The sequence below is a fragment of the Periplaneta americana genome, chromosome 15 (genome assembly GCF_040183065.1).
Source record: "Periplaneta americana isolate PAMFEO1 chromosome 15, P.americana_PAMFEO1_priV1, whole genome shotgun sequence".
Lineage (NCBI taxonomy): Eukaryota > Metazoa > Arthropoda > Insecta > Blattodea > Blattidae > Periplaneta > Periplaneta americana.
Genome location: NC_091131.1, coordinates 30,159,177 through 30,447,534, shown reverse-complemented (window position 1 = coordinate 30,447,534; position 288,358 = coordinate 30,159,177). Strand labels below are relative to the sequence as shown.

The 288,358-nt window shown below is 34.9% G+C and overlaps 5 protein-coding genes, 1 long non-coding RNA gene and 1 other non-coding gene across 10 annotated transcripts in view; 2 read left to right on the top strand and 5 right to left on the bottom strand.

Moving 5' to 3' along the window:
- Positions 1-17,911: 17,911 nt before the first annotated feature.
- On the bottom strand, positions 17,912-28,447 carry LOC138715624 (odorant receptor 10-like). The gene is made up of 5 exons (XM_069848699.1): positions 28,316-28,447; positions 24,674-24,773; positions 20,188-20,298; positions 19,581-19,736; positions 17,912-18,189 (listed from the first exon to the last, which is right to left on the bottom strand). The coding sequence occupies exons 1-5, from the start codon at positions 28,375-28,377 to the stop codon at positions 18,136-18,138; spliced, it is 483 nt and encodes a 160-aa protein (XP_069704800.1). The 5' UTR covers positions 28,378-28,447; the 3' UTR covers positions 17,912-18,135.
- A 46,425-nt stretch (positions 28,448-74,872) lies between these two features.
- On the bottom strand, positions 74,873-90,404 carry LOC138714753 (facilitated trehalose transporter Tret1-2 homolog). The gene is made up of 6 exons (XM_069846861.1): positions 90,164-90,404; positions 88,251-88,380; positions 86,488-86,705; positions 83,216-83,892; positions 78,250-78,409; positions 74,873-75,334 (listed from the first exon to the last, which is right to left on the bottom strand). The coding sequence occupies exons 1-6, from the start codon at positions 90,176-90,178 to the stop codon at positions 74,981-74,983; spliced, it is 1,554 nt and encodes a 517-aa protein (XP_069702962.1). The 5' UTR covers positions 90,179-90,404; the 3' UTR covers positions 74,873-74,980.
- A 3,800-nt stretch (positions 90,405-94,204) lies between these two features.
- On the bottom strand, positions 94,205-111,746 carry LOC138714752 (facilitated trehalose transporter Tret1-2 homolog). Its single transcript, XM_069846860.1, has 6 exons — positions 111,610-111,746; positions 106,712-106,841; positions 102,591-102,808; positions 98,745-99,391; positions 96,808-96,958; positions 94,205-94,979 (listed from the first exon to the last, which is right to left on the bottom strand). Exons 1-6 carry the CDS (start codon positions 111,619-111,621, stop codon positions 94,623-94,625), a joined length of 1,515 nt encoding a protein of 504 aa, XP_069702961.1. The 5' UTR covers positions 111,622-111,746; the 3' UTR covers positions 94,205-94,622.
- A 21,111-nt stretch (positions 111,747-132,857) lies between these two features.
- Esyt2 (extended synaptotagmin-like protein 2) lies at positions 132,858-254,906 on the bottom strand. Of its 4 annotated transcripts, none has more exons than XM_069846857.1 (20): positions 254,361-254,906; positions 216,965-217,006; positions 215,001-215,141; positions 214,701-214,777; positions 213,067-213,133; positions 212,800-212,945; positions 203,803-203,923; positions 198,596-198,766; positions 180,455-180,543; positions 156,205-156,253; positions 154,288-154,377; positions 154,116-154,202; positions 149,309-149,467; positions 146,704-146,856; positions 144,777-144,915; positions 142,904-143,087; positions 140,420-140,512; positions 140,213-140,309; positions 138,716-138,859; positions 132,858-137,264 (listed from the first exon to the last, which is right to left on the bottom strand). In XM_069846857.1, the coding sequence occupies exons 1-20, from the start codon at positions 254,652-254,654 to the stop codon at positions 137,178-137,180; spliced, it is 2,430 nt and encodes an 809-aa protein (XP_069702958.1). In that variant the 5' UTR covers positions 254,655-254,906; the 3' UTR covers positions 132,858-137,177. The 4 variants fall into 4 exon arrangements, with proteins under 4 accessions (XP_069702958.1, XP_069702957.1, XP_069702959.1 ...); XM_069846856.1 differs by lacking the exon at positions 180,455-180,543 and adding an exon at positions 167,520-167,617 and having other exon boundaries at positions 254,361-254,859; XM_069846858.1 differs by lacking the exon at positions 180,455-180,543 and adding an exon at positions 160,339-160,424 and having other exon boundaries at positions 254,361-254,859.
- Positions 142,601-142,673, top strand: TRNAN-AUU (transfer RNA asparagine (anticodon AUU)). The gene has a single exon. It is a non-coding gene; the product is annotated as a tRNA-Asn (tRNA).
- Positions 254,907-256,967: 2,061 nt separating the features above from the next.
- On the bottom strand, positions 256,968-277,103 carry LOC138714750 (uncharacterized). The gene is made up of 2 exons (XR_011336077.1): positions 276,952-277,103; positions 256,968-265,567 (listed from the first exon to the last, which is right to left on the bottom strand). It is a non-coding gene; the product is annotated as an uncharacterized lncRNA (long non-coding RNA).
- A 5,278-nt stretch (positions 277,104-282,381) lies between these two features.
- LOC138714749 (uncharacterized) overlaps positions 282,382-288,358 on the top strand; it is a 23,832-nt gene continuing 17,855 nt past the window's right edge. The window contains exon 1 of the mRNA XM_069846854.1: positions 282,382-282,453. The gene's annotated coding sequence lies outside the window, so the exon portion shown is untranslated. The remainder of the gene's footprint in view (positions 282,454-288,358) is intronic.

Below are 288,358 nucleotides of genomic sequence, written 5' to 3'. Positions count from 1 at the left end.
TTAATATAATATTATATAATTCCATTGCCGCTGTAATTATATTTTAGTTCCTATTTTATTTTACTTATTTATTTTTATTATTATTATTATTATTATTTTTATTTTAATATTATATCTGAACTGCGACCGAGCACGAGCGCTGCTCATTCGGTCTCAAATTTTGTTAATACTACTGTATCTTCTTTTTATATTGCTTGTATTATTTTCTTTCTATTTCTCTTGTTTGTTTTGTAATTATATTCTTTATTCTGTATATTTAAATTTAAATAAATAAATAAAATAAATAAATAAATATACATAAAAATGCAGCCATCTTTTTTCTCCTTATATTTCCCCTATTTGCCATACATTCCCTATTATTGTCCTTGTATTCGCTTGTAATTTTCCTTGCTCTTCTTGTATTTTCCTTGTTCTTGCATTTCCTTCTTCTCCTTGTATTCACTTTGTTCTCCTTGTCTTCTCCTTGCTCTCCTTGTATTCAACTTTTTCTTCTTATGTTCCCATTGTTCTCCTTGTAGACTCCTTGTTCTCCTATATTCCATGTACTCTTTTAATCCCCTTGTTCTCCCTGTATTCCCCTTGTTTCTTAGTTACAATCTCTTCTACGTAAAGATTTACAGCATAGAAAATATATTTGACCTGTCGACAGGTGATCGCATCCACATGTAGATCTACGAAGGTGATTAAAAGAGTAAGGTAACAAGAACTATCATGGGTGACATATTCTACCTCTTGTTCGAATTTTCCACCAGGGTCACAGTAGCAGACCACATTTTTACCATGCAGCCATTAGATGGTGCATATGATGCGTCAGACACTCGCAATATCAGTTGTAAGATAGCTGCGGTCACAGAAACATGATGAAACATGGAAGCACGCTTAGTGTGATCCAGTTTTTGCGTCTGAATGGCACCTCACCAGCAGAAATTCATCGTCAACTTATTAAGATGTACGGTGCGAATGTCATGCTATTGAAACGGCGCTTCCTGTGGGAGGTACTGGACTCTCTCCCTACAGCCCCGACCTGGAACTCAGTAATTTCTATCTCTTCAGACCGTTGAAGAAGCATCAGGGTGGTAAGCGATTGAACACGATACGGCCGTTCAGCAAGCCGTCATGACGTGGCTTCAGGGACTTGACGCAGATTTCTTCTATGTCGACATCGATGCCTTGGTCTACCGTTGAAACATCATGTTTGGATAAGCATGGTGACAATGTTGAAAAGTAATGTGTACCAGTGCCCTACTACTGTGTATCAGTATATCTGCCTGTTAAATAAAGTTTGTTCATTAAAGCTCTTGTTACCTTACCTTTTGAAGCATCCTCCTAAGTAAATATATACGGCATAGTAAAGCTATGCACCTGTCGACAAGTGATCGCACCCACACGTAGTTCTACGTAAAGATATGCAGCATACAGAAGCTATACATCTGTGGATAAGTGATTGCACCCATACTTACGTAATGATACGTAAATATATGCGGGATAATAAAACTATGCACCTGTCAACAGATGATAGCATCCATACCTGAAGATATGCAACAAACTGAAGCTATACACCTGTCGACAGGTGATCATACACTGACGTTCAAGATATCTGCTCCGACTAATCGACAGTGATCGATAAATTGTTGGTGTAAATGTGGATTCTTTAGTTACTGCTTCTATGAATAGGTGGCGAAGATAATAGTCATTGTTGCCAATTGTAGATAAATATTCCCGTATTATGGAATTCAATTTTTCATCCCACTCAACTGATTGTAAAACAACACTGGGTTTAGCTGAAAACCGCTGATATTGTCAATTGTGATGATAATAATAATTAATGCTTAATCTACATAGTCATTTTCTCTGACACTTTTTTAAACTGTCCCAATAATGATGCTATCTATTGAGAACTAGGGGAACTGTTTCAAAGTTTGTCAATTTTTTTATATCTTTGGTTATGACTTATCTCGTGGTTGGAAAATTCGCTTACACGATCATAAAATCGTAGGTCGAATATCTTTGAACGCCAGTGTACCTACACTTAGTTCTATGTAAAGATATCTAGCATACTAAAGCTATGCACCTGTCGACAGGTGATCGTACCTATACGTAGTTCTATGTAAAGATATCTAGCATAATAAACGATGCACCTATCGACAGGTGATCGTACCTACATGTAGTTCTATGTACAAATATCTAGCATATTAAAGCCATACAGTATTCTTTCTGTACACAGTTACTTCTGACACAGTTACATCTTCGTTGTCCACTCCTTCTGTTGAATTTTAAGCGTTCTCTTCCATTAATTGAAGATTGAACATAAAAATGTGTAATATCTTTGAAGTGTTAACATCTTTGAAAAATGCGTTTTTCCAAAAAGGAGTCTAAGTTCTTTGCTCAATTCACTAAAAAAAAAAAAAAAGGAGATAAGTCCCACTGTAATTTTATTTAGAGTCTAGCTTCTTCCATAGAGTGGAAAATGTATGATATTACATTACTAGTTGCGTAATAAAGCCCTGTTTTCCAGTTTTTTCTCTTTAGCACTTACAGCCTTTTTCATGTCCAGTCTTCAATTTTCAAATTACACACGTTACCCCACCTGATGGACAGTTCACAGCGTATCTTATTATGTCATGAAATATTTAAGTAATCGTTCATAGATTTCAGTGTGCTCACATATAAAATATCACAAATCTTACCAATGTGTCGTCACATCCGATACACGCCATTCTCGTTTACTTTATTTTGTCTCAATGCGGGGATCAATTTTATTGTTGTACATTGCGCATTAATGTTGTTCAATAGTTTACGTAATCGCATATGAAATATCCTCTGCTTAGGTTGGTAACTCTGAAAATAAATTGGAAATGTAGAGGGAATGCCGTAGCAATGTGTGTTGGACGATATGGTGACTTGTGTGTACATTCTAGCATCCGTTTCGGTAAAGTGCGGGTGATAGGCTTTACTATAATAGATTTTTTTTCAACCTATTAGATTCGTTAGAACTATTAATATGAAGTTTTAACCATTATAAGTATATATTATCAATAATTCGTATATTACTTAAAACTTGTTTTACCTTATTATCTAGAATGCTTTCACTATTATCAAGAACTACGGTATGAACCATAATTTTTCAATACTGAATCAGGAGCCTCTTTAATAGGCAGTAGTTTCGTAAACCCAGTTGTGATGTGAAGTGAAGTTGGACGATATCCCTGAACAGGGACGATAATAATTTGTTGCACAAAAATACACTATTTGGTGCGGAAGAGTGGACATGTAGCTTTCATAGTGATTACATCGGCTTCCATGGAGTAAAATACCCTCTTGAATTCTTTTTAGGTTATTTGATTTCATTACGAGTTTCGAAGTGCTGTATCCATATTCAGACTTCACTTGTTACACTTCTTATTTCTAAATATATTCGTATAATCATAGTTTACTGTGATATGAAATATATGATTTGAGAAACTTTTAAGATAGTGAAGCTGTAATGCAGTTTTGGTTGTGCGTGCCGATACATTCTGTGTTTTTTCCTCGGTATAGTCGACATAAGGAATTAATATTGACATAAGAAACCTATGTATAAAACAATAAATAAATAGATAAATAAGTAAAATAAATAAATAAATAAATAAATAAATAAATAAATAAATACATAGGTAGATAGATAGATAGATAGATAGATAGATAGATAGATAGATAGATAGATAGATAGATAGATAGATAGATAGATAGATAGATAGATAGATAGATAGATAGATAGATAGATAGATAGATAGATAGATAGATAGATAGATAGATAGATAGATGAATGGACGGATGAACGAACGGACGGACGGATTAAAGAAATGAAAAAAAAATAAAAACATTAATAAAGAATAAAAAAATGAAAGTTAAAGAATAAAAAAATAAAAAAATAAATAATTAAAAAAATGAAGAAGTAAAACATTAAATAAAAAACTAAAAGAATAAAAAATAAAAAATAAATTAAAAAATAAATAAAATAAATGAATAAATAAATAAATAAATAAATAAATTAAAAATTAAAAAAGTTAAATAACTAAAAGAATAAAAAATAAAGAAATAAATAAAAAATAAATAAATAAGTAAAAACATTAAATAAAATACTAAAATAATAAAAAATAAATAAAACAATAAAAATATAAAATAAAATAATGAATAAATAAGTAAATACACAAATAAATAAATAAATAAATAAGTAAATAAATAAATAAAAAGTGAAAAAGTTAAATAAAAAACTAAAATAATAAAAAATAAAGAAATAAATACTTACTTACTTACTTACTTACTTACTTACTTACTGGCTTTTAAGGAACCCGAAGGTTCATTGCCGCCCTCACATAAGCCCGCCATAGGTCCCTATCCTGAGCAAGATCAATCCAGTCTCTATCATCATATCCTACCTCCCTCAAATCCATTTTAATATTATCTTCTCATCTACGTCTCGGCCTCCCTAAAGGTCTTTTTCCCTCCGGCCCCCCAACTAACACTCTATATGCATTTCTGGATTCGCCCATACGTGCTACATGCCCAGCCCATCTCAAACGTCTGGATTTAATGTTCCTAATTATGTCAGGTGAAGAATACAATGCGTGCAGTAAAAAGAAATAAATAAAAAGTAAAAAATACGAAAATACAAAATAAAATAATAAATAAATAAATAAATAAATAAATAAATAAATAAATAAATAAATAAAATATATTAAATAAATAAATAAAATAAATTAAATAAATGAATAAACAAATAAATAAATAAATACATAAATAAACCAGTGGACGTCAGCACTTGCTGAAACGAGTAAAAGATAAGAAGTGTATCCTAATATACACGTCGTGCAGAAGGGAGAGGGAAGAAGCATACCTGCCAGCAGCCATGGATGCACCCTAGTGTAGTGTTTTATCCGCGGGTAAGAGACGCTAGCTCCAGGGTGCACTGTGCTAATGACCGCTGCACTAGACCATGTTTCGAAATTACCAGGATTTGACTTGTAACCATTAATGATGTCCTCTTGTTTTACAGTTTGTCAAAGCATGATAATTTCTCAACCTGGCTCACTGAATAAATCATTTCCTCAGGTTTCATACTGCAATGTTAAATGAAAAACACACGATACACAGGTGAACCGTAAGTAATGCTATGAATTTCAAGTAATTATTATTTGAGATATTTCAAAGAAAAAGTTTAATATAATTTTTATCATTTTTGCTTTCTTTTCGAGATAAAAATGTTTTATATGAAACATTTCATAGCGTGTTTTTGGGAAAGCCATTGATTTTATTCCCAATATTATGCCCAGTCAATTATGAGATGTAGGATAGCGAAGTAACAGCCGCCAACAGTTGGATTGCAAACAAGAAAGAACTTTCGACTAGTGAATGGATATCTAGCCTGAAAATGACAGCAAATTTAGCAGCTGTTCGTTCCGTTCCCGGCAGATCTCTCGACGGTACCCGGTGCAGACATGGCTGCCCGGAGATTGAAACTTTAGCACACGTCTTGGGATTCTGTGAACAGGAATTGCTCTTGAGGAACTCTAGACATCTTGTAAGATCTAAAATTGCTGCCGCATTAAGAAATAAGGGCTGGATAGTAGAAGAAGAAATCTCCTGTCTAACTGGAAATGGGTCAACGAGACGAGTAGATATTTTAGCGTGCAATGCTGACACTAAACAGGGCATCATTGTGGACCCCACGATACGTTTTGAAGTAGGATGTCATCAGTCAGCCGATGTCCACCTTGAGAAGAAGTCGATCTATGAGCCTACAGTCAACTATTTCAAGCTGAAATATGCCTTAATTCACGTTGAGGTATTCGTCTTGCTCATAGGTGCTCGAGGGACTATACCAGCTTTTTTCGAAGAATTTCGACGCCAGTTTGCTCTGCCAACATCTCTGAGGGATGACATTGTGGTAATTGTGTTAAAAAAATCCTGCCAAATCCTAATTAATCAATGGTGCCACATTAATAGCAATTGTAATGTTTCACGCCCTTTTCTTTGTTTCCCTTCTTTAAAATTTATTATCTATGTTTACATATGTATAATATTTTTTTGGAGGATATACTGAGTCCGTAAGGGCTACCCTCAATGGGGGCAGTTTACTATTATTATTATTTATATATGAGAGCAGTGCATTACGATAATAAATGATTGAAAGAATTTTAGTTTTGTCCTTTAAATATGCAGAAATTTTATCCGAATAAATGTTAACATTTTAAAATTCCTTTGCAGAACGAAAAGTTACATTTTTTCGGATCAAATTTCTGCACATTTAAAGGAAAAAACCAAAATTCTATAATTTATTATCATAATATACTGCCCCCTTAAACTGACTGAGCATATTGGGAATTAAATCGATGGCTTTCCCAAAACACGCTGTGTAATGTTTAATATAAAACAATTTTTATCTTTAAAAGAAAGCAAAAACGAGGAAAATTGCATTAAACTTTTTTAGTTTGAAATATCTCAAAGAATAACCTCCTGAAATTGATAACATTACTTACGGTTAACTCTATATATTTAGATATTGACATGGTGCAAAGTGAATGGGACGATTACTAAAGTTATTATTTCATTATCTGAATTTTTTTGAAAGGGCGTCAATCAATTGACGTAAATGTTAGAAAAATAACAAAAACTATATTAAGAGATTTGAAAAATAATTGTATTTTTTTCTGTTTCTTATTAATGTACGTGATATTTTGAGCAGAATTTGAAATGCATTAATGATTTATTTTGGTGAAGCGAGCGTTGAGCGACTTCCGCCGATTTTGGAATAGACACCGACGCATTTGAACTGCCAACATAGAAAACAAAAAATCATACTCAATCTCTTTCACCTTCATCTTGACGGGATAATAAAAACCTAACCTAACCTAACCTAACCTAACCTAAGTGCGTCGGTGTCTATTCCAAAATCGACGGAAGTCGCTCAACGCTCGTTTAACCTTTATTTTTTTTTTTTTTGTGAATTTCTTAATTTTTCAAGTGATGCAAATTAGTGACTGATGTCATTTCAAAACAAAATGGATTCATTTATGTTACAGCACCTCAGTGACCAGGAAGACAACTACAACATACATTGCTGCTAGCCCTTCAGACAGCCTTCCCTTGTTTATTCCATTATACGTATTCAATATTTTTAGTTGTCCGGGTATTTGTGTAAGAATACATGTAATCATCCTATTCATTTTGGACCACTTTGTTTAAACGCTGACAATGAAATAAAACTCATGTTTACAGTGAATTTATTTACTGATGTAATAAATTACTAATTTATTCTCTCAACATTTTTATTATTTATTTCGTAAAATCTAAGTTACGCTGTTACATTTATTTCTTAAATTTATTAATTCTGTGGCCGGGAGGAAAAAGGTCTTAAGTAAAAATTTAATACTTTTCAGGAGAGCAGAAGAAAGATTGAAGTTGGTGTCAATTATAGAGTTTTTTTAATTAAGAGTTTTTTCCTGGATATTATTTGTTTATATTTCTTCTAAAATAGGTAATGTTGCTCATTCAACAATTTTCTTGATTATTTCCAAAAATAGCCGCACTTAAGCCCTTTTAAGACTAGAAGCCAAACTGAGTAGAAGGGACTATTTAAACACAAGACCTTTTTTCATGTCAAAATAAATGAGAAATGTAAATTATTAGGAATGCAAAATGGGTCTCAAACAATTATAGGACTGTTTACCCTGGTGCTTAAAGTTTTAAAAGGAAAGGGCGTCAGTATGTGATAAAATAGCTAAAATACAAGTTAGACCTTTTTAATAGGGAAGCATGGAAAGTAAACATGTGACGGTTTGTAAGGAATAAAATATTTAATATTCTTAAGTCCTTCATTCTGTGTGTGCTCGATTCAAAAAGTACTTAAGACATTTGAAGGGTACACGGGAAAAACGATCAAGGTCCATCAAAAATCGAAATTGAGTTAATAATGCCATATTATAGTGGAAAGGAAATACTATCATGTGGTCTAGCTAGTAATAAGAAATAATCGTTCTTGACATTCCACTACGTCAATTTCTATTAAATACATACATAACAAAGTATTAAGAGCTTAAACTTTAAAATTCGTTTTTCTCGAAACTTTCTAAAATGGACCTTGATCGTTATTCCCGTGTACCCTTCATTTGGTAACGCTCTATAAATCCAGTCAGGAGTCTTATTTGACTTTAACCGTTTTACCAGATTGTAGAGAATTGTTTCCGCTTTCAGAATATATAAAAATCTCATTTTCACAAAAAAATGACTTAAGACAATTTTCCTCCCTGCCACAGAATTGGTATCTAATATTTTGTTACTATATCCATCAATCAGTGAAGCATTTTATTCTGTGTCCTATTCCACTATGTTTTATGTCGTGGACACTGTGTGTCAAGCGTATGTAGTAAACTAACCAATCAGCTGTTAGGGCTGCCTAGACTGGCAGTTCGTGCACAGAACTCGACTGGATCGTGCGGGTTAGCTGGTCTCTCTCCTCTCATCGTGTTTGTACCGTATCTATTTGAAGCACGGTAAGATACATTTTATATTTTTGAATTGCACTCGTCATTTCACGTAATGTAAAGTATTTAAAACATATTTACTCGTAGAAATGCTATACCTGAAATGGTCTAAGGCTTATCTGATGGTTGTATTGTAGTGCGCCTTTAGAGATGTTGTGGCTGGGGTAAGTGTATAACGACGGGCCAGCTGAAATGGGGAAAGGACAACTCAAAATTTAAAGTTTTGAGAAACCTGTATTTTAAATTCCCGTGTTGCCGTAAGAAATCCAAGAACCCGTGAAATTATTCCAAATTCTGTTAATTATGTTTTATATATACACACGATCACAACACTCCTCAATATTATCCAATCCCTCCCACCGAACATCCTCATATTCATCTTCTTTCACTGTGGCTGTACCTCGGCTTTGGAATTCCCTACCGAGTAATGTCAGGGACTGTCAGACATCAAACCAATTTAAGAATAGGCTAACGAAATATTTTTCTAACAATTCTTGTTAACAATAATAGCTGTTTCAGGTTTCTCAATGTTTAATGGTTATATATATCACAGATAAATATCTAAATTATCTCATTATTATTATTATTATTATTATTATTATTATTATTATTATTATAATTATTCCTTACCAATGTTTATTATTGTCACACTAACATTACTTATCCAACTTTCATTATTTACTTTCATGTTGTTTTATGGTCTGGATATCAGGGGCGAATGCTAGTCACGAAAGTTAGTCTTGCTCTTTTATTCATAGGGGAAGATGGGAGGATATAATAATTCATAATTAATAAAAATAATCAGACCCACATAAATAATTTATTTTATAATTATGAAATCATTATGAGTCATGGATCATATTCGCTTATGAGATGTAGAAGTTCGATATAATATAACAAACATGGCCAACAAAACAATTTATTTAGTTTTTTCGACCCTGCCAGCCAATACACATTGTTGTATTGAGCTGCACTGAACGAGCGCACATATTCTCTATAATGTCTGTCTTCTCTTGAATAGTCCTTCGGGAAAATGGATTTAATAATAAGGTTTCAATAACACACAATTCCGAACTCATTGCAATACTTCAAATTAGTGTTTAAGAATTAATAATACATGCAGCAGCTAACACATGTATTGCGCTCATACAATTAATTACACAGCACATTCCCGCTGTCAATACTGCTCTGTGTAACGTTACATAGTCGATGGTGTAGCTCTCGGACCAGAGCTTCAAACAATACATAGCAGAAGCATGTGCGCCTAGGACGGACTAAGGAGGAAGGCACTTGCGCGCATCATATTCTCGCTATTTCTACGTCTTTCCTGTAGCTCCGAGAAAGGAGCAAGCGTTGTGATACTTGCGGTGTGCAACCTGCGGATGGTATTACGCCTATACAGTATTCCAAAAATCAAAATAAATTTTAATGTACGTAACGCCATTTTGAGACATACACATTCTACGAAAATATTGGGCTTGCGCAGCAAGCATAGCATGCCCTGAGAAATCGCCCCTGCTGAATATTAATGTAATAACTATGTAAGCAATTGTATTCAATTAGAATTAGAGTCTGGCTGGGCGGAAGAGAAGGCCTACTGGCCTTAGCTCTGCCAGATTAAATAAATAAATAAAATTATTATTTAATTAAGTTGATGTTACTTGGATTTTTCACAGTAACATGAGGCTTTAAAATGTAGTTCTCTCAAAACTTTAAATTTTGAGTTGTTTCTTTTTTGAACGGGCTCGTCGATATAAGTGACCCGAGAAAAAGTTAAAAGAAAAAGACTCAATAGACTTTTCTCTATTTCTGAGATTATATTGCGGATAATAATTGAGGGAGTCAGAAGCAAAGGGGTACAAGAACATGAGTTAAATGCATCCAGGGCAAGCTAAAACATTTAAAATTTTAGTGCCAAAGGAATACATCTTTTAACCAAACCACACACTAAAATTGAAATAAAAAATTTCACGGAATTTACAAAATCTTGTCTTAAGTACATCCAACCACATTTTCTCAAAAATAACTTAAGTGCACTTTACCCCTTTGCTTCTGACCCCCTCAATTATGTTATCGTCATGAAAACCAATCTCCTTATTGGTTGAATGGTATGAATGCTACTATCGATATGTATTGTTGTTGTAATCGACATAAAATATATTGCCAACTTCTAAATAATTAACAGTCTGTTTTATTTTGTTGACTTGTAGCCTACTTTGCTGGGAGACATCGTTAGATATAGGCCACTCTTGCATTAAGCCTGGAGTAATTTAAGCTTATTAATCAAATACTACTTTCATTTGTTTTCATAAGTTAACAATGATGCACATTGGGAGCAACATATAAGAAATTATTTTCCTACACAATCGACGCTATATTCACGTTGTTTTGAAATGATTAATTGAAGATGGTTTGCTTATTGTTTATTACATGCACATTTGTATGTAATTTCTATTCCATACGTTTTTTTTCTATCCCAAGATCATTAAGAATCGTGAATATTATTGATGCTTGTTTCCTGTATTTCTTAAAATAATGTTATGTGGCATGTTAGTTTTTATTTATCGTTATTTACGTAAAAATGATGCGCCAAAAAATAAAAAATAATAATAATTTCGTACACTCCACATCCTATATATTCACATTTGTTTTTCAGTGATTTATTAAAGAATGTACCAGTATTTAAAAGACTAATAATTTAGAAACATGTTACATAAATCATCCTTGAGCCAAAAGAGACTGCTCCCTGGACCAAATTATCGTATTTTTCAGTGGTCGTCAATACTCGCTGAAATGGGTAATAATATAATATAATATAATTATGTTGTATGTAGGAAGCAGGGTATCGGGGCTGGAAACTCGGATGAAGATCCGACGTGTAGCACATGATGTAAAAAGCGTGGTAGCCCCGATGATGATCCGACGTGTAGCACATGATGTAAAAAGCGTGGTAGCCCCGATGATGATCCGACGTGTAGCACATGATGTAAAAAGCGTGGTAGCCCCGATAATGATCCGACGTGTAGCACATGATGTAAAAAGCGGGATATCGGGGCTGCAAGCCCCGATGATGATCCGACGTGTAGCACATGATGCAATGGTATTTTCGAAGTTAATGTTGGCTTGAGCGGATTTATTTATGGCTAAGAAATGGCAGTCAAACAATAAAAAGTTTGTTTTGGCTTATTTGAGTTTTGTAATTTTAGCTATTTTGTGGTAGAATATGTGTCCCCGGTGGCCAGAGTTCCTTATGCTTCTAGATTGTGAAGTCATTGTGGCATTTTTTTGTAATGTGTGATAATTAGAAATGGAAGTTCGGACATCGAACCTATGGAGTTAACTATACGCCGCGTATTATACAAGTCGTGTTTACATCGATTCAGGGTTATACAGAGACTTATACAGAGTACTGCTATGCTTGAATCTAAACATTGCTGGATATAATCAGGTGACTAAAACAAATAGGGTATAACACACATTTACGAAAGCGATTTACCTCATTCTCTTCTTTGTAAGAATTGGTGATACACTCTAAATAAGTGTCACTAATTTTGTTGCAATTTATAGTAATGGCAAAAAAAAAAAAAAAAAAACCGAACCGACCCTTGTAGCTGATTTCAGAGTTACAGATTCAAATTTTGCTAGTCACAAAACACATCCATCTTGTATAATTAATTGTAACAATGACATTTATTGCATTTGTTCGATTCTTACTGTCTTTTGTTTCCTTCAGTGCCTCAAAATTACAGACAAAAAAACTTAGAGAGTTTTATTTTCATCTGGCATCAATATTACATTTCTACCTCTATTCAGCAAAGATAACTGCGTATTTTTACATTAAATAGCAGTACATACCTCTGGCTTCACTATCCATACTGAAATTGCCACATTTTGACACAATACACAGCACAGGATTCTTTTGTGCCAGCTACAAGGGTCGGTCCGGTTTTTTGCCACTACTGTACAAAACTGTGTACGTTCGTAAATTCACAAATACAGGGACATCATTTATTTCTACTTCAATTTTTATTGTACCTGAGTTTTTGAATGTACTTCACTCCCACTCCTCCTACTAATGAAGTTCCAACTGTCCTCTACACACAGATCCAAGACCGCATATAGTAAACAGCACTGAGTTAGTGAGTATAGTACGTTCCAGAAATATGTTCGCGTTTTCCAGTGACGAAAGAGCTTTCAATATTGAATCATATTTTCGCACAGGTACTGTCGTCCATTTGCCTACGTCGCATCCCTATTTCCTCCACCTGCTTCTGTTCGCCTCTCTGTAAAAGCAGGGCTGTCTTAGCTCTTTTCTGAAAACATTAATTTCTGTTAGGAATTGGACATTTACGTAATATTATGCAACTGTTTAAAAGAACTTAAATAAAAGATCTTCGTTAAATAATTAACTGTCACGTAATTTCCCTCCTTTCTACGATCCTGCGGCATAACCACTTGGACGGATAGTAGATAGCATATCTGAGTAATTTTATCTGTGCGGGTAGGGCAGAAGTGAAGATTGAATTTACAGTACGTAAGGTACTCTTTTATAGACTAGGTACAACATGAGTTACTAGTACGAAGGACGAAAGTGGCAATTGAAATTAGATGCACTAGTCCATAGTGCGATAATATGCACAAAAGAACTGAAGTCTGTATTGAAATGAACGGCTACCATTTTCAAAAATGTGTTTAAATATCCATATTATGATTATTTTTCAATTTAACTTCATTCTCTATATTGTACGCTAATGTGCTGGAGACATTATAATATACACTGCATAATGAATACGTTTGCATGGCTAACTCAGTTCGTGAGTAAAAACACTTATTCTTAATACAGTACTGTATTAAGATTAAACAAAAGCCTAATGAAAATTATCGAACTCAAAATCGCGATATTTCCTAGTTTACGTAAATGGATGAACTACTTTTCTTCCCTCCTATATCTAATAGAGTGATTTGTTTGTGTTTTACGCCAGTATCATCGAACTACAGTCGTGGAAGGGGTAGCAATCTGTGTTTCCGGTTCTCTAAAGGTATAGCCAGGTTAATATTAAAAATGTTAGTAAAAATAAAATGATGTCCCTGTATAAACGTGTATTGATTGTCACTCAAACAAGAAAATGTTATTTGACATATGATGTTTGTTATTGATGCGAATTTGAAGTAGTTTTTATTTATTGTAATCACTATTCAGTTCATACTACACTTCACAGAGTTTCGAATATGCAGGATGTTTTTCAAGAACAATCTCCAGTTTTAGTGTAATAGGCTACTTTTATTGTTACCAACAATTTTGGTAATATAGAATTTAGTTATTTCAGAACACGAGGGTAAATATTGTGTACGCATGGTTATTAGAGTCGTCAATTTTCTAGACATATACCTACTTTATATCAAGTGTTTAAAATGCGGATTCTCAAGTTTAAAGAGCGGAATATTCGCACATATCAGCATCAGACACAAGTCATAATAAAAAGTGGACTGATCCGAAATCGAATCGCTAAACAATTCCAGATGTTCGATGTCTCTTTTGTAGTCACAATGTTTTTGTAAATAATGACGTTTATTAACTTTTATGTATAACTTACAAACTTTACACCATAATATCGTCGTTATTTCTTCAATAACTCCTATGTGACATATTTATCGATTTTCAGATTTTTTCTCTATTAAATAGCTTAAATAGTGATACAGCAAATAATAAAATCTCCTATATGTAATTATATTTCTTTGTTTCGAAAATGTAAGAATTCTCAGTCTCCTATGTACGGCTGCCATAAGATGAAATGTGTTTTCTTTCCCTACTGAAAAATCTTATATTTTGCAAATAGGAATTATTGCAGGAACAACGACGATATGTTTTCGTCCTTGACGGAAAAATATTAACCTCTGAAGTCTTTTACAAGCACAAGCAAAGTTGCAGATTTTATTGGCGGCATTTTACTACATCTTCACAGTACTTTCGCTTGATCACAACTGAACTCCTTACGAAAGGTTTACCTTTCAAACCGAAAACGGACATGCTGTGTCGAAACAACCTATTAGAATTCAGTATACAATACAAAACCCGCACCCATTAAACTTCTAATAAACAGAGCTCTCTTCACGCTAAGTCTTTCATTTTGCATACGGACCTGAAGATACATCAGCCATGTAAACAGCTAACATCATCTTATAGCCAGTGTTTCTTAAACTTGTAGCCGCGCTAGACAATGTTTTGGTGTCCAGATTTCGTTCCCTAGTGCTAACGTACAGTATGGATTGCCCACTAGTTTGTGTTTGTACAAGTATATATGGTAAGTTTGATTATATTGTGCTAAGTTATATAGAGTTTCAAATTCTGCAGTTATTTAGGTAAAAAATAAAGACTCTAATGCACGTGTCTATATATAAATCCCATAAGGGTAGCTGCCCTTCAGTAAGGGTTGCCAAAAGACACAGCATACTAAACAAATAAAATAAAAATAAACATTTGCGTTATCCCTATTTACGATGTTTATTTTCAAATGGAAGCTACCCTTGGGAAAGTACTTTTATTCAATAAGTATTAGTAATAAAATAGAATATAAGGAAATTTAGGTGTACAGGTGATTACGTAAAATCTAAACAGAATATTTCATTACATCTATAGCAATAATTTTCAAAATATTTAAAGGAATTCCAAAATACTTAAAACATTCAATTGAGAATTTTGGAATTGTTCCCCTTGCTCCTAACAATAGGCCAAATACTTCAATCTGTCCTTGTATATGATAATAATCTCTAAAGTATTGAATTGTAGAGTCATAGATGGTCTTCATTAATAGATTGGTTATCAACGTTGGACATGTTTATAGATTACAACATGAATTTTAATGTAAATCATGGTCGTGTTATTCCGTAATAAAATATAATATCGATGGTGAAGAATGGAAACCTCCCATGTCAAATTTTGCTATTTCTGGTTTATGATACCAAACAATTCATAAAATATTCACGGATCGGTTGCGGTAATTTCCTGTGTCATATTACAATTCCAAAATTATTAATTTTTAAAAAGAATTTAATTATAATTAATTTTATTGATATATGTGCATGTTTAGAAAAGGTTCTTTCGCTCTCCTGAAAACTAACGATTTTTGACATAGGAGGTTTCCATTCTTCACCATCGATATGTTGGAAAAGTTCAGAGACACTAAAATGGTTTGTTTACCGTAGTTACAGGATTGAAGTAATTATAATCTGAGTGTAAACTTAGTCTTTGATGAAATGAACTTGCAAAAACCTTAGAACAACGTATAAAATCACCAGTTAAACCACAACAATATATTTTTTTTCCGTGCAAAAGAATTGTTAAACAATACGGAAATACGTGGAGCAGATAACAGTTTGATAGATTCGATGTGCCTAGATGATGCCTTCATGCAAGAGATTCTGTTAATACTGCAAATGTGGAATGTTAATAATGACAACTACGGACATAGAAGAACCACAATATAACAGTCACTCATATTTTGTGATAGAACAGGCACAGGGTGTAGCAGTCGTGAAGAGCTCTCTGAACATCACCCTTTCTTTCCTTACTCCACAAGTTTTATAGCCGTGCTGTGTGTAGGCCTATATAAGATTAGAACGGGGCACTATAGCGAGAGAACAGGTTCGGACACACAGTAGTACTGTTAAGAAGCTTACCACGTGACACGATGAGCTCCGAGGTACATTTCAATTTCAAAGAAGCATTTGAAAAGAGTATTTTGTTGTTTTAAATTATGATAAAGCTGAATGCATTAGACAGTATAGGCTAATTTGATTTATTGGATAGTTTTCTATAAGGTATTAGTCGTTAATGGGATATGCCTTTATTGGGTTAACTATGTACTTCGTATTTCATCAATAGTTCAGACATAAATTAAGCATACATTTCATTGCATTCTAAGTTAATATGTTAGTGATAAAATTATATTGTTTCTTGTGCTGTATACACTACATTTTAACCCAGCAATACGCACTACGTAAATGTATGGTTGCGAATAATTACTATGTTTTCATGGAGTATTCAAATTGATTTCAATACCATTATCGTACTGAATACGATCACCTCCGAAACCTGTTTTCATGCAATTTTCGATACGTATTGAAAATGATTTGAATACAGAAGCTTAAGTTGGTTAAAATGTCATCTACATATTAGCATGTTCATAATCATGTAGGCCTACGCTATGAACTACGTTGCGTTTTCTAAATGAGACGCATGCAAACTTAATGTTCTGGTAGATTTTTATTTTAATTTTATTGGGTTATTTTACGACGCTGTATCAATATCTCAGGTTATTTAGCGTCTGAATGAAATGAAGGTGATAATAACGGTAAAATGAGTCCAGGATTCAGCACCGAAAGTTACCCAGCATTTGTTCTTATTAGGTTGAGGGAAAACCCCGGAAAAAATCTCAACCAGGTAACTTTCCCCGACCGGAATTCGAACCCGGGCCACCTCGTTTTGCGGCCAGATGCGCTGACCGTTACTCCACAGGTGTGGACTTCTGGTCCATAATGTAGAATGGTAATAATGGATTTTAGGAAAGTACAAAATATTATGTATTGTCCAGCGTTGTGGAGTAACGTCTGACCGTGGAACGAACGGGCCCGGGTTCAAATCCTAGTTGGGACAAGTTACCTAGTTGATTTCTTTTTCGGGGTTTTCCCTCAACCAATTGAAGCAGAATTGCTGGGTAACTTTCGGTGTTGGATCTCGGACTCATTTCGCCATCATGAACCAACATATCATCATCATCATCATCATCATCATCATCATCATCATCATCCATACCATAGCCCGGGTTCAGTTCACGATACAGCGTGCTGTACTTGTACAAGAGCGTGACCGTCGGCTACCCAATCATTCACAGAATAAGAGTGGTAAGCACAATAAGCCTCAGGCTGAAGTGTAAGCCTTCGGGTCCCTCCTCCGTACAAGAGAAAAAATATATATTGTGTGTTAAAACACGACTTTTCAACATACAAAATTGCACTTGCTTTTGGTAAAACAGATAACAGATCAAACAAATGACTGTTCGATTTGAATACTCAGTGAAAACGTAGTAATTGTATAGGCTTATCTACGATTCAGTGGAATATCTTAAGTCAGTTATCCTTCATATTGTTCGTGCAAATTTGCATAGGTAGGTCTACCTGACCGTTCCGTGCGAGAAGGATATAACGACCTCACTTAAAAGTAAACGCTTTCCATTTTATCTCTGCAGAATTTTTTTCAATCTAAAGAAATAATATATTGTTTAAGTTCTGATTACTTTTTTACTCTTACTTTCTCGGTGTATTGAGAAGAAAAGCAAGCTTAATTTTATTATAGTTTCAGATTTTAGACTTTCAAAAATTTACTTTAATTTGAGAATGTTTTCAAGTCTCGTTGATATTCTTTGCTCATACAGTAATGTATTGGTTAATGTAGTTGCGTTAAATACGATTATGTGTGTCTTCGACCTCCACGGAGATCATCCTACGAATTGTAAAGTGTAACATTAATTATTTTTGCTCCAGTTGTGAGGAATATAAAGCCGTGTAACTAACTGTTCACCTTACTAATTGCTCTGTTGATCAGCAATGTTTCTTCCTACGTGTTTATATTTCTCAGTACGGTGTAGTACGAGAACGACGCTCCGACAATCTGAAAAATAAGGAAATAACAGTGAACAATTCACATGTCTGATGATTAATTTCTTATTATTAATTGACGAATACTGGCTTATCATTAAAGAAATATAAATGAATAAATAAATGAATAAGTGATTAAATAAATAAATAAATAAATAAATAAATGAATAAATAAATGAATAAATAAATGAATAAATAAATAAATAAATGAATAAATAAATGAATAAATAAATAAATGAATAAATAAATGAATAAATAAATAAATGAATAAATAAATAAGTAAATAAATGAATAAATAAATAAATAAATAGATACATAAAATAATAAATAAATAATTAAATAAATAAATAAATACATGAATAAATAAGTAAATAAATGAATAAATAAATGTATACATGAATAAATAAATGTATACATGAATAAATAAATGAATACATGAATAAATAAATAAATAAGTAAATACATAAATGAATAAATAAATAAATACATAAATGAATACATAAATAAATAAAAACATAAATGAATAAATAAATAAATAAATAAATGAATACACAAATAAATAAATACATGAATAAATACATGTGTACATGAATAAATAAATGAACACATGAATAAATAAATAAATGAATACACAAATAAATAAATACATGAATAAATACATGTTTACATGAATAAATAAATGAATACATGAATAAATAAATAAATGAATACATAAATAAATACTTAAATGAATACATAAATAAATGAATGAATAAATAAATAAATACATGAATAAATAAATGAATACATAAATGAATGAATAAATAAATAAATAAATGAATACACAAATAAATAAATACATGAATAAATACATGTGTACATGAATAAATAAATGAATACATGAATAAATAAATAAATGAATACACAAATAAATAAATACATGAATAAATACATGTGTACATGAATAAATAAATGAATACATGAATAAATAAATAAATGAATACATAAATAAATACTTAAATGAATACATAAATAAATAAATGTATGAATAAATACATGTGTACATGAATAAATGAATGAATACATGAATAAATAAATAAATGAATACACAAATAAATAAATACATGAATAAATACATGTGTACATGAATAAATAAATGAATACATGAATAAATAAATAAATGAATACATAAATAAATACTTAAATGAATACATAAATAAATGAATGAATGAATAAATAAATAAATACATGAATAAATAAATGAATACATAAATGAATGAATAAATAAATAAATAAATAAACAAGGTAAAGTAAAAAGTAAAGTAAATAAGTCAGTGAGTGAGTAAGTGAATGAATTCGGAATCTCGCTAACAGTACTAAGTGCCTTCATTGTATTAGGCTGATTAATTGATTGTAGCTACTTACCGCTCTATACGTCTCCAAGGAGAGGACATACAGCTTGCCGCCAGTGAGGTACGACGGCTTCATGGTTCGCGAGAGCATTATGGCCACACTCTTCCTGAAAGGAATGGGGGCCTCGTACCATGGGCAGTCATAGATTGCTTTTGTCAGACTGTCGCTCTGAAATGGAACACAAGTTTAGTAAGAGTGTGAATTACGTTCTAGGAGTGTGAATTGCGTTCAAGGAGAATGAATTGCGTTGTAGGATAAGAGAGTGAATTGCGTTCTAAAAGTGAGAATTGCGTTCTAAGAGTATGAATTGCGTTCAAGGAGAATGAATTGCGTTGTAGGATAAGAGAGTGAATTGCGTTCTAAAAGCTAGAATTGCGTTCTAAGAGTATGAATTGCGTTCAAGGAGAATGAATTGCGTTGTAGGATAAGAGAGTGAATTGCGTTCTAAAGGCGAGAATTGCGTTCAAGGAGAATGAATTGCGTTGTAGGATAAGAGAGTGAATTGCGTTCTAAGAGTGAAGAGTGTGAATTGCGTTCTAGGAGAGTGAATTGCGTTCTAAGCAACATTTTCATATTACGCTGTACTGATACTTTTCTCCAATGCGATGTTCAAGTTTACCTCGTAAGTTAAATCATTGCCAAACCAGCAATAGAGAAACACCTGGGCCAGAGCAACAGCCAGAAGTTGAACGAATTTCAATTGATCCACAATGCCTTTGACGTCCATATTCTGTAAAGCAAAGAGGAAAGTAATATTATTACTTCAATTATAACTAGAGGTAACTAGTTATCGCAAGCTACGGATACACGAATAACGGGTTTTCAGCTGATTAAAACAAACATTGAATTTTATGTTTCAAGCTCTTCCAGCTCGAATATTGTAAGTTTAAACTCCCTACATAATTCGAAATTTATTATTATTTATTATTTATTATTATTATTATTATTATTATTATTATTATTATTATTATTATTATTATTATTATTATTATTATTCACCTAACATAATTAGCAGGGAACGGATTTATATGGACTAAAAATATATGAAATATGTAAATATATATGTAGTTATTTTTACCAAAATATGGAATTAAATATGGATTTTTACCAAAATATGGAATTAAATATGGACTTAAAATTATAAAAAAATGACTATGTACGTTAAATATTGGTACATTTTAATCAAACTAAACAAAAAATATAATGGACGTACCTTATCTTCCAATGTAGTTTCAACAAAACACAATTTTTATTGTCTGTTACCATAACAATAGGTTACAAACATTTCTTTCAAGTGCTGAAAAGTGAATCTTCTTCTATTGTCTCTGAGGATAGATTTATACTGACTAAAAGAGCGTTCGACGTCACAAGAAGTAACTGGTACATAATTCAATTTCACAATGTCTGCTGGGGATAAGTCCAAGTTAATCTTCACTGTTGATTCACCACTCATCACAGCAACAACCTTTTGTAGTTCTTCATATCCAGGGTTTTTTGAAAGTACAGTGTCCACCTTAGCTCTTACTGCATCTGCAACTTTACCTCTACCACGATTCAGTTGTTCCAGAGTACTATTTATAATTTCAAAACTTTCAGATAGTGAAAGGTGCCTATTTTGGAGACTTTTGAGCGTTTTTATGATGCATGAAAATGTATGCTGAATGTGAGCTAAGTCATTCTTCACACTTATGTCACAGGTAACTGTTTTCGCAGTATCAATTGAGACTGCATCTTCAGAGTCCAATGCAAGGAGAACATTGTTAATAGAGTCTATATGTTCGGCATAATATTCAACTGCTTCTAGCCATGTACCCCATCTAGTTAAAATTGGCTTTGGTGGCAATGGAATTTCAGGGTACATTTCTTTCAACACGTTAACTCTACTGGGAGCTTTGAGAAATACTTTTTTCACTGATGAAATCAACAAATCTACTTTAGGGAAATTGTCTCTGACCACTTCTGCCACACGATGAAATGCATGCGCCACACAAGTAAAATGAGTCAATTTAGGATATACAACAGATAATGCTTGTCCAGCTTTGACCATATAAGGGGCAGCATCGCTAATAAAGAATAACACATTATCGTACATAATACCCTTTGGCCACAGGATACCCATAGCTTCGTTGAACAGTTTAACTATAGTTTTGTTATTGCACTTTTCTAGAACATCACAATGTAAAAGAATTCGTTCAGAATATTGTTCACTTAACAAACCGATAACTACATTACCAACAAGTCTACCTTCTTTGTCGGGAGTCTCATCAATGGAAACCCAAATTGAACTATCTTTAATTTCATCTCTTATCTTCTGTATTGTCTCATCGTAGATGGATGGAGCATACGTCTTCCTAAGTGTTGACTCATCCGGGATTGTATGTTGAGTATATTTTTCAAGGAATTCCCTGAAGACCTTATTCTTTAGTTTGTAGAGAGGAATATCAGCAGAGATGAGAGAACGGCACAGGTCGATGTTAAACTCAGATCTTACATTCGATGTTGTTGGTTGTGTTAAAAACAATTGTCTCTGCTTGGAATTTAGTTGTTTGTTGGCCTGATGTTTACTAGTTGTAATGTGTTGTTGCACCAGGAACTTTTGTGTAGATGATACTGCACACTGACACAAATTACAAAATAATATTTTATTGTCAGTTGATAAACCATCTTCTTTAAATTCTGAAATGTAACTTGTTAGTTTTGATTTTAAATTGACTGAATGACGTACTTTTGGCATATTTACCGTCTTTATAGTATGATTTACAAAACTGAACCTATGTGTACTCTGACTGGCATTTAACTGTTGAGCTGCACAACTGAAGTCTGTTAAAAATTTTAAATTAAATTAATACAGTTTTGTAACTTACTTTCCCATTGTTGATAGGACTGCTAATTTTCAAATAACTCTGATGTTAAAGGGATTACTGAACATGTGTTTAAATCTCTATTGTTGAAATGTATTTTTAAAAGTTAATGGAATTTTGTTTTGTTTTATTGTTAAACCTAATATAATATGGACTGTTTTATATGAAATATGGAAAATATATGGAAATTAACGAAAATATGTACTAAACTCTAAAATATGGAAAAATATGGAAAATAAAAGTAGGATTTTTCAACCCTACACATTGTGAAACATAAAGATAATGCAAAATATAAATTATATTAGCTTTATAAGTAAATATGTATTTACATATAAATCCTTTCCCTGATAATTAGGTACATTAAATTCAGACGTTTGTAGCACGTATGGGTGAATCCCGAAATGTAACTTACGTAGAGTGTTAGTTAGGAAACCTGAGGAAAAAAGACCTTTGGGGAGGCAGAGATGTAGATGGGAGGATAATATTAAAATTAATTTGAAGGAGGTCGGATATGAAGGTAGGGACTGGATTAATCTTGCTCAGGATAGGGACCGATGGCGGGCTTAGGTGAGGGCGGCAATGAAGCTCAGGTTCCTTAAAAGCCATTTGTAAGTAAATTATTATTATTATTATTATTATTATTATTATTATTATTATTATTATTATCACTACTACTATTATTGTCATAATCATCATAATCATAATCATCATCATCCAATGGCAGGATTTGACACTGTTATCATTTGCTTCTAGTTTCCAAATACAGATTCACCACACCTCTATTTCATTATTTTGTGGGGTTCAGTTTGTTGCAAATTAGTAGGTATTCCTCGGTAATGTCCCTGTTTGGTTCGTCACACATGAGTCGAAATTTTGTTCAACTTATATGCAAAATTTCTGCTTTAGTAGGCCCTACGAATTTATTCTAAATTGGGCGTTTTTGAAGAGAAATTATTTTATTTTTGTACGAAATTTTAATTTAAAGTGCCCAAAAGATATTTTATTTGAAGTTACGTAAGTAGGGCCTATATGCGTGAATTAATACCACTAGCTTTGGTAAAGCGAAGTCCCTGCCAACCGTACTGTTGGCAGGCATGGCAGCGATTTACGAACTTTTCCTTTAATTAGATAGAATTTTCTTAAAAATAGTTATGTGTTTAAAATATAACGTTTTACATTGATATTTATGTAGGCTATACAGTTTGAGCTGAATATTCAGATCCTATTTCAATACTGAATTTTGAGTCTAATATTCAAACCGTATTTTGAGTGACTTAATTTTTAAATATAAATTAGAAATAACCTGAATGTTTTATGATACCTATTAGTTTATATTACTCACACAAAGTTTATGAGACTATTAAACTAATTCTACTCACAACAGGTTAAGTGTCTGTAGAAAACGGTAAGTATTGCTAAAGTATACGCAGATCCTTAAAAGATTGCCCGAGGATAATATAAATGAATAATAATAATAATAATAATAATAATAATAATAATAATAATAATAATAATAATAATAATAATAATAATATCTGTAATAATATTGACAACACGAGAAAGAAACTGAATTCCTGTAAGAGGTGTACATCCAATGAGAAAATATGAGCCGTTGAGAGCAAAAGTGATGTAAGTAAAAATGGGTAATGGGGGTTAAAGTAAACATTCTGTAAAATAAAGCGCAAAGTAGCAATTAATATTAAATTTTTTTAAAACTATTAGTAGTCAGTGAACAGCACGAAGGACATATTAATTGCTTCTTTGCGCTGTACTTGACAAAATTTTAACTTTAAACCTCATTATCCAATTTTGACTTACACCACTTCTGCTCTGAACGGTTCATATGTATAATCTACAAGACATTAATTTTTTCCGTGCTCTTGCTCGCTGTGTATTCTTCACCTTAACCAAATCCCTTAGATCGCAAAATATAGGAAATATATTCAGTAGAATTTATTATTAATATAAATGGTTGAAGACCTCTCCGGAATAAGAAAGTAACCAAAAACTGTAATTCATGTTTCCGGAGAAAGGAACATAGTTTTAGGGACATATTTTATTAGGCCTATATTTACTATAACAACCATTTGACTAAACAAGGATACAAGTTTATTCACTCACTGAACACAATAATTTATTGTTATAAATAAATATTTTGAAAATCATTTTTCATCTACATCACATATTTCAAGAATTTGGTGTTGCATCTCTTTTCCTGGCAGAGTTCAGAAATTGCTTTCTCACCATAGTTATGTAGAAGATGATGAGGCAAATTGTACCCGTGCTATTGAAGAACTGGAAGAAGAGAATAATGTTCAGCACTTCCTCCATCTCTGCGATTAGCCTGCAATAAAAGAAAGAGATTGGTTCAATATAAAATACCGGTGAAGATTCTACTCGCTTCTACGCATATAAGTCCAGTCACCAAGTGCAATTTTCACAGTCTATTAGTCCACCCAGTATAATGGACCGGTCAGCCAAAAAGTCTAATGAATTCGTCGATCTTATGGTTCAGTTCGTAAGTCTGGTAGTGTAGTTCGTAGTCCTGGCGGTTCAGTTCGTCCGTCTGGTAGTTCAGTTCGTAAGTCTGGTAGTGTAGGTCGTAGTCCTGGTGGTTCAGTTCGTCCGTCTGGTGGTTCAGTTCGTAGGTCTGGTAGTGTAGTTCGTAGGATTGGTTGTTCAGTTCGTAGATCTGGTGGTTCAGTTCGTAAGTCTGGTAGTGTAGTTCGTAGTCCTGGTGGTTCAGTTCGTAGGCTTGGTTGTTCAGTTCGTAGGTCTGGTGGTTCAGTTCGTAGGCCTGGTGGTTCAGTTCGTAGGCTTAGTAGTTCAGTTCGTAGGCCTGGTGTTCAGTTCGTAGGCCTGGTGTTCTGTTTGTAGACCTGGTGCTCAGTTCGTAGGCCTGGCGTCCAGTTTGTAGGCCTGGTGTTCAGGTTTGTAGGCCTGGTGTTCAGTTCGTAGGTATGGTGATTCAGTTCGTAGGCCTGGTGGTTCAGATCGTAGGCCTGGTGGTTCAGTTCGTAGGCTTGGTTATTCAGTTCGTAGATCTGGTGGTTCAGTTCGTAGGCCTGGTTGTTCAGTTCGTAGGCCTAGTGGTTCAGTTCGTAGGCTTGGTTGTTCAGTTCGTAGATCTGGTGGTTCAGTTCGTAGGCCTGGTTGTTCAGTTCGTAGATCTGGTGGTTCAGTTCGTAGGCCTGTTGGTTCAGTTCGTAGGCCTGGTTGTTCAGTTCGTAGGTCAGGTGGTTCAGTTCGTAGGCCTGGTTGTTCAGTTCGTAGGCCTAGTGGTTCAGTTCGTAGGCTTGGTTGTTCAGTTCGTAGATCTGGTGGTTCAGTTCGTAGATCTGGTGGTTCAGTTCGTAGGCCTTGTGGTTCAGTTCGTAGGCCTGGTTGTTCAGTTCGTAGGTCTGGTGGTTCAGTTCGTAGGCCTTATGGTTCAGTTCGTAGACTTGGTTGTTCAGTTCGTAGGCTTGATTGTTCAGTTCGTAGGTCTGGTAGTTCAGTTCGTAGGCCTGGTGGTTCAGTTCGTAGGCCTGGTGTTCAGGTTCGTAGGCCTGGTGTTCAGTTCGTAGGTCTGGTGATTCAGTTCGTAGTCCTGGTGGTTGAGTTCGTAGGCCTGGTGGTTCAGTTCGTAGGCTTGGTTGTTCTGTTCGTAGGCCTGGTGTTCAGTTCGTAGGTCTGGTGATTCAGTTCGTAGTCCTGGTGGTTCAGTTCGTAGGCCTGGTGGTTCAGTTCGTAGGCTTGGTTGTTCAGTTCGTAGATCTGGTGGTTCGGTTCGTAGGCCTGTTCAGTTCGTAGGCCTAGTGGTTCAGTTCGTAGGCTTGATTGTTCAGTTCGTAGGTCTGGTGGTTCAGTTCGTAGGCCTGGTGGTTCAGTTCGTAAGCCTAGTAGTTCAGTTCGTAGGCCTAGTGTTCAGTTCGTAGGCCTGGTGTTCAGTTTGTAGACCTGGTGTTTAGTTCGTAGGCCTGGCGTTCAGTTTGTAGGCTTGGTGTTCAGGCACGTAGGCCTGGTGTTCAGTTCGTAGGTCTAGTGATTCAGTTCGTAGGCCTGGTGGTTCAGTTCGTAGGCCTAGTGGTTCAGTTCGTAGGTCTGGTGGTTCAGTTCGTAGGTTTGATGGTTCAGTTCGTAGGCTTGGTTGTTAAGTTCGTAGGTCTGATGGTTCAGTTCGTAGGCTTGGTCGTTAAGTTCGTAGGTCTGATGGTTCAGTTCGTAGGCTTGTTCGTTAAGTTCGTAGGTCTGATGGTTCAGTTCGTAGGCTTGGTCGTTAAGTTCGTAGGTCTGATGGTTCAGTTCGTAGGCTTGGTCGTTAAGTTCGTAGGTCTGATGGTTCAGTTCGTAGGCTTGGTCGTTAAGTTCGTAGGTCTGATGGTTCAGTTCGTAGGCTTGGTTGTTAAGTTCGTAGGTCTGGTGGTTCAGTTCGTAGGTCTGGTGGTTCAGTTCGTAGGCTTGGTTGTTAAGTTCGTAGGTCTGGTGGTTCAGTTCGTAGGCTTGGTCGTTAAGTTCGTAGGTCTGATGGTTCAGTTCGTAGGCTTGGTTGTTAAGTTCCGTTAGTTAACTAGTCCAGTAGTCCAATTTATTATCGAGTCATTCTGAGTAGAAGAATTCCAGTCAGTCAGTCAGTCAGTCAGTCAGTCGGTCAAGGAGTCTATCGTTTTATTCCATTCAATAAGCTGACGGTTTGTTACAAAATTGTTCTCTGTACTTTATTTTTCTTCCTATTCTCATTCCATCATTATTCCTTTAACTACTCTGAATTTGTCTCTTATTGTGAAAGATATCAAATTAAGAATTATGTTACATGTGTTGGTGATTACGCAAAGTATGCTGCCTAGCTGCGCCCCGGAAAATATTAGATTCAATTTATGTAAACTTTATTTAATATGTTTATAAACCAAATTTTTGGAAACCTAGAATAATGCTGGTCATATGGATTAAAGAACTGAAGGCCATTAACTAATGCAGGGGAGAGTACTGGGTGTTCATTTCAAGGTATGTCATGACGTCACTGTTGTGAGTCAGCGATTTGAAGCGAGTTTCAGCTTTTATGTGAGAGAAGTTGCCTATTATTCAAGGCGTTCAACTTGAACAACGTCGTAGCAACAGATGGCGGTTTGTACGGTCTGTGTGCTACCATAATCTCTTTCGAACTGTGTTTTGCGCGAGCAAGTCGTACCCAGGGTATTTGTTATCGGTTGCGTACAGCAACATTCCACAACATAAATCAAATGCTCCGTGTCCATGCTAACCGTCCAAGTTAATGTCAACAAATACGTAAGTAATCGTCTTAACCTTCTCCCCATATCCCGACAATAAGAAAAAACTCACCTCAGTACGTGTTTCCAAACAGTTCACATTCCTGCCACTACCGGCGTTACCGTACGTATTGGTACGTACTCTTCAGAATGAACGCCGTACTTGCTAGGCAACTTCTCTGGCACATAGGTAATACGCCTTTGCGGAAGTGTAGGAAGATTGAATTCTCTAGGCTCATCGGCTAGCCACATGACGACATACAGCGAGCCATGACACACTTTGAACTGAACACGCAGTATCTTGAGGCAGTTGCAGTACAAAGCAATGAGGCATTGTTCAAATGAAAGTGACTTCACCCCACTGCCTGCTGGATCCCATTTCATGGCCATAAGCAGCTATGCGATCCAGCAGCCAGTGGTTCACCAAATATGTTTTGCAACTGAAGCACTGATACCTAGTAGCCTACCAATTTTTATAGTTAGTTAGCAGAGTCATTCTACAACAAAGAAAATATCTATTAACTTCAACATGAATATCTGAAACCGTTTAATACCTTTCCAATGTTTGCTATTGATAAATAGAAATTTTGATGTTGACGGTAAGTTTGTTTAGAAGCATTAATTTCGTGGAGATACTCACCCCAGCAACTGCTGATGATGGCTAATACACCCACGCAGACATTCGTATGACATCCGGTCCATGTCGCTTCGAGAATACGGAACTGTTTCCAGTTTGTCTTCTAATTCTCCACAAAGCAGCTCATTTTTTACCAGATCTGGCAAACATGAAGAGTTGTATCTTAAGCAAAACTCAACTTTGATATTTCATATTTATTATTATGTCATAAAGTCCAAAAGACTATCGACAGTCAACAGTAACAGGTGAAACACAAGGAAAACAATTTTAAAACATTATATTGCCTAAATCATAATAGTACATTATGCAACGAGCCTATAATGGTAGTAATTAAGACGCGAGTATGTTTATGAAACGAGCGCAAGCGAGTTTTATAATTTTCACACGAGTGTCTTAATTACCATTACAGTCAAGTTTCATACGACTTTTTATGCTCGACCATATTGATTTTTTCCGGCAATTGGTGAAATGAATTTGCGGGAATGTGCTTTGTGAAAGGCTGGAAGATGATGGTGAATTGATGTTGATTTGTGTGTGTTTTTTTCGACTGAGTTTAATATTTTCTAATCTCGCGCTAGTTGTCTTTCGATTGCATATCCGAGAATAATCGATACTTGCGCTTTCATATTGCTACAATTGTATTTTCTGATTGGTGGAACACCTGAACTTTAATAAATAGGTGTACTTTAATGAGGTCCATTAAAGGGCTGCTACCAGGTGTATAATTACTAAATTTCGGCATGGTCGAGCATAAAATTCATTAATGTTGTAAAATGCCTTCAGGGTCAGCCAACCAGAGACATATCGTTTAACGGCATTCTTTTCGAAATAAAAAAAAATCTGTAGGCAGCTCGTTGTTGCTTATTATAAGACCACTGGTCGAATAATTATTCATCATCTTTGACAGTCTGCATTTAGGAATATCATAAGACCATAAGAGTATGAACAACTTGTAGTGTCTATTAATTTGAGAAAAACTCGTTCCGGCACCGGGAATCGAACCCGGGATCTCTTAGCTGTGCGCGCTAAGCGCTCTTTCCATCTGAGCTATACCGGAACACGATCCACGGGGCAGGCCGAACTCCTCTCACTGTATTATATTATATTATCAATAGCCTTCTACCTGCAAGACGTTCAAGCCACGTATGCAGGAGCGCATATTTAAAAGGAAAACTTCCAAAATGGAGTTACACCGGAATATACTGCGTTTTCTATTAGTTTTTTTCTCTTTCCGTATAGTTTTCTGAGGGCGGAAAATTGTTCTTTTTCCATTACTACTGAGTACCAGTATCTAAACTAGTCTTTGTTTCGTCATCCTTGCCAACCTAAACAATGATTTTATTCATAGCGGTGAATTATTCTTTTATCTTATCCTAGATCAACTATTGACCAGATATTTTGTATTCGACAGATAATGGAGAAAAAATGGGAGTATAAGGGTACAGTACATCAGTTATTCATAGATTTCAAAAGGGCATATGACTCGGTTAAGAGGGACTTTTTATATGATATTCTTATTGAATTTGGTATTCCCAAGAAACTAGTTCGATTAATTAAAATGTGTCTCAGAGAAACGTATAGCAGAGTTCGTATAGATCAGTTTCTGTCAGATGCGTTTCCAATTCACTGTGGGATTAAAACAAGGAGATGCACTATCACCTTTACTTTTTAACTTTGCTCTAGAGTATGCCATTAGGAAAGTCCAGGATAACAGAAAGGATTTGGAATTGAACGGGTTACATCAGCTGCTTGTCTATGCGGATGACGTGAATATGTTAGGAGAAAATCCACAAACGATTAGGGAAAACACGGGAATTTTACTGGAAGCAAGTAAAGAGATAGGGTTGGAAGTAAATCCCGAAAAGACTAAGTATATGATTATGTCTCGTGACGAGAATATTGTACGAAATGGAAATATAAAAATTGGAAATTTATCTTTTGAAGGGGTAGAGAAGTTCAAATATCTTGGAGCAACAGTAACAAATATAAATAATACTCGGGAGAAAATTAAACAGAGAATAAATATGGGAAATGCCTGTTATTATTCGGTTGAGAAGCTTTTATCATCCAGTCTGCTGTCAAAAAATTTGAAAGTTAGAATTTATAAAATAGTTATATTACCAGTTCTTCTGTATGGTTGTGAAACTTGGACTCTCACTTTGAGAGAGGAAAATAGGTTAAGGGTGTTTGAGAATAAAAGTTCTTAGGAAAATATTTGGTGCTAAAAGGGATGAAGTTACAGGAGAATGGAAAAAGTTACACAACACAGAACTGCATGCATTGCATTCTTCACTTGACATAATTAGGAACATTAAATCCAGACGTTTGAGATGGGCAGGGCATGTAGCACGTAAGAGCGAATCCAGAAATGCATATAGAGTGTTAGTTGGGAGGCCGGAGGGAAAAGGACCTTTAGGGAGGCCGAGACGTAGGTGGGAAGATAATTTTAAAATGGATTTGAGAGAGGTGGGATATGATGATAGAGAATGGATTAATCTTGCTCAGGATAGGGACCAATGGCGGGCTTATGTGAGTGCAGCAATGAACCTCCGGGTTCCTTAAAAGCCAGTAATTAAGTAAGTAAGTAAGTATCTTATCCTAGTGATACAGTTCACTGTTAGCAACCGTCAGAAATAGATCATTAGTTCATATAATGGTGTTTGAGATACCATTATTCATCCTGTGAAATAATTTTTGATTAAAGATAAACATATTATAGTTTATGTTCGACTGGTAACTTAGTTACGAAAAAAAGAGGCAATAATCGGACCAAATTCAAAGCGTAATACTCACCTATTTGGCTCTCTCTATTCTCTTCTATCTCATGTACACGAACAATTTTATCTCCATCATGCGACATCTTCTCCTGGGCTAGTAGTTCTTCAGCTCTTTCCTTAATTTTCCTCAAGGAATATTTCAGCAGTCTGAATTCTCCGCAACAATTAATCATTAAACTTGCCATGAAAGCGTCCATTCCCACATTAATCGTTGGCCCCATACTACAGGTTATCAATTGAAATAAAAATGCAATTTCATAATTGCCGGGCTGTTGTATATCGAAAGGAAATCTTGCTGGGAACACTAAAGTTTTCACCGTTTGGTTCCCTTCATTGTTCCGAAGTCCAAGAACGTGTCCGTACGATGTTATAATGGCGGAAACAAAAAATGAAACAATAGTAGCGATACAGAGATAGTAATAACTCCAGCTTACAATGTTGGCTCTTTTGTTGGCTTGTCGCGAGATGTCTCTGTATTCTTTCCCCCATTTTAGTGAAGTGGAGAAGAATCCGGTCCTGAATCTCTGAATCAGTCCTCTAATTCGGTCCTCTCTCAACAGGAAGTTTGTCTGCTTTATAACGTTAGAAGCGTACAGAAGAGTTACGCTACCATTTGCAGCCAAGTTTTCAATATCTCCCCAAGAGTAAGCTATGTCTAGGACCTCAGTAGCGATATTTAAGTACATGAAAAGTAGGAGGGTCCATCTGTAAATAGTGAAAATTTTCATAGCAATCGGGTACTGTGTATTAAATCTATTTCCTCGCCACAGACCAACGAGCTGCAGATGTTTTAAATTAACTGTCATGACGTCATTAACGAAGGACTCCTCAGTTTCAGACGGATCCATTCTCTGCTGTTTCTGTAGAAGCTGCAAGTTAAAACGAAATGTAATATCCTAGTAATGTTTTCACTTCAAAGTTTTTTGTGCGTAATAAAGTTACTCGTTTTATCCGTTACTTTAAAGACAATTACTCCAAAATTTAGAGTTTGTTGATTCCATAGCTTTTATTTATTTTTGTGCTGATTACTGTCGAAGAGTTCGAGTTTCCCCTTGTATGTTTAGTGAGAGTCTATTTATTCTTGCCTGCCTCTGAACTTAAGATAAGTAAGATTCTTTTTACCTTTCGATGTTTATTTCTTTAATAGAGCCCATTTAATTTGTATTACTCAAAAGTATGACAAAATGAGTGTTTTGGCATTCTTTTACTTCTACACTTGATGTTCTTGAGGCTCTCTTAAAATAGAGTAATTTAACAATTTTGTTACTTATACAATTGTTTCATTACTGTATTTTAATAAAATTATGTTGATTGACTTTGAAGATCTCCTCAAGATGAAGAAGATTATGTATTCAGTTTACTTATTTTCTTGTGTGTTAGTCAAATTCTTCTTCGATTGATTAGTCTTACGGGAATGTTAAATTGAATTATTTCAGCACTCTTTCCATTCAGCTGTTTATATGTTTAATAAAATTTCACTTTGTCTACACTGAAGATATATTTGTTGAAGTTGTACATATTAACAGCAACACAAGCCCTATGTCTATGTTTAATTATATTTTTAATTAGAGACAGTTTTATATTAAAATTCAGTATTTACTCGTATAATTCTCCCCTCTCGCGTAATTCCCCCCCCCCTCCATAGATTTTTCATATATAATTTAAAAAAATATATTTTTCTCGCACAATTTCCCTCTCTGACACAATGTGGACTACCAAGGCCTACTGTTATAACTTTGGACACACTTATGAAGATTTCAAGTACAGCACAACGGAATTCGTGGTAAACCTAAGGTCGAATCCATCTCCTCCTACAAAGACCTAACGGTACCTACAAACTCAGTCACCCGCGCATCAGTTGATTTTTGGTCAGTCAGTCAGTCAGTCAGTCAGTCAGTCAGTCAGTCAGTCAGTCAGTCCAGTCAGTCAGTCAGTCAGTCCAGTCAGTCAGTCCAGTCAGTCAGTCCAGTCAGTCAGTCAGTCAGTCAGTCCAGTCAATCAGTCAGTCAGTCCAGTCCAGTCAGTCCAGTCAATCAGTCAGTCAGTCCAGTTAGTCAGTCCAGTCAGTCAGTCCAGTCAGTCAGTCCAGTCAATCAGTCAGTCCAGTCAGTCAGTCCAGTCAGTCAGTCAGTCCAATCAGTCCAGTCAGTCAGTCAGTCCAGTCAGTCAGTCCAGTCAGTCAGTCCAGTCAGTCCAGTTAGTCAGTCCAGTCAGTCAGTCCAGTCAGTCAGTCCAGACATTCAGTCAGTCAGTCCAGTCAGTCAGTCCAGTCAATCAGTCCAGTCAATCAGTCAGTCCAGTCAGTCAGTCCAGTCAGTCAGTCCAGTCAGTCAGTCAGTCCAATCAGTCCAGTCAGTCAGTCAGTCCAGTCAGTCAGTATATGGTTAGTTATCATTGTGTGTAGTCTACAGTGTTATTGTGTCACAGCGTCAGAGTCGTTAAACTCAACTATGGGGAGAAAGTTGGCAGGGATGAGTCCGAAGCCGAGCACAAAATCCCGTTAATGTAACCAAGACACAGCATACAGCACGAAAAAAATTCGAAAAACTTTAATAATTCGTTTAATTAATTACCAAAATTGTCACTGATTAGCCTATAGTTATTTAGTACTAAAGTTATTTAAGCTTATTACATTAGATTCTCAACATTACACTATTTGTTTGATGTTATTTATGACGAGTTTACCCCTGATATTTTTATACTCATCGCGTAATTCCCTTCCCCCTTGAATTTTCACTACTAAATCTTGAAATAAGGAGGGAAATTACTTAAGTAAATACGGTATTTGTATAGAATATAAATTTTGAATATGGGTATACCTCCAAAATCGTATATTTCAGCTATACTTTCGCTTACTTTGTTTTAATGCTTAATACTAGTTGTCTATATGCTGAATTCTTCTGAAACTACAATTCACTTCACACTGAGTAGGATAGCAATATTTTTAATTTTCACTCTTTGATAAATTGTGTCTATGTTCCTTGCTTTGAAACTGGAAGATGTTCCTAATTTCTGGTATTCTGATTATTTTCTTATTTACTTCAACTTTTTTTTATTAACTGTCTTTTTTTTTCGAAATGACTTTAAAAAATCCTACACTTCTTATATGTCTATATATATATGTATTATCGACTAAGATGTCCGCAGTAGGTACGTGAAGGAATATGTGAAGAAAATCTTGAAAAATGACTCGTAGATATATGACGCGGAAGATGCATTACGAAAATCCATCTCATTTTCTTTCGTGCCAATTGCATGATTCTTGGCTTATAACAGAGAATGTGATATCAAACAGAATTATTTATATCGCACAGAACTTCAGCTTGGGAAGTGACAATTGTGTAAAAAATCTGATCGAATGAGAAATTGTTACGTAATAAGGCATGCATTATGCATTACTGCAGGTGGACAAATATCGTTATCTGTATTTTTAAGATCACCTACTAATTCTTACCGAAAGGGAACCTATATTCAATTCCTAACAGACCCTGTGAGATTTGAAGTGAATAAAATGATTATCTTCTCTCTACCGTTTTTTCTCTAGTGTTTTCACAACTTCATTATTGCCCTAACATTTTCTGAAAGTGTGTGTAGTTTAGAGGGGATATTAAAGGAGCACTGAACTAAAAATTACATTCTGAGATTATATTCTAAACAACATGCATTTAACTATACAGAAAATGGCGCACACTAGACCTTTCTGCAACTAATGGTTTCCAAGTAACAGTAGTGGCTTGTGCAGCAAATGCTGCAAACTAAGTTCATTAGACGTTCAAATAAACATTTTTCAGATTTATTTTCAACGAAGAATACCAGACATTCGGAAAGTTATTTGCTTCCATAACAATGAAAGATACACTCTCTCGAGCCAATACTGAAGAGAACCACGCATATAAATATCTACACCACACCGCCATTAAATATATGAAAAAGACCCAACCCCACTTGATTAATAATTATAAAAATATTTGATTTTTAATAATATTATTATCTTACGTAAGTTTTATAGCTTTCAGTAACATATACTATATAGCCGCCACTCAGTAAAATATAGAAATCAAAATCTAATTTAAGTTATTCTCTACATCTACTTATATAACCCCAAAACATTTCACTTTCATATCATCAATATAGCAATAATATGTATAATTAATGAAAAATAGTCACATCATGGCATTAACTACAGTACAATAATATTTCATTTCTAATGGTAATATGTCATCAAACCACCTCAAGTTTTGTAGTTTTTAATATCCAATACACAGCTGTACCCAGAAAATTACACACCACAGAATCGAACCTGTAAGTTATTTTAGTAAGTTAAGTTTTTAATAACCAATATTTAATTTGAGCTCTAAATATGTCAGCATTCTTGCAGATCATGGCCTTCGTGTAATATTGTTTACTGTAGTATGTGTTTTGTTTTATTCTGAAATGCAACACAGCCGACTTGATGCTCGCTTCGCTTCTCCTTTACAAAAAATCGAAGGATATATCAAGTCGACCGTGAATGCTATTAGCTATTCTCAAAACTGACGACAGATGGATTTTGAAAAATAGGAAAATTATGTTTAAAAATCGACATTTCACTGAAAACTACTATTTTTCCGAAAAATTTTGAGTTCCAAGCTTCAAAATGAGGAGTCATTTATTAAAATCCGTTCAGCTGTTTTCCCGTAATTTCCATTACCAGTTCAAATTATATATATAATAAGATATCTCTAAACTTGAATACTGGCGATGCGTGTGACGTCACACTGCCGCACCGAACCGCGAGTCCATTCTTATTGTAGTTAATCACGTTACATTCGCTGTAATTAATATCCAGATCGCTGAAAATACCGTTCTTCTTTTCGTAACAGAGAGTTAAGCAGCTGCGAGCTTACATAACGCAAGCCACGGGTGCGGCAGTCTGACGTCAGCAGTAATGGTGGACAAAATTCCTTCGCTCGTATATTGAGAACTATAAAATATTTTGAGTTACGGTTTTCAGTACTGTCATCAGATCCCTGTTGTCTACAACATATGAAAAAAAATTTTTTTTCTTCAGTGCCGCTTTAAAGAATCATTTCAATCACAATGATCCATATTGTTATTTAGTTGCTAAGTCTGTAAAGCTCTTAAAAGAGAATTTGAAATGGGTAAATCTATTAAAATACTTTAGATAAACAAGTTATTAAAATATAAATAAGGGAAGCAGAAAATTATCACGAAAGTGGCACATAGCCTAATTATCTTACATTTTATCAGTTTTATATGCGTTTTTAGGCTCTTACGGTGGAATATCAAAAAACCTAATTGCAATAGCTTTATCAATCCATTAATAACAGTTTCTTTATTCGCTATTACATCGCTACAAATATTATGCGATTAGTTTATTTAGGTTTAGTTCACTCTGTCATCCAGTGTGATATAATCGGATGGGGAGGAGCAACAAAATTTACACTTTCTCCGCTCATATTGTTTCAAAAGCGGATAATTAAACATTGCTTAAACAAGTCAATTGATTATGCAACAAATTTGATTTATTCCTATTTTAATGTTTTCCAAATTGAATAAAATATATAGGTCTAAGTATACATCCCCGAAAAGACAAAGTATATGATTATGTCTCGTGATGAGAATATTGTATGAAATGGAAATATAAAAATTGGAAATTTATCTTTTGAAGAGGTGGAGAAGTTCAAATATCTTGGAGCAACAGTAACAAATATAAATGATACTCGGGAAGAAATTAAACACAGAATAAATATGGGAAATGCCTGTTATTATTCGGTTGAGAAGCTTTTATCATCCAGTCTGCTGTCAAAAAATCTGAAAGTTAGAATTTATAAAACAGTTATATTACCGGTTGTTCTTTATGGTTGTGAAACTTGGACTCTCACTTTGAGAGAGGAACTTAGGTTAAGGGTGTTTGAGAATAAGGTGTTTAGGAAAATATTTGGGGCTAAGCGGGATGAAGTTACAGAAGCATGGAGAAAGTTACACAACACAGAACTGCACGCATTGTTTTCTTCACCTGACATAATTACGAACATTAAATCCAGACGTTTGAGATGGGCAGGGCATGTAGCACGTATGGGCGAATCCAGATATGCATATAGAGTGTTAGTTGGGGGGCTGGAGAGAAAAAGACCTTTAGAGAGGCCGAGACGTAGATGGGAGGATAATATTAAAATGGATTTGAGCGAGGTGGATATGATGATAGAGAATGGATTAATGTTGCTCAGGATAGGGACCAATGGCGGGCTGATGTGAGGGCGCCAATGAACCTCCGGGTTCCTTAAAAGCCAGTAAGTAAGTAAGTACACATTGTCCCGCGCCGTGGCGTCGTGGTCTAAGGCATCCTGCCTCGGACTCGCGTTACGGAATGCGCGCTGGTTCGACTCCTCATGGGGGAAGAAATTTTCTCATGAAATTTCGGCTAGTGTATGGACTGTTGTCCACCCAGCATCATGATGCACTTGGGGAGCTACGATAGGTAGCGAAATCTGGTTACGCAAACCAGCTATAACGGCTGGGGGGGGGGGGGGGCTCATTGTGCTAACCACACGATACCTCCGTTCTGGTTGGATGATTGTCCACCTCTGCTTCGGCATGTGGGCGTGAGGCTGGTCGGTCTTGGCCCTTTGTGGACTGTAGCGCCACGGATGGAAGTATACATTATTAAAATATTATCATAAAAATCGTCTGAAATATAAAGAAGAAACAGCATGTTCATCCTCCCGGAAGAAATTTGACATATTATTTAGCTGAACCTAAATCTTACACAACCACTGGAATAAATCATAGCCAGAGTTACGGGCCAAGGTTATACAACTCTATTGTGATAATATTTTGATAATAAGTTATTTTGAGTTTATTAAATTTAAGAAAAAATTAAGATAATTATTTACTATTCATTTCCCTTTTTTGTCGGCCTGGTTGGCGGAGTTGGTATAGCGCTGGCCTTCGATGCCCGAGGTTGCGGGTTCGATCCCGGGCCAGGTCGATGGCATTTAAATGTGCTTAAATGCGACAGGCTCGTGTCAGTAGATTTACTGGGATGTGAAAGAACTCCTACGGGACAAAATTCCGGCACACTGGCGACGCTGATATAACCTCGGCAGTTGCAAGCGTCGTTAAATAAAACGTAACATTTTTTCTTCCTTTTTTCTTTTTCTTAATTTGAATATACTATTTATTCATTCCAACTTATATTCTGTTCTTAACTTGATTTTCTACTTTTATCTTCGTAATTAACCTCGTTTTGCAATAACTGTATTGCTTTTGTGATTTTATTGAATCTTTATGTACCATTTAGTACAGAATGGAAAAAATAGTAGACAAATATTTGGGGCTAAGAGGGATGAAGTTACAGGAGAATGAAGAAAGTTATACGATGTAGAACTGCACGCATTGTATTCCTCACCTGACATAATTAAGAGTATTGAATCCAGACGTTTGAGATGGGCAAGGCATGTAGCACGTATGGACGAATCCAGAAATGCATATAGAGTGTTAGTTGGAAGGCCGGAGGGAAAACGATCTTTGGGGAGGCAGAGACGTAGATGGGAGGATAATATTAAAATGGATTTGAGGGAGGTGGGATATGATGTTTGAGACTAGATTAATTTTTCTCAGGGTAGGACTCGATAGCGGGCTTATGTGAGGGCGGCAATGAACCTCCGGATTCCTCAAAAGCCATTTGTAAGAAAGTTGTTTACGTGTAATAACTCCGAGCATCTTTTATATGACTGTGGACATTTAATGAGTGTGGACATTCTTGCAATGGACATTTCGCAGTGGATTGTAGTAGAGCATCGATTATCCGAAACAATTGGGAACTGGGGGTGTTCGGATAACTGATTTTTCGGATAACCGATCATTTACGAAAACAATTGTACCGGTTTCATAGAAATAGTATGAAACAAAGAATAGTACATTATGCAACGAGCCTATAATGGTAGTAATTAAGATGCAAGTATGTTTGTTTACGAAACGAGCGCAAGCGAGCGGAACTGACCTGAATTGTGAGATGTGCGCATACGCGAAAGTATTGATTTTTTTTCCGAGACACGAATATCATTGACCTTGATATAACCTAGAGAACATTAGTCTTGATATAACCTGGAAATTGATTTAGAATTGAAAAACGAGATGACAAATTGAATTTATTTGAATATTATTTACAATTAACGCTAAATATTATAGTAACAGAACATAACCCTCTGCGACAGTATTGGATTTCCAGCCTCTGTGACATTTCCCAAGTTGTTTTTCGATTGCATATTCGAGAATAATCGAAAACCTGAACTTTAATGAATAGATGTACTTTAATGACATGCATTAAAGGACTGCTACCAGGTGTATAATTACTACATTTCGGCATGGTCGAGCATAAACACTGTTATTAAACTCAAAATTGTACATATATATTTTGTATCACACATCTTACAAATAAAACAGGGAACTGAATAGCCTAGTTCCACAAGTTCAAAATAGCCATTAAAGTAGGCCTACAGTTTAGGAAAAGAAGTCCAAAATTTTCTTTGCTTCAGAGCTGAGACTCATTTTTTGCCGCTAATTCTCGTAAACAGAGCTAGCGGAACTTCTACATGGTGCGCTCGCAAATTTGAATTCGCCGGCTGGAATTCTTTCGGTTAATCGATGTTTCGGTTGATCGGTATTCGGATAATCGATGCTCTACTGTAATTGAGTGATAACCGTTATACTTAAAAAAAGAACTGTGAAGTACTGAACATAAAACTTTTATACGACATCACTGCACAAAAAAATTAGACAACAATTTGATTACATTTAAAGAAATCACTCACCCATTCGACTCCCTGTATTCTCTCCTCTCTCATGTTCAAGCACAACCAGATCACCACCTTGCGACATCTTCTCCTGGGCTAGTAGTTCTTCAGCTCTTTCCTTAATTTTCCTCAAGGAATATTTCAGCAGTCTGAATTCTCCGCAACAATTGATCATTAAACTTGCCATGAAAGCATCCATTCCCACATTAATCGTTGGCCCCATACTACAGGTTATCAATTGAAATAAAAATGCAATTTCATAATTGCCGGGCTGTTGTATATCGAAAGGAAATCTTGCTTGGAACACTAAAGTTTTCACCGTTTGGTTACCTTCATTGTTCCCAAGTCCAAGAACGTGTCCGTACGATGTTATAATGGCGGACACAAAAAATGAAACAATTGTAGCGATACAGAGATAGTAATAACTCCAGCTTACAATGTTGGCTCTTTTGTTGGCTTGTCGCGAGATGTCTCTGTATTCCTTTCCCCATTTTAATGAAGTGGAGAAGAATCCAGTTCTAAATCTCTGAATCAGTCCTCTAATTCGGTCCTCTCTCAACAGAAAGTTTGTCTGTTTTATAACGCTGGAAGCGTATAGTAGAGTTATGCTACCGTTTGCAGCCAAGTTTTCGATATCTCCCCAAGAGTAAGCTATGTCTAGAAGTTCTGTAGCGACATGAAGGTACATGATAATTAGAACAGACCATCTGTAAATAGTGTATATTTTCATAGCAGTCGGATACTGTGTATTAAATCTATTTCCTCGCCAGAGACCAACGAGCTGCAGATGTTTCAAATTAACTGTCATGACGTCATTAACGAAGGCCTCTTCAGTTTCAGACGGATCCATACTCTTCTGTTTCTCTACAAGCTGAAAATTAACTTAAAATGTGTTATTCTAAGTACTGTTTTACTTATATTCGTCTAATAAAGTTACCCTTTGTGTTTATTGTTCGTGAAGTCAGTTACTCCAAAATTTAGTTAATTTTCTAGCTTTTGCTTGTTTCTTAAATGTGTTCTTTGTGCTGATTACTCTCGAACAACTCTACTATTTCAACTAGTCTTTTTGTCTTCTCTTGTACGTTCAGTAAAGTTCTATGTACAGTATTTTAACTACTTCTGAAGTTACTGCAAATTAATATATTTTTCAGCTCAGATGTTTTTTTTCTTTAATTGAGGTTATTTCATAATCATCAATTTATGACAAAAATGAGTACCGTATTTCAGTAATTTTTTCAATTGTTTTACTCCTATATTGATTTTTCTTGAAGTTCTTTTAAAATAGAGAAATTTAAAAATCTTGATAGCCTATTGGTTCAATTTTTATTATATTAAGAAAATTGTACTGTTTGATTTTGAAAGTCTCTTCGGAGTGATTTAATTCTGTAGTTTATTCACGAATTCTTTCACATGTTTAATAAAGTTCCTTTTATTTTGATTCTTTTTATGAAAATTTCAGAACAGATTTTTCCAGCTCTTCTTCACTTAGCTTTTTGCATGAGTTTCTGCTTAACAGAATTTCACTTTTTCGCCACTAGAAGGATCTTTGTTAATATATCTGTGTGTGTTATATCACAATATGTGCTCTACAAATATTTAATTATATTTCTGATTTAGTAGATAATTTTATTTCCAAATAGACCTATTCAGTTTTAATCTTCAAGTTGTAATTTATTTCAAAATTGTGTATTTGAGATAGGCCTAAGTTTTCATTTATTTAATTCCATTATTTAGCAAAATTTCTCTTAATTGCTGATTTCCCTTGAAACTAAAATTCACTTTATACTGTCTACCTATAATTCAGTAATACTTTTAACTCGTATGTTTGATAAAATGTGCCGATGTTATTTACTTCGAAGCTAAATACCGTTCCAAATTTCAACTTCTCCAGCTTATTTGCTTATTTACTTCAATGTTGTTTTATTAAAATTTCTCTTTATCTGAATATAACATCCACAAATCCTGTATTTCTTAAATGTCTTGTATATATTCACCCACTCTGATGTCTGCAGCAATTATATGAAGAAAGAAAATGTTCAATAATGGCTCGTAGACAAATGAAGTGGAACACAAATTAAGACGAGTCTCTTTCACTGTGTTTCGTGCCAGTTGAATGATTTGTAGCTTAAAGCCGAAAATATGACATGAAACAGAATTCTTGATGTCACACAACTTTAGCTTGGAAAGCGATAATTAGGTGAAAAAAATTTGATCGAATGAAAATTTTAATTTTACGTATTGAGACGTGAATTATCCATCACTGTTGGAACACGAATATACCTTGGTAATCGTCGACTAGATGTCTGTATTTTTATTACTCCCTACAGATTTTTATGAAACAGAAACTGTGTGTTTTTCCCGACAGATATTTAATAGATTTACAATTAATAAAACTACTGATGGGCAGGTTTCCTACGAATGTTTTAGTTTTCTCTACCATCGTTATTTCACCATTATTCCACAATCTCGGTATTGCCATCACATATTCACTGAAAATCTCTGCAGTATAGAAGTCATAATAAAGAAGGATTATAATTAGCATTGCCAATTTTATTATTCCATAATGTATGTTAAGGCAATAAAAAGAGGTTAGACTTGTAAAAACGAATTTATAATCAGCTAAAGATATTAGATATAAGAACGGGGAGAAGAAGTTATTTAAATAAAAACAGGAATGATAAGTAGGGACCGGATTTTTATGTAATATCAAGGTGTGAAATATGTATTCATATATGTATGTAAGAACAATAATCTTAATATGTACAATAATATGTAAAATCATGAAAATATTTAGTATCAATATCTTTCAGGTATAGGATACGTAAAACTCTCCAGTTGCGATTTCATACAGTAGAGTATCCGACTTTTTTACCGCACACTTGACACATTACTATTTTTCCATCTGTAGTGAAAGCTTCGTCCATCGCAATCCATGATTTTATTTTTGTCGTTAGGGTTGAAGATACAGGGGCCATTTTAGTTAGTTGCAAGCAGTAGATAAACTCACTTGCAAGCACTGTTTTGCTTACTGGATTAGGAGAAAATAAGAGGAGATGTAGGATACATGCATTTTAGCTGCTCCCTGTAAGAAACAAAGTACCTACTAACACCTCAAACTATAGGCATTTACAAACTGTTGTTTGAAAAGTGACATTCCTGTCTCATTCAGAAGGGTAGGATTATTCCAGCCGAGAACCATACTTTCTAATTGCTCGAAAAATCCCATTTCCGTATAGGTCTACTAAATTTAAAGTAAAGAGGTCAAGCAATAACCTGAAAAGCTATTTATTTTAATATTTCAGCGTCTTTCCAGTTTGTTCCTTTACTCCAGCTTCTTTTCAAAAGTCGGCTACTTTATTGCGGCTCGTGTCAGGCTTGACACAGGCTTTCCCTGGAAGGATTAGGAAGAGGGTGGATAAGGTTGCAAATTGCATGGGAACGGCTTGTTAGAAGTGTGCAGAACAATTATAGTTCGAGACAAATTATATCGTCCTCATCCCACGCCACCACATGAAGTCAACGCTACTTTCTGAGTGATTTTGCAATACAAGGTAGTTGTATGAGAAAAATTGCCTTTTGTTGACTCATATTTACAGTGGGCGGTATGGGGTAAGTGCCTCTATTACTTCCTTGAACTAAGGACGTTATGTTTCGTCCCGAAATATATCCTTTCTTGGGTAGGTAAAAAGGCTTTTTAAATCTGTGTATTTCAAATTGTAAACTTCCCCAGCAGAAGTTTTTTTTTAACCTTTTAGACAAGTAAAAATGAATAAAACCCCTAAATATGTAGATTTATGTAATACTAAGCCATAATATGTAATGTGGGGTAAATATATAAAAATATGTAGTATCAAATTTTAATATATTAATGGTAATTACAAGATTTGCAAAGATTTGTTATTTATATACGGTTAGGTTGAAAGGAATATAATATGTAATTACATAAAATTCCGGTCCCTATTGATAAGAAATGTAACGAAAGTTACACATAATTACTACTTTCTTCTCGTTTCACAATAATTAATTTTTTGACGTATAATTATGTCTTTCTCCTCTCTATGTATCGAAGGTTACTTGGGAATTGACCGTCACATAAAAATGCCTGCCTTCTCACCTTGTTCTCCTTGTATCCTCTTAGTCCTTCCTGTCTTCCCCTTGTCTTCTCCTTGTATTTCCCGGATAAAATTTCCGCACAGTTGAAGGACAAAACTAAAATTCTTTGAATTATCTAATACTCTGGTATCTTAAATTGACTGAGCACATTCGGAATTAAATCAATGGCTTTCCTAAAACACGCTATGAAATGTTTCGTATGAAACAATTTTTATCTCGGAAAGAAAGCAAAAATTACCAAAGTTATATTAAATTTCTTTGTTTGAAATATCTCAAAGAATAACCCCTGAAATTAATGACATTATTTACGGTTCATCCTGTATCGTTTTAATAATAGAATATAATATGCAGTATGAATATTATAATAATGTTCAACTATCTGTATGCATACACGATTTACTTTTTATGCAACTATCATCAGACTATCTCCTGGTGACATATAATAAATAATTCATGACTGTGCAACGAAATACAAAACACTGAGAACAGTCAATATATTATGAATATCCGTGGTATTTGGTATTGTCTTATTTAACGACGCTTTTCAACAACTGGGTTAGACCTATGTAGCGTCAATATTCAACTTTGGGTGACAATTGAACATCAATTTTACAGGGAGACATGTATCGTTTCTCAAGGGTTCTCTTACATGCCACAAAACAAATATTTTCACCACGATGTTTTTTTATTTTATTTTTTATTTTTCTTCTTTCTCAAGGTAAGGTGGCAACACTAAAATTAAATCCATTTATCTTCGTTTCTCTATTGGAAAAAAAAAAATCCTTCATCTGTTTTGTCTCTTAATAATTTGCGATAAATGTACACCTAAATATTTACAATAATAAACTAAAATGTACTTGTAAAAATATTTCATTTTCTAATTGAGCAGGGTATTAATAATTATTAGGGGAGAGTCGGGTAGCATCGGATAGTGCGTTTCTTTCATCTACCACCATATGGTAGTACCTGAATGACATGGTTACGTTTCTCTATGCGACATCACAGAAACGTAACCACGTCAATCAGGTACTATTATCGTGTGGTAGATGAAAGAAACTCAATGTCCGATATTACCCGATGTCCGATACTACCCGACTCTCCCCTATACCATCAATTTCAAAGTAATGATTCCCAAAATAGTAGCCTAACTAATGCTGATATAAATTCATTGAACAGCTAAGTATGCACAGAAGTTAGCCTAAATTTTTTTTTTTTTTCATTTTAACAAGTCTGGCCTATTCTAAGAATAGAAACAAATATTTATTTATTTATTTATTTATGGATGTATTTATTTATTTATTTAATAATAACATATACATAAGAACGTTACACGAAAGAATTTCGAATGAGCAAAGCTCTTGTTTGGGGACAGTTCCGTTTTGATAAAAAGACTTGAAAATGACATAAAATTTTACATGATTCACTAACATATCTGTTTTTTTTTTTTCAGAATTAAAATTTAAGATTCTGATACCAGAGTATTACACAGATATATAAAATTCACAAAAATAAAAGTCTTTGTTATTTATGAAGTAAAATGTAGAATTCTTACACTAGGATCACATCCTTAAAAAGAGTAGATAGATAGAAACCTACATAAATCACAAATATATATATACTTTGTAAATTAATATCTAAACATCAGGATAAGATACTTAAGAAATAGGCTACATAAAGATGATAATAAGGTTAATAACAATAATACTAGTAATAATTGAGATAATCTGTACCACAATTTCAGAATGAAAAAAGAGATGATGTTGAGATTGGTGATGGATTAATATTATTATTCTTAGTGTAATTAATATCAAATCATATAGATATAGAGTGAAATCTCGCTTTACGGACACCCCCAAGATACGGGCACTCCTCATATACGGACAGATTTTTATGTCCCAACAGAAATAATATAGAAATAATGATACATTTAACTCTCGTTTACGGACACTCTCAGACACGGACACGGACAGTTGTTTCACAGTCCTAAAGCTTGCTTTACCTCATGACTTCGGACAGAACTTGGATTTCAAGACCTAATGTGTTACAAAATTGGAAAATTTAGTTTTGAGAACTGTACAAAAATTCCTTAACATGAAGAAGACAATAAGGGTCTCGTATACTACCATTAGCCTAGCCGGCTACCTCTTGTTAGATGGAAGCGGATGGATAAACAAAATCATAAATTTTAATCTGTCTGATGGGTCCAAGGTTTCCGCGTTCGTGAAATTGTATTCGACACGTGATAGGGTTAGTAGGATTATTCTCTTCACTTCAATCAGTTGTTGTTTCGAGAGACATAGCACCTGAATGTAAAGGTTAAGTTGAAAAGTGTAAATTACAGTACTGCATAATTGTAGACCTAGAATAAAATTGCATGGCACAGTACTGCATTTTCCTTTTTCAGTCTTATCTACTGTAGTTCAAAGTTGCAAAGAATTTACTGTACTACAGCATACTGTATTTAGAATTAAACTACAGTAATACATTTCATTTAAGGCGTGAAGGGATACATAATGCATATTTACTGTTAGATTGGGGAGCCTCCATCCCAATAAAGGACACCTCCCAGATACGGACAAATTTTTACGTCCCTTCGATGTCCGTAAATGAGAGGTTTCACTGTACTGTAGTAACAAGGATAATATTGAGAGAAATAATATACTTAGCAAAAAATAAACTTGCTTTACAATACATGATACATATGAACTAGGGAAGTCTGTTATATGAGTTGTTTAATTCTGGATTTGATATACAGGGTGAGTGAAGAGGAAAGGTAGGCTTACATGGTGCGAGGGGTGATAATATTGGTGATCCTGAAAATAAAAGTTTCTATGAACATATGTCCTGTTCTTAACAGAATCTGACATACAGCCTTAGAAAATCACGGGCGTCAGTCTCATGTCCTTCATCAGCACTCATTTGCGGACACAACCAAAACGACATTACGTTGTAGTAGGATCAGTGAAACGTATCCTGGGCGTTGGATCGGTCACGGTGGAGTAATTTCTTGGCCACCGAGATTACCCGACATTACTCCAGTGGAGTTGACTTAAGAGCGAAGTCTACAAGCGCAAAGTGGAAACTTCTCGCTCGCATTTTATATTATTTTTGCTCAAGTAAAGGAATGTCCGAATCAGCTCAGATCAGCAACACCGCAGCTGTCTATAAGAGCTGCAAAGAGCATTGAAGTTGACGGTGGACTTTTTGAACTGTTCTGTAAAGAAAAGTACACAATTAAACAGAAGATAAGGTAATAATGTTTTAATTTATTATCACTTGTACTTTTCATGTTCCTCATTGTTTCCATTAGTTTTCTCCGAAACCGTTAAGAAGAGGACATATGTTCATATATATATATATATATATATATATATATATAATTTGAACTGGTAATGGAAATTACGGGAAAACGGCTGAACGGATTTTAATGAGTGACCCCTCATTTTCATGCCTGGCATCCAAAGTTTTTCGGAAAAATAGTAGTTTTCGGTGAAATGTCAATTTTCCTACATAATTTTCCTATTTTCAAAAATCCATCTGGTATCAGTTTTGAGAACTAATTTTATCGAATCACGGCCGACTTGATTGAATTTCAGAACAAAACACACACTACAATAAATAATAGGCTATTACACGAAGGCCATGACCTGCAGGATTGCCGACATATTTAGAGCTCAATTCAATTTGTTATTAAAAACTGATTCTGCAGTGTTTAATAATTTTCCGATTACAGCTGTGTATTGGATATTAAAATCTACGAAACTTGAGGTGGTTTGATGACATTATTACCGTTAGAAATTAAATATTATTATAGTTGATATCATGATGCATCTATTTTTCATTAATTGTACATAATATTGATGCTATATTGATGACATGAAAGTGAAACGTTTTGAGTTTATGTAAGTAAATGTAGAGAATATCTTAATTTAGATCTTCATTACTGTAATTTACTGAGTGGTTGCTATATATAACTACAAAACTTAAGTAAGATAATAATATTGTTATTAAAAATCAAATATTTTTATACTTATTAACCCAGTGGGGTTGGGTCTTTTTCATATACTTAATGGCAGTGTAGTGTAGATATTGATATGTGTCATTGTCTTCAGTATTGGCTCGAGAGAGCGCAAAAATTACAATTCCTAAGGAAAGATCAAAAGGTATTACTTACTGATAAAATAAGAGGCCTAGAAAATTTTGTAGTCTCCTGATCATTTCAGCAAGATCTCTCTACATTTCAAGTTCTATATGCAGCAGCTATACGAAAATGCTATTGTTCGAAAGCTTAGCAAACCTGATATTTTTTTAACTTTCGCCTACAATCCACAATGACCTGAAATCGCTACTGCTATGGTCCTGACATTGATACTTGCGTTTTCGCGTTGAAACTCAAAAACTGAAGTTGGATAGGTTCAAGAAAAAGTATTTGGCCTAAAAAAATCCATTCAGTGGGAGTATGTTTCATTATTATGGAAGCAAATAACTATCAAAAAGACAAGTATTCTTCATTGAAAATAAATGTGAAAAATTTTTATTTGAACGTCTAACGAACTTATTTTGCAGCAGCATTTGTTGCACAAGCCACTAGTGTTCATATAAATGTTTCGTTCAGAATCACCAATATTATCACCCCTCAACCTTTCCTCCTGACTCACTCTGTATACGTCTAAATGTCTATATTGTTCAAGAGTATAACAATAAAAGCCGCCCTAAATAAGGGTTCGAATAGATCGTCATACTAATCAATTCATAAAGAATAATCATTAAAACCAATTGTGTGACAATTTGAAAGGAAAAAGAAAACATTAAGATAAATGATACGAAAACATAGGAAATCATTTACAATAAAAGTTTGTTGGGTACAAATGATTACTAATTATAGCTAAGGATGATTTTAACACATGAGATCCTATGGCATCAATCGTTGCATCAGAGATTTTAAATTGTTTAAGTTGATTTAAAGTTTCTCGTGGGATCGTGCCACGGGCACCGAACATGAGCCCAAAAACTGTCCAATGTGTGATGTGGTATTGTGCTCTAAGATGCTGACAACAAGGCTCATATATGACTTGTTTCTCACGACACACCTCTTGTGGCTGTTGCTCATGTATCTCAAACGGATTGTGAGATCAAACATTTACAATACAAACACAAAAGAAATTTCCAATTTCTAGTGGAAGAAATATTTATTCTCTCATCAATTATCTTAAATCAATAATTTTCAAGTCCACACCTATGGAGCAACGGTTAGCGCGTTTGGCCTTGAAACCAGGTGACCCGGGTTCGATTCCCGGTCGGGGCAGGTTACCTGGTTGAGGTTTTTTCCGGGGTTTTCCCTCAACCCAATATGAGCAAATGGTGGGTAACTTTCGGTACTGGACCCCGGACTCGTTTCACCGGCATTATCACTTTCATCTCATTTAGACGCTAAATAACCTAAGATGTTGATAAAGCGTCGTAAAATAACCTACTAAAATAAAAATAAAAAAATAATTTTCAAAGTAATTTAGAAAATGTATATTAAACATTTATTTGGTTGATTTATGAGATTTAAAAAAATATACGGTTTTTCTTTGAATAATTTCAAGGGAAAAATTGTTCCGGGGCCGGTTATCCATTTTTCCCTTGAAATTATTCAAATCTGCTTTACAGGGAGCTTTACCTGAAAGACTAGATTTGCATAAAGGTTTTTCTTTATTTGGAACAACAGATTTAATGTTCAATCTCAAAGTGCTCTCGTTCTGGAGCCAAAAGTATGAATCCACCTCTGATATTATCGCCGCGCGAGCCGGAGTAACGACCGGCAGATCAAAGAAAAAGTTAACAACAATAACAGACCTGTCGATTGCATACTGTTCTAAAGCGATCCTGGATTGCCATTGGCGGCAACCGTTTTTTGTAGAATATGATTGGAGCGGTGAGACTAAAAGAACCACAATCACAAGCGACCAACAATGACTTATAAATATCAAAGACTCGCCAGTCGTTACTCCGGCTGGCGCGGCGATAATAACGTGACGGACCGCGCTCTAAGTTGCCGCTCTCTAGCGTCTACAGCGCTCACTGCTCTTATTTGCTCCAGTTGTCCGCCCTATTATAGGGTAATATCAAACAAAACTTGGAGACATTACCTATCTATTGGAATTTAGGGCGTTGTGAAGCCTTATTGCTCGTTATAGAGATGGAGTATTGTGAAATAGGAGCAATCATTTTGGGACATTTCTAGTTCAGATGGGACATTAAAGTATTACACTTAATGGAAGTCACATGTAACAGTGGCGGCTCGTGGGTATTGAATTCGGGGGGCTGCATACAAGAATAAACCATGCAAGGTACCTTATTTAAAGATTAGTTCCATGCGCCTTGTCTTGTAGGTTGCAAACTTTTTAATCATCTTCTTATTAAAATCCGATATGTCGTTTAACATAGTCTTTACAATGGAAAACGTAGATAATGCGGTCATCGGCCCAGGCCAATGGCATTTAAATGTGTTTAAATGAGACTGGCTCATGTTAGTAGATGTAGTGGGATTTAAAAGAATCCTGCGGGACAAAATTCCGGCACACCGGCTACGCTGATATAACCCCTGCAGTTGCGAGTGCCGTGAAATAAACCATAATTTAATTTTTTATATGCAGATTTGAACCTTAGAAATATCTAACTGGCGATGTTGTAGTTGGTTGTATAATATATCTACATGATACATCAATAAATGAAAAAAACTGAGCCAGAAATTGAATTCAGGATCTTCAAGAGTACGCACCAGGGCGCTTGCCTCATTCATTGCGATGTTGTTAGATGTTTCAGATTCCATTATGGTTTGAAAACATTCTAGCAATGGCTCCTTCTTCTCATGAACAACATTTACTGTTCTTATTTTAAACTCCATCTTGTTGCCCCAGCTGATGGAATTGTCTTTGAAACACATTAATCTAATACAGACTGTGTGGAGATTGAGAGAAGAAAGCAGGGATACTGGATACATTAGCAAAAAATATGCGAGCTTTGTAGGCCGTTTTGTTTAGCGGCTCTTTCCGTTATGAGATTCAACTGATGGGCACATAATTTCACATTTCTCCTGAATTGTTAAGGTACTGAACTGAATAGACTGTAAATATTGTACAGAATTAAACATTGTCGCACTTGTTACACTCACAACATTAAAGAAAATGTGTTTAAAACTGCGCGCTACTGACAAACTGCTGCAAATTTTGCAGCGCCTGGAAACTCTGGATTCACGGCGAGGGGCAGCAGGGGGAGGAGTAAAAGTAACGCGCAAAGCATCCGAGACGAGACTGACAGCTCCAGGGGAGGAAGTGGCTTCACCAATCTGTCCTTGTGTTTGGCTTCGCTCTGGCAGCACCAGGGGAGGAAGTGACTTCACTAACGATTGCGTGCATGTCAATGAGAGCGAAATTTAAAAAACAATTCGAGCCGCTAAATAGAGACTGTATAATAAATGTATTTCACAACATAAAACGAGACAAGAGCCACAAATGTCTGGGGGTGCTGCAGCTCCGCAGCCCCCCCTCGAAAGCCGCCCCTGACATGTAATGCTATTATTCCCATTGAATCGACGCATGACTAATGAGGTTACGTGTGATTGAGAGGTCAGCGGTGGGCTTTGTGAAACAGAATACCGCATCGTGACCAAGGTTCCGATCCTAATGCCACTTTCATGAGGTCTTCTTCAAAGAGACTGTTTACACAGTAAAGGCTCGTCAATAATGCAAGATGTGAACTCTGGATGGTTTCTTGATGTTCTGTGTCAGTTTTTTATTATTATTTCAAAGAAACTCAACATTCCAAAGCTGCGGACTCTTATATTAATATTGAAGTATTCTGAAAATAAAAGAGGCCACCGGCGTAGCTCAGTCGACTGAGGCGCTTGCCTGTCGATTTGAAGTTGCGTTTGGAGTGGGTTCGATACCCGTTTGAACTGATTATCTGGTAGGGATTTTTCCTAGGTTTTTCTCAACTGTAAGGCGAATGCCAGGTAATCTATTGCGAATTCTCGGCCTCATCTCACAAAATACCATCTAACTATCACCAATCCTATCGACGCTAAATAACCTAGTAGTTGATAGAGCGTCGTTAAATAACCAACTAAAAAAAAAAGACCAGACGCCATGCATTTTTAAATTCTCTGCCGGTCTGAATTTATTCTGGTATACGAATCATAATAATATACAAAACGATTGAAAGAGCAAGAAGCAGGAACGAAAATGAATTTTTTTAGATGTGCGGTGACAGCATAAGATGAAGTCCTTTATGGAGAACCGAGATACAATATCAATGTTTGAGACAGAAAACCACAGCACTCGAAGACACGTTGAAGCAAAACTGTTGTGATGCTCGTCTCATTAAAGAAGCTTATAAATTAGAACTAGCATGCAAACCTCCAGTCTCTGCAAAGACGTTGTAGGATCATTGTTTAACTTACCGCTGACGCATGCCTTCAGAAGACAGCTAAATTCAATTTTTTATTTTATTTGAAAGGATTATTGTTTTCCTCATTTTTCTATAAGTCTATACACTTTTAACACTTATATATAGCTGACTAAATTTCCAACTTATTTACTGTGTTAATATTTAGGATTTACCTTAGCCTAGGCTTTGGACAATGAAAAACAAGACTTCGAAACTGGTCAGCTAAGAAAATTCTAAATACAATATTATCACAGTAAAGAAGTTGGAAATTTAATCAGGATTATTAATTGTTTTCGCGATTATTAATGATGAAAACATGTTATCAAATATTAATTTCGTGACATTTCGCGATTGTGTCGTCAATTTTACGGTTGTGACATGTTTTTTTTTACTTCTATTGTTTCTTTGTGTAATAGAATAGAGAGATTACCATTTTCAGAATTGGAAGTTGAAGTACTTAACATTCACTGTGTATTTTCTCTGGCTGTGCGTATGTGTCTCAGGACGGTGAAGAACGAAAATGAAGCTCTGATTATCTGAAATAAACACAGCAAGCATAGTGAGCTGACGTAAGTCTGTGGAATATCATTATTTTGCCATGAATATCTTCAGGCAATTTTTCTCTACGTTTGCTAAACAAAGTTGAAAACCCTAAAGATTAATCTGTAAAAAAATAACTCGGTCAGCCCGCACAGTTCAGTCCAAACAGCGACTTTAGTCCAGCTCGTTCCAATCACACAATTCAACTCAGCTCAATCCAATCAGCCGCTTCAGACCAGTTCATTTCAATGAGTCACTTCAGTCCAGCTCAATCCAATGAACCATTCTAGTTTAGCTCAGTCTAATGAGTCAATTTAGTCCAGCTCAGTCCAAGCCAGTTCTACCCAATGAACCACTTCAGTTCAGTTCACTCCAATCAGCCAATTTAGTCCAGCCACTTTGTCGAGCTCAGTCCAATCAGCCACTTTAGTCCAACTCAGCCCAACCAGCCACTCTAGTCCAGCCCAGTCCAGTCGCTTTAGTCCGGTATAGTCCAATCAGCCACTTCAGTTCAGCTCGGATCAAAGGATTATTTCAGTCCAACTCAGTCCAATTAGCCAATTCAGTTCAGCTCAGTCCAATCAGCCACTTTAGTGCAACTCAGCCCAACCAGCCACTTTAGTCCAGCCCAGTCTAATCATTCGCTTTAGTCCGATATAGTCAAATCAGCCACTTCAGTTCAGCTCGGATCAAAGGATTATTTCAGTCCAACTCAGTCCAATTAGCCAATTCAGTTCAGCTCAGTCCAATCAGCCACTTTAGTCCAACTCAGCCCAACCAGCCACTTTAGTCCAGCCCAGTCCAGTCGCTTTAGTCCGGTATAGTCCAATCTGCCACTTCAGTTCAGCTCGGATCAAAGAATTATTTCAGTCCAACTCAGTCCAATTAGCCAATTCAGTTCAGCTCAGTCCAATCAGCCACTTTAGTGCAACTCAGCCCAACCAGCCACTTTAGTCCAGCCCAGTCTAATCATTCGCTTTAGTCCGATATAGTCAAATCAGCCACTTCAGTTCAGCTCGGATCAACGGACCATTTCAGTCCAACCCAGTCCAATTAGCGAATTTAGTTCACTCAGTCTGATCAGCCACTTTAGTCCAGTTCAGTCCAATCAGCCACTTCAGTATAGCTCAGTTCAATGAGTCACTTCAGTACAGCTCAGTCCAATCAGCCACTTTAGTCCAGCCCAGTCCAATCATTCGCTTTAGTCCGGTATAGTCCAATTAGCCACTTCAGTTCAGCTCGGATCAACGGATCATTTCAGTCCAACCCAGTCCAATTAGCGAATTTAGTTCAGCTCAGTCCGATCAGCCACTTCAGTGTAGCTCAGTTCAATGAATCACTTCAGTACAGCTCAGTCCAATCAGCCACTTTAGTCCAGCTCAGTCCAATCACCCACTTTAGTCCAGTTCAGTCCAACCAGCTATTTTGTTCAGGTCAGTTCAGTGAGCCATTATGGTTCGGTTCAGTCCAAATAAGCCACTTCAGTGTAGCTCAGTTCAATGAATCACTTCAGTACAGCTCAGTCCAATCAGCCACTTTAGTCCAGCTCAGTCCAATCACCCACTTTAGTCCAGTTCAGTCCAACCAGCTATTTTGTTCAGGTCAGTTCAGTGAGCCATTATGGTTCGGTTCAGTCCAAATAAGCCACTTCAGTGTAGCTCAGTTCAATGAATCACTTCAGTACAGCTCAGTCCAATCAGCCACTTTAGTCCAGCTCAGTCCAATCACCCACTTTAGTCCAGTTCAGTCCAACCAGCTATTTTAGTTCAGGTCAGTTCAATGAGCCACTATGGTTCGGTTCAGTCCAATCAGCCATTTCAGTCTAACTCAGTTCAATCAGCCACTTCAGTCTAGCTCAGTTCCATGAGCTACTTCAGTCCAGCTGGTTTCAATGAGTCACTTTAGTTCAGCTCGATTTAATTAACTGTTTTAGTTCAGCTCAATCCACTCAGCCACTTTAGTCCAGATCAGTTCAATCAGCACGTCAGTCGAGTCCAGTCTAATAACCGCTTAAGTCCAGTTCATACTGATTAGTCAGTTCAGTTCAGTCAGCCAGTTAAACTAGCCTGTTAGTCAAATTCATTTCAGTCAGTTCAACAGTCAACCTGTTCAGTCTATCGACAGGTTCAGAACAGTAATCCAATAATGCCCAAATACTGTGTCCAATACAGTCACATCACCAGTAATCTGCTATAACTAGCCTCAGTATTTGCAAAGTGGCATTACACAAAGTGTTTCAGAATAACTATTTCTAATTTCCAGATGCGATAGAGGGCATGTGATTAAACATTTTTTCTTAATAAAGATAAAGTAGTATCCAGAAATGCTTCCGTATCGAGGTAACAGTAAGTCTAAACTCATCGACCTTATTATCGTTCATAGCTGTCTTTGATTGCTTTTTTTTTTTCTGCTATTCCGTTTACCATGGAAACAATTGAAGTTGATTTGTTCTCGTTGAATGTCACAATCATTAAAAATGCGTTGGTTTAGAATAGCATTAATGTTGAATGAACAGTCATGCATTTCGTCGTCGTTCCTGCAATAACTCCTATGTGCAAAATATAAAATTTTTCAGGAGGAAGAAAAAACACATTTTTTCATCCTATGGCAGCCGTACATAGGAGACTGTGAATTCTTACATTTTCGAAACAAAGAAATATAATTACATATAGGAGATTTTATTATATGCTGTATCACTATTAAAGTTATTTAATACAGGAAAAACCTGAAAACCGATAAATATGTCACATAGGAGTAATTGCAGGAACAACGACGATATGGCCTATGGAGCAGCTTACTGCAATGCTAATGAATTTATGTGGAGTAACATCCTCAGAGTCTCATTCTCCATCATATATCATTTTCAAGGCTAGATCAACGCCTTCGAGATAGTCACCATAGTTTTCACGCTGAGATTCTCTGAAATCCTCATTTCTTTCATATCATTATGTCTCGATACGGAAACATTTGCGAACACCTTTACTGCGAAAAATATTTTATTAGATGCCCTCTATCACATCTGAAAATCAGAAATAGTTGTTCTGAAAAACCCCGTAGTAAGTGTCACCATTACAATTGCCCATTAATTGACTCGAGCTACATTGAAACATTTTACCTCTCTGTAAGTGTACAGGGAGAGAGTGTACAGTCTGCCTCCTGTAAGCTTGCACGGCCGTATGGTTCGCAACAGCATGATCAGTAGACTTCTTCTGAAGGCATGTGGCGCCTCCAGCCAGGGACTGTCGTATAGGGCCCTCCTCACACTTTCGCTCTGAAACGAGGGTGTTGAAATTTGTTCAGCAATGGGATTATGTTAGTGCAAAAGGCATTATTATTATTATTATTATTATTATTATTATTATTATTATTATTATTATTATTATTATTATTATTACTGACGTCGTAGAAAATTTTGTCCATTATTCTTTTGAGAAGATAATTCCGTACGTAGATGAAATTATTGGAGATCATCAGTGCGGTTTTACGCATAATAGATCGACTATTGATCAGATTTTTTGTATTCGACAGATATTACAGAAAAAATGAGAGTATAAGGATACAGTACATCAGTTATTCATAGATTTCAAAAAGGCGTATGGCTCGGTTAAGAGAGAAGTTTTATATAATATTCTTATTGAATTTGGTATTTCCAAGAAACTAGTTCGATTAATTAAAATGTGTCTCAGTGAAACCTACAGCAGAGTCCGTATAGGCCAGTTTCTATCTGATACTTTTCCAATTCACTGCGGACTAACGCAAGGAGATGCACTATCACCTTTACTTTTCAACTTTGTTCTAGAATATGCCATTAAAAAGTTCGGGATAACAGACGGGGTTTGGAACTGAACGGGTTACATCAGCTTCTTGTCTATGCGGATGACGTGAATATGTTAGGAGAAAATACACAAAGGATTAGGGAAAACACGGGAATTTTACTTGAAGCAAGTAAAGCGATAGGTTTGGAAGTAAATCCCGAAAAGACAAAGTATATGATTATGTCTTGTGACCGGAATATTGTACGAAATGGAAACATAAAAATTGGAGATTTAACCTTCGAAGAGGTGGAAAAATTCAAATACCTTGGAGCAATAGTAACAATATAAATGACATTCGGGATGAAATTAAACGCAGAATAAATATTGGAAATGCCTGTTATTATTCGGTTAAGAAATTTTTTTCATCTAGTCTGCTGTCAAAAAATCTGAACGTTAGAATTTATTGCCGGTTGTTCTGTATGGTTGTGAAACTTGGACTCTTACTTTGAGAGAGGAACAGAGATTAAGGTTATCTGAGAATAAGATCCTTAGGATAATATTTGGGGCTAAGAGGGATGAAGTTACAGGAGATTGGAGAAAGTTACACAACGCATAACTGCACGCATTGTATTCTTCACCTAACAAAATCAGGAACATTAAATCCAGACATTTGAGATCGGCAGGTCATATTATATATAATGTTGAAGTATTACCTGGAAAGTGAGTTCGCTCCCGTGCCAACAAAATAGTAAGAGCTGTAGAGAGTTGAAGGTGAGAAGTTGAATGGATTTCGTCTCATCCATCGCTCCTTGGTTCTGCATGTTCTATAAAGACAATAGTAAAAATGATTTATTAATTAAAATATGATTATAGTAGTACATTACATGGATAATATCGATATCTAAATGAGTAACATGCGTTTCAAACGCGTAAAAATGAGTTTATGAGGGACTCAGCCATTTAACAACGCCCTCACCAGCAGGCTACCTGTTCCTCGCCTGCGAGTTAAGGGGATGCACTACTGAAAAATGACAGTTTTTGAAGAAATTTCATGTTTTTTTTTATTTTACTCTAAAAATATTTTACATACAAGCCATGCAAATATAATATATGTGAAATAAGCCAAATTCTGATTTTTGAGTTCCAAAAAACGAAATTTTGAACATTACCCTTGCTTCATATGCTAAATTCCAATCCTCCATTTCCACAACATAGAAAACTCTTGTTTTAGATTCCAAAAAACGGTTTCCAAAAATAAACGTGTTATTTTCAAATTTAATTTTTTAAAAGAGTTATTTCTTGACTTAGATCATTGAAATTTTCCTGATTAATTCATAATCATGATCATAATATGCAGTTAAAATGTCAATACATTATCTCTTAAAATGTAGAAATTAGAAAATTCAGTAGCGCATCCCCTTAATGTAAAGTAGAAACCACTCTGCATGTGATAAACTTCTCTTAGCAAAACGTTTCTCCGTCTATTCTAACCTCACCTTCTCATAAGTGAGTTCACTTTTACATAATAGAAAGCATTATAAGAAAAATCGCCTGATGATTTATTAAAGCGGAGAGTCAATATGTGTTTTTTCATTTGAGATATAGAGCAGTTATTTTTACTTAAACTACGGTATTCAATGTGCGTCATTCTCGGATAAATTGACTCTTAATTATTATTGAAAATGAATATAGCCAATCCAATATTTTAGCAAAAATCGCTGTATACGGAGTAGAGGTATGCTAGAAACGTATATTTCCGCGAAAATGTTGAATCAAATTTTCCAGCGTTGCATTATAGTCTCTCTATTCCCCGTAGAGTGAGACTGCAATAAATCATTGTGGAAGTCTTAAAGCAGTGGTCGACATGTTTTTAATCTCGAGTCAACCCCTTAAGGTGTTAGGTAGGCCTACAGCTTACAACAGTAAAATTTTGAAAATATTCAAAATTTTTTTCTCCGTTACTGTATCTTGTACAATAATGAAAATTGGTATGTCTAAAACACTGTCCTTCTGCTATATGAAAAAAAAATAATTTTACGATTAAAAAATTATTTACATTTTTTTTTCAAAATTCAGTTCACTGTGCAGTGATGAAGCGTTTCCCACATAACTAAAAAACTATCCAACATTCTGTGATTAAATTTTTTGTGTGTATTTATACATGTCATATCTACAATATGATGCAAGCTCACTTCTTTACCTTTGATAGATTGTCTGATAAAAAATAGATTCATTCAAAAATAGTCAAATATCAGTATTTTCTTCTAACACAAAATAAAAAAAAAATATTATTTATTATGGAATTTAGTTGGAAGAATGTGATATTGTAAACATGAGTTTCAGCAATAAAATAAAAGCGAGAGAACATGAAAAACTTAACAAGTTTTTTGAGTTATGAGGGAAATGCTTCATCACTGCACAGTGAACTGCCACCATTTTTAATTTTGAAAAAAAAAAAAATATATATATATAAGTACTTTTTTTTTAATCGTAATTTTTTTTCATACAGCAGAAGGACAGTGTTTAACACATACCAATTTTCATTATTGTATGAGATACAGTAATGGAAGGAAAAATGCTGAATATTTACAAACATTTTACTGCTGTAAGCTGTACCTAACCCCTTAATGCACAAGCAGGATGCAGGAGTAAGGCATGATCTCCCTTCCCTTAGCCATCACTTGTTCACTCAAAGTTACGCAGTGTTCAAGTGCAATAGCGAATGTGTTCCGAACCTTTATCTCTTATATCTATCTTCGCCTTTGCTGTGTTTTGCGAGTTGTATTTTATATGATGTCATCTTTTCCGATCACTGCCTTATAGAAATCTGAGCAGACTCAAGGATAAATATTGTCAAATTTGATTTTGGAGCAACATAGGTATTAAACAGGCCTAGAGATGAGAGTTGGTATGCACAGAAGTAATCATTACTATACCACAACCACAGTGAAGAGGGTGAGGCAGCCCGTGCACAAGTTGGAGAAGAACAGGGCAAGCAGTATTGGACTCAGGAGTTCCTCCAACTCGGCGATGTGCCTGCAGTGAGAGGAGCAGTAGTATGTAAAATTGTACACACTTTACCTCCACACATTTTATATGCATACTTAGGTACTTACTTACTTACAAATGGCTTTTAAAGAACCCGGAGTTTCATTGCCGCCCTCACATAAGCCCGCCAACGGTCCCGATCCTAAGCAAGATTAATCCAGTCTCTACCATCATATCTCACCTATACTGGCAGAGTTAGGGCCTTCTCTTACACTCTACCAGGTGATAAAGTATACAAAGAGTGAAAATTTAACAAAAAGTTAAAGAACAGGATATTAACATTTTACAGAAAATAATAGCATAACAAATGAATATGTTAGGAGAAAATCCTCAAACGATTAGGGAAAACGCGGAAATTCTACTTGAAGCAAGTAAAGTGATAGGGTTGGAAGTAAATCCCGAAAAGACTAAGTATATGATTATGTCTCGTGATCAGAATATTGTACGAAATGGAACTATAAAAGTTGGAGATTTATCCTTCGAAGAGGTGGAAAAATTCAAATATCTTGGAGCAACAGTAACAAATATAAATGGCACTCGGGAGGAAATTAAACGAAGAATAAATATGGGAAATGCCTGTTATTATTCGGTTGAGAAGCTTTTGTCATCTAGTCTGCTGTCAAAAAATCTGAAAGTTAGAATTTATAAAACAGTTATATTACCGGTTGTTCTGTATGGCTGTGAAACTTGGACTCTCACTTTGAGAGAGGAACAGGTATTGAGGGTTTTTGAGAATAACGTTCTTAGGAAAATATTTGGGGCTAAAAGGGATGTAGTTACAGGAGAATGGAGAAAGTTACATAACGCAGAGCTGCACGCATTATATCCTTCACCTGACATAATTAGGAACATTAAATCCAGACGTTTGAGATGGGCAGGGCATGTGGCACGTAAGGGCGAATCCAGAAATGCATATAGAGTGTTAGTTGGGAGGCCAGAGGGGAAAAGACCTTTGGGGAGGCCGAGACGTAGGTGGGAAGATAATATTAAAATGGATTTGAGGGAGGTGGTGTATGATGATAGAGAATGGATTAATCTTGCTCAGGATAGGGACCAATGGCAGGCTTATGTGAGGGCGGCAATGAACCTCCGGGTTCCTTAAAAGCCAGTAAGTAAGTAATAGCATAACAAAATCGACATTAAACAACATGAAAATAATTCTATAATAGAAAAAAGAAAGTAAAATAGAGATCTAAAGATTGGAATATAATAAAAGCAACTCAGGTTGTACAGATAGTTAACAGGGAAAAACATAAGGAAGAATACAACAAATGGAATGTAATAAAATAATAAAAAAAATGCGAAATTTAAATAGAATCAACAATAAAAAGGGTACGATAATAAATTCTACTCGCGACCAAGAGAAAAAAAAACAGGAAAAGGAAGAAAAAGAAACATGTTTTTTTTTTACAAAATTATCGTAGAGAGATGGGCTTATAACTGATAGGAATCTGAATTGAAAAAGTGCAATTTTAGTTTATTTTTGAAACTAGATAAGGTCCGACAGTCTCTGGCATGTTTTATTGTATTGTATTTATTAACATTCCATGATATCCATACATTGCTTACAGCTAGAATATGGAACAAGTCAAAAAACTTAATACTATTATAAAGTCTTAATTTATAGTCACAGTCTAGATGAAATATATACAGACGAGATTTACAATATAGTCTACTAGTACAACACAAAGTTTTAGTATCAATTTCATGAAGTGTTATTGAATGTCATGAATTCACCTACAGAATAGAAGGCGTGAGAAATTAGGTACTTCTTTAATTTGGTCCTAAATAATTTTATGTTTTGAGTTTCATTTTTTATATCGATAGGGAGGCTATTAAAAATTTTTACTGCCATATAACGCACTCTTTCTGATAGCACGATAGACTTGCCGATGGAGTATGAAAGTCATTTTTTGACGTGTATTTATGCTATGAACTGTTGAATTAGTTACAAAGTTTTCACGATTACATACGAGGAAGATTATTAATGAAAAGATATACTGACAAGCCATGGTCATTATTTGTAGTTTTTTGAAAATAGTCCTACACGATTCCCTAGATTATACAATGGTTAGACAATGGATATAAGTGAATATTTTTTATTAAAGTAGTTAAAAGTTTTGTTAGAGGTTATTTTAGTTTCAGCCAAACAGGAAGTAAATCAAACTATCGATAAAGGAAATGTAAAAAAATAATTCACATATAAACCTGGAAATCATAAAACTTTATTAAATTATAACTATCTACTAAAAATACAAAAAGAGTTGTGGTAGAGAGTTCCAGAGATGAGGTGCAGAGACGGTGAAAGATGAAGAGTAGAAGGATGTTCTGTGTTTAGGAATGGAGAGTGTGATATGGTGTTGTGAGCGAGTATCTATTTCGTGATATGAGGACAAATGTTGAAAACGAGAAGCTACGTACTTACGCAAGAAGCTTTTGATGGTGCTGTATGCATTCTATGAGGCACTCATTCATCCGATTGGAATAGGCTTCTTCCAACTCTGGCAGTGCGCCACTTCTGACGAATACTGAAATAACAATGAGGCAACTCATCTTGAGTTCTTTCCTTAAAAGTTACCATTGTTAACTTTTGGACCCAAATTTTTAAAACCTTTCATGTTTCTTTTAGGTACTGAATCCGTCATTGAAGTGAATTTCACATGTTATGAATCACTCTGTGTGATAATTGTGGAAGAATAACTACTTTCAAGGGACGAGGATGGTTTTAATATGGTAGAAAGCCAGTAGGCATAACTTAAAAAATGCTTTAAAATACACTTTATCCATGACCATAACGAAAAACATGCCTTTACTAAATACTTTTGCGTTTGTAAAGTAGGCTTTTATTCAGCATTACTTTATTCCACTAGTGAGATAAAGACTTTACCTCACAGTTTGAACTTTACCTCACAGTTCATTAGTATTTTCCTAGTACCCGGGTACACACGTATACTTTTCCATTCAACTATTACTCAAGAAGTTAATATATTAGTTACTAGATGTCACTACCTCTACTTCTTTATTACCGGTACCATTTCTTAAATATACACTCAGGGACAAAAAAAAAACCGGACACTTTAATATTTGCTGGTATTTTGCAAAACATTACCTTCTCATACAATATTATGGTAGCCATTTGTTGTTATGGAGACGTGTATACATTGTTGATTGTTTTTTGTTTTATAAACAAGCCATTACAACCAAATATTCCAATTTTCCTTTCGGAGCCTCAGCTATAACAATTTTTTCTCAACCATTTTGTGCTTCATTATCGTTATCATTCGTTATTTCTTTATTTTTACATTTTCTGAGTTTAAGTGGGGTTGTAACATTTGTCTTAAAACAAGATGCGACCTGAAGATGTGGCTCGAGCTGTAGCCCTTTACGATGATGGACGCAGTGTACGTTACATTGCAAATGTTATGAATATGGCTAGAAGCACAACCCATGATGCCATAAAACGGTATAGAGAAACCCTAGAATATACCAGAAGACCAGGTTCGGGTCGTCCAAGAGCTACAAATCCAAATAAAGACAGGTATATGGTGTTGAGAGTTCTTAGGGAGAGCAACCTGCCAGCTACTAGTGTAGCCCAGCAATTTGTTAACATGCATGGACGCCCAATTTCGGCCAAAACAGTTAGAAGGAGGTTGAAAGCAAGTGGACTGATATCAAGTAGACCTGCAATTGGTCCCTGACTTCTCAGGATGCATCGAGTTGAACGACTGCGTTTTGCAAATGATCACAGGGATTGGAGAAATGGACAGTGGAGCTGTGTTCTATTCACCGATGAGTCCCGTTTCAATCTGTGCTCACCTGATGGACGTGAAAGAGTTTGGAGAAGGAGGGGAGAACGATTTTCACAGTGTTGCATTTCCGAAAATGTGCCGTATGGAGGTGGTGGAGTGATGGTTTGGGCAGGAGTGTGTACAGATGCTCGTACAGAGTTGGTTTTTGTTGAAAATGGAAGACTAACAGCTGATAGGTATATAAATGAATGTTTGGCTGATCATGTTGTGCCATTTGGTCAATTTGTAGGCGATAATTTTGTTTTAATGCATGATAATGCACGGCCGCATATTGCCCATAAGGTCGCAGGTTATCTCCAAGAAGTGGAAATCCATGTTCCTCCATGGCCAGCAAGGAGTCCAGACATGAACCCAGTTGAACACGTGTGGGACATGCAGGGACGGCGTGTTAAGAATAGACGACCGAGACCAGAATCGTTACAAGAGTTGAGGCGAGCACTTGGCGAAGAATGGGAACTTATTCCTCAAGAAGACATTGCTAACCAAATTGAGAGCATGCCAAGACGTATGGATGCAGTTATTCAAGCCAGAGGGGGTAATACCCGTTACTAAAAAGAGTTTTTAATGTTTAAGGCACCATAAAATGAAAAAAACAGTTAGACCAAACGATGCCATAGTTATACGCCGTTTTTAATTTTTTGTAAATTTTCTCATCAGAGATTTTTTTTCAAATGTTGTCGTATAAGGTGCTAAATGAAACATTATTTTGTTTCAATGGGTTTTGTCTCATTTTGAAATAATTGGCAACAAAATACAAGCAAATATAGAAGTGTCCGGTTTTTTTTGTCCCTGAGTGTACATACAATCTCCTTCTCTTTTCTATATCTACTACATCGTAATTTGTGCATTGCATCCATATCTAATATGTATTTTTTTTTTAAATTTTGCAATAATTTACCTTTTGGGATGCGAGGAGACTTGAACCTGCGAAGTTGGGTTTATAGGATTTAGGGTTATAGGATTTATGATTTTAAAACAACACGCGTTAGCCAGGATTTTAAAACAACACGCGTTAGCCAACTGAGCTAAACAGACACGATGATAAGTTATGTTTTAATATTCCTCTTAAGTTTACAGAAGTAAAATGAGAAATTATTTTAATCACATTAGTCTCGTGAACACTTCTAAATAATCCCTGAAACTTAAAAAAGACGAAAATACACGTTTAAAATAAAAAAATATATATTAAAATTATATAATTAATTATAATTTGTTATTTATCCAACGCCTTAGATATCATTCTTCACTAATCATGGCCTCCTACATCATAACCTACCTAGTACACGTATCGATTCTAAAATCCATGCCATGATATGTGATTATATGAGGACTTATTTTCAACATATTTTATTTTATAAAACATAATTTTTCGTTATGGTCATGGATAAAATTACGTATGGTACTTGTGAGCGTGATCTTTATTGCGCTCGTGTAATTTAAGCACTCAGCTGACGCCTCGTGCTTAAATCTTTCCACTCGCACAATAAAGATGCACTTACCTGACAAGTACCATAAATAACTATTAACAGAAAGTGTGACCAGATTTCTCGAGTGTCACGCGCATATTCTTCATTACAATACAGTCCTTGTCCTTATCTGTTTCCAGCATATATTGAGTCCTTAATAATACATCTTCCTCCTGACAAAATATTATTTCTCTGCAACAAATACAGCGCTCTCTAGAAACATTTGAACGACATTCTGCGCAATGCTGTTATACCAGATCTAAAATTTTTGATGCTCTGTGTCTCAAATTCAAGATTGTTTTAGTTAAGTTCTAGTACCAAAGAACGCCTCAATTGATAGTCGAAATAATCCACACATCAATATGGCGCCAATGTATTGTTTAAAATTGTAATGAATATAAATTTTCATTACAGAGAATTGGATTCATTTGGAAATTAATACTACAGTTAAATAGCTTAGACTTAGATTATGCTAAATTAACTATTCTTGCCTTTATTCTTTCCGCATTTACTAAACACTCCTATTTATGCAGAAGTAATATTTCTTTATTAAATAAAAATTAAGTTTAATGTTTCGTTAAACTTTTATATTTACTGTACATAATTCCCTGCCTGAGCGGAAGAGGCGGCTCTTTCGCTTGCGTGACGTCGCGCGCTTGGATGACATCAATGTATTAACAGAAAGTGTGACCAGATTTCTCGAATGTCACGCGCATATTCTTCATTACAATACAGTCCTTGCTCATTTTTAAATTAATAAACTTAATCTAGGATAGTCTAATCTTTCATTAAAATATTCTGCAAGTGGAAAGCTTCTTCCGATAGCAATGAATTCATATATAAAGCGTTAATATATTATTTTGTGCGAGATCGTGCGTATTTGCTTGCTTTCCGCACAAAACCAATACGCGGTAAGTGTGAAATACCACATTCAGTATTCCCAACGTAACACACATAACAATTTCCCTCTTCTTATCGCTTAAGCGTCATATTCATTTTACTGCTTTAGGCTTTTAACATATTATTTTTAGAGACGTTTAACATAGTAATAATTATAAATTGGAAACTTACCACTGCAATTTCACCTAAATTGCACTGTTAATTATTGTTTTTAAATATTTGCAAAAATTAAGTAAACTCTACAACACCACAAAAGTTACTGCATTTGTAATGCAAGTAACATTAAGGAAGCCGTGAAAAAATCAACAAGATTCCAGATGCCGATGTTATTACTGCAATATGTTATATAAATAATATTGTTAAAATATTAAAATGAAAAATAAATCATTACATAACCTTACCGTTTGTTTTAAGTTCGCATTTATAGACTGGGGGAAAAAAAGACAGACGTATATCACGGCCTGCTGGAATATAATAAACACAGAAAACATTTTATAGCAACAATGTTGAAGATAGATATTTTAGTTTTTAAAAGTTGCCGTCATTGAACAGAAACCAAGATGGAGATTTCATTGCAACTAATTAGAAATTCGTCTTTCAGGTATGTAATAAACGATCTTCGCACAAAATAATGTACGATACACGAGCGGTATGTTTGTTTTCATGTTCTCGGAAATTAAAAAAGCTCAACTACGTTTCGCTTTTTCAATCTTTTCCTCGAACATGAAAACATCAACATACCGCTCTTGTAACGCATATTTCTATTACATGCATTTTTTACCTACCTTCTGTAATAAAACTGGCTGGGACTTTCGCATTCAGATTCCGTGAGATTCCCTTCTTTCTATTCTTCCATTCAGACGCCTGAAGATTTACCATTTCAATCGCACGGACTCTTATGGTTCTCAGAGAGTATTTCAGTGTTTTGAATTGTCCGCAAGAATGTATCATCAAACTGATAACAAAAGTATCTATTCCTATGTTTATCGTTGGAGTAAAAATTACTACCACTATTTGATAAAGAAATGCTGCATCGTAATAACCTGGCTGTTGAATATCGAAAGGAAACCAAGCTTCGTGTATGAGTTTTCTAGTATTAGTGTTGTTCTGAGTATCTGAAGATCCAATTGTGTTGGTGTAGGACCCGAGAACAGCAGCAAAAACGAAGGAGCCCACGATAGAGATGACCAGAGTGTAGTAAGACCAACTAAGAATGGAAGCAACATGTCTGGCGCGTGTAACGATCCTCTCTTGCTCCTTGCTCCATCGGAGAGACTTCATGAAATCGGTCCGAATATTCTTCATGATGTGACGAATGTGTTTTTCATGCAGGAGGAAAATTGAATGTTTGAACCCTTGGGTAAAATATATTAAAAAAACTGCACCGTTGCCTGCCAGACTCTCTAAATCTTTCCTACTTTGCCACAGGTTGACGGCATGTGATACGATGTTTGTCACAGTTATAGTTAATAGTAGTAGTGTGTAGAAGTTGAACAGCTTTTTTCCCCAATTATAGTTTTGAGGAGGTATAAAGTCCTGCAGCAGGCCTACAAATCGTAGAATTTTTAAATTAATACTAGGAAACTCCTTATGGTAACTTTTCTTGTTTAGCAGTGAATACATTTCGTTGAAAAACTGAGCCGGAGATTCAGTAAAAGCCCTGTTAAATATATATTTTCCACTGCTGAAATTATTCCTCAGACATGGACTTTATATATTTTCCAGAAACGAAAAAAATCTATTAATGTCATACAAACGATGTATGTCGACAGATGTTTTATTGAACATATTGATAGTACCGTCACATTTACATGTTTATTTAGAGGTAGAGAATATCACCATTTTGACATTAGTTGTGCTCCTTCCCGTCCAACTATAAAGACACATGAGCACACGTAGCCTATATTTCATTATTGCTATGATTCCTTTGGGTAATTTTGTGGCCAGAATTTTGTGAAAGGCAAACTACTAAACTTTCAAATGCTAGCCTTTCTTTACGTACCAGAAACAATGAAAACAGAACATGGAAAGTTTTTAAATGTGAGACTGAAATTAGACAGAGAGCGAGATTAGGATGCCTTCCCTCCACTCCACTTATACTCGTAATTTCGCGTTAGAGAAACTATTGTGACGCCTTAATTATGTTTTCAGCAACCCTGATACCGAAAAGTTTGTATTTAAATATGTCGTCTGTCTGTCCGTTGGTGTACAGCGATTTCTCCAAAATTATTAGGTTTATTTTTCAATGTAAAATTACGACTTCCCTCACTACGTTTTGGCGGTAACTTGGAAATTAACCATAACATAAAAATGTAACCCTTCTCGTCCTTCTTAACTTTTACTTCTCGTTGTAATCTTCGTCTTCTCCATATTTTCCCTCTTTTCTCCTTGTGTTCCTCCTGTTCTTACCTTCCTCTTGTTCTTCTTGTCTTCTCCCTGTTCTCTTTGTCTTTCCCCGCTTCTTCTTATATTTCTCCTGTTCTTCTTGCCTTCCCCTTGTTCTCCTTGTCTTCTCCCTGTTCTCCTTGTCTTCTCCCTGTTCTCCTTGTGTTCCCCTGTTCTCCTTGTCTTCTCCCTGTTCTCCTTGTGATCCCCTGTTCTCCTTGTCTTCTCCCTGTTCTCCTTATGTTCCCCTGTTCTCCTTGTCTTCTCCCTGTTCTCCTTGTCTTCCCCTGTTCTCCTTGTCTTCTCCCTGTTCTCCTTGTGTTCCCCTGTTCTCCTTGTCTTCTCCCTGTTCTCCTTGTCTTCTCCCTGTTCCTCTTGTGTTCCCCTGTTCTCCTTGTCTTCTCCCTGTTCTCCTTGTTTTCCCCTGTTCTCCTTGTGTTCTCCCTGTTCTCCTTGTGTTCCCCTGTTCTCCTTGTCTTCTCCCTGTTCCTCTTGTGTTCCCCTGTTCTCCTTGTCTTCTCCCTGTTCTCCTTGTGTTCCCCTGTTCTCCTTGTGTTCTCCCTGTTCTCCTTGTGTTCTCCCTGTTCTCCTTGTCTTCTCCCTGTTCTCCTTGTGTTCTCCCTGTTCTCCTTGTCTTCTCCCTATTCTCCTTGTCTTCTCCCTGTTCTCCTTGTGTTCCCCTGTTCTCCTTGTCTTCTCCCTGTTCTCCTTGTGTTCCCCTCTTCTCCTTGTCTTCTCCCTGTTCCTCTTGTGTTCCCCTGTTCTCCTTGTCTTCTCCCTGTTCCTCTTGTGTTCCCCTGTTCTCCTTGTCTTCTCCCTGTTCCTCTTGTGTTACCCTGTTCTCCTTATCTTCTCCCTGTTCTCCTTGTGTTCCCCTGTTCTCCTTGTCTTCTCCCTGTTCTCCTTGTGTTCCCCCGTTCTCCTTGTCTTCTTCCTGTTCCTCTTGTGTTCCCCTGTTCTCCTTGTCTTCTCCCTGTTCCTCTTGTGTTACCCTGTTCTCCTTGTCTTCTCCCTGTTCTCCTTGTGTTCCCCTGTTCTCCTTGTGTTCTCCCTGTTCTCCTTGTGTTCCCCTGTTCTCCTTGTGTTCTCCCTGTTCTCCTTGTGTTCTCCCTGTTCTCCTTGTCTTCTCCCTGTTCTCCTTGTGTTCTCCCTGTTCTCCTTGTCTTCTCCCTATTCTCCTTGTCTTCTCCCTGTTCTCCTTGTGTTCCCCTGTTCTCCTTGTGTTCCCCTGTTCTCCTTGTCTTCTCCCTGTTCCTCTTGTGTTCCCGTGTTCTCCTTGTCTTCTCCCTGTTCCTCTTGTGTTCCCCTGTTCTCCTTGTCTTCTCCCTGTTCCTCTTGTGTTACCCTGTTCTCCTTGTCTTCTCCCTGTTCTCCTTGTGTTCCCCTGTTCTCCTTGTCTTCTCCCTGTTCTCCTTGTGTTCCCCTGTTCTCCTTGTGTTCTCCCTGTTCTCCTTGTGTTCTCCCTGTTCTCCTTGTATTCTCCCTGTTCTCCTTGTGTTCTCCCTGTTCTCCTTGTCTTCTCCCTATTCTCCTTGTCTTCTCCCTGTTCTCCTTGTGTTCCCCTGTTCTCCTTGTCTTCTCCCTGTTCTCCTTGTGTTCCCCCGCTTCTCCTTGTGTTCCCCCTCTTCTCCTTGTCTTTCCCCGCTTCTATTTGTGATCCTCCTGTTCTCATTGTGTCCCCCCCTTGTTTCTTTTGTGTATCTCCCTTGTTCTTCTTCTTGCATTCACCCTGCTCAGACTTTCAGCCTAATTTTCCAATTAATCATATCCTTAATTACGTACGACATAATAGATTTTTATTCATTTTAATGTATTCTGTTGCTCCCTTCAATGTAAATATCATAGTTATATCTGTATTTCTCATCCTTCACTGTTGCTACTTCTGCAGTGACTAAGAGACGGAATGCTGTTATTCACACCTGAGTTCATGTATGCTTTCGTGCATGAGCTAGCGATGCTCTGTTGCCGAACTACGTAGACTTCGTGTAATTTTCTGATTAACCGTACACTTAATTTCAAAACGTATGTTAGATTTTTTTATTTATTTTAATGTATTCTATTGCCCTCTTTCTCTGCACAGTTACATCACTTGCAACCTGTATTGCGCATACGATGGGTCGGTGTTAGAGATGAGCTTAAACGATATTTTCAAGTATCTGTGACAACTGTGACTGTGACAATTAAATATCTGTGACTTTTATCGGTGATTTTGTCACACAGATATTTTATATCGTTACGTAAGCACAATATGCATGAATTACACCGATATTTTGTCACACCTATAAAAATTAGCAGGAAATATTGAAGAGCAGTGAAATATGAATACGATTTCTCTATACACACCACTCATCAGTGATTTATATGGGAAAAACCAACAAAGAAATTATGTACATGTACCATTAACAAATAAATACATACCTAACTGAACAGTAACATGTCGAAAGTTAACCTCATGTAGATTATAGATATTGAACCAGTTGATCATTTTTAAATGTAGTTGGGTATGGAGAAATTGAGGTTATATGATTATCCTAATCGTTTTAAAAATTGATACTTTTTATTGTATATAATATAATGAATAAATTATTTTAAGTCGTGCATTAACATTATAATATTGAGTCATAGAATAAAAATTAATGAAACATAGGGGAGAGTCGGGTAGTATCGGACGGTGCGTTTTTTTCATCTACCACCATATGGTAGTACCTGAATGACATGATTACGTTTCTCTATGCGACATTACTGAAACATAACCATGTCAATCAGGTACTATCATCGTGTGGTAGATGAAAGAAACTCACTGTCCGATATTACCCGATGTCCGATACTACCCGACTCTCCCCTAAGTATTCGGAAAAACATTGGAAAATAACTACGAAACAATAGTTGTTCAGACAGGATTTTACACAAGATTAAGTACTGGTAACCAATGGTGTTAGAATTTAAATCGTGTAATAACTACATCATTTATAATAAGATGGAGAAAATTCGCCCGATTACTGTTATTGTATCATGCGCACGCGCAAACCTACGACGTAGAGGAGAAAATATCAGTCACAGAGTACTGAATACGGAGCAGATTTCGATAGCGATATTTTGTCACAGATATTTCGCGTCATCAGTCACAGGTTTATCTGTGACAAAAAATACCTGTGACAAAATATCGGTTTGTGAAATATCGGCCATCTCTAGTCGGTGTGATCCTGTACTTCCTTGTTTCTTATAGAGACAACTTCAAATCTTGTTAAGTGAACATATCTGAGGAGTGTTGTGGCGCAATAAGGAAGTGAACGTTAATTACAGACATATTGCGCTCTTCCAAGCTGACAAATTTATATCGCTTCACGTATTTGATTGTTTTATTTGCCACTTCATGAATTCAACTTTAATTAATTGGCCTATTAAGTTAAGTACAGGGACATCATTTTATTTTTACTTCAATTTTTATTGTACCTGAGTTTTTGAATATACTTCACTCCCATCCCTTCTACTAATGAATTTCAACCGTCTTCCACACAGAACCAAGGCCGCATATGCAGTCATAGTAGTCTTACGGTCATAGTAAACAGTACGTTCCAAAATATGTCCGCGAGTGGCGAAAGAGCTTTCAATATTGAATCATTTTCGCATAGGTACTGTCGTCCATTTGCCTACGTCGCATCCCGGTTTTCCCCACCTGCTTTTATTCTCATCTCTGTAAAGGCTAGTGGCTGGGCTGTCTTAGCTTTTTTCTGGGAACATTAATTTCTGTTGGGAATTGGACGTCTACGTAATATAATACACATACAATTGTTTAAAATAACTTAAATAAAAGGGCCTCGTTAAGTAATTAACTGTCACGTGATTTCCTCCCTTTCTACGACCCTGGGACATAACCACTTGGACGGACAGTAGATTAGCATGTCTGAGTAATTTTATCTTTTCGGATCGGACAGAAGTGAAGATTGAATTTACAGTAAGTAACGTCTCTTTTATAGAGTAGGTACAGAATTATTTCAACATGAGTTACTGGTACGAAGTACGAACCTGGTAATTGGAATTACTTACAGTAGTCTATAGTGCGATAATATGCATATTAGAACTGAAGCCTGTATCGAAATGAACGGCCACCATTTTCAAAAATGTGTTTAAATATCCATATCATGATTATTTTTCAATTTAACTTCGTTCTCTATATTGTACACTAATGTGCTGTAGACAGTATAATATGCACTGCATAATGAATACGTCCGCATGGACAGCTCAGTTCGTGAGTAAAAACACTCATTGTTAATACAGTATCGTATTTTGATTAAACAAAAACCTAATTAAAATTATCAAACTCAAAGCGTGATATTTTCTAGTTTATTAAATGGATGAACTACTTTTCTTTCCTCCTATACCTAGTAAAGTGATTTGTTTGTATTTTACGCCAGTATCATCGAACTCCAGTCGTGGAAGAGGGTAGCAAGCGGTGTTTCCGGGTCTCATCATTGAACCAAAGATATACTTACTTACTTACAAATGGCTTTTAAGGAACCCGAAGGTTCATTGCCGCCCTCACATAAGCCCGCCAGCGGTCCCTATCCTGTGCAAGATTAATCCAGTCTCTATCATCATACCCCACCTCCCTCAAATCCATTTTAATATTATCCTCCCATCTACGTCTCGGCCTCCTTAAAGGCCTTTTCCCTCCGGTCTCCCAACTAACACTCTATATGCATTTCTGGATTCGCCCATACGTGCTACATGCCCTGCCCATCTCAAACGTCTAGATTTAATGTTCCTAATTATGTCAGGTGAAGAATACAATGCGTGCAGTTCTGTGTTGTGTAACTTTCTCCATTCTCCTGTAACTTCATCCCGCTTAGCCCCAAATATTTTCCTAAGCACCTTATTCTCAAACACCCTGAACCTATGTTCCTCTCTCAGAGTGAGAGTCCAAGTTTCACAACCATACAGAAGAACCGGTAATATAACTGTTTTATAAATTCTAACTTTCAGATTTTTGGACAGCAGACTGGATGACAAGAGCTTCTCAACCGAATAATAACACGCATCAAAAGATATAGCCAGGTTAATATTAAAAATGTTAGTAAAAATAAAATGATGTCCCTGTATAAGGTGTTTGACTCTTTTGTAGACAGCGACATAGACAGTTCGCATTTAACATGTTATCCAAAGTTATGAGTGACTATTATTAGATATTGTTATCTAAAGTTTATTACTCCCAGTTAAATCGCTGTTATTAAAGTAGCTTTACATTAATACGCAGTGGAGGTCACGAGACAAGATTTCAAGGTGATGTCTGCATTTTAATGACTTTCCTCATTGTCTTACATCGAATACTTCTTTTCTTTTGTTGTTGACTCTTGGGTTACTCCTGATCTTTGAACGAAGATCCTCTAGCAATACGTAAAATATTGTTACGGGACGAAGAAAAAGAGACAGAGTGGTATAGAACCAGAAACGCACAGCGAGAAAATAGATAGTGTCAGAAATAGGATTAGACGTAAAAGAGACAAGCAGAAATGCAGAAGACAAGTGAGAGACAGAGAGAGATGAGTGAAAAGATGAAAGAAAGAGGAGACTGAAGAAGACGAAAGAGAAACCAGAGGGAGACGCAAGGGTAGATTAAAGCAGAAGAAAGAGAAACCTAGTTAGAATAATAGGTTAACGCTGAATTCTTGACCAAAATTAAAAACAAATGTGTTGCGATAGCCCTTGGAGGAGCAAGGTCGACAGCTGGTACACATGCCTCAGCAGAGGTAAACGATTATCCAACCAGTATAAGGGTAACGTGTGGTTAGCATGATGTTCTCCAACCGTTATAGTTGACTTACGAAACTGGATTTCGCTACCTGTCGTAGCTTCCAAAATTCATCATAATGCTAGGTGAACACCAGTCCCATACACTGGGCGAAGTTTCATGAGAGAATTCCTTCCTCCACGAGGGCAGAAACCAGCTCTCATTTCGTTATGCTATTCCAAGACATAATGCCTGAGATCAAGCAGTTACGCCATGAGACGAATTATTTATAATATGACTATTAATACAAACACACAATAACTACAGAACAATTTACAGTTGCTCAGAAATGAGTAAGACTTTTCGTTTAAAGTGCTATAGTCGCGACGCTGTTATTCCCGGCGTGACTCCTCCTCTTTGCTTACGTCTTAGGAAGTGCAGGCTCTATAAAGTCTAGGTACGTAGTATCGTTCGCCATTTTGGTTCTTTCGTTGCCGAGCTACCAGACGAGGAATCTATTTGCCACACAGTTAAACATTATCATGTCGTAGCTCCTATGATAATAAATCAAACGCACTGTAATTGAGCAAATAATTGAGCGGCAAATAGCGTCCTCGTGTGCTTTCTGCGATCGCCAACGAAAGAGCTAAAATGGCGGGCGATTATATTAAGTATTTATCGAGCCTTAGGAAATGCATAACGTCATCATCAGCGAATCATAAGACGCACACGTTTAAATGTAGCCGACCTGCAACGTGATTGGCTGCCGGAAATAAGCGCGACGGGACTATTTTTTTATAACAAAACATTGAGTTGAGCAATAATTTTATTTGTTCTTGCAACATTCTGATTTTATGACTGAGAAAATTGTCATTATTACGTAATATATCACAAATGTTTAATTTATACCTAATCTTCACTTTTCACTTGTATCCTTAGAACAAAACTTGAACTGACACACTCCTGGCCTCGAAAATTCGTCACTTATTTCTTCCAGGCTCTTTTTAAAAGTTTCTGGCAAGAAGAAAAATATGAAGATTGAAGCAATAAAACAAATGAATCCGAATAGAAAGAAAACTCCTTCTGATGAGTTTTCAGGGTCACCACCTGTGAAAGCGTCTGACGTTGCGGGAAATAACTTCACAGCTACAAAGATGAACACGTAAGCTAGACAAGTAGAAAAACCGCCTGCAAAGTCCTTTATTCTGACTGGAAACAGCTCTCCGATCATGGCCCAAGGCAGGGTATTGAATCCAAAGGCAGACACTCCCTGCAAGAAAATGTATAGCGTTGAGTGCTTTCTGTGATAAAACTTAAAGAAGCATAGCATCTAATCCAAATGTAAACACTCCTGTGAAAAGCTAAAACTAAAACAAAATAATATTGAACTTGTGTTTAAGCACTATCTGTAATAAAACAAAATAAGACGCAGTGTAGAGGCCAAATGTAGGAGCTCGGAGATAAAATAAAATAAGGCTTAACTTTGAATTCGAATTTAGACAAGCAATACATGATATTGAATCTAGATTTAGGCACTACGTGTGATTAAACAAAGCAAGGCAAATATACCGCTCGCCTATTTATTAGAATGCGTTTGAGTCTAAAGAAAACAGAAAAACAGTACAACGTGGTTCGTTATTGTGGCGAGAGTTCAAGCCCCCGCATACCGGTAAGGCATCATGTAACAAACACGTTCACGTCTGAGTACTAGGTGACCATTTTGTATGTGGAACATAAATAGCGGCGCTGCGATCTTACCTTGTTACTCTGTAGGAAAAAAGAAAGACATAGTCTATGACTAGAATAAGAGAGCGATCGGACTTAACAGCGGCGCGCTGTGTAGTATAAGCAACTGCTGTTTTACAAACAGAATGGTCGGGTAATATTTCTGAGAAAGTAAATACTGTATTATTGAACACCTTGAAAAAGGCGGAAATATTAAGGATATTCCTGAAGAGTTTAAGGTAATATTCATTCATTCATTCTTGTTATTGTATTTTATAGATAGATATATTGAGAAAATAAAATTAATTTGTATTAACGTTTTATCAGATTCATTATAAACGAATTAACATTTCAGTATGATCGATTTTTTACTGTTCATAATATTCCTTAACTTTCATGATGTACGTAAACATGATGCTTGCCGATTGCAGGAGACTTGCTCTGCGTGTTATATCTAATTATGGCTTTCTGCTATATCAGTGTAAATGAATCCAAATTTAGACGCTACCTGTGATCAAATAAATCAAGACACAGAGTGTTAAACTTACAAACTTTATTATTTCAATGTACCGAAGTACATACGATATTTCCATGCAGATATTCTGCGTCATCATGCGATGAAAGAGTAATGGAACGGAGAAAAATTCCCTCCGGCGCCGGGATTTGAACCCGGGTTTTCAGCTCTACGTGCTGATGCTTTATCCACTAAGCCACACCGGATACAACCCCGACGCCGGACAGAATTGTCTCTGATTGAGTTCCAACTCTTGGGTTCCCTCTACGTCATAGATGTCTATGAACATATGACCGAAGTCCACACATGTGCTGAGGTGCACTCGTTATGAGTGACTAGTTGGCTTAGTGGATAAAGCATCAGCACGTAGAGCTTGAAAACCCGGGTTCAAATCCCGGCGCCGGAGGGAATTTTTCTCCGTTCCATTACTCTTTCATCGTATGATGACGCAGAATATCTGCATGGAAATATCGTATGTACTTCGGTACATTGAAATAATATATGATATGCGTAAATCACGAAGTGATTTAAGACGGCGCTTATTCCGTCGGATCCCGGCCAACTAGTCACTCATAACGAGTGCACCTCAGCACATGTGTGGACTTCGGTCCTATGTTCATAGACATCTATGACGTAGTGCAGAGGGCGGCCACTAGAAGGAACCCAAGAGTTGGAACTCAATCAGAGACAATTCTGCCCGGCGTCGGGGTTGTATCCGGTGTGGCTTAGTGGATAAAGCATCAGCACGTAGAGCTGAAAACCCGGGTTCAAATCCCGGCGCCGGAGGGAATTTTTCTCCGTTCCATTACTCTTTCATCGTATTACAAACTTTAGTTTTAACAATTCCGTCGCTTTCCAAGCTGTTGCTTTGGTTACACCTGCCTGTTGAGTTTACTTTCTTAACGATTTCGTGGAAGATTGTTCTAGTATATAGCCTATGTCACAGAGTTTTTCTTTAATTAGAACGTGATTTATGAACCTTATATTTGATTATAAATGAATTAGTTTATCTCACTCTTTTAATTAAATTCTGGACTGTTGAATCAGATGGTTGGTTGCTGAACGCCGGAATATTTCCCTAGAAACACAGCATGACACTTTTATAAAAATTTGCTGTTCTAATGTGAACTAGACTGGACTGCACTGACTGCAAGTCAGCTGTATACTAAAGGTCTAATTTTGACCTCCCTTCAGCCTGTGTTATCTGTGAACACTGCGCAACACACAACTTTCCGACGCTGGATCTAGGGGAAATGTTTCCTCGGCAGTCTCTAACAGTAAATGATCGAGGACATTTTTTTACTTAAGCGAAACCTGTTTGCTGACGAACGTTCTGTATAAGGCCCGTTCTTAAATTTGTATGTAAATACTATAATATGATCGTACAAGACATATTTTTGAAACTGAATATACACATATCCATATGATAGTACAAGGCACAGTGTTGAATCTAAGTATATAACTCTCTCGTGTGCTTATTAGGAGTAATATTCAGTATATTTTACACTGTGTACAGTAGACCTACTTATAAGAATTGAATTTATCAAACGGTAACAAAAACGCCGATCTAGCATAACCTACTGATGTTAAAAAAACGGAGTTTAGATTAAAATTAGACCTTTTAAGCATAAGAATGTTGTTCACTGAACATAATCTTATTATAAATTAAATATAGGGGAGAGTCGGGTAGTATCGGACATCGGGTAATATCGGACAGTGCGTTTCTTTCATCTACCACCATATGGTAGTACCTGAATGACATGGTTACGTTTCTCTATGCGACATCACAGAAACGTAACAATGTCAATCAGGTACTATCATCGTGTGGTAGATGAAAGAAACTCACTGTCCGATATTACCCGATGTCTGATACTACCCGACTCTCTCCTTATGTAGGTCTAAGGTCTACTTACAGTTGTTAATAGTGAAAATACTTTCCTACTTACTATGTAAATCAATATCAAGATGAGTGGTATCCACGATAGGTCAGGAGACTGAGTTTCATCGTACTGGTATGCTCGAATAATTCGCAGATAAAGGCCAATTCCAACCATTGTTAGTGTCATCATAATTCCACAAATCATCGACATTGTGCGTCGACCAAATCTGAAATGAAGTTCCGTGCGCTCAGTTCACTAGCGTTAGCATAATGAATACAAATTGAATTAACTATCAATTAATACATAGTAAATACACTGCTCAAAAAATTAGCGGAATATTATTTTAATTTTGTATTATAGAGCCTTCAAATAGACTTTCATCCGTGAGTGTGCGGTCATGCGTGGCGGCTGGAAGCACAGAATAGGATATTCACAGTCCCTTAAGTCAAGCGCATTGCTTGCTCATGTAAATTATAGGATAATACAATAACCTTTGTAAAGAGGATGTTGGGAATGATGTCCTTGTGACGCTACACATTTCTTATACCATTTAAGAAAATGTATGTTAACACGCGCATTAGTTCTTCTTCTGAAATTGCTGCAATATCCCTTCTTATATCATTTTACAATTCTCTCAAAGTATGCGGGTTATTCAGATACAATTTATTTTATTTATTTATAAATTTCCCCATAAATAGAAACCGCATACGGTATTATAAGAATATAGACTGTAATATCTCGAAATTAATTTTTCTAATAGCCACGTACCACTTTATTTGTTCAGGAATTGCTGCAATACGATAAAGTGAATAGAGTAAATTTTTGCAATTGGGTATTGGATAATGTTTAATAATGACTCTATTGATCCACATTTAATTTTTTTCACGGATGGAGCATGGTTTTATTTACATGGTCATGTAGCAGAACGGAACAATAGATACTGGAGTGCAGTAAAACGTCCTCTAATGATGTACTTACTTACTTACTGGCTTTTAAGGAACCCGGATGTTCACTGCCGCCCTCACATAAGCCCGCCATTGGTCCCTATCCTGAGCAAGATTAATCCAGTCTCTATCATCATATCCCACCGCCCTCAAATCCATTTTAATATTATCTTCCCATCTACGTCTCGGCCTTCCCAAAGGTCTTTTCCCCTCTGGCCTCCCAACTAACACTTTATATGCAGTTCTGGATTCGCCCATACGTGCTACATGCCCTTCCCATCTCGAACGTCTGGATTTTATGTTCCTAATTATGTCAGGTGAAGGATATAATGCGTGCAGCTCTGTGTTGTGTAACTTTCTCCATTCTCCTGTAGCTTCATCCCGCTTAGCCCCAAATATTTTCCTAAGAACCTTATTCTCAAAAACCTTCAATCTCTGTTCCTCTCTCAAAGTGAGAGTCCAAGTTTCACAGCCATACAGAACCACCGGTAATATAACTGTTTTATAAATTGTAACTTTCAGATTTTTTGACAGCAGACTAGATAAATCTCTAATCATGTAGGCCAATTATTATTATTATTATTATTATTATTATTATTATTATTATTATTATTATCATCATCATCATTATTATTATTATTATTATTATTATCATTATCATTATTATTATTATCATTATTATTATTATTATTATTATTATTATTATTATTATTATTATTATTATTTTACTTGAAGCAAGTAAAGCTATCGGCTTGTAAGTAAATCCCGAAAAGACGAAGTATATGATTATGTCTCGTGATCAGAATATTGTACGAAATGGAAATATAAAAATTGGAGATTTATCCTTCGAAGAGGTGGAAAAATTCAAATACCTTGGAGCAACAGTAACAAATATAAATGACACTCGGGAGGAAATTAAACGCAGAATAAATATGGGAAATGTGTGTTATTATTCGGTTGAGAAGCTCTTATCATCCATTCTGCTGTCCAAAAATCTGAAAGTTAGAATTTATAAAACAGTTATATTACCGGTTCTTCTGTATGGTTGTGAAACTTGGACTCTCACTCTGAGAGAGGAACATAGGTTAAGGGTGTTTGAGAATAAGGTTCTTAGGAAAATATTTAGGGCTAAGCGAGATGAAGCTACAGAGAATGGAGAAAGTTACACAACACAGAACTGCACGCATTGTATTCTTCACCTAACATAATTAGGAACTTAAAATCCAGACGTTTGAGATGGGCAGGGCATGTAGCACGTATGGGCGAATCCAGAAATGCATATAGAGTGTTAGTTGGGAGACCGGAGGGAAAAAGATCTTTAGGGAGGCCGAGACGTAGATGGGAGGATAATATTAAAATGGATTTGGGGGAGGTGGGGTGTGATGATAGAGACTGGATTAATCTTGCACAGGATAGGGACCGATGGCGGGCTTATGTGAGGGCGGCAATGAACCTTCGTGTTCCTTAAAAGCCATTTGTAAGTAAGTATTATTATTATTATTATTATTATTATTATTATTATTATTATTATTATTATCATTATTATTATTATTGTTATTATTATTATCATTATCATTATTATTATTATTATTATCATCATCGTTATCATTATTATTATTATTATTATTTTTATCATTATTATTATCATTATTATTATTATTATCATTATTATTATTATCATCATTATTATTACTATTATCATCATTATTATTATTATTATCATCATTCTTATTATTATTATTATTATTATTATTATTATTATTATTATTATTATTATTATTATTATTTTACTAACGGGTGCTTGACTGTTCGTCATTCACCCATATGAAGCCAGTCGTGCAGACCAATTTACCGACAAAGTTGTTGTGCAGAGTGCCCCAGAGGAGGCTGGTGCACGCTATACCCGCAATGAGATGAGTTGATGATGGAGATTTCTTGGGATGCCACAGTTTTGATCCCCCGTCTACCCCCGATTTATAACTTGTGTTGGGGAAGCCCGTGGTCCAGGTAATACAGGGGGTTTCTCCGGGTGCTCTGTGGCATCCCAACATCGTCTCATCGCGGGTGTAGCGAAGACCAGCCTCCCATGACACACTCCGGGTAGCGACTCTGTCGGTAACTTGGTCTACAGAATTGGCATCACATGGGTGAATGACAAAAAAAGTCAAGTGCCCGCCACTATTTAAAAAGAATCAAGAATATTCAGGGTAACCGAAATCTGTGTCGCTAATTTTTCAGCAGTATATAATTAACATACTGTATTTGTACTGTCTATTGTAAATGGGGCTTTGCCCTGTTATGGAAATTAATAAACAAATTAATTAAATAGATAAATAAATAAATAGAGTAAATAAATAAATAAATAAATGAGTGAGTGAATAAATGAGTGAGTGAGTGAATAAACAAATGAGTGAGTGAATAAACGAATGAGTGAGTGAATAAACGGGTGAGTGAGTGAATAAATGAGTGAGTGAGTGAATAAACAAATGAGTGAATAAACAAATAAGTGAGTGAATAAACGAATGAGTGAGTGAATAAACGAATGAGTGAGTGAATAAATGAATGAGTGAGTGAATAAATGAGTGAGTGAATAAATAAATGAGTGAGTGAGTGAATAACTAAATGAGTGAGTGAGTGAATAACTAAATGAGTGAGTGAGTGAATAACTAAATGAGTGAATGAGTGAATAAATAAATGAGTGAGTGAATAACTAAATGAGTGAGTGAGTGAATAACTAAATGAGTGAGTGAGTGAATAACTAAATGAGTGAGTGAGTGAATAACTAAATGAGTGAGTGAGTGAATAAATAAATGAGTGAGTGAGTGAGTGAATAACTAAATGAGTGAGTGAGTGAATAACTACATGAGTGAGTGAATAACTAAATGAGTGAGTGAGTGAATAAATAAATGAGTGAGTGAATAAATAAATGAGTGAGTGAATAACTAAATGAGTGAGTGAATAAGTAAATGAGTGAGTGAGTGAATAAATAAATGCGTGAGTGAGTGAATAAATAAATGAGTGAGTGAATAAATAAATGAGTGAGTGAGTGAATAAATAATTGAGTGAGTGAGTGAATAAATAAATGAGTGAGTGAATAAATAAATGAGTGAGTGAATAAATAAAATAGTGAGTGAGTGAATAAATAAATGAGTGAGTGAGTGAATAAATAAATGAATGAGTGAGTGAATTAATAAATGAGTGAATAAATACATGAATGAGTGAATAAATGAGTGAGTAAATAAATGGGTGGGTGGGTGAATAAATAAATGAGTGAATGAATAAATAAATGAGAGTGAATAAATGAGTTAATAAATAAATGAGATTGAATAAATGAGTGAATAAATAAGTGAGTGAGTGAATAAAAATGAGTGAGTGAATAAATAAATGAGTGAGTGAATAAATAAATGAGTGAATGAATAAATAAATAAATAAGTGAATGAATAAATAAATGAATGATTAAATACATGAGTGAGCGAATAAATGAGTGAGTAAATAAATGGGTGGGGGAGTGAATAAATAAATGAGTAAATGTGTGAATAAATAAATGAGTAAATGAGTGAATAAATAAATGAGTGAGTGAGTGAATAAATAAATGATTGAGTGAGTGAATAAATGAGTGAATGAATAAATAAATGAATGAATAAATACATGAGTGAGCGAGTGAATAAATGAGTGAGTAAATAAATGGGTGGGTGAGTGAATAAATAAATGAGTGAGTGAATAAATAAATAAATAAATAAATAAATAAATAAATAAATAAATAAATAAATAAATAAATAAATAAATAAATAAAATAGGTACATGGGTATTGTAACTGAAAATTATAAAAGCTACATATAAATAAGCTATTCCAATCTTTGAATATGAAATATTAAAATTCGTATACAAAAATTAATTATTTTGATGTTAACTAGGATTGTCAGATTTTCTGTTGTTTACAAATGATACTGGCAAGACTTGTGGGGAGTTACGTAATTTTCGTGGCAATATATATTTTTTTTCAAGAGAGAGTTGTGAATGTATAAATAACGATATTGTGAAATCTGAAAATCCTAGATTCATCTCGTAATGACTGAAATGAAACTAACCTGTGGTGAGCCAGATTGAAAACACATCCAGTTACCACTTTAACAGCTCCAAGAATCAGTGCTGCCAGATACGGATCCATGGAGATTCCAGCACTGTTCATGATATCCACGGCGTAATAAATAACAGCGAAAACACCCGAGAAGCTTAGAAAGAGGAAATACACGTTTATGATCACCAACGGCTTCATTATATCCGGCGTCGTCAATGATAACAGAAACTTTATTTTAGAGTCAAATCGATTGGCCCGGCTTTCGTTAGTACCTTTCGAAGCACGCTTAGAAACGACTATTTCTGAAACTTCGGTATTTCGTTCAATAGTAAGGTTCTCCGATGAAAAGTTCTTGTTAACGAAGCTTACTATTGAATCAAACTCTTCTCTTAATGACTCTGGCAATTCTTCGTCACATTTGATATTCCGGAGCCATCTGAAGGAAGCTTCTGCGTCACTTTGTCTGCCTTTTTTCAAGAGCCAACTCGGGCTTTCTTTGATGAAGATCAGAAGCAACGCAATGGACAGGACTGGGAAAATGGTGGAGATTGCTGCAACTGTTCTCCAAGAGTCCTGTATGAGCCATCCCAAGAAGTACACGAAAAGAATACCTATCGATATGGCAGCTGCGGGCCATGTAAGAAGAACTGAACGCAGTTTGGCAGTTGATGTTTCTCCGATATACATCTGGAAAATAAATAATAATAAGTTATGAACGATTCCACGTGTGACTGACTGACATTCACAGTACACTTTTATACTTTAGTAGTAAAAGGTCTGCCTAAATTGTGTGATGGATTGAAATTAGAATGTTTACCGCATAATTTGATAGAAGAGCAATGAAATATAGATCTCCTACAAAAGATCTTCCCGGTTTCGAACACATGTAATTTCCGTTCTATGAATCTGAGGCGCATGAAAATAGCACCAGTGGAAAAAGAAACTCAGAAGTTTTAGTTGTGGCAACATTGTTTTGCTAGTTGGTAATACTGCCTCATAATAGCTCATATAAACCAATTTGTTCATTTCATCCTATCACATCATCGGGGTAATGTAACTCCGCCTTCCAGGCGCCCCAACCTCAGAAGTGGGTTACAATTAAGCCACGGCCAGGAGAGAAGACCAGAATGTCGAAAGACAACCTGGTGGCATTGGATAAAAAAAAACAAATTTGTTCATTGTTGAAGAGAGATGGCTGCTATAGAGGACAGAAAAGCTTGATTTTCATATGAACCGGTTACGTGCAATGGCATTACCGAATAAAGTTTGGTGCAGATCCACACAGGGGCCTACAGTCCGTAAATGGTGCACTGATTTTAAGGCAAGATTCTTCGCAAACGTTTGCGATTTCATCCATGCCGACAATAGTTACTGCAAGCCATAAAACCAGAGGAAAAGTGCTACAAAGAAATTTCTGCATAAGTATGCAGACTTTAATTGAAAACGATTATGAATTTATTCGTTCCGTGATGTTTTCTGACAAAGCCACTTTCCACCTTTCTGGTAAGGTGAACGGACATAACCTCAGATCTGGGGGTCGGAAAATCCGCGTATCTACGTGGAACTTAACTAGGCTTGATGTTTGTCGTGTTACCAAAGGGGGGATGCATTGAACATCTTTAAGGTGAGGAACTAAACTTTTTGATTTTCTCTTTCCATTGGCACTATTTTCATGCACCTCAGATTCATAGAACGTAAATTACATGTGTTCGAAACCGGAAAGGTGTTTCGTAGAAGACCTGTATTAGTGTTTAGGCCTACATATGTTATCCAAATTTTATTAATTTGTTCTAATAAACTTTTCTTCTCCCTTAGTATTCTCAACAAAACCTTCAGAAATACTAAGAAGAACATTCAACATTTTCTCATATCATTTTCGTAGTGCTTCTGTTGCTTTGCTTTATGCTGACCGTCTTGTTTGTGATATAGTTTTTCGAAGAGAATATATATATACCGGGTGTTTTACAATTATAGGTAGAAACTTCAGGGATGACTAGCGAACAATGAAACAAGGCAAATGGTCCTAATAAACTTAAGTCTTGAAACCAATAACTAGATATATCATTACCAACTGAATTCACCTCTTACATTTGCAAGCGTAACAACATTCGGACCTGATTTCTTATATGGCAAACTTAACGGTCGTGCCTACCGCCGTTTTTTGCTATGTGAATTTCTGGAAAAGGAAGCTGCTGTGGTACATGCATGACGGAGCACCGACTCGCTTTCATTTGAACCTTTGTGAGTTCTTATGCACATGCTTCTACAATAGGTGTGCCGGCCGTGGCTTGCCAAAATCATGGCCTCCCACGTCCCCCGATTTGAATACTTTGGATTTTTGGGTATATTTGAAATATTTTATGTATTCCAGCATTGCTTATAGTATGTATACCTATATCAAGTATCTGTAATTCTCAATCTTAATGATTTAACAATCAAAATATATATAAAAAAACAAATTACATAGTGTAACTGTTTTAAATATATATGTTTGTATATTTTGATTGTTAAGTCATTAAGATTGATAATTATAGAAACGTGATATACGTATATAATATGTTAATTGGCTTATCTGAAAAATCAAAATGTATTGTAAATTGCTTATAGTGTTAACGAACTTCAGGAACACATTGTCAGAGGTTGTGAAGGCATTAGATATACGCCAGGAATATTCTAACGTGTACGATTGTCGTTGAGGAAACGTGCTGATGCCAACCTTATCATGAACAATGGTTATAATAAAATTAAACACATGTTATAACACTCCCTTCCTATAGTGCATAATACAGGTTGTTATGTTACTTCAAAGCACCTTTACTGATGATACATAATAAAAGCTCATAGATTTCGGAAAGTCCACACCTGTGGAGTAACGGTCAGCGCGTCTGGCTGCGAAACCAGGTGGCTCGGGTTCGAATATCGGTCGGGGCAAGTTACCTGGTTGAGGTTTTTCCGGGGTTTTCCCTCAACCCAATACGAGCAAATGCTGGGTAACTTTCGGTGCTGGACCCCGGACTCATTTCACCGGCATTATCACCTTCATATCATTCAGACGCTAAGTAACCCAGATGTTGATACAGCGTCGTAAAATAACCCAATAAAATAAAAAAAATAAATAAAAATTTCGGAAATGGCTAATTTCCGGAGCTCTGTTTATTGGGACATTTTGCTTTGTTTCATGACCTTCTACTCATCCCTGTAGTTTGTACTTATAATTGTGAAACATTCTGTGTAATACTTCAGTAGAAATAATCGAGAATGAGGCATTTAAAGTGTCCTTACCAAAGCAGATACACAGCCCATTCCTCCAGCAAAGCCGTTGAGCAAACGTGCAATGTAGAGAATGTAGACCGGAGCTGGGGTGGGCGTTAGGAAGTGAAGAATCCACCCGAACACACACGGGATGTTGACGAGGAGGAGGCCCCATTTGCGTCCAAACATTTCCAGAAGAGGACTAATCGCTAGACAGCCGAATATCGTAGCAATAGAGTTGAGACTGGCTGAAATAAGAAGACATCCAGAGACTGGTTTGCATGTTTAGTTCGTGTAAAAGGATTATGAAATGTGTCTAAGGCTATCAAACAGCATTATCCATTAAAAGACTAAACAAAAACTGAAAATATTTCTTGTTAAAAATTGTAGATAAATTATAAATAAACATGTCTTTATATCTTTGTTACTCTGTAACCATTAATAAATTGACAGTAACTCATCTGTGAGCTTAATCAGAAAGCACTAAGAGTTGCAAGAGAGCTGAGCGAGTTAACATTGAATGAATGAATGAATGAATGAATGAATGAATGAATGAATAAATAAATAAATAAATAAATAAATAAAAATAAATAAATAAATAAATAAATAAATAAATAAATAAATAAATAAATAAGTAAATAAATAAGTAAGTAAATAAATAAGTAAGTAAATAAGTAAGTAAATAAATAAGTAAATAAGTAAATAAATAAATAAGTAAGTAAATAAATAAATAAATAAGTGAATAAATAAATAAATAAGTGAATAAATAAATAAGTGAATAAAGTGAATAAATAAATAAAAATAAAAATAAACGAATGAATAGAAAATGAATAAATGAATAAATAAATACGTAAATAAATGAATGAATGAATGGATGAATGAATGAATGAAAGACTAAATGAATGAATGAATGAATAAATAAATAAATAAATAAATAAATAAATAAATAAATAAATAAATAAATAAATAAATCAATAAGTGAATAAATAAATGAATAAATAGAAAATGAATAAATAAAAAATAAATAGAAATGAATAAATAAAAAAATAAAAATAAACGAAAGAATCGAAAATGAATAAATAAATAAATAAATAGAAAACGAATGAATGACTAAATGAATGAATAAATAAAGAAATAAATAAATAGATAAATATATAAATAAATAAATGAAACCAACAACAAACAAGCAAACACACAAACAGACAAACAGATATATATGTGTATAGAATAAAATGTTATGTTTAACAAAAAAGTAAATTTCATCACCGAATGAACTTTAACTCGAGACTGAAAGAATATGCATCACTTTAAGTACACTGAAAATCTGAATATTAATTTCATGCTCCTGATGGTTGTAGTTTTAAGCTGCAAATTGGTCTTAACGATAGCACTGTCATACCTGGATGGCTCAGTATGATTGTCTTTTATACACTAGATCGTCAACCCACAAAGAGAGCGAAACAAATCGAACATTCGTTAAACCGGACACTGAGGCAACCCGCAAAACGGAAGAGATTTGCATACTACCTATAGCGCCAGGCGTTCAGTAGCAATATATATCTTGTTTTCCTTTTTCCTGATCGGTTGTGTAGGACTCTCTAGTTCATATTTCTTGATGACGAAGCCAATGCATAGCTTCGAAACGTTGCATATTTCTGTTCTGTAGTATGATGCAAGAATGCGAAACGCTTTACCAAGCATGAGAAATTTAATCCTTTTTCAATAACAATACCTACCTTCAGCTCCTCTTTCAAAACTGATTTTAGTTGTCTCAGAAATTGGGTTCAACTTACCAAACCAAGAGGCTTCATCTTGCGACAGTTGGTCAGGTCCATTCATTAATTGAGGAATTGCTACTCCGGAGAAGCCAATGGTCATCCCAGTAGGTATGACGGTAGTGCATGATACGAACGCTACTAGCAGCTGTGAAAAACATTTGACGGTTACAACATACTCTGCATGTTAATATTCGTAGATATAATTGCTTTGTGTATTGAAAACAAAATTTAATATCTTGAAGGACAAAAATAATATCCTTACTTTGATACTAGTGTCCTAAAAACCAAGAAAATACATTATATATATATATATATATATATATATATATATATATATATATATATATATATATACAGGATGATTTACGAGGAAAGGTAAAAAATTTGGGATGTGAATTCTGAAGTCATTCTGAGTGAACTGGAATCCGGTGTGGCTTAGTGGATAAAGCGTCACCACGTAGAGCTGAAAACCCGGGTTCGAGTCCCGGTACCGGAGAGAATTTTTCTCCGCTCCACCCATCCTTCATCATATGATAATGCAGAATTCTAGCACGGAAATATACGTACTTCGGTACATCACAATAATAAGGTATATTACCTTTTTAACAATTAAAAAAAATTAAAGTTAAGTTCTTAAAAATATTACATTCATTTTACTTGATTTGATAGATACTTTTCCAGCTGCATATGCCTTTCTCTGTGTGCCTGCATTATTTGATGCTGCTGGAGTGTGACCTGAATGTGGCGTAGGGTACAACCCATTGATAGTGGTGTGACCTCTGACATAACACTTTTTATTCTTCTCAAAAATAAAGTGAAACAGTTAATACAGTTATTTCCTTGGGTTATGATCACTTTCAATGGAAACTGGTATCTTTTTGTAGTAACCTTGGTGACATCTGAAGTCCTAAAACGGCATGAATCAGTGACTGGTGCCCTTTAAAATCCAACCTTAGTTTTTGAATCCTGGTATTTCATCCTTACATACAACTATTCCATGTCCTTTCAATAACAATAAATAAATCTATGTCTGGAGGTACAAAAATTACAAAAATTTGTATCTTTTGAATGATCAGATGGTTCTCCATGTCTTATAAAGGAGGTATTCCAGAACAATGATAGCATTCTTTTGTATCACACTTTCTGCCCTCTTCTTCTTCTTCTTCTTCTTCTTCTTCTTCTTCTTCTTCTTCTTCTTCTTCTTCTTCTTCTTCTTCAATTCAAGGAATAGGCATATGCCTGTTCCGGCTTCATAGTGTGTCCGACAACGCTTCCTAGGTCTTCCCGGATGTCTTCTCCCACTAGGTCTATAATTCATTCTTCTTGGGATTCTTTCTGGTGTCATTCTATTGACATGTTCTGCCCACTGATTCCTATAATTCTTAATTTTTTTCTAGGGAAAAGATCATCAGTTCTTCCCTTATTTTATCATTTCTAATTTTATCCGATATAGTACACCTCTTGACTGACCTTAGAAACTTAATTTCAGCGGCCTGTAATTTTTTACTGTCAGTTGCAGTCATCGTCCAGGTTTCTAATCCAAATAGCAAAGATGGCACTGCCATTACTTTATATACGCCCTAATTTAATTTGTGTTTCTTTCCTTGCTTTACACTTTCTGTCTCTGCTTCAAAAATTTTTCTAGCAACTTCAGTTGCTTTATAACTGCGTTTTGGTTATGTTTTATAGATAGGCCTACGAGTATTTCAAACTTTGTTTTAACTTTTCTTCCGCTGAAAATTAAACACTCCCATGGCAACAGTCATTAACCTGACTTTGAACTTGATAATCATTGCCTTCTTTAATACTTAATTACAACCGAATAAATCTATTAGGACAAAAAAGAAGTACTTACGAGACAGCATAATTTATAATCAAAGAAAACAATTTCTATCAGAAGTGAATGTCTTAAATTAGTGTAGGTTTACCTGTCGGAACACCATTAAAATGTTCAATGCTTCACTACTGCTTCTGTACTGTTGATGATGATCGTTCCAAAGCACTCACTTCCGTTAAATATGCATAACAAATGAAAATAGTTTTATAAAATATTAAGACTTTACTTCGTACAAAAGTGCGCAAATAAATTAAAATGTAATATAACACTTACAATACATAAGTGGGTAATATAAAGTCATAAAATGTGTTATGTGAACGAAATTAAACGTTTTGTAGGAATTTCAGCTATCTATAATTGAATGCCGCATAAAATGACTATTAAATTATGAAGCAAGATTAACTTTGCTAAGTATGAAGTTTGCTTAGGAAACATGTTTAATACTGCAATAAAACCACTAAGCGAGTGTACTGGAAGCACATAACTTTACTTCTCCTTAGATAATTCCTTGTTCAAAGAAACAATTGAATTCGTCACGCATGAGAGATAAAAGCACGTGTCAGGTTAAGGAAGGCCTAGAGTTGGCTTTATTCTCGTATATACTACAGGAACGAAGAAAGTAATACTTTGAACATGTTTTCAAAAACATGTTATAAAGGATGCTCTAAAGAGTCTGAATTTTTTAAATGTCACCATGCACCTATTTTCCCATTTTTTTTTGTTTCTTCGAGTATAAAAACATACAAAATACAAATACATTTTTTATAAATTAAAAGAACACATTGATGGCTTAAAAATTAATACTCACCACTGAAATTCAACTACAGTACTGTATTAAGCATATAATTTAAAGAAATAAAAACCATTAAATAGTTACTTATAATACAGACGTGGACAAATTATTAACAAAATTGACGATTTTTATGATATTTTGTTTACAAAATTTGACTTTTCAATTTAGACTACAGTTGACAATTTTGGATATTTCCATCATTACAGTAGAGAGAAATATGCAAAAATGTCAACTGTAGTTTAAATTGAGGAGTCAAGTTTTGTAAAAATATATAATAAAAATCTTCAATTTTGCTAATAATTTGTAAATTAGCAAAAATGTCAACTGCATTGAAGAGTCAAATTTTGTAAAAATATAAAACAAAAATCTTCAGTTTTGCTAATAATTTGGAAATATCCAAAATGTCAGCTGTAGTCCAAATTCAAGAATCGAATTTTGTAAAAATACACAATAAAAATCTTCAGTTTTGCTAATAATTTGTAAATATGCGAAAATATCAAATGTAGTCCAAATTGAGGAGTTAAATTTTGAAAAATATACAACACAAATCTTCAATTTTGCTAATAATTTGGAAATACACAAAAATGTCAACTGTAGTCTAAATTGAAGAATCATATTTTGTAAAAATATATAATAAAAATGTTCAATTTTGCTAATAATTTGTCCACGTCTGTAGAAGTTCTAAAGGTTCTCTTTTTTGACACGAGAATAAAGCTTGTGAAACGAGACGAACAAAAAGATAACTTTAGTCCACACCTGTGGAATAACGGTTAGCGCGTTTGGCCGCGAAACCAGGTGGCCCGGATTCGATTCCCGGTTGGGGCAAGTTACCTGGTTAAGGTTTTTTCAGAGGTTTTCCCTCCACCAAATATGAGCAAATGCTGGGTAACTATCGGTGCTGGACCCCGAACTCATTTTACCGGCATTATCACCTTCATCTCATTCAGACGCTAAATAACCAAAGATGTTCATAAAGCCTCGTAAAATAACTTACAAAAAATAAAAGATAACTTTACCGATGTGTTATCATACATTGTTTTTTTCTACGATAGCACAAATTTACATTAAATAAATATTTAAAGTTGGAGAGGGTATAAGATCAGTTCGACATATATTATATTAAGTCAACTGCCATTATACAAGGAGCGCACTCAATTGAGTGACTTGGTGGCCGGGATTCCACAGTAATATGCACTGCTGGGCGAAGTATCTGCGTAAAGATTAATTTTTGGTCCCACAGAATACATCTGTAATGGTAACAATGAGTCAGGTCACAAAGGGAAAAACACTAGAGGAGAGGAATTCGATCCGGAGCTGTGGGTTGCATTTCGGCTCAGTAGCTCAGTGGTTAGAGCACTTGGTACGTAGAATCAAGGACTCGGGTTCGATCCCCGGCGCCGGACCGAATTTTCCTCCACTAATAATCATTGTTACCATAACAGATGTATTCTGTAGGACCAAAAATTAATATTTACGTAGCTTAGAGATAGGCCTACAAGCTTGATATGAACATTCATTTTTTTTTTTTTTACATTTTAATAATAAATGCGATCTCATTTCACTTTAATTACTTCTTTCACTCTCTTACATACTGAATCAATGAGTTTTGCACACATTTCCTTCACTTCTGGGACACGGTACCAGACTTCGATGCCATTCTTGATCGTCATCTTTTTTTATATAGTCACGAAGCTCAATACGTAGGGAATATGCATCCATAGATAATTGCTAACCACTAGGATCGCTACTATCGCCTCATCACAGACTATGCGAAATAGTACCGGCACAGTCTATTGTTCCTATAATCTTTTCGCTGTAAGAAAAATCTTAATGTAAACAATAGCACGTGACTGAAGTGAGGCTTCATTGGCCGCTGTTTGGCGCCATAGATTCTCAGTACGTGTTCCCGCCTACTGTTGTACATTCTGTTTCATGTTAAACATTTCCCGTTACTTATCAAGTGGGCGTAACCTCACAACTATGCATTCATTTGCTTAGGAAACATTTATTTTATAATTATTGTAATTAAAGCTCACATAACTTATTATATACATTTAAGACTTTGTTTTTCACCGCTTTTGAGAGGGTTTCCACTCTTATGTTTAATAACCAAACACACTGAGGATGCAGAAGCCACACTTCAGTACCACGTGCTTACGTGAACAACTACGAACTCAAGTGACGCCAGCTTGTTACAAGAACAGACTACCTCGGTATTACTGTTTGTATTCATCCGCGCTCATAGTACATAACAAAATATAAAAGTAGCTTTTCTTTTACATCTCGTTTTACATATGAGTGAAGTTACATGTTTCATTATATTTAACAACTAGAATTCAATTTTTTATTTTCAAATAATACAAGATGATAGTTTTCAAATACGGACTATATTTTCCTGCGACGTGTGAGTGTTTCGACTGTGAACCAGTCACGGGTATGTCAGCAACGTGCTTGTGTTTGCATTAGGATTTTTCTTACAGCGAAAATAGTATAGTACCCTCAACAACTAAGGTTTCGTGACTATATATACTAGACTGTGGTTGAATCTTCTTCTTTGCAGAGAGCACATTTTGGTTACGTATAAATTTCTGAAGAGATGCGCTTATCTTACCTTGGTTAGGCTATAGTTATTTTCACAGATTTAAATATATGTTTTGTATTGTCACGATTTATTGATTTAAAGTTAGTATTGTGACCATTTTAAGATGTCGTCCTGCGTGCTTAAATAAAATTATGGTTTATTTAACGACGCTCGCAACTGCAGACGTTATATCAGCGTCGCCAGTGTGCCAGAATTTTGTCCCACAGGAGTTCTTTTACATGCCAGCAAATCTACTGACATGAGGCTGTCGCATTTAAACATACTTAAATGCCATCGACCTGGGCCGGGATTGAACCCGCAACCTCGAACATAGAAGACCAGCGCTATACCAGTTATGCTACCGAGGCCGAATCCTGCGTTGTTGATTGGTTACTATACACATAAAGTTTGCAAAGTAAATCACTCGTGGATGGTTGATTTTTAAATACGACAAAATAATTTTCAATAGTTACTTCGGAAGGAAAATGAAGTCGGTATTGTATGTCACAGCAGGAACGACCGGTTAACCTTTTCTGGGGCTATCTAGCTCAGAAAAAAATTTCTTTAACGTGCCATAAATGTAAGATGTAAACTCGATGTCATTTGTCTTCTGAAAGAAGCAATATTAGGAGCTTTCATTATTCTTAAAAAATCCACCTCCACGCAGTAGGTGTTAATCCATGGATCTCGAACCTAGTAGTAATGTTTTTAACAAATCAGGAACATTTAAAATGTGTAAGAATTAGAAAAATAATTAATACAAAAGATATTTTTATTAAAAAAATAAATATAATTAGAGATAGGTATTCGTGAGTTGTCAAATATAATGAGTTGGTTGTTATGCAATGAAATTCATATAAGGTAAATGAAAGAGAATACATACACACATACATACATACATACATACATTACATACATACATACATACATACATACATACATACATACATACATACATACATACATACATACATACATTACATACATACATACATACATTACATACATACATACATACATACATACATACATACATACATACATACATACATACATACATACATACATACATACATACATACATACATACATACATACATACATACATACATACATACATACATACATACATACATACATACATACATACATACAAAATAAAAATCGTTGATTGAGTTACACATCATCGTTCGCACTTTGTGAACAGCACTGCAACTGACAAGTTCTAGACTTCATGAATTCGTCACTTATCTCGTCCAGAGACTTCTTAAAAGTTTCTGGCAGGAAGAACAAAACAAATAGTGTTGCAGTGCAGGAAATTGAGCCGTAGAGATAAAACAGTCCTTCGTAAGAGTTATGAGATTTGTCACTTTCAAACATGTTCACGAACGAAGGATAAACCTTGACTGATGCAAACTGAAAAGCATAAGCTAGGCAGGTAGAGAGTCCACTTGCAAGTCCTTTTATTCGCACTGGAAACACTTCTCCTAGCATGGCCCACGGGACTACGTAGATCCCAATCGAGGCTGCAGCCTGAAAAAGAAAGTGAAAATATTTGCGATGATTATATATGAATCTTAACATTAGAAACATAAATTACGATATACTTATATTAGGCCTCGCCATCCTTATTGAATAATCAATGACTAAGAGTAGTCATACTGTAGATACCTATTATTGGAGAAAATAATACAATAATTAATCTATCTTAACCAAACATTTTTCCGCCAATACTAAGTAGTCCGTCCTTTACAGGGTGCCCCAAATTTCCATAGTATTCATACATTGGAACAGCTTACCTGCGGCAGTCTTTCAGGGTGGTCCTCTTAAAATCAATACATTTAAGGAAAGGTTGAAAAGATTAGACTGAAAATTTAATTGGAGGTGCAGTGTAATTATTTAAGTTGTGTCATGTAATTAATTGAGTTGATATATAATTAATTAAGTTGATATGTAATTAATTAACATGATATGTACAGTAATTTAGTTGATATGTAAATAAATTAAGGTGATATGTAATTAATTAAGATGATATGTAATTAAGTTCGTATTTAATTAATTAAGGTGATATGTAATTACTTAAATGGGTAGTAGTTGGGTGAAATAGAAGTACTTATAAGTTAGGTTTACTTTTGCTTATCGTAGGCGTTATTATAGAATAGTTTTTATTTATAGTCCTAGGTTTATTGCATCTACTATTTATAGATTTACGTTTATTTTATTTTATTTCATTTACGTTTATTTTATTTTATTTCATGTAATTGTAATTATTGTATATTATATCACTACCACCGGGTGTATACCCAATTGTAGTGTTAATAATACATACATATATACATTGCTTTACAGTTAGAATATGGAACAAGTCAAAAAAATTAATATTATTATAAAGTCTTAATTTATAGTCACAGTCTAGATGAAATATATACAGAAGAGGTTTACAATATAGTCTACTAGTACAACACAAAGTTTTAGTATCAATTTCATGAATTGTTATTGAATGTCATGAATTTACCTACAGAACAGAAGGCGTGAGAAATAAGGTATTTCTTTAATTTGGCCATAAATAATCTTATGTTTTGAGTTTTATTTTTTATATCGAAAGGGGGGCTATTAAAAATTTTTACTGCCATATAACGTACTGCTTTTTGATAGCACGACAGACTTGCCGATGGAGTATGAAAGTCATTTTTTGACGTGTATTTATGCTATGAACTGTTGAATTAGTTACAAAGTTTTCACGATTACATACGAGGAAGATTATTAATAAAAAGATATACTGACAAGCCATGGGCATTATTTGTAGTTTTTTTAAAACAGTCCTACACGATTCCCTAGATTTGGCACCTACTATTATTCTAATTACTCTTTTTTGTAATAGAAATATACTGTTACTATCTGTGGAATTTCCCCAGAATATTATTCCAAAACTCGTTACTGAGTGGAAGTATGCAAAGTATATTGTTTTTAAGGTATTGATATTTACTATCTTTTGCATAAATCTAATAGCAAAACAAGCTGAATTTAGTTTGGGGGTAATTTCTTTAATATGATTTTTCCAATTTAACACATTATCGATTTTTAAGCCAAGAAATTTGGTTGTTGTTGTTTCTAATAGAGATCTAGTGTTAATTATTGCGCTAGAAATTTGCGAGGTTGAATTTGGACAGGATTTAAATTGAATTATGTTAGTAATGTTACAATTTAATACTAATTTATTGACTGAGAACCAGTCACATATTTTGAAGAGAATTTCCTATGTTGGAGATTGGAATGTGTTGGAGTTATTGGCTGTAATTACTATACTAAAGAACTGGATTAGAGATTTATATGATTGAACTGGGAATTCTCCGATACTTACAACATAAAAGAGGATGAGAGCTAGGGGAATCCAGGTGAGATGTGTGGAGTTAGGTTCTGTGCGCCCCACGGTCTGTACGTAGAGCCCGATGACGACGAAGGAGACAGTCATCAACGCTCCAGACCACAGGGACATGGTGCGCCGGCCAAACCTGAGGAGGACTTCATATTAATTACCCTGCTATTACTATCGTATTATTGTATATATTAAATATTAGACTCTATGATCAATTTGAAGTTACTGTAATCTTGTAAAAATATTTCAATGTGCAGACGATCATGTCATTATATTAAAAAGTACACATAGTGATTAATTACACATATTAATTAATTCTTTTAGAGGAGGGGAAGATGAATAATGAAAGAGAGATAGAGGAAGAAGAGAAAGACTAAAAATATAGGAAGTAGAAGAAGAAGAGTGAAAAATTGGAGAGAAGAGGGAGAGTGAAAAATAGGAAATGGAAGAGTGAAAAATAGGAGAAAAGAGGAAGAGCGAAAAATAGGAAGTGGAAGAGGAAGAGTGAAAATAGGGAGTGGAAGTGTAAGAGTGAAAAATAGGAAGTAGAAGAGAAAGAGTGAAAATAGGAAGAGTGAAAATAGAAAGAGGAAGGGTGAAAATAGAAAGAGGAAGAGTGAAAATAGGAAGTGGAATAGTAAAAATAGAAAGTGGAAGTGGAAGAGTGAAAAATAGGAGAAAAGAGAGAGAGTGAAAAATAGGAAATGGAAGTGGAAGAGTGAAAAATAGGAAATGGAAGAGTAAGAGCGAAAATAGGGAGTGGAAGTGTAAGAGTGAAAAATATGAAGTAGAAGAGGAAGAGTGAAAATAGGAAGAGTAAGAATGAAAATAGAAAGAGGAAGAGTGAAAATAGAAAGATGAAGAGTGAAAATAGAAAGAGGAAGAGTGAAAATAGAAAGAGGAAGAGTGAAAATAGAAAGAGGAAGAGTGAAAATAGAAAGAGGAAGAGTGAAAATAGGAAGTGGAATAGTGAAAATAGAAAGTGGAATTGGAAGAGTGAAAAATGGGAAGAGGAAGAGTGAAAAATAGGATGCAGAAGAGTGAAAATAGGACGTGTAAGTGGAAGAGTGAAAAATAGGAAGTGAAGGTAAAGAGTGAGAAATATGAAGAGGAAGAGTGCAAAATAGGAAGTTGAAGAGTGGCAATAGGAAGTGGAAGAGTGAAAAATAGGAAGTGGAAGAGGAAGAGTGAAAAATAGGGGATGAATAGTGAAAAATAGGGGATGAATAGTGAAAAATAGGAGAGGATGAGTGAAAATGGGAAGCGGAAGAGTGAAAACAGGAAGTGGAAGAGTGAAACAGAAAGTGGAAGATTGAAATTAGGGGAGAAGAAGACTAGAAATAGGAAGTGGAAGAGTGAAAATAGAATGTGGAAGAGGAAGAGTGAAAAATAGGAAGTAGAAGAGTGAAAATAGGACGTGTAAGTGGAAGAGTGAAAAATAGGAAGTGAAAGAGGAAGAGTGAGAGATATGAAGAGGAATAGTGCAAAATAGGAAGTTGAAGTGTGGAAATAGGAAGTGGAAGAGCGAAAAATAGGAGAGGAAGAGTGAAAATAGGAAGCGGAAGAGGGAAAACAGGAAGTGGAAGAGTGAAAGTAGGGGAGAAGAGGAAGAGTGAAAGAGGAAGGGAGGAGAAGGGAAAGAGAGAAAGTGAGATAGGAAGGGATAAAATGAAAAGGGAGAAGAAGGAGAAGAGGTAGAAGAATGAAGAGAAAGAAATGGCGATAGAAATAGGGAGGAAGTTACAGATGGTGGAGGTAGAGGCAGGTAAAAATGAAGTGGAGAAAAGAAAGTAGAAAAAGATGGAAAGGAAAAAGGAAAAAAAAAGAGAAATGGGACAAGGAAGCTAAGAAGTGAAATGTTCGTTGATATTTTGAATAATTAATTTCAAAAAAGTATTTCTACACTCTTGTTGTTAATTTACCTGTGATGGGCAACATTGGCAGCACTTCCGACCACAAGATTAATAGCTCCAACGATCACAGTGGCTAGGTATGGGTCCATTGAAACCCCAGCCTTGCTCATAACATCAACTGAGTAGAATATAACCGAAGCAATGCCAGAAAACTGCATGAAAAGGAAATAAATATTAATGATCAGTAAGGGCTTCCAGATGTCCGGCGCGGACAGTGAAGCTCCGAGCCTCTCAAACTGACTCTGAGCTTCGTGAGGAGGATTAGCTCTAAGTTCTGCTTCTCGAGACATTTGTTTATTTGTCTTCTCCGACGTCTTGAATTTCTCAACGAACTGCACTATTGCGTCGAACTCTCGTCGCATTACGTCCGTCATCTCTTCGTCGCTCCTGAGGTTGCGGATCCACTTGAAGGACGCTTCTGCCTCTGCACGTCTGCCCTTCTTCAACAGCCACGTGGGGCTCTCCTGTATGACCGCGAACACCAGCACTACAGTCACTACTGGGAAGATGGCGGAGATCCCAGCCACTAAATGCCACGAGTCCTGGATCAGCCAGCTCAAGAAGTACATGATGAGGGTGCCGAGTGAGCCTGAGATGGATGGCCACGTCATCAGGATGGAGCGCAGTGTTTTGTTCACCATTTCGCCACAATACACCTGGAACAAGACAGTGCAGGAAGTAGTGTTGTGGGATTTAATCGATTAATCAGATTGATTAATCGATCATTTCTGTTTTAAGATTACTTACTTACAAATGGCTTTTAAGGAACCCGGAGGTTCATTGCCGCCCTCACATAAGACCGTCATTGGTCCCTATCCTGAGCAAGATTAATCCAGTCTCTACCATCATATCCCACCTCCCTTAAATCCATTTTAATATTATCTTCCCACCTACGTCTCGGCCTCCCCAAAGGTCTTTTTCCCTCCGGCCTCCCAACTAACACTCTATATGCATTTCTGGATTCGCCCATACGTGCTACATGTCCTGCCCATCTCAAACGTCTGGATTTTCTGTTCCTAATTACGTCAGGTGAAGAATACAATGCGTGCAGCTCTGCGTTGTGTAACTTTCTCCATTCTCCTGTAACTTCATCCCTCTCAGCCCCAAATATTTTCCTAAGAACTTTTATTCTCAAACACCCTTAATCTCTGTTCCTCTCTCAAAGTGAGAGTCCAAGTTTCACAACCATACAGAACAACCGGTAATATAACTGTTTTATAAATTCTAACTTTCAGATTTTTTGACGGAAGACTAGATGACAAAAGCTTCTCAACCGAATAATAACAGGCATTTCCCACATTTATTCTGCGTTCAATTTTCTTCCGAGTGTCATTTATATTTGTTACTGTTGCTCCAAGATATTTGAATTTTTCCACTTCTTCTAAAGATAAATCTCCAATTTTTATAGTTCCATTTCGTACAATATTCTGGTCACGAGACATAATCATATACTTAGTTTTTTCGGGATTTACTTCCAACCTTATCGCTTTGCTTGCTTCAACTAGAATTTCGGCGTTTTCCCTAATCGTTTGTGGATTTTCTCCTAGCATATTCACGTCATCTGCATAGACAAGAAGCTGATGTAACCCATTCAACTCCAAACCTTGTCTATTATCCTGAACTTTCCTAATGGCATATTCTAGAGCGAAGTTAAAAAGTAAAGGTGGTAGTGCATCTCCCTGCTTTAGCCCGCAGTGAATTGGAAAAGCATCAGATAGAAACTGGCCTATACGGACTCTGCTGTAAGTTTCACTGAGACACATTTTAATTAATCGAACTAGTTTCTTGGGAATACCAAATTCAATAAGAATATTATATAAAATTTCTCTCTTAACCGAGTCATACGCCTTTTTGAAATCTATGAATAACTGATATACTGTACCCTTATACTCCCATTTGTTTTAAGATTAATCGATCAAAAATATTTAATCGAATAATCGAGTCGATTAAAATTAATCGATTGTACTTGATATTGATTATTATTTTGTTAATGCAAACTCAGAGTAAAAATTACGACAATAATCGTCTCTCAGAAATTTCTTATTTCAAACACGATAATACCGTTGTTTTGTAACTGCTAAGCAGGTAGCATAGGGCAAATCTTTGCACAAACACTTCAGACAGAGATTAAGATATGAGGACAGTGACCTGGTTTACCCCTATTGAAAGGTGAAACACAATGCGAAACCCTTATAAGTTTGTCAGCTGGTCTTCCTAGCATATGAAATAAATACTTTTCTGGAATTCGCCCCCCTCGTTCCTTAGCCATGGCTGCACTGTGTGCAAGTAAGAGAGTAACTATCTTTTTCTCCTCCTAAAATTCTGTAACCGGATTACAATAGGGGCCAGTCTGCTGTTCTGATGCAGTTTCTTTACTGAGTTTGTAGATGAAGCTTGTGTGTTTAGTTTGCTAAAGAAAAAAAATCAGATTTTTGTGGTCTGTGAAAAAAGTGAAAACTTCATTATGTCATAGGCCTATGAGAATTTGAGAAGTGAACTCGGTGAAACGTTTGGATTTAAATTGAACGATCGTGGAAAAATGCTTGACAGAAAAAAAATCGTGTTTAGTGATGCAGGAAACATTGTTACTAAACGTAGAGCAGCATTTAATTCGGAGCATGTGAATGCACTCACATGTTTAAAATCATGGATGAAGCAGTATTAACTAGGTAGGTAAGTCTTCATACTTGTTTTATTTGTGTTTGTCTCAAAAATCCCCGGAGAATTGACATAATAAATTATAAACCTATATAATAAATATGTTAGTAAATAACTAAAATAGTAGACATTTAAATTGTTAACTACCTCCCATTGGAGGTAGCCCAGAAGGACTCAGTATACTCTCCTACGTGAATTTTACAATATTAAATGTGTACATAAATTTGTTGACAGAAAATTAAAATAAACATATATGAATTATAAAGTGAAGAAAAAGAAATTAAACACAGTGAATATGATGACTCAGAATTTGGCAAGAGCGTTTCAAAACTGAAGCTATGATGTCAGTAGTAAGTGTCTGTGGTAGTTCAAAAGTCTTCCTGAAGCTTTCAAAGAACTTGGGAATCACACCACGAGCTCCAATAAGAAGATCAATCACCTCAATGTTTTCAAGCTGGTATTTTGCTTTGAAGTAATCAACTTATGCTTATTACCAAACACAAATTAAATTAAATTTAACAATAATTGTGTATTACAGTATGTTAAAACTTCTTTTCAAATCGATCAAAGCTCGAGTAATTTATCGATTAATCGATTAAATTCAAATCGTTAATCGATTAAATATTTTGATCGATCGACAGCATTAGTAATAAGACTCGCATGTTTGTGCGATTATATCATTTGTTATTAATTTGTTGACTTAACCTTTTAATTACAGTGTTGTTATTAGCAGACCACTTTAGCTTTAATTTCTGTTTTCCTTCCATTGCTAGACATGAGAATTATTTTATGACTATGGTTTTATTATACCTGGATGGTCATCCAGATGGGAAGGGAGAATAAGACGGTTTTTGCGTGTGTTGGGCCATTCATATTTGTGCATTTTCTTATGCCAATTCGTTTGGAGGCCGATTTGTTGATTATTATTGAAGTATTCTTTGTGTTATTCATATTTTGTTACCACTCGACAGTCCAACGGTTTCCCACCTTTGTCCCTTGTTCCCTTCAGCACACAGTTGATCCATGAATGGATGCAGGTACCAGTACAACATGTCTTAAAACGTAACCGTACATAACGTCACTATAATAAACACCAATTTTGGACTATAATTGAAATAATTTATTATCATTACAAACAGTGCGGAACTAGATTGCAGTGCAGGTTTTGCCACAAGCAAGCTTGGATCAGAGCCTTACCCTGGCCGGGACGCTAGCCATTCCTCCTCCAAATCCATTGAGAACGCGCGCGATGTAGAGAAGATAGATCGGTGAAGGCGTGGGCGTCATGAAGTAAGTGAGCCAACCGACAATGAGAGGCACGTTGACCAGTAGGAGGGTTCTCCTGCGTCCAAAGGCATCCAAGAGGGGCCCACATGTGAGGCAGCCGAGGATGCCGGCAATACTGTTCATGCTTTCTGCAAAATACATTTATTTCTTCACAGTCTTTGTGTGTGGTCTAATGATTATCGTGTTTCCATTGGAACGGAGGTTCGAGTGCCCAAATCCGATCGAGACGATTAATTTTAATGGAGATAAAAACCCTTAGCATGGGTTACTTTGCATGTACATGACGATTTGTAGTAAATTTACAATCTACAAGAGAAACCTATTCCTGAATTTCAGTAATCCAGGTAATATGTATATATATATACTGGGTGTTCAGTTCAAAATGTGTCATGGCTCGCTGTATGCCGTCATGTGGCTAGCTGATGAGCCTAGAGAATTCAATCTTCCTACACTTCCGCAGCTCAGGTGTATAATCTAAGAGGCAGATAAGTTGACTAGCAAGTACGGCGTTCATTCTGAAGAGTACGTGCCGATACGTACGGTAACGCCGGTAGTGGCAGGAATGTGAACTGTTTGGAAATACGTACTGTCGGGATATGGGGAGAGGGTTAAGACGATTACTTACGTATTTGTTGACATTAACTTCGACGGTCAACATGGACACGGAGCATGTGATTTGTGTTGTGGAATGTTACCGTACGCAACCGATGATAACAAATACCCTGCGTACGACTTGCCGGCGCAAAACACAGTTCGAAAGAGGTTATGGTAGCACACAGACCGTACAGACCGCCATCTGTTGCTACGACGTTCAAGTTATACCGTACACGTTCTCAAGTTCAGATTGAAGAACGCCTTAAATAATAGGCAACTTCTCTAACATATAAACTGAAACTTGCTTCAAATCGGTGACCCAACAACAGTGACGTCATGACACACTTTGAAATGAACACCCAGTATATATACCGTACACACATTTTGTTTTACAATTATGCCACATTTACAATCTGTCTACAATAGACAATAAGTAAATATTATAAAAGAATATGACATGAGTGGAGATGTTATCCCATGACAACACTCCAAAAGAAAAATAACAATGTTTTAAATAGCTGTAGTAAAAATGAATGGAAGGTCAAGAGCATTGGTCCTTTTAAGTCTTCTTATTGTTTGACTGTTATCCAGCAAATTTAATGCATGATGATTCGGATGTTGATTTAATCGGTGCTGGTATTTTTTGCTGAACTTAGAGATTTCTTCTTTTACAGTTGAAATGTTAAGATCATGATGAATGACATCATTACGGACATACCATGGTGCAGTGACAATGGAACGTAAAGTTTTAGACTGATACCTCTGCAGTATTTCAATGTTTGAGTTGCTAGCAGTTCCCCACAGTTGGATGCCGTATGTCCAGATTGGTTTTAGTATGGCTTTATAAACACCAGATAATATACACAGGATATTTATCATCCTGCTAAAAATTAAACTCTTCTAAACTTGTACTTTGTCCAGCGAAAGAATTAAAGTGATTTAAATAATAGAATACCAATTAATACAAATCGGAATGTATCCCTTCGCCGTTGTTCAATATTCATGACATGTAGAGACTATTCTACTGTTTGGTGAATTTTCCACATTTACTTTCATTGTTATATTTGATTTTTTAGTTACCTAAAATGCGATATCTAAGCAAAATAAACTCGCGAAATTTTGATCATTGTGCTAAATGTGTAAATAATCACGGAATATACCCTCTCTGTTTGAAAAAAAACGAATAAGCACCAAAATAGTATTCAATATTGTTACAAAACATATTTGTCACTTTTGTTTCAATTGAAAAACAGCTCAACAAATTGCTGTATGTGTTGCAATAAATCTTTCCATGAAATTGTGTTTTCTTTCTGTAAACGACCCCAGGGAAACTTACTTTCTGGACGGTTCTCGTATAATACTCGTATTAGTCGTATTTATGTATTTTTTTCTATGGATATTGTGTAGGCCTACACTTATTTTTACTATAGTATCTACGTGGATAAATATATATTATATGAATTAGAAAAAGAAAAACACATTAGCTTGAATTGCTGTTTAGTTATTGCATTTGTTATAGCTACAATAATGAAGGAGGAAACAGGAGTTTCTGTGAAAATAAACTCAATTATTTTATTAATAAAACTTTATTTCTGTTCTAGAAACTTACCTTTCAACAAATTTACTGGATTTCCAAATATTTCTTAACTTTTAAATAAGTATTTAGATAAAATTAAATAAGATATGATAGCAACTGGACTGATATAAAGTTTTGCAAGCGTACGGAAGTATAATAAATTCAGAGATTAGATTAGATTGAAATGGGCAAGTTACAGTTCTGTGATTCCAAGGCAAATGATAGTATGTCAATTTTTGACGAAAATTATATTTTGCGATATGTTGTGCATTCTGACGGTATCTTTATTGTGGTAAAATATGACATGCATATCTATATTATTTTTCTCTCTAACCCGTTGTTGTCAAATATTTTATACGGTCGTACAAACTTTAAATGGTCGCTCCTGAAAAACTGCAAGAAATTATATATCGATGGTGTTTCGTGAAAAAGACGCTATCAACAAACCAGAAGATCTAAAAAAACTGTTAAAAATCCATTGTATAAAATATGTTACCTACTTTCTTTATCTCAATATCTACATGATTTTCTGGTCTCAATTTTTCATACATAAAGAAAATGAGTCGACGAAGGGATGATTTATAACCATTTATTAATGTAAAACTACAAAATTGTTGGTAATGTCCTTTTTATAGAACACCATCGACATACACTACATGATCAAAAGTATTGGGACAGCCCAGAGAGGGTTGACTTCAAGACTACAGGCATGTAACGCGCTGCAAATCTAGCTCTCAGGTATAGCTCCCTGTGAAGCTGATTTCAATAATTTCAAGAGGACCTATAAAATCTGTATTACGTGAATGAAATTAAACAATTAATAGAAAGTCAGGTGTTCAAATTAACATCAGCGCATATTAAACTCAAATACCGTGTATATTATATACAAAGTCTTAGATCAAACTGCCTTCCGTATGGCGTAATAAAAGACGTGTTTTAATTATCTATACAGAGATGGCTTCACTGTTCAGCAACATATGTCTCGCTGTAGTGTGAATACATAAGCATTGCTATATAGCTGTTTCCACACAATATTACATAGTTCTTAGTTCTCGATGTAGTGTGTAATGTAACGACGAAGTACTAAATAAAGTGTAAAATTCTACTTCCACATCTTCATTTTCTAATTCCATGTCCATTGTAGGCTATCTAAAAAAAATTACTCCTTCATTCAGATTTGATAACTGCGTTTTCAACGATTCTTCATTTAATTAATGTATTAATCATGTTATTTGTAATTGTATTATAAAATGTTTAAATTATTTTATGATTTCAGCAGATAATGAAATCGTATTTCTATTATAATAATAAGAGAAAAGTAGAGTACATGTAATTAACATTGTTAAACCTGTATTTCGCTTTTCGCAATTGGCATTACTGAATAACATTCAATTTCTTTCTTGCAGTAATCGATATTCAATCTATCTCAACTTCACAATGTCTGAATAGCTTACGTATTCGTAAATATACAATTATTAACAATTTGTGAGCGAATTTTAGGGATATGTTATTTATATTTTTTTTTATTCACGAAATAGTCCTAATAAATCTCAGACCTCTCGTGACGTTACTACAGATAAATAGCTAATCTTCCTATATTATCGGCGTGATCACTCTCAACAAATGATTATCAGACTTGTTTTCTGCACAGAAGTGACGTGAAACGTTCTTTATCTGAATTTGAAGTGCACCTGGCTTCTCTATACGCCGATCTTCCTTAGAAGTGCGATCCTGATTTGTTTTGTCACCGAAAGATTCACCGGATGTTTCCCAGACAGAGGGAGTATCATCGCCGCTGTGTGGCCTGGCTATAAACTGTTACCGAACTTAAAAATGACACTGTACATAAAAGATTACTTACCGAACCAGGAAATTTCATCCTGAGACAGATTTTCAGGTTCTTTAGTCAGCTGAGGAATTATGATTCCAGGGAAGCCCAGGGTCATGCCAGATGAGAGCAGCGTGGCAGAGGACACCAGGCCTACCAGCACCTGTTCACATATTATATTTTTATTTTATTGGGTTATTTTACGACGCTGTATCAACATCTAGGTTATTTAGCATCTGAATGAAATGAAGGTGATAATGCTGGTGAAATGAGTCCGGGTCCAACACCGTAAGTTACCCAGCATTTGCTCGTATTGGGTTGAGGGAAAACTCCGGAAAAAACCTCAACCAGGTAACTTGCCCCGACCGGGATTCGAACCCGGGCCACCTGGTTTCGCAGCCAGACGCGCTGACCGTTACTCCACAGGTGTGGACCACATATTATATCGCCCTGTATAATGACTTATAGCAATATAGATCTGAGGCCGGGAGGAAAAAGGTCTTAAGTCAATTTTTTGTGAAAATGAGATTTTTATACATTCTGAAAGCGGAAACAATTCTCTACAATCTGGTAAAACGGTTGAAGTCAAATAAGACTCCTGACTGGATTTATAGGGCGTTACCAAATATCCTAAGTACTTTTTGAATCGAGCACACACAGAATAAAGGACTTAAGAATATTTAATACTTTATTCCTTACAAACCATCACATGTTTACTTTCCATGCTTCCCTATTAAAAAGATCTAACTTGTATTTTAGCCATTTTATCACATACTGATGCCCTTTCCTTTTAAAACTTTAAGCACCAGGGTAAACAGTCCTATAATTGTTTAAGACCCATTATGCATTCCTAATAATTTACATTCCTCATTTATTTTGACATGAAAAAGGTCTTATGTTTAATAGTCCCTCCTACTCAGTTTGGCTTCTGGTCTTAAAAAGGCTTAAGTGCGGCTATTTTTGGAAATAATCAAGAAAATTGTTAAATGAGCAACATTACCTATTTTAGAAGAAATATAAACAAATAATATCCAGGAAAAACCTCTTAATTAAAAAAACTCTATAATTGACACCAATTTCAATATTTCTACTGCTCTCCTGAAAAGTATAAAACCTTTAAGTATAAGACCTTTTTCCTCCCAGCCACAGAGATATAGGACTATTATGTTGATGCGTAAGTTCGTAACGTCTTTGTTCGTCATCACAACACTGCGTTGTTAGGAGATTGCTTATCGTTTGTCATTTGTCACATCAGTTATTTGGAGTGTTGTGCTTATAAATACACCAGGAATGTTGCGGATTTGAAGAAAGTTGTCTTTTCGGGATTTACTTCCAAACCTATCGCTCTACTTGCTTCAAGTAAAATTCCAGTGGTTTCCCTAATAGTTTGTGGATTTTCTCCTAACAAATTCACGTATCCGCATAGAAAACAAGCTGATGTAACTCGTTCAATTCCAAATCTTCACTGTTACCCTGTACTTTCCTAATGGCATCATCTAGAGCAAAGTTAAAAGGAAAGGTGATAATGCATCTCCTTGCTTTAGCCCGCAGTGAATTTGAAATGTAACAGACAGAAACTGGCCTATACGAACTCTGCTGTACGTTTCACTAAGACACATTTTAAATAATCGAACTAGTTTCTTGGAAATACCAAATTCGATAAGAATATTATATAAAACTTCTCTCTTAACCCAGTGATATACTTTTCTGAAATCTATGAATAACTGATTACTGTGCCCTTATTCTCCCATTTTTTCTCCATTATCTGTCGGATATAAAAATTTGATCAATAGTCGATCTATTACTCCTAAAACCACACTGATGATCCCCAATAATTTCATCTAAGTACGGAGTTAATCTTCTCAAAAGAATATTGGACAAAATTTTGTACGTCGTCAACCAAAGTGATATTCCTCGAAAGTTACTACAGTTAGTCTTGTCCCCCTTCTTAAAGATAGTTACAATTACAGACTCTTTCCATTGTTATGGTACAATTTCTTTTGTCCAAATAGCAAGTAAAAGCTTATAAATTTTTCTAGATAATGCGCTTCCACCCTCTTGTATTAATTCTGCTGAAATTTTGATCGATACCTGGAGACTGGTACTTTTTCAGTTTTTCTATCGCAATTTCGACTTCAGGAAGTGTGGGTTCAGGCATAAATGGCTCAGCAGTTTGTATTTGAATTTCATCCCGACCATATTTATTTGACCTATGTAGCTACATTTAGTAGTTGCCCAAAATAGTTACTCCATCTGTTCAGGATTGAATGGAATTCTGCAAGCAAGTCACCATTCTCATTCTTGATCACGTTTACCCTTGCCTGATATCCTTTCTTAAATTCCATTATGCCCTTATATATAAGTCCCTAATGTTTCTATTCTTACTATTTGTTCCTACCTCATTTAGTTTCTCCTTTAAGTAATCTCTCTTTTTATTCCTAAGTGTACGACTTGCATCCCGTCTTTCATTGAAATAATTATCTCTTTTCGCCTGAACTGGATCCTGTACGTATTTCAATTTTGCCTGGTTCCTTCTTTCTACTATCATGCAGCAATTTTCATCAAACCACGGTTTCTTTTTCTTAGTTTCATAATGCCCTATGCTCTGCTCAACTGCAATTTTGATATTATCTGTAATAATTTCCCACACGCTATTAACATCTAATTCCTCAACTTCATCGAACTTCCTAAAGTGGCAAAACTATTTGAAATTTCAACCTGATAATGATGCTTAGTTTTCTCGTCTTTTAATTTCGTAATATTGAATCTCCTAATATTAACTTCTTGCTCTACTCGCTTAGTGGTAGTAATAGTTGTGTCGATATTTTTGGCAGTGGTGGTGGTGGTGTCTATGTTTTGTTGGATGTAGTATGATGTCGTTTACACAAGGTGTCTCAAATAAACGGGCTTTTCTAAAGACAACAAAATAAATACGTTGCATAATGAGACAGAAAATAAAAACACAAGAATTGAAACATTACATATTACCATTTGTATAACATCAATCACATTCAAGTTTTGAAAATTATGTCTGGCAGATGACGACCTAGACGATATTCACACTCGGAAAGCCTGCGATGGAGATCAACCATGACACGTTCCAACATCGCAATAGGGATGGGTTCGATTTCAACACGGATATTATTCTTGAGCTCTTCAATGGTGTGTGACCGACTTCTATACACTTTGCTTTTCAGGTGCTCTTACAGGAAATAATCACACGCAGTTAAGTCAGGGGACCTGGGGGGCCAATCAATGTCACCATTTCTGAAGATGACGCAGTTGTGGAAAATTTGCTTGCATGGAAATTCTCGCTGAATGCGACGTAGTCTCGTCTTGCTGGAACCAATATGGCCTCTGTGTAGGGAATCTAGCAAGTTTCCGTAAGAAGAATCTGTTTACCATGTTGGTATACCTGACAGATGTTACCGCAGTACAAGATCATTTCTTTCGATATTAAAATAACGCCGATATTCCCTTCGAGCAGTGACTGAGCTATCACAATTAAAAAAAAAAAGCTTTAACAGCTATTGCTAATTGAGATCCATTCCATTAATCCATGTTTCTGGCATAGTATTGTTAAACAGAGGACCAGCGTATAGGTAAATTAAGTATGGACACTTCGCGTCGGTATCTTTGATGTAGCCGGACTGATTTTAATGACCTTCAAGCCAGCTAGAGCGTGAGATTCTGCTTTCTCCCTAGAGTTGGCGCTGACATCACACCAGCTAGCAGTCGACACAGCGGAATTTTTTTTTAGTAGGTTATTTTACGACGCTTTATCAACATCTAGGTTATTTAGCGTCTGAATGAGATGAAGGTGATAATGCCGGTGAAATGAGTCCAGGGTCCAACACCGAAAGTTACCCAGCATTTACTCATATATTGGGTTGAGGGAAAACCCCGGAAAAAACCTCAACCAGGTAATTTGCCCCCAACCGGGAATCGAACCCGGGCCACCTGGTTTCGCGGCTAGACGTGCTAACCGTTACTCCACAGGTGTGGACGACATAGCGGAAATATAACACATATAATTAATACATCTAGGTACATTATGTACTCAAATAAAATAAATTGGATCCATAAAATAATAAATCCGACATTAACTGTGGTGTCTAGACTCTAGAGTTCCTTTATAATGAGAGTTGAGACGTTGACCCCAACAACAATTAAAATATGTAATGATTTGGTAACACTGAAAATGGAAAAACAAACTCTTATGAGAAGTAAAACCATATACCTATATTATATTATATACAAATATTAAACGAATTCGATACTTAATTTCATAATGTGTTATATTATTTTATAATATAATTTATTATACCTGAAATATAAAAAAAAATATATTATTACAACAGTTTGCCACTGAGAAATAAGGAAAAGCTGTTAACTTGAATTTATTTGAAACAAAGCGTTACTAGATTATGCAATAAGATAGGCGATGTTTGGATCCTGTGTCTCAACTCTATACTCAATTATTATCTTAGCGTATGCTCGATTACACTAACCTCTAGCGCTTGAAAGTGGAACTAAACGCCAGCGCACAGAGAAACAAGACACAGGAAAATTCGCTCTGTGTCCATTCTTTATAATCCCTATTCGCTGGTCAAACATTGTTTCTGCTAATAGCATAATATTGTTAAACAAATGACGGTCAAAAATTGTTGGCAACATCAAAAGGAGAAATTTTATTAGTAAAATGAAAAAAACCCGTTTATTTGAGACGCATTTTTTTTTTTGTGGATTTGTTAATATTACTGGCAGTAGTTGAATTTGTTCTTTCCAAATTCCTACGAAATAATGAGTGTGAAAATGGAAAGTTAAGAATAATCAATAATTGTTTACTATTAACCACAGTGAATTGAAATAACTGTTAGAATGTTTGACGAGCACATTTCCTTGCATGTGATACTTGAAAAGCCAGTTACCTGACGGAACATCAGTCTTCAGTTGCTAAGCAAATAATGCTCGCGTCCGCTCTCGACTGGAGCCACTGAAATGGAAGCACATCACTCGAATTTCACCATGTTAATGACTTCATATTATATCTAAAGTGAGATCTAACCTAACATTAAATAAATGTATAAAAAGAACTCTGTGAATATGTAATGTACGTATATCTTATCTAATCACTGTTATTTCACATGTACAGAAGGCTACGTATTGTGTACGATTTCTTAAAACAGCTTTCTCTAGTGTATCAAGTTTGCAGAAAACTTGTAAATTACCGGTACTGCATTATATTTCAGAATAAAAAAGTTTCCTCAATACATCACATATTCATTATATATGAGGTCTCGCCTACGTCATTGAATATTACACAACTACTATGAAGTAACCAATGTGTATTATCATCATTTAATTCGAGTAAAATCCGTTCCGGCACCGGGAATCGAACCCGGGACCTCTCAGCTCTGCGCGCTAGTGCTCTTTACAACTGAGCTATGCCGGGACACGATCCACGGTGCCGGCCGAACTCCTCTCGTTGTAATGTTTTACGGCCATACTACCTGCACTTTAGACAATGTAAGTCATACAAGCAGGGGCGCATATTTAAATGAATTTACGGCCCTATTCAACCCCAGTTTGTGACAATTGCTATTCATTATATATGAGGTCTCGCCTACGTCATTGAATATTACACGACTACTATGAAGTAGCCAATGTGTATTATCATCGTTTAATTCGAGAAAAATTCGTTCCGGCACCAGGAATCGAACCCGGGACCTCTCAGCTCTGCGCGCTGAGTGCTCTTTCCAACTGAGCTATGCCGGGATACAGTCATTTAAATATGCGCTCCTGCATGTATGACTTACATTGTCTAAAGTGCAGGTAGTAAGGCCGTAAATTACAACGAGAGGAGCTCGGCCGGCACCGTGGATCGTGTCCCGGCATAGCTCAATTGGAAAGAGCACTCAGCGCGCAGAGCTGAGAGGTCCCGGGTTCGATTCCCGGTGCCGGAACGAATTTTTCTCGAATTAAATGATGATAATGTTTGCCTCAATATTTCAACTTTTGGCCTCTATCTTTTTTCCTTCACTTTTCATCACCGACCCAAGTCGTTGCTTCCGACTTTGATTACGAAGTGTTAACTCTCATATTTTGATAAGAAAGTTGACTCTGTGTAATAACTAACATCTGTAATAAATTGCATTTTAATATATGTAAGAACAATAAATAATCAAATCTTTTCTTTCTTTTTTAATATAATGCGTGCTTGCAAAATTCGGTACAAGATTCTTGCATATTCCAATCATAGTTTGGTAGTTAGGCCTACTATGCTGAGATGGGCCCCAGCATGGAGATGAGGAAAGTGAATTTGATTAATTAGGTTCTCCGGACTTCACCAAAATTCATCACAACAGTTAAATATCAGTATTATCAGGGTTTATGACCCGATCAGAGACCGGTAAATCCCAATTAGCCTTTGCCCCCAATATAATTCGTGCTTACCAAACCTTGTACAAGATTATTGCACATTCCACTTGTAGTTTGGTAGTACTATACGAGTACTGAGATTAGATATCTCTTGGTACATAGGCCTACGAGGAAAAAAGTGATTGATTTATCAGGAGTAGTTTGCGTGATATTTATCAGTCGATTGGCCTGGACTGTGAACTTCGAAAATTCTAAATTCCAAAGATATGTCTTAATATTATATCTGAATGAAAAATAAAACATTGCTTATATATATATATATATATATATATATATATATATATATATATATATATATATATAGTGATATGTCTCGTGACCAGAATATTGTACGAAATGGAAATATAAAAATTGGAGATTTATCCTTCGAAGAGGTGGAAAAATTCAAATATCTTGGAGCAACAGTAACAAATATAAATAACACTCGGGAGCAAATTAAACGCAGAATAAATATGGGAAATGCTTATTATTCGGTTGAGAAGCTCTTCACTTTGAGAGAGGAACAGAGATTAAGGGTGTTTGAGAATAAAAGTTCTTAGGAAAATATTTGGTGCTAAGAGGGATGAAGTTACAGAAGAACGGAGAAAGTTACACAACGCAGAACTGCACACATTGTATTCATCACCTGACATAATTAGGAACATTAAATTCAGACGTTTGAGATGGACAGGGCATGTAACACGTAGGCTATGGGCGGATCCAGAAATGCATAATAGAGTGTTAGTTGGGAGACTGAGGGAAAAAAGACCTTTGGGGCGGACGAGATGTAAATGGGAAGATAATATTAAATTGATTTGAGGGGGGTGGGATATGATAGAGACTGGATTAATCTTGCACAGGATAGGGACCAATGGCGGGCTTATGTGAGGGCGACAGTGAAACTCCGGGTTCTTTAAAAGCCATAAATAAGTACGTACGTACGTACGTACGTAAGTAAGTAAGTAAGTAAGTAAGTAAGTAAGGAGTTCAGGACTATCAGCCTGATCGCACTCGGTGAAGATTATCTTGCGAATACTGAATCGGCGTTTATATTTTAAGATTGAATAACAGTAGGAAGAAGAGCAGGTTGGCTTCACAAAGGGATAGAGTACGAGAGATGCAATTGGATTGTTGCGAACAATCGGTGTAAGATACCTCGAAAAGAATAATGAAGTATAATGTAGTATTTGTGGATTTAGAAAAGGCTTTTGGCAGAGTGGGTTGGAATAAACTGATGAAGATCCTGAAGAAAACAGATGTGAACTAGAAAAAGAGGGGACTATTCCATAACCTTTATATGAAACGAATCGGAGTCAGGATATAGTCTACGGAAGAAATGTCTGAAAGAAGTGAAATAGGGAAAGGAGTATGACAAGGATGACATTTATCAACTACCCTGTTCAACATCTACATGGAGCATTAGTGAAGAACTGTTTTAGGAACATGGGAGGGGTGATAGTAGGAGGAGGAAGAATAAAATGCATATAAGATTTACTGATTTACAGATAACGTACTGAGGCTTGTGTATTATCATTGCACGTGTTCAATATTACAAGACGTTCTGAAAATAACTTCACCCATTGTAGACTGGAGCTCGAGGTATTGTACTAGTATCTGGCGCAAATAAATGAATTCCGAAGCAAGGGAAATCACTTTTTTTTATATAGACGACACCGGGGTGAATAGCAATATGATATTTCGAAAATGTTGGCAAAATGAGAGTGTAAGTGTCCACACGAACTGAGAAGAATTTTGTAGACACATTGAAAATATAGAAAAACAATAGGGTACTGTGAAAAAACATGAACTCCAATCATATATGATTAATAAAATTATTAGGCTTGTAATGTTGGGGACCGATTGCACAAGTTGACTGCAGCATGGTACATAGCCGGGGACGTGAGCTAGTACGAGGACATTGACTTGGTTCTGCAATCGATTACACGAATTACAAGGTGCACATAAACAAATCTGGACAGGTCTAAAAGTAAATATACGCTACATAGCATTACCAAGATATATTTCCACGTACCTTTCGTTATGTGCAGAAGTGTCATAGAATTATTCGTGGGTTTGAGTTTCCGCCTTTATTTTCTTGTGCTACAATGGCTCTGTATATAACATCGCTTGTCACCTCGTATGTTTGTATTACATAGGGTAAGGGGGTACATTTTCGAACATAGTACAATTCTGAACGCACTAAGGTTTTTGAACATTCGCGAGTTTTATATGTTCGTAACTCTGCTTAAGTTATATAGCGTCGATAATCAGTCTTCTGTAAGTTTGTCTCCTAAAATGCTGTGTTGTAAAGTATTACTATATACCACTAATAAATCATTTTTCAAACAAAGGTAAGCAATTTGGCTACAGAATATGCTCTGTTATAAAATGGCTCATAGTTTCCCGTTGTGGTATTGTATTACAATGATAAATATTGGTTTGTATATGATTCTGACCTGTTCTATGGTCTTCGTTAAACATGTCACCGGCACACCAGTGATATCTATGAACGGTTTAGAAAACTATTGAGTTATTTCTCAAGGATAGCTGAAGTACAATTTCGAACATTATTCAGGTACAATTCTGAACGCTAAGAGTACAATTTAGAACAGTTGTTTTAACCATTCTTACTACGTCATTTCTGATTGTTGACATTTTAGATGCCACGAAGGAAAACAGAAAAGGAAAAACGTCTGAAATGAAATTCTAATGCTATGGAAAAGACAATCGAAAGTGTAATTTCAGAAGATATTTCATTGAAAGGAGCATCCGCGTTGTTTCCACTGAGCACTATATATGATAGAGTAAACAAGGAAAAGGAAAAGGAAAAACAGCCCGGTCTTTGCACGTGTTACAGAGAAGATTGAACATCCCACGGTACTGTCTGGAGACATGAAAAAGACTTTGGTAGACAGACTCCTGTACTTAGCAAATAGATAGTTAGGTCTTACCCCCTTGCAGGTTAAACGTGCTGCTTTTGATTTGGCCGTGGTCAGTCAGAGTCCCTCAGAAAATTCGCAAAATGGTCCTTCTGATTCTCCAGAAAATGCAGTTAGTGACTTCTTAACTCACTCGAGAAAAAAAGCTTGTTTACTTCAAAGAAAATTGCTCACGTCACTCCACCTTACTTCGCAAGAGCGTATCAACGAGATACGATCTAAGAAATCCTCTGCCGTTAATACTCGGCTTAAAGAAAAGAATAAATCTGCACCCAAAAGAAGAGTGAAACAAAAGGCAACATCATCCGCTCCATCAAATGAAGACGAATGTAGCCTCTTCCTACTGAATTATTGTTCAAAGGAATTCATGTTGAAAGAGGAGTGGATTCGATGCCAGGTGTGCGACTTGTGGTATCAAGAAATGTGCGTGGGTCCCAGAGCATAAAGCAGTTTTTTTTTGTGGCAAATGCCTTTGATCGAAATTGTACCTGACGTGTTCAGAATTGTACCTCTGTGGTACATTTTCGAACGTTTTTTGTTTATTGAAACATTTATAACTATGGACAATGTAAACTTCCTTTATTTCTTACATTGTTGTGGAACGACAACAAGGTCTTGAACAATGTATTCACAATAAATCTGGAAATTTCGTATGCTTATTTTGCCCACAAAATACAAATTCGTGTTTACTGTTCGAAATTGTACCCCCTTACCCTAATTTACGTGTAATGTTCCCGTCATTAATTTCAAAACTCTCACCAAATTCCGCTGCAAAAATATGCGCCTGAGAACCTTCAACCTTCGGTATTATTATTCAGCAGGTACACTATTTATGCATGCTGGAGTACTGACTGGTGAACGGATAGTAAACCGTAACGCACCCTATCGGCCCCCAACATTAAAAGCATAATTATTTTAAATTTAAGGGGGCTTAAGACAGTGGTAGTGATAGTGATAATATCAGTAATACTGTTGACGGTGATGGCAGTAGGAGTAGGAGTAGTGAAAACAGTGATACTGTACCTGAATTTGATGCTGACATGACTTGCTCAACAGCTTCCGCTGTAAGGTAGGAGCAGAACATAAATTTTAGACATCTGGTAGCAGGCTAGCATTACTAATAGGGGTCACTATCGCGAACTGTAGAGTCGCGTTGCATTCCTATCAGGTTCCAAGATTGGAGTCTTCAACAGTAGTTAGAGTTTGAAGTTATCGCTGCACGAACAGTAAAGTCGATGTGCGCATGCTCATGACGGTTGGAAACGTTGTAAACTGCTGCAGAAACAAATCCTATGGCATCATCTATAGTCGCGACGCTGTTATTCCCGGCGTGACTCCTCCTCTTTGCTTACGTCTTAGGAAGTGAAGGCTCTATAAAGTCTAGGTAGGTAGTATCGTTCCTCATATCTGTTCTTTCGTTGCCGAGTTACCATACGAGGAATCTATTTGCCACACCGTTAAACATTGTCATGTCGTAGCTCCTATGATAATAAATCAAACACACTGTGATTCAGCAAATAATTGAGCGGCAAATAACGTCTTCGTGTGATTTCTGCGAACGCCAACGAAAGAGCCAAAATGGCGGGCGATTATATTAAGTATTTATCTATTTATCGAGCCTTAAGAAATGAATAATGCCTTCATCAGCGAATCACAAGACGCACACGTTTAAATGTAGCCGACCTGCAACGCGATTGGCTGCCGGAAATTAGAGCGACGAGACTATAACTGAAATCATGCAGTCCTTCTCACTATGGAAGTATCACGTGTTGTACGTTTCTTTATTTATATTGGGCCAACCTGCAGCTCAACACCTCAAACCTCGCCTCGGTGATACAGTTATATATATATATATATATATATATATATATATATGTGTGTGTGTGTGTGTGTGTGTGTGTGTGTGTGTGTGTGTGTGTGTGTGTGTGTGTGTGTGTGTGTGTGTGTGTGTGTGTGTGTGTGTGTGACAACTGTAAACTCATCTCTACCATGTAGGCCTACTGTACGGGTTCAAAGTAATGAATATTTAGAAACAGAGTAAAGGCCCATTCACAATGAAAATTAAACATAACCGTAACATAAACACAGAAGTTTGCGCCCAGACTACCAAATGGGATCATTCACAATGATTCACATAAGCATTGACATGAACATTACCGTAAGACGTTAACATGAAAGTTTGCAAACTCCAAACTTTCATGCTTATACTTACGTGATTTGCAAACAGAAGACAATCGTGGAGCGCTGAAGTATACGACAGAATATGAGGAAATGGCGTCGTTGTTATGTTGCCATGGTTACCAAGTACGTTTACTGTTATGTTTAAGTTCCCATCGTGAATGATGGTATGACTTCTTGATTTTACCGTAACGTTTATATTCTTAAGTTAACGCTTACGTTATGTTTAATTTTCATTGTGAATGAGCCTTAAAACTTAATTAGATTCAACTATGTCCATTGTTTGCAGATTTATAGTAAAGTCACATTCATTGTATTAGCAGCTGGCTTACTGGTTGCATAACTCAGCTATCTAATCGCTTTACACTCCAGTTATCTCAGGTTAAAATTTCGAAGGCCCATTATTATCTTGTTAATTTACGTGCTTGTGAAAGTAGGATGTACAGTACAAGATACAAAATAAGTCGTCAATGAGTCCGGGTTCAGTTTTAATCTCTGCATGATTGAAATTACCGCGGAGGAAGTTCTCTATTTATTTACTTGGTTATTTAACGACGCTGTATCAACTACGAGGTTATTTACCGTCGATGGAATTGATGATAGTGGGATGATATTTGGCGAGATGAGGCCGAGGATTCAACAGAGATTACCTGGCATTTTTCTTATGATGGGGAAAACCTCAGAAAAAACCCAACCAGATAATCAGCCAAAGCTGGAATCGAACCCGCGCCTGAGCGCATCGAACCCGCGCCTGAGCGCAACTTCAGATCGGCAGGCAAACGCCTTAGCCGACAGAGCTACGACGGTGGCTTCTCTCTCTATGCTTTGTAGATTGTGATAGAGGGAAACACTTGAAACTGTGTCCTTGGCTGCAGTGTAATTACATCTCAAGTTCTGGACTTCAGATTCTGCCAAAGCAATCTGCTCGTTTAACTGTAGGAGTGTTGTATGCAAATTCAATTTTTTTTCTACCATAGGAAACATTTACTGAAGAGGGATAATAATAATAGTAATAATAATAATAATAATAATAGTAATAATAATAGTAATAATAATAATAGTAATAATAATAATAGTAATAATAATAATAATAATAATAATAAATGAAACTGTGTTGAAAAAAGTGGGTGAAGAAAGAATGATGCTGAAGAGGAAAAGGAATTGGCTGGGTCACTGGCTGAGAAGAAACTGCCTACTGAAGAATGTAGTGGAAGGAATGGTGAACGGGAGAAGAGTTCGGGACAGAAGAAGATATAAGATGATAGACGACATCAACCTCTTCAGTCCCGAGACAAATTTAAAGTTTAGAAAATGTTAAAATACTTTTTATTGGATAATTGGCGATACAAAGACATACACTTCCTATTCCAGCCATTGACTTATACGAATGTTCCGATGTATTGTATAGTACTCCAATAGATGGACAGTTTAGTAAAAAACTGTGGGCAGAAACAATTCGTACAAGTCAATGGCTGAAATAGGAAGTGTATATGAAACTGCCAATCAGATTTGATCACTATGCCCCTGTATTGTATAATACTCCAATAGCTGGACAGTTTAATAAAAAATTGTAGGCAGAAACAATTCGTACAAGTCAATGGCTGAAATAGGAAGTGTATATGAAACTGCCAATCAGATTTGATCACTATGCCCCTGTATTGTATAATACTCCAATAGCTGGACAGTTTAATAAAAAATTGTAGGCAGAAACAATTCGTACAAGTCAATGGCTGAAATAGGAAGTGTATATGAAACTGCCAATCAGATTTGATCACTATGCCCCTGTATTGTATAATACTCCAAGAGCTGGACAGTTTAATAAAAAATTGTAGGCAGAAACAATTCGTATAAGTCAATGGCTGAAATAGGAAGTGTATATGAAATTGCCAATCAGATTTGATCACTATGCCCCTGTATTGTATAATACTCCAATAGCTGGACAGTTTAATAAAAAATTGTAGGCAGAAACAATTCGTACAAGTCAATGGCTGAAATAGGAAGTGTATATGAAACTGCCAATCAGATTTGATCACTATGCCCCTGTATTGTATAATACTCCAATAGCTGGACAGTTTAATAAAAAATTGTAGGCAGAAACAATTCGTACAAGTCAATGGCTGAAATAGGAAGTGTATATGAAACTGCCAATCAGATTTGATCACTATGCCCCTGTATTGTATAATACTCCAATAGCTGGACAGTTTAATAAAAAATTGTAGGCAGAAACAATTCGTACAAGTCAATGGCTGAAATAGGAAGTGTATATGAAACTGCCAATCAGATTTGATCACTATGCCCCTGTATTGTATAATACTCCAATAGATGGACAGTTTAATAAAAAATTGTAGGCAGAAACAATTCGTACAAGTCAATGGCTGAAATAGGAAGTGTATATGAAACTGCCAATCAGATTTGATCACTATGCCCCTGTATTGTATAATACTCCAATAGCTGGACAGTTTAATAAAAAATTGTGGGCAGAAACAATTCGTACAAGTCAATGGCTGAAATAGGAAGTGTATATGAAACTGCCAATCAGATTTGATCACTATGCCCCTGTATTGTATAATACTCCAAGAGCTGGACAGTTTAATAAAAAATTGTAGGCAGAAACAATTCGTATAAGTCAATGGCTGAAATAGGAAGTGTATATGAAATTGCCAATCAGATTTGATCACTATGCCCCTGTATTGTATAATACTCCAATAGATGGACAGTTTAATAAAAAATTGTGGGCAGAAACAATTCGTACAAGTCAATGGCTGAAATAGGAAGTGTATATGAAATTGCCAATCAGATTTGATCACTATGTCCATGTATTGTATAATACTCCAATAGATGGACAGTTTAGTAAAAAATTGTGGGCAGAAACAATTCGTATAAGGCAAGGCTGAAAAAGGAAGTGTGTAAAACTGCCAATCAGGTTTGATCACTATGTCCATGTATTGTATAGTACTCCAATAGATGGACAGTTTAGTAAAAAATTGTGGGCAGAAACAATTCGTATAAGGCAATGGCTGAAATAGAAAGTGTATGAAACTGCCAATCAGATTTGAACACTATGCCCCTGTATTATGTAATACTCCAATAGATAGACAGCTTAATAAACAATTGTGGGCAGAAACAATTCGTAAGGTGCGTACACACTTAGCGAACGAACAACGAACGAATGATGAAGCAAAATTTCGTTGTTCTTTCGCTGTTTGGAGCAACGTTCAAATCATCAGCAAATTGTCAGAAAACATTCACGTTCGCTGATTATCCGCAATAAAGGCAGACGGAAACATAACTATAGCAAGCGCAGCCGTTGTTATTATAGGCAATTTAACAAAAGGAAAGTTAAAAACCAAAAGGCGATGGTGGCAGACGCCCCTCTACGAAAGTCACAATCAATATAGAGGCACTGACTTGCTTCATGATTTACGTCGAATGGAATCGGGACAATTTCACAACTTCTGTCGCATTTCAGAAAGAGACTTCGAAATATTACTGTGCAAAATAGGGCCAAAAATTTCCAAGAAAAACACAGGCTGGAGAGAAGCAATACCTATTCAGGAAAAACTAGCATTAACACTTCGATATCTTGCTACAGGAGATTCGTATACAAGTTTAATGTATTTATTCAAAGTGTCGAAACAGCTAATTACCAGGATTGTTCCAGAAGTATGTATAGCTATAATTGAGGAACTGGAAGATTTTATTAAGATACGACTGCAAGACAGGGAAAAGTTTCAGTACACGTATACCTCACTGATAGTAATTACCGTACCTTAAAATACTAAAAAGAGAGATTTGTCTGTGTTTGTCGAATGCGCATCATGCTTACGAAAAGGCACTTTTCAGTGTCAGTAATTTATTTTGTGTGCACAAGGTTGGAACTTTGTTTTTTCTGGGCGTCAATTTGTCCAAAAGGAATGACGTATTATGTTTATACGTGACTCGTACACTTCATCACTCCTCATTCCAGATCTTTTTGTGGACTTCTGTCTTTCCGTCCGGAATGATGTCAGTAGGGACTCAATTTTCTTTTTGACTTCTGCTCCCTACAATAAACAACAAACATGCATCCACTGAAAATAAATAAACAAAAATAAATTTCAAATTTTGCTCGTGTTTGACTCCCCTATCTTGCAGCTGAACATCTTTCAAATAGCTTCCCAAACATAATGTTTTCTTACTTTATTGTGGTAAATAAGGTGCTTGGGATTCCATGAAGTTTCCTGCTCCCTATATGCATTAATAAGATTTATAACAGCGTCTTCCGTCCATTCGTTTCGACATCCTATTGGTGAAATTGAACTAAGCGCTGAGTTCTGCTACGAACTACCAACTAGTGGCAAATCCCATCCATAACGAATACCGACAAGTGACGGATCACTTCCGAAGGCAAATCAAACGATAGGTTTGCCTTTGCTGTGACGTACACACGTACCGATTTCAATCAGCGAATACAATCGTTTGTCGTTCGTTTGTTCGTTAAGTGTATACACACCTAAGGCAATGGCTGAAATAGGAAGTGTGTGAAACTGCCAGTCAGATTTGATCACAATGCCCCTGTATTGTATAATACTCCAATAAATGGACAGTTTAGTTAACCAAACAGTAAAGCAGGAAAAGTTAATTACCAGAATTGCATACCTTTTCCAAAGCCTCCTTAGTACTGTACCATGTTACAAAATATCTGTAGATGCAGTAATTAATGTTTGTGTCATTATGACAGTTATCTTTAAATAACTAGAAAACGATTAGAGATATCTCAAGACAGGTTGCACCATTGTTTTTCTCAGAAAATTTCACATGATTTTAAGTAGGTATCTACATGACCTCCTTTCCATTTAAAATTTCAAAGTTGCATCCAAAATGGCGGCTTTTTAGACAGTTGAATCGAATGTGTCACTGGTAGAGCATTTGAGCTTTTAAATACTGACAACACCTATTAGCAATGGAAAATAAAACATATGGCGTTTCGTCAGCCCACGCGAGTTGTGTGGATATAAAGGGAAAAAGTTGAGACGGTGTCGGGTGGAGTTCCCGGGTAGCTCAGTTGGTAAGAGCGCTGGTACGTTCAACCAGAGGTCCCGGGATCGATACCTGGCCCCGGAACAATTTTTCCCTTGAAATTATTCAAATCTGCTTTACAGGGAGCTTCACCTGAAAGATTAGATTTGCACAATATATACGTCACTGTGTACGTTAACAGAAAACCACAATTCCAAGTCACACAGAGATTGTGTGCACTCGATGTATGTGGGTCTCTGGCGTTTCGTCAGCCCACGCGAGTTGTGTGGATATAAAGGGAAAAAGTTGAGACGGTGTCGGGTGGAGTTCCCGGGTAGCTCAGTTGGTAAGAGCGCTGGTACGTTCAACCAGAGGTCCCGGGATCGATACCTGGCCCCGGAACAATTTTTCCCTTGAAATTATTCAAATCTGCTTTACAGGGAGCTTCACCTGAAAGATTAGATTTGCACAATATATACGTCACTGTGTACGTTAACAGAAAACCACAATTCCAAGTCACACAGAGATTGTGTGCACTCGATGTGGGTCTCTGGCGTTTCGTCAGCCCACGCGAATTGTGTGGATATAAAGGGAAAAAGTTGAGACGGTGTCGGGTGGAGTTCCCGGGTAGCTCAGTGGTAAGAGCGCTGGTACGTTCAACCAGAGGTCCCGGGATCGATACCCGGCCCCGGAGCAATTTTTCCCTTGAAATTATTCAAATCTGCTTTACAGGGAGCTTCACCTGAAAGATTAGATTTGCACAATATATACGTCACTGTGTACGTTAACAGAAAACCACAATTCCAAGTCACACAGAGATTGTGTGCACTCGATGTGGGTCTCTGGCGTTTCGTCAGCCCACGCGAGTTGTGTGGATATAAAGGGAAAAAGTTGAGACGGTGTCGGGTGGAGTTCCCGGGTAGCTCAATTGGTAAGAGCGCTGGTACGTTCAACCAGAGGTCCCGGGATCGATACCCGGCCCCGGAACAATTTTTCCCTTGAAATTATTCAAATCTGCTTTAAAGGAAGCTTCACCTGAAAGATTAGACTTGCATATGGAAGATATTTATATGGTTGCAGACTTTTTATTCACTCTGTATATTAAAATAATTAGACCTGGTATCAATTTATGCCGGTATTTATTATGCAACATTTTATATAAAATAACAAACTTCTGGCTTTAAATTCACTCTTGACTCTTCTTTCAGCAAGCTCAACAGAATTCAAATTTAATCCTTCTCTCCTGGGAAGCAAATTTGGTAACCACCTCCTCAAAGAACTGTTTATTCTTTCTGAGTTCTTCTAGTAGGCGCGCTTCAATTGAAATAACTCCAAGATGAGGTAGTCTCTCTTCTCTAGTTTTGATTCTCTTCAGCGCCTAAAACGACCTTTCTACTGAAGACGTACTCACAATAATGACACTAACATTATTAAACTGCTGAAAACTTTCTTTAGCATTGAACTAGTACTCAATAGTTTTGCTAGTTCACTCATGGTTTTATTTCCAAACTTTTCACTCCTGTAGACTATAGTCAGCTCATTTTTCAATCGAATGATGTCGAAGAATTTCCCATATGTATCTAAGAGAATTTGAATGCAACTTTCGATATTCATCCCTGGTATCACACATCTACCGTTAGAGTCCACTTGTGAGCAATAGTTCCTCATACTCGTCTCCTGCTATTGCAGACATTCTCTTAGTTGAAACACGGAACAGTGACGTCACATAACCCATACTCGCTTTTGAAAGTCTAATATAGACGCACACAGCTGCGTGGGCAATTCCTTCACTGTTCAGCCCGTTGCTTACGAGATTATACATAATATTATACATTATACATAAAATATATAAAAGTATATATGATTATATTATATTAATTATATTATATATAATTATACACTAAAATAACTATGTATAATCTCGTAAGCAACGGTTCAGCCGATGCAGAAGTGGCAATGCTTCGGTTCGCTCACAATGCTCATACCAATAATGTAACTTATTATATAGCTCTAAATTCTATACGTTTCGAAGAAATCTGACGGTTTTATCTAGATATTAATGAATAACTGTGTGATTAAAATGACATAATATATTGTTACTTCCCCTGAATGCACCCACTGCTGTATGTGTTTTTACCGATGCAAACTTCCACACACATATGGAAATAATTATATAAAGTATCTTTGAATATTGAATATGAAAAGTAAGGCTTACATATTATAATTAGATTTGTAGATTTTTACCTTTTTTTTTCCCCTTGCTTCCGAACTCCAAATTTCTTCAATACTTTTCCGAATCATGATCGTAGGAGTCGTATATGTGAATTCTGTTGAACCTAAAAAAAATCTACATTACCGGTCAAAAGTTTTCGATCACCTATCACAACTATGGAGTTGTGGTTAAAACAGGGATTTCGTTTTGAACATTCTAGCATATGAAGAGTTCGCGGGAAAAACGATGAATGTCACATTTCTGTTAAGGATTAGATAATGATCTAATTGAGTCTATAACTGCAAGATGTAGTGCTGTTTCTATAGAAAATAAAGGAAAGGATTGCTGCATTTGTTGTGATAATTCTCCTTTTTACCATTTTTCATAAGAACAAAATTAAATTTCGCAGTGATCCATTGAATTAGATAATGACATCAACCTTAAGAAAACTGTGACATTCATTGTTTTTCCCGCGAACTCTTCATATCATAATGCTACAGAGAGAAAATATTTATTTTGTTGGTCTATTTAGTTTTTCCGACGTGTTTGTACGTACATTGAAATAAAGTGTAGGCTATAGTTGTTTTCATAGCTGATCGAAAACTTTTGACTGGTAGTGTAAATTGAACCTTAGTACCTAAAAAAAGCTAAATCATTGTTGATAAGCGTTTTCCTGTACTTACTGCGTTATAGGCCTATATTGATTTTTTTTTTATTTTGAGAGAAATATCAGTATATTTCAAGAAAAAGAGAGGAAAGAACACACTCGACATGGAGGAGGCTGCCTCAATCCCTAAGGCAAAATTTGTACTGAGCAATGACAACATCTTTGGCTCCCTTGCTTTTCTCAAGGCACATTTCCGTGACCTTCCAAAATGTAAATTGAGTACTTGGAATATTCGTAGCTACAACTGAAAGATACACTTGGTGTCATTGACTCCCTTCTACATAAACAAGTACCATGACCCCTGGGTGAAGCCATCACATTAAAACTGAAGAAAGTATTGAAGAGGAATCCAGAGTTTGAAAAAGTGAAAAATGTGTGCTCCATTCTCCAGGGGGAAAGCTTCAATTGTCAGTTACTGTGGTACCTGCTGCAGTGGCACCGATGAAATTTCCACCTATGACGTCATATGCTGTCAAAAGAACCTTTTTGTCCTTCAAATGTACCTATTTTGAGGGACAATAGGAAAACCTTCTCAGTCGAGAATCTTGAAAAGTATTTTAGTCGTATATTGCAACCAGGAACAGTACGGTACCAGGATTTAATGTTGTTGTTGTTTTCTAATGCCAGGCATTTGACAATAAAGTCATTTGACCTCTTGCACTCCAATATTTTTCAAAGATATTATCATGGTCAGCCACTGAAGCACAGATTTTGAGGTGTTCCGAATCCATTTCTTGATTTGAGTTGCACAATGGACAGTAAGGGGACTGATATATTCCAATTCTATGCAAGTGTTTGGCCAAACAGTCATGGCCTGTTGCCAATCTAAATGCAGCTACAGACGATTTGCGTGGTAAATCGGGAATCAACTGTGGATTATGATGCAGAGAGTTCCATTTTTTCCCTTGAGATTGTGCTATCAAATTTTGTTTGTTGAAGTCTAACTATGTAGATTTAATCAATCTTTTCACAGAGTAATACATAGATTTAGTAACAGGTCTGTAAGTACCAGTGCTGCTCTTCCAGTGCTGTTTTGTTTGTTTTTTGTTACTTTTTAAAATAATTCTTGAACAAATTTAATTCAAAAGTTGTGTGTACTGTACCTTTTATCTATTGAAAATTGAAATTTATGTAGTTAAATCAAGGCAAATTATATTATATAAAATGTTAATTGTTACAATAATTTATTCAAACTACAAATAATGTTAAAGGGGAAGGAACAAAAATTCGAATCTTATAAATTTTAATAAATTGTTTGGTTCTTGAAAAGGTCAGTTTCTGGTCCATGTTGGCTTTATATTCACTGCGGGCTAAAGCAGGGAGATGCACTATCACCTTTACTTTTTAACTTCGCTCTAGAATATGCCATTAGGAAAGTTCAGGATAACAGGCAGGGTTTGGAATTGAACGGGTTACATCAGCTTCTTGTCTATGTGGATGACGTGAATATGTTAGGAGAAAATCCACAAATGATTAGGGAAAACGCGGAAATTCTAGTTGAAGCAAGTAAAGCGATAGAGTTGGAAGTAAATCCCGAAAAGACTAAGTATATGATTATGTCTCGTGACCAGAATATTGTACGACATGGAACAATAAAAATTGGAGATTTATCCTTCGAAGAGGTGGAAAAATTCAAATATCTTGGAGTAACAGTAACAAATATAAATGACACTCGGGAGGAAATTAAGCACAGAATAAATATGGGAAATGCGTGTTATTATTCGGTTGAGAAGCTTTTGTCATCTAGTCTTCTGTCAAAAAATTTGAAAGTTAGAATTTATAAAACAGTTATATTACCGGTTGTTCTGTATGGTTGTGAAACTTGGACTCTCACTTTGAGAGAGGAACAGAGATTAACGGTTTTTGAGAATAAGATTCTTAGAAAAATATTTGGGGCTAAGAGGGATGAAGTTACAGGAGAATGGAGAAAGTTACACAACACAGAACTGCACGTATTCTATACTTCACCTGACATAATTAGGAACATAAAATCCAGACGTTTGAGATGGGCAGGACATGTAGCACGTATGGGCGAGTCCAGAAATGTATATAGAGTGTTAGTTGGAAGGCCGGAGGGAAAAAGACCTTTGGGGAGGCCGAGACGTAGATGGGAAGATAATATTAAAATGGATTTGAGGGAGGTGGGATATGATGGTAGAAACTGGATTAATTTTGCTCAGGATAGGGACCAATGACGGGCTTATGTGAGGGCGGCAATGAACCTCCGGGTTCCTTAAAAGCCAGTAAGTAAGTAAGTAAGTAAGTATATATATATATATATATATATATATATATATATATATATATATATATATATATATTTAAAGAATACTGTAAGGATACATTTTTAACGATCGGGCAGTTTTTGTGATCCCTTTCACAGGTTGGACAAAAAACCAAAAAAAATTGTATTCCACCTATTCCATAAATATAAAATGGTCTTTTTAAAAACCTAAAAAACTGGTCCCTAATAATAAGTTATATGCACGTCATTGCATGATGATACTATTGGCATAGCTTTTACGAACTTTCGCTGGCAACCTGAAATCCACCACTGGTGCAGTGCCGTAGTGTGCATTTGTCTGTAAGGCAGTGTAAACAGAGAAGGATGTGGGCGGAGGTTCCTCCATTCTCCTGCACTATTCCTTTGTGTTCCATCCAGCTTCTATGGAACATTTCATGATTTGTACAGTAGTGGCAAAAAAAAAACCGGACCCAACCTTGTAGCTGATTTCAGAGCCTTGTTCACTCCAGAGCACGATAGACTGGTAATTAAGACTTTCGTGGTTCGAATCCTGCCTGGGAAGGAAACTATTTTTTGTTCCCTATTCAATTTTCGATTGCTGGTAAAACTAATGTTCTGGGAATAATAAGTAGTAAAATATCGCTGCAATCGAAAAGTATTGGGAATAAATTTGAATAAGGCAGTGGCGGCTCGTGGATGAAAAATCATGTGAAGGGACAAATACCAGTACTATATCCATTCCAGTGATTCCATATAACCATATACAAATGTTAAAAAATTATTGTTTAGGGAGAAAATGTAAAGTTTCAATAAATAGTTTGTATGGCGACAATAGTACCATCTAGCAACGGCGAGTACAATTAATGGTACGTTAGCCAAGCAGCCTCGCTGCTTACTGACGTTAAGGTTTACATATACACAAACTAGGTTTTTGACTACGTATTTAAGAAAAATTAATGTATTACTTTTTATTATTTTTATTTCTTTTTTTGCGAAATAGTTGAAGTGCCACTTCACTCTCTTCACCTGAATAGCCGCCACTGGAATAAGGAACAAAATAAAGTTTCCTTCCCATACAGGATTCGGACCACGAAAGTCTTAGTTACCAGTCTATCGTGCTCTGGAGTGAACAAGGCTCTGAAATCAGCTACAAGGGTCGGTCTCGTTTTTTTTTTTTGCCACTACTGTAGATAGAACTCCAGTGTTCAAGAATCTGACACAGCTACTGTGAAATAAAAATGTCTCCAACTTCTTGCAGAAACAATTTTTGACACGTTTCTTTTGTTAGAGATGATAGATTCAAAATCGTTGGTGTGCAGAATTATAGAGAAAGCTTAAATTTCCACTCTAAAAACTACAAATGTATTCATGTTCATAACGATTTTAAGTCTTTTAGGAAAATGACCAGACGAAAAATATAAGTGTAGTATTTAAAAATAGGCCAGACATTACTGTTGTCACGCCAGGAGAAGGCGGCTGAAGTACTTAGACGGGGCGGAGGGGAAACTGTCGCGCATGCGCACCGCGCTGTTCACTGCAATATTCCTGTTTCACGAACATCTACTGCACGTGTCTATGAGTCTTTACGACTTTGTGAAATAATAGTGGGGTCTTTACTGTAGTGTTTTATTAGTTTCAACAAGACAGTTGTTTTCAGTATACCACAAATCTTGTATTGCTTTAGTTATCCTTTGCTTTTCGTGTTAATAGTGTTGATAATAATATAGTTAATAGAATTTATGTTATTGTACACTGTTATTTAGGTTTATAGCAGTTTTTTGTTTATTGTAAATATGTCGACAAAGAGGAAACAAGGATTGACAATCTATAGCGAAGAAAGGAATATTATTAGAAGTGCAAAATAATTCTGTGATGAAGAAAAAGAACAACAGTGCCTTTGCATTCCTCTTACGAAACCTACAGCAAAGGTAGAAAAGTACTCTAATCTATCCACAAGAACAATACAGCGTATAAGGAATGAAATGAAAGACTGCACAGAAGAAAGTGCGTTGTCAACACCTGAGGGAGAAAAAAAATGTAAACGTCCAGACTACCGAAACGCAAATATAGATGACTTCGACGGGAGATTGACAAAAAAGATATAATTGAGAATTTTTATTTGAAAAAGAAAGAGGGCCACCGGCGTAGCTCAGGAGGTAGCGCGTTTGCCTGCTGATCTGCAGTTGTGCTCGGGAGTGAGTTCGATTTCCGTTTGCGCTGACTACCTGGTTGGGTTTTTTCCGAGGTTTTCCCAAGCGGAAGGCGAATGTCAGGTAATCTATGGCGTATCCTTGGTTTCATTTCGCCAAATACCATCTCGCCATCATCAATTCAATCGACACTGAAGAAGCTAGTAGTTATTACAGTGTCGTTAAATAACAAGTAAAAAAATAGTACCAAGCTGCAACAAACGTCCACCCTTTTACAAGAGAAAATTGATTTGAAATGAAAGACAACATTAAGACGAATACTGAAGAAAAAGGATTTCAAGTGGAAGAAGTGTGCAGCAAAAAAAATTGAGGAAAACACTGTAAATTAGAATACGTGAAGATATCTACAGCAAATAAGAAAGCTTAGGAAAGTGGAAAAACCGATTTTGTATCTGGACGAAATGCGGATAGATAGGCCTACCAATTTAACGTTTTCCAAGTTCTGGCACGATAAAAAATGTTACGGGAGTTTTGACTACCGTAAATGTGTCCAGAACATTCATTGTTGTTCATCAGGATGGGGGCGATGGGGCTAATGGCTTTGTTGAGAGATTCGAATTAATATACACGGCTGAAACATAAACAGACGATTATCATGGACAGATCATACTCCAGAAATTTTGAAAAAATGTGATAATGATAGTCATAGCGACAGCACCGAAGATGCGGAATCTTTTATGTCTGACTCCGTTCCCGTGTAGCCAAGTAAGTGGACTGAAGTTTTCAGGTCAGAGTGTAGCGTAAAGTTCCCCCGTCCCGCCTATCTACTCCCCGCGCCAACTCACAGCGCGAAGACAGTAGAAAATTTATTAATATTAAACTGACCTCTCTATCGAGTACGAAAGGGTTAATTTGAGTCACCTAGAATCAAACTGCGCTTACTCCAAATTATGAAATATGGGATTAAGATACGTTTTAGTGTAGAAATTTGCACTGTATGTGATAACTGTTCATTTGGAATCAAACTGGAATTTATCTGCCTTAAATGTGTCTAACTGCACTAGTTTTTAGTCATTTCTGACAAATCACATTTTTAATAAAGTGCAGTTTGATTCTAGGCGACTCATTTGTATGACTTTGCCCTGCTCGGTATTTCGGTGTAACACACTGGCAGAAAGGTCATTAAAAAGTTCCTGATTTGTAGTTAAATTTTATAATTATGGTGAGAAATATTATATGATATTCTTAATGAATTTGGTATTCCCAAGGAACTAGTTCCATTAATCAATATGCTTCTCAGTGAAACATACAGCAGAGTCCATATAGGCCAGTTTTCTATCTGATGCTTTTCAAATTCACTGCGGGCTAAAGCAGGGAGATGCACTATCACCTTTACTTTTTAATTTCGCTCTGGAATATGCCATTAGGAAAGTTCAGGATAACAGAGAGGGCTTGGAATTGAACGGGTTACATCAGCTTCTTGTCTATGCGGATGATGTGAATATGTTAGGAGAAAATCCACAAACGATTAGGAAAAACACAGGAATTTTACTTGAAGCAAGTAAAGCGATAGATTTGGAAGTAAATCCCGAAAAGACAAAATATATGATTATGTCTCGAGACCAGAATATTGTACGAAATGGAAACATAAAAATTGGAGATTTATCCTTCGAAGAGGTGGGAAAATTAAAATATCTTGGAGCAACAGTAACAAATATGAATGACACTCGGGAGGAAATTAAACGCAGAATAAATATAGGAAATGCCTGTTATTATTCGATTGAGAAACTTTTCGTCATCTAGTCTGCTGTCAAAAAATCTGAAAGTTAGAATTTATAAAAGAGTTATATTACCGGTTGTTCTGTGTGGTTGTGAAACTTGGACACTCACTTTGAGAGAGGAACAGAGATTAAGGGTGTTTGAGAATAAGGTGTTTAGGAAAATATTTGGGGCTAAGAGGGATGAAGTTACAGGAGAATGGAGAAAGTTACACAACACAGAACTGCACGCATTGTATTCTTCACCTGACATAATCAGGAACATTAAATCCAGACGTTTGAGATGGGCAGGGCATGTAGCACGTATGGGCGAATCCAGAAATGCATATAGAGTGTTAGTTGGGAGGCCGGAGGGAAAAAGGCCTTTAGGGAGGCCGAGACGTAGATGGGAAAATAATATTAAAATGGATTTGAGGGAAGTGGGATATGACGGTAGAGACTGGATTAATCTTGCTCAGGATAGGGACCGATGGCGGGCTTATGTGAGGGCGGCAATGAACCTGCGGGTTCCTTAAAAGCCATTTGTAAGTAAGTAATTACAGTATTTTAGAGAGCTGAAGTATTGATGATTCAAGAAATGAAAACAATGAAGTATTCAACGGAATAATTTATCACACAAGAATTAAAATTACATAATAATACAAAAAAGTACAATTAGGTAAACAAATTAGTAACACTATCTAGTTCAAATATTTATACTAATAGAGAATTATAAATTATGTCAACATTATGTTAGTTTCAAAGCTATAAACAATGATACAAACAGTGCACATCCAAAATATACACCAGTATACATATTAAAAAAATTCATTATGTGCAAAATTGTTACAAATAATCTGATTTAAGCTGAAAATATAGGAACATAAAAATAAGTCTGGAAAAAAAGTGGAACATTACAAAATGTCGGGCAATAATGCCATTTATCCTGCATGTCTATATTTGTTATGCAACGTTGAGGGTATTTATGCTTGTACGTGCATCACAATTATGACAGTTCTTATTCCAACTTCGTATCAGTACCTGTATTTATTTATTTATTATTTAATATTATATTAATATCATTTATATATATATATATATATATATATATATATATATATATATATACACAAATTAAACGTAAACAATTTGACCAATTAAATACCAGATACGTTCCTTTAAAAACGCAACTGCTACTACATGAAATAAACGGCCTGTGGAATATTTGAGTGAGATCTTTTCAATAAAATAAATATTTCGTGTATGTGGTCTTCATTTTCAACTTTGAGAATATCAAGAATTACAAGTTTCAGGATCTAAAAGTACAGTTTATAAATGCAGTTTTCGTCAAGTGCATACAGAAATGAGGCGTTCAGAGCTAAAGTGGATCAAGTCCATGAGACGTAGTTTTGAGATAATAGGACTTAAAGTTAATTTGCTCTAGTAGATTATCTAATTTCACTAGCAATAATACTGTTGCTCCATTCTCAAATTCTTTTTAATTTCTTTTAATCCGTGGCACTAGAGCCCGTGAAGGGCCTAGACCGACCAGCCGGCTGCTGGCCTCACGCCCACATGCCGAAGCAGAGGTGGACGATCATCCAACCAGAATGGAGGTATCGTGTGCTTAGCACGATGATCCCCCCAGCTGTTATAGCTGGCATTCGCAACCGGATTTCGCTACCTATCGCAGCTCCCCAAGTGCATCACGATGCTGGGTGGACACCGGTCCCATACACTGGCCGAAATTTCATGAGAAAATTTCTTCCCCCATGAGGACTCGAACCAGCGCGCATTCAGTAACGCGAGTCCTAGGCAGGATGCCTTAGACCGCAATGCTACGGCGCGGGACTTCTCAAATTCTAGATTTATAAAATATAAACAGTTGTGATGTTAAATGATGCAACACTTTGGTGAGTGGATACACTATGGCTCAGGACATCGTGAACAAATAATCTGAGCCAAAAGTGACTGATGTCATCTACCGGGGATTGCTTGGAATTAAGACTTGATCCGTTAGCCTACAGCTCGGAAAAGATCCAACTTCAGATAATCATAAAATGAATTAAACTCAATTTATGAAAATTCGTCACTTGATGCACTTTAGCTCTGAACACCTCAAATATTCAAGAAAAATCTACTGACAATTACTTGTAAGAGGTGTTTAGAATTATACCTTTATGACGAGGTTAAAGAAAAGAATTTGCAATTACTGCATATGATTCTTAAGTGCATTATTATTATTATTATTATTATTATTATTATTATTATTGTAATACCGGTATGTTAGTATTCTGTTCTTTAACTTTTTGTTAAATTTTAACTGCTTGTATAGGCCTACTTTGTGACCTGGTAGAGCGTAAGAGAAGGCCCTATGGCCTTAACTCTGCCAGTATAAATAATAATAATAATAATAATAATAATAATAATAATAATAATAATAATAATAATTATTATTATTATTATTATTATTATTATTATTATTATTATTATTAAGATATGTGAAATACAATCTATAGGTACTGAAGATTTTATCTCAACAACTATTCGAGATTTTGGCAATTAAACTAACTTAGAAGTAAACAAAAGAGCGTTTTATGTATCTTTCAACTAGCATCTGTTAGCAGAAGCTCTCCGAGTTGCTGTAACACACACAAGCATAAGTACCTGTATCACAATGAAAACATTTCTGTAACTTAAAGTGCCACACAAATGTAAAATTAATCTCATATCAAGTATTTTAATCAATTTATGAGTTGTTTTAGTATGAATCTCCAATTAAACAGCGTCATTTAGAAAGACTATTCCTGCCGAATAAATTGGGATCAACATGCTAAACGTAATGGCACTCTTAATATTGTGAATTTTTATATATAACAAATGAAGGTCAATCTCCATAAAGATTTAATTGCTAGTGTTAAAATATATATCTAAGTTGTAGTACTTAATTTCTTTCGAAAAATTGTTAATTACCTGCATTAACATTTAACAGAAACTAACCTCAGGTTAATGTGCTGCTTGAAGACAAGCTATCTCACAAACTTGAGTTAATTTCAATTGTAGTACGTCTATTTAGCACCATTATACATTATCACCAAAGCAAAAATATTAAGCAAACTGTGTAAGTAACATGTTTCTGTAATGGTACAAATTATAAACAGAAATATAAATGCAATCATACATTTTTACAGTTCGCGTCACCGTTTTTGGCGTGTGAAATAAGTAACGGGAACGTAAAGTGCGAGTGTTTTACATTTGCCGCAGTCAGTCTGACAACTGTGTTCGACAAATGGCTGATGTGTCGTGTATAGAAAGTGGTACCATTCTCAGCTGCACTAGCAACATGCTCACAAACGGGCACTATATATCTAAGACACACGCCAAAAAGGCTGGCGCCAGCTGTAACAGTAAAGTTAATATCAATATCTTGAATGTATTATAATATACCAGTACACTTAAGTTGCATGAGAGAAATTAGAAGACATATTAGATTGACCAGCTTATAATTGAGAGTATGAACAAAAATATCAAATTTCATAAAGAATTTCACAAAACTACAGTTACAGTGTTCACATTGAAATTCGTTGCAAATAACTAGGTTTAGTAAAATACAACAATTCTCAGAAAGTTAAATGGCATTTCATGGCTATGCCTAAGAGAAAAATCCATTTATCGGTAAACAATGATTTTTGAAAACCCAACATTCCACAAACATTAACACAACTATATTGCAAAATATTATTTGTAAACTTAAGTAATCACATTGATAAGATACAAAACAGAGCTTACGCCATATAAGTAAAGCTGGTCAGGATAGGCCTGTCAAAGTGCTGTGCACAATTCTGCAATAAAAATTACGCAAAAAAAGTACAGTTATAATTAAGTTGAAAACACAAAGTGATGGCAGAACTTCAGGATATATTATGAATTTAGGAATGCCAAAGTAAGTTGTCATGGTGTGCGATAGCTATCTTGGAAGAGTGCTTCGCTATGTACCAGTCATGTTCACATACAAAGGCAATAGTTGCAGCACACGGAATCTTTCAACTGTGAGAAAACGACTCTGGACTTTATTTCTATTTCAAGAACAAGCAACTCCTAACACGAAATAATTCTTTATCTCAGTTTATCACATAGATATCACTCGATTCTAAGAATACATCAAATAAATAAATACAAAAAAAAAAAACTGCACTCTTCCAATTTCGATATACAGAAAAATACTTAGTACAGAAATATTTATTTCACATTCTAATCGGATTCAATCTACTAACTTGTTGCTATTTTCTTCTTATATAAGGACACCTTTGGAGGGAAGTGCTAAATCCCTGAAATTCTACCGATAGCTCTGACAACTAACATTTGTAAAAATGTAAAAGCTAAGCTACAGTGCAAAAATGCAAACTTATACGAAAATGATTTAATTCGTTACTAATGTATTTTCCAAAACAACTTCTCTAGAGCGACAAAGGCTATGAAATATATATCCAAATTATTTAACATTGCAAATATTTTAAATTTGATAGAAATATAAGATTAGCTTCCGTTTATACGAGACTTTGATAAGCAAAATTTGAACTACGATTCTGACATTTTAATACCCTAAAGGACCAATTAAATATTACTCTTTGGTTTATATTAAACACTGCAGTCAACGCTGCCGGTATTGGACTATGAAATCCATGTCTTGCTGCCTCTCCGAGCTGCATATTGAGGAAGTATCTTGGTTTTATAAGGTTGCATTCTTGTTTGTATATACCTGAATAATGTATTTTTCTTAGTAATCAGGTTTGTACTTGTTGCTATGAATTGACATATGAAGACATCAAATACAGATGCTGAGACATCAAGTACAAACGAGATGGGATAGTAGAAAAATGCAAGGAAGAACACAGTTGACACAGTGTGCAAGCACAAGATGGCGGAATGTAGCTTATACATCCCTGGGACTCTCGGGTTGCAAGTCGAACCAGCAGGTCATTGCCTTGGACAGGTCCTGTTCCCCCAGGTTGATCACCGCCTGTGAAACCGTAATCAATACTGCACTTAAAAGGGAGATTTATTAGTTACACTATGTCTTCATATTTTGTGTTTTCTAGATTACATTCTATTTATATAATATTCATTCTCCGAGCCGCGTCCAGAAAGTAAGTTTCCCTGGGGCCGTTTACAGAATGAAAACACAATTTCATCGAAAAATTTATTGAAACAGATACAGCAGTTGTTGCGCTATTTTTCAACATACTCCCCGCCAGAATTGAAACATATGTCATACCGTGGGATCAACAGAGAAGTGCAGATGGCCGTCACACACTGGTTCCAATGCCAGACGGCAAACTTCTGTGACACAGGGATACAAAAATTGATCACACTGTATGACAAAGCGATGGCCCAGAACCAGACTGTTCCAAGTCCATTTTACTATTTTTTTTTTTTTTTTTTTTCAGGAGAGCTATTGTAAGCTCCTGACATTCAAAGCTTCATGAAACAATTTGGAATAGCTTCATAGCAACCTTATGGAGAGGAATATTTACAATTTTGTTCGATTCATATATGCAGACAAGAACTGGAACACAATGAAACACAGATTTCTTTATTATAAAAACTTGGACTTAGAACAGTCTGGTTCTCAGCCATCGAAATGTCTCAATTCTGGTGGGTAATATTGTTGTTGTTGTTGTTTTCTAATGCCAGGCATTTGACAATGAAGTCATTTGACCTCTTGCACTCCAACATTTTTCAAAGATATTATCATGACCAGCCACTGAAGCACAGATTTTGAGATGTTCCGAATCCATTTCTTGGTTTTAGTTGCACAATGGGCAGTTAGGGGACTGATATATTCCAATTCTATGCAGGTGTTTGGCCAAACAATCATGGCCTGTTGCCAATCTAAATGCAGCTATAGACGATTTTCGTGGTAAATCGGGAATTAACTGTGGATTTTGATGCAGAGAGTTCCATTTTTTCCCTTGGGATTGTGTTATTAAATTTTGTTTGTTGAAGTCTAAGTATGTAGATTTAATAAATCTTTTCACAGAGTAATACGTAGATTTAGTTGGTGGGTAATATTAAAAATAACCCAACAACTGCTATATCTGTTCCAATAATTCTTTCCATGAACTTGTGTTTTCTTTCTGTAAATGGCCCCAGGGAAACTTGTTTTCTGGACGGCTCTCGTTTTAATTTCTGAAGTGTATGTTATATTTATATTTTCAAGAAAGATAATTTTTTGAATATGATATTTTGGCATCAAGCGAAACCCAAATCTAAAAGTTGTTATTTTTTTTTTAATTACTCGACTTAAAAAACTATAACTGTTCTGTATTCAGGATCCTTGTGGTCACCCTCACTGGAGGGCTGATGATTTAATCAAATCCTTCTCTCTGTGAAGCCACATACGATGTTAGGGATATGAATGCAAATATTTTTGAGTAAAAGAACATAATTGGGTGTAGTGTTTTTACTTACCTGACCCATGACAGGACTCTGGGATGAGAACCAGCCCTTACGTGTGACAACAGACACTTCGAGGTGCCGCGTGTTCAGCTCTCCTTGAGACAGAATGTACTCAAATGTCTCATCATAAACTGGATTGCAGTTATCCTTCATTGTCTGAAAATAAATACAAAGAGATGCACTGCTTGCTATACTGACGTGTTTATGTAAGAACATATTCGTATTGTTGAACAGGAAATGTCAGGCGTGAAAAATGAGCAACATGTCAATTAAAGTCTCTGCTTCCTGTGTTAAAAACCTTGGAGTTTACTTTGATACGCATTTAAACTGGAATAACCAAGTAACCCATATTACCAAAAAAGTGCATTCCATACTACATTCCTTAAACAGCATTCGAAAATTCCTTCTGCTATCACTCAAGAAAATACTAGTGGAAACACTAGTAATGCCCCACTTCGATTACTGTGATTTTCTACTGACTGACCTCAATGTCAACCAGTCGCAAAAATTACAATGTGTTCATAATTCTTGTGTTTGCTTCGTCTGAGATATCCATCGTGCTGACCACATTACCCCATCCTTCCAAACTCTAATCTGGCTACGGCTTAACGAACATAGAAATTTTCATTCTCTTGTTCTCCTTTTCCAAGTCCTTCACACTTCTACACCTACCTACCTTGCCTCCCGTATCAGTTACCTGTCATCATATCATAATCTCTTCACACATACGCAAAATAGCCGCATACTAGCCATACCAACACATAAGACATCATCGTATTCATCATCATACACAATCTCGCACTTGCGCTTGTGGAATACCCTACGCAGTGACATCAGAGACTGTCGGAATTTAGTAGCGTTCAAAAGCAAGCTTATTAAGTATTTTCTTACTGCGTAAAGTAAGTTTAATTTTTACTTAATTAATAAAAAAAAATGTTTCTCTCTTCTTAACTTTTACAATAAACTGTCTACTTTTTATTAATCAGTTAATCTTTTAGTACTTTGATTTTTATTGTATTTGTAAATTTAATATTAATTGTAATTATAATTGTAATTGTATTCTTAATATTGTAGTTGTAATCCCCTGGTAGAGGGGAAGAGAAGGCCTGATGGCCTTATCTCTACCAGGTTAAATAAATAAATAAAAATAAATAAAAAATGTGTCAAGGAAACATTCTAGTTCTTAGCATAAACTTACGGTAATGACTGCATGTCATGCAAACATATTATTAAATTGCACCAATGGTTTTGAAAGGGTAGAAAAGAGGTGAATGAGAATGAACACCAAGGTCGACCTCGAACATCACTTACTTATTGCAATGTTTAAAAAGTGTGTGATGTGATTCGAAAAGGTCGAAGACTGAGTATTTGACTACTGTAATGACAAAGAGAAGAATGTGGTTTCTTTTTGACCAGTAGCAAAATGACAATTTTCAAGCCGTCGTCAGTGGACAGTATTCCAGATCTTTTTGGAAAAAATAAGAAGTGTGTACTGATAAGAGCAGTTACCTCTGTTTTGCGTTTCGAGTCCTTTGCTCTTTCAGGCAACAGGTAGAGCTTGACATAAGGGTCAGGGATGTTCGTTGGGTCTCTCAAGGGCAGGTTACTGAAACATTACAAGACAATGATACTTATACTCTTCACCAACGAAATCAGTGACAGAAAATATATAATTATTTGAATTCGAGGTAAAGTTGAAGAGAAATCGATACATACGCAATTTTGTGTACAACAACAACCAGTCTCTGGCGCTGGACGCTGTAGCGGAGTGTCAGTTGAATGCGACCCAATCCGGCTTCCCCAGCAGACCTGAGAGAGAAAAAAAGTCATGAACATCTCGAATTTGGCAGGCATATTTCTATTGCTACCTAAATGCAGATGTCTCTGTCTTATTTTAGTGATGAGGATGAAGATAAGTAGGGCTCGGAAGTTGACCTAAAAATCACAGAAAAATTACCTATAAAATGATCTTAAATTTCTGAAAATATGACATTACGATTTAAAAAAATGTATAGTATAGTAGTATAGTATAGTATAGTATTTATTAACTGTCGTTACAGCAAAAGCTAATGACATTGTCAAATTACACGTGTGAAATTATAGTGCAAAAATGAAAAATTATTCTATTACAACACTAAACATAAAACAAAATGATCACAAATACTCCTTAGAGTTTACAATTGAGAGTCAAGATTATCAAAAATAGGCTAATATCTAGATGAAAATTGTAACACACTGATCACAAATATGATTTGATTTGCTCCATTTATATACAATAAAACAAGAATTAACTTAATAATTTATGAGAATTTCCTAATATATTACAAAATAATAATACAATTCAGAGAAAGAAACCTAAAAAATATCTACAGCTTGATTTTCTGATTCAAAATATTCTTGTACAGAATATAATGGGTTTCTAAGAAGCCACGTTTTCACTTTGACTTTGAATATGTCAAGTGACACTTCCTGTGACCATGATTTCAACAGTAAAATATAAACAAAATAATAGTAGGCTTATACTTCCGTCTGTACAAAATACATTCTAACTAATTTCAGCCACTAACTGTCGCAAAAAACTTTGTTTTGAATAATTCCAAGGGAAAAATTGTTCCAGGACCGAGTATCGATCCCGGGACCTTTGCCTGAGCATGTCAATGCTCCACCAACTGAGCTACCCAGGAAATTCACCCGACACCGTCTCAATTTTTCCCTTTATATCCACATACCTCGAGTGGGTGTCGGGTAAAGTTACTGGGTAGCTCAGTCGGTAGAGCATTGGCATGCTCAGCTATTTTTACTGCCATTTAACGCACTCCTTTTTGATAGCATGATAGACTTGCCAATGGAATATGAAAGTCATTTTTTGACGTGTATTTATGCTATGAACTGTTGAATTAGTTACAAAGTTTTCACGATTACATACGAGGAAGATTATTAATGAAAAGATATACTGAAAAGCAATTGGCATTATTTGTAGTTTTTTTAAAATAGTCCTACACGATTCCCTAGATTTGGCACCTACTATTATTCTAATTACTCTTTTTTGTAATTGGAATATACTGTTACTATCTGTGGAATTTCCCCAGAATATTATTCCAAAACTCATTACCGAGTGGAAGTATGCAAAGTATATTGTTTTTAAGGTATTGATATTTACTATCTTTTGCATAGATCTAATAGCAAAACAAGCAGAAATTAATTTGGGGGTAATTTCTTTAAGCTTAATATGATTTTTCCAATTTAACACATTATCGATTTTCAAGCCAAGAAATTTGGTTGTTGTTATTTCTAATAGGGATCTATTGTTAATTATTGCACTAGAAATTTGCGAGGTTGAATTTGCACAGGATTTAAATTGAATTATATTAATTTTGTTATCTAAGAAGTGTGCAGGAGTCTGTGTCGAATTTTGAACAGACATTTTGAGACCTCACAGAGTTGTTACTCTCTGATTTTTTTAATCATGTGTTTATGACGAGAAACAATACAGTTATAAGACATTGAAAATAGGGAGTCAAATCAACTAATCATAGACTAAGACTACACCATAAACAAGTCCGTTCATATACAGAAAAGGGCAAAAATGCAACAAAAATAGAACATTTCCTTAAAAATGACCAATAGACAACAAGAAACCAGAAATTGCAAAAAAAAAAAAAAAAAAAAAAAAAGTAGGATATATTAGGTCGGTGCTGAAGTGAAACTAGTTAACTTTACAGGACGTTATACCTGAAAGCTTGATTTGTATAATACACGTCACTGTTCGTTAACAGAAAACCACAATTTAAGTCACACAGAGTTAGTATGCACTCAATGTTGGTTGCTTGACGGTTGTCAGCCCACTTTGAGGTCTGTGGATATAGAGGGAAAAATTGGATCGGTGTCTGGTAGAGTTCCCGGGTAGCTCAGTTGGTAGAGCATTGGTACATTTAACCAAAGGTCCCGGGTTCGATGCCCGGCCCCGGAACAATTTTTCCCTCGTAATTATTCAAATAAACTTTACAGGAAGTTATACCTGAAAACTTGATTTGTGTGAAACTGGTTTGTATTGCATCCTGCACTGTTTGTGATAAAAAAAAAATTCATCAACTTCCGAGCCCTACTAATAAGACTAGACAAAATTCTATCTATTAACTTTGTGATCCACACAATTTCACTAATTGTACAGTACACAAAGTTCATGTGCAAACTACTTACGAGGTGCTGCTTGGGGCTCTGTTACGCAGGTCACCAAGAGGTGGACTATCAACTCCAGGTGGTGCCTTAGTGATGGTTATCAGCTCCTCCACTGGTTGCTGTATTGAACTGGACGAGCCACTTTGAACAGAGTCCTTGGATTCCTGTTTCGAGATTCTTGCAGGTGAGTCAGGAGCAGGGGGAACTGTTGAAACAATTCCGTAGGCATTAAGTTATTTTTGCGGTGGGTGTAAAGCAGAACAGATATACCTTGCAAAGTTGTTCTAAAGATGTTATGTTGGTATTAATGGAGTGAAAAGGTAGGCTATTTATTTCTCATTTCTTCCTTCGTGATTATACATTGTTTGGAAAAAGAGAAATCACAACACTACGCAAAATATCAATATAAACATTAAAACACCTCATTAAATCATTTTCTATTGCACTCACAAATTCTTCTGTTCATAAAAGTATTTTCTTGGCCTTCGCCCTCTATGGACTGTGACAGTCCATAGAGGGTGAAGGATTATTATTCACAATATTTTCATTTTCTGGGATACAATAATCATTATTCCATTTTGCTCCCAAGTGAATTAACTTCACATTTAAGAAATGGGTTACAAATTTCTTTCGGAAGAAAATAATTAAGTTAGAAGCAAACTGAGTTTGCAATCCGATGTAGAGCCAATTCAAGAGTATGAATCCATTTCAAGCTCATTTACGATTGGAGATAATAATAATAATAATAATAATAATAATAATAATAATAATAATAATAATTTGTCAGAAACCAGTGTACAAGGCTTGGATATGACATCGTCAGGTTCCATAATATACACACGCACACATTACACTCACACATGCACAAACAAACTCAGTACAAATAAATATAGACAAGTAAACAAATAATTATAAGCAAATAAACAAACATAGTCAAATAAAGAAACACTGAGAAATAAACAAAACAAACACTGAGAGATAAACAGAGTATGCTGTAGGTTAACACATTTATATAAGAACAAAAGGTACCGTATAATTAAAATACAAAGAAACAAATTAAAATATAAAGAAAGGGTTACATTTCTAAAATACAATATTTACATCACACTCCCTGAATTCATTCACTGAATAGAAAGGTCTGTTCAGCAACCATCTATGTATGCAGGACTTAAACCTATTTATTGGTAACTTTCTCGCCTCCAATGGTAGCTTATTAAATATATTTATGCCACTAAAAAAAACAGGCATTAGAGTTCATACTCAATCTGCACCTTGTGTAATCTAATTTATCTTTATTTCTAGTGTTGAAGGAATGTATATCTGATCTAGTCTGATAAAAATCTATGTTGGATCTAAGGGATATCAAGGTTCTGTAAATGAATAGATTGTAAACTGACATTACCTTTAACTCTGGAAATAGTGGTCTACATGATTCCTTGGTATTTTTATTGAATATTACCCTCAGTGCTCTTTTTTGTAATAATAAGATGCTATTGACTCTTGTTGCACTTCCCCATATATGAATTCCATAGTTAATGTGAGATTCAAACAGTGCAAAATATACCTGTCTGAGAGTTTCTGTTGAAACCAATGGTCTTAACTTCCTAAAAACAAAAATTACCCTCGACAATTTAGTACATATACTTTCTATGTGTTTGTGCCATCCTAACTTAACTGGTTTCGTTTCATTGCTTCTCAATTATATGACATTGGAAGACATAAAAATTAAACAATTTTATATTTTGGTTAGGTAACTTACTAACAGGAAGTGAAGTTCGAAACAGCATTCGATGTGTTATACACACAAGTACTCTCAAATAACTGTTAAGTAAGAATGTCGCAGTTGTACACGTCTATATTTAATGGAGAAACTGGTAAGAGGAAATGTACGAACCAGTATTGGTAGGCGAGTCTGGTTTCTTAACAGAACTTCCACGTGTTAGTGTTGCTGGCTCTGTTGGCTCTTCTTGGCTCTCCTTTTCTTCACCTTCCTCTTCATCCTTATCTTCTTTTGGTCCTTCATACTTCAGGATCTGTTTAAACAAAATAAAATTAGGGTTGTATACAAAGATATGAAAATAGAAGAAGAAGCATGCTTTCGTACAAGTAGATCAACTACGATGATGATGATGATGATAATAATAATAATAATAATAATAATAATAATAATAATAATAATGACCAGCCTCATGGTCTAGTGGTCAGAGCTTCTGGCTATAGTTCATGAGGTCCCGGGTTCAATTCCCGGTTAGAGCACAGGAATTTTTCCTTAAAGGGGATTATTCCTGTGTTCGTCCATGGTCTGGAATTTAGGTTAAGTTTAGATTTAAGACCTCTCCTGGCACCACATTATCATAATCATCCTATCACATCATCAGGGTAATGTAACTCCGCCTTCCAGGTGCCCCAACCTCAGAAGTGGGTTACAATTAAGCCACGGCCAGGAGAGAAGACCAGAAATGTCGAAAAGACAACCTGGTGGCATTGGATAAAAAAAAATAATAATAATTCAATTTATTAGACCACTAGACATACAGTAATAGGCTTCGTCACAGAAACATTGAAAAACATATAATACATTTGAAAAAGACAAATATAATTGAAACAGTAAAATTTAATTAAAACAATGAAAACACGAAGTATTTTGAAAATATAAAAATTAATGAAAACACTTCACACTTAATGTATTAATTGTAACTAAATGTAATTAAATGCATTTATTAATTATTTATGCAAATTTGTGTTACAAAACTCACCAACAGAGTAAAAAGGATTATTTAATAAACAATTATAAAATATAGTTTTAAAGCTATTGGTTGGTAATTTATAATATTGACTGGGAAGCTTATAATACAATTTCATCCCCATAACAGAAAAGTTTGTGTTAGTCTTATGTAATCTACAATATGGAATATTTAATATTAAATTGTTCACTATTTCTAATTTCATGATCATATTATATAGGCCTATTGGCCACTAATGAGTAATTGTCGATATTATGTCGAGTGTAAAGTACTAGATCCTATATATACAAATTTATGACTTCATATCTCTGATTATATGAAAAGCAGTCGGCAATGTTCATGATAGTCTGATTTACATAAAATTCTAATGGCTTTCTTTTACAAAATCAAGACACTCCCAATTTTGGTACTATTTCTCCAGAAAATTAAGGCATATCGGATTATCGATTGAAAAAATGAAAAGTAGGCACATCTGACATAATTTTGAGAAACGCAAGTCATTAGTTTCTTTAACAATATAAAACTCTTGATAACTTTGTGCATATATATTCGATATGGTTATCCCATGTTAAACTGGAGTCTATAACAAATTCTAGAAATTTGTCTTGTATAATAAATATGTATAGCTTTATTAAACTGAAATATAATATTACTATGTATTAAATTGTTAATAACTTTGTACATGAAAATAGCAGAACTTAATTTGATAATTAATTCAACTGGTAGAACAAAATAAATTTGATATAGATATTTAACTGGAGTTAAATAATGAAAACCTAATAGATTTCTTAAAGGTTTCAAAGCAGTTTTCTTGTTATGTCCCACATAAATTACATATGCATTAAATGAGAATAGATAAAAGCATAATATACACTCAAAAGATAAGAAACAGACAATGCTATTTTAAGCCTTTTCAAAATACCGGTACCAGACATAATAAACGTGTTTCAACGTTATTTTTTTGTATGACAGCATTATAAAACAATTAATAAAGAAATAACATCAAATTTGTAATGCTGGGTAGTTTGATATCATTGTCAGTGAAGAAAGGGGTTGCACACTGTTTTGTAAACTTACCCTCATCTGCAAAGAAATATTGATCTTGCTGTCTGGTCCAGATTTTATAAGACGGTATGGCTGACTGTCTACTTGCAAGTCAGGTTTGTCGACGAGGGATATTAGATTGAATACAAAGTAACCTATTTCTTGGGTAGTCTTCTGATCCATCACCTGCAAATGCAATTCAAACTATGTACTTTTAACAGCAGTATAAATATTGTAGTAATTAACATATAATTATTAGCTTGATTTTAGTGCAATAGACAAAAAATTAAAATTGCAAATCTAGTCTTTCAGGTAAAGCTCCCTGTAAAGCTTTACAGGGAGCTTTACCTGAAAGACTAGATTTGCATAATATATACATCACTGTGTACGTTAACAGAAAACCACAATTCCAAGTCACACAGAGATTGTGTGCACTCGATGTGGGTCTCTGGCATTTCGTCAGCCCACGCGAGTTGTATGGATATAAAGGGAAAGGTTGAGACGGTGTTGGGTGGAGTTCCCGGGAAGCTCAGTTGGTAGAGCGCTGGTATGTTCAACCAGAGGTCCCGGGATCAATACCCGGCCCCAGAACAATTTTTCCCTCGAAATTATTCAAATCTGCTTTACAGAGAGCTTTACCTGAAAGACTAGATTTGCATAATATATACGTCACTGTGTAAGTTAACAGAAAACCGCAATTCCAAGTCACACAGATTATGTGCACTCGATGTGGGTCTCTGGCATTTCGTCAGCCCATGCGAGTTGTGTGGATATAAAGGGAAAGGTTGAGATGGTGTCGGGTGGAGTTCCTGGGTAGCTCAGTTGGTAGAGCGCTTGTACGTTCAACCAGAGATCCTGGGATTGATACCCGGCCCCGGAACAATTTTTCCCTTTAAATTATTCGAAAAATTAAAATTCTTCAACGTTTGGTAACTGCAGTGGATGAAGAACTATCAAGCACCTGAAAACTGTCAACAACAGCTGGTTTTTCACAATCAATCGTTTTACAATCGACTGTTAAAGTTTCATTTTGCAAGTAACCAACCTTAACAAGATACATAGAAACTTCGAATGTACAAGGAAAATAATTATGAGTAAGATCTCTGATCAACCACTCCAAAACTCTGCAAAACTGACCAATTTAGAAAGAGGACGTTACATGTGACGAAAATTGGATGCTTTTATGCAATCCAGATAGAAGAAAGCAGTGGGTTATCCTGTAAGCAACAAAGTGCAACATATGATTCGACGTAAGTGTTTTAGTCACGAAATTATTTTGTGTCTTTGATGGAATTTTGAAAATATACTTCACTTCGAACTTATTCTGTATAGTCAGGTGACTGATGCTGAAATGCGTTCTCAAAAACTGGATGATGTATACAATGCTTTATGTAATTGCTGTCTATATTTAGTCAAATGAAAACAAGTTTTCAATTACCTCATGGATATATACAACTCAATAGACATTTACAACTAGATTCATTACTTTTTGCAGACGATTTAGCTCTGGTGGCATTCTCAGAAGATGAGTTACAACGTTCAATTTTTAATTTTAACAAAATTGGAATTAAATATGATATGAAAATTAATAAAGAAAATAACTCAAATTATGGCCTTCTGCGGAAAATACCCTGTGCCTAGCAAAATATGTTTAGATTAAAAAATATTAGAAAGAGTAAATTATTTTACATATCTCGGATACACATTTTTTTTTTTCGATGAAGTAGACATTTCACAGAAGATTTCTAAATACACCAAAACAATGGGAATAATTAACAACATTATGAAACCTTCCCTAGTACAAAGGCGTACTAGAATTTGCCTATACAAGACCTTAGCGAGACCTGTACTTTGTTACTGCAGTGAGGCATGGACATTGAGGAAGAAAGACGAAAGCAGAATAACGGCCAATGAAATGAGATATACAGTGGGATATACGAAATGGGATCACAAACGCAATAAAGATGTAATGGAAGAATTACAACTAGATCCTGTAATTAATCATGTAAAACATTATCGGAACAACTGGATAAATCATATGCATCACATGCATAGAGATAGAATCCCAAAAGTCATGCTCCACTATCGTCCAAACGGGAAGAGATCTCTCGGTTGTCCAAAAAAGCGTTGGATTGAAAATTCAACTGTGAGATCGTAACAGGCCATATGGCCTAATACTTGACAAGAAGAAGAAGAAGAAGAAGAAGAAGAAGAAGAAGAAGAAGAAGAAAACAAGTTTTTTATCAACAAGACAATGCTTCATCCCATCAATCACATTTGACACAAACTAAGATTCAGGAACAGAAAGCAATTGAAGTGTCACTACATCTAGTCCAGACATATCACATTCAAATTATGTATGGCTTATTCCAGTCGATGGCTCATTGATTAATACCGTATAGAAATACAAGAATTTTTTACCTTCTCCAAGTCCAAAGAATGATGTCTCAGTTAAATTGAATTACCGGCAAGTACTGGCAGAAAAATAACATATTTGAACCTAATTTGAAAGAATGATCTTATATTATTACTTAATTTGCTGTTAAATAAATGTGTTCATGTCTGAGAACTTCCACTCAACCTTAGTAATAAACTTCAAAGCTACCGGTAGCTATATAAAAATGTTACATCTCTTTACCTTGAGATGCAGAGTGTCTGAATCAGGATTGTTCACGAGGAATGTAAAACCCTGCTCGAAGACTGGATCTCCTGTTCTGTACTGAACATTGGTTATCTCTTGCTGCTTTCCCAGACTCAACTGAACATATGGATCAGGTTTCTTTGTTGGCCGGGCGTTCTGAAAAAATTTTAAGGAACAATAAGTTTTCTTTTACAAAATGTAATTACATATTTAAAAAAACAGCAGAATACAGAAAACTATTCAAAATAGCTACTGATACATAAACAAGAAAAAAATCTCTGTTTTCCAATGGATCTTATCGCACTGTGGTATTATTACAAATGAAGCCAGTAGGTTATCAACAGTTACACACCAATCCTTATAAAACATAGCATACCGCAGCTGCTTTAAACATTTTGTATACAATATTAAACACTTCAAGAAGAAACTAACAAGGAGAGGACACGCTCTGTATATCACCGAATTAAATCAGATTTTGTGACATGAAAGTACAAGACACACTGTTTAAAGTCATACCTGGTATGGGTGGCCAATGACCCCTTGTTTTGGAAATATTGGCTATTGTTTATGACATACTTCCGTTAGGTGCCTAATAGGGAAGCATTAGAGTGCGGAAGGGCGTAGCTCATGTGGTTGGATGCTGAGTTGTCATCCAGGCAACCCGAGTTCGAATCCTAATGCCATTCATTTTTTAAAGCTTGATATTATTATTATTATTATTATTATTATTATTATTATTATTATTATTATTATTATTATTATTATTTTAATTCACTTTCAGCTGTCAGTTCCTATATTCAAAGCCATGTTGAAATATGCGTGGTATGCATCAAAATTGATAAACGAACGAGAAGTGTTTGTGAATGTGAAGGATATCTGTTTCGCAGCAGAAGTGCGGAAAAATGTGTGTGACTGTGGACAACCTTCTTTCATTTGCTGTGCATGGTGCAGGAAATATGTATGTTTTGTGTGTTTTTATGACATCATAATGAATCGGGTACAAAATGAAATGGAATAGCTGCTACAGAAATAGAACAGACGCCAGTGACACATCTTACCTTCCTACGTGAGCAGTATTTCATTGTTTATCCTTTACAATACAATGTTAGTTAATTAGTAATTTGTTTAAAACATGATGAAGCATTCAATACATTGAGAAATATGATATAGGTATGTAAATAGATAACTGTGATCGCAATATTAATCATTATTAAAAGAAAAAAATATAGAACCAGTTAAGATTCGAACTCACGTTGCCTGGATAACAATTCAGCATCCAACCATATGGGCTACGCTGTTACACAGTCTAATGCTTCCCTATTAAGCACCTAACGGAAGTATGTCACAAACAATAGCCAATATTTCCAAAACGAGGGGTCATTGGCCACCCATACCAGGTATGACTTTAAACAGTACGTCTTGTACTTTCATCTCACACAATCTTATTCCATTCGGTGATATACAGAGCATGTACTCTCCTTGTAAGATATTAATACCACCACTCCCGTGTTCCAAGAGAAGCAGTTTCACATTTCCACACGGCTTCTAGACATGACTGTCTTTATCAACTTCCCTACAAAACCATAGTCCAATTTTTCCACTCCACAATTCCATTGATGAGATGTATAATTGTGAACACCTAAAACTGCCCAGCACTCCCTTCTATAAGTCTGTCAGAATGTTGCTTGGAAGCAAGACTATTTCTCGTCTATTACACTATTTCAATTAGGTACTTATTTTCATTTCTTTTTTATTGTTTTTTTCCGAATGATATGTGAACTGTAAATAAAAATAAAAGTAGAAGGGATTAATAAAAAAAATTAAATAGGTGACTATGGGTAGTAATTACCGTATGTACAAAAGCTTAAAAACAAACTAAATCTCGATAAATTTCTCAATCTTTAATCTTTTTGTTATGGTAAAACCATAAAAACACTGATGTTTCAAATTTAAGAGTTGATAACAACAGCTACAAAAAGTCAACACAGCTAACATCTGATACTGTTCGTTTTCATGTATTTCAAAATATGGAAAAAAAGAAAAACTGTAATTTAAGAATATAACAAACAGAATAGAAATGTGAAAAGAAATTGAGCACTGTACAGGAATGGATAAAATAAGAAAAGAAATTAAAAACAATCAAAGGAATTTATTTTAAGAGTCACAATAATATCGAATTCAAACAGGCAAATAATTTCAAAGGAAATAATTAACGAACAACTAACACAAGCAATTTTATAAACCAGGAGGAAAAAGTGATGTTAACTGTGTATCATACGTCAGAAATGTAATAAAAATAGGTAGTCTAAGTTGAAAAAGAAGGAGGTCTTGCTACTCTCTGATGTAGTGATGGCAGTGGCGATTAAAAGGAATAAAGTAGAAAAGTAGAACGAGAACCAGAAATAGAGAAAGGAGACGAAAAACAAGAAGGAGAGGAAGAACAATAGCAAGCGAGAGAAGAAGAGAGAAGAGAAAAGAGAAGGAGAAAAAAATGACGAGAAGCAATTACAAAAACAACGGGATGAGGAGGAGCATTGAAAATAAGGAGAACAGGAAGAAAAGATCGACAGATGCATAGCTTTATTATTCTGAGTATCTTTACGTAGAACTACTGTATTTGTTCTCCCTGTATTCCCCGTGTTCTCCTTGTACTCCCTTTGTTCTCCTTGTATTTTCCTTTATCTCCTTATAGTCCCCTTGATCTCCTTGTACTTTCTTTGTTCTCCTTGTATTCTCCTTTGTCTCTTTATGGTCCCCTTGATCGCCTTGTACGCCCTTTGTTCTCCTTGGATTTTCCTTTATCTCCTTATAGTCCCCTTGTTCTCCTTGTATTTTCCTTTATCTCCATATAGTCCCCTTGTTCTCCTCGTACTTTCTTTGTTCTCCTTGTATTTTCCTTTATCTCCTTATAGTCCCCTTGTTCTCCTTGTATGCCCTTTGTTCTCCTTGCATTTTCCTTTATCTCCTTATAGTCCCCTTGTTCTCCTTGCATCCCCTTTCTTCTCCTTGTATTTTCCTTTATCTCCTTATAGCCCCTTGTTTTCCTTGTATTCCCTTTGTTCTCCTTGTATTTTCCTTTATCTCCTTATAGTCCCCTTGTTCTCTTTGTACTTTCTTTGTTCTCCGTGTATTTTCTTTTATCTCCTTATGGTGCCCTTGTTCTCCTTGTACGCCCTTTGTTCTCCTTGCATTTTCCTTTATCTCCTTATAGTCCCCTTGTTCTCCTTGTACGCCCTTTGTTCTCCTTGAATTTTCCTTTATCTCCTTATAGTCCCCTTGTTCTCCTTGTATTTTCCTTTATCTCCTTACAGTCCCCTTGTTCTCCTTGTATTTTTCTTTATCTCCTTACAGTCCCCTTGTTCTCCTTGTATTTTTCTTTATCTCCTTACAGTCCCCTTGTTCTCCTTGTATTTTTCTTTATCTCCTTACAGTCCCCTTGTTCTCCTTGTATTTTCTTTATCTCCTTACAGTCCCCTTGTTCTCCTTGTATTTTCCTTTATCTCCTTATAGTCCCCTTGTTCTCTTTGTACTTTCTTTGTTCTCCTTGTATTTTCTTTTATCTCCTTATGGTCCCCTTGTTCTCCTTGTACGCCCTTTGTTCTCCTTGCATTTTCCTTTATCTCCTTACAGTTCCCTTGTTCTGCTTGTACTCCCTTTGTTCTCCTTGTATTTTCCTTTATCTCCTTATAGTCCCCTTGTTCTCTTTGTACTTTCTTTGTTCTCCTTGTATTTTCTTTTATATCCTTATGGTCCCCTTGTACGCACTTTGTTCTCCTTGCATTTTCCTTTATCTCCTTACAGTCCCCTTGTTCTCCTTGTACGCCCTTTGTTCTCCTTGCATTTTCCTTTATCTCCTTACAGTCCCCTTGTTCTCCTTGTACGCCCTTTGTTCTCCTTGAATTTTCCTTTATCTCCTTATAGTCCCCTTGTTCTCCTTGTATTGTCCTTTATCTCCTTAGTCCCCTTGTTCTCCTTGTATTTTTCTTTATCTCCTTACAGTCCCCTTGTTCTCCTTGTACTCCTCTTGTTCTCCTTGTATTCCCTTTGTTCTCCTCTTCCTCTTGTCCTCCTTGTCTTTCCCTTGATCTCCCTATGTTCCACTTCTTCTCCTTGTCTTGCTCTTGTTTTTCCTGTCTTTACCTTTTTCTCCGTATCTTCCCTTTGATCTTCTTTTATTCCTCTTATATTCCCCTTGCTATACCTGTATTCCCCTTGATCTCTCTGTATTCCACTTGTTTTCCCAGTCTTGCTTTTCTACTCCTTGTATTTTCCATCTTCTCCTTGTATTCTTCTCCTTGTATTATCCTTCTTCTCCTTGTATTCCCCTTCTTCTCCTTATATTTTCTTTGTTCTTCTTGTCTTTCCCATGTTTTCCTTATATGTCCCTTGTTCTCCCTTAGTTGTTCTTGAAATTCCCCTCATCTCGTTATCTTCCTCTCAGTCTTGTTGTATCTTCTTTAGTATTCTTGTCTTTCCCTTGTTCTCCTTGTCTTTCCCAGGAGAAAGAAGAGAAAAAGAGAATGGAGAACGAGGACAAGAAGATACGGAAGGATTGAAAATCATAATTGATATGTCATTTCAAAAGGAAAGAATGAAGAAACAATGAGATTTAGATAATTCATAGTAATGATTAGTTCTGAAAATCTAAATTATATCGTTTTTCAAGTCGATGATCATTATGTAAATTTAAAAGGCAGCAAAAAAGATCCGTTCAAATAGTAGGCAAAGAAGTACAAGAGTGCATGCACATGAAAGAGATATATGGGAAGCGAGTAAAATGTTAAGTTTTAACAGTGTTACTTACAGGCAGATTCTTAGCGGAATCCACAAACACCATCAACAGTCCCGTGCTCATGGATGTGAGTCGTAGGAGCTGCGTCTCTGCAATCGCCTATGAGGTCAATCAGCTTTAAAACAGAGTCTTTAATAAAGCACACTATGTACATCTGGAAGACAATGTTCAAGGTCATACTTACAGCCTTCAGGTCTGCCAGTGAAGAACTTAGAGTCAGCCATGTCATACGTAAGTGGACCATGCCACTTTTAACCCCTTCCAATGTTACCCACTGCGAGATAAAACAGACATTTATTTTACTGAACATTATCTAAAAACACAGGGAAGAAACAACAAATTCATTGGATAAACGTAAAATTTTTGTTACAAATTATGTACGATTTGGCGTCAATATCTACAACAAGCAGTAGGCCTATATAGCTTACAGAACAACTAAAACCGAAATTATGATATGTTAAGGCACAGCTTAAATTCAGCTGGGGCTGTCTGGGGCTCAGCTCCAGAACGTCTCACAAATTATGAAAGAACTGACGTTAGTTGTAAACAGTGCTTCAATCTCAAGTGCTGAATGTGAGAGGTGGTTTTCCACAATGAACCAGGTAATCAGGCTGATAAGACAGTTTCATCACGTGAAAAGCATGCGTGATTTTTTAAGACTTGTGGGAACTCCAGTAAATAAATGCCAACCTACTCGGAATGTAAAATCATGGCAGATAAAGGGACGTCATTCTAGCATACACACTAAATCCAAAGAATGAACACAGAAAATACTGGTATACGTTAAAGACAATTGTGTACTAAAGAAATGCTTTCATGAACTTTATTTCATATTTTCCTTTGTACTAGTAACATGCATGTTAATATCACCTGGTCTTTATGTAACAATGAGTATTTCGTAGGCTCTTATATATAAATTAAATTCTTAATGTTTCAGTTTCTATACAATATAATTATTTAAAGATGTAAACATTGTAGTTAAACCAATTTAATCCCCACCACCCACAAAAAAAAGTTTTATTACCAAATTAATGGAAATGTAGCCTATTTTTTTAGGCTATGTACAAAAGCCAAATTAATCTTTTAATAATAATAATAATAATAATAATAATAATAATAATAATAATAATAATAATAATAATATTAATAATAATAATAATAATAATAATAATAATAGGCTTAATAATATCAAAAAATTATTATTTAAAATATATAACTCACATTAATATTCTTGGTTTTATTAGCATTTTTAACGCAAATAATTTCTAGGCTTTATTTCAAAATTAAACGAGAAAGATTATCTCTACCTGGACTAGATTTCGGGGCCCCAGTACCTTAAATTTTGAAAAATTAAGCACTGTGAAGAACAGAAACTAACTGGAAGAAAAATTTGTATTGATAAAGCTTTCATTCAATAAGTAAACACATTTTGCACTAAGATGATAAAATAATAATAATAATAATAATAATAATAATAATAATAAAACAATAATAATATAACAATAATAATAATAATATAACAATAATAATGTAACAATAATAATAATAATAATAATAATAATAATAATAATAATAATATAACAATAACAATAACTAATAATAATAATAATAATAATAATAATTGTATTATTATTCTATATCACCACTAACAGAAGCAAATGGAGGAACCAAGCAGAAATAATGAATCAGAACAACCTAACTTTTAATGTAAAAAATAAATGGATAATGAGTAACAGATTAAACGATCTAGCTTGTGAAGGTTATTATTATTATTATTATTATTATTATTATTATTATTATTATTATTATTATTATTATTATTATTATTATTATTATTATTATTATTATTATTAAAAATAGTGAAATCATGGTAGGTAGCAGAAACGAAAGTACTGTGAAGAAATTCGTCCTAATGTCAACACAGGTTTAATTCACTACTAATTTCACTTAAATTCACCAGGATTTGAGCCCAGTTACTTGAGTGTTGTTGAGTGTATAATATTTGAATCATTCTGATGATGGTAAACTAAACAGAAAAAACCTTATAAAATACAAATACAACAAACAGTCTAGGCCTACATAAAATTGAAACAGTACTTACCAAATCAACCTGTCCATTCTTGGCTACACCACTCACATCCACGGTAGCTCTGTAAAGTATAGTCAGAGGCATTTGATAATGTTAATTTTTCACAATCATTCAGTATGCTTAATGTATTTGATATGTGATATGATAAAACAATGTAAATGACTGAATATTCAGCTGCCACGTGAAAACAAATTTTAAAAATTCATATTTTAGAATGAGAGATATGAAGTGAAAATGATCATTTTTATTTAGTGCGAACAACAGGGTTTTTAAACAATGTTACTAAAACATAAAATGTTGTGAAGCGGTTTTTATACATGCAAGCACGTGTACATGCACAGACAGTACATTTGATAAGGTGCAGAAGGAACTCAATTCAAGCATAGCATTTAGATTACAAAACAAAGACGACGATCTACAATTACTCTTGCAGTACAAGACACAACTAACACTGAGTACTAGGGCAGAACGCATCCTAGGTTTGAATTTGTGGTTCGTGTACCTACATGTTGGAGAACATCTTCAATTGTTTGAGGTGTAACTCGCTCCAGCTCTTTGTTTATGGCTTCATAAAATTCCAATGTCCTAAAATTATAAAGTAGTTCCTTTCTTTGTCACTTTTTTATTTTAAATTTAATTATCAGATATCTCTTTGTCCAAGATATAGTTTTAATTGTCTCTTTTTAATATTGTGAGTATTTAGTACAGTATAAATCCACGCGAGAAGCTAATTATTTTAGCAATTCTTCTCATCCTTACTTCAAGAAAGTTTTTTACACACACTAAGGGAAAAATGTGATTCGCTCTAATCTTACATGTTCGAAATATCTGTGAATTCTCTGGCACATGCATGAGACTGTTATTCTCGGACAAAAATAATAATAAAATTGCTAATTTTTTAATTACCTGGGCACTATTTTAGAAAAAAAAATCCATTACTGGTACTGGTATATGAAACTCATGGTATTCAACCTCGATAATGCTTCATGATATGGTAGCTCTAATTTTATTGACAAGTATACTTTATGTCTGTCAAGCTAGATGCCTTATAATTTTAAAATCTAAGTAAGTTACCGGTATATAACTGTATGAGACTGTTATTCTCGGACAAAAATAATAATAAAATTGCTAAATTTTTAATCACCTGGGCACTATTTTAGAAAAAAAAAAATCCATTACTGGTACTGGTATTTGAAACTCATGATATTCAACCTCGATAATGCTTCATGAAATGGTAGCTCTAATTTTATTGACAAGTATACTTTATGTCTGTCAAGCTAGATGCCGTATAATTTTAAAATCTAAGTACTGTACCGGTATCTAACTTGTATAATACCAATAAAATATAAAGAGCATAAAATCTATGAGGTACCTATTTAATAAAAAGCATACCGGCACTTATGTTATAATATTATTATAGGCCCTACTATAATTCATACTGGTACTATTTTTGCGTTGCAAAATGACTTCTTTATAACATGCCATATTCAATGAAGCTTTATACAACTCATAAATAAATGCCTATTCGTAATACATTCCTCAATGCAGACTATATATTGTGTTCTGGAAAATCTGTACCTAACTCCATGATCATATCATACATGTAAATGAATTAAAGTTATTATGATCTCAATATAGTCTCATGTTTAAACTTTATTTAGATACAGTTATAAACTGAATTTAATTACCAATATCTGAAACATTTTTAAAAATAATTTATCATAAAAATTATTTACTGCTGATAAAAGATAAAAAGTGTTCCAAATACACGCCACTGGTACATACCAGGCAGAAAAATTGGGATTCCATGTTTTCTGAACTTCAACACTAGATGGTAGTGAAATGAAAACTGAATGGACCTTTGAGCTGTTTTGAAAGGTGCAGTGAGATGATTTTCTGTTGATGTCATATTAAAAGTTAAAAATTACGAAGATCTGTGATTGTGTTGCAAAATCGCAGATAGCTCCAATGTCAAATTACTGATCACTGTAACTCAACCAACCATATTCGTGATTTCAAATGACATCATAATGCAAATATCCAAGAGTTATTTATCAGCATAAACAACTGACTTCGAACATGTTATGTTACTATCTTAGTACAATGTGATCCTGAAGTTTGATACATAATCCGTGGAACATTCCGTCTCTATCCTGTTTCCAAGAACCTGCATGCAATATGCATTTTATTTGTGAATTTAATATTTTTACAATATTCGATTCATAACCTAATCATGCAATGAAATTAAATCCACATCTAGAAATGAATATATCTATGAAAGCATCATAAAGAACAGTTTGAAAGAAGGCAGTGCACAGCTGCTTCTCAAACAATCACCATTCACTGGGACTCTCTCCAGCATCGTGACAGAGTTTGACAAGAACAGCTGGCATAAAAAGTACTCAGAAGTACAGTTACTGCGTGTGTAAAAGACAAAGAGTAATCCACAATCCAGTATTGCACATTTTTCTGGGACGTCATGAAATTAACACTATTTTTAAATGAAGGGAAATATTTTGTATTTTTAAATACTTCTTTCATTTAAATACGGCACTATTCAAAGACTATATTGATTTACAGTCATATTTAACCTTAGGCAATTTATATAAAGATGTTAGCTTGTCAAAGAACAGGATTTTTCTGGGAACAGGTATTAACAGAAATTCATCTACTTCGATTCATGGTCACTGTCGCAGGTCAGGTGGTATCACATATAACCTACCTGTTGATCCAGAGCTCTGGTGTGGATTCGTTTTGTACCTGCTTGGCGTGATTATATGGTTGCTTTTTAATCTGTTTTTCTCAATTGTAAGGCGAATGTTTAGTAACCATATGCGGAATTCTCGGCTTCATCTTGTAGTTAAATAACTGACTAAAAAACTCAATCTATTATTTAAGAACTTACTTTAACTTATACGTATTGTAAAAATATTTCATATTATTGTCTTCAATAATAATGTAAATAATTTTGTTAAGTCATACATCTCAAACAGTAACACTTTCTATTACTTTGTTGAAAAATGTGGTAGTTTTTCAATCACATGAAATGACTGCGTGAAACTTTATGAATGTGTTCTTACATGTACGCTAACCTTGAACATTTAAAAACATGTACAACATGTACATCTTACAATCTGCTTTACTAATTTTGACTTCGAAAGCAAAATGTATTTTTTCTTGTACTTCGTATTAACATTGGTGAATTATTACAAAAAAAAAATGTACAAGACTTAGGCCTAAATGTCTTTGAAAATCCTCCTACTTATTCTCCAGGCGTGAAGTTAAATTTGAGGTCACCTAATGCTAATAAAGTACTTGCAAATAAGGGCACCAGACAATAATTAGCTAAGAAACTCCAATATCCTATATTTAATAAATTTATCGTGTGATCAAGATAATACAAGATTCTTGCACTGAAAGTAAATAATAACAATATGATAGTAATATATGTGAGAAATTCATAGAATCTGGTCAATAAAGTACCGGTAACAATTGATTATTTACATATAAATTTGTAGATACGATATATATGTTTAACTGATAGAATTTAGAAGTAATATTATGCAAGAGGTTAGCTACGTTATATACAAACTTTATACATCAACTGAACAGGTTTATAGCGAAAGTCCACAACTATTTGATCCCCTTTTCATAATTACGTATAATTAACTAAGGATATTATATTAAAAGAGAGCATAGTAACTGTGACAAGTATTTAAGAACATCATATGTGTGAAATTCATAGGATAATTAGAAATTATATAAATACAAAATTGTTGTTGTTTAGTCACCTGCCAGAAGACAGCGTTGAACCTCACAAGTGATACCAACATGGCACCATTTATGAGGCAACTAGGCCAGGAGATAATAGGGTAGGTTGGCCAGTTCTTTTCCCTCTAAATTTAAAGTATTAGTCTGTATATAATCGAACCAACCAGAGAGACTGTTTGTTAGAAATATCATTTCAAATACAAGTAAATAGGCATACTTTACAGCAATTTATATTTGAGATTAATTCATCTTCAAAATGTCAAACAGGAATGAATGTAATGATGACCTATATTTTTCGGTAGTACGAGCATTTATGAAGCTGTTGACTGGATGGTGGACCACTAGTGCCTATGACTCATGCATGTGCCTGTGTACCTTCCCAGAAAGTCGTCCTGTCCAGTCGTATCTTTGTCATAGAGAACGGCAGCCAACTTCTGACCCTTCAATTCCTCAACTTCAAACTGGCAACAACAGCAAAAGCAGCTTCATTCTCAGGCGCTTACTTTACAGTTAGAAAAGACAGAATTATAGTGTTTCAGTAAAAGAAATGTGGAAGATAAATTACCATTAAGAGAGAAAAGGAAAACTAATATACTGACAGATCAGAACTTCAAGATTTATAATAGTATGAGGAAAAGTAGATACTTTTGCTGAAACACTTAAACGTTAAAAAGAAGAGAAATAAGAAGCAGAAGCCGTAATCTTTAGTTATTCATGAAAATTATGGAGATTATGAACATATAAAATATAAGGAAAGCTACACATTCTGTTCAGGTATCCAAAAAGTAAGTCTATGTGATCCAAATAATGTAACAAAATGTTTCCGGAATGAATCATTTCTAAATTTACAATTTCAGCTGCCATTGCAATTGTTAATTTTACTAATTTAAGATTCTTCCATAAGTTGTCTATAAAAAGCCTCAATAACCCTTTTCTATCCTTTGAAAAATAATGACTGAAATATAGGCTAATAAATAATAATACCGGAAGTCTAAAGAGAATGAGAACAGAACAGTAAACGTCTTGAATTTTGGTTGGTGTATTTGCGACAATGAGCATTTTGATACCAATTACTTGAGTTAAAAGTAATTTATTTACATTTAAATTGCTTTAGTTATAAATATCTATCTATTGTAACCATAAACTAAGCTATAGGTACTGAATGACTTCTCATTTAAACACAGAATACTTAATATCATCTCACTAGAAATAAATTGCGAAGGGAGTACCTAACAGAAAAATGCAGTAGGCGTATCAAAAAAACCCGAAATGTGTGTTGCATTGCTTTTGTGCACTATGTCCTAAAATTTTACTATCTAATTCATCTTGAAGTTCTGTAGGAACTGATACATATATAAACCTTGTAAGAACTTCAGGAATTTTAAGAATAGATATTGTATTCATTTGTGTCCTTTCAATAAATTCTAAAATTTACTATTATGAAATAGAAACTATTTAAAGACTAAAATTGTGCAAACTAAATTAAGTATTTCGCACAAATGGAATGGTTTTCTAACAAAATAGTTCAAAAGTGTTATTTTCTTAAGTACTCATTCTGCACATCATATTCGGAAGCAAATTCATTGTAAGTTTAAAATTTAAGTAGGAAGAAACTTATCATGGTTGTAAAAAAATACGCAAATGGATGTATTACAATTTTATAATCTATTTGCATTTGTAAAGTATGATATATGAATTTAAATCTTTTTTTCTAAGGCTTTTCTTGAAGAACTCAGTGTCAGAACTGTCACTGCTACAAGAATCACAAAACAAACAAATAAAAGCAAATCCGACAAACAAAACTACTACCAACACACGAACACGGTTTTTTAAAATTAGTATTTTAGCAAAATGGTTAATTATGTATTATATAATTTTTCTTCCACACTATGGTAAAATGTAGTCACACAGCACGCTCTCAAATGGAAAAGGACGAATTCAAGCATAAACAAATACGTTACAGTGACATTTAACATTCTGTTGAAACAGAGAAGTTAATATTAATTATTTGTTTTGCTAGCTAACATTTCAAATGAGAGGAGTCGAATGTAACCCAGCACTTGGCTACTGGGCCTAGTGCATGAATTCAATATACACACATTATACACAAATTCTAAGCTATACCGATATATGGCATTAATGGTGTTGGCTACAGTACAAAATTAGTGATGAAGGCTAACTAAACTACGTAAGTGTTCAAAGCATAGATTTCAATCAGAACTCCAAACTATTGCAGAATTTAGCACGAGATTAGACCACAGTAAGAATAGTTAAGAAACAAAGTGTACACAAATTATTAAACATTACATATTTATTTAAATGTGGAAATCTCTGACCTATACTCCCAGTCGTTCTGTCATTTTATACAGCACTGCAAAGCTGAAATATTTGAAGCAAATTAGTAAATTTGAAACAACACTATTTTGAATGTGAAGGGAAATATTAGTTTCAGTTTAAACACTTCATACAGGGAATAAATAACATGTAAAACAAAATTCCCATATCTCAAAACGCCCCAATACAGGTAAGGTATTAAAAAGAAAATGCTATTGGTACAGTTTATGCTGTTCAGAATACAATGAAATTTGTTAGGATTTGAATCAAATAAATTTTCTTAAAAAAAATGTATTTTTTAAATAAGAGTGTACACTTCCAAGCTTAAAGAATTTCGTATTTACAGGATATCTGATGGACACGTGCCCATGAAATAAGAAATTCTTGTGTATTGCTGCCAGACATTTCTCGTGGGTATTTGGAAAATTATACATACTAGCAACTGTACAATTTTCGTGATTGCTGAAGTTAGAAGGAACTTCAAATCAAATTTCAGCAATATTTTTAATTTAAAATATCTGGGCACAGACGAAGGTCATGTACTGTTTTACACTCAAATGCTTAAAAGTAATAAGGTTTGTTTAAAATAATTAAATCAACTAAACTATTTTAATTACACAATTTATTTACTTCTACAAAAATGTGTAACGGTATTTTTTTTTGTCACGATAGAAGACTACGAAACATGTAAATAACAGCCCTGAATAATCGTATGAATAGGCCTAATACTCATGATGTGCAAGAAACCGTTAATATTTCCAGTCTCAAAGTTAGTAACCATAAAATATGAAAACAAGAATGTAGGCTACAGTAACTAAGTAAAGTTATGTCTATTGACCTCATTAATGAGAAAGAAAGATACGAATTTTAGTTATTCACTAGAGTTTTTATTTATTTCTTACCACAGACAAATTTGTTGGAACTAAATAACTGTGCATTATTTTTATCAGTTTTATATAAATTTATTCAACTCGTATTATTGAATAAGCCTATTCACATTGTCTTAATGGTAACAACTATCATAAAACGGCAAGTAATATGTCGCTATATTCAAAATACCGGTATTCAACGTAATATATGTAAGTTATATGTTAACAATTTTTTCGGCTCAATTATTTCCAGCAAACAAAACCTAGATTTTAATTATGAAGATTTTCACGAAGACTGAACCTAAAATGTTTAACGAAATGAGCCTTTTTAAAAGATCAATGAAAGACTTGTAGCACAGGAATAACAATAATTAAAGAAACACTATGACTGCTACAAAGTGAAGATTATTTGCAGACAATTTAATTTGTAGGCTATGTTAAAATAAATAATATTTATATAAATAAACTTATAAAAAGCATTTTATGATAATTTCTGGAAAGAACAACAAGCTATAATTATAAACGAAAGTGACTTTGTAACTGAAAAATTTAACGTAAACTATGAATAAGGGCAATCTACGTGTCTCTCCCCCAATCACCTGTATTGAAAGCTTGGTTAAATTTAGGTCTACACATTTCCATTAATTTATTTCAATCTTAATTTACACATTTCTATTCATTTATTTCAATCTTCTAGTACATTATTTAAAGACTGCCCAAATCGAAAATAAGAGTATTAATGTGTTGAATAATTAATACAGTACAAGAAATCATACATTGATCATGTAAACATTATGTTGTCCTTAACCAGATTTATAACATAAAGATAATATGAGCATAAGAAAGCCACACCCTTAGAAATATTCTTGTCTTCAGTCAGTTTTGTATGCATGCAGCTGTGCAATTGAGTGCATTGTTATCAGCATGTGTCTAGTGCTGAAATGATACAAACTGCAAGTGGAAATACAGAATCCCATCTCCATTAGATTGGTCCAGTTTAAACATTGTGTTCAAACATGCCATCCAAGACATAAATGCATTAATATTGATGTTGTATTAAAAGAATACGTACTTTTTATGGAATAAACTTCCTTTGTTTCTCTTTTAAAAATTAATTTTCCTAAATCTTCTCTACATTAAACAGCAAAGACATAAAATGAAAGAAAAGATCCATACTTGGAAGTTATATTTCTGACTTCTGTGATACTATTCATCACTTACATGAAATGAATGAGATGGCTCCTACACTGCATTGTAAATAACAGCCGCAGATAATGCATATTCATGAAGGTATAACAATAGAAAACTAAAGTTTGTAAATTACATTTAACTGAAAAATCTCAAATTTATGATTGAAACTTCTTCGAATACAGTAATGCTGTAAATACAGGATGGATGGTAACCTCTGCACCAAAATTTAAGAGCGTGATTCTACATGTTAAATATAATAAAACTTTTACAGTAGAACCCCGATTATCCGTCATTTTATTAACTGATTATTGGATTATCCGTCTGTCTTTCTCTCGCTTTTCTTCTGCAGAAATATATTAAGTACTGTACATTGTATTAGCACATTATTTTTTCTATATAGTGTTCTTACAAGTCTTTTTCCTTACAGAGTATGGTCTACTGTTCGAATTGTCGTACTGTATAACTTCTATATAAAATGTCTTCTACAGGTGTGAAAATGTATAAAAAAAAAGTGTAAACAATGGAGTGGTTTGGGGAATGAGAAACTGTGGCTCACCTCGCATCAGAATACGAGATTGACGTGTATAAAGTATGTAAATCTACAACACGAGACCTCCATTATTAATATATTTCCAGAGACAATCATTACAAAGTGTATCATTGGCCCTTATAGCCCATTGTTGACAACCAGACTTAAATTAGTGAACTACATAGCGCGTTAAATAGAAGATTGTGGACGAAATTACGAAAATGTAAATATTATTTACTAAATTTACGAAAATCTTTTATGGTACAGATTATCCGATTTTTTCGATTAACTGTTCAGTCCACCCCGATCATTACCACGGATAATAGAGGTTCTACTGTATTACATTTTTCCTTTGATGAAACACGGTTAAGCAGGAAGAAAATAGTCTTTGCCCAATGTTTGCAGCACTCTATAGTGGTAATGGCTCAAGAGAAATGGTTGATTGCTCTACAAGCAGATAGGTAAAAATAATCTGAACAGTTACTGGTAATGTCTTGATTTTTTTTTTTTTTGGAAATTAGATCATCATGAATTTAAATTGAATAAGCGAAAATAGTTGAAATAAATCTTGCAATGCAACCAACTGAGTACAGCAGAAGGGGAGGGGAAGGTAAGGAGTGCAGGCCGTGCTTACTTAGAGTTATTGCAGTAGCCGTGATGTTACCAAATGTTTCATAGAAACATAACGATTTTTTCTCTAAAATGGTGCATGTTACAGAAAAAAACTTATTTAGATTTTAAAATCTTCTCTCATGATCTATTACTGGTACCAGTTTCATTTTGGTGCAGAGATTACCATCGACTCTGTATAGTAGGTAGAGAGAGAGAGAGCGAGAGAGAGAGAGAGAGAGAGAGAGAAATAAATCGTCCGGCCTTAATTAAGGATGACCACGACGATCCGGAAATTAATAGCAAATAAAAATATACCGGTAATTAATTAAATATGAAGATTGTTATAAAAATAAAATGTAATAATTAAGCACCATTGATTATCAATTATAAAATAAAATCTTAGAAGATAACTTTAAAATTATACTTATAAATAAAAGATTTCATTTAAAATTAGCATATCCTTAATTAAGGCCTTCTAAGTGGTATAAATGAAACTGTGTAATCTGCAGGGAATCTTTAAGAACTTGCGAGATGATTTTTTGAATATATTTGGTGAATATATTCAGAACTTTTCTTAGTGGTGAAAAGATATTAAGTAAAATGAAGGAAACTATATATAAATAAAATTTCCGATAATAAATTATAACATTTAACCATTTAAATTACTGTACAAGATTATTTGAACACATTCAGTGCCATATGACAGATATGAAAATATCCTTAAAGTACTGAGATAGAAGATACTGTCTCTTTCTTCGACATCTGCTAGAGTGATATCTACTCAGATGGAAACAATACAAATTTGATAATGTTTATACATCTTGATTACACAACTTTTAACACTGTATCACTTCGGACCAACAACAACCAGTTCCGAAGATGACCGAAAATATGTCGAAACATGTTAACAAGGTACGTTAATAATATTTAACACAAGAAAGTTATTATCATACATATTCCGAAGTGATAGTGTTTGTTTAGTCAACTGCCGAGGACAGGTCTGAACCTCACAAGTGAAACCAAGAAGGCACCACTTATGAGGGAACTAGGTTAGGAGATAATGGGGTAGGATGGCCAGTTCCTTTACCCCCTCCATTGCATACATCGCTGACTAGCTACATATTACACTAATCAGACTTCAGATGTACACAAACAATTGTTCTTCGTCAAGTGAGATGTACTGCCTGATAATAGATAAAATTTGATAAAATTATTAAAATGAAGTTGTAATAAATATACTTACGCCTGAAATGAAGCTATCAGGCAAGTCACAATACTTTGACCAATTTACAATATTTAATACTGAATTGTTTAAAAATAAGTGTTACAAATTTCATGGTACCATACTCAGATTTCTATTTGTTTGTACATTGTTTCAGTATTCAATCATTGTTATTAATTATTATCATTATTACCATAGCATAGGTGTTAAGATTATATTTTAATCCTGTTACATAAAACGCAATCACAACTTTAAAATACTTAACCTAAATGTTTTAAGCTTTCTTTTTTAAATAACTGGTAATTTTGTTCTATTTCTTACACTGAGTTACTGAATTAGTTACGCAAGTACAATTTATATAGACAAAAAATTTCGTTGTTATTTCAATAACAAATTTAACCTCTATAGGAAGGGAAACAATAAAATAGGCCTATTGCATACATTATATATATATATATATATAATGTGGAATTTAATTTCAAGAAGCTGCTGTTTAACGAAGTAAGCAATTAAAATAATAACTCAACATCAATTAACAGAGGTTATGAAAACGGTTCCGTTAATATATCGTCACTCTTAGATTATGTAGCCATCCCATGCATTTCAATTAGTAAGAAAAAATATTATTATCTGTACCAAGAGCAGATTCTTTTTAAAAATTAGAAATTTTTAGCAGCAATTAATCTCTTTTGTAAGAAGTAAGAACACACAACACACAACAACATAGGTTTGCAAAACAAGTTATGACTGCAATTGCACAAAACCACCCGGCTGTACTGCTAGGGGCTACTTGCTCTACCTTCCAAGGTAATCGTCGTTTTGTACTCCGGGGAAGCCTGGGTCCCAGTCCCACACTTCCAAAGTCACTTCCTGACCTTTGCGAGATGATATCACCGCCTTTACACACACATTCACACAGGGAATTTCATGAGAATCAATTTTTATACAAGACATACGTTAATTTGTGACTAATCAAAGCCCTGAACAGTATGTGCATCTCTGTACCATGAAATCAGTTAATTATTGTACATTTTTACACTAGGAAGACAAACAATACCTCAATCAGCTGCAAAACATGGAAGGAATTGAGGACAGACTGTGAAGGATACAATATTTTACAAACTACCAAATCAATTCTTACACTAAAAGTTTTGTAGATGTATTTCTAAATCTAAAATATTGGATGAACGAAACATGAAATAAAACCAACGTAATTAACTACTATTATACAGGGCGTTTCTTATAAGGTAACCATGCTCATAACATGAAGATGAATCTTCAGTCATCATGAGAATATAGAGTTATGGAGGCAAGGGAGCATTCTGGTTCATACAAGAAACACACTGTACATAAAACCATCAAGACGTGTCTTAAATCAGTTTTACTGCTATATTCTTAAATCATACACCTCAACTTGCTTCACAATGTTGAAAGAATTGCATGATTGTGGTTTTTGTTCCGAGAGTTGACAAGCCAGTGAACAATGGCTTACATTATTCTATCCGGAGGTTAAAATTAATAATTAATCACAAATTTTTAATATCATCAGTAACTGCATTGGTTTGAACCCAGAAACAAAAACCACAATGCCATAAACCTACGAAAATCATATGTATGGTATGATTTATGTTAAAATTACAATTTCGTGTGAGGAATTTTTTTTCTGGAATAAGGAATGTTTTTAAAAGGACTTTTTAAAGTTTGTTTATACATATATAAGTACATAAGCTTGTAAAAAAAAAAAAAGCATTTAATTCAATACATGCAATTATATACGGCATGCTCTTTGTGTTCGTTATTCAAACATGCTTTCACTGGAAACAACAAAATGCATTAGTAAATCTTAACAGAGTTTCAACTGAATTTTACATGATGAATAGATACTATAACATCTTTCTGAAAAGACAAAAGAAAAGCAACCAATAATCTCTATCACACAGTCATGTATAAAATAATATATCCAGCAATGAATATATCAATTTTCATACATCTTTTCAAATGCCTTTCGGGTTAAAACAACAATCCACAGAAAACGAATTTCAGTAACTGCTAAAGCGATCTGGGGCATTGATCATTGATATTAGGCAGGTCTTTTTTTTTTTGAACTGTCAGTTACATATTGTTGCCAACCATCTGGTTTTCGTCAGGACAGTTCAGTTTTATTGTATATTGTTCTACCAATAACTTTTGTGTTCGGTTTTCCAGTAAGGAAAAGTTGGTAACACTGTGTACCAAAATAAAAATAAAAACTTTAGTCTTTGAATTGCACACAAAAGATATTTTCATGACACAAAATAATAACTTATCTGACTTCATTCGTAAATTTTACTTAAAGAAGTACCGGTATCGATTGAAGCATAGACTGATTAATGTAAAAAAAAAGTAGTATTTCTGACAAAATGTTTTTTTATTGTTCTAAATGAAAAAATTCACATTTCACAAAAAATATCGTTACAGTAGGGGAGAAGTGGGTACAGTGAGACAGGGAGAATAGTGAGACATTTTTTATTAGATGGTAAATTTTGATGTTGAAATGTTTGTAACAGTGGAGTTGTATGTTGCATGAGTAAAGTAACAGTATTTTCATACTCGATTTGATTCTAGTTATAAAGGTGAGTGATGAGAAAATAATTCGTAATTTTTCACTCTAGAAGTAAAATTTTGGCTTGTGTTTAATGAAGGTTATATTGGATACACAAATTAAATAGACACATGAATGTTTTGTTACCTAATACTATGGTATTTGACGTTATGTTTTGCAAAGTTTCGTCTTTCTTGTTTTGATTTTGAAGTGATGGTGCCATTTTTAAACGAACTATGCATAAAGGGAACAGTGAGACATGTCATTGAAGGGTACAATGAGATGTCTCACTGTTCCCATTTACCAATGATTTGCAAAAATAAACTGTAATTATATTACATTTACCAGTAACTAACATTAAAAATGAACATACTAGTAACCAATTTAGGAACTATAGCTTAAAATAATGGATACATTGCATTTTAATGGTTTCATAAATAAAAAATTATTCACAAAATTAAAAAAAAATAATAAAGAATTAAATTAAATTCTTATAATTATAAGCTTTGTTGTCACCAAAAATTCATTTTATTTTTAGCAAAAGTTTGAAAAGTCATGGAAAATTCACTTTTCCAAATGTTCCAGATGTTTCAATGGTTTCGAAGTCAGACATCAAAATGATTCTAAATAAGTCTACAGAACATGGCAAGATAAAGCGACAGTAAGCTTTCTTTTCTTTTGAAATAAATGTAAATCATTTCAATGTCTGTTAATAGACACTGGTGTCTCACTGTACCCTCCTGAATGGGAACAGTGAGACATTTACATTTTTTTGACAAACACGCATTGTATATTATGTCCTTTATCTATTAACATTTCTGTTTATGTATTACTGTACTCAGTAGCTGCCGGTGATCGAAATCCTCGGTGAGGCCAGATGCAACTAGTTTAAGTGCCTCCGATAGAAAATGTTTATTTATGATATTAATTATTGTTATATTATTAATATCATGATTACTGTATTATTATTATTATTATTATTATTATTATTATTATTATTATTATTATTATTATTATTAGTCTTATTATTAGCCTACTATTGATGAAAAATGTCACTCACCAAATAAGCTGTTATGCTGTGAGTTTCAGTGATTGTTTCAGTGTTATGAAGCAACCCACATTATGTGTTGAAAATCCCCTCCTTTCTGTTCTTTTTATTTTTTTCCCTTGACAGCAACGAACAAGGCCAACAGAGAAGTTTATTTTACACCACATTACCACTTAACCATTTATGTTGCCCATACCAGGATGCAATAGAAACTCGCGTTTTAAGATTATCTGTCAGAAAAATTGTCAGCGATGTCATAGGTATCTCGGTAGACTCTCTCTTTATTTAAAACTTCCTTTCTTTCAATATTATTTCTTCTCGAAAAAGGACACTCTAACAATGAATTAACTACACCAGCATTATTTCTCGCATTTGTTTCTGTTTATATTTTCCCGAAATACATAACAACATTGGCCCAGATTCACTACTGTACTACGAATTACAATAGTATAACACCCTCGCTTAAGTCATAAACTGAGACATAAGGGGAGGGAACAGTGTGGGTCTCTGCCTGCCAAAGAGCTGGAATTTGTGTTATTTATGACCTATTTAGGAAGACAAGTCACCATTGCTATTCCCACCCCACTTTACCCTTGAGGCCAGCCCATGGATGTGAGGAGTGAAACCTGACCAGGCCACGAGGCCAGACGAATTGTGCCTCGGCTACAATGTTTTAAGTGCAAGCTCAAACCCCGCGAAAATACAGAAAATTCAGAAGACAGACCCGGCACGAATGATTCTGGCCTCAGGAACAAATTTTACTGCAAAACAGGTCTATATACATCACAAGCCAGACTCGGCACGAGTGATTCTGGCCTCAGGAGTAAATTTTACTGCAAAACAGGTCTATATACATCACAAAGTTTTAAAATGCTTCTACAGCAATGCTTCATTCAAATAATGAATACATTACATAAAAACACAAAATTTGATTTCTGTTAAGCCAAGTGACTGAGACCCGGCCTCACTTGCCTCAGTCAATCAGCCGCCACTGATTGTACTCCATGTTTTAATGTATATTTCTGTTGCACTTGATTTTAAAAATACTTGAAATTTCACTTGCATACATATGTCTTAATACTTTGTGTCTCACTGTACCCACTACTCCCCTACAGAACATTTTGAGTAAATAATCATTGTGTTATATTTTTATATAAAGAAATTATGTTTAATGTGAAACATTCCCTTAATAAATGATTCCTAGATAATGAATATGAAAAATCCTTGCTCAGTAGTTTGAGAGAAATCACTGTAAACAGAAGTATCACAGCATCTCCTCTTCATACATATACTTTCGTATAATCGGGAAGTAAAGTGTGTAAACATGTAAAGCCTTCAGCTGAATCTCTGTTAAATATAAATGTTGAGAGAACACCCACCATACAACGAAGAGCAACAGAACAACCACCAACCAGGCAGTCAGACAAACAGGCAGTGAGGTTATCTAAAATACACAACTTGTGTTATAAGTGATGTTGAGTTAATTTATAATAGCTTGTGAAGTGATGTGTGATCAGAAGTATCAGCCTCCACTTCAGTTTGATAAGGATATGACTGCAGTACTTGACCAGGCTTGTATCACCACGGTACACTGAGGGAATGTGTAACACCGTATTAATACTATAACAATCTCATCACTCGATAAAATGTAAAAAGTAAATAAAAAATTTCAAGTATGTAATTTCGAGATAATGATGGTTTGAAAATTGCCCTCACTTTAGTAAACATTAGGCCTATTAATACAAACAAGAAATATATTGCTCCCGCTAAAATACTTACTAGAACAGTAAGCTGGTTTTATGAATCTTATGAAAATCTGATATAAAGGGAGGAAGTCCTGAAAAAGTTACACAGTATACTGCAATCATATGTCTGAAGCAATATTCATCAAAGAAAAGTAAATTCATGTCCTCAAAAGTTCAGTGTTCGTTTATTAGAGTGACCACCATCCTGAATGAAAATAATTATTTGTCATTGACAGTTTTTGTTTGTATATATATATCGGTATATTTATCAATCTCTGGATGCAAACAAGTGAAAAATGAAAATATGTTTAATTTAAAGTTTTTTTTGACACTAATAAGCACTGTCAAAAGCTTTAAATATACAAATAAGAAACAAAACTAATTTAGAATCGTACTTAAGTAATGAGAGTTGATAACCTTCTTTTATATAATAAAACTGGTTACATTGTTTTTGAGTGAACAAATAATAACTTGAAATTTAATTTTGTATTAATGTTACTAGATAAAGTTAAACAATTTATGAGGACTAGGTATTAAATAGAATACGACCAATTTATGAAAAAGTTTTGTGAATAGGGTGAGAAAAGAGGAAGAAGAGCATAACGAAACGACTTCAGAATACCGCGTAATTACATATGTCGTTATTGCTTTATTGAATTATTGGTCCAGAGGAAATATTTTTTTTTTCATGTACTTATTTGTCTATCCTTGTGCCATCAATAAAAAACATGTGTTTTAATTATGTTTAATTTGCATAGTCCTTGTACATAAGTACTTAGTGGTATTCTGAAGTATAGCGCTTAGAACTTTAAAACTTGAAAGTTCCTGAAGATTTTCTCCATTATTCACGTGGCAAGAAACATACGTATACATTATTTACAAAATATATAGAACATTTATTCAGTTAAGGTATTCATGTGTCACTGAATGGAAATCTACAATTACTGACCAATGTTTTTTCGAAATTTAACTAAGCCACTACTGACTGACTACTAAAAATTCTGTAGGAAAGGAAGTCAGGCAAACATATTCCGGTCAGAAGCACAAAATTAATTAATACTGTAAAAGGCTTAAGTAGCTTTTTACTGAATTATTGCATGTTGGTTTTCCAAATCTGGGCGATTTTTAAGCCACAAAATAGTTAAGAAACACACATTATATTATAATATGAAAATGAATTGAATTATTCTCTCATCTGTGCTGGAAATTTAATGAATCACATTTGCATTCTTACACAATTGGTTAGATAAGCTACTATAGGTTTGCTTGGTTTAGACTTAAGATTTAATTTAATATATGAAGTGGCTTCAAGTGCCTAGATTATTTTTTTAGAAGATAAGAAAACGCATAAAACGGAACTTTGATACTATTGTGAAGAAATATATACAAAGTACTTCCTTTACTAAAATGGAAATTGTGTGCCTTAATGTCAATTACTGTTTTACTTAGGAATGATGTTCAAGTTTGAATTGCCACTTTATTTTATTTTATTATTTTTTTGTAGATATGGAAACAGAGTTATTTGGTACCATCTGCCAGGCTCTGACAAAGACCCAGGGCTCCTAGGCAGTTAACCTGTGTTAATATGAGGAATTTCAGTGGCGGTTCCTCGGGGGAGGGAAGGGAGGAATGTCCTCCTCACATTTTCTTCTTTTGAAAGTAAATACCAAATAAAATATGTGCCTTGAAATTCGAGGAAGATTCGATAATTTTTAAGTTCACAGCTATAAGAAAAACTCGGTTGATCGAGTTTTAAATGACACGCGCTCATGTGCTGTAGAAAACTGTGAGAAAGATGCGAGATTGTTTGTGTGGAGGAAAGGCACTCCATTCCTCCTCTACTGCAGTTAACACACATAGACAACAGCGCGCTAGCGGCCAGAGAAAGAAGCAGAGTTTTAAAGCAAGTAAATGAATGGACAGGGAGGAGATCCTCCTCTGAATCAGCGCATGGGCGGGAAATAGAAACCGACTGGTTGTGCAGCAAGCTTGCTACCGCTGCCATCTAACGATGCTGCATTCAACCAGACTATAACACATCTAGGAGGAGACACAACAAAAACAGTTTTAACGTAAAGCTATGAAAGACACCATATAAACTTTTTTTAAAATTATAAATCAAAAATATTATTTATTGCACTTTATATAGGCTACTATTCATGGTTTGAAACTTTCGTGGATATTTGAAAGTTAAAGTCGGGTTTATGTAAAACAAAGAGGAAGTAGTTCTACGTAGTTGGCCCATGAAATTCACTTCTATTCATTGTTTACTAGACAGGGCAACAGCCAAGTTGTCAGTTTTGTACTAATATATTTGAAACTGAAAGTAGGTACTCCAAACTACATCATTTTTAACATAACAAATTAATCGGCCACCGGGAGCTTTGAACAATAATGATAGCATGACTTACAAGAACTGACATTCTTCAAAAGCATGTGATACTGAACTTGTAAAATGTACATGTGGCAACACAGACCACGTGGGTGGGTGCGGTGTTCTCGCTTTCCTCAGATCATTTCCCATTTCCATTTCTGTAAAACGGTTCCGGTTACGAGTCAGTAGCTAGCCTCTTCCAACAAGTGTGATGCTGTAGTGTGCTCGAAAAATGCTGCGAGGTTGTGAATTTTCCTTGTAATTGTTAATTTGCGCAATTATTCAACAATGAATGGAAGTGAAAACATAATATATTTTGGACAATTTAGGAAACTCAGTTTACAAGAACAGATTATTGCTACACAGAAGGGAAGATCAACCCCAACACTACCTGTCTTACATGTATGCATGTAGACTAATTTGTAGCATGTTTCATTCAAGAAGGTGTCATTTCGTGCTGTTAACTTCTTTTCTCCTCTTAAGAAATATGCAGGAGCCGCCACTGGGAATTTACCTGTCTGACTAGTTTCGAAGTGATATTCTTCATTGTCTGAAGCCCAGTGAAGGTCCCACGCTATCTTCTAGTTTTCTGTTGTGGTGGGGTGTGCTCATGATTGTGTCAAAAAGGGTGTGTGTTTTGAAATTGAGTTAAGCATTCAGGATGTGCTAGGGGTGCGTTTTTGTATGTTTGTAAATTTAATATTGTTTAGAGTGTCAAGTTTCTGGTTTTTTTGGCTGGCTGTGTAGTATTTTCATGTCAGTGTCTATGTTGCTGTAGTTGTGATTGGAGTAATATGTTCTACGTAAGTTGAATTGTTGTGTAGTTTGGTTATGGCTGTGATATGTTCCTTGTAACGCGTTTGAAATGATCTTCCAGTCTGTCCGATGTAGAAGTCGTTGCAACAATTGCATGATAGTTTGTATACACCTGTAAGGTTGTATTTGTTTATAGGCTATTATGTCTTGTCTGTGTGTTGAAGTGTTTTGTAATATATTCTGTATTCTATAAGCAATGTTGTATTTTAGTTTCTTGAAAGATGATGCAGTCTTATATGTGTTTTTATTTTCGTATGTTAATGTGATGTATTTATTGTGTTCTTGTATTTGTGTTGCGTTTCCTTATTTGCTTTTAGTCTTTTTCTATGATGTTGTCTATTATGTTGGGGTTGTATCGATTTTCCTGTGCTATGTATTTGATAGTGTGTATTTCTTCCTTATATTCTTGTTGACTCATAGGAATGTTGATGAGTCTATGTATCATGGGTCGGAATGCTGTGTGTTTGTGTTGTGTGGGATGATTGCAGGTGTTGTGTGTATGTTACCGTGGTTGTGGGTTTCCTGTATATTTTGAACATATACGATGAAAGAGTAATGGAACGGAGAAAAATTCCCTCTGGCGCCAGGATTTGAACCCGGGTTTTCAGCTCTACGTGCTGATACTTTATCCACTAGCCACACTGGATACCCACCCTGGTGTCGGACAGAATCGTCTCAATTTAAGTTCCAACTCTTGGGTTCCCTCTAGTGGCCGCCCTCTGCACTACATCATAGATGTCTATGAATGTAGGACCGAAGTCCATACATGTGCTGAGGTGCACTCGTTATGAGTGACTAGTTGGCCGGGATCCGACGGAATAAGCGCCGTCTTAAATCATGAAGTGATTTACGCATATCATATATATTATTCTCCGTTCCATTATTCTTTCATTGTATGATGACTCAGGATATCTGCATGGAAATATCATATGTACTTCGGTACATTAAAATAATATATATTTTGAACATATGTTTGTTGTCTGTTTTTGTTATTGTGATGTTTAAGAAATTTATGGATTTGTTGTTTTCTGTTTCTAGTGTGTAGTGTAGTTTTGGATGTATTTTATTTATGTATTTGTATAGGTTTTCAATCTGTTTTTCGTTTGTACTGGTATAGTATTAGTATTTTGTCTACGTATCTGTGTCAGTAAATAATGGTGTCTGATTGTTTGCTGTTGTCATTATTATTATTATTATTATTATTATTATTATTATTATTATTTAGGCAGCTGCCTAGCTTACCTAGGCAGAAGTTCGCTGCTGCTATCAGCCATGTCGGCATAAGGGTCCGATGAAGTCCTACTAGTGTCCTTTTATCCCACGAAAGAGTGCTATGCCTCCTCAAACTGATGTAACTTGTACGCCAGTGACAATACTACATAACGCCATACAAATAATTGATTAAATGGCGATCTTACTCGTGTTAATTGTGTAAGCATGTGCGGCTTACTGCTGTTTCGGTGCTTCTTCACACCATCCTCAGAGCCTACTAGATCTCGGCGTCATCTCGAACTTTGCTGCCTGTTGTGTGGGTGTGTTCGATTGTTGAAAAGTGTTGAAATGTGATGTCAAATAGTGTGTGTGTTCTGAAACTGATATGTGTGTTCAATATGGAATACCATACAATTTTGGGTGAACACAATTGAAATTATGATAACGAATACCGGTACTGAAATGGAGAGTGAAGACGAAATTATAGAAGGAAAAACCCTCAGTATTCATGGCTTTGTCCACAAATACGAACTTGCTATTATTGGGATTCGAATCCGGGCACACAGTCATCATAAGCTAGGTGGCATCTATGAATACCTTAAATTTTTTTCAAAAGAAAAGACAGAGAAAGAGAAAGACAAAGACGCTCAATCTACTAGCCATGAAGACTCGATGTTGACACAAAAAAACTCCTATATTTTCCTAACTTTGATACTAGAGGTCAGTGACTGTGCTTCACAACTAATCTGGAAGTTATGATGAAGAACAAATCATTTGTTTTAAATGAGGAAGAAAGCAATGGTGGATTATTCAAAAGAGTTGTAGCGAAGTATACAAAAAAAAAAATCAAGTTGTGAAGGTTGGAACTATCTTTGTCTTCAGACAAACACAAAGGATGACAAAGATATCCTGTTCTTTGGTGTCATTACTCATTAGAAATAGCTAATGGCTTAGGCACACAGATTTAGTCATTTTTAATGATCACCTTGAGTACCGTACGATTCTCTTCTTACCATTTGTTTACCAGAAGAAGAAGGTATTTATATCCAATCTTTCAAATGTTTGGAGTTTTTGTATACTTCATCAGCAATGGAAAAAGTCCAAGTTATACATCTGTTCTGAAAATCCTTTGTCGCTGTCTATATCTTTGCTTCTAATTAGAATCCTATCCAAAGCAAGATTCTCTTCCAGCTGAGCTAACCCAGATAGTAGAAACAGAAAGACATAACCTATACGTACTGACATACTTTTCTATTAATTGAATTTAATATTTTATAGTTATGATTTTCACAAATGGAATTTATATTGGCACAGTTGTCTGTATTATTTCATTTCTTTTGCAACAAATATATCAAACTGTCAGATATAGTACAGCTGATATTAAAGTAGTCTGCAATTTCAAATGCATTTCAGTATGTAAATAAAACACTGAAACTTTGACATATCTTTTGTTACCGGAACTAAAAACAAATCTTTGGAAATTAAGAACTGTGAAGGAAAGCTAAAAATTTACACATGAATTACAGAAAAAGGAAAGTTGTAGTAGCTTAGACCCCACTCATTCACATTAAAAGCCTAGAAATGTATATTTACAAACAATACATGTGCTTGTGATATGTACAAATTTTAAAATTAAAACGTGCTCAATATATTATATCAGTGAAGAACATAAAATACAAACATACATATTGTTGATACCACTCACATGGTCTCAGTGCATAACCTGGAGACATATTATGTAGTCAGCTTTTAAAATACAAAGAAGTATTGCTCAACCGAGTGTCGGTACTTTCATTATGGCGAACTATGAGATTAAGGGTCAGAAAGTAGCTTCTTCCGAATTATAAGACCATCTCACATATTAATTTCTATCAAATCATGTTATGAATGAAAAGGTGTCAAAATGACACATAGGCCTATTATAACCATTTTGAATCTATTTCTTTTGAGTATAATTAATTTTACTTAACAGTTCAATGACTACACAAGGTGTTCCAGAAGGAATGTAAAATACTTAAGGATAATGTAGTTTGAATTAAGCTAGATCAATTTAACTCTATGTACAGTATCTATCTATGTCCGAGGTCTGACAGTTGAGGAGAAATTGACGAGAGAAATACTGTAACATCTTGCGATTCTGTGTACTACACTTGGTGTGCTAGCAGCATAACACCTGAAGGAAATATTTCGAACAGCTTGTGTAAATTGCAATTTATCATCCCATTGTTACTCTATTGTATTACTGTTACCCAGATGTATCTAAAACCGTAGAATAATGTAACTGTACTGCAATATAACACTTTGGTACTCTCATACCGGTACAGATTGTATTAATGAAGCTTATAAGCATTCTGTATGTTTACTGTATTTTGTTTCTGTGCTTATAAAAAAGAAAAATCAACCCTATCCTTATTGCAGAGGCTTCCTGGACTCTAGTTTGAAGGCCAACTGTCACATAAACATAAATATGAATGAATTTAAATACTATTATAGTCACAATCATGCCATGGTATGAAAGAAAAATTTTACAACCTCGAGCGGGAATCGAACCTGCGACTTCCTGTTCTCCGGTCAGGCGCTCTACCACTGAGCTATCGAGTTCGTCTCACGCCAAAGGCTTGGAATTATCCTTTCATACTGGCGACTCTGTTATAGAGTACTGTCCATAGCGTCTGATCTAGTCAGCACTGCTTATGGCTTGAAAGAAACTTATAATCAACGGACGTGTATACGTCACCAAACATCGTAAGATGAAGATTATAAATATGAATACACTTCTCCTGCAGCTCATGAAATCCATAAGAAGGGTAACCTCATTAATTTGTCTGGTATAATTACTTTATTATCTTACTAAGTTTGTGTATAATGTGAAATAAATTTATTAGAAAAGCATAAGATACAGCATTTTCAGTAACATATCTTATCACATTGTTCTACAACGTAGGAATACATGTTTAATGCCTCTCTCCATTTATAAGTTCTCCCTTCATTATCTTCCCAACTGTTAAACTTCGGATATAAAAGGTAAAGGTATCCCTGTAATATGCCATGAAGGCACTTGAGGGGCATGGAGGTAGAGCCCCATGCTTTCCATGACATTGGCATTAGAATGAGGTGATGTGTTGGCACCACGCTCTGACCGCCTTTCACCCCCATGAAAGACCCGGTACTCAATTTTATAGGAGGCTGAGTGAACCTTGGAGCCGTTCTGAAAGTTCGGCAACGAGAAAAAAATCTTGTCACCACCTGAGATCGAACCCCGGACCTTTAAGTCCGTAGCCAGCTGCTCTACCAACTGAGCTATCCAGCCGCCACAAACTTCAGATATATGCGTATTAAGTTGAATCGATGTAGGTTAACCCAACCTTAAGCATTTTAGTATTTCACATTCCTCCTGTAATAATCTGTAGAGTTTACGTTTACTATGAGACACACTTTCATTAATCTTTACATACTAATTGAGACTTAGGGAAAAATAATTTCATTTCTCTTTAAGTTGGAGGCGTTTCACATAACACTTTCTTTTGTTGCTTTTAGCGAAATATTTCTTATTAGAATTATGACAGTTTTTCATTTCATCAGTAACTAGTGTTAACAACTGAGTTATAAAAATTTTAAATAAAAATCAATAGTTTTATAATAGTAATTATTTATTTTGAATTATTTTTCTGATCTATTAAGATTAAAACAATAAAATCTATCTATATTTTTTTTTCTTTCAGGTTATGAATGGTTTGGCTATATGGTATTTAAATTTGTAATTGATTTCATTACCATAAGAGTGAAGCATACAACTATCATTAATATAGAAGCAATATGAAAATAATATGTTACTATTACTGTAGGCAATATTAATTAGAATGCAGTATTCTGAAAACCTGCATTCAGTAAAGTAGTGGTGATGATGGTGGCCACCCTAAGACTGATTAAATACGTCATCACGTATTACTTCTCTCACCTGCCCAGATTCTCATCTTTCTTGGAAATATCATCTGCGTCGAACACTTGCAGCTCCAATATCTGGCCTCGCGACTCAAACACGATGCTCTAGGGGGGGCAACAAGCAGGCCGGGGGGCCATCAAACATGGTGTAGGACTCGTCACATCACACTTACTCAACAATCACAACACTAGCATCCAACATCGGGGAGGGTGACTAACATGGAAGGACTTGTACAGATTGTGGAGACAATACAGAAAGATCCAGAATGAAAATAGTTACATGCCAATTATTAACTATTAATCTAATAACAATATAAATATAAGAATATGAATAGTTAGACTACAAAGACAACTCTTTACAGATTCTGTAATAAGAAAATTATAAAAAAATGATTATAAATTATTTATTCTTAAGGTATGTACAAGCTTATATAACTAAATCAACAGAAAACAGATACTTTAGGTTCGTCTGTATGAAGAAAACAAGAATAGGTACCATAGTCTAATAATAAGACATTCAAAATACGATTTTCATGAAAGATTGCATGCATAAACGTACACATTTTAAAGGTTTTCTTAAAGAATATGCGACAAAATCTTAATTTGTATTGAGAATTTCACTCACATACACCCATTCTGCTGTCACTCTTTACTAATGGTATCATTAAAACTGATAAATATCTAGAAGAAAAATATATAATGAAGATTAATATATCATACATGTTACCTATCAATCTGTGTTTTTTTTTTACGTGAAAAAAGTATTATACTGCATGTAAAATAATACCGCAGAGGTGCAGAACACCATATTATCAAAGCAATTTTTTTGTATATAAAACATAATAATCACAACTGATGCAGCAATACACTGCACCATCTAAAAACTGAAACTAGACGAGCAATATACATGATTCTCCATATTATACTTTTGTGCGAGATCGTGCGTATTTGCTTGGTTTCCGCACAAAACCAATCCGCAGAAAGTCTGAAATTCCACATTCAGTATTCCCAACCTAACACACATAACAATTTCCCTCTTCTTACCGCTTAAGTGACATATTGATTTTACTGCTTTAGGCTTTTAACATATTATTTTTAGAGACGTTCAATATAGTATTAATTATAAATTGGAAACTTACCACTGCAATTTCACCTAAATTGCTCTATTAATTATTGTTTTTAAATATTTGCAAAAAATTAAGTAAACTCTACAACTCCACTAAAGTTACTGCATTCGTGATGCAAGTAACATTAAGGAAGCCGTGAAAAAATCAACAAGATTCCAGACTCATCATAGACTGGGGGGAAAAAAAAGACATGTATATCACGGCCTGTTGGAGTATAGTAAACACAGAAAACATTTTAAAGCAACAATGTTGAAGATAGATATTTTTGTTTTGCAAATTTTCCGTCATTGAACAGAAACCATGATGGAGATTTCATTGCAACTAATTAGAAATTCCTCTTTCAGGTATGTAATAAACGATCTTCGCACAAAATAACGTACGATACACGAGCGGTATGTTTTCTTTCAATTCTCGGAAATTAAAAAAGCTCAACTATGTTTCGCTTTTTCAAACTTTTCCTCGAACATGAAAACTTCAACATACCGCTCTTGTAACGCATATTACTATTAAAGGTAATTTAATCGAAAAAATGAGTGTCTTATTTATATTTTAACAGTTTATTTTCTTCTACATATACTAGAATTCCAAGTTTTATAATCACTGTTAAACAATTTGCGTTATGGAATATATGAGAAAGCAATGGCTACTCTGAAGTTTAAAAGGTATTGAAAACTTAAAGAAAACAGATAATACATACCACATATGTAAGAGATATTTGTAATGTCTGATGTGTATGACTAAAATAAGCGAACAGCAATGCGCAAAGCCATATTTTGTAGGTTATAATTGTTCAATATTTTTTAAGAAATGGATTAAATCTTTACTGTTCATTCTTTGTAATACATGAACAGACCCAGGAACAAAATTTAGGCTACCTGAATTTTCCAAGTTCCAGTTTCAGTTACAACATACTGCGCAAGCTCAGTAAGCATTGAACATGCACAGTATATTATAACTGAAACTTGGAAAATTCTCTTTCTTCATGCAAGATGCTCCATGTGCAGTATTACACTTCTTGTAACTCAGTCTTAGGAATTTTGAATAGTGCTTTGACTTTATTATAGATTATACATTTTTTTTTCATTGTTTTTTTTTTTTTTGGTGGGAGGAGGGGGTAAAACATCTTTTTTTTTTTTCCTGCACGAAAATTTAAAATTCCATTCACGTTTGATACATAGGAGCTCTTAACTGAAAAATATACAGGCTACACCAGTCTCTTGAATTGTAAAAAGTATTATGACATTATAAGCAATGTAGACCTTAATATACTCATATTTCTGAAGCCTTGTAAGATTACCTACCAACGCTTTAAATGTTATCAATTTTATTTATAATTTTGAAACTGGGGGGAAAAAAATGCACTTCAGCAATTTCTGCCTACAATTTTATTCTGAAATACGGAAAGAATTTATTAATTCTAAAATATTCTGAGATAGTGGTAATTAAATTTGTAATAAAATCGAGCCTTCCAATGGTATTACAATGTTTATAAATATATCTGACCAGTTTTGAGGCAATGATAATATTTTGTGAGCTTTAACTTCTGTCACGTTAAAGTTTAAAGAGTTCTATTCTTAAATGACTTACAGATAGGGTGTTGTTGCGAGCTAAGGTAGTAGTAAATTACAGATTTTACGGGGAAAATATAGTTTATCGTAAATAATCTGACATCGCAGAATAAATAAATGAATGAAGAATTAATTAATAAATTAAATGAATGAATTGAAATAATTAATTAGTCGAATGACTGAATTAAATAATTAATTAATTGAAATTATGAATTAACTAAATAAATAAATAAATAAGATAAATAAAACACACAATCAGATAAACAGTAAAGTATAAATAAAAAAGTTAAATTAATGAATAAATAAGTATGGGTAAATGAAATGAATTAGATACAAAATAAATAAAAAAAAACCATAAACAAACAAAATAAATGAATAAAAAAGTCATTGAATAACTTTGCATTTCTCTTAGTCAACATTAACAGGAATAACTTTTGTTTAAAATGAAAACAACTACTTTTTTTAATCGCCCTTTTTACAATCGCCAGATTTTTTTACATTATGGTTAAAAATTTATCTTTGAAAAATATAATTTTCGTTGTATCATTTCGGAAAGGACTACAGGAAACAAGTTCTAATCTATACGTAAGCTGATATATTCCAATCTGGATCTGGAAAAGGTACAACATAAGGGAATACAAAACAAGTGCTAAGAATATGCGCAAACACACACGCACACTCTGGTGAGTTGGCTGAACAGTGATGCAAGAAGGCACATTTATTGCAGTACAGTACGGTACAATGTATGGACAGGGCGCACACTTTGCCTTCAAGACTGCAAAAGGGACGAAACTGAAAAAAACACACTTGCACACAAGCTCTTGTCTGTCTCACTCCACACATAGGCACCAAGAATAAGGAGTTCGAATATCTGTTGGTTTGAATCTCTTCACTGTAATTATTTTGCTATTATTTCAAAACACGTATAAATAACGCAAATCTACTTTCAGGTATAGCTCCCTGTGAAGCTGATTTGAATAATTTCAAGGAAAAAATTGTTCCGGAGCCAGGTATCGAATCCGGGACCTTTGGCTAAATTCACCAATGCTCTACCAACTGAGCTACCCAGGAACTCAACCAGATACCGACTCAATTTTTCCCCTTTATATCCACAGACCTCAAAGTGGGCTAACAACCATCAAGCAACCAACATTGAGTGCACACAAATTCTGTGTGACTAGAATTGTGGTTTTCTGTTAACGAATAATGACGTGTATTATGCAAATCTAGCTAGACGAAAAACCACAATTCTAGTGACACAGAGTTTGTGTGCAAATCTAGCTATATTCGCATAATACACATCACTGTTCATTAACAGAAAACCACAATTCTAGTCACACAGAATTTGTGTTGGTTGCTTGATAGTTGTCAGCCCACTTTGAGGTCTGTGGATATAAAGGGGAAAAACTGAGTCGGTGTCTAGTAGAGTTCCTGGGTAGCTCAGTTGGTAGAGCTTTGGTGCGTTTAGCGAAAGGTCCCGGGTTCGATACCTGGCCCGAGAACAATTTTTCCCTTGAAATTATACGTATAAATAACATTAGTTCTCTTAGTGTTACTACTGAAAATATATTTAATTTAAGTGGTTAAATAATATAATTATAAAAAAACACTTTCACATCAAAATAGTAATTTTCTGCATAGCTCTATGAATGTGTTCATAATGTGTGTGTATGAGAGAGGGAGGGGAGAGGAGAGGGGAGAGAGAGATACAGAGAGAGTGTGCTGGCAATAATTTAACAAAGGACATGCAACTACCATCTCGTTCACCAATGGTTTCAGCTCAGCTGAGGGAAGCATTTGAGTGTCAATAGCAAGGCAATGATTTCTCAACAAGAATAGCACAAATGGGACCACGCCCAATTCTTTCATAGGTTTGCCAATAATATTAATAGTGACTAAACTGGACAAGTGGGAGACTGCAAGTTCATTCATTCCATTCACAAATGGTAATGCCATTGATTACACTAAAGCTTCTTCCAGCTTCTGCTAAGGTGACCATTTTTTCCAAATTCAAAAACCAGGACATTCAAAATAAAAAAAACAAGTACGTAGCTATAGCAGTAAAACACATGGTTTTTAACGGAAAAGCTGCAAAAGTACTCATTCTACGATCTTTATTCCTAATTTTGCTTCTTATATATATATATATATTTTTTTTTTTTTTTTTCGTTTTCCTGCATGCTCTTATAATATTCCATAAAAGATTAGTTAAAATTATATTTAATAATTAGCATACATTTCAAAGTTTCAACATTGTAATTTAGTTTTATCACTGGACCACATTTATTATTCATAAAAGAAAACTCACATTCGGCTGGTAAACGAAGACAATATTCTACCAATTTGTCAATATTTTTGTAGGAAACGTCATTTCCAAGGAAAGCTTTGAATATTTCAATCCATCTGTCCGATACTGGTACAGAATTTTGTCTCCAGAGAGTAATTTTTTCATCTGTTGTGTAGTGCAGGTTTCATCAAACAGTTCGTCTTCTATTAATTTGGAAAAATGCTGAAGAATATAATCACTGCAAACTTGAATGTTGTCATGGGTGGTTTTAATGTCAACAGAACAAAATTGAATTGTTCGGTGTGCTTATTTAGATCCTTCCGTTCCTCTAGATATTAAATACATGTGTCATAAAATTCTACCACTTGTTCTTTGAAAACAAAACTGTATTGGTTACATCTCACAACTAACCAAGACAATGTTCCAAAAACCAGTACTGTACTGGTAAAATGTATGTATGGTCACCTTAGTTTCCACGCTGCTAATGGTGATAGAATTCGCGATTATTTTGGCCTTTGCTATAGTTAATGGGCAAATGGACAATATTGTTACATATTAAGATTTCCTCCACGAAATCTCGGAAATCAATTATTATAGAAAATTTACAATAAGAAGTGCAAAAGCGGCTGAATCCCTATTTTCAATCGATTGCTTTAGAGCAGTGGTCCCAAAGTGGGAGGTCGTGTAAAGATCTGAGGGAGGTTGCAAGATGATTTACAAAATAAAACAAAAACCTTTTATTAACACACATTTCTTTTGCATTGAGAAACATAAATAACATTGAACATAAAAATCAAAAAAATATTTCAGAGGTTATAAAGTGAAAAATAATTAATTCAGAAGTGTGCCTGTTTTTCAGAATTCAACCTCTCAAATCTGGACTAAGTATTCGATATACACACAGTGATATCATTTTCAAGTTCGAGATTTCTCGTTTTTTTGTGGTAATCCCTAATCATAGACGAAAAGAACTTAATTTGCATGAGTACGAGGTTGCAAATATTATAAAAATTTAAGAGCTCCTTTTGCAATTTCGAGGTATTTTTAATTGTGCCTTTTTTTCAGACTGCAGCCTCTCAAAAAACTGGACTAAGTATTCGATATACACACAGTAATATTATTTTCAAGTTCGAGATTTCTCGTTTTTTTATGGTAGTCCCTAATCATAGACGAAAAAACTTAATTTGCATAAATATGAGGTTGCAAATGTTATAAAAAATTTAAGAGCTCCTTTTGCATGCTCGAGGTATTCTTAAGTGTGCCAGTTTTTCAGAGTGCAGTCTGTCAAATCTGGACTAAGTATTCGATATATATCGGTACACAGTGATATCATTTTCAAGTTCTAAATTTCTCGTTTTTTTAATGGTAATCCCTAGTCATACACGAAAAAAAATAATTTGCATGAATATGAGGTTGCAAATATTATAAAAAATTTAAGAGCTTCTTTTGCAAGCTCGAGTTATTCTTAAGTGTGCCTGTTTTTCAGACTGCAGCCTCTCAAATCTAGATTAAGTCTTCGATATACACACAGTAATATTATTTTCAAGTTCGAGATTTCTCGTTTTTTTATGGTAATCCCTAATCATAGACGAAAAAAAACTTAATTTGCATGAATATGAGGTTGCAAATGTTATAAAAAATTTAAGAGCTTCTTTTGCAAGCTCGAGTTATTCTTAAGTGTGCCTGTTTTTCAGACTGCAGTCTGTCAAATCTGGACTAAGTATTTGATATACGGTATACACAGTGATATCATTTTCAAGTTCTAAATTTCTCGCTTTTTTAATGGTAATCCCTAATCATACACGAAAAAAAATAATTTGCATGAATACCAGGTTGCAAATGTTATAAAAAATTTAAGAGCTCCTTTTGCAAGCTTGAGGTATTCTTAAGTGTGCCTGTTTTTCAGACTGCAGTCTGTCAAATCTGGACTAAGTATTCGATATATACACAGTGATATAATTTTCAAGTTCTAAATTTCTCGTTTTTTTAATGGTAATCCCTAATCATAAACGAAAAAAACTTAATTTGCATGAATACGAGGTTAAAAATGTTATAAAAAATTTAAGAGCTCCTTTTGCAAGCTCGAGGTATTCTTTTGATACACAACTGGTCAATGCTCTGCAAAAAAAGGTATAGTTTCAACATTTCATCAGTAGGTACATGTCAATGAATTTATTTCAGCCAGTTTAACCCAACGGATTCAGTATCCTGTGACTGTCGTAATTGTTTTTTGTTTCTTGCGGAAAATATTAAAAAACCTGTTGTTTAAATAGTATTTCGGATGGCATCCACAGTTTTGAATAAAATTATAATTTTTCACGATTTTGCAAGGATTTGTATTTTTGGATATAGTCAAGAACTGCAAACCTTAGTCTCGCCCAAAAGTGGGTTGTGCCTTCAAAAAGTTTGGGAACCACTGCTTTAGAGACTGTAGAATATGAGATGGTTAAATTAAAAAGTGCTTTTATTTTATTAATTTTTCCTAGTGATCTATTTTATCAAAGGATTCGGAACAAATATAAATATTTAACAAAGGGCTCACGTGAGCCCTTGCGAGCACTCTCCAGCACACCCCTGGGACAGAGAGAGATCAAATACAATTTGATTTAAATAATTGATACTTACGTCAGACCAAAGACTGAACTGGGTTTATCCCATCTATTGCTCTGTTGCTGAATGGACTGTGATGGGGCAATAAGAGTGATGGCCACAGTAACAATGGTGATGAGTGATGACAGTGACATTAGTGGTAATCAGTGGCGTAGCATGAAATTTTGAGCAGGGGAAGCTAACTCAAGTTGTCTTTCATGCAATATGAGAAAACGTATTACAAAAATACAGTCTTAAAATAAATAGTAGTCAATTTCAAGTCAGTAGTCGAAGATTGGTTGGAACATCGTAAGTAACACCAATAAGGCATGACCTCAAATGATACGTAGTAAAATATGATTTCACGGTTTACACATATCTCTTAACAAACAGACACGTAAAAGTATAACATTAGCTCACTCCCTGTCATACTTAGAGAAATCACAATATTTGTATCATTACCTACGTAAGTATGCGTCTGTCTTTTGGTTGTGTCCTTCATTGACAGCAAGGGAGTCGGTCATTTATTTTTTAAATCACACTTTTGTTCGTAAGTCAGTCTTGATAATACAATTGTCCTAAAAAAATTCAAGTAAATTAGTGTCAGGAACTGTTATTTTGCTCATTATTTATTATATCAGCCACAATGCACACTAACACTTCAACTGAACACAACTGACGAAAAGGGATAACTCGGAAACTACTTATTTTAAGTGTTAAAGCTAGCTTCTTGCGAGCCTTGCGACTAGGATAGTTTAGTTAGAATGGGATGGAAAATCTGCGGGGTGGATTACACAGAAGAAACCAGTCTGCTTGGAAGCTGGTGTGTGCAGGCTTCTTGTTTACTGCTGCATCACAAATCATCCTGAGCTGCCGCATCACAATATTTAACGCGTAAATATAAATTCTATTAAAATTAATAAATAATTTTGTCCATAAACTGCAGGTTTATTATGAAATTATTACTAATTGGGGAAGCTGAGCTTTTTAGCTTACATTGACGCTACGCCACTGGTGGTAATGTTATAATGAATGTTAGTAGTGATGATGCCTGTGACAGTAGTGATGAGATGATTGTGATCACGAAGGAAGAAAAAAAAAAAAAAGAGGAATAATTTCGTGTAATATTGACAGGGAAGCAGAAGTCCGCTTATAAAATCTGTCTCAATGCTATATTAATTGTATACCACAAAATTTACGTAAACATTCCATGATATGAACATGAGAAACCAGGATGGAAAGTATGCATAAAACATTTGAAATAGAAAATGTATAGGTCCTATATGTGTATGAGTGTGCGTGTGTGCATATTGTGCGTATATGATTTATGAAATGAAAAACTCATATTTACTCGTAACTGACAAGAATGTTACATTTGCTAATTTCATAATCAGAACGATTAGATAACTGACTTCATATAATAAATAATATAAAATATAACTTTGGTCTGTATTGGAGGAAAGTTACAGACAGATATTTTGCATATAGATTTTAATAGATTTGCACTACCAAGTTTCTGAGATTAAATTAAGTAGAATTGAAACTCCTTCCTCATTCTTGACTTTGAAAGGAAATGTGTAAACTACTGGGAAAGGGAAACAGCAAACACCAACCAGATGTATTCAATCCAACCACACTATGCATAGATATGAGATACTCATGCAAAGAAATAACCTTTATAATTAATAACCATGTAGTTATCTCACAAAGTTACAAAATAAAAATAAACCAAAAAGAATCTATTTCAAATAATACATGCACAGGGCTTAAGGCATGTAGCTATATACACAAAATCAAAAGATAATATTAATTTATATATTTCCCTTTATATCACTGCAATTAAAACTTTTTAGCCATATTTTTATTTAATGATTATTTATAAACAACGTCTGTTATTATACCAATGACATAGGTCTACTGTAAATTTAAATTAAATCTGAATTTAGTAAGTTGATCACATAAATTTTTAAGACAAATGATGCTTGCATACAAGTATGCTGAAGCAGATTTCAAAATTTATAAAACAATATAGAGGGGAAATTTTATCACAACATAAGTATGCTACAGAATATATAACTTTCTTCATTGATGAGGAGACTAGGACTTGAAATTATTTTTTTACGGCAAATACGAACAAAGGAATAAAGACTATTATAATTTTTCCAAAGAAAGATCATGACCTCTAAACACTGCAATAAGAAAGATCAGTAAATTGTTTAATTTGTTAGAGATCTGGTAGCATAAGTATAAAAAAAACGAGAAAACTTCAATATTTATGACAATGTTCTTGCTTTAAGTCCTGTATAAGGGTATAAATTTCTTACCAATACCAACTACCTACAGTAGCTTCCCATGCTAGCAAGGAAATAATCACCATAACAAAAATTAAAATTGTTACCAATACAAAATATCGATATGTGTCCTAAGAGGCATGAAATATTCTGCAGTGTAATACAAAAAAATGAAATTCACCTTGAAAATATAAGTTATTAGTGTTGATACACTTCTGTAATTTTAAAAGCTCCTATGTTATACAGGGAGTTTCTGAAATAGAACACATGAAAAATCAGTTTTCTGTATGGTAACTCAAAACGTTAGCAAGCTCCCTTAGACGAAACTGATACTGTTCTTTCCAGTATCATAACTATTAAAATGTATCTAGTGAAGAAACTCCGTGCATAATATGGATACAAATAACACAAAAACAAATTTTAAATATTTATGAAAGTTCGTTGATCTAAGGTGAACCTCATTTCAAAGTTGCAGAGTCAAAATGCAGTGATGTAATAAGGGTTTTGTAAACTTTTTCTTTTCCTTTCAGCGAAGCTCCAAATGCTAAAATAATTAAAAGCTGGACAGTGCAGTTTTGAGGGTAACTGGGTATACTAATAGGTATTAGTGCAAGTTCTATATAATGCAACAAAAACCAGTATGACTTGAGATACGTGATAGTGCATTCATAGGTTTGTGGAAGTTTTTACATTCATAAATGCCCTTATTAAAAAGCAATGTTACGTTTGAAAAATACTTTCCTAAGTCGATAATTGAACCGTTGAGAGCAGAAGTGGTGTAAGTCAGAACTGAGTAATGAGGTTTAAAGTAAAAGTTCTGTAAAATACAGCGCAAAGTAGTAATTAATATGTCCTTCGTGCTATCTACTAACTACTAATAGTTTACATAAATTGAATATTAATTGCTACTTTGCGCTGTATTTTACAGAATGTTTACTTTAACCCTCATTACCCATTTTTGACTTGCATCACTTCTGCTCTCAATGGTTCAATTACTGAAATACCGCTACTCAAATAATATTAAACAGGATAAGTAAATATGAGGCAAGTTCAAAAAGCAAGAAGCACTTAACAAATTTGAATATTTTGACTTTATTTTAATGAACACATATACGAAATTAAATTTATTTCTTACTTGTTTCCAAATAGATCCAGGCCTTTGTCTCATTTCTAAACTTATTTCAAATCCTTTTGCGTAAAAGTTGACTTTCAATTTAATAAGATAATTTCTTGTTTAACTTCTGACATAACAAGGAAAAACAAAACGTTTTTCCGACAGGTGTTCTTTTATTTTCCCAAACAAATGAAACTATGAGGATTGCAGGTTAGGGCTGTGAGTACTGTGCTCGAGATATAGCCATCTCACGTTCGCAATGGTTTCACGTGCTATTAAAGCTGCATTAACGTGCAAATTTTCAGACAATGATAAAGCATTCTAACAACTTTTCAAGAAATAGCTCCTTGCAAATTTTGCAATGTATGTTTGTAGTTCTTCAAGAATTTCTTCTCATGTGTTTGACATGCAAAAGCCAAATCATTGCACGCACCTCTGTACTGGATGGATTTCAATCAGCTTCATTTTGGTTTAACATAAGCAAATACCAGTAATCACTTTCTTGAAGTTGAGTGAATCTGAGTAGCAGCACTAATGTACCGGTATCTTGCTTATGGAATATTTCTCATAATATATATTATGTCCTTGTCTTACAGCCATAAAAAATTCCAGTTTTATAATAAAAATACACGGTTCTAATCCTATTTGTTGGAGGCAGAACGTACAAGAGTCACATAAATTTCTACTGAATGATTAGAAATCTGTTTCATCTGTAAGACTTTTTTTTTTTTTAAGTTACGGGTAACAATACTGAAATTCTTGTATTATAATTTTGATTTTTTTGATGAAGTTACCACACTGATGTTCCTCAAAAATGCGACGTACCATTTTTTAACTGCTCAAATATTGATACACCAATAAGATATGAAGATAAAATAATGAAGAAACGTTATTAAATTATGTCCTAGAAGTTCACAATGAACTAAAAATTCTCGGTTGCTGAGAAAGAAAAATAAATAATGTTTCGTAGTGAAATATGGTGTGTATATTTTTGAATAATTATACACATTTAAATTCTCAATGTGTATCATTCTAAAGCATGTGTTTGATTTCAAAATATTGTGTAATGTTATCTAACATTTCCAATTTATAAAATCCATTCATTATGGTACAGAAATCTGATATGCTCTATGAGACACAAGATGTATACCAACGGGTGTATTGTGATTTTTCAATGAGACTCTAATAAGCAATTATTATTAAGTTATAATAAAATAAGGGTAGTGAAGAAAGAGTGGGTAGGTTGTCAGCCATTTTCTCGTGTTTATTAACAAATGTTGCCAATATAGAAATACATAAATTCAACGTTACCAATATGAAAATACATAATGAAAAGATGATATTAACAATAATATAATTAGAGAGTCAGTCAAACTTTTATGGAACCACCTATATGGACTCTAATTCAGTGTATGGAAAAAAAGTGACGCATCATTATCATTTTTCTTTTTCCTTCTTAGCTTTCATTGATTCTTTACTTGAAATTTTTTTTTCTTCTGTGAACTGCCATTGTTTGTTTGTGTATTTGTTTGCCTTTTTCCTTACTCTTTTAGCTCTCATCATCTATTTGTTCTTGTATTGTTTTGTATGCTTTGTCTAATGGCAGCCTCTAATTTGAGGAAGCTCCGATAAAAAAAAAATAAATAAAAAAAAAAGAACTTTACCTAACATAATGAAATTTACCTAACAGGTAGTATACAGTATAATATTCTAAATTAAATGCAGGTATTGTTACTATTGGGGAAAGCAGATTTTTTTCAATAAATTACTTTACAAAACTTGTATTATGATTACAGAAATATGTATACACTAACGTCTTACTTAAATAATGATCAATTTGAAATCAATTCAAAATTTAGTTACGACTTCTGTCGGTAAGTTCTACAATAATTTTGTGCTTGTTGCTTCTTGTGTAATTAAATCTACAGTGAATGCCATCACTTATTTCAAAAGTCATTCTGTTGGTTAAATATCCTACGTACTTCTAGGGCTACAATTGTTTCAACTACAAACATTAATAGTTCACTCAGCAGCTTTTCTTAAGGTAGTGGATTATAGATGTTAAAGGACGGAGGAGAAGGCAAACATTTTTGGTACTGGTTTTGAAATACTGAATAATTAAATATGACACTAAATTTATGAAATTCAACAAAAGCAACTGTCTTCTAATAAAATGGAATAAAAGTAAAATTTAAAAGTATTTAGATTGCTGTCAAATATAACCATTTCACAGTGAAGCAAAAGTAAATGTAATTCTTCAAAGTAATACTGTACATGAGACGATAATTCCACAAACCTGTCACTATTTATCCAGTAATTCTGAGCCTTAGATATTATTAAATCTATCGAAAAGATACGAAATTGAAGTATTTTATCAGATCCCAAATGTTCTTATGTATACATTTAGTAAGTGCAAATAACAAGTATGAAGTATTGTCAAAAAAGAAATCTAATATCAAAATACGAGACGCGCCCAAAAAGTAAGTTTCCCTTGGGCCGTTTAGAGAAAGAAAACACAATTTCGTGAAAAGATTTATTGAAACAGATACAGCAATTGTTGAGCTATTTTTCAACATATTCCACACCGGAATTGAGACATTTGTCATACCGTGGGATAAACTTTTGTATCCCTGTATTGTAGAAGTCTACCGCCTGGAATCTGAACCAGTGTGTGACAACCATCTGCACCTCTCTGTCACTGTGAAAATGCTAATCGGACAGGAATTTCTTGAGGTGTAAGAAACGATAGTAATCGCTTGGCCACATAACTGCTTGGCGCACAACAGATCTTCTGCAGGAGGCGCTGGGAGATGTTTCAATATCCACCTACAACCCATATCTCACTGCAAGCTGTTAGTTGGAAAGCCGGAGGGAATAAGACCTTTGGGGAAGCCGAGACGTAGATGGGAGGATAATATTAAAATGGATTTGAGGGAGGTGAGATATGATGGTAGGGACTGTGGGCTTATGTGAGGACGGCAATGAACCTCCGGGTTCCTTAAAAGCCATAAGTAAGTAAGTAAGTTTAGGATAATTCATAGGATGTTTAGGATAATGTCCGGGTTATTTACTGAAAAAGTTTCGTCTGTAAAAATTGGCACATCATAATAAAGCCTTTTTGAATTTATTCCTAACGATATTTCTAGTTGAAGTGTGTCATGCACATAATCTGTGTCGAACAAATTCGTACAGCACAGTTGTTATGTGATCTATTGTCTATTGTTCTGTAACTCCGGAATTTCCTTGTAATGTGGCGTCTGCAATTCAATTGCTTTTAGCACTTCAGATAGATAAAACATTTGTTACGACATTTAATTTTTATACAGATTATATCATTGTCATTACTGATAATCACAGAATCATTTTTCCTGTTCTTATCTTCTTGAACAGTAGTGTATATCACTCAGAACTCGTTATCAGAGTGTAGCACTAAATAATATTTCTCTAATATTGGTTAAAAATATATATATATATATATATATATATATATATTTTTTTTTTTCAATTTTTTCATTACAATTCTTTCAGTCCCAATGTTTACTTTTATCACAAAATATTCCATGTCATACATTTGCTGAATTTCAATACTTACATTTTTATATTATAATTTATTTTAAAACGTTGTTTTATTATTATTATTATTATTATTATTATTATTATTATTATTATTAGTACCGGTACTAATTTTTCCTTCGTGTTCAATATAGGCTAATATGATAAGTAGGTCTACGTGATTTTTTTAATACTAATCATATCCTCCTTAACGTGCAATGACTCCTACCACATTGCATCCGTGGTCTTCATTATTTTGCTGACCTGTTCCACAACTTTCTCTTTCAGTGGTTTGTAACTGCTTCAAGGTTAAATGTGTTGCATCACAACTACCAATGCGGTGCTGTACAGTACACTATAAGAGACGATGAGTAAGGTTGTTGGGAATGTGAGAAGGGAAAAACAACTGAATTAACCTATTCTGTTCTTCAAACAACTAGTTTTACAATCTGTGGAAAGTGATTATCATACATGTCACTAAATGTATTTCATTCACACACGAATTGAGATCTGATATATACGTTGGCTCATAATTCTGTCATTATTGCCTTTAAGTGCCGTGAGTCAGAACATGCTAATTTATTTGAACTCATGAGTGACTTATAAAGAAATCGTTTTGAGACTTTTTGCGTGTCATATTTTGCACTGAAATAAATGCGTCAGTATTTAACCGAATGTTTTGTTTAAACGCAAGTAACGCAAAATATCCTCCACTAACAGCATAAGTTATGTAGGAATCAAAATTTAAGAAGTCGTAAATCAAACATTAAAAAGTGAAGTAGAGTAGAACTTCAATTATTGTCAGTTTATTAACCACAACCATGATTAATCGAAATGATAATAATAAAAACATTTAGGAAAACTTTGTTCAATAACAGATGCCACACTGGTGGCAATTAGATCTAACTAAAAACTTGAACTTCTGAACCAGTTTTCCACAGTCGTTAACAGGGGCGTAGTCATCCTCATAATTTATTCTGTGAATGCAGCCTTTGAGTTTATTAAATAAATAGCGATATCCATTAAGTTCTTCTGTAACTGAGAAAATGTTTCTTGAAACAGAAGGATACAAAAATGTTTAATATTGGCATCACGTTTTCGAGTATAGGATGTGTATTAGTATTTGTTTCAGTTTTCAAATATAGCTGTGATTTCCGAAAGTGCGGGCTAGATCATGTGACTTGTAAAATAATCAGATATCTAATGACATTAGACACCATCTGAGTGTGAATTCATCTAGCAGGAATTTACGCATAGGTCTACATGATCAGGCAAATATGACAGTTAATACGGTAAAATATTATGTTATTCGAATTTAATTATAATGAATACTGGATGATTGTTAGTAGAAATAACGATGGTTGAAGATGACAATAATCAAAGTTCTACTGTAACTAAACTAACACACATTTTTAATTATTACATTCAGAGTGTTACATCTAATTTTAATTTATGATTATATGAACTTCAGTACCTATGAAAAGCAAATAGAAGGGAAAGGACACATTGAGTGTGATAGGTAGTATATTGAATTATGAACCATGTTTCTCTTAGAAATTCTGTAGAGCAGTAAGGTGTTCATTTTTAAAAGAAATTAGCTTCTTCTTTTAACAAATTTCTTCTAAACATTTCCTAATCAATTTTTTTCCAGTATTAATATTATAATTCATATTCTAATCGTTAAAAAGAGATGCAATTCATTATGCTTCTTGTTAATAAAATTTATATTTTTAACTCATTTAAGGGGAGAGGATGGTATTTTTTTTAACATTTTTCCTATTTGGTGTAAAATATTAATTTTTTGTATGTAGAGAGCTCATAGCTGTGGCAGCTCAACCAAATAAAAATATTTGGAAAAAAAAAAATATTTGGGGGCCCAAATTTGAAAAAAAAATATACCCAATGCAGAATTTTACTAAAACCGATATATCTAAACCGTTTTTAAATATATATTCAAACAGTTTTTTGCAATGTATTTGCAAAAGCATGTTATACAAACTGTCTGTAACAGAATTTTGATATTAGTCCCTACGTTTGTAAAATAAATAATTAAAATTGAATAACAATTTTCTGATTTCCTTTCTTGCAAACAAACGGACGTATTTTTTAAAATGAAATCGATTAACAAAATTCTGTTACAGAGAAAAGTTTCCTAATAGTCTAAATAATGTGTGTTCTAAATTCCATGCATGTATCTTTAATAGTTCAGAAATTACATCCATTTTTGTCTGGCAATGTAGCAAAAAAAAATGAAGTTATTGGAAACCGATAAAAGCGGGCGTGTGATTTAAAAATCCTTAGCGCAGGAAGTTTAAAAATGACGTCTCAACATCCAATAAGGGCACAAATACCCACAAAATGTTATGCAATGCATTCCGCACATATCAAAGAGTATTTTAAAGAAAAAATCTTTTTTTGAAAATTTAATTTACCGGAAACAACAATAAAAGTGGGCGAGTGATTTAAAAATCCATACCGTAGGAAGTTTAAAAATGGCGACTCAACATCCGATAAGAGCACAAATACCCACAAAATGTTAGGCTATGCATTCCACACATATCACAGAGTATTTTAAAGAATTTTTTTTTTTTAATTTTCTTTTTTTTTTTACCAAAAAAATACCATCCTCGCCCCTTAAGACTCTGATATTGTTCACGTTCAATTAATTTCTTAATGAAAGTCTGTATTTGACGTAGTAATATCAAATAGAGATAAGAAAATGAGAAAAAGCTCGTATTTTTAAGAAAAAGTATACAAGTTTGATTTAATTATTATAATAATCAATATTTTATATACGTATGTAGAATGATGATTGAAAAATACTAATAAACGGACGCGAATTGAATATGCAGGTTATGGAGAGTAGATTCGAATACAGTTACAGGTTATATGAGTAGATGGTCAGCCATTAAAAAAATTGGTACAATTGTTGAGCACTTGAATATGCATCAGCAGTTAATACTCCACCAGCAGGCATAATCAAATAGCTCAGTTCTAATGCATGACATCTTGGAATCGAAACTCCGTATGTTCACTTACTTACTTTCTTATCTTTAAGTGTAATTGTTTTGAACTGTTCAATAATTTGTTTACTGCCTTTATATTTACATTTCTTAATCCATTTACCCATTTTGATGTATCGAATTAATTATATTTTGATATTTTTTTTACAGAGTCACAAACGTTTTGAACAATCTGACACACATACAGACTAACTTTACAAGCTAAAACTGATGTATAGTCAAGAAACTTAAAGATCAGTTTTTTAATATATATGGACTGACTCTATAACCCCACAAATTAAGGTTTATTTGAATCTATTCTCTTAACCATAAAATTTGGTTTCAAGTTTACTGTTCGGGACCTTCCATTCTAAGTTTAAAACTTTGCCTAAATTTATTGCTCTTCATTTTTGGCACTGGTACATAACCTGTACTTACCACAGCTACACACTATCTTTCACATATGATGATGCAGGAGTTCTAAATTTACAAGAAAAATAGCTAACACAACTTATATTCTAGAAGAAAGTTCTAGAGTTATGGATCCTCTTCTTGGTTTCTACAGTGCTACTGAAAGGGAAAGATTTAATTAAATCTGGTGTTCATTATGAACAAAAATTTACTTACCTCACACCAGTAGTCCCATTTTGGATTTACAGTGTTGTCAATTGTCTGAGTGCGGAACTCTTGGGCCCCTACCGTGATGATAGCGTAAGGGTCTGACTTGCCCTTGCCAAGAACTCCAATATCCATCTTCATCAGCTGTTTTGCTTCCACAACATGGACACGTAATACTCCCTATCAAACAAGATACAGTTGCACTTTTTTAAATCGTTATCTATATTTAATTTTCTTATTGGATTTGATTTAGAATAAACAAATTCACTACCGGTAACATTAAAAAACTGACCAATACATATGAATACAAATTTCTAGTGAAAGACAAATTAATTTAGTGCCACCTGAGACAAGGGATGAAACATAAAAACATGTCATTTCTATTGTGAATTTTCCTAAATTAAACAAATCTTTGCAGATACAAGGAACACTACCTGATACCTATTTCAAACACGCTCTTTATAAAAATTATAGCTTTATTGTGTACAGTTTATGCAAGCTTCGCAATTTAAATTAAAAAATAAAGTTAAAAAACCAAATACATCTACATGACTGTGCATTATTATCGTATTTTCTCGAATACTCCGCGCCCTCGAATAAACCACGCACCCCACTTTTGAAAAGAAAAAAAGAAAGAAAAAGAAAACAAACAAAAATTACAAAAATAAAACTTTCAACAAATGTAGCCTAGTCTATTCACGAAATATTAAAAACAATTAAACATAAATGTAGTTCAGTTAACAATAAATTTTATCCTGGAACAGGATCCTCCAGCCTCTGAAGAAACTTTCAGTTACATCAAATTTACGGGCTGTAGCATGATTTCCATGTTGCTCTGCATTATTGATAATTTTAAATTTTTTGCTGAAAATAAAGGATAACAATCTCATACCTTTAATGATAAGGTACTCATCTTCAAAATTGAAAATATAAGACGCACAAACTATACACTTGTCAAGGCCTGCTAAGTTCAGATTACTGACAGCAGGAGTCCGAACTACTGAGCTCGTTGCATGTTTCCTGTTTGTAGCGATAGCAGCAACCTCATCTCTAATCGGTAATAAGAAGTTGGTGGGCCTATAACACCAGAAACTCGATTCTGACACATGTACTGCTAATCCAAACACAGGTTAACAGTGTTTACAATTGAAATACCTGCACAGGACGATAATGACATGCACTACTACCGTACCTTAGAAGTTGCACAGGAGGAAAATCGGGCAATGCTGCCAACTTCATTTCGAATAAGCCGCACATCCATAAGTTTTACTTGTATATTTTGGAAAAAAAGTGCGCGGGGTATTCGAGCAAATACGATATTTGCAATGGGACCAAGAATATTAAGAGAAGAATAATTATTAAATGTTGCTGATTTTCTTCTTACACATATTATACGCGATTGAAACAAACAAAATAATAACCATTTGTCACTTTGTCCACTTTCTACAAAGAGGTTTTCTCCCTACCTGTGGAAAATTCACTTTCTCATATAACTGACAAGAATGCTTTTATTCCCACCACACAGAGGCAGTAATAGGTGGGTGGGTGCCCCTGGAGAAAATTGAATGAGGGAATCCCCTTGAAGGAAGTTCCTGATTCAGTTCTCAGTGGAATCCCGTTACTGTAAAATATGGTTTGTTAAAGTTGAACGTACTTTGGGTTTGTGAAGGCCTATAAAATTTAAAAGTGTTAAAATAATTCACCATATATATATATATATATATATATATATATATATATAACTAAAATTAATTTTTACTAACATTTTTACACGGATAAATGTAAAATAATGATAATATTTTCTGAAACCCGAAAACACCCGAAAAAACCGAAAAACTCCAGTGGGCAGATGGTTTTTGAAAAAATCCGTGTTTTTGCCAACCCTGGCAGGTGGACGAACTAATTCTCACCACACTGAACTAAAAGATTGCGAAATTAGAGCTTGAACAAAATATTACCAAAAATTAAATACTTCCCACTCATCAGTAGATATTTTCACTCAGCTTGTGAAGTGTGTTGAGTGCACAAGGTCATCTTGCATTCATTCACGCAGGATGGCATCATAACTATGCTCTCAGATTACACGCTGTCTTTTTTTTTTTTTAATACAGTATTACAAGTAACTTTATAGACCCTTACAGTTAATATGAACAGATAATTTTTTTTATATCTTTTTATTTGCCGTGGATATCAGATGAGCAATTCGAGGGAGGGTTCTGACATGAGCTCTTTAACAGTTCTCATGTAAGAAATTTTTCTAGCCCAATATTTTTCTCTTTAAATACATAATTTTTATCTCTATTACTCAAGACTTTTGCGTAAAAATCGTAGTAGGTTGTTTGAAAGATACAGCTGCAAGTTTTATGTATGAATACGTCTCTCGGGATGGGATGTTCGATGCAAGATATAAGAATGAAAAATACACCCACGTTTAGAAGTAAAGTATAATTTTATTTACAACAGGTCGCCATCTTATATGCATTGATAGAAAACATGTCGATTGTTATAGTAACCGTTGTGCTATATCATTTGCTTACACTCCTGCTCTCATTTGTGTTGCATAAGTTATGCCTCGACATTTTTAATTTTCTCTTTTTCACTCAAATTCACTCGCGAATTTTTCCAGTTTAACTTGTTGGCTACTGATTGTCGCTCAATTGAGAATGTAGCCTGGTTTGTTATGATCGTTTGACATCTCTGCAGTAGCGGACAGTGGGTTTGAAAGTTGAGGAGGCCAAGATGTGACTGATGAGAATATAAAAATATAAGGCCTGTGACGTACTTCATTATCAAGCGCAGAATTTATAGATATTAAGAAACTAAAATTAGGTTTTCCAATTTATATTTTAGGATTTTAAATCTTATATTTAGGAATTTATATGATTTTACGGGAAAAGAGATAAAAATAAACAGCATATTGTTAATGTATTACAACGGCTTGGTAAAGATTGCTTCTCTTTAGGACACTCTAAGTCCTAACCTACGAATTAGGTCTTTTTAGCAGGGGCGGCTTTTGGGGTAGTGCCAGTGTGCCATGGCACCACCAATGAAAGAAACAGAAAATAATATCCTAGAAAGCAGTTGTAATAGTTTATTTCTACACATTTTATTCGTATTTCATCTGAACGAGCGCGCGCACAGATCCGGACGCACTCTTGCAGAGTTTTTCCGAACGTTGGAGCCACTTCTGTGTGGCACTGCTTCCCTCCATATAACACTGTACAAAAGGCTACTGATTCTAGTTTATATGCGTTTCTTATGGCAGACTTTGAGCCGAATTCAATTTGACTCAGTAGTTAATATTCCGCCCGCTAGAGCACAGTAATGCAAAAATTTCGCTAGATGGCAGGATTGTTGGAGACCTTAGGAAGGGAACCATCTACCGCAGACTTGTACGAAACACAAGTTAAAGTTCCGCGCCAAATGTTAATGTAATGTTGCCAATTCAAAACTAATGCACATAACTTGGATTTGAATGTGTAAATTATTATCCATTTAACCCTATATTGAACGCAGAGATAGTCATGGTTCTTTTTAGAAAGATAAATATTTTTTCATATTATGTAAAACTGTTTGTTAATGTTGTGTAATATTTGTTTTATTTTGCGGCAACTAAATATCGCTACACTGTTGCTATAGTGTTGATGCTTCTGTTAATGATACATGAGACCTGTGCAGGACATGAACATGTGTTATTCAGGCTCTGCCTTGGATTTATCGGCCTATTAAATAAAGTGCAAACGCGTTTGTTTATTATCTATATTACTGTTTATCTCGTGTGCTTTTGCCAGTAATTTTACTAGTTATAAAAGTTATTTATATTTGACTAACAATACTGTGAAAGTTTTAATTATCTGTATCTGTAAATTTCGTTATTAGTTTCGGAAATGTTATTGTAACTGTTACTAGATGCATTATTAACTGTACACCTGGTAAAATAGCTGATTTAATTAATGTGTTTTATTTAATATAATGCAAACGTGAAATGCGAAATTATCAATTTCACTAGGGTAATTTGCGTACAACCTTTTTTCGTTTTTGGCACCACCACCAGAATGCCTCATCGGCCGCCACTGCTTTTTAGGTCATATTGAATTTAAGAATGTTACTCTTTGCTACATAAAACGAACAAGAGAAAAGCAATATTTCGAGAGTAACGAGGTAGCAACAAAATTGATTCGAACCTAAGAATCCAGGGCTTACTCATTACTATTACAGAGCCTAATTTTACAGCAAATAAACTCGACGATCCTCTTTCTTTGCAAACCAATCAATTAGGTCACAACATACTGAACAATTGCTACTAGAAGAAGCTAGAGACAAACCTGTATTTGTTTCTAAAGTCTCGATATATTTAAAATACTGTATAAGTAAATACATCTCGTAACACAAAAGAATAAAATGACAGGAACACCCGCAAACAAGAGAAAATCTAACAACATAAATGAAAACTTTTACTCAGGGAGAGAAAACTAACAACACGTGACTCAATTTTCTAAAACCAAGAAGAGAGAAAGAGAGAGAGCTTCCCAATACAGCCGAAACCAGCCGTGACTAAGCAGTACAGTTGTCAGCGGTGAGTAGGATGTCTCCAAATCGGCTCCCTTCGCGCGTTTTAGTCAAGTTTAAACACTCTGCTAACCAGCTACCTTATTGGTTGAACTGCTGTTGTCATGGTTACTGGGGAGCAGAGTGATGTAGCTGTCTCCTCTCTCCCTCTCTCGCATAGACACTGCAGGCTGCTAGATGTCGACTATACAGGTTACAGCACTATCTGTTATTTTTCAGTATGAATTATTTGTACTATCTACAGTATAGCAAGCGGGCATCACCAACTTAATGTGGTCGACTTGACATAACTTACATCTTAGTCGTAGTGAATACTAAAATTAATACAAAAGGAAAAATGTTCGTCATTTGCTGTAACTTGTCTGTGATCTTAATTCAGCTGGAATTATTACTGCCATATTGTGTTCTGGTAAAATATTAGGGGAGGCACGGGCTCCCTTGCCTCCCCTGAAAATCCGCCGCTGCATCTCTGTGAATGTTATATCGCTTTGCATTCCGGAATATAGCTAAATTTCTGAGATGCCATTCTCCATGTAAGTGAACTTGGTTCGAATTCAAAAGATACCAACAACTTTAATACTGATTATTTTAATGTTGCTATTTGAACAATTCAAAAGAACTTGCTAAAAGAAAGTAATGGTATTTACCTCTGGCTCAGGCATCTTGAGCATAGTTGCTGGAATTTCGTCGCTAAGGATGATAGGCAACTTGTTTGGCAGTACCATCATCCTGGCTACCTGCTCCACAATAATGCGACGCAGGATATCACTGTGAACCAGCCAGACAAATCTTTTGTTACGAAGGCAAGTAAGGTACATTTATTATTGCAACTGACAGTCATTATTAGTTGGGGTAAATTTGTAAGAGGGCAGAAAATGCCCTTCACTTCCAAAAACACCTTTAATCATACACTGCCACGTATATAGGATGAACTATAAGTAACGGCATTAATTTAAGGGGGTTATTGTTTGAGATATTTCAAACAAAAAGGTTTAATACAATTTTGCTCGTTTTTGTTTCCTTTTCGAGATAAAAATTGTTTTACATGAAATATTTCATAACATATTTTGGGAAATCCATTAATTTAATTCCCAATATGTTCATTCAATTTAAGATAGCAGTGTATTATGATAATAAATGATTGAAAGAATTAGTTTTGTCCTTTAAATTTGCAGAAAATGACCTGAACAAATGTAGTTTTTCGTTGTGCAAATGAATTTTACAATGTTACATTTGTTCAGATAAAATTTCTGCACATATAAAGAACAAAACTAAAATTCTTTCAATCCATAATATACTGCTCTCTTAAACTGACTGAGCATATTGGGAATTAAATCAATGTCTTTCCCAAAACATGCTATGAAATGTCTCATATAAAACAATTTTTATCTCGAAAAGAAAGCAAAAACGAGCAAAATTGTATTTAACATTTTTGTTTGAAATATCTCAAAGAATAACCCCCTGAAATTAATGACATTACTTATACACAGCTATATTTGAAAACTGAAACGAATACTAATACAGATCTTACACTCTATTTATAATTGTTTTGAAAAAGTGATAGGCCTATTACAAATTTTTGTATCATTCTGTTTTAAGGAACGTTTTCCCAGCTACAGAAGGGCTTAATGGATGTCCTTTGCAGACATTTTAAGTTCTCAGTGACTATAAAAATTGCATTTTAATACACTGATGTACAAGACAGACTATGTTGCAGTCAGTTCTCAACCGACTTCTTTTACACCCAATTTATGACCGGCCATGGAAAATTCGGTTCCTACTTTGAAAGATTTAGGATCAAAAGTGCAGAAGAATCTCTGTGCATATGCAAAGAGAATCAGACTGTTGAACATTTGATTTTTCACTGTCCAGTGTTCGAAAGGAAAAGACACTTTTTAAGATATCATATCTCGGATTGCAATTTAAATTACTCCACACCCCTTTACCATTTTCTTAGAAAAAAATGTTGTTACAAACAATTCACAGAGTTTATACACCACATCCACGCAAGACTGTAGCTGTTAATTGTATATAAATTAATGATGTTATAAAATCCTAATGCACTATGTAAAACAAGGTGTCTATCTTTGGGACATAATAATAGTAATGACAACAATAACTATGTTTGTATTATAGATTTTACTATTGTTGAGTATTTGATGACAGGTATATAGTTTGTAACCATAAGTAATTTTGTTTTTATTTTTTCTTTACTATCGCAAACCAATTATATAATAGGTGTTTTATTTGTAACTAAGCCAATTCTGTGCATTATCTCATTAATATTGCTTAAAATTATGTATAAGATCACAAATTAATGTAATAATCTTGCAATTTCTCTACACCTTCGATTATAATTTCTAATTTTATTTCATTTTGTTTTAACTGAAAGTAATTATTGCATAACGTATTTAGTATTGTTTACTGTCTCTTAATTAGTGTATTTATATTGTAACTATGATTCACACCTACTATTAATTCTTTAAAATTGTGTATTATCACTACATAATGTATTTCACATGTAACAAACTACAACCCTAATATACCAAAAAAAAAAAAAAGGTAAAATAGGGTTTCAATATTTGGATAACAATAATAATAATACACTGATTCTTACAGAAAACATAAGTGATTTCAAAGTTAAGTGAAATACGTACATTATAATATAGTTTTTTATGTTTTGTATAACACGAAATAACTATAATGGAATAGTTTGCATTTTTCGTTTCTGTAGCATTACATTGTAAGGAGAATTATTACTAATATATAATATAATCCACAAGTCATTTATTTTAAAACTTGTACTACTTCTGCATAAAACAATATCATCTTTTAGATTTATAATATAAAATTAATTAGCCTACTTAAACTACGAAATGAAGTAAGTAGTACATTGTTAGCCTTTAATTAGGTACGGGAAATAACATTACTGTTGATTAAAGACGCGTGAAGCTGTTGTTAAAATGTGCCAAGATAGAGCAGGTTTTCAAGGCTATCTTCGTGGGTGTTAAGTGAAACATGTTTCCTACTTTAAGAGGCTCCCTCAATGAAATGCCTCAGCAGTCACGTTCTTCGAATATACCTCGTTATTAGATAACTTCATGGTGCAAGCGTGCGAAAGATTTTCTTTCAGAACAGAATATAATTAGTTGCCAAAAATAATGAAGAAAATGACCAATAATAACACTTCACAACACGCATTTCTTAGCACATTACTTCTGAAGATGCATTAAATTTGGTTGTTACAATCATGGAAAACAGGTTGGACTGTATTTTAGGTATAAGTATGAAGAGTAGAGTCAAAAGACAAATGCGACTGGAACTGTAATATGAAAATGTATTGATCCAGTGCGTGGTAGTTGTGCAATCGTCCATTTTAAGGGGAAATCCCAGCCACTAACAACAGGAAAGTAAGCCTATTTGCTTAGTATGACTTACTGTGCATAAGATACATTTTCTTTCATTGTTAGCTGAGTGAACTATTCTTATTGAATGTATCAATGATTTTCCTTAACCTATCCAATAATAGTTCGAAATAGTATTTCAAAACAGGCAGTAATTCTTTTCCTTTCCATGACAGAGGCAGAGTTGAATTCACATTTCATTTATTGTATTCCATAGATCTTACATTAGCGGTGAAGCTTTAAGATGTGGAACAAGTCAAGATTTGGTGAGATGAGGTGAAGCCGAGGATTCGCTATAGATTTTTTTAAATTTTAGTTGGTTATTTAACGACGCTGTATCAACTACTAGGTTATCTATACTATAAATCTGTAGTCGAAATTTTTCTGGTAATTTTCGATTTTCCAAAAATAATTGGTCCTAACATATATAATTAACCACCCTGAAACCGAAAATCGCTTTTTTGAAATTTTTGTTTGTATGTCTGTCTGTCTGTATGTTTGTTACTTTTTCACGCGATAAAGGCTGAACGGATTTCGATGAAAATTGGAATATAAATTAAGTTGGTTGTAACTTAGATTTTAGGCTATATGGCATTCAAAATACATTATTTAAAAGGAGAGTTATAAGGGGGCCCGAATTAAATAAATCGAAATATCTCGCTTATTATTGATTTTTGTGAAATATGTTACATAAGAAACGTTTCTTTAAAAATAATTTGCGATAAGTTTTATTCCTTGAAAAATTTTGATAGGACTGATATTTAATGAGATAAATGAGTTTTAAAATTAAAATAACTGCCATCTAAGGCCATTTAATGAATTAAAAAACAAATGACTTCGTCTATAAGGGGCCTTGGACAGCAACAATCGAAAGCTATGAAAAATAGCTTACAGAGAATGTTTCTGTGTTTGTATGAAGTAATATCGAAAGCTAAATTAACCGATTTGTATAATTAATTATTATTTCACCATTGGAAAGTGTAGTTTCTCTAGATGGACATAATGCTATAATGTTATTACAGTAACTTCTGATATAAAATAAAATAAAATAAAATAATATAATATAATATAATAGAATATAATATAATATGTAATATTATATAATATAATTTAAGTTATTTGAAGGGTTCAGAACCATAGTGGGCCAAGCGCCATTTACTGAATACGCAGAAAACAAGGGTTAAAATTAAGTTATTACCATAATTCAATGGAAACCTATAACAAGTAAAATAAAATATACACATTAAATCTAAATGATGTCAATCTTCATTAAACTATGGTTGCATGTAATAATAATTAAGAAACATGTTAAAGGAATTGTCATTGCACCAAATGAGTGTCTCTGGACCAAAATGATCGCATTTTAATTATTTGGATGCAATTTAAATTAAGTAACGTATTAAACGATTTATCCTTCTATCAAACACGAATGTTCCCTGGATCAAACTTCCTATTTTAATTATGTAATTACTTTATATTTATTTCTAATGGGTGCAGCGGAGCGCACAGGTACGGCTAGTTATCAATAATTGTCTTATTTTTTTATACTTTGTATGCCTCATTTATTTTTGACCTGCTGTTCCCATTTTATTATGTTTTTTTCTTTCTTTCTCTATGTTATATATTATGTCTGATTTCTTCTTACTTGTTGTTTACATTTTATTATTATTATCTTATTCAGTTTTGTGTGTAAAATTGTAGTGTACTTTGTAAATTTATAGTGTTTTTGTAATGCAGTTTTTACTCCTGGTTGAGTGTTAGAGAAGGCCGTATGGCCTTAACTCTGCCAGGTTAAATAAATCATTATTATTATTATTATTATTATTATTATTATTATTATTATTATTTAGCGTCGATGAGATTGGTGATAGCGAGATGATATTTGGCGAGATGAGGCCGAGGATTCGCCTTAGATTACCTGGCATTCACCTTACGGATGGGGAAAACCCAACCAGTAATCAGCCCAAGCGGGGATCGAACCAGCACCCGAGCGCAACTTCAGACCAGCAGACAAGCGCTTTAACCGACTGAACCACGCCGGTGGATTTCGCCATAGAGTACCTGACAATTGCATTACTAGTTGAGAAAAAACTTCTTTTTGTTTTCTGGAACAAAAAATTCGCGAGAAAACTGATTGTAATATTGTAGTCAAATGAATCGATTGAACAATAAACAATTCATAATAACTACAGTATATTTTTACCAATATTTTTTATGTGTGTGGATGGAAGATACAATTTATTTTATTTTGTTGATATTTGTAGTTACAGCAGAACCTCGATAATCCGAACTAAATAGGACCAGAGGTAGTTCGGATTACCAATTCGTTCGGATTATCGAACATATAGAATTACTCTACTTGAACTTAAAAAAGACACAATGTACAGTAGTATAAAATATATAAAAAGGTGATAGAAATCGATGTCCTTTCTTATTCTACTTAACCTACCCCTTTATCTGATCTAAACACCACTGTGGGTAGAGGAGGGAGATTCTTTGGATTGTACACTAGATATCTTACAAATACTGGCCTCCCTGATCATGGAATGAACATGACACAGGGTCACTGTTGAGACATCACAGAACAATCACAAGACATTCAGTCCTGTGGACGGAAGATTAATTTTTTCCATTGTCCACATGGGAATCGAACTTCGGACCATTGGCTAGGAAGTGCACGCACATAGTTAAAACGCCGAACAGAAGTTGTACCGGGTATGACGTTCAATATTCAAACAAGCAGTTAAAACACATGGAAGAGCACAAAGAAAAACGACAATACTGTATTTAACTAAGTGATATAAACACTACAAACAGCCCTCACCTTCAAAATGAGGAAGTTTAACGAATATAATCGTTTTCAATATTTTCTCGATTTATGTGTTTTCCGGTACTGGTAGTGCGTTCGGATTATCGGACGTTCGGATTATTGAGGTTCTGGTTTACACCTGTGGAGTAACGGTCAGCGCGTCTGGCCGCGAAACCAGATGGCTCGGGTTCAAATCCCGGTCGGGGCAAGTTACCTGGTTGAGGTTTTTTCCGGGGTTTTCCCTCAACCCAATACGAGCAAATGCTGGGTAACTTTTGGTGCTGGACCCTGGACTCATTTCACAGGCATTATCATCTTCATTTCATTCAGACGCTAAATAACCTGAGATGTTGATACAGCGTCGTAAAATAAAGCAATAAAATAAAAATAAAATTGAGATTCTGCTGTATTATTTTTATAACCAACTAGGTTTTACTTGGACAGGGCATTTCAATAATCTATATGTCTAATACAGAGTGACCCACGAAGTTCTCCCCGGGTTTATGGAGATGATTCCTAAGGTTATTTGGAATAAAAAAGTAAATAAATTAATGAGATCACATTCATAATTACAGAATTACAATAATTTGAAAACGGCAAAAAAAACTTTATTTCATGATTTCACTAACAAAAATGAAAACAAAAAAAAAAAATTAAAACACAAACAATTGATTGTTTATGTATCAGTCTCTTTCATTTAGAGTGGATTTAAATCAAATTTTCGAAAATGCTTCTCTGAGTCTCAAGGCAACGGTCCGCACGGGTGTGAACCTAACGTTTAGCATTTCGCAGCTTCACACTTTGTTCCTTAAGGCTGATTCACAACAAACCGGGAACGGAAACGACAACGAGAACGAAAATATTGTTAAAATGTATCTAAATGTGGGCATCCACAATAGTTAATTGTGAATGCTCACAATTAAATACATTTATTTTAACAATATTTTCGTTCTCGTTGTCGTCTCCGTTCCCGGTTTATTGTGAACCAGCCTTCATTGTCGCCACGGCATCCAGAATGCAGTGAAGCAAATCTTTGCGTGTTTGTACCTTAACCTGATACACGATCTTTCATCCACCCCCAGATATGGCAACAAAATGCCTACAGTCGCGCTCAACCTCCTGACGTTTCGCGAGCGCCAGTTACATACGAGCGCGACGTTGTCACAATTACACTCTCCGTCTCTGTCTCTCAATGGCAGTAGTTTTAAAACTGTGGAGCGCGACCCTTTACCTGAGATTGGCTTGATAGGGAGCAGCAGCAGCAGCAGTAGTATAATAATAATAATAATAATAATAATAATAATAATAATAATAATAATAATAGTAATAAAAGTCATCAGATTGCAACGAATGAAATTAAAAGTCACAAAATATAGACAAATTAGTTGCGTTAAATTGCGAAGAAAATAAAAATAAATGTTAAAGCAATGGGACTAAAGAGTTTGAGATATGTCCATTTATCTTGAGCAATGCATCTTCGAGATGTTCTATTGTACACGTACATTCAATATAGCGATATGAGACAGTTCTAAAATAAACGTAAGAATGCAACAAAACGTTATGAATGTTGGAATGTAAATATTACGATATGTTTAATTGATAGTTTATACATGGATAATATTGTGATTATAGTTAACAATTAATTTTACAGGTATGAGAAATCTGATGCCCACTGGGCTTCCTCTTGAATTCGTCTCTGCTTAGTGCTCTCGAAATAACGTAAATCGCCACCGTTGTAGCTCAGTCGGCTAAGGCGCTTTTCCGTCGATCCGGAGTTGCACTCGGCCGCGGGTTCGATTCCCACTTGAGTTGATTACTTGATTAAGTTTTTTCCGAGGTTTTTCCCAACCGCAAGGCGAATGTCAGGTAATCTATGGCGAATCCTCGACCTCATCTCGCCAAATAGCGATAGCGATATCACCAATCCCATCGACGCTAAATAATCTAGTAGTTGATACAGTGTCGTTAAATAACCAGCTTACAAAAAAAAAATAACGTAAATCCCTGCCTTTCCAGGCCTATGCATTTTTAGACTCGCACATGAAGGATTTCCTTGATGTGGGGTCAGAGTGGTGACAAATAGGCCATAACATATCTCTCTTTTAATTTATAATGCGTTCCTTGGAATTACAACTTGGCGCACATTACGTCGTTTTTCCATCACCAGCATGTATCAAATCCTTATTACACATCTCCCGCTTGACAATAGTAATATGCGTTAGAAGAGCGGTATGTTGAAGTTTTCATGTTCGAGGAAAAGTTTGAAAAAGCGAAACGTAGTTGAGCTTTTTTAATTTCCGAGAATTGAAATAAAACATACCGCTCGTGTATCGTACATTATTTTGTGCGAAGATCGTTTATTACATACCTGAAAGAGGAATTTCTAATTAGTTGCAATGAAATCTCCATCTTGGTTTCTGTTCAATGACGGCAAATTTGCAAAACAAAAATATCTATCTTCAACAATGTTGCTTTAAAATGTTTTCTGTGTTTACTATACTCCAGCAGGCCGTGATATACGTCTGTCTTTTTTTTCCCCCAGTCTATAAATGCGAACTTAAAACAAACGGTAAGGTTATGTAATGATTTATTTTTCATTTTAATATTTTAACAATATTATTTATATAACATATTGCAGTAATAACATCGGCATCTGGAATCTTGTTGATTTTTTCACGGCTTCTTTAATGTTACTTGCATCACGAATGCAGTAACTTTAGTGGAGTTGTAGAGTTTGCTTAATTTTTGCAAATATTTAAAAACAATAATTAACATTGCAATTTAGGTGAAATTGCAATGTTAAGTTTCCAATTTATAATTATTACTATATTGAACGTCTCTAAAAATAATATGTTAAAAGCCTAAAGCAGTAAAATCAATATGTCACTTAAGCGGTAAGAAGAGGGAAATTGTTATGTGTGTTAGGTTGGGAATACTGAATGTGGAATTTTAGACTTTCCGCGGATTGGTTTTGTGCGGAAACCAAGCAAATACCCACGATCTCGCACAAAATATTATTTTCCTTCAACAAACACAGCGCCCTCTAGAAACATTTTAATGTCGTTCTGCGCAATGCTGTCATACCAGATTAAAAATATTTGATGCTCTGTATCTCAAATTCAAGATTTTGTAGTTAAGTTCTTGTTCCAGAGAACGCTTCAGTTACTTAAATCTGCCTTTTCTGTGTTTATTTATTTTTTTTTTTTTTACTCTTTATTCGGTTCAACATACATGATTTTTAGATTTTCTTAAAACTAATATTTCCGATCACATGGTGGGATTCACATTCCGTCAGGTCAGCACGATACAAAACCATAAATTGTGCTGTATTATAAGACTCCGACTTACACCTACGTCAGTACTTAATCGTATTATTTCTACTCTGCAAGGTACAGCAAGGGACATGTGTCGTTTATTGATTGTGACATTACCTCAAGCCAGGCATATCCAGCAGGTCAGCCATGCCGACCAAGTTGAAATCGATGGTTGGGTTGTTGAGGAAGAACACTTGTAGGCCTCCCACTAGTGGCATTGAAGAAATTAACGGCTTCATTACCACTCGCATCATGCCGTGGATCTACACGAGAATGCAGATTGCTTTAGTTAGCACTTAGGAGATGGATCATAACAAATCACGTGTTTCCTGTAACAACATCCTGCATTTCATTATAATAACTGACTGTGCAATAAACACAAACCTGGAAATCTTTGATGCCACCTTTGATACCTCCAATTGTGAAGGAAATATCACAATCTCCTGCATAGCTGTAAATAAACATTATCTTATTAGCAAACAAATATATTGATCTGCTGATAGATTAGAGATTAGATCTTAATTGAAAAAACCTTGTGTATAACGAAGCATATCATCTGTCTAACCCATACCGTTTATTTACTTATTTTTAAAACGCAAATACTGTCATATTTTTATTTTTAAATTAACCTTTAAATAATGTGAAAACAATTTTACTAATTTCGTAGATGTTACAATGATTTTAGAATTATTTTGCGATAATTGATAATTGACTACATTGTTACTTTTTTCTTTAGACATCATCCTGATTGTGCTGTATTTTCAAAATTGTCTCATAATAATGTCTTTCTATTATCTAATATTATTTGAAATATATTAACATTCTATGTATTTTAGTTTAATTCTGCTACACAGTTTATTTCAGTGTTTAATTAATAGTTCATAGTATTTTGTTGTTTAATTCGTAAATAACTCTTGTATACATGTAACTCTCATCTAAATCAAATTGTTGAATTCTTTGTAAGTTCATGCATATGTATATACACTTTTTGCTGGTTGAGTGGAAGAGAAGGCCTTACGGCCTTAACTCTGCCAACTAAAATAAATCATTATTATTATTATTATTATTATTATTATTATTATTATTATTATTATTATTATTATAATTTCGAAAAAGAATACAATATATAACTTAATAAAAGAATAATTACAATTTATTTAAATAAACACTTAGGTTATCCAACAAATCTCGTATGTAAAAATATCGGAATTTAAGACATCAAAAAGAATTACGAATATAATACTATTAACATGACCATATAACCAAAATCAAATACTGTAGGCCTACTCGTCACATTATCATGTTTATTCTACAAGAAGATTGTAGTAACGAATCTGATCTGAGACAAAGCTCTAATTTCGGCCCAACACTAGACAGTTCTTTTGTTAATTATCCTCGCCTAACATTAATGATTTTGAGTTTAGAAAGAGAATGTACGAATTATTATTTTCGCAAACTTTTCTCTAACAGAAAAATGTAGCTGCTTTTTAAGAATATTGCTTGCATGTTTTTTAATATCTAATCTTATTTCATTTTGTAATGTATACGCAGTTTATATTTTTATATCATCTTAATGTGCTTAATCACCGCCAATGGCAGTGGCTTAATATGTAATATTTTTACTTTTTCGTTTTGAAGAACACTCCCGAGCATAAGTTCTGACTTTTTCGGTATTTTAAATGTTTGTAAAAGAGCTAAATAGATTTATCATTATTATTATTATTATTATTATTATTACTATTATTATTATTATCATCAGTATTATCATTATCATTATTATTATTATTATTATTATTATTATTCTGCATATGTAGGAATTAAATTTTGAATTCTAGTGAAAATAAACATACACCCTTAAATTATTTCGGAATCGTTTATGATAATTATGAAAGAATAGAAATAAAAATGAAAGGGAGGAATATGAGAAAAATTATTAGTTACTAATTATATTAAGAAATACAAATGTAAATAAAGAAGGCATACGAGATGAGATAACCCTTCTAAATTACAGGACTTACAAGATATCCATGTCCATTATAATTTCGTTTCGAGATACATTACGATCATAGACTTTGACACCTCCAATTCTCAAAGGCTGAAAAGAAATATAACATTACTTTTTAGTTGTAATAATGCTTCAATCATTAAAGTAACAGGAATTATAATGAAAAGTTTCGTGTGTTGCAAAATATGAATGTAAGAAATATATACAAGAATAGTATATACAACAATCATTTCATGTTATATCATGTGCTATTTCCTAATGAAAAAGAACGTAAAAAGATATAAGGGAATTAAACTCAAAATATGGTACTCACAATGCTACCAAGAATCATCCTTTCGAACCGGAACCCATTGAGCTTGTATGCTTCTAGACTTGTCCGCACGTTGGGTTCTATTGTTTCTTTGATTATGGTTTTTGCGTAGTGATTAACATTTGGCCACACTTGTCGAAGAATCTATAAATAATCAGAGCAACACAAGCTAAACAAACTTGGAATTAATAACAGGTTTGTGTTCTTGTGTTCCACAAACACAAGACATTAAAACAACAGCAATTATCGAAACTGGCATTAGAGAATAGAAGTAAAGATCTCTTCAACTTTAATTAAATTAATGGTGACATGGTACGATGTGGATTTCGATTGCAGGGAGGGCCATTTCCACTCAAGCCACTGACATGGATCCACTTGGAAGTGGGCGAGAAAAAAAAAATGGTCAGAAAATTTTGCCTGGAGCCTTTTCAACCAGGAAGATTTCTTCTACGTGCCATAAATCTACGAGACGAGCCCCTGAGCTAACTTCACTTCTGAAGGAAGCCATGTTATGGATTTTATCGCCCAAGGACCTGGATTTACCTGCGGATCTCGGATCAAATGGTAAGCAAAACAATTAAAATACTAACTTAATTTAATAATTTGATTCTGGTTTGTTTCTTAAAACGATACTCGTAATATAACCTTTATTTATCAGTAGAAATTGTCTAAAATACGTAAATATGCATACTTTCTACGTAGGGTGTTTCCGTTCTGTCTTTTTTTTTTACATTTTTAACTCTACAATGAATGGGCACAACGGGATTTCTTTCATATGTGGTCAACATAGGCAGGTTCTACGTCAGTGTTTCTCAACCTTTTTGATGACGAGGCCTCCCCTTTTCCTCACATTACTTAAATACGACCCACTGGCCTAAGATGTAGGGTAAAATGTAGAACATAGTAATGTGAAATTTGGTAACAATTTAAAAAGAAGTGGATTTAATTATCTTTTTATTTAACGCAAAATAACCGAACATTTACATTTTCGTAGAACTTAATAATAATAATACTAATAATAATAATAATAATAATAATAATAATAATAATAATAATAATAGTTGTGTCAAATAGTGTGTGTGTTCTGAAATTGATCAAATTCTCAACACACAGATCAATTTCAGGACACACACACTATTTGACACAACTCTTCATCACACGAACGCACCCACACAACAAGCAGCGAAGTTGAGATAGCGCCGAGATCTAGTAGGCTCTGAGGATGGTGACAAAGTAGCACCAAAATAGCTGTAAGCCACACATGCTTACATAATTAACACGAGTAAGATCGCCATTTAATCAATTATTTGATTATTGTAACTATATTTATAAATGAACTATTTCGAGTTCGCAATGTTCACAAAATTATGCAATTGATCCTGCGATAAAATTATGTGAAAGTATGCTTACAGTGATCATGGTATGTCTGACAATTCTGTTGAGGATGCGAATTTTTAAGAAAATTCTCGGCGTGTTTAAGCTAATTGCTGTTTTTAGATGAAATAATTGTTGTTATAACTTTATTTATTTTCGAGGCTGTGAAATTTACAGTTTTAAACTAGGCCTTCAAGTAGGCTGTCGTTCAGAATTAAAGACCAATTTACAGCATAGTTAACTTCATCTGTAAGGGCATAATTAAAAACTTTTGTTATTAACTGTGCTTCTTGAAAATTTTATGATATAAAACTCAGAGAGGCCATGAAAAACATTAGTTTTATACGGCTATAACATTTTCTTGCATTATTTCCTGATTTCATAAATACTAAGACAAGCAGGATGGATCCATTTCCACTAGGAAATAACCGTGCAATTGTTATCAACAACAAACATATAACAGTGGCGTGTGGTTTGTGACACAGGAAATCCTGCATTTCTTTCAGCAGGCGCTTCTCAGATAAGAGATTTTTACTTCCTTTTCATCTCATTGCACTTAAAGTTGTAAGTTATAACAATTGTTCAGAACTTACCCTGTTCAGCCATTCAACACGTTCCACATCCGGAAAAAACACCTGGAAAGAAAATAATAATAATAATAATAATAATAATAATAATAATAATAATAACAGTTATAAAGAAAAGTATGTCGCAAAGACAACAAGGAGTCAAGGAGAACAAAGGGGCAACAAGGAGAGGAGGTTGCATTTTTATGTACCGGTAATGGTCAATTCCCAAGTTAACTCAATACCTAGTGAGAAGGAGGGCGTAGTTCTACATAAAAATGTCTTTTTTCAACTTGAAAAGCGAACAGATTCTAAAAAAAAGACCTAATATTGCCAGAAAATCATCGTATAGGTCACACTTAGTAAAAAAAAAAAAGAAAGAAAACTAATGCAGAAAACAAGTTCATCTAAACGACTAAATATGTCACAAAACATGTAAATACTAAAGAAGCTATGTTTCTGAGTTACTACCGAAAATATGCAAATTAATGAAAATCTTAATCATAAAGCTATGAATAATAAAGGAGTAATATAATACAGGGTGGTTACAAAGTCCCGTTACCCCCTACCAGTATCTATGTTATACATGTTTTTGTAGTCTGATAATGTTTATTGGCAGTGGCGGCGCCTGCATATTTCTTAAGAGGAGGAAAGAAATTAACAGCATAAAATGACACCTTCTTGAACGAAACATGCTATAAATTAGCCTACATGCATACATGTAAGACCAAGTAGCGTTGGAGTTGGCCTTCCCTTGTAAACTGAGTTTCCTAAATTGTCCATAATATAATATGTTTTCACTTCCATTCATTGTTGAATAATTGCACAAATTATAGTCACGACGCTGTTATTCCCGGTGTGACTCCTCCTCTTTGCTTACGTCTTAGGAAATGAAGGCTCTATAAAGTCTACGTAGGTAGTATCATTCGCCATTTTTGTTCTTTCGTTGCCGAGCTACCAGACGAGGAATATATTTGCCACACCGTTAAACATTATCATGTCGTAGCTCCTATGATAATAAATCAAACGCACTGTAATTCAGCAAATAATTTAGCGGCAAATGACGTCCTCGTGTGCTTTCTGCGAACGCCAACGAAAGAGCTAAAATGGCGGGCGATTATATTAAGTATTTATCGAGCCTTAGGAAATGCATAATGTCTTCATCAGCGAATCACAAGACGCACACGTTTAAAAGTAGCCGACCTGCAACGTGATTGGCTGCCGGAAATTAGAGCGACGGGACTATAACAATTACAAGGAAATTCACAACCTCGCAGCATTTTTCGCGCACACTACAGCATCACACTAGCTACTAACACGTAACCGGAAGCGTTTTACTGAAGTGGGAATGGGAAATAATCCGTTAGGAAAGCGAGAACACTGCACCCACCTATGTGGTCTGTGTTGCCACATGTACATTTTACAAGTTCAGTATCACGTGTTTTTTACGAACGTCAGTTCTTCTACAGTCATACTACCATTATTGTTCAAAGCTGCCGGTGGCCGATTAATTTTTGTATGTTAAAAATGATGTATTTTGGAGTACTTTCAATTTCAAATATATTTGTATAAAACTGACAACTTGGCTGTTGCCCTGTCTAGTAGGCAATAAAATATGGAAGTGAATTTCAGGGGCCAAAAAGATCTACGATACTAACATAGATCTACTTCCTCTTTGTTTTATATAAACCCGACTTCACTTTCAAATATCCTCGAAAGTTTCTAACCATGAATAGTAGTCTATATAAAGTGCAAAGAATAATATTTAATTTATAATTTTAAAAAAAGTTTATATGGTGTCTTTCATAGCTCTGCGTTAAAATTGTTTTTCTTGTGACTCCTATGTGTTATAGTCTAGTTGAATGCAACATCTCTAGATGGCAGCGGTAGCGAGCTCACTGCACGACCAGTCAGTTTCTGTCTGCTACACTATTTCCCGCCCATGCGCAGAATCAGAGGAGGATCTCCTCCCTATTAGTTCATATACTTGCTTTAAAACGCTGTTTCTTTTTCTGGCCGCTAATGCGCTGTTGTCTATGTGTGTTAACTACAGTAAAGGAGGAAAGTATTGACTTTCCTCCTCACAAACAATCTCGCTTCCTTCTCACAGTTTTCGCTCAGTACACGAGCGCGCGTCGTTTAAAACTCGATCAACCTAGGTTTTCTTATAGCTGTGAACTTAATTATCGAATCTTTCTCGAATTTCAAGACATATTTTATTTGGTATTTACTTTCAAAAGAAGAAAAACATGTATAACATAGATACTGGTAGGGAGTAACGGAACATTGTAACCACTCTGTATATTGATTCCAGGCAAAGAAAGATTTGAGACTTATGGTGGATGTCTTTCAATTTTTGTATATGTTTTCAAATGACTTTACCACACAGTTTATGACGCACTTCGCTTACATACCTATATATTTCCCTGAAGATGTAACATGCGGAACATTGGATAGTATATTTTTGTATGCACTGTGTATAACTTCTTTTTCACTTCTGACACATACTTTGTCTGAGAAATACTGTATGTTCTTAAGTCAAGAAATATTTCTTACACCGTTCTATTTCCTTGAGTAAATGACATATTTATTAGTAATTTTAAAAAATAAATTTAATATCAATTACTGAATAAAGTGAAACTGCACTACTGAACCTAAATATACTATGAAAGCATCAGAAAACAGTTACTGTTATCATCTTCAGTATGTTTATATTACATTGGTGATAAAGGTGTTATCTTCGCTTTTACGTTGCTTTCTTTTCCTGATAGTGATGCCAATATAACAAATGTTTGTTTACAGAAAAATTTGTGTTGGAACATATACCATAGACGATTTTGTTTTAATTTTAAAATTACGTGGATTGTTTCTTCCAGTAACTTCAAAATGAACTATCTAATCTAAGTGGAACTTTTTAATTTGCATTTATTTTCCGGATCTATTGGATGTCTATGATGGTAATTATCGGGGTCATAATAGTAATATGCGTTACAAGAGCGGTATGTTGAAGTTTTCATGTTCGAGGAAAAGTTTGAAAAAGCGAAACGTAGTTGAGCTTTTTTAATTTCCGGGAATTGAAAGAAAACATACCGCTCGTGTATCGTACATTATTTTGTGCGAAGATCGTTTATTACATACCTGAAAGAGGAATTTCTAATTAGTTGCAATGAAATCTCCATCTTGGTTTCTGTTCAATGACGCCAAATTTGCAAAACAAAAATATCTTATCTTCAACATTGTTGCTTTAAAATGTTTTCTGTGTTTACTATACTCCAGCAGGCCGTGATATACGTCTGTCTTCCCCCCCCCCCCAGTCTATGATGAGTCTGGAATCTTGTTGATTTTTTCACGGCTTCCTTAATGTTACTTGCATCACGAATGCAGTAACTTTAGTGAAGTTGTAGAGTTTACTTAATTTTTGCAAATATTTAAAAACAATAATTAACAGTGGAATTTAGGTGAAATTGCAGTGGTAAGTTTCCAATTTATAATTATTATTATATTGAACGTCTCTAAAAATAATACGTTAAAAGCCTAAAGCAGTAAAATCAATATGTCACTTAAGCGGTAAGAAGAGGGAAATTGTTATGTGTGTTTGGTTGGGAATACTGAATGTGGAATTTTAGACTTTCCGCGGATTGGTTTTGTGCGGAAACCAAGCAAATATGTACGATCTCGCACAAAAGTTGTTACATGTCAATTAGAAAGTTACTTCAAATAAATTCCAAGAAAATCATTCAGTAGATTCTTTATGAAGCAGTCTTTTGGATCAGTTATTGGGCAGTGAAATATAAAGAAAAGCAGTGCAAAAAAAACCCTGAAAGTTATAATTTATAAAACAGTTATATTATCGGTTGTTCTGTATGCTTCTGAAACTTGGATTCTCACTTTGAGAGTGGAACAGAGGTTAAAAGTGTTCGAGAATAAGGTGCTTAGGAAAATATTGGGGCTGAACGGGATGAATTTACAGGAGAATGGAGGAAGTTCCACAACACAGAACTGCATGCACTGTATTCTTCACTTGGCATAATTAGGAATATTAAATCCAGATGTTTGAGATGTGCAGGGCATGTAGCACGTATGGACGAATCCAGAAATGCGAATAATGTGTTAGTTGGGAGGCCGGAGGGAAAAAGACCTTTGGGGAGGGCGAGACGTAAATGAGAGGATAATATTAAAATGGATGAGAGAGGTGGGATATGATGATAGAGACTGGATTAATCTTGCTGAGGATGACCGATGGCGGGCATATGTGAGGGCGGCAATGAACCTCCGGGTTCCTTAGAGGCCATTTGTAAGTAAGTAAGTAAATAAATAAGTAAGGCAGTGCATATGACAGAGTTCTTTTTCTAGGCGAGATGATATATTGATTTTCTGTGGTACGAGTATGTGGTAGGAAAACAAGTATCATTAACTCAATATTGACTAAATGTATATATTGAACGTTATGTCATTCAGACTACATGCAAATACATAAAGCAAATAAATCTGTTGATGTGGACTCTGTTAGAGAAACACATTTTAACTAACAAAGGCCACTAGAAAACTTCTATGAGACTGAACCTTTCAAGAATTTCTCACAGTTCTCCCCACCGCAGTAAATACACATCTGACATTTCTGGTACTTTTAATCCCATGTTCCTAGAAGCTCCTCTTTTGATGCAAAATGCCTGTCTTTCGGCTTCGTTTTTACTTCAGGGAAGAATCCAATAACATATGGAGCAGAGTTAGAGCTGTAGGGTGGATGATCAAGCACAGTCTCAATATTTCGCAAAAATACGTTGTCTCTCTGGCCTGGTGGGCTGGCGCATTTGTCATGGTGCAGCATCTACTGTTTACATTTCAGGAGAAAATCTCAGCAAGGAATGCCCACTCTTAGGGCTTGTAAGTTGATGAAATATCATCTTTTTTCTTAAACATCATAGACAATGCAAGATGCAATATAAACTTATTTCACTTCAACACGAACTAATATAGCCTAATTTTATTTTGCATTTTCGATCTCTTATCGTCTTTTGGTCATTTTATAGGAAATATTCTACTTTTTGTTGAATTTTTGCCCTTCTCTGCTTATGAACGAACATTTTTTATGGTGTAGTCGTAGTCTATATTCGAGATCCTACTACAGATTGCTTAAGCAATTCGATTGCGTCTTACAAGAATTTTCCTTATGGTTACATCAGCCTTGACTCCTGATCACGTGTGTTACGTGCTTGCGCTTCATGAAATTGATACTAAAACTTTGTGTTGTACTAGTAGACTATATTGTAAACCTCTTCTGTATATATTTCAACTAGATTGTGACTATAAATTAAGACTTTATAGTAGTATTAAGCTTATTGACTTGTTCCATATTCTAGTTGTGAAACAATGTATGAATACCATGGAATGTTAATGAAACAATACAATACAATACCCTCATTCAACGCAATAGAACGAATACTGCAGTCGCAATATCCGTAATCAGCATATTGTATCACACAGGTGAAGACATAAAAATGCTGAAAGTAAAACAAAGCAGACAAACTTTTTTCAGACACTTAGGGCCGTATTCATAGACATTTTTAACGCGGGTTTCCGGTGGATGATCAGCGTTTTTCGTATTCATAAACCAGTGTTAGTGATAGGATATGATTTGAATTCTGCACAAGTAACAGTGGATAGCCGGGGCTAGCTTAGTACGCTCGTAGCGCGTGCTGCGAAATGTCTATGAATAGCACCCATAGTGACTGAGTTCGATAACAATGTATTTTCCACATACGGAATTATACACTATTAAAATTGTTTTTTTTTTAATTTTAATGTTATATTTTCAGAAATTTAAGTTCATTTCATAGGTTATTTTTCTGTGATTTTTAAGGTCATCAACTTCCGAGCCCTACTTATAACCAATCCCCGACACGGAACCGACTGGCCATTAACTGAGCCTTGTTTGTCCCAGCCGGCCAATGATACCATCCCCATCCACCTGCTCCTTCAAGGACGTTGAGTTATAGCTTACCCTCTCCTCTTACCCCACAAGGACCTTACTCCTCTCGTGAAATTTGGAAGTAAATGTCGAATGGCGATCTTGGGGGGGGGGGCATGCATACCACAGTGCATCATTTGAAAGTACCTATGTGCTGTCTTTCCAATATGACCCACTTCAAGAAGCCCACTACAGTAAAGAAGTCACCAGTCCTTTTGTTGCAATATTTTCTTCCATGTATTGTGGGTCCCTATCAACCACGGCATGGCGCGTCCTCAGGTTGCGGATCGAGGAGACGGCCTCCAGATATGGAGGGTAGCTGTGAATATACTGAATAAACAGTCGCGGACAGCCGATGAGGGGTGGTCCTCCAGCTTGGGGATTGGGCGAAGGGCTAACAACCCATCACCGTAAAAAAACAGCTTGTTACGAAACCTCAAAATAAGCCTCACTCTGGTACGACCACAGCAAAGGAACAAGACCTTTGGGGAGGCCGAGACATAGATGGGAAGATATATTAAAATGGATTTGAGGGAGGTGGGATATGATGGTAGGGACTGGATTAATCTTGCTCAGGATAGGGACCAATAGAGGGCTTATGTGAGGGCGGCAATGAACCTCAGGGTTCCTTAGAAGCCATTTGTAAGCAAGTATTTTCTTCACAGTCTCAATTCTCAATTTTTTTATGAGTAGACTTCGTTGAATTGTCACACGCAGCATGCAATCAGGTTGCCGATGTATGGTAGTATAGAGGAGGTGAGCGACCGCCCGGTCTCGTAGCAGCAGCAGTTCATGTTAAGAGTTGTGACCGGTCCAAATAGATAGAAGCAGCTACAGCTAATGCATACCTATGTAAGCACTTGTTTTTGCATTACCGTGGTTGGAATAGGCAAAGCTTAACATTTGTTCAGTGCCGATAAGAATTCAATCAAACATACTACAATGAGAGTGTTGCTGTTCCAAACAATTGCCCCTGGAATTCCCTTATCCCCGCAGCCAGACTTGACCTGTTGGGGAACGTGGTTGGATTCTGTTAATTATTTTGCAGAACATTACGGCAAAATAATGGAGGTAATTGATGCATTGGATAGCACAGACAGTTCCGCTGTTGCAGCTGTAAAATCATTGCTTTCTGAACAGCTATTGAAAGATATTCTGTTCATTGATTCTAATTTTAAAATCGTGTCCAAAAGCATCATCCTGTTAGAATCGTCTAAACTACAACTCTCAGAAGCCCTTAATATAGTGGATTAAGTATCACAAACCATTATCCAAAATAACAATTCACTAATTTCAGAAAAAGTGAAATGTAAGTTGAGAAACATTATTGCTAAAAATTCTGCCTATTCACAATTTCGTATTATAAATGATGTACTATCAGGTCACGACAAGACGTCTGAAGTTTGTGTACTAAAAAGTAGTGACTTTCCGTTCTTCAAATATGCACGTATTACATCGTGTGATGTTGAACGTACATTTTACCAAAATAAAAACTGTTTAAGTGACCATCGGAGGAGTTTCACTTTGCACTCACTCAAAATGTACGTAACTCTTCACTGCAATGCACATATTCAAGGATGATGTGAGTATCTTACATTAAATTTTAAGAGTTAATATATCTCACTATAAAATAATTGTGTATTTACATGTTTACACATTTCCTACTTCAATGATCATTCATTATATTTCTTGAATGCAGGATACAGGTTTTATTGTAACGGCAGTATACTGCTCAGTGTTTACATCAGAGCCATACTTCATCCTTTGCACTCCTTCTCATACAGTCTATACCGCGTGCGCAGTAAACCTTTGCGATTCTCGTGGCAATTCCAAGAAGTCTATTTATGAGTAAAAGACTAAAACTGCCACTCAAGGTGTGGGTCATTTTCGAGCCCAAAGTTTTTCTTCTTGAACTTCCTGTACTATAATCTTTTTGCTGTAAGAAAAATCCTAATGTAAACAATAGCACGTGACTGAAGTGAGGCTTCATTGGCCACTGTTTGGCGCCATAGATTCTCAGTACATGCTCCCGCCTACTGTTGTACATTCTGTTTCATGTGAAACAATTCCCGTTACTCGACAAGTAGGCCTAACCTCACTACTCTGCCTTCGTTTGCTTAGGAAACATTTACTTTATAATTACTGCAATTAAATTATTTTTAAGTCTTATGTCTTTACAATGGACAGTTGAGGATATAGAAGCCATACTTCAGTACCATGTTCTTACGTGAACAACTACGAGCTCAAGTGACGCCAGCTTGTTACAAGAACAGACTACCTCGGTATTACTGTTGGTATTCATCCGCGTTCATAGTACATAACAAAATATAAAAGTAGCTTTTCTATTTTTTTTTTTTTTTTTTTAGTAGGTTATTTTACGACGCTTTATCAACAGCTCAGGTTATTTAGCGTCTGAATGAGATGAAGGTGATAATGCCGGTGAAATGAGTCCGGGGTCCAACACCGAAAGTTACCCAGCATTTGCTCATATTGGGTTGAGGGAAAACCCCGGAAAAAACCTCAACCAGGTAACTTGCCCCGACCGGGAATCGAACCCGGGCCACCTGGTTTCGCGGCTAGGCATGCTAACCGTTACTCCACAGGCGTGGACAGCTTTTCTATTACATAGCGTTTTACACATGAGTGAAGTTAAATGTTTCATCGTGTTTAACAACTAGAATTCAACTTTTATTTTCAAATAATACAAGTTTGTGGTTTCCAAATACGAACTATATTTTCCTGCGTCATGTGAGTGTTTCGACTGGGAGCCAATCACGGGTATGACAGCAACGTGCTTATGTTTACATTAGGATTTTTCTTACAGCGAAAACAGTATATCTATGGAATATTCTTGCTCCAAGTGGGCAGTCATTCCTTACAAGGGAAGTATCACACCCCACATGTCGAAACTTACCTCGAAACTTTGGTGACATAACCGATGTGCTACGAGAAGATTACGTGCAAAACATTAGCTGCCTGTTTCCACTGCAAGGCCCCGAAATCGAAGCTGGAATCCTTCTGTGGCCAGACGATAACGCGGCGCAGCTGGACACCCCTGCCTCACTGGCGAGCGGAGTGGAGTGCGTGTGTGAAATGGAGTTAACTCTCTCGCGTCCCATCGTCTCAATGAAGTATAAACAAGAGACAGAAGTGACTGGTATCGATTGAATATCATTAAAGTTATCTCGTGACCTTTCCTGTCGCCCGCTCTTCCTTATCGCAGTGTTTGATTCGCATTCCTTCCGTCGGTATTCTGTCCTTGCGTGATCTATAACCCTGTAGTCGTCCGCTTGTATTACTGACCTTGACTCACGTACGTCTGTTCGCTGCTGATTGCTCCACTGGCTTGCACACAGGAAGGGCTGTCCATTCCAACTAGTAGCGACTAGTATCCACTTCCCTATTACTTACATGCAAAATTCCGGGGTTTATTTCGGGGCCTTGCAGTGGAAACAGGCAACTAATATTTTTCACGTGACCTTCTCATAGTACATCGGTTATGTCACCAAAGTTTCGAGGCAAGTTTCGGCATGATGGGTGTGATACTTCCCTTGTTAGCACAAGAGTCAAAGCCAAGCTGTAACGGATAATGGCACGATACTCAAGTCTGGTCCTCCCTGACATCTTATCTTTTAATTGCTACTATTCAACAACTGCAGGTCCCAGTCATACGCTACTTCCTTCTAAACATGTTTCCTTCTCCCTTTCAAATCCCAGTAATCAGGTCTGTCTTGTCAGCCGTTCCCGAGTATTGCGAACAGTTCCTAATCCCCTCTGTATCTAAGACTGGTTTATTTGCTTTCAGAATGAAGGTACATTAAATAGAGAATAGAGCGAGACGGACCGCATGGAGAACTAACACTTCTGTTTAAATGGAACGAGTGACGTCATCACATTACAAGAAAATGGGACGATTTTATCCGTACAGGATTCCGCTTAAACGTTCGACGTTAAAATAAAAATAACATTTCATTCACGAAAAGGGATTTACTTATGCAATAGTAATATGCGTTACAAGTGCGGTATGTTGATGATTTCATGTTAGAGGAAAAGATTGAAAAAGCGAAACGTAGTTGAGCTTTTTTAATTTCCGAGAACATGAAAACAAACATACCGCTCGTGTATTGTACATTATTTTGTGCGAAGATCGTTTATTACATACCTGAAAGAGGAAATTCTAATTAGTTGCAATGAAATCTCCATCTTAGTTTCTGTTCAATGACGGCAATTTTGGAAAACAAAAATATCTCTCTTCAACATTGTTGCTATAAAATGTTTTCTGTGTTTACAATACTCCAGCAGGCCGTGATATACGTCTGTCTTTTTCCCCCCAGTCTATAAATGCGAACTTAAAACAAACGGTAAGGTTATGTAATGATTTATTTTTCATTTTAATATTTTAAAAATATTATTTATATAACATATTGCAGTAATAACATCGGCATCTGGAATGTTGTTGATTTTTTCACGGCCTCCTTAATGTTACTTGCATCACGAATGCAATAACTTTAGTGGAGTAGTAGAGTTTACTGAATTTTTGCAAATATTTAAAAACAATAATTAACAGTGCAATTTAGGTGAAATTGCAGTGGTAAGTTTATAATTTATAATTATTACTATGTTGAATGTCCTTAAAAATAATATGTTAAAAGCCTAAAGCAGTAAAATGAATATGACTCTTAAGCGGTAAGAATAGGGAAATTGTTATGTGTGTTACGTTGGGAATACTGAATGTGGTATTTCACACTTACCGCGTATTGGTTTTGTGCGGAAAGCAAGCAAATACGCACGATCTCGCACAAAATAATTAACAGATATTTAGACAACAAAATCACATCAGCGAGATCAATATACATAAATTCAATTGCTTCATGTATGTACATGGTAGGGAAAGTATTACGCGAGACAAAATCTGTCTCAAAATACTCTTAATTTAAGCCTAGCTGCCAAATTGTAGAACAAAGTTGTTTTGTTAGTAACGGAACTGAATAATTTGTCAATGTTTTATGCGAAATGTTGTCGATTCCTTAGTCTCCCGTATTTTCTTAAAAAAAAAGTTAGCAACCCTATCGTTAGAACATTCGCCACGGAAGTAACCCGAAAAAGGGTCCATATCACTGCAAATTCAATTTCAACTAACTGAGATTCGATCTCTAGAGTTTGAAATATAAAACCAGTGCTTAAGCCTCCAACTACAGGGACATCATTTTATTTTTACTTCAATTTTTATTGTACCTGAGTTTTTGAATGTACTTCACTCCCACCCCTTCAACCGTCTTCCACACAGATCCAAGACCGCATATACAGTCATAGTAGCCACAGTACGTTCCAAAAATATGTTCGCATTTTCCAGTGACGAAAGAGCTTTCAATATTGAATCATTTTCGCACAGGTACTGTCGTCCATTTGCCTACGTCGTATCCCGGTTTCCCCAACCAGCTTTTATTCGCCAGCTAGTGGCTGGGCTATCTTAGCTCTTTTCTGAGAACATTAATTTCTACTAGGAATTGGACGTCTACGTAATATTATACAACTGTTTAAAATAACTTAAATAAAAGGGCCTCGTTAAGTAATTAACTGTCACGTGACTTCCCTCCTTTCTACGACCCTACGACATAACCACTTGGACGGACAGTAGATAGTATGTCTGAGTAATTTTATCTTTTCGGGCAGAAGTGAAGATTGAATTTACAGTACGTAAGGTACTCTTTTATAGAGTAGATACAGAATTATTTCAACATGAGTTACTAGTACGAAGAACGAAACTGGTAATTGGAATTAAGTACAATATGCTATAGTGCGATAATATGCACATTAGAACTGAAGCCTGTATCGAAATGTGTTTAAATATCCATATTATGATTATTTTTCAATTTAACTTAATTCTCTATATTGTACGCTAATGTGTTGTAGACAGTATAATATATACTGCATAATGAATACGTCCACTTGGACAGCTCAGTTCGTGAGTAAAAACACTCATTGTTAATACTGTACTGTATTTTGATTAAACAAAAACCTAATGAAAATGATTAAACTCAAAAGCGCAATATTTCCTAGTTTACATAAATAGACGAACTACTTTTCTTCCCTCCTATACCTAGTAAAGTGATTTGTTTGTATATTACGTCAGTATCATCGAACTCCAGTCGTGGAAGGGGATAGCAAACGGCGTTGATCCAGAGGTATAGGCAAGTTAATATTAAAAATGTTAGTAAAAATAAAATGATGTCCCTGTAGTAGTGTTCCATGTATATATTGTCCCCGTAAGATTATTTCGGCGTAACTAAATAATTATGCTGAAAGTTCTCCTCGTCTCTCAGGCGCTGTTTCAAAGTGATATTACAGTAGGTGTTTTATCATCTTGGTCGTTGTGTATGAATGAAGTCACCGAAGTTTTTATGTTTCAAACATTCGCTTGGACTCTGTCCAAGTTAGTGTCTAAGCTATTATGGTAACAAATGGCTGATTTATGCGTACTGCAAATATAGTTGCCAATCTTAAATTATCCTTCCGACCATAATATATTGAGGTCACGTCTGTTTCTCCTTTCGTCATTTCCACACAACGCGTTGGCATTCATTGCAACAGTAATTGTATGATAGTTGCACTGCTTGTTCAGGACAGTCTTTAAGCAGAATAAACTTGTCATTTTCTTTGACCCTCGTTACTCTTATGCATACCAAGAACAGATCAAATACTATTAAAAGAACAATTCTTGTATCGTGTATTTTTTAAATTTTATCTCGAAAACGGGTCTAAATATTTTGATGAATGAGGCGAATTTACAGTTTTTGGGTGCGAGAAAGCGATTTAACTAGGTCTCGACTTTCGGAAAACTCATTTGGGGGGTTGCGTTAAATAATTAGAATGATTTCTGCGAACTAATGATCTACTACTAATGAAATAAATTTAAGCAGCATTTTGTGCGGGACTCTGGTAAATGCAGATGTGCACAAATTATTAGCAAAATTTACGATTTTTGTGACATATTTTTACAAAATTTGACTTTTAAATTTAGACTACTGTTTTTTATGATTATAGTACTCAGAAATATATAAAAATGTCAATCTGTTGTCTAAATTTAAAAGTCAAATTTTGTAAAATTATACCGTAAAAATCGTCAATTTTGCTAATAATTTGTCCACGTCTGTAACTAAGAAAGATACTAGTGGAGTGCTTTGTGTGGAGTGTGGCATTGCATGTGGCAGAAACATGGCCATTACGACGAAATAAAGGGAAGTGATTAGAAGCATTTGAAATGTGGATATGGAGAAGAATTGGAGCGTGTGAAATGGACAGACAGAATAAGAAATGAAGCTGTGTTGGAAAGAATGGGTGAAGAAAAAATTATGCTGAAAATGATCAGAAAGAGGAAAAGGAATTGGCTGGGTCACTGACTGAGAAGAAACTGCCTACTGAAGGATGCACTGGAAGGAATGGTGAACGGGAGAAGAGTTCGGGGCAGAGGAAGATATCAGATGATAGAGACTACCGGTATCTTAAGTTTTTGTTAGTTGACTTCGTATTTCGTGACGGAATTTGTCTCGTCTCTCCTCTGTCATAGACACAGAGCAACGACTATTTGTTTCACCTTGGAGATTGTTCTTTCTCATACTTCCTCTGCTTTATCTGCTAGTCTTCGGGTTTCGAGTCGGGCTCGGGTGTTAATTTATTGTAAGGTAATCTCGAAGTCCGGGTGGAGTTCTGATCGAGACGGGACTAATAATTTCAGTCCGTGCAGACCTTTAGTGATAGTTAAGCCTTGGTTTTTCTGAACCGACGCATGCGACGTGCGAGGTGCGAGGCCCGCCTCGCACAAATTCGGACTACACGAGAGATAGTGAGTGGTTTCTATGGCTGCGAGATGCGAGGTCAGAGTACATCGCAGCCATAGAAACCACTCACTATCTCTCGTGTAGTCCGAATTTGTGCGAGGTGGGTCTCGCACCTCGCACGTCGCATGCGTTGGTTCAGAAAAACCAAGGCTTAACCCCGACAACAAGCAGGACTTCAACTCCGCAGCCGAATTAAGTGCAGTGCATAAGGTTCTCTGATTCGTCGTAATCCTGATGAGTTTGGAATAGTGTTACAATTAGGGTTACCACCAATCCGGCAAAAGGAGGACAGAATTAATATGAATATTGAATAATATATGATATTATGCATAGAATATCTAAACAAATGGTGAAAACCTATAAATAAACTGCTTTCAATGGTTGAAGTTGGAGCACATAAAAATATGATGACCTATTGACATGCATTGAATTGTTACACCCTAAAAAACGTTAGGGTAAAGTTGCCTATTTCCGTGATCCTTTTTTTTAAATTGAATGCCAGTCAAAGTTTTGCCGTTCGACCGTAGCGCCAGACATCTTTCGCCTACTTTTGAGACATCGGTGAACTTCCTAGCAAGATTCCCAACCCCGTGACATTAAGGTCTGGTTTCTTCAACCTTTGTTAAAATGCACCTAACATAGTGTTAATTAACTGTAAGTTAAAAGTATGAATTGTTTTTAAAAATATTGCGTTTCTTCAACTTTACATTTCACATTGTAACATTCTGTTTGTTAACTCTCTGTTAGGACCAGAGATTCTAGAGTTTAACCATAACCTATAACCAAGTATAGACTCAATTCTGTTTTCTGAACTCTAACAATTGCGATTCTCGCTTGTTTCCGTTGTTTGATTCAGAGAGGATAGAAGTCTTTCTATTCTCTCAGATTTGATTTCTGCTTCTTTCCTCGTCTGTATCACAATAGCGTGGAGCGGTGTATTGCTATTGCTGTTCTGAAATGGAAAACACTGGAACAAAAAGAAATCATGGGACTAATTTCTCTTCGTTCGAAAGAAGTCTTCTGCTGGAAATTGTTTCGCAGTATAAACCAATTAATGAGAATAAACAAACAAACGGATCTAAGTTGAAAGCGAAAAGTGAGGCTTGGCAGAAAATAGCCTATACCTTTGTATGAACTTCTGGCCTGTCAAATAACAGAAATCATCTGCTCTGTTTATGTACTCATGGATATCATTTTCTAAATAATCCAGATGTATAAGTTCAGCATCTAATGCACCAGCCATATTGGATACTTCTATGCTAACAGAGAGTTGAATGATTTAACTGCATGAAATTGGGCAGTTAAATTAACATAGGTTTTAACAGCCTGTTAGTGCTAACAGTAGTTGAAGAAATGCTTCAACTGTTAAGTTTACAGTTAAAATGGAATAACACACTGTTATAATTTAACAAAGGTTGAAGAAACCGGGCCTAAGTGAAAAAAACGTATAATGGAATTAGGAGTATCACGGAATTAGGCAAGTTTACCCTACTATTCACGATTCTAAGCTATTTTATCAATTTTATTTTGCAATATACAAATATATGCCAATCAAGTTAATTTGGACAAAGATTTAAGTTTAGATAAACAATGGTGCAAATTCTTCAATTCCAATAGTTCTGCGAGCACTGAAACTTTCTCAGAACTCTTAAAAATATGTCAATTCTATTTATCTATCCCAAGTCACAATGGAAGTGCGGAGAGAATATTTTCCCTAATATCTGCTCAATGGACGAAAGAATAAAATCGCATGCTAACGGAAACAGTCAGAGGTATCATCAGGTGAAATATAATTTCAAGGACACGTCCTGTGAACAATTCCATAGTTATTTGTTACAAGATAGAAGTTTGTCTCTTCAGCCTCTTGTGCACAAAGTGGACTTCACTGATAAGTAGGGTACAGATGTAATACTGGTCCAGCAACTAGTGAGAAAACTAACTAAGATGAACCATTGCTTTTATCTTTAATTTTGTTCATATCAATTTTTAAAAAGTCCTCCTTTTTTCAGCAATGTCCTCTTATTTTAGATTCCATGTCCTCCTATAGAATTTCTTCTCATGGTAACCCTAGTTACAGTCTTTGGAAATAAAGCTACGTGTCTGTGAAAAACCTAGTGGAAAAGAAAAAGCATATCTCAGAAACTACTACTGCACGATATTTGCACGTTTAGAAAGAGAAACCCAAGAAGTTTTGTTGGATGCAATCGCAGCGAGCCGTGCGCATGCTAAGTTAAACCATAACCATACTGTAACGTGTTGCAACAAGGCTTGCTTTCTTCTTGCTGCGTAGTATTTCGCGGAGGCGTAGATTTTATTCGTAGCCTACGTCAGATATTTTTCTACTTAAGTCAGAACCTACGTAAATCGAATCTATATGCAGTGGTGTATTTCTAAGCATAAAAGTGTCCTGGCTCTGGAATTTCGTTAGTACCGGTACTTGTCATCGTCGTCGTCATCGTCATCATTATCGCCAGAATTTCCATAGGAATAGTTATGGAATATCAGACGAAAATACATGAGTTAGAATCTAGACATAGAGTTTAAATATAAATTGTTTAAATATAAATAAAATATTACGTTTTATAAATGTAAAATTTGACGATAATATCAAAACCATAAAAGTGTCCTGGATCTGGAATTTCATTAGTACCGGCACCTTTCGTCGTCGTCGTCGTCGTCGTCGTCCTCATCATCATCATCATCATCATCATCATCATCATCATCATCATCATCATCATCATCGTCAGCATTTCCATAGGAATAGTTATGGAATGTCAGACGAAAATACATGAGTTAGAATCTAGACAGAGTTTAAATATAAATTGTTTAAATATAAATAAAATATTACGTTTTATAAATGTAAAATTTGACGATAATATAAAAACCATAGAAGTGTCCTGGCTCTGGAATTTCATTAGTACCGGCACCTTTCGTCGTCGTCGTCGTCATTATCATCATCATCATCATCATCATCATCATCATCATCATCGCCAGCATTTCCATAGGAATAGTTATGGAATGTCAGACGAAAATACATGAGTTAGAATCTAGACAGAGTTTAAATATAAATTGTTTAAATATAAATAAAATATTACGTTTTATAAATGTAAAATTTGACGATAATATAAAAACCATAAAAGTGTCCTGGCTCTGGAATTTCATTAGTACCGGCACCTTTCGTCGTCGTCGTCGTCATTATCATCATCATCATCATCATCATCATCATCATCATCATCATCATCATCATCATTTCCATAGGAATAGTTATGGAATGTCAGACGAAAATACATGAGTTAGAATCTAGACAGAGTTTAAATATAAATTGTTTAAATATAAATAAAATATTACGTTTTATAAATGTAAAATTTTACGATAATATCAAAACCATAGAAGTGTCCTGGCTCTGGAATTTCATTAGTACCGGCACCTTTCGTCGTCGTCGTCATCATCATCATCATCATCATCATCATCATCATCATCATCATCATCATCATCATCATCATCATCATCATTTCCATAGGAATAGTTATGGAATGTCAGACGAAAATACATGAGTTAGAATCTAGACATAGATTTTAAATATAAATTGTTTAAATATAAATAAAATATTACGTTTTATAAATGTAAAATTTGACGATAATATCAAAACCATAAAAGTGTCCTGGCTCTGGAATTTCATTAGTACCGGCACCTTTCGTCGTCGTCGTCGTCATTATCATTATCATCATCATCATCATCATCATCATCATCATCATCATCATCATCGCCAGCATTTCCATAGGAATAGTTATGGAATGTCAGACGAAAATACATGAGTTAGAATCTAGACAGAGTTTAAATATAAATTGTTTAAATATAAATACAATATTACGTTTTATAAATGTAAAATTTGACGATAATATAAAAACCATAGAAGTGTCCTGGCTCTGGAATTTCGTTAGTACCGGTACCTTTCGTCGTCGTCATTGTCATCATCACCACCACCATTTCCATAGGAATAGTCAGACGAAAATAAATGGGTTAGAATCTAGACACAGAGTTTGTTAGGTCTGCGAAATTGTTTAAATATAAATGAAATATTACTTTTTATAAATGCAAAATTTGACAATAATATAAAAACCATAAAAGTGCCCTGGCACCACGTGGCCTAAAAAATAGTACCATGACGCTACCAGAGCTCGCCAGGCCTTAAATACTGTACATCCCTGTATGAGTTCAGAAAAGCAGAAGGTTGCACTACATTTCTCAAGTTGGTGAAATTCTCAGTGAGCTTTCTACTTCATTCACATTAAGGGTGAATCTTTAGGGCTTTTGTAAGAAATTTAGTAATAGTGATCCCTATACACATACAGGAATAGACAGTAGCTTTCCGCCCTATGACGAGTTTTCTGAGGAGAGATATTGCAGGAAGTTTGATTATTCAATATTACTCACGTAATTAACGTGAGATTCACTCTTAATGAATTTCACCTGTCTCATGAAGTCATGACTCACTTCCTATTTACACAAGTGTCTCCCAGCACAATGCGTTTCTCTTGGTTTTAACATGTGGCAAGTGCATTATAAAAGAATGAAGTACAGCGTGATTCGGTCGCTGCGCAACCCCAAGGTTAAAAATTCCAGGAACTACCAGGTGCATAAAGTGCCGCCTGTGGGCAGTTCTATTAGACTGTTTCGGTCTCCCTGCCATTCTTATTACCAAAGACAAATACTACTCTTACTATTTCTACAGGAATTGAGGTGTCTTAAAACTCATTTTGCCATTGGTTTTGTCACAAACTTTTAGACAATTTTAGAGTGCTCATACAACCTCTTTTACATTTGAAATTTTAACTTTGTATCAAATATGGCGGCTTTCAAGATGGTGAAGTGTTATAGTTATGTCTGTAATTGGTTGATTCATCAGATTAACTCCATATGTAGATGAAATTATTGGGGATCATCAGTGTGGTTTTAGGCGTAATATATCAGCTATTGACCAGATATTTTGTATTCGACAGATAATGGAGAAAAAACGGGAGTATAAGGGTACAGTGCATCAGTTATTCATAGATTTAAAAAAGGCGTATGACTCGGTTAAGAGAGAAGTTTTTATATGATATTCTTATTGAATTTGGTATTCCCAAGAAACCAGGTCGACTAATTAAAATGTGTCTCAGTGAAACGTACAGCAGAGTCCGTATAGGCCAGTTTCTGTCAGATGCGTTTCCAATTCACTGTGGGCTAAAGCAAGGCGATGCACTATCACCTTTACTTTTTAACTTTGCTCTAGAGTATGCCATTAGGAAAGTCCAGGATAACAGAGAGAGTTTGGAATTGAACGGGTTATATCAGCTGCTTGTCTATGCGGATGACGTGAATATGTTAGGAGAAAATCCACAAACGATTAGGGAAAACACGGGAATTTTACTGGAAGCAAGTAAAGAGATAGGTTTGGAAGTAAATCCCGAAAAGACAAAGTATATTATTATGTCTCGTGACGAGAATATTGTACGAAATGGAAATATAAAAATTGTAAATTTATCTTTTATCTTTTGAAGAGGTGGAGAAGTTCAAATATCTTGGAGCAACAGTAACAAATATAAATGATACTCGGGAGGAAATTAAACACAGAATGAATATGGGAAATGCCTGTTATTATTCGGCTGAGAAGCTTTTAACATCCAGTCTGCTGTAAAAAAATCTGAAAGTTAGAATTTATAAAACAGTTATATTACCGGTTGTTCTGTATGGTTGTGAAACTTGGACTCTCACGTTGAGAGAGGAACATAGGTTAAGAGTGTTTGAGAATAAGGTGCTTAGGAAAATATTTGGGGCTAAGAGGGTTGAAGTTACAGGAGAATGGAGAAAGTTATACAACACAGAACTGCACGGATTGTATTCTTCACCTGACATAATTAGGAACATTAAATCCAGACGTTTGAGATGGGCAGGGCATGTAGCACGTATGGGCGAATCCAGAAATGCATATAGAGTGTTAGTTGGGAGGCCGGAGGGAAAAAGACCTTTAGGGAGGCCGAGACGTAGATGGGAGGATAATATTAAAATGGATTTGAGGGAAGTGAGATATGATGATAGAGACTGGATTAATCTTGCTCAGGATAGGGACCAATGGCGGGCTTATGTGAGGGCGGCAATGAACCTGCGGGTTCCTTAAAAGCAGTAAGTAAGTATTGGTTGATTCATCTGTGTTACAATAAAAGGGGATATCTGTACAGAATCAGAGACATAGTACATACATTTTATCTTTCCACGCTAGAGGATGTAGAGTGGAAGCGGCAGTGCACAGCACAGTGTGGAAAGATAAAATATATGCACTGTATAATAAGGTGGTTCCAGACTTTTGACTTATTCTGTATATTGTACAATACAGTATAATATGACGTGTATAATAAAATATATTTCTTTTCACGGATATTAATTAGTCTCAGCGTTATAAAAAAGGAATTACTAGTCATGTATTGCGGTCTTCAATGCACTGCCTGAAGCTTAAAGGAGCAAGGGAAAAGTTTCAGAACAGAATTAACAAATTTTCTCCATACTCATCCTTCTATTCAACTGGTGAATTATTTATATTTTACTTGTAAACTGAATTAATCTACTTGCTACGTATTGTAGGATATTTGTTACTATAACTTTTTACTTTGTCCCACATCTCACACCTACAATGCTGATGTAACAACTGTGGGATACAATCAAATGGAATGAAAACGTGAGAACAACTATTTCTATCTTTCCTTAATGAATAGTGTCAAGGTAAGATCAATTTCGTTAATTATACAGATTTCGTTAATTAGAAGTTCTTCACATTATCCTTGCAGTTTGAATTAAAAATTAATTAAAATATTGAAATATAAACAGGAATTAAGTGAAAACCTAGAAAAAATAGAACAGACCGTAATTGCCTATCAAAAGGCAGCATGGAAGTATATATTGTAAGTTACCAATCAGATGGAAAGCGTAATTTACGAAGATTAAAGGTAAGCGTTCACTACATCGTATCGCACTCCTCGTACGAATCGCACGCAACGGATATTTTAAGTGCAGTGCGTTCACTGTAACGGCTTCATCTCATCGCCTCATCGGATTCCCCTATCAGCTGTTTGAAACATGACGTCGTACGATATTGACATTGCTGAAAACAGGGGAGTTGAGGTTAGGTCTATTAATTATGACTGTTTGCGAATAAGAATTTGTAATTGCTTCATGCGTCTTAATTGAAGAGAAGAAACGAAAGAAATATTGGTTACATAATATATATGTAAGAAATAACTTGATTACTGTAATGGGAACGCCTCAAATTATATATTTCTTCGCAATTTTCTACAAGCGAAATAAGTTTTCCGTCTGCCATTTTGGCGCGACACTAAACATGGCACAACATAATAGTAACAGTTGAGCAATTGAAATTGGCTTATTAAAGGAGGCCATGATTGCACGCATCGGAAAAGTTGCTCATCCGAGAAACGTGGACGGATTTGCCGAGAGGCGATGCGTGCGATACGATGTAGTGAACGCGATTACATAAGAATTACAGCAAAGGTTGTCTTTTTCCGATCCGTGCGATTCGTCCGATACGATGTAGTGAACGCTTACCTTAAGAAAACGGTGAAATACTGAGCTGGAACAGGCCAGATTGACAAAGCCACGATGATGATGATGATGATGATGATTATTATTATTATTATTATTATTATTATTATTATTATTATTATTATTATTATTGCAGTCTGAAATTTCCTGTGAATGATTTTAAAGTTTACAGTTCCCGAACTCTTGGAATTTTCTTGCATCCTGCTTGACAAACTGATCCAAAAATATTTTATCTGCACGGTATTTTGTGTCAGCATACGTAATCATCTGGTCCCGCTGACTAATAATACTGTCCTCGTCTCGTCTCTCAGTTTGATAACGCTTTATGTGTGTGTAAATGTCACGAGGTAATTAACTCTAGTTGAAATGTAGTATGGTATAAAAAAACGAAATGAATAATGTTACTGAAACATTTAACATTCGTTTTATTTTTTAAATTTTAAAGAAATATAAACTCTTGTCTGTTTTATTATCGCTTTCTGAATTGTTGCAAAATGCGTAAATCGCAAAATAAAAAAATACGCCTCCTCTTCGTGACATTCATTTTTTTTTTTACTTAATCTTCCTATTATGTAAGTCATACATGAAAATTAAAATTGTAGATTAAAGATAATACAGTGATACGGCGTTATTGTAAATGAATGACAGGTATGAAGTAACATTTAGTTTCATTTAGCCTGTCTTCAATTAGGATTTATGATAACTGAATAATTTTTATCTTATTTTCAGAGATTAGCTAATCTTTATCTGAACTGTATCATACAATACTGATAACAGTTGAATTTAGCAATAAATGTTAAGGAAATGCAATACTCTTTAAAGACTGTTTCAGAGATATAAAATAATTTTTATCAGCCTTTTGACGGAATGTGCATATGACTAATCACGCCCACTTGCAACGAATGTTACAAGAATGTGTCATGGTAAGTCATTTGACATTTCAGTACCAAACGAATTCAGAACTGTAAAGCGTGGATGCAATGAATATGTTCGGAAATGTGACTCATGAATTCTTACACTATGCGGTATTAGTGCACATTGTTCCCGTTTTCAGCTGAACACTGAATATTTATGTAGGATGAAATGTTTTTGATACACCCTAGGCTACTCGTGTGAGGAACCTTTTGACCGGGAGTATTTTGTGCTATCGATATATCGAGAGTTTTTTCTGATGACAGGATACCTTGCCCAATTGGGATTAATGGTATAAACAATACATAAAAATAACTTTCTATATAATACCGACATCATAAAATAAAAAAAACAACCTTAACTGGCATTTTAAGAATGCTTATCAGATGTAAATTTGTTACAACTTGGTCTAAGGGACAATTACTTACTTACAGGTTCATTGTTGCCCTCACATAAGCCGCCATCGGTCCCTATCCTGAGCAAGATTAATCCATCATATCCTAACTTCCTCAAATTCATTTTAATAGTTATTCTCCCATCTACGTCTCGGGCTCACCCAAAGACCTTTTGCTCTCAGGTCTTCCAACTAACACTCTATATGCATTCCTGGATTCACCCACACGTGCTACATGCCCTGCCCATCTCAAACGTCTGGATTTAATGTTCATAATTACAGTAGCCTATATTAGGTGAAGAATACAATACGTGCAGTTCTGTGTTGTGCAACTTTCTCCATTCTCCTGTAACTTCATTCCTCCTAGCCACAAATATTTACTTAAGCACTTATTCTCAAACGCCCTTAACCTCCGTTCCTCTCTCAAAGTGAGAGTCCAACCACACAGAACAACCATTTTATAAATTCTAACATTCAGCTTTTTTGAGAACAGACTGGATGACAAAAGTTTCTTAACTGAATAACAGCAGGCATTTTCCATATTTATTCTGCGGTTATTACTTGTTACTATTCATTAAATCAGAAGATGATGTTTCGCGTCTGGTGGGATAAATAAGGCGTCGTGTACTACGAATTGCTGACATTTATTGCCAACAATTCAGACGCCATACAGCCGCAATTGAAGAAAACCGACTGGGAAGATATATCAAGTGCTGTTGCAACACGATAATACACGCCCGCACTCCGCTAACCTGACGTAAGCAGCTTGGTTGGGAGATGATTCCTCATCCCTCATATTCTCCTTATTTTGCGCCCTCAGATTTTTACCTTTTCCGTTCTCTAAACATCAATATTCAATGGAACTCCTTTGATAATGAAGATGCTTTACGAACTAGACTTGGCGACTTCTTTAACTCCAAACCAGCAGATTTCTTCAGACGAGGAATCGAAAAACTACCCCAGCGTTGACAAATAGTCATAGATAATGTAGAAGAATATATTAGTGTTAAATTTCTGTCTTCTATTCATAGCAAAAACAATTTTCACACTGAAAACACGCTACGAATTTTTGTATCAACCCAGTATTAATATTTTATAGGTCTTTATTCAGAATTAAATTCAGCATACAGTATGTTGTTTGCTGTCGCACATGATACGCAAAGTGAGACCGAAGTATGTTTCACATTCTTCTAAATCCTGTCAAGTGTCGAATCCACCTCTTTGTGATGAGAAATCGTCGGTTTAATGAGCATAATGGAGTAAAAATAAAAAAAAAAGTAAGAAGTCAAGGAAGTGAATATAACAGTCACCTGAATGACAGTTTAGATACATGAAATCAGAGTTGTGGCTTGTGTACTTAACAGAAAGATAGGATAAGAATGTGACATCTTCTATTTCCACATACTAAGGAAAGAAGCTCTTGTAAGATAAGCTCTTTATCTGTTTCTTCTCGATAAGAACGTTACAATTATGTAACCTAATCATAATCCTCACACAGAATTTTTAATGCTATACCCTATGTACAACATTGAAGGTTCTTCACACATTTCTGAGATAAGATCAATTTCATATCGTGTACCTACACTAATTTAACTCAGAGAATATGAAATAGGTATGTTAAGTAATCGCTTGACAGAGCAAACTATGTTATCCGTATCTCGGATATAGGCCTACTGCACGTACTTACATCTTTACGTAACAATTTAGAAAATAATATCTTATTTTTCTGAAACAACTTGGTGGTAATCTTCTAAATACAGAAACGTTTTTTTTTATTTTTTTAACTAGCCGTACCCGTGCGCTCCGCTGCACCCGTTAGAAATAAATATGAAGTAATTGCATAATTAAAATAGGACATTTGATCCAGGGAACATTCGTGTTTGATAGAAGGATAAATAGTTTATTATGTTACTTAATTTAAATTGTATCAAAAAATTAAAATGCGATCATTTTGATCCAGAGAGCACTCATTTGGTCATAAAAATTTAGGAAATACAGGAAACGAATGTACAGAATAGCCTATCAAGTTTTCTGTGCATAAAAAGCTGTTTTAATCTTACCTGTCCTCGATTCACTCAGAAGTTACTGTAATAACATTATAGCATTATGTCCATCTAATGGTGAATTAATAATTAATTATACAAATCGGTTAATTTAGCTTCCGATATTGCGTCATACAAACACAGAAACATTCTCTGTAGGCTATGTTTCATAGCTTTCGATTGTTATTGTCCAAGGCCCCTTACAGACGAAGTCATTTGTTTTTTATTTCATTACACCGCCTTAGATGGCGTTGTTATTGTAATTTTGAAACTCATTTATCTCATTAAATATCAGTCCTATAAAAATTTTGCACGGAATAAAACTTATCAGAAATTATTTTTAAAGAAACTTTTGTTATGTAATATTCTTCGTAAAAATTAATAAGAAGGGAGATATTTCGATTTATTTAATTCAAGCCCCTTATAACCCCCTTTTTAAATAAAATATTTTGAATGTCATATAGCCTAAAATCTAAGTTACAACGAACTTAATTTATATTCCAATTTTCATATAAATCGGTTCAGCCATTATCGCGTGAAAAGGTAACAAACATCCAGACAGACAGACAGACAAAAATTTAAAAAAAAAAGTGATTTTCGGTTTCAGGGCGGTTAATTATATATGTTAGGATCAATTATTTTTGGAAAATCGAAAATTAACAGAAAAATTTTGGCTACAGATTTATTATTAGTATAGATATACGAGAACTTCAAATAGGATTAGGTGTCTAAGAAATCGAGTTCGTTTTTATTGTTACCTCAGTTGGATGATCTTCTATATTATCTATATTTGTGTGTTAAAGAATATGTTGTGTTGAATGAAATGGTCGGACGCTTCCAGAAGATGATCGAGAACTTGAGGAATTAGACAGGGTAAACATATTTCTGCGTGCTCAGTTAATTTGAGATCTAGAACTATAAAAATGGCGAAATTCGTTAATTGATGTGTTGATATTTAAAGAAGATCCAAAGAACTGTAAATGTAATAACGAAAGCAAAATGAGCATCATCAAGATCTAACATGGCTACGACATTGACTCGTAAGCTTGAGGGGGGGTCCGGGGAGGGAGCATCGATTCGCTACGTATCCGTGCTAACGAGCCTACCGTCACGATAATACGTCGCGCTATATTGGTGTTCTTTGAATGGACTGTGTTGTTGAGCGTTAGTTTAATCAAAAGTGCATGCGTGTGTGTGTGTGTTACATATTAATATTGTGCAACATGGTTCATACTGAGAGGACATTGAGATCATTACCTATTATTTATTTGTGGAATTTAAAAGAGAAACCGTTTTATTGAACGTATGAAAAAATATGCTTACAAAGATAGGAGATCGACATTACATTTACAAATTATTAAAATAGCATATGGAGGAAGACAAAATAGAAATTTTCAATTTTCATGGTAGCCTATAAGAAATCCTTGGCTAACAGGGTGCTTTGAGACAAATAAGTTATATTGTTATAGGCTATCTGCCTATTCTGATTGGGGATGAAAATGAGTGGTCATCAGCTTATTCTGGGGTCTGTGTCACAAAAAATATTTTGACAGAAAAGCCGATATACATCTGCTCTATAAAAAGATACAATATAAGCAGATGTTTTTCAGCCTACCCAGTATTTACACTTTAGCTTCGCCACTGATTTTAACACTAGTGTGAAAAGTTTTTTTAAATATTAGTAAAATTGTATCAGCTTCTTTTGTTTCTGGCTAAGTGTAAGAGAAGGCCTAATGGCCTTAACTTCGCCAGAATAAATACATTATTATTATTATTATTATTATTGTTGTTATTATTATTATTATTATTATTATTATTATTATTATTATTATTATTATTATTATTATTAAAGTACTTTTAACAGAAGGGACTCGCAACAGGAATAGTTTGGCTGTGGCGCGTACGCGTATCTCTTATGCAGTGCCAGCGTGATACTTACCTGAATGTATTTTCAAGTGCACATTCCAGATCAAGTAAAGATCACATCAAGAAGTTTCCTTCGTGCTCCAGTTACAGATCTTACATATACGAAGATTAAGTTTGGTTATTTTAGGTTTTTATTAACCAAGTCTGCGCATGCGCAGACAGCCATAATATTAATATTAATATTAATACTAAAGAACGATATTATCGTCCGTGTTGTTAAAGGACTGTACCCCCGACACCTCCACTGCTGTATTCCCCCTCATTGCACACTGAGTGTGTGAAATGGACAGAATGAGAAATGAAGCTGTGCTAGAAAGAATAATGCTGAAATTCAACAAGAAGAGAAAAAGAAATTGACTGGGCCACTGGCTAAGAAGAAACTGCCTACTAAAGGATGCACTGGAAGGAATGGTTAACGAAAGAAAAGTTCGCGGCAGAAAAAGATATCAGATGATAGACAACATTAAGGTACATGGATCGTATGCGGAGACTAAAAGGAAGGCAGAAAATGAAAAATACTGTAGAATGCTGAGTTTGCAGTGAAAGACATGCCTTTGGGCAGAAAACTATAAATGAATAATAATAATAATAATACTTACTTACTTACAAATGGCTTTTAAGGAACCCGAAGGTTCATTGCCGACCTCACATAAGCCCGCCAGCGGTCCCTATCCTGTGCAAGATTAATCCAGTCTCTATCATCATACCCCACCTCCCCCAAATCCATTTTAATATTATCCTCCCATCTACGTCTCGGCCTCCCTAAAGGTCTTTTTCCCTCCGGTCTCCCAACTAAAACTCTATATGCATTTCTGGATTCGCCCATACGTGCAACATGCCCTGCCCATCTCAAACGTCTGGATTTTAAGTTCCTAATTATGTCAGGTGAAGAATACAATGCGTGCAGTTCTGTGTTGTGTAACTTTCTCCATTCTCCTGTAACTTCATCCCGCTTAGCCCAAATATTTTCCTAAGCACCTTATTCTCAAACACCCTTAACCTATGTTCCTCTCTCAGAGTGAGAGTCCAAGTTTCACAACCATACAGAACAACCGGTAATATAATTGTTTTATAAATTCTAATTTTCAGATTTTTGGACAGCAGACTGGATGATAAAAGCTTCTCAACCGAATAATAACAGGCATTTCCCATATTTATTCTGCGTTTAATTTCCTCCCGAGTGTCATTTATATTTGTTACTGTTGCTCCAAGATATTTGAATTTTTCCATCTCTTCGAAGGATAAATTTACAATTTTTATATTTCCATTTCGTACAATATTTTGGTCACGAGAGATAATCATATACTTTGTCTTTTCGGGATTTACTTCCAAACCGATCGCTTTACTTGCTTCAAGTAAAATTTCCGTGTTTTCCCTAATCGTTTGTGCATTTTCTCCTAACATATTCACGTCATCTGCATAGACAAGAAGCTGATGTAACCCGTTCAATTCCAAACCCTGCCTGTTATCCTGAACTTTCCTAATGGCATATTCTAGAGCGAAGTTAAAAAGTAAAGGTGATAGTGCATCTCCCTGCTTTAGCCCGCAGTGAATTGGAAAAGCATCAGATAGAAACTGACCTATACGGACTCTGCTGTATGTATAAATGAATAATAATAATAATAATAATAATAATAATAATAATAATAATAATAATAATAATAATAATAATAATAATACGCGTACCACGAGAAACCCTGTTTGCATCAAAAGTTTTATTCAAGACGTTCCTTCATTCGTTACTTAATGTCGAGAATAATTGAATCGGTCATTGCAGAAAGGGGATAAGTCATAAAATCTTACTTTTGAGATAATCAATAAAAACTGTTTTCCTCTTCCAATACCGGAGCAATCCTCATAAATATTTTTTCTTACCTTGTTTATGAGTAGTGAAGTATAATACATCATGTTAGACATCTGACATCTCAAACACTTTTGTTTAAAATTGTTTTATCGAACCATGACTTATCCCCTTTCTGCAAGGAATTGTTCAACATGAAGGAAAAAATAATAATTTGCAAATTTGGGCTAATGTAATATTTGAAAACAAACTAAATGGTAATAATTACAATGATAACAATGCTTTTGTGTGTAATTACTACATTACTGTCACCATTTAAATAATTATTTTTGCATTTTAATCATTAATCCTACTATAGAAATGTACCAATACGTGATTTTATATTACACTTTTAAATTAAAACTGTACTTTTAAACTAATACTCAAAAACTGCATATAGGAGAGCACAATAATATATACACAAATTAAAAATACAACAAATTACTACACAAAATCATTTGTTTCAATTTTTACAGAGTGTATTGTTGGATGTTGGAAGCCACGTCTTCTGTAGATTCTTTGTCACAAGATGGCCAGTTCAGGATCTCTTCGTAAAAGAAAGAGTGTTCCAATGGAATGTATTGCCTCACTTTCGATACGTCTCCAAGTTTTTTCGTATTAATGGGAATTTTCCCATTGTATGCCTTTTGTGTAGGCATTACCATGCGTCCAGTACCTGTTTTTGTCATACAGAATCTGTGTTTGCTCATTTCACTACCAATGACCACACTGGCAGTTACACATCCAGGATCATCTTTAGAGTAAACAAATTCACTAAATTGTGTTGGAGAAAACATTTTCTTATTTTTCCCTTTCTTCCCAAGTGTGTCTAATGAGCAGGTGGTTTTCTTGTAATGCTCTGGCCACCAGCATTTAAAATTCAAAATATCATCAGTAGTAACTGATTCTACAGAAAATCTGTTGTTTGTGTTTTCCTGGTGGATCAAGGTATTGTACTGTTCTGGCACATATACCCTGTCTGTCTTCCTTAGTTTGCGCTTCACTACACCAAAGTCGCGGTCACAGAGAAGAAATGAATGGCCTCGTTGTGGAAAATAATGAATGATTTTGTTGAATCTCCCCATTTGAGTCAGTGCAAGCAGCAATCGAATTACGGTATGGTTTTTATTTTGCCCTCCACAGTTATCAGAGAAAAGATAAAATTCCTTGACTGAAGAAGGGACATAATTTTCAATGTAGTTCAGAAAAAGAGAACACACTTCATTTGGAGATTTGTGGCCTGTACCTTCATGATAGGAATAGAAGTGCGCCGTATGGTCTTTCAAGTTGTGAATATTGAAATTGATGACCCAAAGTTGTCTGTAATAGAACATTTCTTGTACCGGAATGTTGGGCAAAGGAAGGTTCTGCATATAGTCAAAGCAGATTCCAAGAACATCATTTCTTTCTTTACATATTTCCTCCAGTTCTTTGATTTTATTGTAGAATTTCTTACTACGTCGTTTATGGACCATCATTTCCACAACAGCTACTCTCTTGAGAGAATCACATAAGTTTGAGGATTTTATCTTAACTCCAAGCTCCTCACACTTGCTGCATACGTCTACTTGTGGTCGCCCAAAGCGCAATGAAAAGTTTTCATGAAAATATTGAAGGTAAAATTTATATTTTACCCCACTGTCAGGGTGTTTGGTAATAAACAGGTCATACATTAGTTTGACATTGAGACGAGCATCCAAATATTTCTCCCCTTTGCCACAATAATGTGTTTCTTTAGTTGGAAATGACTCAATGTGTTCCTGAATTAGATGTAATATTTCTCCTGGTATGGTGTTTGCTTTTTCGTTTGAACCCCTTCTGTCTTTTGGAGACTTCCCTTCATAAAGCAAATTACATAGTCGCTCCACCTGCTTCTTTCCAATGCCATACAAACTAACAAAGGCTTTCTTACACACTTCCGTCTTACTACTATCACTCTTAATAAAATAGTATTTGTATGAACCTTTCCTTAGAATTCCATTCTCAGACCTAGGACGCCTTGATTTTATTTTTTGAAGTTCTATCAATCTTTGTAAATGAAGATCTTGTTCATCTTTGGTATCGAAGGAGTTCATTGTTGTAATCGCATGATTAAAATCTTCATTGCTAAGATTCTCAAAACATTTTTTCTTGCATCTGTAATTTACATAAAAAACATGATAGTACGTAACTACGTAATGTATTAATGTGATTATTTCAGTATACCGTTTCACATCAGAGTCATAAAGTAATTTCAATCCATGTACAAGCTAAATAAATATTTTAATTTATCCTTCTTGGACAGTAAAAATCGCATACCACAGGAGAAGTACTGCATCATATCTAATAGCTAAAAAAATCTTTGACTGAAAGTGAAATAATCGAAATCGTAGCCTTCTTTCCACATTTTATCTGAACATCTGACTAACAATACGATAGAAACGGTAATACCATCTACTCAATCAAATGTGTTCAGAGTTAGCTAATACATAGTGTCTAATAAACAATGAGTTGCTTCTTACCCACACTGTTCTCCTGTCGTACGAGCTGCTACAGTCTTCCCAATCCAATTGACATGTTCCACTCCCTTCAGTTTATTTTTCTTAATTACATTTCTGCGGTAGTTCATTTCATTGCGTTTACGTTTACCACTAATAACACAGTTTTCTTCCCCTGGGTCACTCACTACTTCCAGCTTATCTGCCATTTTCCTTATCAGCTGATGGGCGCGTAACTTACTAGGCGCGCGGCACTCAGTTGCGTCACGTCCAGTCAGTCAGTGCAGAAAGAAGATAAGTCGCTGACTTGTCCCCTTTCTGCAATGACTGCGCTGCGTATGGTACTCTGCTTTGCGTTGAGAATGAGCAAATTTGTCCCATTTCTGTATGGAAATGTGTGTCTAGGTCTGGAGAAAGCAATGGCACTCTTAACTCATTTTCGCATTTTTCATGACTTATCCCCTTTCTGCAATGACCGATTCAATTGAACTTGAGGCGACTGGAGAGGAAGCAACTGGCCTTGGACTATACAGCGGGGGAGGGCAGGAACTGCGGAGATTCTGCGTTTCCGATGGCAACACTTTCAGGACGATTTAGATATAGAATAGTGGAATTGATTTTGAATTCCAGTACGTATTTATTTTTTAAGTTGACTAGACAAGGTATTTCGAAATCTGTATTATAACCAGCTGGGAAAATGTTAACCTTAGATACATGCTAGTAATAATTCTGAAAGTGGTACAGTGTCTTAGGAACTGCAGAATGATAGCAATTCCTGCCCTCTTCTGTAAGGTGCTATACAAATTCTCTTAATCATGGCTAGGGCCAATCTCGAAATTCGTATAATGTCTCAGCCAGTACATAGGTTATATCGTGTGGTTAGCACCATGATTCCCCCAGCCGTTATAGCTGGTTTCCGTAACCGGATTCCGCTACCTATCGTAGGTCCCCAAATGCATCGCAATACTGGTGGGCATCAGTCCTATGTCTGACCTAAATTTCATAAGAAAATTCCTTAGACAGCGACGATATGGCGCGGAACTTATAGTATATCTGTATTATACAATGGAAATCAATCAACATATGCATTTAGAAAGCTCATTTTATTTAATGGAAAGCAATGGTACAAGTAAACAAACAAAAAAAAAGTTCATTATCTTTAGGTAGTCTAAATAAGGTGGAAAATCACCTATTTTATTGGCTGTGAAATGAATGAGTGAAAATACTTCAAAACGTAAGAACAGCATTATTACGAAATAATTGATCGTTTTTGCGTATATTAATTCTAAATATTGCTTATTATAAGCTTAATTAGATAATAAAAAGGCGTATTACTATTATTACCTTTGATGTGAAAAATTATCTTTCTAGCTTTTTTTCTGTGCAAAAACTTCTAGGGCCATATTCATAGACATTCTTAGCGCGGGCTTCCGGTGGACGATCAGCGAACTAACGTTTTTCGTATTCATAAACCAGTGTTAGCGATATGATATGATATGAATCCTGTACAAGTAATCAGTCGATAGCCGGGGCTAGTTTAGCACGCTCGTAGCGCGGGCTAGCGAAATGTCTATGCATAGCGCCCCTAGAATTTTGTTTAAGTTTAAACTCCTACTAATTTCATAATTCAATGGCCAGTGAATCGTTCTTTCTGCATTGATAGTATCAAATAAGTTTTGGTCAGTTTGTTTGGGAAAACTCTTTTCCCCTTATGCCACAATCACTGGGAATGTCAGGAAAATCTGAAGAGCAATACATAAATTTTGAAACAAGGAACACAAGCATTTTCAGAGGTTTTTAATCTCTACTGACAGAATTGGCTTCAGTACCTCCATTTCTTCACAAATCACGTAACCATTTATAACAAGTCATTCTTATGGTACTCGTTTGTTACTTTTCCTGTACTAGCTTGATATCTGTCATTTCCACTTCCAGATCTGCTGCGTATTTTCTTACAGAGAATTGCACAAAAATCCAAATAAATCATTGTGCTTAGGTGCGGGGCCTGATTGGGATAAATCGGTCCAATCGGCTTACAGCTGGCCCTGCCAAAAGAAGTTCCCTCGTAAACCAAGTGAGGAAAAAAACATTGGCGGCAGAAAAGACGATTTTTATAAGTTCTGAAATGGTAGTGACGTTAATTATAAGATAATGTATTGAAATTATACGGCTGTTGATGATGATTATTTTTATTATGACACAATGTATGAATTTTATTAGTTGTCTGCATACGTATGAGCTATTCCATCTCAAATCGACCGAAATAAAGAGAAAATTGACATTACAATTTCTAAATACAATGAAACCTTTTTTGTACGTAGAGAACTGTGATACAATGCTTTGTGCAAAGTTTGAGGCATCAGAACTTCATAGTCTTTAAATTAAAAATATTTAAATTTATCGTATTTTCATAAAATTAGCAACTTTAAACTGTTGTAGCTCCGAAACCCTTTCACCCAACAATCAAAATCATGGTTTATTTCGATACTGAGAAATTGAAGTTTATATTGACATATAAACAGATTTTCTTACTTTTTATGGAAATGGAGAAATTTAGATTTTTCCTCATTAAGACGCCTTTGCTTAGGAAAAAATATTTTAAAAATATTCCGCATTGAAAGTACAAATAAACACATTTTTTACTGATGGTATGTTGATAAGAAAGTATTGAAAATATCAAATAAATAAAATAAATAGTACGCGCGTGAACTAACCAGCTGACTGTGAGACGGGAGCTAGCCGAGATAAGCAAGGCCAGGAGAAAAACACGTGATGTTTCATCTAGTAGCGCACAGCTGGGCTAGCTTTATCGCAAGTTTTCATAAACACAGGAGTAAAATGACGCCCAACGCTCGCTTATCTTCAGCTCTCGGCCAGTGCGTGCGGTACTGCGCCGTTCAAGTCCAGGCATGTGAAAACAATCTATTTAATACCCTCGAAACTTATTGCCATACCACTAAGCAAACAATGCCGAATCCCTCTTAATAATGCAAGGTTTTTTCTCAATATTTTTTTACATTTTTACAAATTGTCAAAAAGCCTAAAAGTAAGGAAAATCAGATTATCTGTCTCCCTGTGTACAATAAAAACAAGGATTACTTCTTAACATAACCTACCAAATGTCAGCTTCAAAATGAGCTCCCGTTCAATGTTCTGCAATAAATGGTTCCAGAGTTCTGAGCGCTGAAAAGGCTTGTTTTTTTTTTTATAAAATACGCTAAATTTGTCGCTCAACAATACGAAAACCGTTTGACTTTCGATAGTATATTTTTGAAAATGCACTCTCCTCAGCACCTTGTATAAATAGGGAAAAAATTAGAGTGTAAAAAAATGCGAGGTTTTTTACTGATCGACTTCATATGGAATAGCCCTATGTATGTCCTTGTACGAGTCCCAGTCAGGTCTGGGATTTTTCATTCAAAAACTTATAGTGACACTTGTGGCGGACAAGGTCGCAGTTGGAGTTTTTCTCGGGGTTCTCCCGCTTTCCTCCATATTAGGCATCTACATCACTCCGTCACCATTTCTCCATTTCGTCATCATTCCATAGCATTCCCCGATCTCCGGCTGACGACGCACGGAGGGGGCTGGCCTGATCGAAATCTGGGTACGCAGCGAACCTTAGTGTAGTCAGCCGGTGTGGGTTTGGGAATGCGTTTAGCTTGAGAGTTGGCGCAATAGATCGTAACAGGTCGCAGTGCTGGGCCATAGTGCCTCCCTCCCGTAAATTCCATTCCATATCTCTGTATGTTTTTGTGCCAATACATCCACCGGTATTTTTTTAATTGGTTATTTAACGACGCTGTATCAACTACGAGGTTATTTAGCGTCGATGGAATTGGTGATAGCGAGATGATATTTGGCGAGATGAGGCCGAGGATTCGCCATAGATTACCCGACATTCATCTTACGGTTGGGGAAAACCTCGGAAAAAACCCAACCAGGTAATTAGCCCAAGCGGGAATCGAACCCGCGCCCGAGCGCAACTCCGGATCGGCAGGCAAGCGCCATAACCGATCGAGTCTACCGGTATTTAATGTAGCTATTCGAAAAATACACATTGTCTACTCACTACTGTAATAAAATTAGGCATTTAAAATTATTAAGATGCCCCGCACTAGAAATAGCTGGGATGTTCGTGGGAATGGAATGAGTATTTCCTTTTTATAAAAATTACTCAAATTAGAAAATGTAATGTTACTTTATTTTTTTTACTAATGCTACAAGATTTTCTTTCGACAGCCTGATTCAATTTCATAATCAGAAATACGAAAGCGTTTACAGTATTTCATGAACATAATAAATATCGTAAGTTGGATTCTTATCTTTCATCGTCTGAGCTTCTTTGCTAGATAGGGTACTGTGTACTCATACTAGGCTAACTAAACAAGTTCTTTGCAAGAGCTTCTTGCGTTTACTGTAGATGTTTAAGAGATTACGAATGAATCATTATTTGTCCACAATATACTGTAATATAACCTTTACACAAAACAGATTCAAATAATGAGAATTCTGAATCTGGAAAAGAAATCAAAGGAACATACGCGTTCCCTGTTCATATTAAGTTTAAAACATAGAAGCACAGCACATAAAAGTACTTTATTTAAAATTTAGCCTAGGCCTATCTGAATTGACAAAAATATTAACTTGTGTGACATTAAAATGAAGTGAATTATGTATAAAAATTATTTGACACAGACTTCAAATTCGCTTAATTTTTACAATTATTCACAAAACAAAATACGTCTCCTCTGGTAATACTACTTGTTTTTTTCTTGGAAGCAATTTGGAACATTGCCTTCAATACAAAAATACCTGCGTAAGCAGGGTTAAAAAATGGAGTCATTCACTCAGTTGCCAGCGAAGAATTCTATTCGTCAGTCAGATCTATGTCATTACTTTTATTGGAACAGTGTCAGAACACATCTTGCTCTGAAAATGTCTTAAATTGCCTAATGAAAGTATCATGAGCATAAAAACAAATGGAGTCAGTTATTGTCAGTACAATTTTTTGCTCTGTGTGTGTAAAAATAAAATATCACTTGACAATTGCCTTCTGTTTTCAGGAAATCCGCCTTGAGAATGTCATTAGGCCTATAGCCTATGTCCTAATAAAAATTGCTTCTGTATTTTATATAACATTATAATGTTTTCGCAATTAAAGCGCGAGGTAAGGAACTGTCTTGGAAATGGTAATTTATATATTTTTTAGTACCTATAACTTATAAGTAAACTAAAAATTTCTTTATCTACTTTCGTTGCAAAAGTTAGCCATTAGTTGACACTTCTGTATTGCAAAAGTTTGCGTTTATTGTTAAATAAACAGGAAAACACGTTGCTATGTTATACTTAGTATATAAAGCATTTTATAACAACTATTACCATAGCAACAATACAGCTGACGTCATGATTCATAAAGAATAAAATTCTTCATTCATATAGCCTACAACAAATTTAATACGCCTAATTGAATTTATAGATTTATTTTCTTCTAAATTTCGGCAAATAACGAACAACGTAGATAAAGTATTGGATATAACTCGTACAAAAGTAGCTTAATTAACTCGTGGGTCTAAAGATCACTCCATCCTCGGTAATAAAGCTTTACTTTTGTATGTCGTTATACAGTATGTATTAATAAAGCCCTTAGGCCTATCTTTACCAGATTAAATAAATAAACAATTCTCGTAAATAAATGAATACTAAGTTACGGTATTTAGGCGTAATGACATTTCGATCTGATTATTACAGAATATGAGTAGGCCTAATGTTTAACTTCGTAATAAATGTATTTTTATACAATGGAATTGTGTAAGGGAATAAATCAGAGGAAACGTGCTTCATACTGTTTATCCATCGTAAGTTACACCTGCTTTCATTCATTTACGGTAGGCCTACTAAGTTATTTAATAACAATCAGCTACAGCAGAAAACCGGTACGCCTTTATTATACCAAACAAGAGACTACATGAGGTCTATTCTGACAATTCCCAAAGAGGTTGAAATAATCTATAAAATCAAATTCGTATTTAAACACAGTACTTATATCTAACGATATCTCTTCCTTCGTATAAGTATCCACAATACCAATTAAGATGTGGACTAGTGTTTTTTAGGTCATGGACACTTCGTCATATCATGACTAATAGTGTATGAAATACGTATTACGGACTGATCTAATAATATAACTTAATAGTGCAAACAAACTTGTGTAACACGTCTCCAAATGTTTTCTAACCCTTTAATATTAGGCGTACATGCACAGTACTATATTATCCCTCCTTCACCCCTCTTGTTATGTATTGGAATGAACTGTGTGTAAAAATGAAAGTAAAACTGAAGAGTCCAATTTGAAGCTTGTTTACATTGTAATAAATGCTCTACTGTGTAAAACATCTATGTATATCATGCAGAACACAAAATATAATCTTACCCATGAGGGTAGATCGTCAACACGGGCCAGTATGACTTCTTTTTCATTGCACATAGCCGCTGCCTTGGCAACATTTCTTCGTAATTCATTCTCTTTCTTCCACTCATCACGAATCACAGACAAAATGACAGGTCCAATTAACCATGCTACGCTCAACTCGAAGTATCCTATTAGATAGACTATTGCAACTGTTCCAATTTTCTTCGCGAAACTGTATAACACACTCAAAATACTCGTTCCACCTATTCTCTTTTGAACAAACGATTCATCTTTTTCTTTACTGGCTCCTGCCATTGTTGTTATTTAAATGTGTGAGGAAACTTCATCAATAAAAACAAATAAGGCACCTCCCGTCAGCCACAACACACGTACGTTCTACAGTTCTACCAAATCTAGACACTACCGTTCACGTTCTCCGGCAGAATACCTGTCACATCGAATGAACAATTACGTAACCACTAAATTTAACTCTGACTACAAAGTCAAATGCCCGTTAGTTGAATGGGGTTAGGAAAGATGGCAGGCTTTACACTGTCCGTCATTGTATTGCAGCTGTTCCTGGTTCACTGCTGACATCTGAAGGAACTATATTGAACTTCGACAACATACACCTCTCCCCTCCATTTCGCCACTTGCGCAGAGACGGAAAAAAAAAAAAGACGATTCTCAGCTGTCTCAGGCGCCAATGTACGAAATGCTTGAGCCCAGCTGTAGGAGCTGTTAATCTATACATACATTGTTACCAGACGTCCTGTAGAAAATCAGAAATTGCCCATTCTTCAATTCTCGGTGAACAAAAGACAGAAACCGTCCATGTTTGAGTCCATTACATGAATTATTCTTTCATTCATTCACAGTGTTCTTCCCCAAGGGTAGGTCTTTCCAAACCCAGTTTTCTTCAATTTTTCCTATTTTACCCCTTCCTCTTAGTCTCCGTATATGATCCATGTATCTTAATGTTGTCTATTATCTGATATCTTCGTCTGCCCCGAACTTTTCTTCCATTCACCATTCCTTCCAGTGCATTCTTCAGTAGGCAGTTTCTTCTTAGCGAGTGGCCCAACCATTTTTTTTCTCTTTCTGATCAGTTTCAGCATTATTCTCTCTTCACCCACTCTTTCTAGCACAGTATCACTTCTTATTCTGTCTGTCCATTTTACAAGTTCCATTCTTCTCCATATTCACATTTCAAATGCTTCTAGTCGCTTCTCTTCACTTCGTCGTTATGTAATTATATTTCTTTGTTTCGAAAATGTAAGAATTCACAGTCTCCTATGTACGGCTGCCATATGAATAAATGTGTTTTCTCTTCCTACTGAAAAATTTTATATTTTGCACATAGTGTTCTCCAACCAGGAGATTAACCGTGAAAGGAATGTGCTTACTATTGCGTCATCTATTGGAGCGAAGTAGATAGATAATATTACCGTTATAACGTCAGTTTAAAAAACATGCGCTCTCCTGCATGTCACTTCCTATATGGAAGGATTAAAAGACCAGGAAATTAACCGTGATCTCATTTTGTAACTAGGGTAGTATAAATATGTATCAGTGTTATCGTTTGTGCTTTGAGAGTTAGCCAATGGAGATGGTCTACCTACGTGTGTGACCTTATGACATCAACATTCATTCATAACATCACCCCGTTAGGAACGACTTCAGAATACCGCGTGTAAGTACATAATTATTATGTAATTATTGTTTTATTGAATTATTTATTTTTGGTCCAGGGGACATCTTTTTCATGTACCGGTACCATAATAATATTTTTGCTCGACCATGCCGAAACGTAGTAATTATACACCTGGTAGCAGACCTTTAATGCATGTCATTAAAGTACACCTACTCATTAAAGGTCAGGTCTTTCAGCCAATGACGACTCAGGTTACAACTGTTCAGCAAATGACAGGTCAGCTTTCTACCGTTATAAAACCGCAAGTATCGATTATTCTCGGATATGCAATCGAAAGAGAATTAGCGAAAAGTCACGGAGGCTGGAAATCCAATACTGTCGCAGAAGGTTATGTTCTGTTACTATAATAATTAGCGTTAATTGTAAATAATATTCAAATAAATTCAATTTGTCATCTCGTTTTTCAATGTCTAATTTAATTTCAATGTTATCTCTGTAGGTTCTTATGGCCTAGCAAGGTCAATGTGGACATCTGTTCCTCGGAAAAAATCAATACTTTCGCGTCTGCGCACATCTCACAACATACGGAACATTGCTGAAGGTCAGATACAATTAAAATTAATAATATCAAGTTAGAAATATGGTCGAGCATAAAAAGTCGTATGAAACTCGCCTATAATGGTAATTAAGAAGCTCGTATGAAAATTATGAAACGAGCGCAAGCGCTCGTTTCATAAATATCCATATTCACTTCTTAATTACCTTCATTATAGGCTCGTTGCATAATGTACTATTTCGTTTAGTTTCCAATTAAAGCCCATGCAGACACTTAAATAGTGATCAGTTAGTTACATAAATTTTTTTTTTGTAAAAATCATGTCTTCAATTAGTTTTTACATTTACTGTACCGGTAACTCACAAAACCGTGTTAAAGAATCATGTAAAGGATAAATTTAATAACAAATTTACAGTAATAAGAAACACAATGAAATATTTTATTGAACATTCTTAGAACAGTTTACAATAACAAAGAACTCAGAAAAATATTACAATAATATATTATATTAAAAATGTAACATTATTTAGAGCTATTCATGTTCATTATTAACTATACACTTGAAAGAAACTTGTAAATCTGCCTCTTTCGTGTTAATTAGCCTTTGTGCAACACCAAATTCTGTCAATCATCTTAGTAGTTTCTGTGCATTTACTATACTACTGATTCTTATGGCAATTCGTGAAGTGAAATATCCTAGTAGAGTTACAATCATTCAGAATGTTCACAGTAAGAATGTCAATCATCTTAGATCACGATATTTTACATACTATATTATAATCATGGGGAATTTCTTAACATATTAATATCGCAAAAGATCTAATTATACTAAAAGTAAAAATACAAAAAATAGTTTGCTTTGTGTGCTGAGGAAATATGATGTTTTAAACAGAGGAAGCAGAATTGGAATATTAGCAGTACATTTTATGTACTTTTATTGTTGTCAGTAATAAAATTACTCAGTTCTTTCCTTCATTAGCCTACATTACAATGAATTATTTTTAATTATTGATTTAACACCTAACTTATATATCACTGAAGAACTGTTAAGTTAAATAATAAACTACTTCATTGAGCTAATATTAAACTATGTTGATATTTTGCCTTAATTGACTACGATGAAAGAGTAATGGAATGGAGAAAAATTCTCTCCGGCGCCGGGATTTGAACCCGGGTTTTCAGCTCTACGTGCTGACGCTTTATCCACTAAGCTACACCGGATTCCACCCCGGCGTCGGACAGAATTGTCTCAGTTTTAAGTTCCAACTCTTGGGTTCCCTCTAGTGGCCGCCCTCTGCACTATGTCATAGATGTCTATGAACATAGGACTGAAGTCCACACATGTGCTGAGGTACAGTCGTTATGAGTAACTAGTTGGCCGGGATCCGACGGAATAAGCGCCGTCTTAAATCACGAAGTGATTTACGCATATCATATATTATATTATTTTAATGTACCGAAGTACATATGATATTTCCATGCAGATATTCTGCGTCATCATACGATGAACTACTTGAGGGAACCCAAGAGTTGGAACTTAAAACTGAGACGATTCTGTCCGACGCCGGGGTGGAATCCGGTGTAGCTTAGTGGATAAAGCGTCAGCACGTAGAGCTGAAAACCCGGGTTCAAATACCGGTGCCGGAGAGAATTTTTCTCCGTTCCATTACTCTTTCATCGTATGATGACGCAGAATATCTAAATGGAAATATCATATGTACTTCGGTACATTAAAATAATATAATACTTAATTGACTAGTTTAATACTAGTACTGACACAGTGAAGTAGGTGTGTATTCAAGGAACTTAACAGGTCTTCAGTAGGTTTAAAAAAAAGAATTACCGAAGCACCTCAAGGATCAATTTTAGGGCCTTTTGCTTTTTTTTTTTTTTTTAATAGTGAGTGATTTAGAAAAAATGTTCAATGCAACACCATTTTATATGCAGACAATAGGTCCTACTTTTCTTATAGTTTGAAATAATAAATAAATGGTAGTACAGAGACAAATGGCAATGAGACAAGATGCTCATTGGATTGATGGATGATTAATGAACAAAAAACTGAAATATTTTATTTTCACTCTTTTTCACTCTTTTTCATTTTTTAATGAAACTAAAATTTTAAAAATTTTAGGCAATTATTTAGATAGTAAGTTGAATTGGGAAGCACATATTATTATTAATCTCTGTTAAAAGGTAGTAGCTTCTTAGTAAAATCGGTTTTAAATGGCAAAAAAGTACATTATAACGATAGTAGGTGTAAGTGCTCAGGTATCGTGTAAACCATTATTCATTAAATTTAATATAATGACAGTGCCACGTATATACAATAAGGTCAGTTGGGGACGCTAGAGTTTTCGTCCAGAATTGGCCCGCTATCAAAGCCAGGCCAGCTCTGGACGAAAATTCGAGTGTCCCCAACTAACCTCACTGTATATACATTGTAATTTGATTTATGTCAAAGAAAATTGACCCATCATTACAGCAGTAGTGATATACATACATATCAGACAAGAAGTCAATATAAAATAAGATGCTCCATATGTAAAATTGAGTGAAACATTCAATCCTTTTACATATTTGGCAGTTAAATTGTTCAACCCTTTTAAATATTTGGCAGTCAAGTTGTTTAGTGAATTACTTAAAGAAGCAAGAGAATACACTTTAAATATAAAATCTTTTTATGATTATAATGAATTTTATGAATGTAGAAAATTGACCTGTGCTTTTAGAACTGTTACATGAGATTCATAAGTTTAGATTCATTTCAATTTCACTTCTCTATTTTTTATGTATTTATTGACAAATCCTGTATCTTATATTAAGCTTTAACGGAGAATAAGCATTATTACTATTATTAGCTACCCATATCGAAATACAGATAATATTTCGATTATGAAGATCAACATTTCTCAACTAAACAGGTTACTGTGACTCTCCACACAGCCATAAAATATTCTAAAAATGTGTTCCTAATAATGCTTAGACACATCTTTTACAGAAATGCCTCTAGAACTTGTAAGGGCACGTCTTTAACACGAAAGTAAAAAAGAAACTTAATTATTACTGTGTAGCCTATCGATTTCGTTGGTATAGGAAGTAACAAAACTTTTACATTTATAGTCCAGGCTATACAATTATCATTTTATCTCAGTTTTATACACTGATTGTTCCTAAATTCACATACAGAATTCATAATTTGTAACCGAGATTCCTCAGAGCCCAACAAGACCCCATTGCGCACCCTCCACAACTCATAATGGTGATGCAATTCAGCCCATGTCTGCTATAACATAAGAGGGGTGATTTTTTGAAAAGTATGAGTAATTTTTACTCTTAGATCATCAATCTTTCTGGGTTTCTGTGAGTAGACAATGTCTTTAACAAAACCCCACATGAAGAAGTCAGGAGGGGTTAGATCTGGGGAGTTTGGGGGCCAAGCCAAGAGATAACTGCTTCTCGTAATGGGTTTCGCCTGCGGCCTCCTGCATGTTTTTTTTTAACACAGAACCTGTTTCTACAAATGTTTGATATCACAACATAATGGAATCGTATTTAGGTACATTACGCACACCATACTCACGTCGAAATTCCCTTTGAACTCTTTTCACACTTTCAAATTTAGCATACCAAAGAACACATTGTGCTGCTGTTGATTTGTAGTAGCCATTTTAATCATCCACGATTTTCAGATTATGCATTATTGATTGTCATATATGGAAACTCCCATCTTTTAATCATACTATAACCTGCAAGAAATTTTTCCTACTATCATAATAGCTTTATAAAATAAATTATTCAAATCTTCTTTACAGGGAGCTTTACCTGAAAAACTAGATTTGCATAATATTATCCATAACCAAATGGATCACACTGTACTTTTCCTACGTGAACTGGCCATAATTTTTTGTTTCTTTACGAAAAAATGCACATCTCAAAATTAACCTACTTGTACTGTTAATCAACTTATAACATATTTGTAATAATTATACAAAAGATTATACTGATACTTCAGTTTTCTCACATCTTGATCTGCATCACCTCCATCTCAACATCATTAAAAAATTGGAATTCTAGAAATAATAGTTTGTTTTATAAGGACACATTTTTATGAGTACTACTAGTATTATTATGACAAGATTAAATCAAGAACACATAATGATATGGTATATATATTTTTTACAAAATGGAATGGATTTATCCATTTTGAATCTTGCGTACACCACTTTTAACACTTGAATATAATTAATTGATGAACTAGTGGACTTATTCGTGTTAAATATGTAATATTTGTCCGGCTTACAGCTGTTTCAGTGCTTAACGCACCATCATCAGAGCCTACTAGATCGCGGCGTCATCTCGAACTTCTCTGCCTGTTAGGAGGGTGTGTTTTATTGTTGGAAGGTGTTGAAGTGTGGAGTCGAATAGTGTGTGTGTACTGAAATTGATCTGTGTGTTAAGCACTGAAACAGCTGTAAGCCAGACAAATATTACATATTTAACACGAGTAAGTCCACTAGTTCATCAATTAATTAGGAATGGATTTAGTTTGGATTAGACCTCTGCATTCTCTTGAAAACAGCCAACCGAGCTTGCTGATCAGTTCTCTGTAGTGAAGAAGGCAGCGTCGTGAGTGCTCCAGGTTATTGCACTGCAATTACATCACCTTTTAATGCCTAATACCCAAAACAGCCTACCTAAGAAGGTTACCATTTTATTTTTATTTCAGATAGAACGAAAATTAGGAAATATTTGAAGATTTAAACAAGGAAACACAATTTTTAAATTAAATAATGCCTTATATTATCAATACTGTTATTGAGCATCTATCTTGTCGAAGTCATTAGATCAATAATGAAAATGTTTAATGTACATTAAATATGTGATTGCATAAAAAGAACAGAGATTTTGTGATGCATCTCAAATTTCTTCCAAAGAAGACATAATCTGTTACAGTAGTTACTAAAAATAAACCAAATCTACATGTTCACTTTGCTTAACATTTTACAATAATGTATATTAACAGATGCTTAATCGCAGACAATGGTTGACGTTGGAGCTACTTATGGTAAGGTGGATGCAGATTCTATTATTCCACATTCACTATCACGAAATATGAAGGATGCAGCCAACAAAATTCGTGCTGAAGTTATTCGAAAATTAAAAGAATCAATGGAAAAATCATCATTTGGTTTTAAAATCAATAATTTTTGTTCTATTTTATCTAGAATTTCCTCCTTGGTTTCTTCAATTTACTTAATTTTGTCCTGTGCCATTATGAATACCACAATGGTACAAAATATTATAAGTTACCGGTAACTGTTCCGTTCAACTAGAGAAGAAAGAAAACATGATGAAAAATATTCAGATAGTCAATACAATATGATATAAAATAATATTGTTTTATTTGATGTTCAGTCTAATTGACATATCACAATTTAAAAAAATTAATGACATTTACATATGTAAATGATCATTGGTATTATGAAACTTAAGCAAACGTTTTCGCTCTTCAGGCATCATCAGGCATTTTTTTATACAATATCTTGTACATTTTATGTCTTGTTGTGGAATCTGCACAATCTAATTAAAACACAACCTATAATATAATGTTGAACCAACTATTTGAGATAAACTTGTGATGATTAACGATCTAAAATATAAAATACAGATATAAAATTTAATACATAAATAAAATTGTAGCTGACCTGTCTGCCTTATATTTAAATTATGACATATGAAATTGCACACACGTTCTTAAATAATACTTCACTAAAAAAATTAGTGATATACCAGAGACCAAGACTCGCAACAAATATTCAACTAATGGAAGGTATTATGAAGTTTAAAGAGGAACCAAATAGTTTTAAATGTAAACTTCATCTTACGATGTTGGATGACGTATGTACGTCCGTTGATGTGACATATTAATGAATATTTAAATTCTTATATATATAAGAATTTAAATATTCACAAATAGTTTTATCGTATTTGCAATTTCATATGTCATAATTTAAATATAAGACAGACAGGTCAGCTACAATTTTATTTATATATTAAATTTTATATCGTTAATCATCACAAGTTTATCTCAAATAGTTGGTTCAACATTATATTATAGGTTGTGTTTTAATTAGATTGTACAGATTCCACAACAAGACATAAAATGTACAAGATATTGTATTACAAAAAAATGCCTGTTGATGCCCGAAGGGCGAAAACGTTGCTTAAGTTTCATAATACCAATGATCATTTACATATGTAAATGTCATTAATTTTTTAAAATTATGATATGTCAATTAGACTGAACATCAAATAAAACAATATTATATTATAGAGAAGAAAGACTATAACATATTTTTTTAATTCTTTTTCTAGTGCTGCTTATACTTTATATTTATATTCTTATAGACAACATAGTTTTTAAAAATTTTATTTTATTAATTTATTATTTAAATATTTTATTGTAACTTTTATTCAATTTATACTTACTAGGATCACTAATCAGGTGGCAGGGCATCAGGCAGTTTAACATTTCCATAGTGCATACTGTAAGCACATCGACTGAAGACAGTTTTCAGTCTGTGATACTCTTTGAGCGACCGGGACAACTGGTGTTTTGCTTTCTGTGGAGTCAGGACACGCAGCAGCCAGCCTGCTACATATAGTACAGAGAGAGTGACCGATCGCACATATATCAAGACTTGGTCGATCGTTCTCAATGAAATGCAGAGCTCTAGTTTGGATGAGTGAATGACGAAAATAGGACACATTACCAAAATTCTGGTAGTTTATTAGTTAACAAGTCTTCTTTAATGTGAAAGCCATGTCCCTGCATTTAAGATCTTTTAACCTTCATTACTTATGCATAAATAGAATACGTATTCATTATAATGTCTTATACAAGTTACTTCTACAATGTACCAGTAACAGACATTAGTCAATAAGAAATACTTTCATTACAACATTAAATGTAGGTATATTTTTCCAAAGTAGGATGGCCATAAATTCTTTTGTTTTCAGCGTATTCCGAATCTCACTGGACCGGTGGACAACAATGACGTCACGCTTCAGCAAAATAGGAACAAAACTGCTAGAAGGTTCGATGGCTATCATGGCGGCTGTACAAGTTGTCTGTGCTACGCTAGCAAGATTTTGCGAAATTTCTGTACTTTCATCTCGTTCAAAGAAAAGAGAGCATAAATAATTTTCTTTCTTGAACCAGTAGTAACAACTGGTCCGTTGACATGTTCGCTCGTAAGCCATTAATTAACATATTGTTTTTACGTTGTGCTCATTACAAACAATACAGCAGAACACACCGCCATGACACAACAGTGCACGATGTCATTCGTCTGCTAATTCCCGCCCTATACAAGAACTAATCAGATTCACTGATGGTGGCTGATGGATACTGCCACCACCTCTGCAAGCTGATGGAGCAGATGCGACACCGGTGGAGCATCAGTGACGTCATCGTTGAAATTCGGAACACCGTGATGCCATCAGATTGCTCAGCGCTGAGATTCGGAATATGCTCCTGGATTGAAATAATGCACATTAAAAAAAATTTTGGTAATACAGTCCACTTAACAGACGTACTATCATAGTGTGCAAGAGACATTATCATAGCTTTAATGCCATTTTGATATGCATCATACTGATATGAATGGTATTAAAAATTGGAAATAGTGGTATATAATGCAAAAAGATGTTATAATGTTTGATAAAGATCACATTTGTTAGTAATGAAAATGAAATGTGAAACTTAAATGGAAAATTATCACTTAAAAAACTAAATCGAGGAAACATAAGATTATTTTTTGATCCATTTTGAATCTTGCGTACACTATTTTTAACACTTTAATATAAGTAATTGATTAACTAGCGGACTTACTCGTGTTAATTATGTAAGTCTGTGCGGCTTACAGCTGAGTAGGCTCTGAGGATGGTGTGATGAAGCACCAAAACAGCTGTAAGCCGCACAGACTTACATAATTAACACGAGTAAGACCGCTAGTTAATCAATTACTTATTGTTTGATGTACTGTAGTAGAACGTACCCACAATTTCTGTTAATTCTGCCATAAGCAATACAAAGAAATCTCGAGACTTACTTAGAACATTTTGTAACTGTTTATGGACAGGAAAAATATTGACAAGTTTGGTTGCTTTATACCTTCATTCTAAAATTATATCTTGATGATACTCAATTTAAAATTCAAACAGTTGGACTTCTTGAATACTGGGATTATATTTTCCGACATAGATAGGCATCTGCCCGTTTCATAGATGTTCTCGCAATCTTCTTCTTCTGGCCTGACGACATGCTGATAGATTACTTTGTCATTATCAGAGCGGAATTCAAATCTGTATTTATATTTGGCAGCATTTTCTGCTTCGCCTATGTACCGAACCGTTCCATACAACGAATTTCCTTCTTCCCATGTAACTGAAACGTGAAACAATTCATCATGGGCTTTTATGACTGCATTTTCATTGAATACCGTAGATCCAAACTCCTCAGAACATTTGAAATTGACGACTTCTGTATCCCATGCTTTTCCATAATGAGTGTTGGTTACATGGCGATATAAATCACTGCGCTGGCCTTTCCAGGCGCAGTCAGGATCCATAATGAGGCAATCGTACGCTCGGTATGGACACTTGGCCGCATGTGCCTGCATGAGATCCAACTTCAAAACCTTATTGCATCCGCTATCAGCATTTTTACACGGGAAAATACATTTCTCCGCCATCTTCTCTGCAAACAGATTCCGAGAAGGTGAGGCCGGTAAATCAGTGCGGCACACTGGACAAGATGTCAAATCTGGAATGCATTTTGAGCATATGTTATGTCCATTGCTACACTGAGTTATTGGAGATGTCATATAGTTGAGGCATACGGGACATTCAAGTAGACTCAGCAGACTGGCATTTAATTCTTCTGCTGTAGTTACGTCCATCCTCAAGTCACCCCTATTGACAACTTCGGCACCATTCACAGACATAATTTGGCTGAAACGAAAAACAAATCATTAGCAAAAAATCCACTGATTAACTTTGTAACCACTGCGTCTAGCCCATTTGAAATCTGGCATCCCAGTAGAGGTGCGAGATCATGTTCTTTTTTTTGGATGGAACATTTTTATGTAAAGTTTAATGGTAGAAATTCAATGTGAATGTGTTAACAGGTGCATTTTCTATATTTTCCACTTCTTGAAAATAATAAATAAGTAAAATATATATATATATATATATATATATATATATATATATATATAAAATGTCAGTGAAATAAAATTGTGAATATTAAGGGAAGACTCCACTGAAAATCATGAAAATTTTTCCATTTTTTTTTAAGCTATTTTACTTATTCAGAATTTATATTTTCATACCCCAAATGGATTCAGCTCAATTCTGATTACAAATACTCGTACGTTTACGCTTTTTAAATTAAGGCTGGAAGGGGGCGTGGAATTCAAAGAGCTGTCAAAATTGTTTTTCATCGAAGAATTCTTTTTTAAAATGTCTGATTACAAATCTAGTAACTTTTTGTTGGCTCCCTGAAGATACTAGATGAATGTAGCGGAGGAGAATATTAATTTGCATAAATATTCATTTTATTTTCAAATCTATTTTTCTGTGTTCATTTTTGTTGATTTAACACCAACTTTCTTATGCCAAATATTAATCAATCTGATTGAAATTTTTACTGCAAGTATTTATGAGGTAGCTGCATGTTTCTGTGCATTTATTTTGTGAGAAATGCTGCTAGTCTATTTTATTAATATTTTTCTTAATGCTGCTAGTTTATTTTATTAATTCTTAAGAAAAATATTAATAAAATAAACTAGCAGCATTTATCACAAAGTAAATGCATAGAAACATGCAGCTACCTCATAAATACTTGCAGTAAAAATTTCATCCAGATTGATTAATATTTGGCATAAGAAAGTTGGTGTTGAATCATCAAAAATGAACACAGAAAAATAGATTTGAAAATAAAATGAATATTTATGTAAATTAATATTCTCCTCCGCTACATTCATCTAGTGACTTCAGGGAGCCAACAAAAAGTTACTAGATTTGTAATCAGACATTTTAAAAAAGAATTCTTCGATGAAAAACAATTTTGACAGCTCTTTAAATTCCACGCCCCCTTCCAGCCTTAATTTAAAAAGTGTAAACATACGAGTATTTGTAATCAAAATTGAGCTGAATCCAATTGGGGTATGAAAATATAAATTCTGAATAAGTGAAATAGCTAAAAAAATTTGGAGAAATTTTCATGATTTTCAGTGGAGTCTTCCCTTAAGAAACATGCCAAAAGAAATGCTGTGATTTTATCCTGATCCATCTTGTATCACAACCAACCACTACCATATAGAACTTGTGAGTGAACACTGGACCAAAAGAGAGATCGAATAGGAAGCCAGTATTCTACTACCAGAACCTCACAGATTACTTGCAAACTCGATAGAATGGTAACAACAAAGATAGATCACATTCCTGTGCTATTAGTACTGTAAAATCTAATGTGGAGGTGTGACCAAACTACCTGAAAATAAATGTAAGAACCAGTATGTGACGGGGCCTTTACATAGATTCTACTGTCACTTCCGACAAAAAAGGATGTCTTGTAACCCAAGTTACTGCCCACGCTAAGAGGTTCTCAGTGCTCATATAGATTTCTATGCAATATAAGCCTAAGTACATCTCGTTTTTTTTATAGTATATATTTTTTTAGTTGGTTATTTAACGACGCTATATCAACTACTAGGTTATTTAGCGTCAGTGAGATTGGTGATAGTGAAATGGTATTTGGCGAGATAAGACCGAGGATTCGCCATAGATTACCTGGCATTCACCTTACGGTTGGGGAAAACCTCGGTAAAAACCCAACCAGGTAATCAGCCCAAGCGGGGATCCCGCGCCCAAGCGCAACTTCAGACCGGCAGGCAAGAGCCTTAACTGACTGAGCCACGCCGGTAGGTCCCATGATTCTCTCATATTACGTACTATTCATGGACCACATGTGACACTTTTTAATAGTTTCCTGCTATTTTATAATATATTAGAAAACTTATCAGCATTATTTTCGGTGAATTCTAATATAGTAAATCATTTCTCAATATGAATTTCTGCATAGAACAGTATATAGACGACTATATTGCTTCGATCTCAGTCTCTGAAGGATTTTGCAACAAACCATCTTAACTGTTGCTTATTTTCTTAAAATCTAAAATATACCCAAGTACTTAGGTACTTTAATTATTAAATAGTTCTATTTCATTTTTACTATATTTTGTTTGTTTTTCTTCTTTACTAATAAATTAGACTTCGTGGAATTGCCACGAGAATCGTAAGGTTTACTGCGCACGCGGTATAGACTGTATGAGAAGGAGACGTGCAACGGATCGAGTATGCCTCTGATATAAACACTGAGCAGTATACTGCGGTTACAATAAAACCTGTATCCTGCATTCAAGAAATATAATGAATGATCATTGAAGTAGCAAATGTCTAAACATGTAAATACACAATTATTTTGTAGTGAGATATATTAACTCTTAAAATTTAATGTAATATACTCACATCATCCTTGAATATGTGCATTACAGTGAAAAGTTACGTACATTTTGAGCGACTGCAAAGTAACCTACTCCGATGGTCACTTAAACAGTTTTTATTTTGGGAAAATGTACATTCAACATCACACGATGTAATAGGTGCATATTTGAAGAACGGGAAGTCACTACTTTTTAGCACACCAACTTCACACGTCTTGTCGTGACGTGATAGTACATCATTTATAGTACGATGTTGTGAATAGGCAGAATTTTTAGCAATAATGTTTCTCAACTTACATTTCACTTTTTCTGAAATTAGTGATATTTTGGATAATGATTTGTCATACTTTATCCACTATATTAAGGGCTTTTGAGAATTGTAGTTTAGACGATTCTAACAGGGTGATGCTTTTGGACACGATTTTAAAATTAGAATCAATGAAAAGAATATCTTCCAATAGCTGTTCAGAAGGCAATGATTTTACAGCTGTAACAGCGGAACTGTCTGTGCTACCTAATGCATCAATTACCTCCATTATTTTGCCGTAATATTCTGAATAATAATTAACAGCATCCAATCACGTTTTTCAACGGGTCAAGACTGGCTGCGGGGGTAAGGGTATTCCAGAGACAATTGTTTGGAACAGCAACAATCTCATTGTAGTATGTTTGATTGAATTCTTGTCTGCACTGAACAAATATTAAGCTTTGACTATTCCGACCACAGTAAAAAACAAGTTCTTACATAGGTATACATTAGCTGTAGCTGCTCTATCTATTTGGACCGGTCACAACTCTTAACATGAACTGCTTATACTACGAGACCAGGCGGTAGCTCACCTCCTCTATACTACCGTACATCGGCAACCTGATTGCACGCTGCGTGTGGCAATTCAACGAAGTCTACTAATAATTATATTGGCGATTAATAATTATCACTGAATAGTTCTATACTATTTTTTATTCTTTACTAAATTATAATTATTAACATGGTTCCACATTTTGTCTGGACACTGCAACTTGTACACCCACACACTGCTGTCTACAGACGTGCATATCAGGACCGACCATGTCCGTTACACATTACGCTATCTGCATTGCTTTAGTGTAGTTTCCTGTCCCCACCCCTCAGACAGCGCACTGAATGGAATACTGTAAGTAGACAACGTAAACAACGTCAAATGAATACAGTATGTGTAAGTTGTACAAATAAATACACATAAATAAGTTGTAGAGAGGAATAAAATTATTTTATTTCCACAGAACTATTTTTGCTTGTAACTTTCGACTCGGTCATTTCCGGACCAGAGTTTCTGATCTCAAATTGATACATGTGCCCTTCGCCATCATCCCTGAAAGTTTGTAACACATCTCGGAAAGACAATGTATAAAATTTCAAATATCTAAAATTATAATAAATGTTTAAAATCCTCTCTTTTTGACATGTTTTACCCTATTTGCCTACAGGAACGAACATTTTATTCTATCCGCGAGTTGAATCGTAAGATCGTAGCCTACATGAGATCCTGATCTCAAATTGATACATGTGCCCTTCGCCATCATCCCTGAAAGTTTGTAACACATCTCGGAAAGACACTGTATAAAATTTCAAATATCGAAAATTGTAATAAATGTTTAAAATCCTCTCTATTTGACATGTTTTACCCTATTTGCCTACAGGAACGTACATTTTATTCTATCCCCGAGTTGAATCGTAAGATCCTACATGATACCAAATTATCGCACACGTACGATCCAGATCGTAAGGTTGGCAACACTAAGCAGGTGTCAGACGATCAGCTTATAATACTACCGAAGACTGCAGTTTTCGTTGTTTGTTTTCTCTACGTTCTGTTATCTCGGCGATTCTGACAAAACGGAAATGCAACCTCCGTGACCACCTGCCATATCCAAGGCGTGCTAGGCGATAAGTTGCCTATATTTCACTGAATGGACTCTGTTTATCTGAGCGTGGAGGGTGGAATATAGTGATCATGCGTCGTGTTTCATCGGGCTCATGTTGTCTTGGCAGTTTCATGTAAAATCCTACAGTATTTTGTACGGTATACACTTGAAATAAACTCCAAAAATGTACTCTGTTCACATGTATTGTATACTTTTAGTAGAGCCATCGATGTAGCTCAGTCGACGGACTCGCTGGGCTGCTGATCCGGAGCTGCGTTCGGGCTTGGGTTGGATCCCCCTTTGGACTTTGGTTTCTTCGGAGGTTTTCCCCAGCCGTGGGACTGAAGCCGGATGGTCTATGGCGAGTCCTTGGCATCAACCCCTTTGATTTGATTACCCCCTTTGATTTGATTACCTGGTTGGGTTTTTCCGAGGTTTCCCCCACCGAAAAGGCAAATGCCGGGTAATATTTTGGCGAATCCTCGGACCTCATCTCATCTCACTACATCTCGCCAAAATGTAAAAAAATGTAAAAAAAAATGTAAAAAAATGTAAAAAAAATTGTACAAAATTGTAAAAATTGTAGAAAATTACTAAATTGTAAAACTATAAAAATTTGTAAAAATTGTAATTGTAATATTGTAAAATGTTGACATGTTCCACATCTTAAAGCTTCATTGCTCATGTAAGATCTATGGAATAAAATAAATGAATGAATGGATGAATCTTAAAGTCCACATAAACACGAGTGTACACTGTACAAGTAGTTTTATTATTTTCAGTTACATGCCTTAAAGGCGTGGGTCCACACCTGTGGAGTAACGGTCAGCGCGAAACCAGGTGGCCCGGGTTCGATTCCCGGTCGGGGCAAGTTACCTGGTTGAGGTTTTTTCCGGGGGTTTCCCTCAACCCAATACGAGCAAATGCTGCGTAACTTTCGGTGCTGGACCCCGGACTCATTTCACCGGCATTATCACCTTCATTTCATCCAGACGCTAATAACCTAGATGTTGATACAGCGTCGTAAAATAACCCAATAAAAAATTAAAGGCGTGGCGTCTACGTTGCCGGTGTTGCCGCCGGCAACATACAAAAAATAGAAATTAAGTATATTCCCTATTATATTATTTCTTACTGTGACGCGATTATTTGCCGGTTAGACATACTGTGCTCCAACCACGATAAAGTCTCTGCGGGATGAAAGGCAACGGAGTAATGCTGTGAATGAATGTTGATGTCATAGGATGTCATAAAGTCACACACGTGGGTACTCGTATATCTATTGGCTCGCTGTCACAGCACAAATAATAAAATTGATACACACATGTTTATACTACCCTAGTTACGTACGTAGATGAAATTATTGGGGATCATCAGTGCGGTTTTAGGCGTAATAGATCGACTATTGATCAGATTTTTTGTATTCGACAGATAATGGAGAAAAAATGGGAGTATAAGTGTACAGTACATCAGTTATTCATAGATTTAAAAAAGGCATATGACTCGGTTAAGAGAGAAGTTTTATATGATATTCTTATTGAATTTGGTATTCCCAAGAAACTAGTTCGATTAATTAAAATGTGTCTCAGTGAAACATACAGCAGAGTCCGTATAGGTCAGTTTCTATCTGATGTTTTTTCAATTCACTGCGGGCTAAAGCAGGGAGATGCAATATCACCTTTACTTTTTAACTTCGCTTTAGAATATGCCATTAGGAAAGTTCAGGATAACAGGCAGGGTTTGGAATTGAACGGGTTACATCAGCTTCTTGTCTATGCGGATGACGTGAATATGTTAGGAGAAAATCCACAAGCGATTAGGGAAAACACGGAAATTCTACTTGAAGCAAGTAAAGCGATCGGTTTGGAAGTAAATCCCGAAAAGACAAAGTATATGATTATGTCTCGTGACCAGAATATTGTACGAAATGGAAATATAAAAATTGGAGATTTATCCTTCGAAGGGGTGGAAAAATTCACATATCTTGGAGCAACAGTAACAAATATAAATGACACTCGGGAGGAAATTAAACGCAAAATAAATATGGGAAATGCGTGTTATTATTCGGTTGAGAAGCTTTTATCATCTAGTCTGCTGTCAAAAAATCTGAAAGTTAGAATTTATAAAACAGTTATATTACCGGTTGTTCTGTATGGTTGTGAAACTTGGACTCTCACTCTGAAAGAGGAACAGAGATTGAGGGTTTTTGAGAATAAGGTTCTTAGGAAAATATTTGGGGCTAAGAGGGATGAAGTTACAGGAGAATGGAGAAAGTTGCACAACGCAGAGCTGCACGCATTGCATCCTTCACCTAACATAATTAGGAACATTAAATCCGGACGTTTGAGATGGGCAGGGCATGTAGCACGTATGGGCGAATCCAGAAATGCATATAGAGTGTTAGTTGGGAGACCGGAGGGAAAAAGACCTTTGGGGAGGCCGAGACGTAGATGGAAGGATAATATTAAAATGGATTTGAGGGAGGTGGGATATGATGATAGAGACTGGATTAATCTTGCACAGGATAGGGACCGATGGCGGGCTTGTGTGAGGGCGGCAATGAACCTTCGGGTTCCTTAAAAGCCATTTGTAAGTAAGTAAGTAAGTTACAAAATTAGATCACTGTTAATCTCCTGGTCTTTTAATCTCTCCATACAGGAAATAACAAATTCAGGAGAGCGCATGGTTTTTAAACTGACGTTATAAAGATAATATTGTCTATCTACTTCGCTCCAATAGATGACGCAATAGTAAGCACATTCCTTTCACGGTTGATCTCCTGGTTTGAGATCAGTAAAGACAAACGTGTGTTATTCTTCCTTCCCCTCCACTCCCCAAGTATGGCTTCTAAATTTACTGGTGAAGTATTCTCCTATGATTGTGACGGTGTTATAGAGAGTCTTTTAAACTGTTTTTTTAGGATCACGTACAGTTAGTGAGAAAAGTCATATTTTAAATGACAGACCAACTCCTGAATTCAAAGACATGAAGACTAAATCACATGGAGGCTTCGAAAGACGTTTTATAATGATATACAGAATCACCGTGGCTGTGCATTAGTGCAAAATCATCACGACTCTTTTGCCGACCGCCTTTACTTTTTTCAAGTGAAAAAAGAAAAACGCCTGGACCAAATGTGCTATCAAGAGTATGGATAGTTTCCGTGTGCTACGCACGCGTACGCGTCATGAAAATTCTAAATCCGTTTTTTTCTAGCGCATTTTGGCAAAACGAGAATAGACTTCTCATTAAGCGAGGCATTACAAGTTCTTAAATAGCCTATATTACATTTTATATGTAATATATTTAAGAACTTGTAAACAATTCAAATTATTGTAGTAGATATAAATGTTAATTTTAAGTAGCAGGACTGGATTACCCACGTCAATGTAATTCTATACTTACTTACAAATGGCTTTTAAGGAACCCAAAGGTTCATTGCCGCCCTCACATAAGCCCGCCATCGGTCCCTATCCTCTGCAAGATTAATCCAGTCTCTATCATCATATCCCACCTCCCTCAAATCCATTTTAATATTATCCTCCCATCTACGTCTCGGCCTCCCCAAAGGTCTTTTTCCCTCCGGTCTCCCAACTAACACTATTCCTTTGCTGTGGTCGTGCCAGAGAATCAGTCCTATTCCGAGGCTTATTGTAGGGATTCGTAACAAGCTGTTTTTTACGGTGATGGGTTGTTAGCCCTTCGCCCAACCCCAAGCTGGAGGACCACAATGTAATTCTATATGTAATATATTTAAGAACTTGTAAATAATTTAAATTATTGTAGTAGATATAAGTGTTAATTTTAAGTAGCAAGACTGGGTTACCCACGTCAAATGAATTCTCATTATAATAATATAAACTCAGGCTATAACTATAACCCTAATGTACATTCGGGTAAAATAGGGTTCAAGAAATTGTATAAATAAATAAATGAATGAATAAATGAATGAATGAATGAATAAATAAATAAATAAATAAATCAATCAATAAATAAATCAATAAATCAATCAAGAAATAAATAAGTAAATAAATAAATAAATAAATAAATAAATAAATAAATAAATAAATAAATAAAATAAGCGAGGCGTTAAAAAAATAACAGAAAATAAAATGAAGTTGTAAAAAGAAACAGATATAGTGTCTCGTTTAATAAGTGCAGTGTGTTACTTGGCCCAGCAAGAACTTCCGTTTAGGAGTAGGAATGACGTTAGTAGAACGCTCGAAATAAATCCATCCTCTCCTCGACTGTGGTATCATTTTCAGACCGACAACACTCAGGAAATTCCCACGCCACTGCTTTTTACGTGTGACAAAACGAATTCAATAGCGTTTAGTTCACAGTGGTGTATGGTGGAGTGACATGGAATTTCAGAAGGGAGGCATAACGACCTAGCACTGCGACCTTTCAAGATCTGTTGCGCTAACCCTCGAGCTAGACGCATTTCCAAACCCACACCGACTGATTACACTAAAGTTCGCTGCGTACCCAAGTTTCGAGCAGGCAACCCCACTCGTACCCAGGCCAGCCCTCTCCAAGCGTCTCCAGCCGGCGTTCGGGGAATGTTAAGGAATGATGACGGAATGGAGAAATATTGACGAAATGATGTAGATGCCTAATATGGGGAAACGGGAGAAACCCGAGAAAACCCCAAATGCGACCTTGTCCGTCACAAATGTCACTCGACTCGAACTCGGACCTCTGCCTTACATAATACAGTAGACTAATGATTTTTATGCTCGACCATGCCGAAGTGTAGTAATTATACACCTGGTAGCAGTCCTTTAATGCATGTCATTAAAGTACACCTACTCATTAAAGTACAGGTGTTTTCAGCCAATGACAACTCAGCTTACAGGTGTTCAGCCAATGATAAGTCAGCTTTGTACCGTTATAAAACCGCAAGTATCGATTATTCTCGGATATGCAATCGAAAGAGAAATAGCGAAAAGTCACGGAGGCTGTAAATCCAATACTGTCGCAGAAGGTTATGTTCTGTTACTATAATAATCAGCGTTAATTGTAAATAATATTCAAATAAATTCAATTTGTCATGTCGTTTTGCAATGTCGAATTCAATAATCAAGGTTATACCAAGTTTAACGGGATTACATCAAGGTCAATGACATTGTTCCTCGGAAAAAATCAATACTTTCGCGTCTGCGCACATCTCAAAATTCACTACCTAGAACAAGGTCACGTCCGATCTTGTCAGATACAAATAAAATGTATACATCTGAATAATTTCAAGTTAGAAATATGGTCGAGCATAAAAAGTCGTATGAAACTCGCCTATAATGGTAATTAAGAAGCTCGTATGAAAATTATGACGCTGTATCAACATCTAGGTTATTTAGCGTCTGAATGAAATGAAGTTGATAATGCTGGTGAAATGAGTCCGGGGTCCAGCACCGAAAGTTACCCAGCATTTGCTCATATTGGGTTGAGGGAAAACCCGGAAAAAACCTCAACCAGGTAACTTGCCCCGACCGGGATTCGAACCCGGTCAGACGCGCTGACCGTTACTCCACAGGTGTGGACTCGCTTCTTAATTACTATCATTATAGGCTCGTTGCATAATGTACTATTAAATTAACGTATAATAGGCTATTGCAATTAAAATTTAATGAGGGGTAGGGCAGAAAGCTCAGGCACGGCAAAACTTGTACTTAATGTTCGAAAATAATATTTTTATGGACACAAAATGTTCTTGAGACTACTGTTCTGCGAATTATGACGTCATCGAAAACGTTTTTACATAATACCCTTTAGTTTTTTAGTATCATCTAAAAGAGTACAGTTTGTATACAATACTTCGTTTGTTTTATAAAGAAGCATAGGTTGTGGTTGGCTTGTCTTTTTGAGGGCTAGATCCGGGCACGCTCTGGCCCATTGTGTGCACTATACAGGGTGGAAGTGAAATAGTTTTGCATATTTCTACAGCGAATAGCTCATGTTGTATGTAACAAAAAAACTATAATAAGTTATCATATTGATGGGGAAAAATGTTTTTTTTTTTTTTTCCAAATGTTTAACAATGTCTTATTCGGTAACTATTGCGAGTAGGATCGTGATTTTTGTCTATATCGGTAGGAAATCAGGCATATTTCAATAACGTGCACGGTTTTCGTGTACATTTAATTTAAAAACTCTAAATTCAAGCCATTGCACGAAGCGAGCTTGGCACAGACAGCAGCTTACGTACGAGACTCACCGAGTTCATTGACTTCTTACATTTGTATCATGGGTAGAGTGTATTAGCAACGATGTTGCCGGGCTGCTGAAACTTAAAACTTAATTTCCTAATTAACCGTGCATTTAATCATAAAACGTAATATAGGTTTTTTGTTCATTTACGTGTACACTACCGTCACTTTCAATCTGCAAGGTTATTTCACCATAACCATATCATACAGATGAATTCTGTAGGACAAAAAAATAATCTTTACGTAGATTCTTCGCCCAACAGTGCATATACCTACTGCGGAATCCCGGCCACTAAGTCACTCAGTTGAGTGCACTCCTTGTATAATGGCACTTGACTTAATATAACACGTCAACATACATGTCGAACATTGAGTAAGGCCACAAAGGGGAAAAACACTAGAGGAGAGAGATTCGATCCGTGCTGTGGATTGAATTTGGACGTAGCTCAGTGGTTAGTGCGCTTGGTGCGTTAAACCAAGGACCCGGGTTCGACCCCCGTCGCCAGAGAGAATGTTTCTCCTCTAATAACAATTGCTACCATAACATATAAATTCTGTAGGACCAAAAAAAAAAATTACTCTTCACGTAGTTTCTTTCTTATCTACTGTATCAGTTCGATATTACGATTTCACGGTAACCTTTAACACACAAAATATTTATACCTCTATTAATTTGTGGATTCCCCGGATTCACCTTAATTCTTTATACTAAACATACCTTTTACAGATGCAACACGTTCTTAGAGGTGTATGATGCAACGTATTCAAGCAACGAAGCTTATCTTTCTAACTATGCCACATACAAGCGTGAATCACATGACTGAACGCGAAAAAACACGATTGAACAGGTCTCATGCACAGTGTGGCCAACTCGATTCTTAAAATCCCGCAATAAAACAGTACGGAAACCGCTAAATAGCTCTATTGTTAATGTAAAGTGAAATTATTTTCCTACTATAAATGCTAAAAAAACTCGCTAAATTCTTTATCAGCAATACAACTTTCATGAATTTTATCTCTGCTTGACAGAAAAACGTCAGATCTAGCGGAAAAACCGCTGAATTGACAACTTTGCTAATGTATGAGACGGTTTTGAAAAGATACAGTGTGGCCACTACAGATTTTACTACAATACATCTTGAATCTTGAAGTAACAGAACAGAATTACAATGTAGAACATTCAAATTATGCTAGTGCTAGAACAGGGATTTAAAGACAAGTGCGGAAAATAAACTAAACAGGATCTATAAGAGAAGGATCATGTTTTCCTTGCAAATCATGTGCTTTAATGTTTACTGATATAATCACTGTCATTTGGCTGCACTGCTGTGCTAAATGACATGCGTGTAATTCCGGCTCTGCTTGACAGATGGCACGGTATGTCGCTCCGCTGTGTTCTCGGTCTTGGTGGTAACGTGAATATACACGAGGTGGCTCTGTCAGTACAGCAATATTGTTTTCACAAAATCGTTACAATCAGTTTCGATTCTTTTACGATGTATTACGATAATGTCCGTGAGATAATCTTTTTTATACGATAATTGACGACTTTCAGAATATTAATTTGGTTTTTATAATTTCTTGCAAACGAAATGGCAATACTGATTCTTCTTCTTCTTCTTCTTCTTCTTCTTCTTCTTCTTCTTCTTCTTCTTCTTCTTCTTCTTCTTCTTCTTCTTCTTCTTCTTCTTCTTCTTCTTCTTCTTCTTCTTCTTCTTCTTCTTCTTCAGAGACTGTACTGATTAAACCTGTCATAATACCTCATGAAAATACGGGACACCTTTACTATCGACTTTATTTCGTAAGTAAACTGAAGTTGAAAGTTACTGGAAAATGTATTAAGTCTTCTTCGTCTGATTTTCCGGTTTAGACACTTTGTCTGTTTTTGTTCACTGTTCTAACCATCTTGTTTGTGGTCTTCCAAAATGTATTAAGTACCTAAGAATTTGAAACAAGGGAGTTAAAATAAATAACACTATTGCCTTTAAACAATGTTTATTCACGACAATTTATTTACGTCACTTGATAGTACAGTATATTGTATTTTTTTTTTTTTTTTTCATGGAGTGCAGTTTCATAGAAAGGACTTTGCCGACAGACCTTCTACTGCCCCCTACTAGTTGGTTGTCATAAATAAATGACTTCCTTACTGTGACGGAAATCTTGTCTTCTCCTGTCAGTAACCAATCACAACCCTTGTTTAGAAGAATTGACAGGCTCCCGTCAAATCCACGTGGAGGCAGAGTTGCTGCATCTTTTCCGAATTCCAAGAATCCCGTCAGTCTCATTTCGAGGGTCACCAGGATTGTGGCAACTGTGCAATGTTGGGACGAGGGGACAGGATGGAATTGTCAGAGGTGTTTTGTATAGGAAGTCATAAATGTGTAAGTGGGTGTTCAAAGGAGCCACCGAACTGCACTCCTTGAAATAAAATAGAGTATACTCGTGGCTAACGAGAAAGACAGGCTATTTTATTTAGTATTTATTTATTTATTTATTTATTTATTTATTTATTTAACCTGGTAGAGATAAGGCCGTCAGGCCTTCTCTGCCCCTCTACCAGGAGATTCCGACTACAATATGAACAATAAAATTACAATTAGTATTAAATTTATAATTACAATTACAAATAACATTACAATTAGTATTAAATTTACAATTACAATAAAATCAAAGTACGAAAATATTACCTGAATAATTAAAGCTAGATAATTTATCATAGAGAAACAAAGAATATTTTATATTTATTGAATTACAAATTAAATCTAGAATAACAAAATTGTATAGTGATGAAATTACTGAATATTGAAATATTTTGTGATAGATTAAATAAACTATTTACAAGAAATCAATTACTGACCTAGTGCCTAGTAAGTTTTCGTTTGAATTCAATTTTATTTCGACAGTCCCTGATGCTAGCAGGTAGCGAATTCCAGAGTCTTGGCAGGGCTACTGTGAAAGAAGATGAGTATGAGGAGGTGCGATGGGATGGTATTGTTAGTATTGTTTCATGGCGAGAGCGTGTATTCAGATTATGGTGGGAAGAAGGTAAGTGAAGCGAGACGACAGGTACGAAGGAATAGAAGAGTTCAAGATTTCGAAGAGAAAGAGAAGTGAATGTAAATTTCTTTTCGTATCTATAGTACAGGCAGTATCAATAGGCGGGTTTTTGGTTCGGTACAGAAACAACTCACTCCACACTTTCTCTAGCGATTTATGACCTGAACAAAGAGACCTTTCTGTCGCTCCGTTCGAATGTTAGTTATTGACAACTGCTCGTCTGTGAAACTCGTACTACTGTACTACAGTTTGTTCGTAAATACAATATATCTCATAATAAACAGTACTTTTAAACAACTACTAATCATCCGAGTACTCTAATCGCTATCATGTCTCAGTCGGGCCCTGATATCAGAAGCCTTACTAAAGGTGTTGTTTATCAATTTCACTGTTTCTTGAAAGAAATGTGAGGACATTAAAATGTCCTAGTTCACACCTGTGGAGTAACGGTCAGCGCGTCTGCCGCGAAACCAGGTGGCCCGGGTTCGATTCCCGGTCGGGGCAAGTTATCTGGTTGAGGTTTTTTCCGGGGTTTTCCCTCAATTCAATATGAGCAAATGCTGGGTAACTTTCGGTGCTGGACCCCGGACTCATTTCACCGGCATTATCACCTTCATCTCATTCAGACGCTAAATAACCAAAGATGTTGATAAAGCGTCGTAAAATAACCTACTGAAAAAAAAAATGTCCTATCATTACGCTTGGGAATAAAATATTATTAGGATCATAAAAAGTAATATTATTTAATAACTTGTCAATAATACATTAACTTGAGTAGATATAACTGTTACTGTGGCCTATTTTATCAACTTTTTTTTCAGTGAATATTAAGCTGTTTCAACACTTCTCGTATTGAATTGTTGATGGACTTCAATAATACAGACGCAGAAACAAGACTGAATGAAACTCACCGCATAGAATCAGAATAGTGCTGAGTGCCCAATTTATAAAAGATTTTTTGTGTCATACTTATTATGTTATTTATTTTATTAAGCTAAGCCATTCGTAAGTGTGCTTTCATTACGAAACTCGTTCATGTTATAATAATATACATATTCCACAATCAGTAAACATACATTAATATTTTGTACTTTAATTTTATCGTGATTTATAAAGTTGGTAAGTATACTGCATAAACATTATTTAGTATTTACTATTTCAACACAACATTCTGAAAATACATAAATAGAAAGTATTTGTGTAATGCTAAATATTTGATTTATATTAGGTTTACATTACACTTTATTACATTTGTGAAATGGCTTAACTTGCGAAATATTATAATGATAATATTGAGTAAAGAACGTAGGCCTTGTTTGTAATTACTACAAATCACGTTATTATTTTATTTATTTTCTAAGTTTTCCTATAGTGAAAAAGTATCAATGGAGGAGAAAGTTATTTGGGACAGGACCATACACCAAGCAGGTTCTAAGGGGTGTAGGAGTCGGGGTAGACAAGTAGGGGTTCGCCAGACCCGCCGATTTCTTCTGCCCCTAGTATAGTTTAAGCCAACCTACTGCTTCCAGGGAAGCAACGTCACATTCTTAGTCATAACTAGACTTCGAAGTTCGGGTCCCAATCGGAGAGATACAGGTTAACTGATAGCGGAGTGTTGGGCGAAGATGGGAGGGAACAGGCTAGGGCTTGTTTACTTTTTCCATCTATCGGATTTTATCCTTTATGCTCTCTGTCAAGGTCTGATTGGAGGTTTCGTACGTCCTAGCATTGAATCTGGGAGAGTTAGGAGAACGTGAAATCATTGCATTGTCGAAAACGAAATTCAATGGAACAAATTTTTAAATGTACGTACGTTATTAACTTTATTTCACGAAAGAAAAAAAATAACCCTTACAAGAAGAAATATATAGGCTATCTATTTTTTGAGGAGACAAAATGCATTACAATTGCTGGCAACAAAAAATACAGTTTTAATTATGGATTAAAAATGTATAATGACATGATTTCGAAGCAATTATATTAAAAAACTCCAACATTTAAATTCAAATTAAAAATAAAAGAAATATGTAAAATACGCTCTTTAAATTACTATCATATTTTTAGTGAAATACTTTAATTATCTTATGATTTGATGATATTTCATTTTAATTAATTTTATTCTCAGTTTACTCTTTTATTATCAAGTTAACCTAGAATACTTTCATTCAGACTTGTTCAGGCTAATATTAAATTCATACTAATTACAATACTCGAGTTATTTTCATTATAAGTCTTAATATTATATTTAATTCTTGAAAATAACATATTAAGCTACTGTATGCTTAATTTTTTATTTATTATTATTATTATTATTATTATTATTATTACAAAATACTTTTGTAAATAGTATTGGTCTAAATAACTGTTAGTAAACCTAGAAAAATGTTATTTTTCTACATCTGAGAAACAATAATACATTGTATTCTATCCAACTATTAAATACGATTTTGTGGTTTGGTTCCCTTTTGCATAACTGCATCCATTTAAACAAATTACTGAATCCGACAAAGTTTTTTAATGAACTTTTTTAAGTTAAAACAAATAACATTTTTGTGCAGAAATTAGCACATGCATTTAGTTAGTCCCCTCAGTTCAGTCAAATGGACGAATCATATATATATATATATATATATATATATATAGACAGGCAGACAGACTGGTAAATTGGTAATCAGATAAATCGATAAGTAAATGGATAAATAAACAAATAAATAATTCAATTAGTACATAAGTAGATACATAACTAAGTAAATAAATACATAATAGATAGACAGACAGACAGATAGATGAATCAGTAAGTAAATAAGTAAGTAACTAATCAGTAGATCAGTCGATCAGTATTTTTTTTCGATTAATAATAAATAAATAGAAAATTGGAGTTTTTAAAATAGCTACAACATTTCCTAGTTATGCCTTCTCTCGAAGAGGACTGATAGCCTACATACAATATTGAAAATGGGGCTCTTCCGACATAATGCTGGTCTAAATAATTAACTGAAACTAGTTACGAATCACAACTGTAGAGGTCGCTGTAATTCGCCCTATTTTTTTTCCAACTGCGCATGTCAACTTTCACGTATAAGAAACGCCGCTTTGCATGTAGTTAGTTGCTTCCCTGCCGAGAGTGGGGTTGATAGTACAGAGTTCCTCGTTCCAGAAGGTAACTTGCTACATTGCGATCCGTATCATAACGTTATTCTTTCTTAACGTTGTTATTAACCAGAGTTAGGATGATAGTTAAAGAGGTATACATAGTGACAGAATATAATGGAATAACTATATTTTTACATTCCAAAAATTATTGAAATCTTTTTATGATTTTATGATATCATGCGAATATGTACTGTACGTTATGCAAATGAAACTCGTAGAATGTTACATTATGTTGACAAATTAAATAGGCGAAATTGAATAGACCATCTATTGCTGCAGTAATACTGAGATATTTGGAAAGCTGAGAACGAGTTGAGTAGCTTACGTGGGTGCTCACGAAGAAAAATGAGTCATCTGAACTGTATTTTTATATGTACAAAATAATAATAACGAAATTAAGTTGTTTACGTTACAAAATCGAAGTATTCTAGGTTATTTTATAGGTCGCCTGAAGACCCCACATTTTTAAGATAAGATTTTTATTGATTTTGGCAGAGATACGGTAAGACAACATTCGGTCCTCATTCAGGAGAAGTTTATAGGCATACCTACAAGACTAAATGAACGGCATTAATTTACGAAAAGTGTAGCTATATTTTATACGGGATTGTCAAATTTTTTCAGAGTGAAATCTGGATATTAGAAGCTAACTTAAGAAATTGTAAAGATTTTGTCATATGATTTCTAGTAGTTTCTGCAAAGCAGTGTTCGCCTCCGTGAGAAATAAAATACGGAGGGCACAGAGTGCAGTGGTCATTGTAATCGTTTTTTTTTCCTTTTATACCACGAATATATTTTTTTAACTGTTCCCTATTAAATTTGTTTTGCAACTTTTGTTTCTTTTTCGGAACCATCACTACAATAGTTCCACTATCTGACAATGAATCCGAATTTGAAAATAGTTTACTAAACTATAAAATAAAAATAGTACATTATAATGTAATTAGTGTAAAATAAGATATCGAAAAGGCTATCTTTTTTTGTCGCTAAACGCACTTAAAATACACAGTTTGTGAAACGCATTAACCAACATTACGATAGGACTCGAGGGAAGTATCCTCCTGCGAATAGTGTTACCTTATAGCCGTCAGCTGCGTTACCTCTTTTTACAATGTTATTTCAGTCTCTGTATAAATAAAAAGAGTGGAGAATTGGAAATACAGACTTAATTTGTTTAAAGATGCTCTTATATCTGTAAAATTGTTTTTTTTTACCAATCCCGAATGACTTTAATCATGATTCAGGATTCCAATAGGAAAATCGGGAGAATCCCGCCTAAATCGGGATTTTATAGTACAGGGTGTTCACATGAAACCTTTACAATTTCAGTTGTAGGCCTAAATAACACATTTTTGAGACACGATATCAGAATGCGGTTTTCTGCATGTTAATCTCTGTCCGGACGTGACGTTGCATCTCCTTCAGCGTCAGATTTAACAAAAATTCACATCTGCAACGAAAAAACGCATTTCAACAATTCAACAAAATTTCCAAAAAAAAACTTTGACGTTTCTGATTAACATGCAGAAAACCGCATCCAGATATGTCTGAATAATTTATTTACATCTGAAGTTGTAAAGTTTTCCTATGGGCATCCTGTAGACATCTTACACAAGTTCTATAATATAATATTAGCCTAGGCGAATGCTTTCCGAAGTGGACTAAAACTTGTTGGATCGTTAATAAAACATAATTATAATTCTATCAATTTAATAATTTGGAAGAATATTTTATTAGTTCCTGTTTTATTTTGAACTATATTTTTATTGTTGCAGTTACAACATTTTAAATTCATGCTTTAACTTCGTATTAATGTGATGCTGAAACTGCCTGATACCAGTTTAGGCCTACCTAAGTACGCCTAACTCTTATTTAGAACTAGGATTCCGCCATTTTTCGCAGACTTCGACGCATATCACTGTTTTAAAGATCGATACATAGTTTCGATAATTTCCTAGAAGACCCCGATCTTTCTCATTGTCGTTTGTCGTTAATCACCTTCAGTTTCTTCGATGACCATGTCATCTGATGAGCTAGATGTCGTTCTTTGAGCATATGTTCTTGGTTTTAAAATATAGTTTTTCTATATCGTGGAATAGTAGAAACCGCCAGCTTTTCAGATATGCACTTTTGGACCAATCTTGCATATCGTTGGTTGGCATTACTGTTAACACTGATACGTATCTATATTTGAGGGGTTCACAACCAGAGTGGACCAAGTCCATGTGGAATACTGCCCTGCTAAGGCTAAGTGCCGTATCTACAAAAAGCAAAGTATCGAGAAAAATGAGTTTAAAGTTTTCTGTACAGCCCCTTTCGATTTTTCCGTATGATTACATAATTTATGTGGTTTCCAGTTATAAACGACATTACAAAATTACTGAAACAAAGAAAAATTATATTAATTCAGCCATTTAATAGAAACTGCAGATACCGCTCTTTAATACAGCATGACTTAATATATAAATATCTGCCTTAACTACAAAATGCCGTATGTTACCGCACTGCTAAGGAGAAGTGCGGTATCTGCATAAAATTAAGAAATGAAAGAACAGGCATCCAGAACCATAAGGGCCCAAAGTACGGAATCGAAAAATTGACATTAGTTTATGATATTCAAATTATTATTCAGATTTCTAATATGTTAGGTTTTGATTTGTTCATGGTACAATCTTATACATCCCACAATATCTATTAAAATATATCAGAACATGCATATATGCTAAAATATACAAATTCACTACAGTGTGCTTTAGGCCCTTATGATTCTAGGCATCTCTTATGTTGAAGTTCTGAAGTTGACTATTCTCTATTTTAATTAATAATGCTACATGAATAATATGCAATAGCAAATGCAGAAACCCATTAGTAAAAAAATTGAATACATGTGATAAATCGTTTCTAATTATTTCACAACATGACATTATGAGTGACAAAAAATCACAATTTATGTAAGTCATGAACAAAATTATAGTATTAACAATGTAATAACTTATTATTAATAATAATCAATCTTTAAATATAAGTATGCACAAACTACTTACTGTATTAGTAAATCTAGCCAGAATTTAAGTCTGTTTTCTGGAATGCCTTCTTTCAAGGTGTTCTCAATTCTCTCTCTTCTCAAGATCAGATCCACAGGGCTTATCCAGATGTTCAGGGAATTGCATGCCACGTCTTTTCTGCGTTATCTTTTGCAGGAAATCTGAAATTTGTAACTTTCAGTTTCATTATGTTGTTTTGCACTCCAATACATAGTTACCCTCACTGATTTCACATGAACGATATCCTTGAGGCAAGGTAGTTGGTTTGCAGTTTTTTTCTGATAGGCAGTGGAGTCTTTCCTTTGTGGAAGTTTGTGTGATCTATCTTTATTAGTTCCATTTTTCCATTATTTTCATCTTGACAAGCGTCTATAAAATCGTCAAAGTCGTATGTTCATTTCTGCTTTTTGAGAGACATTTTGAACTTGGTGTTGAATACCGTAAGCAGAATAAATATGTGTCCTGGTTCAAAATAGAAAAGGTTGATTTCTTGGGCAGCTATTTCCTTGGAATTCACCATGAAAACCAAGAAAGAAAACAAACACCAGTTATTGTTCTGGCTTGAACAATTACCGGTATCTACCCAAATTACCATATTTTGACATCTCTGTGTCTTTCAGGAACATGTAAAACGTACCTATAATACTTTCCTTATTTCGTCCTGTAATAGCTTCATTCCAAACAAATGCAAAAGGTTTCAATTTAGATTTCTTTCCCACTGAAGCAAATGTTTCATGATAAGCTAGAATTCGTAAGTTGACTTGCAACACTTGAATTAAAATTTTCATTTTCTGTCATATTGGATGAACATTTTTCCAAAGCTAATTTCACTAATTATTTAGAGCTAGAAGAAGTAGACATAATTATAATTGTTTTTAACACAGATTGCTGTTTAAAATAACACTGACAGGTGCATATTGAAGCAGAAAGCGGCATGTGGATAAAAAGAGTGTGACAATGCTAAGTAGACCGCGGTGTATGCTTGGTATTAAGCAACAATGCAGTATCTGCAACTCTCATACCGCACTTTTGGGTAGCATGAGAAACATACTGCAGTCTTGCTTAGTTTATCTAGCGATTTTGTGCAGATACGGCAAAATAAAAAGCTTATATTTCATTTGTCATTGGAGATACCGCATTTCTACTTAGTCCAATGAATTCATGACAGTACAAAACCCTATAAAGTGCGAAAACCCCATTTTTCAATCTTCCTGCAGATACGGCACTTTTGCTTAGCAGGGCAAAATAGTTCCGAGATATTGAGTCTCAAAGTTCCTGGCTCACGCTTAGCAATTTTCACCTTCCATAGGAAATGATGCCCTCAGTGGAGTAACAAATGAGTTGTGGACTTTGTTTGTTATGGCAATGAATAAAGCTAAGTTTTCTTCATTCGAGATTGTATTAATCCACAAACTGATCACTGGTGGACTTGGTCCATTCTGGTTGTGAGCCCCTCATTTATGTACACAGGTGGAGGGGGAGAGAGAGAGAGAGAGAGAGAGAGAGAGAGAGAGAGAGAGAGAGAGAGAGAGAGAGAGAGAGAGAGAGAGAGAGAGAGAGAGAGAATAGTTTCCTTGTGGGGGGGGGGCGGCAAAGCAAAACCATAGCGTCCCCATATAACGGGGTTGTGGGGGACGTCATTTATCTCCTCCCTCCGTTATAGGTTGACCGTGGTACTGTATATCGGAATACGATTATTTAATAAAGGTATTTTCAAGGACATGTTTCTTACAGTGTTACATCCATATCCGCGATGTTCCGGACCGAGTTGTATAGGGCTTGAACTGTAGGTCTATTACAAATTATAATAGAGCATAACTTAAAAAACAATCTCCCTCTTTTTCTCTCTCGTACAGAAACACACGCATGCATCAATAAAACTACGTAACAGTGCTGATAGAAACTTTTTTTATGAAGGTAAACTTCTTGAAGACATCATTTGATATGTAAACTCTAATTTTATTTAATCTCGTCTTTAAGTTTACTCATTATACCGGGATCACTTTTCTTTTTTCTGCATTGTTGTGCAGTACGTTATTGATATTCCTCCAAGTGGCGGCCTGAACACCTTCAGACTTCTAACACATGAGTACAGGCAGTTACAAAGTAAACATTACAGTGCTTCCATTCCTCAAATGAAGTATAACAATTATTACTTACTTATGGCTTTTAAGGAACCCGGAGGTTCATTGCCGCCCTCACATAAGCCCGCCATTGGTCCCTATCCTGAGCAAGATTAATCCAGTCTCTATCATCATATCCCACTTCCCTCAAATCCATTTTGATATCTTCCCATCTACGTCTCGGCCTCCCCAAAGGTCTTTTTCTCTCCGGCCTCCCAACTAACACTCTATATGAATTTCTGGATTCGCCCATACGTGCTGCATGCCCTGCCCATCTCAAACGTCTGGATTTAAATGTTCCTAATTATGTCAGGTGAAGAATACAATGCGTGCAGTTCTGTGTTGTGTAACTTTCTCCATTCTCCTGTAACTTCATCCCTCTTAGCCCCAAATATTTTCCTAAGCGCCTTATTCTCAAACACCCTTAACCTATGTTCCTCTCTCAAATTGAGAGTCCAAGTTTCACAACCATAAAGAACAACCGGTAATATAAGGACATGTTTTATAAATTCTAACTTTCAGATTTTTTGACAGCAGATTGGATGATAAAAGGTTCTCAACCGAATAACAGGCATTTCCCATATTTATTTTGTGTTTAATTTCCTCCCGAGTATCATTTATATTTGTTACTGTTGCTCCCAGGTATTTGAATTTTCCCACCTCTTCAAAAGATAAATTTCCAATTTTTATATTTCCATTTCGTACAACATTCTTGTCACGAGACATAATCATATACTTTGTCTTT

Coding starts and splice junctions, on each gene's coding strand:
- LOC138714753 (XM_069846861.1), bottom strand. Junction 83,893..86,487: donor TGGGCTGTGTATCTGCTTTG/GTAAGGACACTT, acceptor TTTATTTTCCAG/ATGTATATCGGAGAAACATC. Junction 75,335..78,249: donor TCTTGATATTGATTTACATA/GTAAGTAGGAAA, acceptor ATTTTCTTGCAG/GGAGTGTCTGCCTTTGGATT.
- LOC138715624 (XM_069848699.1), bottom strand. CDS start 28,377: ATGGACCGGATGTCATACGAATGTCTGCGTGGGTGTATTAGCCATCAT. Junction 20,299..24,673: donor TCATCTTCTACATAACTATG/GTGAGAAAGCAA, acceptor TTTGCTTTACAG/AATATGGACGTCAAAGGCAT. Junction 18,190..19,580: donor CCTTGGAGACGTATAGAGCG/GTAAGTAGCTAC, acceptor CTTATTTTTCAG/ATTGTCGGAGCGTCGTTCTC.
- LOC138714752 (XM_069846860.1), bottom strand. Junction 102,809..106,711: donor GGATGAAATTTCCTGGTTCG/GTAAGTAATCTT, acceptor TGTATTTTGCAG/AAAGCATGAACAGTATTGCC. Junction 99,392..102,590: donor TGGCTAGCGTCCCGGCCAGG/GTAAGGCTCTGA, acceptor GTCTTGTTCCAG/GTGTATTGTGGCGAAATGGT.
- Esyt2 (XM_069846856.1), bottom strand. CDS start 254,654: ATGGCAGGAGCCAGTAAAGAAAAAGATGAATCGTTTGTTCAAAAGAGA. Junction 215,142..216,964: donor GTGTTGAATGGCTGAACAGG/GTAAGTTCTGAA, acceptor GATTATTTATAG/ATTCTTCGACAAGTGTGGCC. Junction 212,946..213,066: donor GTGGCATCAAAGATTTCCAG/GTTTGTGTTTAT, acceptor ATTCTCGTGTAG/ATCCACGGCATGATGCGAGT.